At 36.1% G+C, this 274,609-nt stretch overlaps 2 protein-coding genes across 2 annotated transcripts; both read right to left on the reverse strand.

The window, feature by feature from the left end:
* Positions 1–2,728: 2,728 nt before the first annotated feature.
* LOC145667777 (uncharacterized) lies at positions 2,729–4,981 on the reverse strand. Its single transcript, XM_081735216.1, has one exon. It carries the CDS (start codon positions 4,979–4,981, stop codon positions 2,729–2,731), a length of 2,253 nt encoding a protein of 750 aa, XP_081591342.1.
* Positions 4,982–18,062: 13,081 nt separating this feature from the next.
* LOC145667778 (integrin beta-PS-like) lies at positions 18,063–221,723 on the reverse strand. Its single transcript, XM_081735217.1, has 15 exons — positions 221,562–221,723; positions 216,255–216,447; positions 213,197–213,425; positions 131,424–131,508; positions 115,813–115,980; positions 109,777–109,878; positions 105,036–105,200; positions 94,497–94,655; positions 91,801–91,929; positions 90,880–91,128; positions 52,927–53,214; positions 28,554–28,680; positions 26,570–26,716; positions 25,402–25,541; positions 18,063–20,805 (listed from the first exon to the last, which is right to left on the reverse strand). Exons 1-15 carry the CDS (start codon positions 221,721–221,723, stop codon positions 20,734–20,736), a joined length of 2,415 nt encoding a protein of 804 aa, XP_081591343.1. The 3' UTR covers positions 18,063–20,733.
* Positions 221,724–274,609: the final 52,886 nt, after the last annotated feature.

The following is a 274,609-nucleotide window of genomic DNA, read 5'->3' on the forward strand; positions in this document are numbered from 1 at the left end:
TTATTAAACGTTTGAGGAAGGGCGAAACTGCAACAAGTATCGCGCTGATTTATGGTGTTGGTAGAACGACCGTCAATGGCATAAAACGGGATGCCAAAAAGATTGAGCAGCATGTGTCAAAAATGCAGAGTACCGATGGAGATGTAAAAACTCGTAAAACTATGAAACCTGCTAGATATGAAGAACTCGACAATGCTGTATATCAGTGGTTTATTCAAGCTCGAAGTCAAGGAATCCCAATTTCAGGGCCAATTATAATGACAAAAGCAATCGAACTTAATAAAAAGTTAGATAGGGATTCTAACTTTAAAGCTAGCATGAGTTGGCTTGATAAATTTAAGTTTCGTCACGGCATTCGAAAACTGGACATAAGTGGCGAGAAACTTAGTTCAAACAGCGCAGTCATAGAAGACTTCAGAGAAGAGTTTCAGGCAAAAATTACTGCTCTTAAACTTGTGAGAGAACAAGTGTACCACTGCGACGAAACCGGGCTCAACTGGGAAGCTTTGCCGCAAAAGACACTGACATCACTTTCAAAAAAGACAGCACCAGGCTTTAAGGTCCAGAAAGATCGCATCACTGCAATGGTCTGTGCGAATGCAACTGGCAAGCATAGGTTACCCTTAGCAGTGATTGGTAAATCAAAAAAAAAAAAAAAACGCGCATTTAAAATCTTACATTTGAATGCTCTTTCTGTGAACTATTATTCACAAAAAAAACCGCTTGGATGGACCAAACCATTTTTTCAGAATGGTTTCACAAAGTGTTTGTACCGAAAGTTAGAGCTCATCTCGCCAAGTTGAAGTTGCCGCAGGAAGCACTTCTCATTATGGACAACGCTCCATCACATCCCTTTGATGAACTTAAAAGTGACGATGGTAAAATAACGTGTCTCTCCCTTCCAGCCAACACAACTCCCCTCATTCAACCTATGGACCAGGGGATCATTGAAAACATGAAACGTCGGTACAGAAGAAATTTCATTGAAAGTTTGCTGTCATCTGACGATGCAACGACAGTTAAGGAATTTTGGAAAACCTACAACATTAAAGATGCTATATTTAATCTTGCCAGTGCGTGGGCGGATCTTAAAGATTCAACTCTGAAAAATGGGTGGAATAAGCTTTGGCCTGAACCTGAACTTCCTACTGATGATACGGTTAGTGTTGAGGAAATTGTGCAACTTTGCAATAACGGATTGGACAGTGAAACTTTAACGACAGAAGAAATAACAACCTGGTTAGAATGCGATAAAATGGATGGAGGTTTTCAACTTTTGAGTGACAACGAAATTATACTGTATCTAATGTTCTGCAGGCCAATGACGAAGCTGACAACGGGGATGAAGAACCTGAAACTGAGCAACGACCAGCCACTAGCCACTCTGAAGCCGAAAAAATGTTAACCCAGTGCATCGACTGGTTTGAGAGACAAGAGGAAGCGAATGCCACGCAGATACTTCTTCTTAGGAGAATACGCAACATTGCCGCACAAAAAGCTCGGCGTTCGAAGAAGCAGAAGAAGATGACAGATTATTTTTAAATGTGTGGTTATTTCAGTACCAGTTCAGTGTTACTCTTGTATGTAAGTACAGTACAGTAATTTAAATACAGTATAAACATGTATTATTCACTTGTATAAGGATATTTATTTCTCCCAGAACCTTTTAAATCTACTTACTGTAGAGGTTTATAACGATATTTCTGTTATCCGTCTATTCGCTTAACCGTCATGGTCCCGGTCCCGAGGGTGACGGTTAATTGAGTTTCTACTGTATCTACTTTTTGTTGTTCATTTCACTGTATGTTTTTTAACTTGTCCGATGAACCATCCTCGTTTACTTCATTTACAGTTTTAACGTCTAAAATGTACAGCCTATTCTTGCTATCATTCCACTCCTCAATGTATTCTTTCCATCTTCCTTAAATTGTAATTCGCTCATTTAGGCTCAATTCCATCTGTAGTTTCTATATGCTCCCTTGCTCCCTTCTATTTAAATGAAATTTACCTTCATATACATTATTCAAATTTTTATATCCTTTTTAATTCCTCTTGTCACCTTAGCTTCTATCGTAAATTTTCCTGTCTTTGTATACATTTCCCTTATTAGTTAGCAGATCAACTTTCTATACATCCTTTCCTTCCCTAGTGTACAATATGAATGTATATATTTGTAACTTCACTCAAGTACAATGACAATGCTAAAAACAATGTTCATACTAGTGGACTGTAAGGCTTGATTCGTACACCACATGAATGCAACCCAATATAAATTCACTGTATTTAAGATTACAATTTCAGTTTGCACAGAAAAATAATACACGAGAATAAACATGTTCACAAGGTCTTTAGTTGTAAATGATTGTAATTCGATGGCTTACTGTTTGTGCTATATTGTATGATGTTCGACCATGATATATGGTCCACCAAAACTGTATGCTCTTGCTGCCACACTCACACACTCTTCACCAAACAATAGAAAAGCGTTAAGCAACTTGAACACTGTTGCCAGCTAAAGGCACACACACTGTTAAATACACAAATAATCCCAAACATACTCCCCCTGTTGGTCAGCTAAGGTCTGACCAAATAAAACAAAATGATACATATAAAAAACGAAACAAACAAAACTTGAAGCAATATTACAACTGTACTTATTTTTTTATTACTCAAATCTCAATTCTAATCCTTGTTATATGGTAATGCAACTAGTTTGTTGATGGAACGTTTATATGTTCCAGTTGTAGTACGAACCGTCACTACACGAACTAAGAAATCCTTTTTCAATGATGCCCAATTTCCACTGCAATGCAGGAACGTTGTCTTCAATCAGCAAAACTACATCTCCGACCTTGAGATTGTGTTGCGGTGAAGTTATCTTAAAGCGTTGTTGAAGACCATGTAAATAATCTCGGGACCATCTCTTCCAAATGTGTTGTTTTAGTTGTATCTTCTGCCAACGAGATAAGCGGTTGTGTGGTAGATCGGTGAGGTTAGGCTCTGCTAAACCTGTAAGTGCTTCTCCAATTAAAAAATGTCCAGGGGTGAGAACACTGATGTCGTTAGGCTCACTTGATAGCACTGTAAGTGGTCGAGAGTTGAGACAGGCCTCAATCTGTGTGAGTAATGTTGCAAACTCTTCATATGTTAACACTGCACCTTTTGTAATACGAAGTAGATGGTATTTCATTGATTTTATACCGGCTTCCCATAGTCCTCCAAAATGCGGCGAATTTGGTGGTATGAAGTGCCACTGAATTCCTTCGGTCGATGTAAAATCATGAACTTGAGAACTAAAAGGATCTGATGAAAACAGCTGATATAATTCTTTCAATTCGTTGTTGGCTCCAACGAAATTTGTGCCGTTGTCGCTGTATATATTGAGACATCTTCCTCGTCTGGCTATGAATCTGCGTAAAGCTGCTATGAATGACTGCGCACTAAGATCTGTTACCAATTCCAGATGTATTGCCTTGGTGGATAAACAAACAAATAACGCAACATATGCCTTACGTACAGATCTATTTCTAACTGCTCCTGATTTTATGTAAAACGCTCCAGCATAGTCCACGCCTACGTTTAGGAATGGTCTGGCTTGCTGCACACGAGCTGCTGGCAACTGTTCCATAAGTTGTTTTGAACCACTGGCCTTTAACTTGAAACACGTGAAGCAATGATGGATCACTTGTTTTACCACCTGTTTGCACCTGATGATCCAATATTTCTGGCGTAGTGATGATATTAATAATTGGGGTCCAGCATGAAGTAATCTTAAGTGTTCTGCTTCAACTATAAGTTTTGTTAAGTGTTGATTTGAAGGCAGAACTATTTGATGTTTGGCGTCAAACGGAAGTTGACTATTCTCCAATCTTCCTCCAACTCGGATCATGCCTTCACTATCTAAAAATGGATGTAAATTGTTCAATTTACTTCTTGACGGAACAATGTTTCCATTACGAAGATGCTGTAATTCGCTGTGAAACCCAATTTCTTGTGTCCATTTGATGCAAACATGGAGCGCTGTGTGGAGTTCTTGTACTGAAAGACCTTCTGTTAGTTTGTTTTGCTTGTGTCTGATGTTATGAACAAAACGTCTACAATATGCTATTGTCCTAACTAACCTTGACAATTTTGAGAATCTTGTTATGGTTCCGTTGCACAAATTGTCTAAAGTGACTGTCAATGTTATGGTTCCCTTACTCTCTGGAACTTGATCTGGTTGCAGTGAATCCTTACTTGTGACTGACCAATTAGATTCTAAACTAGAAAGCCATTGTGGACCGTGCCACCATAATGAATTGTCCTTTATGGAAACTGCATCTATTCCTCTTGAAATCAAATCTCCAGGGTTGTCTGAAGAAGTTACATGTTTCCAACAGCTAACGTCAGTTAAGTCTTGAATTTGAGCTACTCTGTTGGCCACGAAAGGTTTCCATTTGTTGCACGGAGAAGCTAGCCATGCCAACACGATTTGGGAGTCGGTCCATAAATGGACGCTACTTATGTTCAATTTTAAAATTGGTAAAATCTTGTGAACTAACTTTGCCAAAACAACTGCTGCGCATAACTCCAGACGTGGGAGAGTGATTTTCTTGACTGGGGCCACACGTGATTTAGCACATAATAACTTAACTGATGTTTCTCCTTGTTGATTGATCGATCGCATATAAATGCAAGCTCCATATGCTCTTTGAGAAGCATCTGAAAAACCATGGATCTGAATCTCCGCTATGTTTCCTTCAACGAGTACATATCTGTCGAATTTAATCTGATTGATTAATGGAAGCTGTTTGTATAATTGAGTCCATTTCTTTGCTAATTCCATTGGTATATTGTCGTTCCATTGAACCTTTTGCCGCCACAATTCTTGCAAAAATATTTTGTATGAAATGACAACTGGTGAAATTATTCCTAATGGATCGAATATAGAGGCAATGATTGAAGCAACCTGGCGTTTAGTAATGCACTCTTGAACCTTCATTGTTGACGTCTTGCTTTCAACGAGAAATATATCCTTGTCTGGATGTCATGATAATCCTAATGCCTTGACGCCTTGGCCCTCAAGGAACTGGATTGGACGCTGCACTTCTCGAAGCTCTGGGGAGATGGATTCCAATAACCTTGGATCATTCGAACACCATTTCCTAAGTATAAAACCTCCCTTTCCCAGTAACTCTATCAATTGCTTCTGGACCTCTAGAGCTTGCTGTATGTTGCTCATGCCACTACAAACATCGTCAATATAGAAATCTCGACGTAATATTTCTGCTGCTACAGGATAATTATGCTCTTCTTCGTCTGCTAATTGCTGTAGGCATCTTGTGGCCACAAATGAAGCACATACCGTACCATACGTTAGTGTTTTCAACTCAAAAACTTGAATCGCATCATTTCTAGATCTTCTCCACAATATACGTTGTAATGGCGTGTCTTCTGGATGAACATTTACCATGCGATACATCTTAGCGATATCTGCAGTGAATACCACCGAATGAGTTCTAAAGCGCAAAATGATAGAAAACAAATCTTGCTGTATTGTAGGACCAACTAAGAGAATGTCGTTGAGGCTTTTTTCGCTGTCAGATTTTGCTGAAGCATCAAACACTACACGGAGCTTTGTTGTAGAGCTTGTGGGCTTAAAAACTGCATGATGTGGCAAATAGTATGCAACGCTGACGTCCTCCTTTTTACTCTCATCTATCCTTACCATGTGAACAAGATCTTCATATTCTTGCATGAATTCTGTATATTTAGCTTCAAAGTTCGGGTGTTGATCGAATCTTCTCTCCAATTGCTTTAATCTAACCAATGCCTGCTGATAAGAATCGCCTAAAACTGTACGGTCTTCAAGCAAAGGCAATCGTACAGTGAAACGCCCTGTATGATCTCTTGTTGTGTTCTGAACGAAATGTCGCTCACATGCAAGCTCTTCGCTTGATCTAGGTGTAACAGTAATTTCTTCTAGTTCCCAGAATTTTTGAAGTTGTTGCTGTAGATCTATGTTTGTCTTCACAAAACATGTTCTTAATGGAATATGGGGTCACGTTCTTGAGGAATGCGTCCTGCCACGATCCATCCCAATTCTGTCTCCTGAAGCACTGGAAAATCACCTGGCCGCGTTTTGTGTCCTGACTTCATAATTATGTAGAATACTTCCGCACCTAAAAGAATATCTATGTCTCCAGGCGTATTAAAAGTGGGATCTGCTAGAACAATGTCCTTGGGAATGTTCCAATCGTCATAATTAATTCTTTCTTCCGGTAGTTTACTTGTAATGTGAGGGAGAACTGAACAACTTATATTCAATGAAAATGTGTTAACACATGAATGGACACAAATATCTACAGAGTACTTTGTATTAGATATTGATTGATTTATACCTTGAATTGGAGTATACTGTCTATACCGTTTGATGTTCAATTGTTGCACCAAATTCTCTGTTATGAAATTGGTCTGACTAGCACTGTCTAGAAGCGCGCGACAAGGAACCAAATTTCCCTTGTTATCCCTTACTTTTACTATTGCAGTAGATAACAACACTCTTGCGTTAGGCCTAGCCTTTAATGCACAATATGATACTTGCCCTAAATTTTCACTGGAATCTGAGTTGTTACTACGCTCTTGCCCCGCGGCATTGCTTACACTTGGAAACCGCACTGATTTGTCCTTTGTTACGTCTACATGCAATAATGTATTGTGCTTTTTGGAACACTTTTTACAACCTCTCGATTTACAATTCTTCAAAAAATGATTACTTTTCAAACAATTCATGCATAATTTATTTTTACGAATGCACTCTAACTTTTGGCTGTGTGCCGCATTCACAAAAGACGAACAAGAATATAAGGGATGCTGGCTATTACAAAATTCACATGCATTTGAAAATGTTGATAAATAAGTCTTTGATGACTGAATACTTTTTGTTTGCTTGTTTTGTATGCTACTACCCTGCTTCACACCATCAATACTAGTTCTCATGTTCTCAAGCACCTGACAACGTTTCTCGAGAAACGAAAAGAATTCTGATAAAGCAGGAAAATTAGAATTCGTATTTTGAAGCTCCCATGACTTTTTAGTAGTTGCGTCTAATTTTGATACAAAGTGTTGGGTCAAAATTACGTCTGTGAAGTTTACGTTTGGCTCAAGTGCTTGTAGCGCATTTATATTGCTAGTAGCTGTATTTATAAAGGCGCGAAGTTCACTTACATTTTCTTTATACACTGGCTTGATTTGTAGTATTTTGTGAATGTAAGAAGAAGCAATTAGCTTTTTATTTGAATACCTGTCAACGAGTAATTGCCATGCTACTGAATAATTTGTTTCGGTAATTGGTAAATTTTCAATTAGGTTTAACGCTTCGCCCTTAAGAGAAGTTCGGAGGTACTGAAACTTCTGTATTGTGGAAATGTCTTTATTCTCGTGAATAAGAGATATAAAAGTGTCCTTATATGATAACCAATGTTTACAGTTCCCGTCAAATGCAGGCAACTGTATGACCGGCAATTTAACTTGTGCGCTACTGCTAGTGCTATTATTAACAGCTGATTCTTTATTTCCATGTTTTAAAACAAGTGCTTGCATTTGAGCCTCTAAAGAAAAATACACATTTTCAATTTCTGCACGAGCGTTTACTGCTTCCGCTTCGGGTTCGATTTGATCAATTTCAATAGTATCTTGCACCTCCTGCAACTTTGACCAGATGTTATTTAGATGTTTTAAGTGTGCACGTATTTCTTCTATATTGCCTTCATTTGGATCAAAGGCCTGAACAAAAGTGTTTATTCTAGTTAACTGGCCTCTGTATGCAGATCTTTGCCTTAAAAGACGCTGGTGTGATTCACTCATGATTAAATGCTACGCAGAAATATGAAGAATAATAAATTACTGACCTGTTGATGATGCTTTTTCTTTTTTTTACCTATGAAATATACTCCAGAAGCCTGGTCCTGGTACAACAGCTGTCCGCCTACACAAAAAACGTGATTATTGTCCAACGTACGTGATAGCACCACATATAGGCCGACACAAACACATTTCTCTTCACAATAGCACAGAACAATTCTCAGAAATCTTCGCACTCATGTGGCCCGGATAGGACCAAATGTACAATATGAATGTATATATTTGTAACTTCACTCAAGTACAATGACAATGCTAAAAACAATGTTCATACTAGTGGACTGTAAGGCTTGATTCGTACACCACATGAATGCAACCCAATATAAATTCACTGTATTTAATGATTACAATTTCAGTTTGCACAGAAAAATAATACACGAGAATAAACATGTTCACAAGGTCTTTAGTTGTAAATGATTGTAATTCGATGGCTTACTGTTTGTGCTATATTGTATGATGTTCGACCATGATATATGGTCCACCAAAACTGTATGCTCTTGCTGCCACACTCACACACTCTTCACCAAACAATAGAAAAGCGTTAAGCAACTTGAACACTGTTGTCAGCTAAAGGCACACACACTGTTAAATACACAAATAATCCCAAACACCTAGTCTTTCTTCGTCATTGAATCCAATTGTTGCTGGTTAAGCAATAAAAGAAATGTGTACCTGCAGCCAAGACTACTTTGACTAACCAAGAAGCGTAAGTTACAAATTAAAGAAAAAACTTTGAAAATGGCACACGTCAGGTGGACATTTTAATCACATCAACCTAACGTTTACCAACAGACATAACTTTTATTTATTCTGCCTATGTTTTTACCTCTTCCATATAGGTCTAGAAAGATAACCAAGAAAGTTGTGTCCTTTTTTGTGGAGGTCTGTGTTCAATTGGCTCTCACACCGTGAGTTGAATGCGAATGGAGATAAGGCGAAGGTCAGTTGTTGGCGTGGGTATATCCAACATACTACCTGGTTATAGCAGTTCAGTTACACCGTGAGCTTGCGTAAGGACAGAGTGAACATGGGACTTTCACAGAGCGTCATAAGGGTGTGTATGCTGTACGAGTTCAAACTGGGGTCAAACGCCACTGCAGCAGGGCGAAAGATGTGCCAGGCCTTTGGTGAGAGTGTTGGGTCTACGCAGACAGTGCAGCGGTGGTTTAACAAGTTTAAGGACGGTGACGAAACATTCGAAGATGCATAAACACATGTACAAAATGAAATTCTTCAGGCAGCAATTAAGATGAACAGTGGTCAGACATGTGAGGAACTGGGACTAGAATTCAGTGTGAGTGGAGAAACCATTCGGCAACATCTCCCTCAACTTGGGAAGCATTACAAGTTGCATCGATGGGTTCCACATGATTTGTCTCTGGGCCAGAAGGTAACGTGAGCAGACACCTCTGTTTTCTTTTCTTTTTTCTGTCTCGTCTGAGGAAGGAGCCATTTCTGGACACAGTGTGGACATGTTGTGAGAAGTGGTCCTGTATGAAGCTTCATGGCTCCGTAATCATTAGTTAGCATCCCATGAGCCGGTTCCAAAACAGCCGAAACCATCACTGTACTAGAAGAAGGTTCTCCTGTATGTTTGGTGGACTGCTCGCGGCATCGTGCATCGGGAACTGCTACCAATTGGTTAGGGCATCAATGAAACTGTGTACTGTCAGCAGTTGAGCCGTGTTCAAGAAAAACTCAAGACTCTGGCGCCAGCACTCCTGAATCACAAAGGGTCCTCCTGTTACAGGACAACGCTAAACCCAACGTGGCTAGGGTGACCCGGGACACCATTCTACGTCTTGGATGGGAAACACTATTGCATCCGCCATACTCCCCGTACATTGCACAGTCTGATTATCACCTGCTCCATTCCTTGAACTATCACCTAGAGGACGCCAGCTCAAATCCCTAGTAGAGATGCAAAGTTCACTTAATACCTTCTTCGCGTCATGGCCCACCAAGTTCTACCGTGATGGAATCCTTGGTCTTCCAGAACGTTGACAGAAGGTCGTCGATGCTGATGGGCACTATTTTTGATATTAAAGATACGTTTTGGGTGACATAACAATGATCGAAGGTAGTGGGTAAAAAAAAAGACAGAACTTTCTTGGTTACCTTTATAAATACTTTCAGCATTGACCCATTTATCTCGTACTCAAATAATTTGGAGGGGACGCGTCCACCCTGTCACCTCGCCAGAGACTCCCGTGTATACAACTAACAAACCTGGTACCTTCTGTCTTTCCACGATACTTTCCAATTCCTACATACACGCTCTTCTTATCTGCTAGAGTCAACAGTACCTCATAGTATCAGAAATTGTGCCGCGTGTCTTTCCTTTTTCAAAACCAATCACCTTCGTTTTGCTCAATCATCAACGAAAACCAACACGTGTGGCATATTGGTTTGTGTGTAGTTTTTTGAATTTGGGTACCACTGCTTGTTAGACAATTTATGTTCTTCAATTGTGTTATTGTTATAATCTTAATACTACATTTGCGTTCGGTCTGTTACGCATTTCATGCATCATTTTCTAGAGCTGTGTCGAGATATCAATTACATATTTTGGCCATGGTCACCACGTGTATCTTCGAAAGCTTGCAGCACTTCACCGCCTTACTCTGCTATTTTGTTCTTTCATACAGGGAGCTTCAGGAATAAATCCGACAAACTTTGTATACGTATCAAAGGATATACTTTGCGTACGTGATTACAGAAATTGGCCGTTAATCTAATTACCATCAATTTGCCTTATCTCCATAATTAAGCGATTGCGACCTACATCACACACAAACATTTTTCCAGTATAGACGTCCTGAGCATGCATGCTAAGTTTGTCGGCGTATTCCCGGAACACCCTCTATAGTTCTATTTACAGCAAACTTATTGCTTTCCGTTGGTGACATTATTCATGGTCTTCGTTATGGAGGAATGTATTTGTCACGAAGATGAATATCTAAAGTTAAACTGCGATCCCACCGGTTGACAATGTTGTCAACCTATTTTAAAGTCCAAGCATTTCAAATGGCACTACTTCGGTTTATTGCATATTTCGTACCCTCTAGTAATACTGTACAACATACGTAAAGCACAAGCCACAGTGCTCCATGTCGAAAATATAAAGATTCAACCGGGACAATGTTGGTTCTCGCCATTCAGAATGATATGTGTCTATTGATTGCACCACTGCGCCACCAGATTTTGCTCTATTGTTCTTACTTGTACTTTTGAATTTTGTATAACTTAATATATCGTGCCATTTCAAGAAAATACATTTTATTGTATATAAGTTGGCAGCACTGTTTATGGACTTCGTTATTACTTTTTGTCATTTTTTGTTCCTAATGTTTCATTCCGATTGTTCTACCCACTTTCAAGATATTCAATTTCAAGTTGCATTCTGCCCATTACATGCTATTTTTGACTTTTCAAGTTCCAAGACCTCTAGTTCCTCTCCCTATCGTCCATAACACCTTAAACTTTGGTGGTCCTCTATTCTGATCATGCTCTCTCTGTCTTCAATGGATTTGCGCGACAATCGCCGTAACCCTTCCTTGTGAGTGTCATTGGCGTGGCTTGTGGTCGAAACTTCTGATTTTGGTAAGTTAAAATTGTTGGATTATAATACTGTAAACCTTTTTTTAACGATTGCAGAGATGAATGTAGAAGTTATGAAATTATTATTTTCATTTTAACCTACCGTTTTGTTATTCGATCAGGGCCCGGGCTCATGGTGATTGGGTAACAGTGAGATTACTCTAATGGCTATAATTAGAAGTTGATAGTAGTTGATACTGTTCCTGAGACTTTTAGCATTCGAAGTCGTGAAAGCTAGATCAATGTTCGATCATTGAATGTGTAACCCTGAATAGTCTTTTCCAGCTAAAGACGTAATTTTTATGGGTTAAAAGCTTCTCATTGACCTAGGAATGGTCTTTGTGTACTGTAGTAACGGAAATACCCTTGCCGTTACTTGAGCCTTTCCTATTCCCTATTGTTGTGGTAAATGCTCAATTCTTAGAGCTTGGTTTAAATTTTACTGGACTTTTAATTATTTTTCACAATATCGTGTCCAGAATTCTCACGTCAAATGACAAGTGTTTTTTTTTTTTCTAAATGAATGATTTTAAGTGTTACTAGCTCCATTAAGCGTTCCTCTTAAGATTAATTTAAGAGAAACAATGAAGGGTCTAAGTAAGAACGACAGAAAGATTTATACAATATAAAATAACAGAATTTGAAGGTGAGATTGCTCGCGCTGGTAAATCTGAATCGAAAATCAATGTGATTAAACAAAACTTAAGTAAGTTTTTCGATTACTTTCAAAACTGTAAAGAGTAAATATGAAAATAAACGTTAGAGAGACAAAGCCGGTGATAATTTGAATGAAGTGACCTGTAAATTTCCAATATACAGTGAAATAATTAGTAAAGATTGAAGCGTAAACGTAGAATTAAAGGAAGAATAAGAATAAGAATAAGCAGTGGCGTATTTACGATTTTGTTTCGGGAGGGGCTTTGCTAACTTTCGGGGGGGGCTTTGCCTGAAAATGTGAAAATTCTGCAAGATATTTCATATACTTTACTATAGTAAGTAAGATTTCGGGGGGGCTTAAGCCCGGAAGCCACCCCCCTAAATACGCCACTGAGAATAAGAATAAGAATAAGAATAAGAATAAGAATAAGAATAAGAATAAGAATAAGAATAAGAAAGAATAAGAATAAGAATGAATATTTATAAGGTCCCATCTACATTTCAATAGCTGTATGATGCTGTACCAAATATTACTACAAAATACGAATTTTAAAATAAATATGAATATTTGAGACCGGTGGCGTGAGGAGCTCAGCAAACTTGGGCACCCACTTGGAAATGTAATCTCTAAAATTTTAAGAACCCAAAATGAGAAAAAGTTTCTTAAAATTTAAAAGGAGAGTAATAATATTTAATTTGAGAAAAAAAATTGTTCTTTGTGTCCACCTATTCCGATGTCTATGCGTTCCCGTCTTTAATTTTTTTCCTCCACTTTTCTATCTTGGAATTCTTCTGTTTTCCTCCCATTTCCCTCAATTCATCGTCTCGTACTTGTCCTTACATTTCATCTTGAATCTTTCCCACTTCCTTCTACCTGTTACTTTCATCTCTCCAATTCTCTTTATCACATAGACATCCGTTCTTCGTTCTCCATGTCCAAGCAATTTCAGTCTCCATTCTTGACACATTTTGCTCAAGGTTTCTACCTTAGCAGCGCATCTTATATGATCGCTCCTTATTCGAACCATCCTTGTACTGCATACATCAAACCTGACATTCTCATCTCCGGGACTTCCACATTCTTTTCTTGGGCCTTTGTATTCGTCTAGATTTCACTACTGTTCAACATTACCGCTCTTATTACTTGGTTATACGAATATTTATAAGCACATTTGCTTAATAAAATGATTTTATTTCAGGAACATCAGAAGAAAGAGGCCTGATAGCTTCAAAAGACCAATTGAAACTTACGTTTCCGCTGAATAGAAAAATAATATTCAAAGTAGTGTATATGATTTTCCAATTTAGTCAGTTTTCTAATGGTCAATTTTCTCATCCCGTGTGCAATTTAAAGGCAGAGTATTGTAGATCGTATCATTTTGTTCCTTATAAGGTAGGGAATGAGAAAAGTGATTGTGGACATGTCAGACCCGGGATTGGGAGGCGGTGGGGAAGAATAATGACTCATTGCTCACTTAATTCCTTATAACTTCACTTCCTAATCATTCGATTTTAATTTTCTTCTTTAAAAAAGGAAGGTCTAAGTGCGTTCTACACATTAAGTTCTTAGCACCTTTTACGTAAATGTAGCCGTTTTAGTTAAAATTTCGAGAAAAAGGATATGTCCTAAGAAAAATATTTCATTTGACAAAATAATCATTTTTGTATTATTTATTTATGCCAAATAGTTAAATTTATAAAAGGAGTATGAAATACGGATAAATTTTTATTTTCAAAAATGTTGTTACATAAAACATAAGGAAAAGAACAGTATACAAAATCTAATATTTCACTCAAGAGAAGCAATTAATATTTTTAAATTATCATTACACCTATTCCTACAATTTATTATATTACATGATCCATATTGATATTAATTCTGTAGATGTTCATAGATATTTTAGAATTTTTTTTTTAAAGTATCATGGAATAAGTACTCCAATAATGTGTTTTCGTATTATATTCATTTACTGAAAAGTAAAGGATACTCTTCTTCTGGTGCGAACCGACACGTTAGTCATCGGGCACTTTTAGAATCCGAAGTTGTCCTTCTGACTTCAATCTTCATAACATTAATTCTTCTTAATATTTTAATATACACTACACTACACCATGACACCATATTCTGAACGCAAGAAAAAACCAGAAATAGTTAAATGGGGACAAAGAATACACACAAATACTTCCTGATTTTCGTTTCTTCACGTCATAAGAATTTTACGCCGCTGTTCAACCGATCGGCAGCAGGTCGAAAGACGAACAGACTGGTTCACGAAAGAATAAAATAGGAAGTCACATAACAAAGGTTTTTCCTTTATCGAGTTATGACAGTGCTCAGTTCCTTCTTACTTCACGTGAGTTTATTATCCTTTACATTATCTTAGTTACAGATTCCATATCTGCATAGTCCGCTTCGAGGTACCCATCTCATAACCATGATTCAAGTTCATAGCTGAGAGAAGCTCTCTTTAGGACCACAAGGAACATCACACATTATTAGCTCGTATTGCCCTTTCCCATTAACAGTCCAACCCCAGTCAGTCACTGTAAGTAGTTCAGGATTCGCAATATGTGCTTTACTCCATATTAGGGCTTGAAAGTGCTATTTTTATGGCCGAATTCAGAGTAGCTTGTGTTGGAGGCATGTTTCAACCATCGGCTTGCTTTTTAGTGAAAAACTACCATCACAGTTTTTTCAGGGATGTTATCTTCGGGATTCTTAAATATACAAAGCGTATTAATGCTTCCAGAACTCGGAACGTTTATTCATTAAAAGTATCTGTTCCCAGTGATGATAAAGGGTCAAGTATCGTCTCATCAGCGTCCATAAATGTATTAAAGAAACTTCTTTTCGTTTTACCATAAAATGATCCGGTGGTATCAGTCCCTGAGAGAGAATGCAATCCAATCAAAGCATCAGCTTGTGTGAGATCTAACGCTTGATATACCATACGAACGGAAATCTCACTTGTTTTAGCTCCTGAAACAACAAACCGGTATCCTATGAAAGTTGAGTGTAGATATTCGTCGCTGGCGCTCGGACATCAGTATCAGGAGAAAATATGTTTACAGTTTCTGCTCCATTTTAAACTTGCGAAGAGTGCATGTAATATGATTTCTGTATCAGTCTCTTCTTGAGTTGTTACTGGAGCAAGAGCCTGATTCCGATATTATACTATAATATTTTTCTCATTATCCAAGCTGGTTTTCACTAGTGGAATACTGAAAACCTCCGTTATTCTGTCCTTGTTTTTATCATGAGAAAGAAATTTTTCCAAAGGAATATTTTTGTGTATAGTTTGAATTCTATCTTGTACATTACAGGAACACTTACTTTCTGTCTTTGATCTCTTATTGTATAATTAAGAGAATTGTCTACGTATGTGCCAAATATAACATGAATCTCAGAAAACTCACCATATTCTGAAATAGATAATTTTGCATAACTGATTTGTCAAATCAGAAATTGTTCTCGTCTGCTTTTCTAGTTTCAGTTTGTGGACCTCTGGAATTCCATCAACAATTGCGACTGAATATATTTTTCCTTTATCTTGAGTTGAACTAGCCAGATTTATGTTAAAGCTCTACTAACAACTCAAGAAGAGGCTGATACAGAAATCATATTACATGCACTCTTCGCAAGTTTAAAATGGAGCAGAAACTGTAAACATATTTTCTCCTGATACTGATATCCGAGCGCCAGCGACGAATTTCTACACTCAACTTCCATAGGATACCTGGTTTGTTGTCTCAGAAGTTAAAACAGGTGAGATTTCCGTTCGTATGATATATCAAGCGTTAGATCGCACATAAGCTTATGCTTTGATTGGATTGCATTCTCTCTCAGGGACTGATACCACCGGTTCATTTTATGGTAAAACGAAAAGAAGTTTCTTTAATACGTTTATGGACGCTGATGAGACGATACTTGACCCTTTATCATCACTGGGAACAGATACTTTTAATGAAGAAACGTTCCGAGTTCTGGAAGCATTTATATGCTTTGTATATTTAAGAATCCCGAAGATAACATCCCTCAAAGAATTGTGATGGTAGTTTTTCACTAAAAAGCAAGCCGATGGATCAAACATGCCTCCAACACAAGCTACTCTGAATTCGGCCATAAAAATAGCACTTTCAAGCCCTAATATGGAGTAAAGCACATATTGCGAATCCTGAACTACTTACAGTGACTGACTGGGGTTGGACTGTTAATGGGAAAGGGCAATACGAGCTAATAATGTGTGATGTTCCTTGTGGTTCTAAAGAGAGCTTCTCTCAGCTATGAACTTGAATCATGGTTATGAGATGGGTACCTCGAAGCGGACTATGCAGATATGGAATCTGTAACTAAGATAATGTAAAGGATAATAAACTCTCGTGAAGTAAGAAGGAACTGAGCACTGTCATAACTCGATAAAGGGAAAACCTTTGTTATGTGACTTCCTATTTTATTCTTTCGTGAACCAGTCTGTTCGTCTTTCGACCTGCTGCCGACCGGTTGAACAGCGGCGTAAAATCCTTGTGACGTGAAGGAACGAAACTCAGGAAGTATTTGTGTATATTCTTTGTCCCCCTTTTAACTATTTTTTTTCTTGCGTTCTGAATATGGTGCCATGGTGTAGTGTAGTGTAGTGTATATCAAAATATTAAGAAGAATTAATGTTATAAAGATTGAAGTAAGAAGGACAACTTCGAATTCTGGAAGTGTCCCGACGACTAAAGTGTGGATTCACACCAGAAGAAGAGAATCCTTTACTTTTCAGTAAATGAATATAATACGAAAACACATTATTGGAGTACTTATTCCATGATAATTTTAAAAAAATCTAAAATACTTATGAACATCTACAGAATTAATATTAATATGGATCACATAATATAATAAATTGTAGAAATACGTGTAATGATAATTTAAAAAATATTAATTGCTTCTCTTGAGTGAAATAGTAGATTTTGTATACTGTTCTTTTCCTTATGTTTTATGTAACAACGATTTTGAAAATAAAAATTTATTCGTATTTCATGCTCCTTTTATAAATTTAACTATTTGGCATAAACAAATAATACAAAAATTATAGTTTTGTCAAATGAAATATTTTTTCTTAGGAAATATCCTTTTTTCGAAATTTTAACCAAAACGGCTACATTTACGTAAAAGGTGCTAAGAATTTAATGTGTAGAACGTCTTTAGACCTTCCTTTTTTAAAAAAGAAAATTAAAATCGAATGATTAGAAGCGAAGTTATAAGAAGTTAAGTGAGCGATGACTCATCATTCTCCCCTACCCCCTTCCAGTCGCGTTCTGACATGTCCATAATCACTTTTCTCATTCCCTACCTTATAAGGAACAAAATGATACCATCCAAAATACTCTACCATTAATTGCACACGGGCTACCAGTAGAAAACCCACTAATTGGTATGAATTTACTAAGAAGGTACATAATACTTCCTTATTTAAGAGAGTGTGTGGGGGGGTTCAGTTCGCAAGTTAGAGGTCTTGGAAAATTTTGTATCCTTTGACAGTCTAGATACAGAATTGTCCATTTGTTGCCAAATATTCATTGAAGTAATGACTTCTAGCAACGATCAGTGTATAAACTGTTAAAAGCACAACCAAATGAGACACAAAATGGAAAGTAATAAATCATTTCACGAAACACATAAAAAGCACTAAATAAAACGGAGTCTTTTGTTTGTTGGTAAACTCCTCGAAAAAACTCATATTCAAACGATGCATATAACAAAATCACTGGAGAAAACTGCATAGTAGTTCGCCGGAGAATTAAAAAAAATGTTGCAAGAAAATAAAAAAATGAATTGTAAATTGTGATAACATAAATTGAATTGATTACTTAAGCAGAACCAAAATACATTATCACTAATATGGAATTATAGTTCCTGATCATGTTCATTGGTTTATTGTGATTACTGTTGATTTGTTACACCTATGTGTACAGATGTTGATACATAGATCTTACATACTAATTTTTTTACAACACACAAAGTTCAGAATTATATACATAAAATTATTTAACGTTCATTAGAACCATATATTTAATCTTCTGTTCAATTTCCTAAAAGTAAAGGATATTTGGTTTATGGGTACAAAGAATAAATCTACTACTTTCCCAATACTAAAAAGACAGATCATTATGGTTTTAAATATTCTTTCCCATGCTTAACATAAATCCTTACACAGTGTCCGTTTATTATTTATTCTGATTGAATTTGGTGGATGACGTATTTCACGTTAGAGTAACAACTCAAGAAATTATTTTCTGGATAATGAAATGAATCTTAAAACAGAGGTAGTAATTGCCTTAAAGAAAAAGTAATCTTGAGATATTGGCCAATATGGTTTTGCTACAATAATATGAAATATTTCTTTAGTTAGATTTCAGTAATGTTTGTTTTTCTTTCCTTGGGTGGAACTGAACTACATACGTCCCATTTTCCCCAACATATCGACCAAGAAACATATTGATCTGTAAACAAAAGAAGAAGTGAAATATTACTGTTTTTCACATATTCTCCTATGTTAACGAACCTTTCTGCATTAGTAAATTGTTTGCAATTCTGCTTGAGTATTGTTTGCATCTTCTTTCACCTATCATATACGATACAAGAAACTGAGCTTCCAACTTTCTATACAAAACGTAAAAAAGACGAACTACGAAAATATATATTTGAAGAGCGTGAGTAGCAAGGGAATGATACTGTGTAATTGATATTCGGAAAGTTTTAGATTATTATTTGTCCATTACGTTGAAAAAAAATAACTACATTTTGTGTAGTCTTGTATACTTACTTATGTGATTAACAGACAGCAAGATAGATGTATTAGCAACAATTTAATATCAATATCAATACCTTTCAATATCTACATTTCAAAATCTTTTGTATGAAAAATATCTTCCAATCCGTCGTAACTTCATTCACGCTTAATGTTGGTAATACTACATATTTTTCCCATGTGCTTCATTTTATTTTGTTCAGTTGTAGCACTGATCAATCACAGTCAACTTAATTGTAATCAACACGAATATTTCGCGATTCCTGTATTTACCCCGTCATATACAATTAAGTTTTGTCATTGTATTTCTTCAATTCTCTATTAAATCTCTAACATACATTTTTGTTAGAGATTTTTAATACATCATGATTTTTAATACAGTTAATTATCCATTCACGACTAAGCCACCCGTAGCTACAACCGATTCTAAAAAAAAGTTAGATGATTATTATTATAAATTACCTAAAATAATAATAATAATAATAATAATAATAATAATAATAATAATAATAATAATGACAGATGTATATTACAAAATACTATTCTACTATAAGATTATAAAAATACAATATAAACTACTTTTTGTGAAAACAACATAATATGCTTATCTTGTGAATTTAGTTATAAACGTATTTGTGTTCCATTTTAAACAAATAACACACATCTAAATTGATCAAGATGATATTTATACTATACTGTATAGTATATTACCTATTGGCTGTACGATCAAATCGACTGATGACCAGGTAATCGTAACCAAAGTCTGTTATAAGTTGACACCTAACTGTATTTTACTTAAGATATAAGATTTAAAGAGGGAAAATATATTTAAATATACATATCAAAATACGTAATTTCGGAAGTTTCATGGTCTTAGCTATGAAAGAACAAACATTTTCTCTATCTGTAACAAACGTAAATTTACAATTCTATTTCGTGGAATTATTTTGCTTTGCTATATACATTTTTGTACAGCATTTTTACAATAAAAAAAACTATATTCATGCAATAAATCTGCAAATAATAACTTTGCCCTATATCATACAATATCAATAGATGTATAGTAACATCTGTATCTGAAATTCTAACACTTATCAAAATGTTTTGAAAACTGCATTTCAATCAAAAGATGGAGAATAATAGATTGAAAATAAAACTTTTTATTTATGAATGACTAACAGATTTCTTCCAGATGCTTAAGTTTATTTTAATACAAGTACTGTTTATTAATTGTAACATCGATCATATTTTAAGCAGATTTTTTTATCGTTTTGAATACTATACGAAGTTCATACTCATAAAAGTTGCATAATAGTTTTTAGGTTACAGAAAAAGAGCTAATTATTCTTACGTAGTAAAAATACATTAATTCGTAATTAATACGTCAACTAATGTAGTACTACAAAGAGATCAGTATTGTCCACGAACTTTACTATTATCTATTCATTTATTATCGTGTAAATGAGATAAGAATCTAACATACTGCGGAAGAAAAATGTTTTTCTAAATATATTTTGCGCTGTCATCGTCCCCATATTTTCCACTAATACTGTATTTACAATTTACATACACAGTTTTATTTTACACAATTTTGTACGAAACTTACTGTATTTCAATTACAATCTAAGTACTAACAGAAAAATAATTTAATGGCTTCAAATGTAACAAAATTTCATTATTTTCAACTTAATTTATGGAATCATATCACCCAGAAAGAGACTATTGTTATTTTGCAAACACTTAATTTACAGAATGATAAACTAAACCGAAGTTATGTCCTTTAAGATTTTTGTTCGGCGTACATGGGATTGCTGAATGTTGAAACTGAAGGTTTGTATATGGGATTACCAGCCTGAAAGAAAACAAAATATGCATAATGAAAGTATGCTAAAAATACGCGAACACACACACACACACACACACACACACACATATATATATATATATATATATATATATATATATATATATATATATATATATATATATATATATATATATTCCATTTCCCAAAAACTATAGGTAAAAGTTACCATTGTTCATCTCAATAACAAATTACTTAGATATGCTTTGTTTCCTCTTTTTTCTCTCTTTCTTTCTTTCTTTCTCATTCTCTTTAATTAATATACTTTTGTTATATGAATTCAGTATTATAATTATGAATATTCTTAAACAATTATCCTTTTTGTTGTATCAAAAGATCCAATATGATTCAATCAAAAATTTTCTTGTACGCCTTATATTTGGAGAACTATATATAGTGTAGTGAAGCCCAAACTATAACTTAACTTATTATGATATGCTTATTCTGCAGAAAATACGAAAATTCGATTTAGGGGCTGTTCAAGAATTTTGTGGCGCCTGATCCAAAAACTAATTATTGGCCAAGATCGCAATCTTTTGATGCATTTTATGGATTATTCCTGAAGTTCTTGGCCAAGATTGCAATCTTTTGATCCATTTTTATTATTCCTAAGATTCTTGTTATTTTGAACTAGATGCTTCTATTTCAAGTTCATTTTAAACTTTCTTGTGGCAAAAAAAAAAAAAAAAAAGTTTCAAAAGTTAAACATGTAGTAGTGTTCAAAATATTCAAAAAGAAAAAATGAAATATTTTGTTTTCAGAATACTTTTAAACTTTCTAAGAAATTAGGCTTATTGAATAGAATATTCTACCATGATTCCATACATATTCTGATAAAAGACCCACTTATAAAAGTTCAAGATTAATTCCTTTCTATTGTCATTATACTAAAGCTATTCTTTTACCTTAAAGCACTGTTGAAAAGTTCCATATCTCCATTTATAAACCTGCTTTAAAACCAAAATTTACATATCGAAAGCAGAAGATAATATGGCACTAGAAATGCAAAATATGACAATTCTAAATGGTAAGAAATTGCGTGCCAAAAATATGACTTGCTCTTTCTTTCTTCATGCAAACAATATGATCTACCAATGGACACTATTGGTAGATCATATGATAGATCTACCATGATCTACCATGCAGTTGAAAGTTACTTTCGAAAAGAAACATATTCAATTAAGTAGTGCTTCTCCTCAACTTTCATTCGTGTTGTTCTCTTCATGGTTACTTTTGGAGTACATTGTTCGTTCAAGGACATTTATCCAACATAATAGAACTTATTACATATTGAAAGGCATGCATCAATTTTGTATAATTATTTTTAAAACGTCAAAATAGTGTATAAAATAGAGTGTCACTATGCTATCTCTACAAAGTTTCCAAAGAAAGACTAAATTTTACTAGTGATGAGCAAATGCAAGACCACCATCCAGTCTTGGTCTTGGTCTTGCACTGGAACCCTTGGTCTTGGGCCTGGTCTTGCACACCTAGTCTTGATCTTGGTCTTGCTTGCAAGAGTCTTGCAAGTCTTGCTTTTCTTAAATCTTATGATTTGTATACGTAAATTTTACTCTGGATATAAGGGATAATAAATTCTACAATGCGCCAATAGTAACGAAAATACAATGTATGTTTCTAAATATAATACAGTAGGCCCCCTATATCTTCGTGTATGATGATAATGTACAACATACGCGATGACCCGTATTTATTTCCATGTGTACCCACGATTCACTACTTATAAGATAAACCACAACGTTTCATAATCTTTTTATATTTTTAACAGATTTAATACTCCATTGGTTTCCAAAATGGGGAGGCTACCCCTGAAACGCATGAAAGAAAATCAAGACGGCACAGATTGATGAGATTCCATGAATTGCAAAATTATTTTTACATTTTAAAGGCGTCAGATATTTTCTTTTCAACCACGATTAGCTGATCTTTGTATTGAACAAACTTCCAATTAAATATTGAGATTTTGTTTTACTGATTCCAATATGTACTCTATACGGCAGAAACATGCACATCACGCAAAAGCGATAAAAAATGGAAACTTTCGAAACGTAGCCATGGAGAAAAAAGGAGAGAATTAGCTGGATTGAACAGAAAACGAATGAGAAGGTGTTAGAAATAGTAGCAGTAAGGAAGAAAAGAAGAATTTTAGTTGTAATTAAAAGGAGGAAGAGGAACTGCTTGTTACATTGGTTGAGGAGGAATTGTATTATGAGGAACGTACTAGAGGGTATAGTGGAAGGAGAGAAGAGCGAATAAGACTATGTAGTTGAAGGAAGTATTGAAACAGAAAATTGCTACGTCAAGAAGGAGAGACTAGCTGATTACCATCGTACATCGAAGCTTCTCACTTGCAGCAAGTGACCTGCCAATAATAGCAGAATAGCTATGATGATGATGTTTTTAGCAATATTGGTTAAAAAAGAGAGAGAAAAATAAATTAATAATGATAGTAATCAAACAAACCTCTTAATATTTTAGAATGATTTGAGTGAAAACTGAAAACGACTCAACTGTCTATGTTTTTTTTTTTTTTTGTGTGTGTGTGTGTGTGTGTAAATTCAATTTATATAGCTAAATACTTTCTACTTATATTAGAAATACAAAATAACGGCATCAAAATCCAAATTATTTGACATAACTGTACAAAATCACTCTTACTTGTGAATATGAATTATTTATTGTTATATAATGTTATATCACTCAATCCTCGATGTGCCGTATCACTGAAAAAAAACGTAGGTTAGATGTGTAAATCCTATAGTTTTTGATACGTAGTTTCCGTACGAACGAAAGAACTGTATATAGGCTGTCAGGATCTCACATACGGATGAACGTATGTAACATATAGCTAACATATGCAACATACGTATATATATGGAATATACGGAAGATTGTTAGATGTCAGATATCCTGCAACGGCATGGTATAATATATAAGTGGGAAAGAGGGCAATATGTATGTAGCATACGGATAGCGTATGCTCTATAATGATTTCTAAAGTAAACATAAGGATTCCGTATATTTATACAATATACCGCTGTGCAGATAACGGATTTTTTTAGTGTACTTAAGGAGGCTAAAGGTTATATTGATAAACAATTATTCAACATATAAGTATCCGCCCATTAAATCAAACTTGTGGTCATATGCACTAAGTTTCTGTCAATGACATGAAAATGTTATTTCGATATTAATTTTATGAGCACACATTAAAAATTTCCAACGGATGCTTGAACCTCGGAGCCAAGGTCATACCCATATAGTAGGCAGCTATTGTGTACGGAATTACCGATGTTCAATACTACATTTCTCTTTAGTTTTGGAAGAAGAACACCACTAATTTGTTTTGAAATGAAATGAAATATCTAGTTTAACGTCCCACAATTATGCATCGAGGCTAAGAGAAACGGTGATGATGAGAAATAAATGAAATGGTGGAATGAAGAAAATAGGAGGAAACGGGGAAACCCCGAGAAAACCCACGCACACAATGTTTGTTCACTAAGAAAGCTCGCATGGCACAAGCTGGGATCGAACCAGGGACCCCATGTACGAGAAGTAAACGCTCTACCACTGAGCCGGTATTTGTACAAGACTCTTGCGCAAGAGTCTTGGTCTTGGTCTTGGTCTTGCAGGTATGGTCTTGGTCTTGGTCTTGCAGGTATGGTCTTGGTCTTGGTCTTGCATGCAAGACTCTTGCGCACATCACTAAATTTTACTCTTAAATACTACATTACAGTACAACCCCTCAAATCCGAACTAATTGGGGCTGCAGCCTGTTCGGATTTCGGGGGGTTCGGATTACCCGAGAAATAATATTACGTACCGTACTTATTTCGTCACTGAATTTCTAATCTTCGACAATTAAAGATAACTGACTTCAAGTGAAAAATCAGTGTTTGTTTAATCTTGTGTTGTAATTTTTCGTGTGAATCGTAATCCAGTTAACCTAAAATGATTTCATTGTTTGGGATTTTTTGAAATACGTAAGTAGACGTAAGCTATTGCCTATTTTATCTAAACTTAACTGTATTTTATAACGTTTTGAATAAGCATTAAGTCTGAACATGTTAAAACCTTAAAAAAACTAAATTTGTGTGATGAAATCTTTTTTTTTTTCATTTTCTAGCTGTAGTTAATTTTTTTCCCCTGAGAACGTGTTCGGATTTGCCGGGTTTTCGGATTTCCGGGGTTCGGATTTGAGGGGTTGTACTGTATTACGGACTCCGCCACCTTGTTGTCTTAAAAATGAAATATCTTTATTCAGTAGCGGCTTGTAAGAGCACTCACGTAGATAACAATTAGAATTTTACTGTTTACAAGAGTTACGGCATTAAGTGCTTCCTTCGTTTGTGGCGATAGATTTTGTAATGGGAACTTCCCTCATAAGCCGCCACTGATAGTTTCTTAAAAAGAAGAATATTTAAGGTACTAATATCAATAAATATCTTCTCATGCTTCATTTTTGTCTCTTGACTACCACCACTTGGTAAAAAAAATCTGCAATGCTTTGTTCCCCCCCCCCAATAAAAAATTTGTGAATAGTTAATAAGATTTACTTACCGCGTCCCATTTAGCCATTTTTCTTTCATTTTCAAATCTTGCATATTCCCTTCGATCGTGTATCGTTGTAATACATTTCCATATAAGTAATAGAATTATGCCGATCAACACAATAGCTCCTATTACTCCCAACACAAGTCCTGTGTGAGAAGGAATAAGATTTTTAAAAAATAGACCAAACCTTCAAGGCTATGTGATTTCACACTTATATTGGAGCCAATACGAATGTTTGTAATGAGTGAAGTTACAATTACTAAGTTCTAGTATATATGGCATTTTTAAACCTAACTTTCTGTAAATCCCTTTACTCCATCCTTCTAATTTTTAGTTTACTATACACCTTTCTGGCCACACCATCGCTATTTCATCAACTTAGTTGCTTCACTTAATTTTCCAATGAACCTATTTGCAGGTAGAATGAATAAAATAAAAAGTAGTAATTTCAACCATTAGAAATCTTGCATACCATTTAAGTATTATAAATTATCGTCCTTTGATCATCCTATCGTTTTATTCCTATTAACATTTTCTTTGCAAAAGAATTCCACTATTGTTTCAAATCGTTTTAATTTCTAGTAAATTCTAAGAAATATGTAAAACAGATAAAGAAAAGAAATTAACTGTGAGATAAATGCAGGACAATTCTGAGTATTTTGTTACAATTTCTCATCCAGGTAGTAAATCTCCAGGAAACAGATAATATTCAGGGCAATTAGTCTCTTAATTGCTATTTATATAAATGATATTAGAAAAAACATACGTATTGAATATATAAACAAATATATAATAACGCTCTGATAATTTAATTGACTGATATACATTTAAAATTATTACAAATATTTTAACAGCTAGCATTTAAATAACAAAACTGATTGAAAACTTTATTCAATTATTCTGAATTACAAACTACAATAAGAAGATATTTTAATTTGGTTTAGTTGTGTACGCTATCACCGTATAAAACGTTTCTTTAACTTTCATATTAAAATAATAATATACAAGTTATCGAGTATCAAAGCGCTTAACCAAGAAGGGCTCACTGGAATAGAAAATTGACTATACCAATTTAAAAAGATTCAATTTAAAAAGTTAAACTTAATTATAACTTACAAAATTTTGGAACTTGCATTTTATTCTCATTAAAATGTAAATGAATTCTTCAACTTACCAAGTACGTCAATTTCTGTACCACATTGTTTCTCTTTTAATGCCCACACTTTGGTTAGTCCTGATTCAAAATTTTTATAGCGAAATGTGTAGGTACATCCGAAATCATCAGGATAACTACAGATCTTCTCTTCAGAATCATTATCATCTGGGAACAAAAACAATACTTAACAGCACTGCCTACCAGCTTAAACAAAATGCATTTTAAACTAATTAGTACTATGACATTTTTTTAAAAAAAGAGTTGACAATAGATTTTGTTGTTATGGTTATTCATAATTTCAATTTCGTTCATATTATTATAAACAATCATGTAACTACAATCAATGTTGTTAACTTAGAATTCTAACAGTATTATTGAACTTGGTTTTTATGGGGGTATTGAATGGGTTTTTCATACTGGTAGCTTTGAAATTTAAGTTTAATAGAAGCATATTTTTAGAACGAATAGTATTAAAAACTCATGTTTTCAGTTTCTGCTAGCAATCAATTATATGAGACACGTTCATAATACTATAAAGAGTCTTGATACTGTTTACTTATGACATTATTACAAAATTAATTTATTATAAAGTATTAATCTTGATATGACGTTCAACAATCAACCTAAAGTGCCCATCTTAGAGCAATGGAAATCTATATTCCTAATCGAATCAACTTGCTCTGACATCTGAAAGGTATTAATTAGAGTTTAAACATATGAACAAAGCTCTCTCGTGGCTAAGCGGTTAGTGTACGCGCCTTCGGCGTGGATGACCCGAGTTCGATTCCCGGCGGAAGCTCATGTGGTTCGGATCCCCCGTTAAGCTGTGGGTTCACGTCTCATATAACCTGGCTCCTGACAGGAACATTAATCTTAAATCAAATCAAATTCTTCATATAAACAAATATCTATGAATTTCTCTGACTACCTGCAATATAAAAATTCTAGAAATCCCTGTGAGCATTACAACATCCTGCATATCTCTGCCACAAGAAACATTTACAAAGATCAAGGACGTCTATTGTTACACAGGTATACCAACAACATATCTTGATGATCGATGACTCCCTCTATGTAATCAACTATACCATCAACACATATCAGGACCTTGGAAGAGAAAGGGCGAATCCTGAAATCGGGTGTTGCGAAATCAAGCTGAAAGTTTTGCAAGTACATTAAGATAGCAAGGGCGAATCTTTATTTATCTTGAAACTGTGAAAGAACTCAGGATGAACCAGGGCAAAACGCGGTATTTATGTGTTGTCCAGAACTATTCGATGCGAGCAAAAAAAAAAAATTAAATCGATTTTTCGGGTTCGCCCTTTCCCTTCCAAGGTCCTGATATCTCCTTACCTATGACTCTCAATGCAATATTGAGATCCTACAACATCCTAAGATGTGTATGTCCTCCCATTGACCATCTTCTATCAATGTAAGTAAGACAAATTCTGAGATACAGTCCTCTTCATGGTATATACGTTTCATGATTCATACTTGGGCCTTTTTCCACGAACCAAGTTCCATTGTGAACTCGCCTTGAGTATCCCCAGAGCAGAAGTTAACCACCCTTTTCATAATCAATATATGTTTACGTCCTTGTAAGAAAGCACTTGAATATTATTGTTACTAATTAAGTGTCTCATATTCGATCTAAACAAAGCCCACCTAAGCATAAATCTATTACAGTTCTCAATCCATCTTTTGTTAGTCATATTGTGTTAGTCAACATAGAAAAATGATAACATTCAATAGTCCCTCCACCTCTGAGGGAAACAGAAGTACATTATTAACAAGTACTACATTAATACGATTATTATTATATGACACCAATCTGAATCGCGAAATGTTATCATTTTTATAGAAAACTTAATTTATTTATATCTCTAAAATAAAATAAAAATAGCACAAAAAACTTGCTAAAAGTCTTTTCCGCTCCTATTACTCTTTCCAAGTTTACTAAATATATACAAACTATATGATATAAATAGAGTCTGTAAAGTACCTTCAAACTTCTCTGTAACATTAACTTCTATATGTTGATTATCGCAATCGTACTTAGTTAGTTTACCCATCTTATAAGCAAGAGATTCAACACAATCCTTCAGTTCTCTACATTTTCCTGGACACGTCTAGAAAAGAAAAGAACATACATTTTACACAATGTGATAAGTTTCTAATACTATCCTATAAGTTGTTACAAAAAAAGTCCTAAGTGGTCAATTTTAGGTTCAACATTTACCTTCCGATACAAATTTTATAACATAAAGTTGATCTACTGTTTTCCGACCAGAAGAGTGAATTAATCTTTTCTAAGGAAACATTTATTTAAGTGATAGTTTGTAGGAACAAAGCAAACTGTTTTCATGAAATGGGGGTAAATTTACCTTCTGGTGTGAGAAAATAAACCAGCTAACTCTCAACTTTGGGGAAAACGCATAACGAACCAATACTGAAGTACTTAGCCTTCACATTACCAAGAAAGTTTGTTGTTTCATACATATTATCATAACTGCTTATTCTAAACATTTTAAAATCAATAATTGTCAGGTGTGGCTGCTACTTCAGGTTGCTCCATTATGCAACCGATTAACGTTATTATTTAGTGTTATACTTCTTAAAATGTTTTCTAAATATTAAAGTAACATTTGGGTAAATATAAAACTTTGCTCTTCAGCGCAAGATAAACCTGCACTTAGTGCACTTACAGGGATGTCAAGTCTGTAGCTCAAATAACTCTTAATAAAGGAACGTTTCAGGGATTCTGACTGACATTCCCTCCCTGCAATATTTAACCATATCTGGGATTTTGGACCTAGACTCCTTAAATGAAACCAAAGGCTTATAAAGTAACAGAAAAAGATACGTGATGGTAAGGGATTGAAAAGGGGAAAAATATGAAGGGATTAACGTAAGAATAAGCTATTCAAGCACAGAGCCTTTACTCGTTATGATATCTTTTCGATATTCACTCTGAAATTTCAACTAGTATACAGGTAATTGAATTTGGCTTTGCGTTTAGAATCATCGCTGGGGGGAATATTTCTCCGTTATTATGAAGTTCTATGGGTTTCTGTTCACACAATAACAATCTTATTCCCGCTTTGTAAATAAGCTAAAAAAAATATTTTAGAGCCATACTCATTCTTAAATTTCACAAAACGATCAGTCTTGATTGCTACAAATTCTCCCTTATTGTTGTCCCTGAAGATTGTATTCTTTAAGTTTTACTTGATCCTGCAAAACCAAAGATCATGTTTTGTACTTTCTAAATTTGACATAATGATTGGGAATGTTTCGTTCCTGTGTTTTGAAAGTTCTGTGCCTTTTGGATATGCCTTCCTTCTTAATTTCTAGTCTTGGTCGTTTCTCAAATGAGTGATTTTATTAACCAACAAAAAAGTTTTTTTTTTTTTTTTTTTAAGTTTGACCTGTATGTATGTACGGTATATTCACGATTGTATCGAGAATTGTTGATTATACTTTGATGTGCTTTTCACTAATCAAGTAAGTTTTTCGCAAAGAAGGTTCTTACACATGGGAGCCCGCAGATTTTTTTCCAAAGGGGGCAAGACACACACACACACACACACATCTATCTACACACCTCGGGTGTAAAAGGTGATAAACCACAAATCACGAAAATTTTAGTTCTAGGAATGAACAAGGCGACAAGCCTCTTCTCCGTCTGTTCAAGGTGAAACATTTTTGAATTTCATATATAGATGGTAGGAAAAGGCACGATGATATGCCACTCTTTCGAGGTTTACGCACGTACAGTGTTGCCAGGTCCCCAGCTCGTAAAGCCGCTACTGTACCGTCAAAATTCCGCCACGTTCCGCTACCCTTACTGAAATTCCGCTATTTTCCGCTACATTATAAAATTAAACTTAAATGATAAAGAAAGAACTCTGTTAACAAAACTGCAAAAAATTCACACATTAATAATAGGCCTAAATTCTAAATGGAAAGCTCTAATTTAGTGCGTCACTAAATTTTATGAACTAAAAAAAAAATAATTTCAGTTTTATTTGAATAAATCTCTCACAGCCAATACTTATCATTCTTTTATTATCATGTTCTTTATTAACATATTAACATTGTGTAACACAGGCTGGTAGTTAGCCCAAAACTGTAGGGGGGGCGGTAGAAGTTATAGGGGCCCGATCCAACCATATTATACTTTATCACTATATTATAGTCCATTTGCAAGCCTACCGTGAAAATTTTAGGGGGCAGCAAAAATTTAGTGGGACCGGCCCCCTGATTACGGGCCTGGTGTAACATCAGTTGTAAACATTTTTTCTTTTAAAATTAGAAAAAATGAAAGAAAAGGAATACACATGTTTCATTAGTTACTGCACAATAGTCAGGCCCGACCTTAGGTGGTGCGGGGCCCGATTGGGAACATTTTGCGAGGCCCCAGGTTTACAGCTAACTTGCACCAAAATCTGTAGAATCTATACACATATATATATTAGCCTGTGCCAGTGAAAGCGCAATATATATATAGATATATAGCTATATATCTTAAGCTTTCCCTGCTGGTCTAGTGGTTATACCCATTTCCAACGTTTTTCCATCTGCAAAATGCGCTCACCCTGTTCGTTGCTTGTAACGACTAATTTTTCAGAGATATAACTCTAATGGAAATGTAGACAATGAAATAATTTTAAAATATATATTTCACCCTTGTGCCTCGCAATTTTTCAAGAAGGTTCTGCGCCAGTATTTCATAGGTTTCTTCTCTTACAAGTAAACCTATCGATGGCGAAATCTACTTTCTTGACCAAACTTGGCAGAGAAGTGTGTAATTTCAAGAAAAGAGCGTAAGCAAATTTAAAATGCTTCCATCCATAAAGACGGCCGCAGTTGCCAACAACCTGATTGATCAGAATAAGTCATTTACAATTTGTTTCAAGTTTGAGAGTTTCATTTTATTTGTAAAACAGGTAAAGGGATGAGAAACACAAATACATCCACCGACACCGGGAGTAAGTAGACATCTATTTGAGGGTATGCTTATCATGGTCACAATCTTTAAGTCGGCCACCTTTTGTCTCGCATGATTTTTTTAAATAGGAAGGGGTCATGTAATATATCAAATTGGTCTAGAGTTTTACAAGAAATACAATGAAGTATGTATTTCAATAAATTTATATCTGTAAGACATAATGAAATGCACATTGATATGAATTCTTTGGTTCAAAGATTTCTTAATAGCTAGATCTTTTTTAAAAAGAATTCAAGTCAGTAAAACCTAATGTACGCTAGTGAGAACATCGTAGGTAGCTACTTATGAAAGGTATAATCAGCATGAAATCGTTATCGACTGCATACAAAATGAAATGGTGATGAATTGATCACAAACCTTAAGCAACTAATGGAAAATGGATGACATGTATTAAATTGGATTATTCGAGTTGGATTGGTATTCGAAGACTAACCTTCATAAGCAGCCACCTATTCAGTATCCACTAGTATACATTCGGTTTTCCTGACTTGATTAAAAAATCTACGGAATTTTTCGCAGGGGAGGGCAAATTTTCTCCTCTAGTTTTGTATTTCCAGTATAGCTATAGGAGGAATTACATGCAAAGAAGTCGCACTCGGTGATATCACATAGCATAATCAGTAAGAACGCCAAGAACTTTAATTACTGGGGGTGTTCAAAATAAAAGAGAGTGTGAACCCATAATAATGATATACATTTTTACACAAACTCAAAGAAAACAATACTTTTACTCCTAAGGTGTGTAAGGAAATTTGTGGGAGTGTTAGGGATGTTGGGGATGTGCAGAATACTTCCTGGACATAATATCAATTTTTACAATGAAGTTGTAAACGTAAAGTAATAATAATAATAATAATAATAATAATAATAATAATAATAATAATAATAATAAAGTAAATACTGCAGCATTAAATTCAGAATATATTTGCTTATGCCCGGAAACTTAATACTGACTATTCATTTACTTGCCAGGGAGAGGCCATACACTGGTGGAGTCCATGGATGTACCTGAATTGCAATATGTTGTTGTGTGTACTTGACAAACGAGAGTAGCAGAGCCATCTTAATGGTACTATAGCCACTTGACCGGGGCCCTCGCAAGCATTGGGGGTACCGCGAGCATAATGGCATGTATTAGGAGCAAAATTTAGTCATAGGACCACAACACTTTGTTTGTTCTGGGGTTTAATATGCTGTTGAAACGGCACTGGAGAGTAGATTAGACTGGAAAATAGAGTAGACGGTACTAGTGCGTGGCCCCCTTAGGCGCGGAGCCCGATTGGGAGCAATCAGTCCAATCGGCTTAAAGCCGACTCTAACCATAGTGTCACTTGACAACAAATTTAGCAAAGATTAGCGTGCAAATAATATTGATACATATGTCAAATATAAAATTTATAAAACGTTTCATTGCAATTACCTTCAAGAAAAAATATTTTTTTCACTTAGTGCTATTTTTTTTAAATTTCTCTCCCTATGAAACTACTATAAAATACTATTTAACTACATAAAAAATTCTATATTTTTGTCTCAACAGGACTTCTACTTTACAACAAGTGGACCCTCTCTCCCCAAAACCATACTCTGATTAAGCCTGGACAAGCATTAAATGCACAAGATAGATTTCACCTTATGCAGAATCGTTATGACGTATAATTTATGTTATTCTAAAGGCCTGACTACTGCAGGAAACATTTTACTCGAACTGTTTAGTATGTCACATGTCAGAACAACTAAGTCCCGAATTAATTAAATTTTGTCACATATTTTCTAACCTAACATAAATATTTTGTAATCTGATTTGTTCATATCTTTCAAGCTATGGGAGAAAATTGGAGGTTTTAAGATAGGTTTTCAAAAGTCGCTACATTTTCCGTATTTTTCGTCCGTCGCCGCTTTGTCGCCAGGGTAACGGAAAGTCGCTACGCGTAGCGGAATTCCGCTACGCTTGGCAACACTGCGCACGTATAAGGTGACAACATGTAGTGCAATATGGCGTTGTACTTTAGGCAGCACGCTGTTCTATCGGAAGAAATTGCCGATATGATTGATATTTTAAGCGATATTACCGGTGTCAGTGATCCAGACGATCCGGATTATGTTCCTGAGGTGAAAGCGGGATCATCAGCATCATCTCAAACGAATTCACTAAGTGTTATTGAAAAATCTTATACAATGTGGATCATCACATTATACATGCACGAACTCTGTTGGTTATCTCCTTGTACTACCATGAGCAAAATAAATGACGCGTCTCTTTATTTTGAAGTTTTTTGAAAATATCTCCGTTTTCTTTATATGTTCGAAATTTCGGAAGGTTTCCCCAGCAGGACAGGTTAATAACAAACCCGTTTTTAATATTTGTGTTAGATATTAGCTTAAAATAAAGAAATTAGAGGCAAAAAACATTAAATCGACAGAAATCTCGAGAATTACCAACTCTGCTAAAGTGGGAAATTTTCAAGAACACGAGGGAATTCTGCATTTCAACACGAAGCAGCGACATCTATGTCATTGAGAGAAATGTGGATTAAATCTACAAACTAAACTTTTAACGAATATTTCTAGTATGTCTTATTATATGCATTATCTGCAAACTCCAAATATATGAATATATGCTAAGTATTAACATAAAGATAGAGCAAATAGTGGAAATTATCTATGGTAAAGGACGAATTGATAGGACGATCGTAATGAAATATCGTCTTTACCGGAACAGGCTCAATTCACATAAAAAAACAAATAGCTCAGTTAGTTAAAGCAACGAGTCTGTGTGCTGAAGGTAGCGGGTTCGATCCCGTGGAAGTGCCGTTATCATTTTTATCACTACACTATGATTATTTTTTTATATTTTTTTATTTGGGAAAGAATCAAATTGTAACGTATGTGTAAAACTCATGACGATACCAAAAAAAGAAAAAAATGCTGTTGTCGCACTTGCATTAGCGTCCCTAATTTTGTTTGCAAACAGTTTCGTAATTATTTCCCCTGTGCTCACTGCTCACCATATGCTCGCTGGCGCATAACGATTGTTTCCCAGTAAATGTTAATTCTAATTTGGAGAATTTTATAAAGTTTCACAATATTTCTCACTAGATAGTTTTCTATCTACGTGTTTGGATATTTTGATAACAGATTTCCCTATTAAATGTTTAATTTTCCCTAGATGTTTAATTACGGAAAAGTTTTACAATGTATTTGTATTGAATTGAAATTGTTTTGAATTTACTACATAAGGTAAGTAGACCGAAGGAGGAGAACTCAAGTAATTGATATTCTACGTAAAAGCAACCTATTGTAGAATGATGATGCTTCTTACCTTCAGCACATAATCTTTACGTTAGAGAGTCAGACAGAGAAAAATCCTGGTTTTTCCTCCTCTATGACCACCCATCTTAAACCTCTACATATCATTGTTCGTCTCACAAAATTTCGGTGCTCCAAAAACATTCAAATAATAATAATAATAATAATAATAATAATAATAATAATAATAATAATAATAATAATAATAATAATAATAATAATAATAATAACAATAATAATAATAATAATAATAATAATCCTGAATATGCTATCCTTACATAATGTAGGATATCTTAGTTTCCTAGTTTAAATCTTAAATATCTTAGTTTAAAATGCTTTCTTTAGTACTTATTTGAGCAACCATGTAGGAGGGGGTACGACTTTTTATTTTGCCCCTCTCATTTCAGTAGCCTTCCAACAGAAAGTAATTTTTGATAAGCAGGACAGACAAAATGAATAAGAAATACATTTACAGCATCCTCTCCCCTTTCATGATTGGAATAATTAACTAACTAACTAACTCTATGGCCTATGGAACCCGGAGGTTCAGTGCCGCGTTCACAAAAGCTCTCCACTGACTTCTATCCTTAGCTAATTGGATCCAGTTTCTACTTTGTATTCCTATCTCTGCGAGATCCATCTTAATATTATCCTCCCATCTGCGCCTAGGTCTTCCTAATGGTCGTTTTCCTATGGGTCTACCAGTCAAGACTTTGAAAGCGTTTCTACTTTCTTCCATTCTAGCTACATGACCTGCCCACCTAAGCCTCCTAGACTTGACGACCCTAACAATGTTGGGTAAACCGTATAAACTATGTAGTTCCTCGTTATGAAGCTTCCGCCATTCCCCATTCTCGTTCCTCTTGGGTCCGAATATTCTTCTCAGGATCCTGTTCTCAAATACTTTCAGTCTATGTTCTTCCCTCAGAGTAAGCGACCATGTTTCGCAACCATACAGAACAACAGGCATGATTATCGTTTTATATATTTTAAGCTTCAAATTCCTCGACAGAATTCGCGACGACAAGAGATTTTGAACCGAATAGTAACACGAATTCCCTGCTTTTAGTCGACATTTAATTTCTTCGTGAATATGATTTTCGTCTGTTAATATTGATCCTAAATATTTGAAAGTATCCACTTTATCAAAAGTATTATTTAATATTTTAACGCCTCCACAATTTGCCGAATTACGGTCCCGGCGCACTTCCATGTATTTAGTTTTCTCTGCATTTACTTCTAAACCCATGTCCCTGCAAGCGTTTAATAATATCTCTGCATTTATTTCTACTGTTCTCCTATCATCCCCTATTAAATTTACATCATCAGCATATGCCATAACCTGGTGAATACCGTTCAACTCTAGGCCCTGGTTGCTATCTTTGATTTTCCTTATGGCGTATTCCAGCACAAAGTTAAATAATAATGGCGACAACGCATCTCCTTGTTTCAGGCCATTTTCGACGTGGAAGCTCGTGGACAAAAATTTTCCTACCCGGACTTTACTTTGGGATTCACTTAAACATATCTTAATTAATCTAATTAGCTTTCTCGGTATTCCAAGGTCTGTAAGAACGTTGTATAATGTTTCTCTCCTAACCGAGTCGTAAGCCTTTCTAAAATCAATAAATAGTTGATGTACCGGGGTATTGTATTCCCACTTCTTTTCGAGTATTTGGCGAATGGTAAATATTTGGTCGATAGTTGATCGATTTCGTCTAAATCCGCACTGATAATCTCCAATAATTTCATCTGCGTATGGGGTCAATCTTGCTAACAGAATATTTGAAAGGATTTTATAGGATGTTGACAGAAGAGAAATGCCTCGATAATTATTACAGTCAGTTTTGTCGCCTTTCTTGTGAATTGGAACAATGATTGACTCTTTCCACTCTTGTGGCAATTCTTCCTTGTTCCAGATAAGGAGAATGAGTTTGTGTATCTTGTTCCACAATTTTTCGCCTCCAGCTAAAATTAACTCAGCCGGAATTTCATCTACACCCGGAGATTTGTGTTTCTTTAATTTCTTTATAGCGGCTTCCACTTCTATTCGATTGGGTTCTGGAATATAGGGTTCTGCGGTGTGTATCTCCTTTTCTCCACGCACATTAGTTTTTGGCTGCGTGTTCAGCAAATCGTCAAAGAAATCTTTCCATCTATTTAAGAGGCTATCCGTATCAGTGAGAACTGTTCCGTCAGATTTCTTTAATATATAAGCACGAGGTTGATAGCCTTTCTTAAATTCGCTGATCCCCTTATACATGTCCCGAATATTTTTATTTTTACTATTATCTTCAAGTTCCTTAATTTTAGCTTTCAAAAAATCCCGTTTCTTTGTTCTAAAAGTTTTGGAAGTTTCCCGCCTGATATCTGCGAAATTTTGTGTAGTTATTTTATTCGGATTTTGTAGCCACCGTAATTTTGCCTGTTTTCTCTTCTCTACTAGTTTAATGCATTCTTGGTCGAACCATGGTTTGTTCCTACGTATTTCCGCGTGTCCCAGTTTTTCTATTGCTGAACTTTTAATGCTATCTCTAATTTAAATCCAAGTAGTCTCAACACTAGTGCACTCCGAGTCTTCTAAAACCGAGAATCTATTCGAAACTTCAATCTGGTATTCCTCTCTTACCTGGCTCTCTTCTAATTTCTTTAAATTAAATCTCTCCGTTTTCGGACATTGAGTATTACCTTTATTCAACGATAATCTCTCCCGTATTATCGCTGCTACCAGGTAGTGATCAGTGTCACAATCAGCCCCTCTAAAAGACCGGACGTCAATTATGCTAGATTGTCTTCTTCTATCTACTAAAACGTGATCTATTTGATTATGTGTTTTTCCGTCTGGTGATGTCCAAGTGTATTTATGAACGTCGCGATGTGGGAATTTTGTACTCTTCACGATTAGGTTTTTGGATGTTGCAAAGTTCACGAGTCTAACACCGTTGTCATTACTTTCCTTATGCAAACTTTCGTTCCCTATAATCGGTTTGAAAATATCCTCTCGTCCTACCTTCGCATTGAAATCCCCTAATAGAATCTTCATATGGTATCGCAGGAGTTGGTCAAATATCCGTTCCACTTCTTCGTAAAAACTATCTTTTATATCGTCACCCTTATCTTCAGTTGGAGCATGTACATTTAAAACAATTATATCACACCACCGTCCCTTAAGAGTAATAAAAGAAAGTCTGTCAGTAACAAATTCAACCCGTTTAATTGCTGGTAATATTCGTTTGTGAACGAAAAACCCTGTTCCTAACTGGTGATTTTTATTTCCTTCCCCGTAAAAGAACGTAAAATTTCCGGAATTCTCAGATCCATTTCCTTCCCACCTAACTTCCTGAACTCCTACTAAGTCCATCCTGTATTTCTCTAACTCACTCGTTACAGATTTTAACGCGCCTGACCTATAAAGACTTCTAATATTCCATGGTCCAAATCTCATGTCCATTTTCTTTTGCTGATGTTGTGCCAAGTTATCAGTCCTTGTCCGAGGCTTTTGTGAATGTTTCTGAACAAGTACCTTTTTTTACAGGATGAGGGTGTTAGCCTTACCCAAACCCCCAAGCTGGAGGACCACTCCTAGTCGTCTGTCCGCGACTGCTTATTCAGTATATTCGCAGCTAACCTCTATATCTAGAGGCCTTCTCCTCGATCCGCAACCTGAGGACGCGCCATGCCGTGGTGACAGGAACCCACGTTATATCCTTTAGCCTAAACTTCATGATTGGAATATCACGTAATATGTTTTATTCTACGAAAGATGGCCCTGTGCGGTTAGGGGTAGGTAACTAAAAAAATACCTAATATATAGCGCCCCTTGATTGTAATATTACCGCTTCTTTATTTGTACGAGGGAGCCCCTACACAATCAAGGGTGACAAAAAGAATAGGAAGAGTGTCTATTGATTCCAGTGGTGGATCCAGCACGAACTCCTGGGGGAGGGGAGGGGAAGTGAAACATTCTTTTGATGATGTGAAGCTGTCACAAATTACCACTTAACTAAACTAAACAATAGTGGGGGGAACCGGAACCCAGTCAGTTTAAATTGATGTAAAAGTTTAATTTTTGGATTCATATTAAAGTTTTGGTTTCAAATGAGAATTTCAGTCCAAGTGGTCAATGATCAAATCTCGTGGGGCTCTTCAGTGTAGGCTAATACGGCCCCCTTATGAGAAAAGGCAAAATTATTAACATGTTTATAACTTTCGAATTTTTCGTCTATTTTAGAGAAATATTTTGCTTCGTATTAAAGTGTTGGTTCCAAATGAGAAACTCAGTCCGAGTGGACAATGATCAAATCTCCGGGGGGGTCTTCAGTATAGGGGGCTACGGCTCCCTTATGGGAAAAGGCAAAAATATGAAAATGCTTATAACTTCCGAATTTTCCGTCTATTTTAAAGAAATTATTGGCTTCATATTAAAGTCTTGGCTTCAAATGACAATTTCAGTCCGTGTGGACAATGATCAAATCTCGGAGGGCTCTTCGGTGTAGGGGTTTCGGCTTCTTTATGGGACAAGATTCACGTAGTTGATATTGCAAAATTGTTTTGTATATATAATTGGAAACTTGCTCAATTTGGTTAATTTTACCTCTTATGTTTTGCAGATTCATATTCCAAGCAATAGTTACTTCGCAGAGCTAAAAGAAGGCACTTACTAGTTTCATTAAAATGAAATGTCTTTTATGAGAGAAGCAGACGAACGAACAGGCACCCAAACGTTGGTTGAGTCGTACGGTTGAAACTCGTTAAGCTCGCTTCAATTATTATTATTATTATTATTATTATTATTATTATTATTATTATTAATAATAATAATAATAATAATAATAATAATAATAATAATAATAATAATAATAATAATAAAGCATTGCAGGGACCTTTGGTGCAGGGGTCCGTGGCTCGATTCCACTTCGTGCCAAGTGAAATTTGAGGTGGACAAATACCGTGTGCATGGGTATGTGTTTTCTTGAGATTTTCCATTTTCCTTTCACTTTCTTCATTTCACCATTTCATTCATCATCATTCTCCCTTAGCGTAGGTGCATAATCGTCCAACGTTAAACTAGATATTGCAATTTCAATAATAATAATAATAAAAATTAATTCAACTGAAAGGACTGTAATTTATGTGGACAGCAATTATCATAAATATGCAACCATTATAAAAACAATGCTTTGAGTAGAAATATAATCCTTCCCAAGTGTTAACGAATGCGCACGAGATAAGACATGTCTCGAGAAAGAGACAAGACGCGCTTTGTGACATCCAAGATAATACGAGGCAAATGTTTTGAACACGAGATAGCTTGTAAAATGTCTCGTCTTGTCTGGAATGTCTCGAAAACAAAAGTCTAAGTTTTAAAATTATTTTTCTAGATCTATTCTCTCAGAAGTAGTTCTCTGCCTTAAAATTAATAACGACATTTGTGATTTAAAAAAGATAAACAATGCCTAAAGTTAATAGTTAACTTTCGGAAAGAAGCTTCATTAAGGGTGAACCTGAAAGATGTCCACAAACTTTGGGAGGTGATTCGTGACATCAAAAGGAGACAAATGGTCCTCTTGCAGTTTTTGAATTCAGCTTCGTTGTCGAGATACAGGGTTGCCAACTGGTCGTGTTTGAGAAACTCACTGGGAATACATTCAAGTCCAAGAAAAAACTACTACTCATATATTTTTCAGGTCAATTGACTTATACCATGTTGTAAGGTCAAATATTTATTTATGAAGTGTGTACAAAATTCGCCAGGGTCTTTTCTGAGAAAATCGTCGAGAAAAAGTCACCTCCAAGAATAAACTACCCCTCGTAAATTTTTCTAAGAGAAATATCTGATACTGCAATATAGGGTTGTTAATTAAATATTGATTAATGAAAAATAAACAAAATTGTTAAAACCATTTTTGAGAAAATAGCGTTTTTCGATTTTCGGCTGTTTGTAAACCACACTTATTTTAGGTGGTAGGAAAAAATGGAAAAGCTCCTGTAAGAATACTAAGTAAACCCTAAGTTTAAAATTTGGTGTAGATAAGTTGAACGGTATGGCCTCTAGGCGAGTGCATATAAAAGTGTGCCGAACGGACGGACCGGAAGGACGGGTGTCGAAAAGTCACATTTTCGGTATGCAGACGAAATGAAACATGTAAATCCGTTGAAATCTGAATTTGATATTATTTTCACAATCACTATATTTTCTTCTCTCTTTTGTCGCTCGAAAAAGAAAAGCCTGAGTTTACCACAAAAAGCTAGGGAGTTTCTCAAAAAATATTCAATTACAGGGCCACCTCACTAAACCTTTTCAATTCAATTTCTTAACTGTGTTAGGCCGCGGTTGTTACTGAAGTGTGTATTTGGATAATACGAATAAAATTATCGTATTATTCAAATACATCGAATGTCAGATTATCGAATAAAAAACTTCGATTGAAGAAAATCCATACTACAAAACTAACTCACACTTTGAGCACATTTTCATTAGACATATAATAGACCAATTAATGCAATCATTGTTTATGAAATATGAAAAAAATCAAATGAGTCACTTTGGGAAAGTCGTTCAAAAAGAACACGTCAGGAGTAACCTACCTCTTGTGAATTGTTTCGAACAATGAGTTAAGATATACTTTTGGTTATTAATGAAATATTTATTTGCGAAATTTGAACAAAATCGCCTGTCGTTCGAGAAAATTGTCGGGAAAAAAACCTTGACCCCAAAAATAAACTATCCGTTGTAATTGTTTTTCATAGAAATGACTTATACTAAAATATAGGGTTATTAATGAAATACTTATTTATGAATTATCAATAAAATTGTCCGAGTAATTTTTGAGAAAATCGTGAGGGAAAAATAACTCCCCGAATAAACTATCTCTTGAGGATTCTTTCAGGGTAAGCGAGTTATTCCATATTACTAGGTTTTTAATGAAATATTTATTTCTGAGTACGAACAAAATTGCTTGACTCATTTTTGAGAAAACCGTGGAGGAAAAACACCCCCAAGAGTAAACTACCCCTCGCATACTTTTTCAGGACAAACGAGTTTTGCCATATTGTTCGGTTATTAACGAAATATTTACTTTTGAAATATGAATAAACTCTTTTGAGTCGTTTTTGAGAAAATCGCCCAGACAACACTCCACCAAGAATAAACTACCCCTCGCATTTTTTTAGGACAAACGAGTTATGCCATATTGATAAGTTATTAATGAAATCTTTATTTATGAAATATGAACGAAAACATTTGAGTCCATTTTGAGAAAATCACTGAGAAAAAACTCACCCCCTTAGTGTAAACTACCCCTTGTAGATTTTTCTCAGATAAATGCCTTATACCACAAAATAGGGTTGCTAATTAAATATTGATTTATAAAAAAAGAAAGAAAACAAGATCGTTAGAGCCAGTTATGAGAAAATATCTTTTTTTATTTTCATCGTACAGGAAACTACCCGTTTTGGGAGTAGGAGGGAAATAAAAAAAACTATAGGAAATACTATGAAAATCTTAAACTAAAATTTGGTGCAGATAAGTTGAACATACCGTAAATTTTTCAACTAATTTACGGTATGTTCAAGTATGGCTTCTAGGCGAGGTATGGCTTCAGGTATGGCTTCTAGGCGAGTGCACAGAAAAGTGTAGCGAACGGACGGACGAACTGATGGACATGTATCGAAAAATAACTTTTTCGGTGTTAGGGGCTATAATACGTGTAAATTCGTTGAAATCTCAAATTTGATTTTTTTTTCGAACACCATACTTTCTTCTCTCATTTGTCACTTCAAAGTAAAAGGAACTCAGAACTACAGATAAAAGACACCTACTTTTACACATAGACATTTATTGATTTAAAACTGTTTTAGTTTGTGTCATTTCACTTCCAATTGAAAGGTTTTACAATGATTAACGGCATACCAATGACGAGACGGAAGTTTTCAGGAAGTAAATGCATTCAGAAGTCTAGACTGCATTACAGCTATCAGTCTGTTTTTATTTCTGCAATTGTTAACAGCTGTAATTTCGTCCAAACGCTACATGAAATAATTTTTGGTTGACGTCATTGTATTACTATTTTAGTATTGTTCTCTTCAGACTTGGTTGAAGTTTTGTCTTAACGGTTATACATTTTTTCTTTCTTATTTCATCGTTACACATAAGAACAAAATGTTATGGTGAGTGGATAAATTCGAACCTACGAACATTGAGTTTATATTCTTCCAACACTTTACCAATGGACCAAGCTTTGTCTTCACGTTAACGCCCGGTTACAGGGTTTACTACGATTTAAATAAAATGGCTGGCTGTTAGAATTCCCTGCTCACATATTTCGATAAATAATTTTCATTGCTTCGTAGATACGTAGAGCAATGTTTAGATACACATTTTAGGAGAGTGAATTTTGGTGTATATAATAATTTCATGCCAGGTAAAAGCTAGATAAGTTTTGATAAAATGTTTCATATGTAGTTCTCAATAATAAGCTTGCTGTTCGGAGTGAAGTTCCAAGGTTCAGCATTGCCTAGCAGTTTTTGCTATTAATATCCCTTCTAACAATATTGGCAGTAGACAAAAGTTAGCCCGTGTTGAAGCTTTTTGCTCCTAATTTAGTTATTTTACTTATTTAAGGAATATATTGAAAATTGTCAGCAGGCACGTATGCAGTAATTTATTTCGGGAGAAGTCCGACTTCAATATTAGGATAAATTATAATAAAATTTAAAAGATAATCCTTAAATTTAGGCTAAATTTACAGAGAAGTTGGGATTTCAGAGGGGAGTCCGGACCACCTGGACCCACCCCTAAATGCGTCCTTGTTTGTCAGTAACGTTTCCTCATTTTGAAACCCTCAAAAACTTCGGATATATAAAGGAAAACGAGTTATTTTCGATAAAATATCACTTCAGAAGACGCGACAGTTTTATTGCACATGGTGGTATCCCAAGTTCACAAGGGCAAGAATTCATTAATTTTGATTCTCTGTCATTGTGCTCTATCGAAAGGTTAGGTTTGTAACATATTACTCCTACGAACAAGCATGACTGGCAGATAGGAATACTGAACACAACTCCAGAGAAATGCATGCTAAACTTACGTTTATAGCTACGCTTTGGTGATTTGCCCTCAAGGTCAATCGAGTGGTAATTCAGTTCCGTCTCTGTTCTTAAGCCATGTTCGTATTACTTCGAACAGTTTTGATAATGAAAAGCATGCCTCTTAATATAACAGACTTCTTTCGCGTAAGAAATCGAAACACAGTTGGTCAGAGCAACTAGTCTGTAAGAATTAGGTTGTTAGTTAGTTAGGAGCCCAGTACGAGTAAGGGTTTTTATTACTATTGTTTTTATCTTTTTTATGTGAGGAAAAATCAAATTGTGACATCGCGATATCAAATGTATTTGATTAGGTAGCTTTGTCTTAGCTAAACTTTAAACATCAGTAACCGTCGAAATTATTTCACCAACTGATCACTTACTGAACATTTCAAACACGTCAAACCAGTGGCATAACATGAAGGTTAACCTCTCCTCCGCAGTCCTTAGTTATGCGTCCGTACTTTCAAGGGCGGACTAAGGGCCGGGCGACTGCCCGGGGTGCCAGAGAAAGAGGGGCACCAAAACGAGCCTCAAAAAGTAAATTTTACAATGTGCTTTCTACTGACGTTTTTGGTTTATATTCTTGTAAAGTAGTGGCAATTATATGATCTTTTTCCATTTCACTATGGAAGAAGAGAGTTTCATAGTACTAAGGGGGCTGTATCGAAAAATTGAGAGATGGCATGTAGAATAAAGAGTGCCGAGAATTAAGTATTGTTTGTTTGTTTGCTTGAGTTTAGCGTTCCACGGTTATGCCTTAATGGGCAAGGGAGATGTGGATACTAATTATAGTGGAATCCGAACCACTTTTATCGTTCAACAGTAATCCACCGGGAATTGGACCCGGTACCACAGAAGGCAGGCGTGCTAGCCACTAGACCAGGGGGGTGGAGTTGGTATTGTTTATAGCGGGCCATATTCTTTGTGAACTTTTCCTAGGTAATGGATTTCTTTTTGAAAATGGGTTTAAAACAGGGGCGTCATTTAGGGAGGGCAGGGAGGGGCATTTGCCCCCCGTGAGTTTGAGATGTATATAGATTTTATCATTAGAATAGTAGTAAATCAGTGAAAAACGCGAAATTTTACTTATATCAAGAGGTCTTGCCCCCCCCCCAAAAGCAAAATCTGAAATGACGCTCCTGGTTTAAACTATTAAAAACACTATGATAAAATGTAAAATATAGGCTACTACTAGGGGAAGGGCGCCAAAAAGTCACTTTGCCCGTGTGAAAATTTGGCCTGCTCCGCCCCTGCGTACTTTCTGTATATTTTTTGGCCTTGCAGCTTGTGCGGTCCCCACGCCACATTGTTGCGGGGGCGCTATTTACGCCTACCCTTCGAACGTAATTCAATAACTGTTTAAGAAATTCTACCATTAGCGTGAAAACGGGAATATATTTTTCTAATAGTCCCATAGAACTTTCACTCAGAATGCCAGATGCAATTTTTCAGAGTGGGCTCTGGCTAAGTAGAAGGAAGATCTGTTTCCTAAGTAAGTTCCTTTCAGAAAGTTTGCTATTTCTTTAACAGTGATGTAAATAAATATACTTATCGTTATTAGCTCGACACCAAACCATCCTGGACAAATCCCTCTAGAACAATGATCGGCAAAAGTTATTCTGCATAATTTTATAAGCGACTCAAGGGTGAAACACTTGTTAACGAAAGCAATGTTGTGTATATACTGCCTTGTTTCTGACAAAATATAAAGTCTTTTGTAATCTTTAGACACTTTTCCTATTCTTTTTGTCACCCTTGGTTGTGTAGGGAAGCCTCGAACAAATAAAGAAGAGGTAATATTACAGATAAGGGGCGCTATAAATATATTAGGTATTTCTTTTGTTACCTAACCATAACGGCCTAGGGTCGTCTTCAGTAGAATAAAAAATGCTACGTGATATTACATTCACGAAGGAGGAAAGGATGCTCTAAATATATTTCTTATTCATTTTGTCTGCCCTGCTTCTCAGAAATTATATATACCTTCTGTTGGAGGGTGCTGAAAAGAGAGGAGGGGAAATAAAACGTCGTGCCCCCTCATACATTTTAAATTTTGTGACGTGGTTGCTCAAATTATTACTAAAGAAAGCACTTTAAACTAAGATGTGTAAAGTTACAACATTATGTAAGGGTGGCATATTCATTAATAATAATAATAATAATAATAATAATAATAATAATAATAATAATAATAATAATAATAAATATGAATGTCTTTGGAGAGCCGAAATTATGTGAGACGAACAATGATATGTAGAGGTTTAAGATGGGTGGTCATAGAGGAGGAAAAACCAGGATTTTTCTCTCTCTGACTCTCTAACGTTAAGATTATGTGCTGAAGGTAAGAAGCATCATCATTCTACAATAGGTTGCTTTTACGTAGAATATCTATTACTTGAGCTCCCCTCCTTCGGGCAACTTTGCTTATGTAGTAAATTCAAACCAATTTCAATTTAAGACAAATATTTATAAAGAAAATTAAACATTTAATAGGGAAATCTGTTATCAAAATATCCAAACACGTAGATAGAAGACTATGTAGTGAGAAACATTGTGAAACTATAAAATTCTCCAAATTAGAATTAACATTTACTGGAAAACATTCGTTATGCATCAGTGAGCACAGGGGAAATAATTACGAATCTGTTTGCAAACAAAAATTAGAGACACTAATGCAAATGCGACGATATTTTCTTTTTTTTTTTTTTTTGGTATCGTCATGAGTTTTACACATATGTTACAATTTGATTCTTTCCCAAATAAAAAATAAATAAAATAACCTTAGTGATAAAAATGACAACAGTACTTCCACGGGATTCGAACCCGCTACCTTCGGTATACAAACTCGTTGCTTTACCTAACTGAGCTATTTGCTCTCTTGCGTAAGCTGAACCTGTTCTACAGTAAAGACGATTTTTCATTACGATTGGGCTAACAATTCGTCTTTTTCCATAGGTAATTTCCACTATTTGCACTATCTATACGTTAATACTTAGCATAGATTCATATATTTGGAGTTCGCTGATAATGCATATAATAAGACATACTAGAAATATTTCGTTAAAATTTTCGTTTGTAGATCTAATCCACGCTTCTCTCAATGACATAGATGTCGTTGCTTCGTGTTGAACTGCAGAATTCCCTCGCGTTCTTGAAAATTTCCCACTTTAGCAGAGTTGGTAATTCTCGAGATCTCTGTCGATTTAATGTTTTTTGCTTCTAATTTCTTTATTTTAAGCTAATATCTAACACAAATATTAAAAACGGGTTTGTTATTAATCTGTCCTGCTGGGGAAACCTTCCGAAATTTCGAACATATAAAGAAAACGGAGATATTTTCAAAAAACTTCAAAATAAAGAGACGCGTCATTTATTTTGCTCATGGTAGTACATGCAGAATATGTAGCTAGCTATGTCTCAGTTATTCACATATAAAAATATTAGATTTTTGTTATTCTGAATCGTATACAAACGTTAGCTATGAACATAGATGCGTACTGAAAATACACTATCACAAGTGCAAAATGTGTTTATAGTATTAATTTGAAGTGAAAACTTGTCAGATTTTGTATCTCAGGGTAGTATTATAATGGAGACTAGAATATGAAAAGTGTCTCTTTTCCATTAGTTCTAGATTAAGGATTGCTAACTAGTATCTAGTAAATCTAATTCTTAAGTCGGAAACTAAACCACTGCTTTGACATCAAACGTACAAAACAATGTAATCCGTACTATTCATAATACTATTTTTTCGTTGGTCACACCAAGTAAATGCTGGGATGGCCCTTCAAATAGATCAGGGCTGATTCCTTCCTCCTCTCTATCCCGGCCTGTACCACATGTGCTTATAGATGTTAAATAAAAATTCGAGTTGAAACGTCAACAACTATACATATCTTGTAGAAGCTGATATCTAACAATGCATATGCATGTAACTGGTGATAACCATCAATAGTTAGTAACAAACTATTTTAATTTGCCTTTTGTTTCATTTATAATTCAAATGCTAAATTGACAAAAAAAATAGAATAAGAACAAGAGATATACGTTCTTGATGAAACTGTAAACAGAGTACTTTCTGAAGCAGATTCAGTACATGCAGCGTACTTAAACATTCAACTTCGTTTTTCCAAAAATAAGGAAACTGTGGGTTATCGCCTTATACAGCCGAAGTCTAGACCACTCTCTCACACACAACCACCTTAAGAGGCGTGTGCACATAATCTTTCATGTCAAACCGATCAATTATTTAAGCACATAGTATAACTTCACGTCTGCAAAAGAAACAACAAAGAGCGAAATTATCTTTTCAAATCAACTGACGGATAGGGTCTACTATCATTCAAAATACTTTGCCATTGCATTAATCAGACTGAATATAATCATTACTTAAAAAATGTAGAACATCACACGGGAGAGGGGAGTAGGTTAAAATCTTGGGAATGAGCTCAACTAAATTTTGTTACTCCTAATCATTTATTTGAATGTTGATTTTAAAAGCAAACTTTTATCACCAGAAGAACCCATAAATGTTAACCTGTTTCGAAAATCCAGGAAGGGGCAATTGCCCCCTCTTGCCCCCTCTGCGGGCGCCCATGTTCTTACATATAAAATATTTGAAAATGTTAATAATTAATGTAATGTTAATTTAGTTCTTGTCCACGAGCTTTCACGTCGAGAATGGCCTGAAACAAAGAGATGCCTTATCGCCATTGCTATCCAATTTTGTCTTAGAATACGCCATAAGGAAAATCAAACGCCATAGCGTTAGTTAGTTAGTTTAATAGTTAACATAATAATTAATTAAAAACCTGGTGGGAAGAAACTTATCCTAAAATATAATGCAACTAGGTAAACAACAAAATTAACCGAAAACGTTAAGAACATCTCTTAGCCAGCTTTTTTCTTTTCCTTGTTTTCTTTTTTCTTTTTTCTTTTCTTTTTTTACAAATTGTTTAACATTGTTTGGTGATTGATGTTGTTATGGCTGCTTACATGTCGGACTTGTACAACTTTTCCCAGAATATCATTCACGTTATTTGGGATTGATAAGTAGAAAAATTAAAGACATCGGACATCGAAAGTGGAAAAATTAAAGAAACCTAACGGACTTCAAAAACGCACTAGAAAACAGAAAATAAAAACGTTTTCTAAGAAAAATAACACAATTCAAAAACATACTAACAGTAGAAAATAAAACCATTTTTAAAAAAACATTAACAATTTCCAGAAAAGGAATACAAAGTAGAAAATAATAATAATAATAATAATAATAATAATAATAATAATAATAATAATAATAATAATAATAATAATAATAAAGCTCTTAAAAAGCAGAAAATAACTTATTACTATTATATATTTAAACATATTAAGGCGTCATAAAATTCCATCGAAATAATTTTATATTAGAGATTCTTTGTCCGGCTTAGTACGACTTCAAATATTTTAGAAACAGTAGTCTAACATCAATAGAAAAAAAGCTTTTTCACCCAAAATTTTCACACATTCGCCAACGACGAACAAGTCGCTTACGTTACTTACGAGTCTGTCTTCTGTTCAGTTACGAATGATACGGTGTACATGTGCAACTTGTAGAGGGCCGAAGCCCGTCTACATCATCTGCATACCAAAATGCAGATGAGGGGCACATTTGCATATGTATATGTAAATATGATAATTTGTGATTTAATTATTTGCTTAATTTTAGCATATGCTGAGCATATTTATTTGATATTATTAGTAATGAAGTGTGAAACACCTAGCATAGTACGTAAATATTAATACAATATTGTAATATATTGTATGTATTTATTCCATTGTGTTTATTCCATTTATAGACCTTAGATAATGTATTAATGGGTTGCATATAATTACTTCATTGTTGCATAATGCATAACTAACAGGGGATGATGGAAGATAATGAATATAAAGCAGAGATGAAGAATTAATTAAAAGAGGAAATGAGCAGAATCTATAAGTTTCATACTTGATTTTCTGAACGCTTGGAAAAGAGCTAGAGCTGAAAAAAGTTTTTTTTTCTTTCCCGACTGACTGTCGCCTATTCTACAGGTTGGGAGGTCTATCTCAACTCAACACGGAAAGAAATACCCAGAATAGAAACTAAATAAGTATTGTATACCCAGGAAGTAGCCTAGAGACTTCCGTTGGTGAATTTACACTGGGTTTGATACAATGTGTTGAAACACGGAGTTCTTATTGTTTAAAATGTCATAAACTTTTTCACGTCTACATGTGAAAATATTGGTTTCTATACGTGTGACTTCCAATGCATCTAGCATCAGCGTCTCTTCCTCCCCCCCTGTTCACCAAAAACCAGTAACCTGGCTAGCGAGCCTCTTGCTAGGTTCCCAGTAGGCAACACCAATTTGAAAATGTATACTTTAATTTGACTCATTTTCTGTGTTTAATATTAATATTTACGTACTAAGCTATAATCGTTCTTGGAAAGACCGCATAAAATTCTGTTTATTTTTAAACAACGTGTTTCCCTTATCGAACAAGACACTTAGATCTTGTTTTGTGAAAATTAAATAATTATCAAAGATGTTTCCTTCAATCTCTCTCCAAGAAAGCATGGCTGCATTAGTAAGCAGACGGTTTGAACGACTACCACAGTAATTGGGTAGAATTCTGCTTCTGGGAGAGATGTCAGTTAATAAATTGTATCAATATGTAATCTTTGTATGTTTAACTTTATTTTTATGTGTAATATCATATGTTTCTGTATTTCATTCATATGTAACTAGCATAGGAAAACAAAAGTAGGCGGAAATCATCCATAGTTTCTGCTGTGAGCATTAAGCTTCCGTGTTGTCCGCTATCAGGGAGGGGCAGCACGTATCAGCCGAGAAAGGTAAAGTTGGCTACGGATGGTAGCTGGAAGAAGGGCATTGACACGGGAGACCACCCGCAATATTCGCCGCAAGGCATGAACCCTTTGTCAAAGGGTGGTGGAAGAAGCGAGTTTCTTCGTTTCCTGTGTTTTGCCCGAAACATATACTCGTTTTCCGTGGAGAACGAGGTAGTTGAAGCTAGACTCGTGAAGTAACAAGAGGTAGTTTTGCAGTGTTAAAGGGAGTCATCCGACTTCCAGTACAGAGTTCAAGACCCAGGACGCGGTGAGAACAATTTCGGTTCCCTGGGATTTGTCCTGTGAACTACAGTATCGCGAGTGAGTTGTACAAAATTACTCAAAAGCACATGAAATAGTACAGTGACAGACAGTGGATAACTTAACCTAATTTTTAGTTATACATCAGTGGTGCTATTCTCTTCAGTGATAATGAAAATTTAAATTCTAAATCATTCTTAACATTCATCTATCTCTGAGTGCTTAGGACTCTCAGTGGATATCATTTACTTTAAAATCTCTTCACAACCCCAGAGTTAATATGGGACAATTGCAGTTTCCCCAATATGGGAGAAATCTATATATCGTTACATATCTTAATTAGAGATATAACACCCAGGCCAGTAACGCTATTATACTAGGCCTGTCCTTGGACATTTTAGCACAAGGCTTACAAGTAACCATTTGCTTGTTTAAATTTGGAGCTACTGAACATTCCTTCATAGAATGCTTAACATTCGGTGTACCTTATCTTCTAGCAGAACATTTTCATGTGGTGGAATGAGTATCTTGGAGGACACTGTGTCATCGAATTGGAGCGTTGTGTACGTCAAGTAACATTTTGGAACAGTGCATCAGCATATAAAATCCTCTTTATTTTTATCTTCACTCTGTGGTTTAAGTAACAAATAATAGTGAAATATGTTGCTTCGACATTTTAATACATCTCTCCTCTAGAACTGTTAGAGACGAGAAACTAGATAAGTATGAGGAGATAAATAATTCTGTAAATATTTCTATATGTTTTTTTTTTTTTTTTTTAAAGGTCAGACAGACCTTTTCAAGTTATCAGTTTATTCTCATTCATTTTATTTTTTTTTAAGTGTGTTAAATATCAAATATATATCATTTACAAGTAAAGTGTTTATGTGATAGTGCACTAAAAAGGTGATAAGAAATAGTGTATAATGAGTGATATCATCTCATCTACCATGGTTGAGATGCCTGTTTTCTTCATGGAAAATAAATCTGTCAGCTCTTACCGGAACAACTGTGTATTCAATTGCTGTAGGGTGAGTACCTGCACTAATGTCAATTTTGTTTCAGGAGTGTGATTCAAGGAGACAGTTTCCCCTTGATTGTGTATGTTGACCATCTCTCTGCATGGGGCTCAGAGAGAGAATACTGCCCATAAGAACAACTAACAGCCATGAAATAGTGAGATCATTTACAGGCTGCTACCTGTAAATTTTAAATTACAACTTTTTTTTTTTTTTTTTTTTTTTTTACATAAATTGAAACTTATTACGGACTCACTATTTATAGCATCCTTGAGCATGGTTGTTATGCAGATGGCCCTGAGATCTGCTGTTTTCAGAAATAATTAATTTTTGCTCTACCGAATTCATAAGGGAGTGGCGGCCCTGACGGGAGAGAACCTGATCTCCAAGAGGGAATAAATAACTTCTCATAATATTTTTTTGGGTATTTGCATTTATGTAAATACGTCAGTTAAGTAAATATTCCCAGCCACTCACCTTCAACATTTTTTTATTTTATTGTGTTGGTGTCGTTAGGTATATAGTAGCTTCGGCTCTGTCCACCTAGCACCTCACAAACTGTTTCCATACGTACTGGAGCTAAACTCTCCGGGTTGAGTTTTTTCCACCTAGCCGGTTTGTTAAGATTTTCTCCTATGAACAGATCACATTTCCTCTTTCGAACTATATGTGTTTATTCAAATATGATTAGCCATTTTCAAGTTACATTTCTTTGACTTGGATGAAGACATTTAAAGATACCCTGTATATAGAACAACAAAATGAAAAAATGTTAAAATATTAAGTATTCATAAGATACAACAAAATTACTTACAGGGCAATCTTCGCAGTATTTCCCGGAATACTTAAATTGTTTCTGTTTATCCGTCGCACATTTGCAAGCACCACATTCACATACACCTCTGCCACTGCATATTCTATCGTCACCAGGCTTCTTACACAACTGGTAATTGGTTGGACATTCGCAAGTGTCACCACTCCAACCTCGTAAACAAATACACTTGCCACATCTGCATGTTCCGTGATCAGGACCTGAACAAAGTTCACCTTTATCCCTTAAGCATGAAAAATTATCGCATTCGCAATATTTTCCATATACAACCTGCGAAAGAAGAATTGTTAGTGTTAAGGTATGTATGAAACGTTATAAGAATATGACAACAGAATGTATTCGTAAAAGATTGGTGGAGTTGCATACATAAATAGAACAAGTGTTTATTACCCTACACAGGTACAACCTGTAAATAGACGGTATTCACAAAAAGAATGTGGAATTTTGTAGATAAACAAAACAGCTGTTTACTATTTTAAACAAAGTTATATTCTGTAAATGCAGATTACACAAAACAGAATTGTGAGATTTCGGAAGTGAACGCAATAGCTGTTTACTATCTTTAACAAAGTCATAACCTGTATATACGAAGTAAACAAAAAGAAATTAAACTCCTTTGTGTCATACGGTTAGCATACAAGCCTTTGTCACGGGAGAACCAGGTTCGATTCCCGATGGGAGCTCCTGTGGCTCGGATCCCATATTTAAACTCGGATCGGTCCACGTCTCACACAAGCTTGGTGCTGAATGGGATGCTAAAGTCCTAATCTAGGCCAGGCAACGAATGAAAAATAGGAGAAAAAAATCGTGTAGTTCTGAAATTTGGCACAATTATTGGGGGAAGTGTCTTAAACAACATACTAAAAGTCCCCGTGGGTGAGGGGTCGGCAACAGGGTGGGGGAGGGATTTAATCCTTTTAACGATGGGATTTTTCCAGGAGTTTCGAAAGTCTTTGTTAAGTAGCTACTGCGTCAGCACTACTCACCCTAATTGCATGATTAGTACGTCATTCTCTTCAAAACAAGGCAATCTGCTAAATGGAACCTTGTCCATCGCCCTATTACATACACAGAGAGGGAAATTTGTAAAAAAATCGGGAAAATTTCTTTAAAAATCCCTTTGTAGAAGTTTAGGGCCTTCTAGAGCGGCCCTTGGTAAGAACACGCGGCCTTAATGTACCCTGGAAAATACATTAGGGTATTGATGATAGTTTTGCATAATACCATTCCCATATATTTGATATTCACCTGGGAAAAATATTTCCCTATCCTATTTGATTATATACGAACAGGGGAAAAAATAGGGTCTAAACTTTCTGGACAAGGTACGTTTTATTCGAATTGTATGGTTAGTATGTCGTTCTCTTTAGAATAAAGAAAGCTTTCAAACGCAATATTGTCCATGCCCCTATGACTATGCTAAAAGGGAAATTTGGGGAAATTTGGAAAATTATCTGAAAGTGACTTTCTGGACACTTGGGGCCTCTTAGAGCACCCCAGGAGAAAGTACACGACACAAATGTACCATGAAAAATACTTTTGGGTATTTTTGTGATATAAAGTGACGTGGGAAAATATTTCCCCATCCTGTTTGAAAGTACAAAACACACAAATATATAGAAAATACATCAGTACACTTTAATAAATATATGAGTAGTGGGTTAGGTTAAAATGTCTTCAGCAACATACTATAGTTCTCGTGGAAGGAGCAGTCCAGGCAACAAAAAGACAGTTTATATAATACACAAAATATAGAATTGAACAATTACATTAGGTAACATGAACAGGCTCTCAGAATAAATGTTAATTTGTCCATTTAACATGTTATGTACATAAACCATTGTGACACCATATAATTAAAACTCAACTTCTTCTGAGACATGATCAAGTTCGAAATCCTCATCCCCTAAACGTACACCGTTAGTGCACGTACCGTGACGGATACCATAAACAGATGAGCATACCAGCTTTCCGGCACTTACATTTTTTACCACATACAGTTGTCGTATAGTAACAAAATATGGATTTTAGAATTTTGGTCTGGGGCTACCGGGTCGTTTGTTGTCACTGGGAATAGGGATCCATTCTCTCCACGGGCCCACCCCCACTGATCAGGAGGTAAGTTGTTACCAAGCCATTACTGTATCTGTAGGTACACTCTAAACGAATGTTGCTCCGCCGCGCCTCTAGTTGGAGGAAGTGAAGGGAGGTCAGTTTTGATTTTGGTTGATGATTTAAGGATTACTGACTGTCGGTGATGATTCAAATCATGTTTGTTAGCAGCGGCTTTGTATAGAGAGAGGAACATCTTCTCGCCGGCTTGTGATGCACCATCTAATGTCGATGAGGAGTTATAAAAGATGTCAGCAATGTCTTTTACCTGACTCGATTGATTTTTGAACAATGAAACAATTGTTGCTTTGCTTTTTTTGTAAATAACTGACGTGGTGTCGCATCCACTGAATGCGTGGAGGAGGAGGATACTTTGTGAAAAAGGAAGTTCTTGCAGTTTTTTCGTCGAAAATAATTTAGTTTCTACTTTTCCCCTCCCAGGCTTCATGAAGTAAATGTTGTTCTCTGGTGGTGTCAAAGCAACCAGTAGAACGATTAAGTCCACATCTTTCCCTATTATGGTAACAGTAGGATGAGAAGTTGCTTTCTCTAACCCATATCTCACAATTGTAGTATCAGCATCCGCTGTAGCGACTCTTGTTTGAACTCCTCTTGCAGCCATTGTTTGTGTAAGTAAGTAAATAAGTTTAGTCTTATTCTTTTCATTTGCAAGAAAATCCTTTTTAATCGTGACATTTACGTTCAGATCACAATTTACATCAACTGAAGTTTTTGTTGTGCCTCTTCGCTTCTGTTCTGCGCGCTTCGTACTGTTGACATCGCCGTAGCCATCAAAGATCACAGTGCAGTTTTCACCATGATGATTGACCAGATAGGCCATATACTGGTCACAAATGGACGAAAAACTGCTGCCAACATCCCATTTTACACGGTGGAGGAGGAAGCCACCGTCTACAACATTGGCACTCATTTTGATGTTTATAGTTGTATCACACTCTACATGAAGTACACTGTAAAGAGATGATTTCTTTGACTTCCTCATTCCACCTTCATTAAAGAGAGCTGGTGGGAATGGGGATAATTCATATTGTAAAAGATCCGCAACATCCTCATCAATCTTTTTGGCAATCATAGCTCTTTGGAAGATCATTAGAGGGTCAACGACCATTGTCTCATTGTTCAACTTGATCGCATTGTTCACAGAGGCCAGTGACATCACTACATTCTTTTTTGATTGTTTTATGATACCAAAGTTACTTCCAATAAAATTTTTCATGGTTTCCAACTTTTAGTGCTTGGTGACAATTTGTTTTGGAGTTTCCGATGATACCTGTCGACAGTGACATCAGCGAAGCCAATTTGGGAAAAGGGGGATGGCTACTGAACCACTCATAAACTTTTAGACAGTCCTGCTCATCTTTGTTTTGTCGTGATGCACGTAAATCAACATGCTGCTCTCCACTTGAAAAAATTGTTCCAGCAAATTCCTCCAATGAAAAACAGATGGCAGAAGCTGCAGGTGACCCACCAACCCACTTTGCTAACACAGAATCGCTAATTCCTCTTCCTCGTGTCAGTCCGCCAGAGTTTTTCATGGAGCACATGAGTGTCTGCTCAATAACCATGTCAGACCAAACTCCTGCCCATGGTGAACCACTTCTATTTATAATAAAATATCCCTTTTCTATATAAAGTCTTCTAACACATCTGGATGGTTAGTTGCCAATTCAAGCATATCTTGCACGTAAAGATGGGCGCATTTTGCATACTGAAAGTGGTCACTTGCATGGAGAACGGAATCATTTGCTGGACACAGGACAAATGGCTATTCCAGTCACCACAACGTTCCGCAACAATGAACTTCTTCATTAAGGAAACCATATGTACCCATACTGCACCCATAAAGCTGCAGTAGGTTCGTTTTTATTAACACGATCAAGCTCGTTTTTTAGTTTGTTTTTAAGTGAAGTCAGGTGAGCATTCTTGCTGAGTTCATCCAAGGTTAGTTGTTCTACAGTGCACAATGTGTTGATGATCATCTGCTCTTCTGATGAAATACTGGCACCATCCAGAATAATTCGAGCCAAAGCAGCCTGTACAAGTAAATGCTGGCTGGGTTCAAATATATTAGACGGAATGGGATTTAATATGTTCAAATCCTGAACAACAATTTTATGTAACGCGTTCTTTTTCACATTTTCAAATGTCAACAGTTTCACAAGACCTAGTTTTCCTACCTCGTCAGCAGAAGGAGATAGTTTCAGCCTTTTGATCTTGTTTGTAGGAGGAAGAGCCCAAGCTGGTGTGATACATTTGATACCTCCCATGCTGTGGAAAGTATTCAAACCATCAAGGGTGGCAACATTAAAATCTGCATTGTCAAAAATATACTGACAGAATGTTCCTGTAGGAATGGGTTGTGTAGAATTGTAGATGGTCGACAGTTCCAATTGCTGGACATCATGATATGATGCACAGAATCCCAAGCCTGCAAGCAGATTCACCAAGTTTCTCGATCCAAACTTTCTGTGAATGAACAGAGCGATGCTATGCAGGATTGGAGATGGAAACGATCGAGGTCTAATACTTGAGATGATGGCATGGGAGATGGCTGTTAACTTCTTCGTCACTTTCTCTTTATCCTTTCTTCTTCCTAAAAGAGAAGACAAGATTTGATTTGGCGGGTTGCAAAGAAGAGGAAACTTCTTGCTGATTGTGGAGTGCAAGAACATTACCAATACCTAATATAAACGTGATTTTCAGAAAACACTAGCACCACACATTCTCACTCAGGGTCACCCTACGGGGCTTCAAAATCCAAAAAGACTTTCATAAATATTCTCCATTTTTTAATTTTTTTTCCCTGTACGTCATAGAGGCAATAGTGTCGCCAGGTATTCTGCTTTAAGGGGGCTTGAACTATAACTCATTCCCTTATATTAATATAATAATAGTTGCTTTAACTTCTCAAAACAGTAAATAGACACGCTTGTTTTATAAAACACGACTTTTGCTCTTTATTTGGAAATAATACGCTCATTTTCAGAGTTTTTTGTAATTGTAATTTTAATCCGAGGGAAACTAAGAGTGTTCTTTTTTTCGTAAATGTCTTTGCTCAATATAACACGAAAAATTATTTAAGCGTTCTTTTGGGGGGCTTGAGATCTGATTTGAGGGGTTAGAACCTCACTAAAAAGGGCCTGGCGACGCCACTGCATAGGGGCATGGACAATATTGCATTTGAAAGCTTTCTTTATTCTAAAGAGAACGACATACTAACCATACAATTCGAATAAAAAGTACCTTGTCCAGAAAGTTTAGACCTTATTTTTTTCCCCTGTTCGTATATAATCAAATAGGATAGGGAAATATTTTTTCCCAGGTGAATATCAAATATATGGGAATGGTATTATGCAAAACTATCATCAATACCCTAATGTATTTTCCAGGGTACATTAAGGCCGCGTGCTCTTACCCAGGGCCGCTCTAGAAGGCCCTAAACATCTACAAAGGGGTTTTTAAAGAAAATTTTCCCGATTTTTTTTTACAAATTTACCTCTCCGTGTATGTCATAGGACCATGGACAAGGTTCCATTTAGCAGATTGCTTTGTTTTGAAGAGAAAGACGTACTAATCATGCAATTAGGGTAAGTAGTGCTGACGCAGTAGCTACTTAACATAGACTTTCGAAACTCCAGGAAAAATCCCATCGTTAAAAAGTTTAAATCCCTCCCCCACCCTGTTGCCGACCCCTAACCCACGGGGACTTTTAGTATGTTGTTTAAGACACTTCCCCCAACAATTGTGCCAAATTTCAGAACTACACGATTTTTTTTTTCTAATCAGGGTTTTTTGGCCTTCGTTGACTGGACTAATCAACTAACCAAAATAGAAATGTGAAGTTTCGAATAAATAAAATAGCTGCTCACTAACTTTTAAAAAGGTATAATCTGTCAACATAAACAAAAATAATTGTAGAAATTCGGAAGTTAACAAATTAAATGTTTACTACCTTTAAAATGTTGTAACATGAAAATATAAAATAAACAAAACAGAATTGTGGAGTCTAGGAAGTGGATAAAACAGCTTTTTACTACCTAATACTTGTAGACACAAGTAGTTGTTGGGGCTGTTTCTATCCAACGTGTGTGGTCGTAGAAACAAAGGAATGGAGAAGTAGTAGGGACCCCCGTATATTGCGTCGAGTCAGCAAAAATTTTTGTGACGTCATAGGTCAAAGGTCAATGACCTTGGCCCGGGGTCAATGACCTAGGGGTACCTAGGACCACCCCCTCTAAATTTTGGCAGGGGTACCATGGCCCACCCTCTAAATTTTGGCAGGGGTACATAGGACCACCCCCCTTAAATTTTGGAAATTGCCAAATCTAAAAATTTGATATGGTAGCCTAGGACCATAGTATGTACCTCTATCAGTATTGGGTGTCTATGTCGTTCCCTTTCATGGGTAAAAAATTGCCAAAAATTCAAATTTCGGGGGTTTTTGACCTAATTTATCCCCTTTGATGAGGTGTTATTACCCTATATGGTTATATGGGCGTATACAAGGATCCATTCCCTTTCATTAGACATGGGTACATTAATGCACCCCTTGAAAAATTTGGGAGGAATACCTTGGCCCACCCCTTAAATTTTAGAAATTGACCAATTTAAACATTTGGTATTATAGTACAGAACCCTAATATGTATTATAATAAATTTGGATGGTCCACCTCGTTCCCTTCTAGGGGTACCAAATTGCCAAAAAATATAAACGTAAGCAATACGTAGTACCACGTGTTTGGTTTTTGACCTAATTTATTCCCTTGGATGAGGTCCTATTACCTTATATGTTTATATGAGCGTATACAGGAGTCTATTACCTTTCATAAGACATGGGTATATTGGTGCATCCCTTTAAAAATTTGGGAGGGGTACCTTGGCCCACCCCTTAAATTTTAGAAATTGCCCAATTTAAACATTTGGTATAATAGTATAGAACCCTAGTATGTATCACGATAAATTTGGGTGGTCCACCTCGTTCCTTTTAGGGGTACAAAATTGTCAAATTTTAGTACAACCACGTGTTTGGTCTTTTGACCCAATTTATCGCCTTGGATGAGGTCCTATTACCTTATATGGTTATTTGGTTATGTATAGGGGTCTATTCCATATCATAAGACATAGGTACATTTGTACACCCCGGGAGGGGTACCTTGGCCCACCCCTTATATCTTGGAAATTGCCCAATTTAAACATTTGGTATTATAGTATAGGACCCTAATATATATATTACTATAACCTCGTTCCCTTTTAGGGGTACAAAATTGCCAAAAATATAAACGTAAGCAATACGTTGTACCACGTGTTTGGTTTTTGACCTAATTTATTCCATTGGATGAGGTCCTATTACCTTATATCGTTATATGGTCGTGTATAGGGGTCCATTACCTATCATAAGACATAGGTACATTTGTGCACTCCTTTAAATTTTTGGTAGGGGTACATTGGACCACTCCTTCAATTTTGGAAATTGCTCAATTTAAACATTTGGTATTATAGTATAGGACCCTAATATGTATTATGATAAATTTGGGTGGTCCACCTCGTTCCCTTTAAGGGGTACAAATTCGCCAAATTTTAGTACAACCACGTGGTTGGTTTTTTGGCACAATTTATCCCCTTGGATGAGGTCCTATTACCTTATATGGTTATATGGTCATGTATATTGGTCCATTCCCTATCATAAGACATGGGTATAATGATGCACCCCGGGAGGGGTACTTTGGCTCACCGCTTTAATTTTGGAAATTGCTCCTTTTACATGTTTGGTATTATAGTATAGAACCCTAATATATATTACTATAAATTTGGGTGGTTCACCACGTTTCCTTTGATGGGTACGAAATTGCCAAATTTTAGTACAACCACGTGTTTGGTTTTGGCTCAATTTATCCCCTTGGATGAGGTCCTATTACCTTATATGGTTATATGATCATGTATAGGGGTCCATTCCATATCCCCTTAAATTTTGGAAATTTTCCAATTTAAGCATTTGGTATCATAGTACATGACCTCAACATGTATCATGATAAATTTGGGTAAATCATTCATTGGGTAAATCATTATGATCACGTGATCAGTTATTGACCTATGATGGGATTAGGAGTCCAGGACATTGGTACATTAAAACTTTGTAGGATAATTTGAGAATGCGTCATTGGTTTTGATTATTCACGCCAAATATAAACGTAAGCAAGACGTTGTACCACGTGATTGTCCTTGATGAGGTAGTGTACAGGGATTCATTTCCTTTGTTGTGGTACTTCTTAAGTTTGAGTACACACACTTCTAGAAAACAGTTGGTTCTACTCAGGTAAACAATTGACGGACATTATTGACCTTATTGAACATATAATGATATGATTAACTCTAAGACTTAGGTATATCAAGAGAAGTATTCTTTAAATTTGGGAATGGTGATAAACAGAATTTTAACATAAGGCGCGAAATTTGAAACAATACATTGAACTTTAGTCACAGCTCATAGTCTAAGATCATTGGTGGTGATTGATTTGAAATCTGATAGCTAACCTTATTGAATCTTATGACTCATAGACGAAAGGCAATACATGCTACAACAGTTTGAAATTTAATCATAAGGTGATGTAATCTGACACTAGCAAAGTTATTGTTAATGCAATTTGATTGGATGATCACTATCTTTCGTGCAATCTGATTGGCTGATCACTATCTTTCGTGCAATCTGATTGGTTGCTGATTTTCAAATCTTTGCTGTATTCAGTTTTTAAGTTTTGTTTAACATTTAAAAATCTTGGTTTCGTTCAACATTTTGCACTCACTGATAAATATGATCAAAACCTTTTATTTGTTAATCGAATAGTTAAAAACCGGATAAAGTTTGACGGTTAACCGTGAAACGTAAAATTTTTTAGTTTGAAAACTCTTGTTTCAAATTTGTTTGAATTTTTTGTTTCAGAATTTTGTTGAAATTTATGTTTCAAAATTTTTTGTTTGAAAATTTTCGTTTGAAATTTTTGTTTGAAAATTTTTTGTTTAAAATTTTTTGTTCGAAATTTTTGTTTTAAAATTTTTCGTTTCCAAATTTTTTTGTTTAAATTTTTTTTGTTTCGATTTTTTTTCAAAATTTTTTGTTTGAAATTTTTTGTTTCAAAATTTTGTTTGAATTTTTTTTTCGTTTCCAAATTTTTTCGTTTCAAAATTTTGTTTCAAAATTTGGTTTGACATTTTAAAAGTTTGTGCACTCATTAGTAAAGAACCGGAACTGTTTAGAACTAAAACCTCTGGCAACATTGTGGTGCAATAGTACACGTCAGAACATGGGATGTACTTGAAATGAAAAAAAAAAACACAATTCATTGAAATGGATCATTTTATTACACTCCACATACATAAATACCAGATAGTGGTTCTGGATATTGTCGATACAATGTATTTTGAACTTCTTGCACTAGTTTGTCTTTAGCATATAATTTTAATTCCAATTGAAGTCTTTTAAGGTCTAATGCAATATCAATTGGTGGAAACTCAATGTCCATTTGATCACAAATAAACTGTTTATGAATACATGTATGCACCCACGAACGATGTTGACAACCATCACAATATCTAGATACATGTTGTACAATATGCATAACACATTTTTCAAAATAGTACTTTTTCAGGAATATACTAGTTTTGTTGCACACTTCCACTGCATGTTTCACACACTGGAATACGTTTATAAATTTGTTCCATTCTGTTTCCGTTAGATACACCATGTTGCGAGGGACATGGAATGTACTCTTCTTACGTAACAGCACCATCTTCTCTTCGAGGACTGTACGCAGCACCACTTCATGATTTGAGCCTAATGATTTGACTATGGTCACATTTAGCTCATCATGAAAATAATCGTTCATTTGGTCGATTCGTGAACATAATATTTGCCATTCTTCACAGGTCAGTTGTACACCAAATTGTTCTGCTTTGCCCAATCGAATCACTGGTTCAAATGTTCTAGCACTGATACCAATCATCACATGTTTTGTTTGAAATATATTTATTGGATAATAGCTTGCGAAGATGAACTCTTTATCGTTAGAAGTACACATCTTTCCTGCTGAAACGCACTTGCTCAAATGATTTCATGGGCTGACACTGTATTGGTTGATTTATAGTTATTGCTGACGTCATTGAAAAGGAATGTGATGTTTGAATTCATGATTTCATCACAATTGATGACGAATCTGGCTGTGTACTAAATTCAAATTGATGACTTCGACCCAAGAGTCTTTTATAACAAAGATACAGATCCAGTATTTAAGAAACGCAGCAGTTCTTCTTGTTTTGATGCTTCCATGGGTAAATATCTTGCTGGTAAAATTATATTCTTATCATTTTCAAGCTTCACTACGATTCTTAATCCAAACTTTGTAGGGATCATTTGGCTAGCTAAGATTCTATAAGGTACATTCTGTTGTAAATCAGTAATCTTGGTAAATGATTTCATCACATCACGTGTGTTTAGAAACTGCAGACAAGTAGCCATGATGATGTTATCATGAATACTAACTCGAACGATACTTATATATGATGCAAAACTGATGACGTTGCATTATCATGTTCTGACGTGTACTATTGCACCACAATGTTGCCAGAGGTTTTAGTTCTAAACAGTTCCGGTTCTTTACTAATGAGTGCACAAATTTTAAAAATGTCAAACCAAAATTTCAAACAAAAATCTTTGAAACAAAATTTTGAAACGAAAAAATTTGGAAACGAAAAAAAATTCAAACAAAATTTTGAAACAAAAAATTTCAAACAAAAAATTTTGAAAAAAATCGAAACAAAAAAATTTGGAAACGAAAAATTTTAAAACAAAAATTTCGAACAAAAAATTTTAAACAAAAAATTTTCAAACAAAAATTTCAAACGAAAATTTTCAAACAAAAAATTTTGAAACATAAATTTCAACAAAATTCTGAAACAAAAAATTCAAACAAATTTGAAACAAGAGTTTTCAAACTAAAAAATTTTACGTTTCACGGTTAACCGTCAAACTTTATCCGGTTTTTAACTATTCGATTAACAAATAAAAGGTTTTGATCATATTTATCAGTGAGTGCAAAATGTTGAACGAAACCAAGATTTTTAAATGTTAAACAAAACTTAAAAACTGAATACAGCAAAGATTTGAAAATCAGCAACCAATCAGATTGCACGAAAGATAGTGATCAGCCAATCAGATTGCACGAAAGATAGTGATCATCCAATCAAATTGCATTAACAATAACTTTGCTAGTGTCAGATTACATCACCTTATGATTAAATTTCAAACTGTTGTAGCATGTATTGCCTTTCGTCTATGAGTCATAAGATTCAATAAGGTTAGCTATCAGATTTCAAATCAATCACCACCAATGATCTTAGACTATGAGCTGTGACTAAAGTTCAATGTATTGTTTCAAATTTCGCGCCTTATGTTAAAATTCTGTTTATCACCATTCCCAAATTTAAAGAATACTTCTCTTGATATACCTAAGTCTTAGAGTTAATCATATCATTATATGTTCAATAAGGTCAATAATGTCCGTCAATTGTTTACCTGAGTAGAACCAACTGTTTTCTAGAAGTGTGTGTACTCAAACTTAAGAAGTACCACAACAAAGGAAATGAATCCCTGTACACTACCTCATCAAGGACAATCACGTGGTACAACGTCTTGCTTACGTTTATATTTGGCGTGAATAATCAAAACCAATGACGCATTCTCAAATTATCCTACAAAGTTTTAATGTACCAATGTCCTGGACTCCTAATCCCATCATAGGTCAATAACTGATCACGTGATCATAATGATTTACCCAATGAATGAGATACTATCCAATTACCAATTATTGATACGACAATAAGAACTGTACCCCCTCCCAAAATTTAAGATTGGTACACAAATACACCTGTGTCTTATGAAAAAAGTAATAAATCCTGTACTTATTCAATAATAAAGCCGGTCAATAACATTTAAATTTTTGAATATTTCGCCATAAGAGGAACACCAATGGGTCCTAGAAAACGTTTACCGAATTTTGTTATTTGATAATTCCCAAATTTAAAAGGGAACATAAACATATAAAGGTAATAAACCATATAACGTGCTAAATAGGGGTCAATAACCTCCGAAATTCGATTTTTGGTAGTTCTTTACCCATGAAAGGGAACGATGTGGACCATCCAAATTTATAGTGGTACATATTGAAGTCCTGTACTATGATACCAAATGCTTATATTAAACAATTTCTAAAACCGAGTGGATGAGCCAAGATACCCCCTCCCAAAATTTTAAAGGGTGCGTCAATGTACCCATGTCTTATGATAGGAAATGAACCCATATACATGACCATATAACCATATAAGGTAACAGAACCCCATCAAAGGGAAGAAATTGGGCCAAAAACCAAACGCATGGTACAACATATTGCTTATGTTTATATTTTAGTAATTTTTACCCATGAAAGGGAACAAGATGGACCACCCAAATTTATCATGATACATGTTGAGGTCATGTACTATGATACCAAATGCTTAAATTGGAAAATTTCCAAAATTTAAGGGGATATGGAATGGACCCCTATACATGATCATATAACCATATAAGGTAATAGGACCTCATCCAAGGGGATAAATTGAGCCAAAACCAAACACGTGGTTGTACTAAAATTTGGCAATTTCGTACCCATCAAAGGAAACGTAGTGAACCACCCAAATTTATAGTAATATATATTAGGGTTCTATACTATAATACCAAACATGTAAAAGGGGCAATTTCCAAAATTAAAGGGGTGAGCCAAAGTACCCCTCCCGGGGTGCATCATTATACCCATGTCTTATGATAGGGAATGGACCAATATACATGACCATATAACCATATAAGGTAATAGGACCTCATCCAAGGGGATAAATTGTGCCAAAAAACCAACCACGTGGTTGTACTAAAATTTGGCGAATTTGTACCCCTTAAAGGGAACGAGGTGGACCACCCAAATTTATCATAATACATATTAGGGTCCTATACTATAATACCAAATGTTTAAATTGAGCAATTTCCAAAATTGAAGGGGTGGTCCAATGTACCCCTACCAAAAATTTAAAGGAGTGCACAAATGTACCTATGTCTTATGATAGGTAATGGACCCCTATACACGACCATATAACGATATAAGGTAATAGGACCTCATCCAATGGAATAAATTAGGTCAAAAACCAAACACGTGGTACAACGTATTGCTTACGTTTATATTTTTGGCAATTTTGTACCCCTAAAAGGGAACGAGGTTATAGTAATATATATATTAGGGTCCTATACTATAATACCAAATGTTTAAATTGGGCAATTTCCAAGATATAAGGGGTGGGCCAAGGTACCCCTCCCGGGGTGTACAAATGTACCTATGTCTTATGATATGGTATAGACCCCTATACATAACCAAATAACCATATAAGGTAATAGGACCTCATCCAAGGCGATAAATTGGGTCAAAAGACCAAACACGTGGTTGTACTAAAATTTGACAATTTTGTACCCCTAAAAGGAACGAGGTGGACCACCCAAATTTATCGTGATATATACTAGGGTTCTATACTATTATACCAAATGTTTAAATTGGGCAATTTCTAAAATTTAAGGGGTGGGCCAAGGTACCCCTCCCAAATTTTTAAAGGGATGCACCAATATACCCATGTCTTATGAAAGGTAATAGACTCCTGTATACGCTCATATAAACATATAAGGTAATAGGACCTCATCCAAGGGAATAAATTAGGTCAAAAACCAAACACGTGGTACTACGTATTGCTTACGTTTATATTTTTTGGCAATTTGGTACCCCTAGAAGGGAACGAGGTGGACCATCCAAATTTATTATAATACATATTAGGGTTCTGTACTATAATACCAAATGTTTAAATTGGTCAATTTCTAAAATTTAAGGGGTGGGCCAAGGTACCCCTCCCAAATTTTTCAAGGGGTGCATTAATGTACCCATGTCTTATGAAAGGGAATGGACCCCTGTATACGCCCATATAACCATATAGGGTAATAACACCTCATCAAAGGGGATAAATTAGGTCAAAAACCCCCGAAATTTGAATTTTTGGCAATTTTTTACCCATGAAAGGGAACGACATAGACACCCAATACTGATAGAGGTACATACTATGGTCCTAGGCTACCATATCAAATTTTTAGATTTGGCAATTTCCAAAATTTAAGGGGGGTGGTCCTATGTACCCCTGCCAAAATTTAGGGGGTGGGCCATGGTACCCCTGCCAAAATTTAGAGGGGGTGGTCCTAGGTACCCCTAGGTCATTGACCCCGGGCCAAGGTCATTGACCTTTGACCTATGATGTCACAATAATTTTTGCTGACTCGACGCAATATACGGGGGTCCCTACTACTGGAGACAAATACCTTTGTATTCGAAATAAGAGACCATTATCTAACTGTCACATAATTTTCATCCTTGTGTCATTAATACAATACAAGATAATGACAGTTGAAACTGATAGATAGCTGTTGGACAATACTTTAACTGTTGAAAGTCAAAAAAGAGCATTTTGAACATGTCATATAACTTAGTTACATGTATTTAGAAACAGCGCAAATGTAGATAATATACTATTGTTTAAATGAGATATGATGACAGGTAATGGTCAGTGTATTATTGTATGTATAGGAGTTACACAAAAGAGAATAATAAAAGATGTCAAAGTTGTAAAGATAAATGATTTAAAAAAACATTGGAAACTTGTTGAACAATGGTAGATTGTTATAAAGAATAATAGAACTACATAATACATTAAATTTGTATGAAAAGAATAATAAAAGAAAAACCTTGCAGCTGTATGCTTTAAAGAATAATAATTTAGATGATGAACAATAGTGGATTGTTATAAAGAAAAAATAAAAGACTTTTAAGCCGGCGCCGGAAACGCGGACGCGGCGCGGGAATGCGCGGGGGCGCGAACGGAAAATACTTGCTTGCGCGGGCGCGAGCGCGTGACGTCATTTGAAATTTTTATTTAAATATTGGTTTTAAAAAATAGGCATGTATAGTTTTGTTAGCGATGGAGAACCGTCAGTTTGTAGAACACTGATGTGAAGCATAAGTTAGACGCTAAGAATGAATATCCAGATTCTCCGGATTCTACAATTAATGAAAATGAATTAGAAAAATATGAAAATGATAATATAAAAGTTTATACAAGTGATACTGAAGAGGGATTACATAATAAAGTGTTTGAATTTTCGGAGGATAACTTAGATTTTGAGGAGGAATCAAATGACGAAGTGGTATCAAATGTTGGTACGCCGCCATGTTCACCTGCTTTATCAGAATTAAGTTGGAACTTTGAATGTGGTGGTAATTATGTGGTTGTGAACTGTGTTAGAGAATGCATTGTGAAATGTAAGCCAAATGATTATTTGATATGTTATGCATGTTATTGGCATGATTCATGTGAATGGTCTCATGAATGTTTTTATTGTAATGAAGACGTTTAAGATATTCATGTTTGGTCTGTGTTGGTGAATCCGCGTGTACAGGAGGAACTGTTTGAGATTTATGCAGAAAAACATACAGTTATTATACCATTAACAAGAGATTATTTTAATATTACATTTGGTGAACTATCAGTGGATGTGAATATACGAAAAGAACTTTTAAGTATTTTTCTTGAAAAAGACAGATCGAACGAGTATAGTGAGGTGTGTTAAGAAAACGTACTGTACATAATGTATTGCAAAAATAATTTTTGTGTATCATGTAGTGAAGAACATATTAGTGAAGTTTCTGTTTTAAAAACTATAAGTGCATACTTATGCTTTAATAATATTTTTTGTGAACAATGTTTGCTGCATCTTGAACAACAATGCTTATTTCTTCACGATATTGGAACTTTTGCTGTAGAACATTTATCCAACGACATAACTCTTATTGATTTATTTGAAGTGTTTGAAGAACATCATAGTGAAATTTCAAGAATAAACTTTATACGCAAAGCGCGTGATTGTTCAAAGAACACTGAATTTGTTGGACAATTTATACCGTTTTTCTTAGAACGTAAACATAAAGTTTCACCATGTTGTAATGAATACATTATTGACATACAAGTTTTTAAGATTTCAAATCATGAATTTATTATACGTGAATTTTGTTTAACTGCGTGTGATGATGCAGTAAATTTGCATTGCTTAATAAAATCACCAGTAGAATACAATGTACTTCCGTTAGGTTGTCAAAAACAAATTGAATGGTTAACATTAAACTTACACGGTTTAACTTGGAATGATAAATGCGGTTATACTGTATCACACATACGTAACCTTATATATCAACTTTGTAAAAAAGATGCAACCTTTTATTGTAAAGGTGCAGAAAAAACACTTTGGATTAAAAATATTTTTGCACTAGCTAATGTTATTGATTTGGAAAGTAAACAGTGTCCACCATTAAACACATTGCATGCAAACGTATTTAATGATTATTGTGCTTTTAATGAACAAAATATTAAACTTGATAAAAAAAATCAGGATGTGCATTTCGTAATGCACAACAATTATGTTATTGGTGGAAGTTTCAACGTACTATAACATTAACTAATGCATTTGCAAAGTTGTAAAAAGGATATGATATGTTCTTGTAAATAAAAATACAAGATTTTAAATTGTAAATAAACAAATTTATTAAACTAAACTACTTGTTTTTCTTTTTCATTATATTGGTAACATGATTGAATACAATTTTATCATTTTGTTTAAGATTATTTTTTTGAATAAATTTAAACATACTTGAAAGCTTTTCTTTCGTACAATATGATGCAGAAAGTACAACACAAATTGTCCACACAAGATTGAATTATCATCTTAATATACGGAACTATTTGTAAAATATATTTTACAATTTTTATTTAAAAAAGTTTTTATTTCTTTTGGAAATGGTAAAGTTAAGCTATCGAAATAGTACCCTCTTCGATTTTCATCAATGAATACACACACCCAATATGTGCCACCTGAAGATGAATTGCTTAAATTTATAATAAGTCCAGCCGCTGGTTGCACAGTTTTTGGTATTCTATCAATAGGATAAATGCCATGCACATTTGCACCAGTAAGTTTATCACGAATAACACTTTTATTAAATCATCCGTGTACATAACTTTTGTTTTTTAAAATTCACATCACTTCACTTCACTTCACATCATTTTATACGTGTATATGTTGGAAGACCTAGTGGAGTATATGGAATATTCTCATAAAACGAAATAATATGTTTAAAATATTAATGACAGATTTTTTATAACTTTTCCAATAATGATGAATGGTGCTAACGCATAAAAATACTTTTGACAAACTTCATAGTGTGATACCTTGCAACTCTTTGAATAATCAAGCAAAAATATTACAATATACAATTTTTAACACACTTTGTACCAGTAGGGCACATGTAATTGATATGCATAGAAGTGAACAGTTATACTTCTTTTACTAAAATGATACTTTTAATAAGTATTATCAGTATATATATTTCTATCTTTATCAATTTGAATTATTAAAGAATCAAACTGGGCGTATACAATACATGTTATAGGTTTAGTTAAATTTTCAGAAAAGGAAACTTTAACATTTACAGGTGCATCACGCACAAGGTCCCACGTACAATCATCTAATGTTGCTGTAGGTGATAGAATAAATGCATAAAGAGTACAGCCGTGTGGATATTCTTCAGGAGTAACAGTATGTGCATCATCTTTATAATATACACCAGTACCGGAAAACAGAGAATGGTAACTTAGAAGGTACAAATTGTTTTTAAAATCGGGGGTGAGAGGACTGGGAGGAAAAGATTTTGATCCAATTTGTAGCTGCAGTTTGTTAACGTTAAAGTGTTGAAAATGAAATGGATTAAGTTTAGATTTTCCATTAAATGCCGAATTGGAAACAAATCCGATAACAACACCTTTAGGTACGTTACCCAGGAAAATATTATCAAGATTGTATGAATTAACGTTTGCAGGAATAGTATACGATCTTGTTTGTACTCTTGTAAGGGGATATTTTGTTGTTTCATGATTCATATTAGTATTGATTTCCATTGCTAAATGAGATGCAACATCAATGCGACGTATATGCAGAGTAACATCTTCAAGTTTTACTTTATAAGAAGTATTTGCAGGAGATAATAAACAAAAAGCATCTTTACTACGATGTAATTTTATACGAAGACCTACTTTATTTACAAGTGCTCTTGGTAATCCAGCAATATCTGTATACAGACGCCCATACATTTTAAACGATTTACTATTTTTAATATAATTAGCACGTTGTTGAAAACCTACATTAGCATTACCGATGGTATCAAATTGTTTAGCAGTATCTTTATATTATATACCTAATTTCAAATGTGTATCAGAAGCATCACGGGAATAATTTAATAATGTTTCAAGGTATGCACGATAAGGATAAAATCCTGATGAAGAAGTAATTAATTTATCATTTAATGAAATGTCAATGTGACTAAAAATGAATGTAGGAAATTATTTGTTGGTGCTACAACATCAGCTAAAGGTGTCAGCTAAAGGTGTGTCATCAGCTTTTGTAACTTTACAACGTACGTAAAGATATAGATATGCAGTATGAATAAATTCTCCTGTTTCATCGGGAATAAAAAGTTCAATAGGTCCATCAGAACTTAATGTTGAAATTGGACGGTATTCAGCATTAAAGCAAGATTCAATTGCAGTTTGTGTCATTGGAGTAATAAATAAATCGAAATCGTTGGTACAGCATTCCACACTGCTTGAACTAAGTAATGCCATTATGAAAATATATCTGTAACACGACTTATTTTTCTTTTTACTTTTCTTTTGCTTTTGCTTTTGTTTGTACGCTTACGTTTTGTTGGAGGTCCAAAACGAACAATTGTCGGAGCTTTACGCTTGCGTGGCCGTCTCTTACCACTTCCAGTTAATAACTGACTAACTTTGTTAACAGCTTTTGTCTTTAATGTTTCACCAGCTTCTTTTACACGTGCACGAACAGATTCTTTAAATGGTTTATCTTCTAATACATCACCCGCTACTTGTATTCCCGTTTGTAATGCTTGTCGACCTAAAGTTTTTGCACCCTGTTTAAAAAATGGTAATGCAAAACGAAATAATGCTTGGAAGAAACTACCTATACCATGTCCCCGTTGATATACAGGTCCTGAAAAGTATGGGATACCATGTCCGTAATGTCGTCTAAATTTCATTTTAAAATATAATTAAATGATTAATTTTTATTAGAAGAGCGCTTAAAATGAAGTGTAACACTTAGTGTCCCAGAACGAAATGGCAAATTTCGTCCTGCATGGTCTTTTAATACTATTTCAATACTGTTAAATGAAAACTTTGCAAGTGGAAGGTAATGAATATCTTGAAATGTTAATGTTTGCACTTTACCGTATTTTACATTTGATATTGTTGCAATACGTAATAAAGGTGCTTTTGTATCACCAAAAAACTGATATTGTATGATATCGGTATAAATAAAAATTTGATGTGGATATCCAATATCAACATATGGTTGTTTAAATCCGTGTTTATACAAAACAAGATCTTTATGTTGACGAAGTCCTAATTGCATTGCTAATGTTCGCGATAATGAGGCAGATTCAACACGATCACTACAATCTACTTGTACAATATTTGATACAGAAAATTTATGTCTTTTCATACTTTATTTAATTCATCAATGATATGATGTGCGGAGTGATAATATCCATTTACAATTTTACCTTTTTGTGCTTCTTCATTTTTTTATTTTATACCATATAACATTTTCTCCATCGTTAACATTATAACATGTTAAAGGAACATGTAATTCACTTAATCCTACATACCAATCGGTTTCTGATAATTGAATATTATTTTTAGTTGATTAACAAAATGTGTTGGACTATTTGTAGGATATACATCAGTACTTGCGTTTGATACAAGTGTAATGTAAAAACTATCATCAATACTTTCAGAAATCATTTTCGTTTAAAGTGAACTGTTAAGTTTGAAGTTCCAAATTCAAATGGCAATTTTAAACCGTGCTCATCTTTTAAGTTTTCTTCAATCGTGTTAAAATAAGATTTTACAACTTTAACATATTGTGGTGTGTGAAATACAAAACATTTTACATCTCCGTGCTCAATATTAAATGCACTAAGTTTACGAAGTAGTGGTTCAATATCTTCTTGTTGTTTTACAATATCAACACAAACATTAAAAACGTTTGGAATATTATATTCTAAATTGCATGGAAATTTTGCAAGTGTTACGGTTGGAACATCTTCATTAACTGGTTTTAGAAAAACAGCATCTGTAAACTCGGTTGTATTTTCATTTATAAATCCAAGTAAATGTTGTAAACCGCGTGTCATTGCAATAACACAAAAATCTTTCAATTTTAAAGAATGTTTAATTCCAACTTGATTTTTATTTTATAATATTTCAACATGCGCAATTCTTCAGGAATCATATCTAAAATGGATGGAATAGAAGTATAGTATTCTGGTGTAATATCAACATGTGTAATTTCAAGCTCATCATTAACGATGGTTTCAATTACAATTTTTTCATTTTTACGAACATTATAAAAACTAAAAGGAACATTAATTTGTGTTAAAGCAACATTCTCCTTCACTTAAATGAATAGGTTGTGCTAACTTTACTATAAATGAAGTTGTATTATTAGTAAAAATTCACTACTAGCATTTGAAGGAAGAGTCACATAGAAACCATGTTCTATCATTGAACTCATTTTGAAGACTAAACAGAATTTGTTTTAATCCATGAATTCATACTTGATGGATATGCCAACCACATTACATACATCATATCTTTCTTTCGTTTTAGAACTTTTTCAATTAAAAATGTTTTGTTAGAATTTATATTTACTTTTTATAATACTTCTGTGTAAAATATTCCTTTAATTTCTTCATCATTCCAATCTTTTAATTTATATGTAATAGGATTTGTCGGAATACATTTATCAACAATAAAAATTTCTTGTGAACATTTTGGTAAATATCCCTTTTCTAATTTATGTTTATATTTACTAACACGCACATAATCACCAGGATGAAATTTAAATGTTAATTTCTTTTTATTCATTTTACCACCGTACAATGTATTCCAAACTTGATCAACATTAGAATGATTTACATTTGCCGGTGCCATTTTAATACTACTATGATACGAATGATTATAATTTTTTACAAATTGATCTAACACATCTATATAACGATATGTATTTTTAGCAGTAAAATAACGATACAATTTTTCTTTTAATGTTCTTATAAACCGTTCAGCTAATGCACAATTAATTTCTGAATGTACACTATAATGATTAATTTCGTATTCTTTAAATAATCGTTTTACATGTTGATTATAAAATTCTGTACCTAAATCCGTTTGTACATTAAACACGGGTAGTTTAAATTTTTTAAAATTTTTTGATTGCTTTTGCCATTTCAGGGCCTGTTTTTGCTTTCAAGGGAACACAATACGCATACCGTGAAAAAATATATACTTATAATTTTTGTTATACTTGGCAATATTTTGCATATCTGCTAAATCCATTTGTAGTGTTTCATTTGGTGCACTAACATAATATTTTTTACGTTCAAACACTTTCCGTGCTGGTGCATGTAATGTATATGCATCTTGAGATGCTAACCAATTTTTAATTTTCTTTTTAGATAATTTTGTTTTTCCTTGTAATGTTTTAATACTTGATAAAGAACCAGGATTCGTATAATCATAATATAATTTTGACAATTTTACCATTTTTATTTACGTTTTATATTCTTTCCAATTTTTAAAAATATTTGTTACTAGTGTTGGACTTTGTGATTTTTTAACTTTGCTATGTGATTTCACTATAGGAGTAGAAATAAATTCACGTGGTACATTAAAATCATCCAATAAACTTTTAAATTCGTGAATGCCTATAGGATTTCTTGAATATTTTCGTGTACGAACAACATCATTTATTAAATCAATAATATTAGAAGCTGGTATTATTTTTCCTTGAATACGTACTGTTCCTGATTGATCCCAATGAATTTTATCAGAACTTGTTAATTGTTTTAATAATAGATCTGTTTTCCTTCGTTGTGTTTTTGGTACTGATTGTAAAATGTCCGATACAAAGGGTAAAATAGAATTATTTTTTCTTCTTGGGATGATGATGTTTCACGAACATCTTTTTCAATAATAGGTAATGTAATTGGATTTTGTGAAACTGATGAAGTATAATTTAAATATTGTTGTAATGCTTGCTGATATAATTTCCATTTTTCATCAATACTAATATTACGACGTTGTAAAATACTATTCATTTCTTCATCTAAACGCGATTGATGTGAATCTATTGATTTTATATTTGCATGCATTTGTTGCATTGCATTTTCAGGCACTAATATCATTTTACGAAATTCCGACATACTTATCTTCCAAACAAACTACTTACTACTGCACCAAGTAATGGTCCTAAGATTAATGGTAAATATGCCCCACCTTTCTGCAATAAAATTTTCCTTTTTTTATTAAGTGCTGTACGTTGTGCAGATAAAGCACGCAAGATCTTTTTATGTCTACGTAAACGTTGCTTCTGACAAGAATTCAACGGAATGTTTCCTTTTATTGTGTTTTAGCAACTTGTGAAATAGTACGTATTAAATCACCAGATGCATTTCGTATAATTTCTTTTCGCTTTGCGCTTTTGCATTTGCAGAAAGCACGGAGAGTATCAAAGTGTTGTTTCACCTTCAACATCTTGAACTAAACTAAACGTAAACGACTGAATTACTGTCTTACATTTGCATATACATGCAATGTTTCATTAGGAAAAATATTTGTACGTAATCGTAATGCATCATTTGTTTTTTAAGTCAAGTCAAATAACAAATAAGTGTGAGGTTCACGTGTTACATCTTCGAACACATTTACAACTTGTTTACTATATCGTGGCATAATTTGTCTTGCTAAATATTGTATTTGTAATTTATCACGAGGATTTTTAAATACTATAATATAATGTGCATTTAAACATATCACGAGCATGTTTTCCTTTTGGAAATAAATTTTGAAATTTAGAATAAATATTTCTGTTAATTTTTTATGATGTGCATATTTTGTAAATAAGTTTGCAACATCACCATTGGTTTCAGACATTAAGTCATCTAATATTAATAATAAATTTTCTCGTATTTCAAAATTATTCATATCTGGAATTCCTTCAATAAAGCGAAATTCTGAACTTGCATCTAAATTTGGTATGACTGCACCATAACACCAAACAATTTCATTAAATTTCATAGTAAATATTTGATCACATTCATTTAATAATCGATTTACAAAACATGATTTGCCTGCACGTGAAGGACCGGATATTAAAATGGTTGAAGGATGTTGAAACTTTGACATCTTGTGTTAAACTGAATGCATACAATAGATACTTTATATACAGTCATTCACACACTCACTCACACAATCAACAAAATAATGACACTAAGTGATCTTATAACTTTTCATAGAAAAGGAGAAAATAAAAATAAATTAAAAATAAATTAAGAATAAGTTAAAAAAATAAATATTAAAACTTGAAATGACTAGAATCACAGCATAGCTGTTGTTATGAGTATGCTTTGGTCTACAATTTATGAGTTTGCACAGCAAACGATAAAATAATTAAATAAAATAGTGATACTCTACTAATGTTCTGTTAAAAATAAATAAATAAATAAAACCAAGCCAAGCTAAAATTATTATTATTGTATGTATCCATGAGGTAAACTTTTTGTCTTTGGTACTGGTTCGTCACTTAGTATATCATCAATACATTTACGTTTTTTGTTTACCTCTTGGTGTGTTTTTGTCTCTTTACGTGAAAAGATAGTGAAGCCCTGTTTTCGCAAAATGCTATTTGGATTCTCTATAGTGGTACAATTAATATTTCCTGTCACTAATTCATAGAAACTCTCAAAGTTTATTCTTTGAGAGGTCCTATCATTTAGTGTAGTTCCCCGAATTTTGAAAATATGCCGAAATTCCCCCGCGGCATTTTTAGCCGCATACTATAATTTTTTGGCCCTAAGCCTATAAACGTTACAAACTCCCACCCTTGTTCAATTTCATCAGTGAGATCACCCAAATAGTTTCCAAGCTTCAACGGAGGTTCCCTATGTTTTTTACACGTAAACATAATACTGTCTGTGTCACAATAAATTACATCAGGTCCTACAGTCACAAGTAAGTCATATAATTGTAGCCTGGCCCATGAAGTAATAAAACAAGCAAGGACGACATTGGAAAATTGCAGAGGTACATTTTCAGTTTCCAAGTCTATATGTGAGAATAAGATGTTCCTCACCAACTGGAATAACACTATGAACCTCATACCTCGGTGTAGCAAGGTACCTATGGAACTCTGCCCCACTATCAATAATTACACACTGTCATATCTGTACGTTGACCCCATTTTCCGTATAAGGAATTGAGGTACAACTTCGCGCATTGTCTAAGTCCAGGGTTCGATCTAATATTATCTTTATTTAATTTTATGCCTTCGTGAGCATAGTAATCGTCAATACATTTATCTTTGTCTTCATAAGTTTTACACCAAGCAGGATAGCCTGAAGCTTCCTGCTTCATCTGAAGAAACGTATTCACATAGTCCCGGAATAAACTAGGTGAATTTTGATCTTCAGAACCCATGAGTTCAAATTCCCATATTTCATAAGTTTTGACGATTTTATATCCGTTTTCAAGAGCACGGTGAAGCTCTAATGTACAAAAAGTTCAAGTTAATGCACGTTCAGTATCACTATGTGTGCAATTATCAATAGTTTCTCCTTCCATACATAGCCTACAAAGTCCAAATATTAATCGACTTCGCGCTACATACGGCAAGATGGGAAAAAGAGTTGTTTAGGAGCCAATACAGTACATTCTACAATCCCACGAATTTTTCCCACATCTGAGAAAACCGGCCCTTATGCACCATAGGTGCCCCCACCGGAAGAGGTTTCCTTGTCATTACGTAGGGGTATAACGATGTAATATCATAATAAAAAAGGGATTCATCGTCCGCACAATTCACATATGAACGAAAAACCAATACGGCCTCCGTTGTAGCAACTCTTAGGAATAAGAAAGTCAGCAGTAGTATCGCAATGTTCTTTAAGGAACTTTTGCAAATCTACATCTGTGCGTAGTTTATTATCCCAAGAGCACTCCCATATTTCATACAAATTCATTTTTAGAATTTCTGTGAAATATTTTCGCAGGATTTCAGTATGTTCTTACCTTTTTTTTCAAATGTGTTGTACGGACCATGTGCATTATCTATTATGGCATTACGGTTACTTGGAAAACACGTTTTACATGCATGCCAGTAGTACCCCATAAATTCGAACACTGCATTAAGCTCTGCATTGTATTCGTCAACATTATACCTTCCAAAAGATTGTTCTCCGTTTCGTCCAGCATGCTAGGTTTCTATACCCAATTGGTGTTCCATATATTTTAGCCATTTCATTGCTTTTTCACTAGTTTTAATTTTATAATGGTACCCCAAAGGTGGTATAACGGAAATACTTTCTTCTGGAAGATATGATGTACGATATGTTTGCATGGCTAAACTTGCAATCGTAGACGAAATTAAAAAACATTGTAATCCACCCGTTTTATCTTCTATAATATTACTAAATTTAATAACAGCTTCTATGAGAATTCTCACATCATTTTCACAATACTCCAGCATTTCCTTTTTCAAATTAAATTGCTCTCCCAATTGCACCCGTTCTTGGTGCAATCCCTCCAACCGCTTTCTTTCTTCAGCAGATCGCGATTCAGGATCATACCCACCCAACACAAGTACATACTGATCATGTGTAAAGAATGTTCCTCGAGGTACATTGGAATGTACATGATAGGTACGTGAATAGAGCAATCATGTGAAATACACATGTAAGGAATAAGGTTACTTCCGCCCAAAAGTACGTGCATGACACATACCGAGGAATGTATCTATTATGTGTATATCACGTACCGTGTATGTACTTGACACATTTACTTGGCATTGGCATGTGCCAGGAATGTACTAGGCATGTCAGTAATGTTCCTTAGGGCAGTGCTATGCAACTGGGGGTGCGAGTACTTAAATACTAAAACCTTAACGCTTCATTTTTACGTTCGAATTTAGAAGCTTGTACTTTTAAAAAAAGCCAAGCAACTAACTCTGTAAATATATGCCCTCCTCCGGCATCTGTGTGGCAATTTAACTATCTATTAAAATACTACAGTAACATTTACGAGCGACCGAGCTCTAACCTATAATCTTAGCATTCAAACCTTTGATTTACGGTTATTTGTGATTTCACGTTTATAACAAAGACAAATATTTTTAAAAGAGTGTAGTTTAAATAAATTACTGAAATAAATATTTTTCACAAAGTTTATCCTTTTAAATTATTGTTCAAAGGCCTTTGCCTTTAGTAAGCCTTCTCCGAAATACATGCAAATGAATTGTGCTGCCATCTTTGGAGCTCTTTTAAAATACACATATATGTTTCTCGACAATGAGATCTCAGAAACTACAGGCTCTAGAAAGATGACGTTTTCACTGATCGATTGCAAATTTCATGTAGATTGTCCAGTTCTAATTGAATATTTAAAAAACATGGGCACTATTTCTTTAGTACATTTTTACGGGTACATTGGAAGTGTTGAACTTTCCAAAAAATAAAATAAAACATCACATCCTAATCATTACACATTCCAACACCACACTGTTGTATATAGCGGTTGTATGACACACACAATATATTACAAAGTGGCTAAACTCAGAAAGTGGCTATAGAAGTGAAAAGCATATGGCTAAAAAGCCACTATTGGCTCTTTGGAAATTATGTGACTAACGACGTTCTCAAAATGGCCAGATCTCGTCACAAAGTGGCTAAATTGGCAACCCTAGTCGCAATACGAAGCAACTTACGCACAACCATGCCATGGTACATGGGGTATGTGCGATTCACATTCCTCACATTCCAGTGAAGCATGTAAAAGTACCTTTCAAGTGTCAGAAATTCCTCGAAAGGCACGTACCTAGCGACACGTGCTATGCATATGAAATGTACATTTTTCAAGTACCAGGTACGTAAACGGTACATATGGAACTTAAATGGCACGTTCCTAGAATGTACCTGGTTGGGTGGGTAGTATTCTATTCCCGAATATGGTTCTACATAATTTTGGTTTTCTACTGTATTAAACAAGTATGGGAAATCTCCCTTCTTTAAATTTTCTGAAAGGCCTACCGTCTTAGGTAATTTTACACTAAGAAACAAATAACTATCTCTAAAAATAATTTTATTATGAATAGAAATACTAAAAATCTTTTGACCCTGAATTGTTTTTGGAATAATATGCTGGGACTCAATGAGAGATCTCAAACAGAAAATGTTATCAAATCGGCTACCATTGTGACTTATGACACATACTGTACTAAATTTGGGTCTATGTAATAAAATATGTGTAATAAATTCATCAATGGTTTTAAAAGAAAACGAGCGGTTACCGTTTTCATCACCACATGTACTGCAGGCTTCATCAATGCCTTTGTTCATACATTTATGGCATACATGTCTAACGCACACCAAGCAAACAACGTGTTCCCGCTCCCCACGCTCATTTTCCGGTTTGAGCATGGTTTTTACGTCATAGACAATATAAAGAAACCTCTTGATATGAGTAGGTTTTACTTTCTTCACATAACATGATTGACCTTCCTGTACATGTTCACGACACGTACTGCAAAAGTATTCACCACATGTATGATCGGACTTACGTGCTCTTAAATCATAGAGTGCATTACAGTTGATGCAAACTTTAACATATTCACACACATTCTTGCTAATTTTATTACCTTTTAAGTGATTGTCAAAACATTCACCCCTAGTAAAATATTTATTGCATGCATTGCATTTTATTTTATACATCGTAACATCTACTTTGTGTATATGTTTGCAAGATGAACACATTAACTCACACATCTGTAAACGATTGAGACCTTTAAAACCCTTTAAACAATGTAAACAATACTTTTTCTTTCTTAAAAATGATGTCATTTTTCGAATAGGACGGAAATGCCCAATACTTCCCCTTTGATCATAATAAATATAAATCGGTTATGCATCCTGCAACTCTGGTCTTTGTACTTCTGTTTCCGGGTAACGTACTCTAAATTCACGTTTGCTTTCGGGAACTTTTTCATAAATAATAATTTAGTAATTTGAACTTAAATGTTTCTGAAATAAATCCACATCATTAAAATCACAACCATCTTTTCCTTTAACGCTAACACCTGCATGAGTACAAAGCTTAATAGCTCTAGCTTTTAATGTAATTCTAGTTGAATCTGTTAAATGACTCAAATTTTGATGTATTTCGGTATGCTTTGTTATACCCCAAGCAATACTTCTAGGCAAACAATGTTTCTCATTATCCTTTCCCGGGAGCTCAACCAAATGTTGTACTAAAAATTCATTTAACGGTAAATATTCGTTTAGTTTGGAATTATTATCTCGTGTTCTTCCAGTACCAAACATTGAATTTACTATATGAAATCGAAAGAGGACGTGATTACCTAAAAGGAAGTCTTCATTACTATTTAACACTCTAGTAATGGAAGCTAAAACGGACTTAGAAGAAATATCTTTGCGGCGTCTCCATGGAACATACACTGCTTTCTTATCCTTACTATTAGAGGAATCAATGTACATTCCAACAAAATCATTAGGTTTCGCATTGTTAAGAACATTATCCAATGCGAAGTTCATTAGGTTTTCAATATAGGCCACAGGATTTTTATTTCTTCATTTCCCATTGGCCTTACCGCAATTTCATGTTTCACCAAGTTAAACTTAGTGAAACTTTTTCTGCTTTCATGTACTACTTCGAAATTACCTTCCCATGTATTTTGAACATCTGTATGTCCGCTACGTTCACTTGCAGGAACGTAACCGGATGTACTAGGTTGTGGAGACCCCATTCCGTAACCACGAGTATCCCGTGAACATTGTACACTTGATAGCTGTTGTTCATTATTTACAACATCCACAGGATTTTGTCCATTTTCTCATAACTCGTTTAATAAGGCCTCCACATAATCAGATGTTCCAAACTCATCGGGATTTACTAAAACTGCGGAATTTTGAATTGTTTGTGTACCATCTGCTGCTTCATTTTCAAGTTGTTCATTAATAATTTCATCAATTAAATTAAAATCTTCTTCTTGAAGTATGTTTTCCAAGGGTTGTCTTTCTTGGTGGACCGAGGTTACGGAATTTTAAACAGATGGCATCACATTATTATGAACCAAAATAAAACGCGATCCATAATTACAAAATTCGGCTACCTCTGCCGAATTTATCCTATCACCTTGGGCACAATTAAAATAATTAAAATGCACAAATTTGTCATGTGCCCACTGGTACATGACTTGTTCACGGAAAAATCCATGTGTGAACAAGTCAACAATGTCAGCACTAGACATCGTTTATTGCAATATAAGTGCTTGATTATCATAATAAAAATTAAAAAGAGCTGATAGCAAGCTATCATACCTTTCACTGCCACGAAATCCTTGCCTCTGCTTATCCATAATTCTCCACCAGGTCTCCAACACGCGTTCCTTCGTGTTCAGGCCGTCAATAATTGCACCCAAGTAAATTTCGTCGATTTCATTAAAATCTTGAACTATAAATGCACTAAGAAATTCCATCTGTAAATATAAAAAAACAAAAATTAGTATACATTATAATAAACACAACAATATATAAAAATACAGTGTTATGTAGTTAACAATATTATTTAGTTTGCATCTACGAAGCTCTACTTATTTTTCTGTTAACAGAGCATTCATAGAGTGTGATCATTTTAAAATTCTGCAAAAACTTCGTTTTTAAAATACAGTGTAATTGTATTTAAATTCTGCAACAACTTCATTGTTAAAATAAAGTGTAATTCTATTAAGAAACAAGTTTTGTGCATTGGTAAAACAAATTTTTGTTTGTTTTAAAATGGGATATTTCTGTAAATATTTATCAGTTTACAATTTAAAAATAATACTTTATATACGTATATTTCCTCAAACTATAAAAACATTATCATTCAAATATGTATAATATATAAATATACTTACGATGATCTTCTAAGTAAATCTGCTATGTATCCTAAACTTGGTTAAAATCAGGATTCCTTCCTTTCTTCTTTTGTTTTTCTTCTTATGTTTTTAATTTCAACAACTGTAACAATACAGTTAATATTAGTACTCTTCTCTAAATATAATATTTTAGTATTTCTTTTAATATATGTTTCTATAAATTTATTCACTAAGTAAATATCGTGTTGAAGGTATGGTTACCAACAATCATATGATAATATTTCCTCAGCAACGGGGGTATATATACACAATCCGTAACAAAAAACGATAAAACTAGTTTAAACCAGTTTAAACACCTGCAGCAAGGCAAACAAAAGAAATTCCTAACATTATTAAGAAAGAAATTTTTAAAAACCAATAACACAAGGGAAGAGCATGGCAAAAAACAAACAACAATAATTCTAATACACTTAGAAGTTTTCCATAACAAATGAGCCAATAAATAAAACGAGTTTGCACAGCAACCGAATCAATAAAAATTAATACAACAGTTACAAATTGTACGAGTAAATTACATCACATTATGTAATATTACTGTTACTAATTTAAAATATTTTCAAGCACCTGCGTACGAGAGTAAAAACTAACTGCATTTGGGTACGAGATTACATAACTAAATGCCTTTGGGTATGAGATTACAAAACTAAATGCATTTGGGTACGAGATTAAATTTCACACAGCAAACTGCCTCACATTCTATACAAGCAGTAGTGTTATACTTAGTGTTGTTACTATAATTAATTTCGTTATAAAATTACAATTATTGCAAAGTACACGTACACCTTTACCAATGTTTAAAGTTACATTTACCAAACGTGTACAGGAATTGTCAATAAACTCTTATGCTTATGTTTGGCAATGTTCGGAAAACTTCGGGAAAATATTCGTGTTAACTTCTTCAAATTTCCAATTATTAGTGTTCATAATAACATAATACAATATTTTAAAAACGTTTACTAGGTTAATTGTAAATATTTTAAAGTTATACATTCCAATTAATATTATATGTCATATACAAATATTATAAACATTATTACATATACTATATATCATTAATGCAAGGAAAACACATTAAAATCCAATATAGCGACCGCCATGTTTGTTTCTTTATACAACGTTATCTGTGCACACAACATTAACATTAGTATGTATAACATTGTGCGTGTGTGTGTGTACATGTACCAGTGTGTTACCAGCAAGTTACTGAGTGTGTTTGTTTTTATAACCGGCAATACCCCGCGCAGTTTCCGGTAATATTTTACGCGTCCTGCGTTCGCATAAACCTTTTTCCGGGCGCAAATACCACGCGGCGCGCACCGGTAGCCGTAAAAACGCGTGAAAATGGTGTTTATTTTAGTAATATCATTCATTTTACCTATTGATATAAAAATATATCCTTTAATAAGCATATTTTCAAAGTTTCAAAATAATCGATGCCATATTGTTTATGCAAATTAATTAAATTTTTATTTTAAAGTTACAATGTTCTAACCTGTATAGTAGTATTCCTTAGGTCCTAAACTTCAAGAAAATATCTTTCTTTACTTTCTACGATCATTAGTTTGCCTTAAAAAGCAAAAAATATATTGTGACCCACCCCAATATAAAAATTCTGGCGGCGCCCATGTTACCCCAGAAAAATTGTTTAAGTTTATCGTGTAAGGTGTCTTTCTATATAGTTTTTGAGCTGACAAATCGATTTTTGTAGTCCATTTTGTTTTACGATAAATAGTTTAGGAGTTATGATCATTATATTTTTATTTTCAAGTTACATTGTTCTAATTTGTATAGTGGTGTTCCTTAGGTCATAAGCTTCAAGAAAATGTCTTTCTTTTGTTTCTACGACCAACAGTTTACCGTAAAAAACCAAAAAATATAGTGCCACAAAACTTACTTTCCGATCCGTCCTTGTAACACTCCGAAAAAAATTGTTCAAGTTTGACATGTGAGGTGTCTTTCTATATAGTTTTTGACCTGATAAATCGATTTCTCTAGTCCATTTTGTCCTACGATAAATAGTTTAGGAGTTATGATCATTATATTTTTATTTTCAAGCTACATTGTTCTAACTTGTATAGTAGTGTTTCTTAGGTCCTAAGCTTCAAAAAATATATTTCTTTTGTTTCTACGAGCAATAGTTTGCCGTAAAAAAGCAAAAAATGTAGTGCCACAAATGTTATATTTCGACTCGCCCTTGTAACACTCCGAAAAAAATTCTTCAAGTTTGTCATGTGAGGTGTCTTTCTATATAGTTTTTGACCTAACAAATCGATTTCTGTAGTCCATTTTCTTCTACGATCAATACTTTAGGAGTTATAATCATTTAAAGTTATTATACGGAAAAATCTTACTCTTTTTGCTATTAGCGCCACCTATATAGCAACGAATGTCAGTACTATACAGGCTTTTCTGCGTTTAACTTCAAAAGTTACGAGCCTAGTGTTATTTTTAAAAACGGTAATGCCTCGTACGTTTACCGACAAAAATATTTTGTTGCTTCCCGTGTTGGCTAATTACGTGTTTTTTTCGCCATAGTTTATTTCTTTCTATACAGTTCCCGTACGTGCTTCAAACATGCAAGAGAACATTTTCTCTTAGGTAAGTAACAATATTTTTAAATTTGTATAATGTCCATGTGCTTTCCAATAGTAGCCATAACCATATAATGTAGCATTACATACACATATATTATACTCAAAACCTAATTTTTCCCCCTTTCAAATGGCAAAAATATCTTTAAAGTAACGCTAAATAGCTAAAAAATATTTACTCAAAACCATTTTCATATACTTCAATCTCAATTTACTCTTAATAAGCCGCGCACATAATCATTTTCTGCATACGCCACTGTTCTCAACAAACAAATTATTCCTTTTCGTTAATTCAACTCAATCATTTGCTTTTTGTTTTTTTTAAATATATATCTTAAACCCTTCTCTTAGTTTACAAAACTCGTGCAGATTTAGTCTCCAAAAACAAGTTTTCTTCACCCCTTATTCTTTTCTTCCTTCCTTTGGAATGTCATAAAGGCACCCATCTCCGCTTTCACCTACCATTAATGACCGCACCAAGCGTGGGTAGCAACCATCCTATTGACGCTAACTTTATCTTCTACCTCTCTCTCTCTCTCTCACACACACACACACACACCAACGCGTTTACGCATCCTTGTGGGCATTCTCACACACACCAATACATAAAATACATTCTCTCTCCCCGCCTCTCTGTCTCTCTTTCTTTCAAACTAGCAACACAAATTTGCCCCCCGCCCTTCTGTCTGCTCCTAGTGTAAGCTGCAGTCAAACCAAACTTTTTCTTTTTTCCTCTCTCTCGCTCGCGCTCTCTGTTCCCTTCCAAATTCCTTTGCAAAGCTTCGCAAGCTTGTTTCTTTGTTATTGCCTATTCGTTTCTCCACGTTTTAAATTGTAGCTAAACATCTTTGTCCCCCCTTACACCGTTTATGCAGTCATTTTAAACCATGTTTTCTGGGTTTATATATATATATATATATATATATATATATATATATATATTCTCTCGAGCGTTCTTTCTGTGTTAACTCACACACAAATAATAAAACCCATTTCCGCTTCCCGAATGTCATTTTTAAATTCTTCACAAAAAAAACTCAATGTCTTTTTCGCTCATAACAACGCTTATATCCTACAGTTGTCCAATAAATAAAAGCAAAAACAAGTCATTTTAATTCATGTAAATACATTTAAAATCGCAGTTCAATATTTTTTATCATATTTGTTTATATAAATGGTAAATTTTAACTCACCTTTACTTTCAGTAATTCCAAATTTATTCTCCAAACAACACACTCACACAAAAATACACAAGTCAAGTTTCCAGAACACCAAAAGCACACTATTTAATTTTATCTCATTTCAAACTCCCGTATATATAGCTTAAGCTCCGTGCTTTCATGCACACACAAACACATCTGTTTTTCGCCCTTCCGTTTTTCACAAAACAACTACAAAAGCTATTCTTTAAAGTTGACAAAAATCTTTTTCACAAAAAGGGTTTTTGTTTCTTTTTGCTAGTGCCAAGGTAGATGGCATGCTAAATGGCACATTTATCTGTCTAACAAGTCAAAAGATCTTTTTCCAACTATTTCAATTTTTTGTTTGTTTTCTAAAAAAGGGTCACAAATATAGGTGAACGAAACTAACATAATGTTGCCTCCACCGTCAACAATAAATGCCATATACGTTTTCTCATTGATTCTATATTTGTGTGGTCCATTGCTTTCCATTGCAATAACTTTCACAAACTCATCTGCATGCTAAATGTCACATTTATCTGTCTAACAAGTCAAAAGATCTTTTTTCAACTATTTCAATTCTTTTTTTTCTAAAAAGGGTCACAAATACAGGTGCTCGCAACTAACATAACTTTCTCTCCACCCCCTACCAATAAATGTCACATACATTTTCTCATTTTATTCTGTTCGGTATGTGGGTTTCGCTTTCCAATGCAATAATTTTCACAAAGTGACATCTAACATTTAAGCAGGTATTAGTCTAAAAATCTCTGTCCTTCACAATAATGAGTGTTATTTCTTTCTTAAACTTCACATCTTTTCATTCTCCATAAGGTACAAGTCCCAATCCCCTTAAAAAAGCGGTCCTTTACTCGAAAAAGGACATTACAGTTCGCCCTCCAATTTTATGGAACACCCACATAGAAACATCTGGCTGTCTTTCCTTTTCTTTACATGCCGTCAAAGAATTCTCTTACATTTTCTCAGCCTCCAACCACCCCTTAGCTATCATTCTCTGTCCTTTTAACAATTATTCTTTATCTACATTTGCGCTGTTTCTAAATACATGTAACTAAGTTATATGACATGTTCAAAATGCTCATTTTTGACTTCCAACAGTTAAAGTATTGTCCAACAGCTATCTATCAGTTTCAACTGTCAATATCTTGTATTGTATTAATGACACAAGGATGAAAATTATGTGACAGTTAGATAATGGTCTATTATTTCGAATACAAAGGTATTTGTCTCCATTCCTTTGTTTCTACGACCACACACGTCGGATAGAAACAGCCCCAACAACTACTGACACTCAGTAAAGAAAAAAGAATTGTGTTTTCAGAAGTAAATAAAAGGACTATTTTCTATTTTTAAAATGTGTAACATGTAACTATATTGTAAACAATAAATATGAACTTTTGTAAATGAATATGAAGGTGTTACCCGTAATTAAATTATGTTCACAAAATAATTGTAAAACAGTGATTAAATAAAACAACTATTTACAAGTTTTAACAAAAGTGGGTGATCTGTGAATACATAGTATTCACAAGAAAATTGTGCTTTATTGTAAGTAAATATAATAGTTATTTATTCCTTTAAATAAATTTACATACTATAAATACATAGCATTCGAAGAGAGTTGAGGAGTCTTTTAAGTGAATACACGGTCTGTGCAGTGAAAAAAGTGACCATGAGAAATGAAAGAAACGACGTTGTAGACTGGTAATCACAATACTGTTTCTCTAAATCACTATGTTTGTGACTCTAAATCTCCTATTTTTTGTAAGTCAATAACTCTTGAACTATCCGACCGATCTCAATCACATTTTCAAGGTACATAAGGTTCGGATCTGGAAACAGTTTTGTAATTTCACTTTAACGGTAGATCCTAGGAGAAGGGGAGGGGAAGGGGACGTATAAATGAAAACTAATAACGATCTAATTTACAACGTATATGACGGTCGGGTCTTGGATGTTTTTTATCGCTTCACTTTGATGAGCCAACCTAGGGGAGGGAAAGGGGGTGTATATGTAAAAAAAATTAAAATGACTGCCTTTGGTGACTTCATCACTCTTGAACCACCCTACTGATCTCAATCAAATTTTCAACATACATGAGTTTAGGGGAAGGGATTACTTTAGGCTATTCACTTTCACGAAGCAACGTGGGGGAGGGGGAGGGGGAGAGAAATTTAAAAATGATCAAAAACTACCGATATTACTGTTAAACCCATAGTGTTTTCGGGGTCGATAAGACGAACAGTGACACTTCTGATTCTGTTTCAATCCAAGTTCAACCCTGATAGTTCGGGATTGGGAGGGTACAATGGAGGGGAGGGAGATAAACATTTTAAAATTGTCGAAAATAACTAATATTAGTGTCGAATCAATAGTTTTAGGAGTAGCTGAGATTAACAGTGACAATTCTGATACCGCGTGCCGCAGCACGAAGGAGGAAGAGCTCTATATATAATAATAATCAAAAATGACGAATATTAGTGTCTAATGCATATTTTTCGGGATCATTCTGATGAACAGTAATATTTTCGATCCGGTTTACATGCAAAATCAGCTCCACCACTTGCGGGAAGGGGAGAAAGAGATATATAAAAATGATCGAAAATGGCCACTATCAGTGTCGAATCCATGGTTTTCGTGGTCGCCGAGATGATCACTGATCTTTTCGATGCTGTTTAAATCGATGCCATTAAAAACGAAAACAGCATATTTCACGGGTACTAAACACATGAAATACAACATATTGGGTACGCCATTTTGAATTTTACACTTTTGGTATCCGATTCATACGTAGCGACGTCGAATATCTCTATATACTTAATTTCAGATCCATAGCATGTTTCTTTGTAATTTGTGTTCGCTATGTTGGATGCGCCATTTTGATTTTTAAACATTTGATGTCAAATTCGTATTCAGCTACCTTTCAAATCTATATATAGCTACCACGTATCAAAACAATTACGTCATAGCTTCTTATTTTGTCCAAGTTTTCCGGTGTTTCGCAGCGTGCCTTATTCTGATCTTCAAATGGTCGCCACGCCCCCTACAGGCCCCATTCAAGCGAGATATTTCACATGTGAGGTACACTCGGTGTGATCTTTCCAACGATATATAACACATGCAATCCGCGTACCACTTCTAGTACTTCCCTAGTTAGTTTTCACTGCTTTCAAAAGAAAGCCAAAGGATTCTATTTTAACAAAGAAATGTCATTAAATTACCTCCCTAATCTTAGGAGATATTAGAATGGATCTTTTGAAAATTTAACAAATGAGCCAAAGTATACCCAGTTTACGGTACCCAAACAAACAGTGCGCCATTTAACTCCAGCTTGCACTTCTACACAGCACCGCCTCGAAACCACACCATTCTTCCTCGAAGACTATCTTCTAGATACCAGAAAGAGTTTTTTATGCATTTTGTAAAAGAACTGGTTAGGGTACCGCATATGCAAAATACCATTCAAAATTGTTATCATATTACGCTAGGTCGTAAAAATGAAATCGATATACAATGTTAACATTAAAATATAAACTTGACACACAATACAAATATGATAATTACTCATAGATTTCATCCGCTTTTAGAAGGAAGATTGCAGATATGTGGCATGATAGCACAAGCATTCCGTGTTTTTATCCTTAGAAGTTAAATGCTAAACCTACCGCTACAAAAATTATGAATACCACGTAGTTTATGTCTACAATTTGAAGATAAAGAGCATCATTTTACATACCTCCTTCGAATCATGCCTTTTTTCACAGTCACAGACGCCACACTTACATGTACCACGATTTGAGCACTCTTGGGTTATGTTTAGCTTAGGATTCATGCATGTTTCCACAGACTTTGCAGTAGTCTCGTTCGTTCCTTGTGATCGAGCGCACTCACATTGCTCACCAATATGAGTATCAATACATTCACAAATCCCACAAACAATATGTCCTGCATCGTTACAATCTTTACTCATTGCATTCTTTGACTTCTAAAAAACAGAGAGAAAAGAGCTGTATTTATTTATTTAAACTTTCATGAATATTGAACAAAATGCATTCAACAATTTTAATTCGTGTATACCTTAAAAGAATACATCTGATTCAGCATCTTAGTGGTATGTCATAAACTATTGATCTTGATGTAGTTAAATTATAACCCAGATTACTTATTTATTTACCAAGTTAATTCGAAGTATAAAAATACAGCTGCAGATCTTAGATCCATTTCAACTATGACACAATTGTAATAAATAATTAATATTTTTGACTAGAGTATGTATTTATTTATTAAAATTAAAATAAGTCGTAACAGTTTCAATACCGTAACGTTATCTTCTTCAGATAGGAGGGAATATACATATATGTTCATAATATTAAATTATTCTTGATATACAATTTTAATAGTTGAACAAAAGAAAACAACAATTAAAATTGTATATCAAGAATATTTATTTCATTGTAATTGGTAAACTAAGATAACGAATACCTCTCCTCACACTACTTGATAATTTACTGCAAATAGAAAGTTAAGATGTTGGTTAGCACTTAAAAGCTACGAGACCAAGTTACAATATGACTAATATAGTGAAAAAGAACGGTGAGGAGAGCCATTTTAATCTACCTATTCCAAAATAAACAACTGTAAATTAAATATTACTTACATCAAATTCTTGCTCGCATTCACATTCACACAACATTTCCACTTCAAATTCTACGCTCTCCATCAGACCCTGGGGCTTAATTTCAAACTTTTGCGTCCACTCTGAACGGTCGGCTGGGCATTCAAGGAGCTATATTGAATAATATCTTTAAATTCAGTGTACTAAATACAATTCAATATTCTATTATCTAGAATGACTTACTTAGCATCTTCTCGACCTCTTCTTAGAAAGCTAATATTCACAGTCAACATCAGAAAATTGACACTTTACAACATGGATGGTGTTTACGTAATGGAAATTACAGGATTCAGTAGGTTGAAGGGCCTATATGCCCAGAAAACTTTGAAACGAAGAACGAGGAATTTCAACTATTTGTTGAGCAAACTATTTGTTGAGCGAAACACTATATTTACATTAAAAAACAACATACGTGTGATAGTTTCGCCAACTAACACTTTAGCTTCATCGGAAACTGTCTGATACTAGATAGTGTCTGATGAAACCAAAGTGTTAGTTAGAGAAACTGTAATAAATATGTTGTTTTTTAATATAAATATAGTGTTTTGCTCAGCAAACAGTTTTTTTGTATGTTTAACTATATATAGAGGAATTTTAGTGATTATTTCAGTCTATTTCAATCGGAGAGGGGAAATTTCAAAGTAGTACTTGGAATATACTGGTAACCCTTATTGTGCACGATCGGTGATTTGCTCCGACGGAATACCGCAGTTTGGTGAAGGAAATTCCTCCGGGTCAGCCCTGAAATTATCACTGCAGAGAATGAAAAGGGTTAAGAAGAAGAAGATGATGACGATGCGTACAGTTACGATAGTAAATAAGAACAATGAATAAGATTAAGAAATGGTCGTATACATATTACCATTCAAAAAGTCATTTAAAAAGTCCTCATTAGCATTATAACCAATTAGGAAGTAAATAAATACCCCCTACACTAAAATTACTGAAAAACAGTTACAAATACTGTCATAATGTGTCTTCAAACAACCAATAAAAACAAATTCATTTTATTCTTTTACGCATCCATTTCAATTCTCGAATGATATGCACGGTAAAATACTCATTTCTGAGACCAACACAAAATAGCGGGAAAACTTTACATAATACTTATTACGTAAAAGGTTGACATAACAAAATATTTTCATCGTTTAATTATCTGTACTAGTAAAAAAAATAACTATCATTATCCTATGAAAGACTAAACGCAATCAAAGACCTCAACGAATAACTAATCCGGCGGCCAATTCGATGACATACGAGGTGTGGTTGGAAAGTTTTAAGACTGGACATGTAATTTTAAAATGGCAGTACTTACAGGCTATTACGATGGATCTCCTTCAAAGTAGTTGCCTACTGCATGAACTCACCGATTCAAACTGTGTTTGCACTTCTGGAATCATTCCTGAAAATTACCTTTCATAAGGGTGTGAAGAGGTCTCTCCGTACAAGGGCGCCCATGTTGTGGTTTCCAAGGGGGGGGCAAGTATAAGTGACATGTCAAATATAGTTTCGAATTTTGCTGTAACTATTCTAAAAATTCAATTGAGTTTTCAATATTCCGAAGTACAATTTCTTCAAGGGGGCAAGCGCCCCACCTTGCCCCCCTAATGGTTGCCCTTGTCTCCGTATTTGCCTTGATGTCTTTAATTGAGTCGAATCTCTTCTCTTTCAGCGACAATTGTAATTCAGGAAACAGGTATAAATCGGCTAACCTGTTATTACCCTATTTAATAATTCTGGATCCGCTTCGACCCGACTAAGCAGATCTTGAGACTTTTTTTTTTTTTTTTTTTTTAGTTTTTCATCCATTTTGTGCATTTAATAATCCACGACGACACACACACACACTCCCGCACTCAATAGGTTGGTACGCTATATTGAACAAAGATATCACAGTGATTCTTGCTGCATGTATCAATGTCACACCAAGTCATCGCTTCCACACTAACGGGCAATTATATCCATTCTGCTTGAGTAGCGGGGCCTCCTGTCTCAAAACTTTTCAATCACACCTTGTATTTTGAACCTCCACCACTGATATTTACTAAGACTGCGGTATTTTGAAAATATATGTGATAAGCCTTCGAAATATGTGATAAACTGATCGAAGTAGCTCAAGCGGTAGAGCGTTGGCTTCCATTCCTGAGATCGTGGGTTCGATTACCGCTGCCGACCATCCTGATTAGGGGTTTTCCTCAGTCCTACCAGGCAACTGCCGGTATCTACTGAACAGGCCCTCGCCGACACCTTCCCGAATCCCTTCCATTGTTATTGTTGTTGTTAGATATCCAGTATAAAGTGGCCTCTGAGCTGTATCTGGTGATTGTTAAATAAATAATCACTGTAGCGCTTTCGGCATTGAATAAATCTCTTCCAGCGCTTGGCCTAGTAAGATTACTATTAACTGTACCAACAAATCAGCATTATTACAATTGTTATTATTGCTAAGGAAGAATACTTCTTTTTGTACAAAACAAGAAAAGAAACAATAATTTGTTGCCGAAAGAACGTACATGTCCATTGTGAAGAAACATGGTGCATTCTTCCTGATGGAAAAAAAGAAAAAAAACTATATTGCGCCTCAAAAATCTAAAAAACTACAAAGGTCAATTAAGGTTTTCTAAAAAATGTAAAAAGTAATAACAGAACAATTAAATTTATTTATTTGTTTCACTCACCTTAATTTGCACATCGAAAGTGACATTGTGATCGACTCTTAGACCTTTGCATTCACGTGTTTTTTCCAGTCTACCATTTTCATCCAAACATTTCGAAAAATATGTCACTGATATTACATTACTGGCCGTATCAGTCAATCTAACAGATTCCACTAATTTCTGGCAAATTGAAAAAAAAAAGAAAGAAAGAAAGAATATGTATGAGTAAAGTGTACGAGACATTAGTATATGAGACCTTGTTCAGAAAAATCTGCACCAATAATAGACAATTATTTATGAGATCATTATTGAACCTTAATTTGCAAATAATAATAATATTATTAATTAACTTATTGAAGAGCATAGCCTGACGGTTTTACATTCTCTCTTCACAACTTGAGACCGAGGTTACTCAATTATAGAGCATCCATCTCTGTTATGTAAGGTTCTTGATTCCATCCCAGCTCGCGCCAAGTAGAGTTCGTGGTGGGAAAACACCGTGTATATAGGTTTTCTTGCAGTTTTCCCGTTTTGTCCCACTTTCTTCATTCCATCTTTCATTCATTCTTATCATCGTCGTCTCTTTTGACCTACATGACATAAGAGTTAGATGTAAAATCGAAAGATTTCGCCAATCATTCCGATTAAGGGTTTTCCGGAGTTTTTGCTCACATATACACTAAAAGAACACTGATATGTGTGCGGTATATCTATTAACTATGGCCAGCATGTAACATTGTCTTATCTTCATCTTAATATTCAGTTAGCAACATAAATATTTAACATAAGAAATAGAAATAAAGACAATTTAATATAAGAATTGAATAAAAAATTTTACATAACATTTGCTCACAATACATTGAATTAATTATCATAAAACGAAATCAAGCACAACAAATCGAAGATTATAATATATTATTGCATATTCGTAACATAGAATAATAGAGATTTATGTATCTAATACAGAAAATAAAATAAGAGCTGAGTAATACCGTACAAGTATAGAAAATACAATAACTGCAAGATTAAACCTGCGAAAATACAATCTATTACTGAAAAAATCATAACATAATGATATGATTATTTCTTGCAACTACTGGTCAAACAAGTGATAAAAATTAAATTTTAACTATTACAAGAATAAATAACATGTACACCCATGTCCAAAATGATTGTCGCATATCTATAACTGTCTTCTTGTAAGAATATAATTCGATAATGATTTTGCAGGGTACTTTTAATACTGATACTATGTGTATAATCGGGAAATGTATTTTTGTGGTAAATTTCATAGGAAAAGAATTATAAATACGAAAATTAGAATGAGTAAAACAAAATGTTGCTAAATGGACAAGAAAGTTTTATTTTCGTTTTATTGTTCTTATTTACTGCTCTTCTGACATGAAATTTGCCACATACATGTCTTTCCCGATAATATACACACTAACATTATAAGAAATACAGGGCGAATTCGTTATCAAATTATATTCCTAGTATGACATATTTATAGACATGCGACAATAATTTTGGACATGAGTGTACATAGACAGAACAATCCTAAAGCAAATCACATAGTAGAGATAACTTTATATACAAATCAATTTCTTCTTCTTCAAGCATAAGAAAATCAGATAACATAAAGAAAGGTGTTTTAAAGGAGAAAAATCTCCTCTAGCTCTTTACCTGGTGGTATGGTTCCTAATATAGAGGTTACATTACCTCTTTGTACTGCCATACTTATTCTCTGAATTAGGAAGGTGCTTGCTCTATCATCACCAGATAGAAATAAATATTAGATTATTGCCGTAAAAGGAAAAGTCCAAAGAAATTTTTTTTTAATATTAATCGACTTCAACAAAAGCTTTTTAGAAAGCAGACAATAATAATAAAGCGATTAAAAACAGAAAATAATTATTAGTATTTCCTACCAAATTTCAAGTCTGTGGCAACTATCAAATTAATGTCTCATAAAATTACTATCCAACTGATTTTATATTAGATATTAATTTCTTTCTTTTGGTATAAACTTCAAAATTTTTATTAGATTAATAGTAATGAATTATTTTCTGCTTTAAAATGCTTTATTACTATTATTTTCTATTGTTGGATATTGGGCGAAACCACTGAAGATAGTAAATGCATGATAAAGTCATTTTCTATTAGTCAAGAGCATGTTAACTATTTGCCAACGAGACGACAAATAAGGTTTTGTCGTTTCGTCTCGTAAATTTTGTAGTCTAGTCTCGTCTAGATTCTGAAAAGATCGCAGCTGCTCAGTGCTTATAAAAAATCGCCTCGTATTGTCTCGTTTTATATAAATAAGTTTCGAAAGTAGTCTTGGTAGAATTTTGCATTTAGTAATATGAAATTCAAATGCTAAATAGGGAAAACTGTTGAATAATTAGCGATAACTAAAAAAAAAAACATACAGGTATGTCACCCAGGTTCCTTGATCAATGTTCATACCCAAACCAACGAAAATTGTCACTGCACACCCGAAATACTAGTAACTGATTTCAACAAGGTAAATTATCGCAGTAAATATGAAATATAGAGATACTGACTGAACTTCTTATTTCTCTCAGTTAGAACCTACAGATATAATAGTATACAATTAATCGAACATTAGAACAACGTAGGTTATTATTATTATTATTATTATTATTATTATTATTATTATTATTATTATTATTATTATTATTATTATTATTATTATTATTATTATTAAGTATTCTGCCTCTCGGTACGTCCTGGGACTAATAAGGATTTTTTTCAGTTTTAGATTTAGGCCTGGAAATGTTTCTTCTACGTTTCTCGATCTTGAGCTTCCTTTTTTAACTTCCAATATTTTCTTCTGTTTTTCAAATCATATCATAGATCAGTTGTGTTCTTCCTATTCCTCGCTTTCTTTCCATCTTTCCTTCTATGGCGGTGTGAAGAAGAAGACAATTTCTTGGCAAGATGTGTCCAATCCAATTGGCCTTCCTACGAAGGATGTTGGATAGAAGTGTCCTCTTCTCTCCCATCCGTTTTAAAACAAACTAGGTTGCCGTACTTTTTAAACATGGAAATAGTTTCCTTAATGAAAGTAACTGAACACCCCATAAATAGTTTAAACAGTTTAATAGTATTGAGTTAAATTTTTATGTATGAACTATTAAATCATGTATTGACATATGACAAGAGTTAAATTTCATATATATCCATCATTTCTTATGTAATGTTGTATATTAACAAGAAGAAATTAAATATTCAGAATGTACTATGCATTTAAGACAGTGTTTAATTATATAGAAAAAAATAGAGTATGACATTGTAATATATTAAATTACAAGATCTACTGTATATTAAACCATATTCATAATTGGCGTGTATTGTGTAACGATTTTCTGTATCTTTAAGCGTTTATCATTTCTCTTTCGCTATGTTCGTACAACCTCTTTATCAATTTAGTTTTATACTATGAATCATGTAACGTCGAAACGCTGTTTGAAAGTTAAGAATTAGGTAAACTAGTGTTACTCACGAGATTCCTTGAAAGTTTTCGTCTTGTTTTCTAGACAAGAGTTGCCATGCTTCTCGTCTTTTCTCAAATTTTAAAACATTTCTTGTTCTCGTCTCCCGGGCAATATTAATCGCAAGAGCGAACGGATGATCAATTTTGAGAATCCATTCGTTAACCCGGTATCTCTAACATAAATGTTTGGTGTGTGTTAATACAATATGTCCTGTCCATTACTCCGCAATAAGGATGACATAACAAGGTCGTTTCCTGTGGACATCCTAAAACAGAACTGCCACTGATAGAAGAGTCGCAGCTACATTTAATTTTAAAACACGACGGGGCGCCACCTGACTGCTCTCATGATATTCGGAATATTCTGGATAGATATTTCCAGTAGTGCTATTCAGCCGGTTCGCACGATTCGCTAGAACTGGTTGTTAAAATATTTCCAGTTCACAGAACCCTTTTGTTATACCCAGACATAACAGTAAATTTTAGTTTAATAATCTTTGTTTTTAGAAATTCTTACAGCTAGAGGGTTAAACATATGATCTCTCAGAACAAGGTTATTTCTTAATCTCGAATGATTAGATATCAAGAATGAGAACTGGGATCATATGAATGTGGTGGTGAGAGTTATTTATATTTGAGACGAATATATATCATTATCAATAATTGTCGATCTTTTGCTGCATTAAAGTCTTTCCGATACTTTTTGACAACCATCTATCTTAGATAATTTGTTTCCAAGATTTTCACAGAGATACCTAATTTCATAACACCATCTTCCATTAGGATGCTGTGTAAATCTCTACTTGTCACTGGTGGTATCCAGTAAAAATTTGCTTTTGTCTGCCTTGTATAATTTGTTTCCTAAGATAATTGTATCTATCTACCTGTATATATATGTGCAGAACCGGTTGTTAAAAAAAAATAGAATAACACCACTGAATATTTTTGAGAAGTGGGTAGGTAATAGCATATCAATCTCTTGGTTTCCTAGCTCTGATGATGTCACTTCATATTTTTCTTTCTTTGGATTACATTCACTGAATCCTTGTTGAGGAATTTGTTACAATCAGTTAGTTGGCGGTACTCATTGTTGAAGCTGACATCGTGCAGCATACATGAAATATCTATCACCTTGGTACTCTGTGCTCGACTAATAGGCAGGAGCGGATTAAGGGTGGAACCGATGGAGCCTAGGCTCCAGGGTCCCCAGCCTCAGGGCCCCCCCCCCCAAAAAAAAATCCCTCTCCTTAATACTAAACTATAGTAATCAATTTATATTATAGGCTTCAGACCCAGTGTCTCATTTTGTGAGGGAGTGAGCTATTTTGGGCCTATATTACAAACCAAATTATTAGCCTGTGGTGACAATTCCTTTGAAATATCTCTGTCGTTTCAATGTTATTTAATGACATAATAGAATCCTCTGCAGGACAAAACTGTAGGAAGAAAACTTTTCTAACAATGTAGCCTTGTACAGCTTTACCTATGATTATTTTTCTTTTTACTCTATTAGTGTTTCTGCAGGTACTTCTGACCATGTGGCTTATATTTGGCATTTGTATGTTACACTGCAGTATATGAGCATGTAACTGTTAATAATGAACGTAATTAAACTAATTATTGTAAACTTGGAGCACATTAAAATATTACAGCATAGTTCTCGGTGTTTCGATAAGCCTATGAGGCTGTGGAAGACAGCAAAGAAAATGTATACGCCGGAATGATTCGTAACATAGGGCCCCCTAGAAATAGTCGGCTCCAGGGCCCCAAAAGCCTTAATCCGCCCCTGCTAATAGGGCACATTAGGTTTACCAATAAAAAAACTATAAGCTTGGTAAATTGTACTAGATTTTGCAACGGACCACGTTACCTTGTATCCAGTGGCGTGCCGTGACTTTTCTCACAGGGGACTAGGTTCGAAGAGAATGTGTGCTGTAGAGTGGAGGTCCTGAGTAGTATTGTTGACACCAAATAACACAATATATATGTTTCTGTAAACGCTTCTTCTACCAAGCCTCTTTCTTTTAAGAATGGATAATTTCAGTCACAGTTTTATTTGAAAAATCTAAGAGTCTGTAAACCTATATTAATTCACTCCGCAAATTGTTAAAATTAAAAAAAAACTCTCGTAAATTGATTTAAGGGTCAAAAACAAGCAATCAGGAAATCGAGATTTCAAGCACTGAAAATTCTTTAAATCTAACAGCTCAAGAAATTGTAACTCACTGAGATCTTGAAATCACAGTATCAATAATGTCATTGAAGAGATGCACGTATTTAATTTCTGAATCTGTTGAGTCATCTATTTTACGTCTTTTATTAGAAGGTTTCCGTTGTCATCCAATTCTACTTTTCTATAAGTCTTCAAAATCGTTCCTTGCATTTCTAAGTTGAGATACCATCTTTTGTACTTTTTGGATGCAATATTTCACATCCAAGGTTTTACTTTAAAGAATGTTGAATAGTATATCCGTGCGCGAAAAAAAAATGACTGAAAACTTTTAGTAGAAATGCAAAATCGAAATCCTTCAATGATAACTTACACATTTTTTTCTTTTTTTTTTTTTTTTTCTTTTTTGTAGTCATGAAAGCTTCGGTGTCGCTATTATCTCAATCTTCTACAATGTTCTCAGAACACCGTACGAGTTGTATTTGATTTTCATTTACTGCATTCACAATTCTGGAATTGTAATTCCATCTTATATTGGCAACCGTTGGAAATCGCTTAGTTACTTCTGATTCAGCAAGCGCGTTACTGCGTTTCGATGAATATGAAAAGAAATTTGGAATGCCACTTATTCTTAAATATATTTTACATTCCTTGATGTGATTAACAGACTGTGGAACAACGAGATTGAGTCTGTGAGCATAGCAGTGTATGGTGAGTGCACTCAAACACCATTTCACATAAGATTGCAAACCGTTCAAATGTCCAGAAAATGTGGCAGCTCCATCCATAGCCTAGTGCTACAAGCTTTTGCTTACAATTAAAGTGAGGGAGAACTTCGAAAGCATGCTCACTTCGAGCAGTCGCAGTGCAATCACTAGTAACATCTGTAAAACAAATACATTTTTCATCGATTAAATGTTGAGAGATCTTTGCAATGTTCGTAGTTTTGCCCAGCATTATTGCTGTAAGAAGTGTATTGTTTATTTCTGACTTAATTTTATCCAGAATTACTCACCAACACATTTAATAATATAATTCTGAATTATGTTTGATGTTCCTTTAAACACTTCCATGCTGTGAAGATGACAAGTCAACATGGGCGCCCGAACGAGAGGGCAGGGTGGGGCCCGGACCTTCCTCTGGCTCACGAAAATGTATACGTAATATAGCAAACCACGTACATTAAATACCAGAAATACCAGACGCAACATAGCAACCATGGAGATGGGCCCCTCCCTAGAAAATTTTCTTCAGGCGCCCCTGCAAGTCCATTTAGTGTCGTACTTAGAAAGTAACTGAATTACTTCAATATAATTTCCCTAATTGACAGAATCTTCCTGTTTGTTATGACTTCTAAATGATAGCTCTTGTTTAGCCATAAAACAAGAGGAATCAATCGGTTCATTAGTTCTCGGTTTGAATCAACTTCTGCATTGCTTGCTCAATTAAAAATCAATTCTGGTTTCCCGAAAGTTTTCAATTTAGTTATTGTGGACAGGTGTGAATAACATTTTTCTTGGCGCAACTTGGGTTTGTGAAAATTGTTCATGTCACAAAAGCCATCATTCTTCCACACGTCCTTTTCTATGTGGAACAAAATACAAGGCCAGGAATACAGTTTGTTTCTTGTCTTACATGCAGTTAACTATTTCGAAGAATCAAAATAATCCGTTTTGATATTATGTATGTAATCTTTCATTTTTGTCTGAATGGAAATGCTTGAAGTTGTGCTATAATACCACTGGTTATTATTTGTTGCTTTTCTTGAAAATTAAGGAATTCAAATGATACCATGAATAATTGGTCCAGAATACAACACTGAAACGGCCGATCCCCACCCCTACTGTCTCCTGTACCAATTGAAGTAATATCACTGCTTGCGCCATCGCTTTGCTGCAAGGGACTCGATTTCTCAGACGAGTCCCCTTCCATATTTTATTCTACGAGTCATTTGCAAAATATATTGATAATCTAAAAAGTTCACACTTCACTAGATTTCTTAAATTGTCAAGATTAATACTGTAAATTTAATAGCGTTAAAACTATTAACTGTAAAAAGCAAACGAGCATTAAATTCGCTTACAACAGAACGCCCGTGCTTAGAGCTTATGGGGCGTTTACACTTAGTCGATTTGCGTTCGATTCAGTTGAATTGACGTCACTTTCAACTTAATCGACCGTGTAAACGGGACTTCAATTTAATCGCTTGTTGATCGAAGGCGGCTAATCGACTGGCAACTGAATTGAAAGACGTTCTATTTTCTGTGTCGATTTTATTTTCTTCTGCTATAACACCGCAAATTGTACCAATTACTTTTTGCTTGGACATCTTTAAAATTGCCAGTTGATTTCGAATCGACCAGAGGAGAGCGAATCGACAAGCAGCATTCAATTTCGGTTGAAACAATTGAACACATCCATCGATCTCATTCGGTCTAGTTGCTTCGATTTAGTCTCAAATGCAGCGAGTCGATTTAGCCGTGCGACTAAATCGACCAATGGTAAACGCCCCATTAGACAACATAATATGAGGACTAGCTGGCTGGACCCTGTTCCCTTCCCCGAGAAAAGCCGATTAAAACCCGAGCGTTTCCGATCTCCACTTCGCTGTCGCACCCAGCACACGGGCGCTGACTATAGTTATGTCAGAACAAGTGAAATAGTGTTATTTTACGAAAATAGAGAAATACAAACAATGTTTTCGTTTTCTTTGGTATATATTTATCACAAAATACTTTAATTAAAATGCCAGGGGACTAGCCTATTCCCCTAGTCCCCTTGACGGCACGCCGCTGCTTGTATCACTTGGTTTGAGAGTTATTAGACAGGAATAGCTTTGAGGTTTGAGAGTTGTGATAGATTTTGCAGATAGAATAAGTGCAAACATAGAGTTGCGGACGAGATGGTTTTCTGTATTGAAGTTTGTAGAGATAAATGTGTATAGGGTTACAATTGAACACTAATGTGAGTCTAATGAGACCCCTGTAATGAGACGTGTAATTAGACTTGTGATTGTATTTGGATTGCGATTAAATCTTGATATTATAACGATACTTAGGTGCTATGACTGCCGTTATGAAAAGTTAATTATGCATCAGTGGGATGCCTGTCACGTAAATAAAAGATTAAAAGGTTGGTTTTTATATTTTATTATAAAACAGATGATGATGATGGTAAGATGGATGATAAAACTGAAAGATCCGGAGTTCTTTAAACAAAGGGGAAGAATTTAAATTTCTGATTACACCGGTCTACACATTGACCAGAAGGGTCTTGGTTCATGACCGGGTGTCTCGTTAGCTGAAGGCTAGATCGAGACGGGAAAGTTAAAACATGCCAATGCAATGCTATGCGTAGTCATAGAGTGATGACTTCCTTTTTCCTCAAATGAACCTCTTTGAAAAAACAATTCAAATATGGTTTTGTCTACTCACGTATATCACTGCCTGATGCTGTCCAAGGAACTGGCTACTGATTGCGAATCTGTTATTGCTTTTGGAACGTTTAAGCGACGCACTAACACTTGTCTTCGGTTGACGAGGTCCTTGGTTCAAACCCGCCGGGGAAATTGGATCCTCTTCTTCTTTCCTCAAGGCGTTGCCTTGCAGACTCGCTGATCTCGCTGCTCGGCTTGGGACCTTGTAGTCCTGGGTTCGAACTCGGCTGGCGGCTGTCCTTTTGCGTCTACCTTCAGCGGATCTGGACTGAAACCTTGGAGTCCTTCCTGTAGGTCGTCCTGGGTATAGACGGTTCTGGACACTCGGACTGGCCGGATCAGCTACCTGGACCTCTGATTCTTGAAGTTACATCCCTGAAGACTGGCGCCGGGTCCTATGGGTCCTCGCGCAGAGCGACGGCGTTGACACACTATTCACTCGTGTGAAATGGATAAGACTGGACGAGTAAACTTTCTAATTCTGGGCTTATATATGAATAAGCATCCTGGTTTACTCATATAGGTTTTTAATTTTAATCTGGGGAAAGTGTGTTACTGTGACATCTTCGTTTCTATTTCCAGAATAACAGTTTGTACTGAAATCGTACTTGATGTCTACAGCTTCACACAAGAAATGTGAATTTCTTGATACTCAAAGATGATTGTTAAAATAAACGTATAATTCACTCCATTTTATTCGCATGTTCGCTACATTCCTCCGACCAAGATATGATACGGGCGACATCGAAGTATCCGCTAAGGCTTGTATAATTCACTCCATTTTATTCGCATGTTCGCTACAATATATAATAAACAGTACAACTAAAATATTGTGCTTTTCCTTCGTCACTTCCCAGGGATAATAAATAGAGCCGGTACAAATCATACATAACGTAGTATTCAGCAAGTTGTTTAGGGTACGTAATAGCACAGAAATATTAGTATACCTCAACTATAAGTTGTACTATTAACTGGGCAAAAATATCACACACATATCCCAATAATTTAATATATAAGAAGAATTGTTAGATTAATCGCGTTTATTCTTACTAAGGCGATATTTTCACAATGGCCTTCTGCTGATAAGTTTATTTTCTGCTTTTCAAGACGCTATTTATGATATTTACTACTTTTAACCCTTTCGCTCCCAGAGGGACACTATGTTCCACACATTTCTGGAAGTATTTATTGTGACTTATTTTCAATTTTATTTTCTGATGTTCCAATTGTTACCTCATGTTCCTTGAATGCTTGATTCTTATATTTGCCGATAGGTAGCACTGCAATAGCTGTTTCTATTGTGTATGCAGGGCTCGTTCCACTCTCTTTTAGAATTTCAGAAGAAAATTTAGGAGTGAAAGGTTTATTATTATTTGTCCCTTATTATTGTTTGGCACATATATATTTAATATCTTACCAAAATAGGTTTCTACTTACGTCATACTGATCCGTCACGAGTTTAATCACATTTGAGGAGTCCGCACTCAGCTCTCCAACTGACGCACCACTAATTCTATTTGCGAGTAACTCATACGTTTTAATTTGATTTTTAGTGACGGCAAAGATTAAGTTAATGTTGTTTAAACTTGCTTGATGATCCAACTGTCCACGAAGATATGTAATAAATAAATAAAATTGCAAATTAATACTAGGAAAAGTAAAACGAAATATTTGGCAGGTCATTTATAAGAAGTGTTATAAAAGTTTGTTATCAAGTTTGTTCTTTTTAAAAATAAGCTGGAAACTCTATGTATAGAAAAATCAAAATAATCTTCATTTCTCATTATTGTCGAATACGTTTACAAAGTTTACAAAGCATTTACAAAGCTTTATGGTATCAGATTTGCTCACATAAATTTTGATGTTTGCTTTCATTCGAGTATGAAAGTTCATATATACACATGCATGAAATACATTTAAGACCACCAACTATATACATCATCCAATTGGAACAAAATCTGCACCACAGTATGTGTAATTAACAGGTAACACTTCCCAAGTGTAACACTCCGATTTTGATAAAATTTGACAGGTAAATACTACACATAAAATAAACGAAAACGTGTTTTCTTATTTTCCGCGGAAAGACGGTTTAAGGGGGTAAAAAAAAACACCAAAAATTTTCAAAGTTGACGCCCGAAAGGCAAGAAAAAGTGGACCGAAGTGAATGAAATTGCACACAAATATTGTAGAGGTAAGATGAGGGAATACGTGTTTCGTATTTTCCTGGGAAAAACGGTTACGTGGGGCACGGACCCCTCCAAACCTTTGATCATGAAATATCAAAAGTGCTAGTAACAGTATGTCAGATGTGTGTAAAGGACATGAAGAATTGCAACGAAACTTTGTGTATGAACAATACGAAAAAATAAACGAATACGGGTTTACGGTTTTTTTTCTGCGGAAAAACAGTTTTAGGGGGCAAAAGTCCTCACCCAGAATTTTGGAACTTGACGCCCGAATGGCAAGAAGAAATGGGCCGAAGTGAATGAAATTGTGCACAAATATTGTAAAGATAAGATGAGGGTATACGTGTTTTGTATTTTCCTGAAAAAAAAAACTGTTGAGCGGACCGAGGCGTTGAGTGGAGGAAGGAGTAGACCGAATCCAATGAAATTGTATGTAGATATTGGATATGTAAAACAAGGCCCTTCGTGTTACACAAATGTCACCATCCGATTTCTTATTTGGCAGATCAACAACAAGCACAAATAGTATAGCGTATTTTATAGTATTTCAGGAGGCACCTCTAACTCTTACAATATTTTTCCGCATAAACAAACTCACGTATCGATTAATTTCCTGTTTGCTATTGATGTGCCAAATTTGAAGCAAAACGGATAGGACCACTTGAAAAACACGAAAGTCCTTATTTTACATAGGGTCTCACACAAATTCATTTGCTTCGGCACACTCCTTCCTGCGCTATTACGATAATATTTACTTTTTTTCGGAGGGTTCCTAGACCCCAACATGTTTTTCCGCACAAATTAAAACACGTTTCATTTATTGTTTTGCAAATTGTCCCTATACGAAGTTTCGTTGCAATTCTCCATACTCTTTAGGAACTTCTGACGTATACTTATTTGCATTTTTGATATTTCGTAATCAATAGTTTAGAAGTTCCGTGCCCCACTCAACCGCTTTTTTTTTTTTCAGAAAATACGAAACCCAATTACCTTAATTTACGTCTACAATATCTGTGCACAATTTCATTCAATTCGGTGCACTTCTTGCCTTTTGGGTCTCAAATTTCAAAATTTTGGATGGGGGCTTTTGCCCCCTAAAACCGTTTTTCCGCAAAAAAATAAACCCGTATTCCTTTATTTTTTTGCGTATTGTCCCTACACAATGTGTCGTTCCAATTCTTCATGTCCTTTAAGCACTTCTGACATACTGTTATTAGCACTTTTAATATTTCACGATCAAAGTTTTCAAGGCGTCTGTGTCCCACCCATACGTTTTTTTCCAGGAAAATACGAAAGAAGTATTCCCTATTTTACGTCTGCAATCTGTGCAGAATTTCGTTCACTTCAGTCCGCTTGTTTTTGCCTTTCTGGCGTCAACTTTCAAAATTTTGGCTGGGATTTTTTGCCTCCTAAAACCGTTTTTCCGCACAAAGTAAAAAACACGTGTTCGTTTATTTTATGTGTAGTATCTACCTGTCAAATTTTATCAAAATCGGAGTGTTACACTTGGGAAGTGTTACTTATTAGTTTGAACTTCCCAACATACGCCATCATAAATGACATATTATTGTAATGTCACCAGAACGTATATTTCTAGTAGTGTGAAGGTCATCGGTGAACACGACGATATGAGTATGCCAATTCGTTGTGTGTGGATGACAGTTTATATCTGCAATATCCGGACGCCAGCAAATCACTTGTGTAATTATGTAACTTCGAGAGTACATTGTATAATAAGGCTGCGAAAGACCCTGTTGTCATTGCACAGAACTGCGAGTATCGTCAACACCATTTTAGCATATGTATTATAATTAATGCTCATGTTCGTGGCGCTGTCTTCATGGAGGTCCCTCCAATGATGTTGTGAGCTAGGCAAAAAGTCATAATGTCCAACTGACAGGACGACTAACTTTAGCAGTGACGGTTGCAGCGGGTAGACCGGGGAGGCATGGCCTACCCAAAATTTTGAAAAATATATAAACGCTAAACGATATAGTAAAGAGTAAATATATTTTCCACTATTTATATTAAATGGTAGATAATTATTTAATAAATAACATCAACCACTACTGTCAAAGTAATTTCCTACTGCCATTAATCAATCAAATGCGTATATGTATCCACAAGCGAGGGAGCGGGCGTATCCAAAATTAAAATCCTAAAGCTGCCCCGGATAGTGCAATCCAAAGTTCCGTGGCCGCCACGTAAGTGCTCGATTATTGAAAACAGATCTACATGCCCACATTCCTCTCGCTCAATTGAACCTGACACCCTTTTTATCACGAGAATCCATTTGGTAGCGTCAGGAGAGAAAGACTCTAGGAAGAGAATTGTTTCTGTCTCAAATATAAGGTGGTCGTGTGCGTGTTGGTAGACGTGGAACTGAGCGGGGAAGATACATTTTATGTTTACACCCACCATACAGGACTCAAATCTGGCAATCCGTCCATTCCGTTTGCCTCTAATATTCACGCAAGTGACCATGAGTAGTTAATGTATATTCGTGACGTCATGAATCATGTTTCTCCGATTTTATCTGAACGTATTATGGAATAACATCTTCCAGTAAAATAAAGCTTCAGAGAAATTCACTTAGCCTGATAGGTGTTCGGTCATGAGTCCGATGGCGCCGTAACCAAGACAAACTTTCAGCATTTGTATGACCCACTCTCTGTTCGAACAATTTCCATACAAGTTGTTTATCATAGCATCCGTTTAATATTCTAACATTACCTGACTGCTTATACGTACAACATAGCTTGAGTGTAGTTATTATTCTCACTGAAAGCGTTTTCAAATTAATAATTTCAATAATTGTTGGGAGATTGGCAAGATGTGTTAAGTGGGTTAGTATTGGCAATATGAAAACAGATTAAAAGAAGAAAGAATTGCATTCACTGTGCATGTTATGTTCGTTGACATGACTTTTGCAGGAGTATAATAAGTATTTGTTTGTATTACCTAAACTTTATGTACATGTTTATATCGCTGGCACTTTGAGTGAAAATACAAGTCCAGTGGTACATTTGATAATGATTTATTTGCAGAATTGATTTATAATTTATATAAGAGAATGTTTATATGTGGTTAGGCCTATTTAGTAAGGCTAACACTGTATGGAAAGTTGTCGTTCAAACATATATTACAGCATGCATAAGAAATTTTCTACATATAACAATAATACTCATGATTATCTTATAATTGCCATTTATGTTTAATATCTCTAAACATTTCTATAAAATATATACCGGTAATAATTATTTTGATAAAGTGGATACTTTAAAATATCTAGGATCAATATTAATAGACGAAAACCATATTCATGAAGAAATTAAATGTCGACTAAAAGCAAGGAATTCGTGTTATTTATTAAGTTCAAATGTTTCATGTTATATAAGTTTTTACTTGATAAAATAAGTTGGAAAATAGTCTTTTATATTTTTTATGACTAAAATTAAAAATTCATACCTACAGGAGTTAATAACTGAAATATAAACATCACATTGTAAATGTAAGATATTAATAATAAGTAGTACCTTTAATGCTATTTAAATCTGATTACTTTAATTAAGTTTACTAAACGCGATCATCTAAGTGTAAATGACCCTATATATAACTATGTACAGCCTTGTTTGAAAACAAGACTGTTTATTCGCTCAACCCTTTTTGAAATGCCCGGTACTCTTAACTGCAGTTGAAATTGAATCAAGTAAGCATGAACTATCTTCAGCCACTTGAGACCTTTTTTTTTTTTAAGTAAGGTGGGTGTTCAAATTTTTTTGTGAACAAGACTGTATGTTTCCTTTCTTGCCTTTGCTACTATCTAATATTCTGTTCCAAGTGCAATTCATGTATCATTTTAAGCAATAAATTGTAAATAATATGAATTTCATTTAAAACTCATCATATATTTTTGTGTGTTCCAGTCCTCTGCTTCCTGATGTTCTGAGATATAATCATATTGTAACGTAATCAGTGGCTTTTCTTACCTGAGCAATTGATGGATAGTCAGTCAGAAGTGAATGCGTGTATAAATATCCTTTTTCATCTAAGTGACAACGTTCATCGTTAGGTGTTATAATACCTGCTAGCTGAAAAAAATACATAATTTTAAAAATGCAATAACTGATTTGTTTATATGTAAAAAGATACATGATAAGTGAGTGTTAAAAATAATATTCTCTTAAAACAATGTTGCAAAGGAAATGCTTCGTAGAAGTAAGTTAACCGTTTCTTAAGTTTATTCCATCTAAATTAGTTAATATGCACACCGATTTATCAATAAGGAGTCAACCGTTTCTTTAGTTTATTCCATCTAAATTAGATAATATGCACACCAATTTATCAATAAAGAGTTAAGAAGCACCCCTAATATGAGAAGCAAGCAGTCCCCGTAACTTGCGACAGCAGAGCAGGTAACTGCCAGAAATAGTGACCAAAAAAATCATTTACAGAAATCATTTCGCTATCGGAGCACATACAGATTATGTGGTATGCAGTTACGAAAAAAAGAAGACTGAAGACTGTTTTCTATCACAAGACAAATTCGAAGTAGTCACCACCGGGGATAAAAGTGGATCTGAAAAGGTAGGGGGACGCTTGACATCATGGCGTTCCTCGTGCCTATCTTTATCCATTGTATTTTTTTCGAAAGGGGAGCGCCAAAGATATTATTTTGGAAATAGGGGAACGACATCCGCCCTCATTCCCCCTCACTTTTACCCCTGGTCACCACTATCTCTAGAAGAATGTTTTTATTGAACGTTGCTACAAGATTGACGAGTATCAAAATTCATAATTTTCTATTCTAAGTGTAAAATCTCATGTGATGTGATATACCACTTATGATACGATACTTAATGTTATCTACTACACGATGCAGTAGTAAAGTTCTCGGATTGATTTCACAATGTAAAATATTATCTGCAGAAAGATGATGACCTTCAGCTTTCTACGTAATTACGTTCTTTCTCGATCAATTTTGTTTGTTCGTACAGCAATTGAAAGTTAATGGAGAAATCATCTTGGATGTCCTTCAGTTTCCTCGTAACGACCATCATGGTGGGCTCCTTAAACATGTTGGTTTTGAGGAGAAGTTTTACACATTCAGAAACAGAAAGTAATAGCCTCAAGTCAAATCTGGCGAGTACGGTGGATAGCTGATGGCATTAACCAGTTTTGGACCAAAAATGGCTTGACAATACTAGAGTTGTGTGAAGTGGCATAGTCGTGGGGAAGAATCATATTGCCAGAGCTGATTAATTGTGGCCCGACACCGGTCATTTACTGAAGAAGCCATTTCATGATCCCTTAGACAGAAGCTGCCATTGGTGGTCTGATTTTTCCGAACAAATTCATGGTGAAAGAGTCCATTGACATCAACTAGGCAATCAACAAAGACTACTTGACTCCTGAATTCTGATTAGTCTTGGCATCCCTTGACTGACCAACTCCGACGATTGTTATGTGGCAATAGGATCATACTTTAAATATCATATTTCATCCTCGATGACAGTGGTTTTCAGGAAATTTGGCGAGGAATTTGTGGCATGGTTCAATTCTTTGCATGATACATTAACATTTGCTGACTCTTCTGTTGAACATTCAGAATGTGTGTGGTACAAAACAGGTACACTTCTTTCTCTTCTCTAAATCTTCATAGATAACGCATCCAATAGTCCCCTTTTTGATGCCGAAGCTACTTCTGCTTTACCCGAAGGCTCAAATGATTGTCTCTAGGAATAAGATTCCCCATGAAGTACATAGAAGTTTTGTCATTTCTTCGTGTTCTCCCATAGTCCTCCAAAGACTTCTTATCCTCATGAATGTGTTTGTGCCACTCAGATGTGCCTATTCTTAATATTGTTTCATGCTCGTAAGCAAGTCATGAGTTTCAGAGAATAATTTTCTCAATTTACGTAAAACTTGATTTAAAATCTATGCTGTATACTGACAACACGAACGAGTTTCTGCTCAGCATGTGATACTGCTAAACTCCACTCCTCGACTGATGGCCGGAACGTGCTGAAATTTGATCCAATCACTCAAAAGGCATGTGCGCTCGTGACGCTATTGTTGTTCATGTGATAGGTTGCTTCCTTTGATTGCAAAATATGCAATCTGGCAAATTTATTGTTATACTGTGTACTTAGTATTTATAATAAATGCAAATTTAGAGTTTTGCAAAATACTCTATTTATTATTAATACAAAATACAACATACTTGAAACGTAGACTTGCTTGATACGACAGTCCTAGTTGTCTACTAAAATTTTTTTTCTCCTTCAATATACATTGTAAAAAAATCTTCATTCCTTCTATTCAATTCCAAGACTGGTCACCAACATATATATCCAAAGCTCATATCTTAAATGAAATATACTCAGCAATTCCTCTTAAATCAATTTTTTATTCAAAATTAAGCACCTTTGCTAATATGGGATCAACTCTCGCAAATGTCATCTCGCACATCGAGAAGGGATTCACAATTAAATCTCTTAAATATTTACTTCCAAGTCCATAAAATAAACTTCTAAATAATTTATCTAATGATTTTATTCTAAATTCTATACTGATACACAAATCAAACCACTGTGAGAACCAACAAAGGCATTCTCTTACAAGTGTGGTGCAAACCTCCTAATCTCTGAAGGTGCCTATGCTCATCTGTGGGACACCTGATCTATTCCTACTCATGTGAAACCTGATCACGGAAAGCACACTAAACATGATTCTAGCAATTAAATTTACATATAGGATGAGACGAGACTAAAGTTAGGAAGGATTCCAAAATAGAGATCAAATGATCTCTAAAGATCAGATTTGAAAGGTAAACTTAAAGCAAAACTCCAGTCATCTTCATAAAAGCGGAACCTATTTAGATCAACTCTATCGACCAGGCCTTATATAAAGGTAACCAAGGAAGTTGTGTCGCTTTTCACTCACCACCTTCGAACATTGATATGTCACCTAAGACGTACCTGGAAGGTCAGAAACAGTCCCCATCGGCAGCGACGTTCCAACGTTTTTGGAAGGCCACGGATTCCATCGCGGTAGAACTTGCTGGGCCGTGAATGAAGGTATCAAGTGCATTTTACACTTCTACTAGGGATTTGAACTGGCGTCCTCTAAGATGATTGTCCAAGGAATGGAACAGGTGAAAATCGGACGAAGCAATGTCCGAGGAGTATGGCGGAGGCAATAATGTTTCACATCTAAGGCATAGAATGGTGTCCCGGGTCATCCTAGCTACGTGGGTTTAGTGTTGTCCTGTAACAGAAGAACCCCTTTGTGATTCAGAACTCCAGAGTTTAGAGTTTTTCTTGAACACGGCTCAACTGCTGACAGTTCATAGTTGTATTGATGTTCTGACCAGCCGGTAGCAGTTCCTGATGCACGATGCCACGAGCAGTCCTCCAAAACTTCTTCTGGTGCAGTGCTGGTTTCGGCTGTTTTGGAACCGGTTCATGGGATGTTAACCAATGATGACGGCGCCGTGGAGCTTCGTACAGGACCTACTCCTCATCACATGTCAATACCTCGTTCAGAAATGGCTCTTTCCTCAGACGAAACAGCAAGAAATCACAGGTGTCTGCTCGCGTTGCCTTGTGGTCCGGAGTCATAGCACGTGGGACTCCTCGACCGACTCATCAACAACTGATCTTCGCCTTATCTCCATCCGTATTCAACTAACGGTGTGATGGCCAATTGAACACAGACCTCCACAAAAAGCGACAGAACATTCTTGGTTATCATTATATAGCCTTGTAACCATATGGTTCGCTTATCGAATATTAATGAAGAAAATTTTAACTTTTTAAGTGAACCTCGTAAAAAAGCACTCTTAAGAATTTTTCTCTTAGCAAACAAATGAATTAACATATGTATGTGTGCGTCGCGTCTGCGACAGAAGTCTTGGTGAACCCTCTCGTCTCTCCAAATAAGGTGCTAAAATCCGACATAGAGAGCAAACTTCGTCTCCAAAAATTCCTGCCTATAGGTTGTCATAGTTCTTTTTAGCTCGGACATCAACAGTTTGCATCGCAAGCCTCTTTGTTGGGTAGAAACGCTGACAGGCGGGGAAAAATGATGAGTCAGTCTGACAATTGTTTCTGGTGCAATAACAGCTTATAACCTCTCAGTATGTAAAGAAATATGTGAATTTACAAAAGCACAATCAAAACAAAATAAAATGCTATTTACATACGCTTGCATGATTTAGTGTAACGTAAAATATCGTTAGTGCAACATATTATTCAAAATAACAGAAAATGTAAAGCAACGCAGTCCAAAGCCTTCGGACAACTCGCAAAAGTTAAATCCAAAGGAGTCAAAAAAGAAGATAAGATGGAAAGTAAGGGAATTAATTCCCCCAATCTTAAGGACATCCCCCTGGGACCACCAAAGATTATTTTTCCTCAGCATCAAAGTGAGTGAGAAGTGAAAGTGCAAAATAATAATAATAAAAAACGCACGATGTAGTGAAGTTCAACCGGTAACCCGTGTCTTCCGCGCTCAGAGTGAAGATATTTGGGCCAAGTGTTAAATTGCATTATCATATCCATTATGTAAATTAAAGTGCCAAACTGTAGTTTATCTTGTATTAGTGAAGTTTCAGTGTTATTGATTAAAATCAAGAAAATATAATTACACGTATCCTTACATCATAATTTATCAAAATTATCATTATGATTTAAATTCGTATGTTAGAGTTTAAGATAACCTAATTTATTTTTCTTTCCAGCATAAATAATTAATGCCCATGCAACGTAATAATGTTTACATTATTAAATTGTATTGCCATTAGAGATACAATTGGAATCAGTCTTTATGTCAATTTCCCAGATTGTTCTGACCCGAACTCTGAACCGTGTTGTCCAGTGGTTATATGGTCGGCTTTGGTAGAAAGTCCGAACTGCTATTGAACTCTAAAGGAGACTTCAGAAACATAAAGGATCGAATCCCGGACTGTTGTAAATGTCTAAGCCCTCCTAGGGAACTGTAGGACACGAACCACATACAGTTATAGCCTGACACCAAACGAACGTGAATCCAGAGACGTTAAATCAATATTCAAAGATCCAAGCAGTGGCCATAAACGAGACCAAAACCTCTACACAATATCCAAGATTGGAAGTTAAAAGTAACATCTTTTAAAAGTAATATAACAATAGTTTTCATTGGATATCCAAAAGCTTTCATCTATCCTGGTAAACTCTCCTGCAATTCTTTATTAAACTAAAACGGGCATAAACATTTCAAGAATACATTCAAGCATCTAACCCCTTGAACTCAGTCGTCCAATCCCTTCCATTATTCTATATCTTACTGGTTCTATTCCAAATTACAGTCATTTCTTTGACTAGTATCTAATACAAGGGTCTCCGATCCCTTAGCTGAACTAACAAGTAAAAGCCTGCTTGCTTCTCTCAAAGAAGTTTCAAAGTGGTTCCAAGAACAAATTTGCTTGTTCCTTTTATACAAAAATCCAAGATAGTTGTATGATCCGCCCTCTTTATAAAAGCACTTCTATTATATTCCATATGGAAACAAAAGAGGGAGATTTCTCAGCGTAACACGTGAATTTCCCTTCTCCCTTCTGCAGGAGTTCTCTGATCGATTGGTCCACAGCGTGACTAAACCGATGTTTCAAATTAGCTAAAGAAAGCGTTGAAAGAAAAGTATTTTAAAAAGTCGTGTAGAAAGATCTAGCTTTCTACATGACTAAACATACATAATATATATGAAAATGATTAAATAATATCAATTATTTATTCATATAAAATACTTGCATGTCAAGACAGTAAGTGCTAAAAGGACACTTGCACTCCTGGGTACCAGCGTTGGATTTCAGGTAGAAGAACCTAATTTGAATGCATTATAATGATTCGAATTATATTTTAAAATGTAAATTTACGTCTCATATAGCTTCGGTACTAGAAAGGAACTCTAAACTCCAATCATTTACTCAGTAATTAGAACCATAAAGTATTGTCTGAAAAACAGCAATCATTAACGTAACTTACTTTTCCATCTCCGGCTAAATGAAAGTCAGCATCTGTAGAAAAAACTAAAAGACGGCGTGCCTTCTCTCTCCAACCAATTTCTTTGCACACCATTGACTGCATAATAGCATCAAACCCGCCTTCAGGAGTATCCAAATTACCCGATATTGCAGCATTAGTAACCTCTACCTACAAATAGGATCAAATAAATATGTTAGAGACATGCTTAATATAACTAAATACAGCAAACATTAATTACAAAAATACGTCAAATTTAACGTATTACTTCTAAATGGCTTAATAGTGCATGGAATTAGTGACGGAAAGCAACAAAATATTTCACTTCCAGCTACCAGTTTGCAATTTTACATAGATCTTATATGTATACCAAAGGACAAGAATACGACAGTAGATACTTGATCTGACGTCCAGAACTCCTGAGGCGACGTCATCAAAATGGTGGAGAAGTCGATTTAAGAAATAAGCTCTATCTCCGTTACTTAAGGACCGATTTTCTTCAATATCAGCTTATTTTAAAGGATATTAAATTTGCAATCAAACTTGTAACCAAACCATTTCCTCTAAAATTAACCTTTCGGAGTTATTTAAGAATTTATTAAATTAATGAGAATTTATTTAAGAAAAATACAAAAATAACTTCGAAACCCTTAGTTTTAGACGAAACACTTAGGTAATGTGTCTAATTGTCAATTTAATTACCTTTAAAATGAGCTATTAACGTAGAAAATCGGTCCATAAATAACTGAGATGTAACATATAACGTGTTAATTACATTACTAAAATGGCTGTCACAAATTCTAAGAGTTCAAATACTACACTTCCATGTACCAGTCTCAAACTTTAGACAGTACTTATACATAATAAATAATAAAATAACTGGGAGACACTTGATTTAACACGCTGAACTCCAATGTTCAACAAAATGGTCGCCGGGACAAAAAGCATAGGTTTGCTTAAATACACCTATCTCCGTTACCGATCATTTGATTGAGTCTTTCCATTATTCCATTTGAGCTATTTGAAAGAGCATGAAATAAACTACAACAATTTATTCGATTTAGTATATAGTGTGGCAAAGCCTGTATTTTCAGATAGCAGAGCTCATAATTTAACGATTAATTTTATGTTTATTTGGAATATTGGATTTATTAAAGATTTTAAATTTTTATTTGGTGAAGGAAAAATAACGAATATAATTTATGTCAAGCTTACGATTCTTGATAATGCAAGTTTTATGAAATTTATACAATTCTTTTGTCAGCTAATAAAAACAAGTAAAAGCACATAATTAGTAGTCTGCGAATGCAGGAACTAAATTTAGAAAATGTGTTGGCAAGAACAATTTGTAAAATCCTTTGAGTTGCAATTGTATAACGTTTGTGAACACGAAACACATTCACGGGTATGTAGAAATTGTCTAGAATCATGAGATCAGAGCATTCCAAGTATTGAGTTGTTGTTCGCGAAACAAGGAAGCAACCTTGTTTTTCCAAAGAAAGGAGGACACACGTGCTTGACGTCAGTCGACACCATCGAATTCCGGAGGACGATTTTCAAACAAAACCAGAGGACAGGAGGTCTCTAGATGAGAGAGAGAAGTACCGAGTCGATAGAGTGAAAAAGTTCCAATACAACGGAGTCGTTCGTATGTGACTTGGAAGTACCGCTCCGATTACGAAGTTGAGACTGGAGTCTCAAAGCACTTATATTCAACGAACTAACTTTGGGAGTTAGTTACCTAGGACATTGGTCAGAGAAGCCGTTACCAATGTTAGCCGTGTCTTAATCAGAGAGACACCTATCCAGGACGATATCAACTTGGCGATATCGACACTCAGAGTCCAGCCCCAGGAGAGCACCACCAGCGACCATCGACGGAAGTCATCATTCAAGGTATGTGTGACCTCGAAATCAGTGATCAAATGCTCAATGCTTGGCATGCGTTGCTCTTCTGGCAAACTTTCTAGATATCCGTTTTAGAACACAACATTTACACAACAACACCTAGTAATCAGAAATATAACTGTCAATTATTCATGTAATCTCCGAGTTGTAATTTTATTATAAATAGAGTGTAATATAAGGGTTGTCATGGTAGGAGATGCTGGGTTTTTGATCTCAGTGCATAGAAAATATAAGTACCACCCGCCCGCCCTCGCTAGAAATGTTAAGTGGATTAGTAGCATGTCATGGTGGAGTATGCTTAGGGTTCGATTCCCGGCGAGACTAGGTCGTAATAAGGCCACTAATGCCATGATGGAGATGCTGTGAGGCTAATGCCTTTTTGTAACGATCCCAGTGCAATACAAAGGGTGTCATGGCGGAGATGTTCTGGGTCTTTCTCAGAAAAGCATGTTAAGATTAACTCTCGCAGAAGATTATTAACGTAGCTAAATTAATTCCCACCCTCGCTAATGTCATGGTTGGAGATTACTTGTTTGATTCTAGTTGCTACAAATATAAATAATTCCCACCCACCCACCCTTACTAATGATACGGGAAGTACAGTGGAAGTACAGTAGTTGCATAATTATTTTTAAGCCCTTGTTACCACTTAAGAATAACGTTTAAACTTCAGCGATGAATGAGTAAGAGTCACGAGTTTGATTCTTGGCTGAATAACATAAAATATAGTTATGGGTCGTAGTGATATTTTTCAATTTATTGTAACGGATAGCGTTCAAGGAACGAAGTAATTTTATTTTAGTGTGGTCGACAAAATTCAATTACTTTTACGACATATTTAGTGATAATATACTCCATTATTATTGTAAGTAATAACGTAGTAAAATATTTGTAAGAAATTTAATGAATGTGTAGAGCGAGAAAGCAGTGTAAATCTTCCACAGCGAAGTGGCTTGCGCGAGTAGTTACGAACGTTGCCGATCGGAGACGACGGTACACGAGCGCACAAAGCGAGAGAGTAGTTGATTCCATCCTTTGCGGCGACTCAAGGTCGAGCGAAGAGCAGCAAAATAATAATAAGATCTTATGATTTGTTTTACTATAAAGTAATAACAACTTAGAGTTATAGTTAAAATCAACCCATTCTTAAGTTAGTAGTTAATATTATTGTGAATAGCACTATTAAGTCAATAACGATGTTGTCTTTGAAGAACAACCATAGGGTGCATTATCCCGTACTAAAGGATAATGGAAAGACCGCTACGATGTTTAATAAGTCCAGATACTATTATCTAGACTTAGGAGTTCTCAAACATTTCGTAGAATATAATCCTACGTACAATGAGGATAAAGAACAGACGTTTAGGAATAATGTACTAGGGTTAAGGTATAAACATTATTACTTGATAGAGTTTTACGAGAAGAACTTCAGTATTGACGAATTAGTGGAATTAGGATTCAGACGGCATTTTATGTCCGTAATAACAGGAATTTCTGAAACTAATACTATAGTGCAAGTTCTATATTTTTTCCAATCAAAAATGAGCAATTGAGGTACAAGATATGTGCTTTGTTCAGTTCTGGAGCTAGCCAGGAGAAAGTTAACGAATGGCTACACCGCTTTAGAAATAAGTTCGAATATACACAGGCAGTGAAAAAGTTCCAAGTGAGTCGATAGAGTGAAAAAGTTCCAATACAACGGAGACGTTCGTATGTGACTTGGAAGTACCGCTCCAATTACAAAGTTGAGACTGGAGTCTCAAAGCACTTATATTCAACGAACTAACTTTGGGAGTTAGTTACCTAGGACATTGGTCAGAGAAGCCGTTACCAATGTTAGCCGTGTCTTAATCAGAGAGACACCTATCCAGGACGATATCAACTTGGCGATATCGACACTCAGAGTCCAGCCCCAGGAGAGCACCACCAGCGACCATCGACGGAAGTCATCATTCAAGGTATGTGTGACCTCGAAATCAGTGATCAAATGCTCAATGCTTGGCATGCGTTGCTCTTCTGGCAAACTTTCTAGATATCCGTTTTAGAACACAACATTTACACAGCAACACCTAGTAATCTTAAATATAACTGTCAATTATCCATTTAATCTCTGAGTTGTCATTTTAAGTTAATCCCCATAAGAAACATGCTTAAAGTGTTTACCTCTCGCATAGAAATCAGTAACGTACCCACTCATTCTAGATGGTGAGTGGAAGGACATCTTCTCAGTTCAAAGATTACATCCCCGTTTCAAAGGCACGAACTGAGAAGGTTGTCAATAGGTAAATGGTTTATGAACTATATGTGGCGATGACAACTTGGAAGTGGGTGAAACGAAGATCCGTGCAGTTTCTTCCGGTAGGTGGCAGAAATTTCTACTTGCAGAAAACGCAAAAAAAAAAGTTTCGTCTTTTGCAAGTGGGGACTTCTGTTACCGAATTATTAGAAAAGAAACAAACTAGATTCTATCCTGCAATGTTTGCAATGTGGAGCGTTTGCTTGGCTCACTACATTGTTTATTTATTGCAATTCGCGCATTCAGTTTGTTTTTAAGTTTCTATTAATTCAGGTTCAGATATAGCCTCTAATCGCTGAGGCATTATATTATATACCTTGGAACAACAATAAGTTTTAATAGTCAGATTTGTTTCACATATAAAACTACAGAAAATAATATGGGAGCAAGAGGCAAGTTGAAATTTTCGAGCAGTTTGTAAGACTAGAAAGATGAGTCTCAAACCCCTATATATTGATTGGAAACTGTTTTGTTTGCCAAAAACATTCAAAAGAACCCCTTATTCTACCAGTAGTTCAAGGATATACTTCGCTTGTAGAGAATCTGCAGAAATATGCTGAGTTTGAGTCTTTATCCCTTCACCTGACCACTGAAAACTTGCTTACCAAATTTATCGAAAATCAGGGAAATACCATAAAGTATGTCGAACAAGGTTCAACAGACAAAAAATTGACCGACTTTCTCGAAAGAAGAAACCAAGGTTGGATGATGAGTCTAGTTCAGACACATACTATGCTACAATGTTAGAGGATTCTCCCGTCAATGCCGGCTGTGCTACAGCCAGAATTACCAAATTCCATTTGTCCAAACCCGACTTCAAACTTATCTGTATTTTCTGCAAAACCAAAGAAAACGAATCTGAAACGTTTGTTTCAGCAGTCACTTTAAGTATAATCCCCAATATATACGAAAACGCTTTGCTGCTGGGAGATGAAAAAATGTTCACGAAATTAACTTGTAACAGCGATCTTGTAGCTTTAGAGGCGAAGTATCACAAACAGTGCAATGTCAAATTCCTGACGAAAGTACGAAGTGTGAACAAGGCTAAGAATCAAGATGCCAATGATATGTCTTCCAAAGTGGCCTACGGATCCTATTCAAGTGAGCTTGTAAGGTTTATGTAAGATTGTTACTTGTACAACCAAATAGCGCCAGTCTTTCGTACGGCAAACCTTGTGAATCTGGTTGAGAATCGATTACATGAGCTATGGTTTGGAAATGTAAATGTGAACAGGACGCGCTTGAAGGAGCAACTACTGACTTTTATTCCTGGTTTGAGAGAGGACAAGGTTGGTAGGAATATTGTACTTACGTTTGAAGGAGATGTCGATAACGCAATTCGGATAGCTTGTGAAAATAACTCTCTTAGTGATGGTATGTGTCTCGCCAGAGCAGCAAAAATTCTTCGCGATATGTTTCAAGACTGTTTCAAATTTAATGGATCATTCAGTGGAGAGTTTACTGCTGAAAATTGTCTCTCCAACGTTAATGATGTTTTTTTAGGATGTTTTTAGAGGATGCAACTACGGGTGAAGAGCTCGACGCTGGTGGAATGGACATGAAAGATCAGATCAAAGTGTCAAGTGCTATAGAATCTATTGCGCAACTAGTGCGATTCAATTGCATAAAAAGAACAATAAATGGATCCACAAAATCAATTCGTTTTTCCCTTGAACAGAAACACCTTTACCTCTCTATCTTGGCCTCATGCTTCATTCTAAAACTGTCAGCGGTGATGTCATTGATAAACTCTTTCGCTTGGATTTGAGTGTTTCATACAGCAGGGTAAAATCCGTTCTAAATGCTACGACCCACTCAGTGCGTGAGCATTTTGAAAAACATGGTTGTCCCCCAAGTGTTGCAAATAATGTCTTCACATGTGCAGCAATAGACAACGTTGATCATGACTCGTCGTCGAACTCATCTATCAGCGCTTTTCACGGCACTTCCATATCTTTAATTCAATATGTGCCCGAGGACATGGAACTTACGGAGTCTGTAAAATTTGACTTGAACTTCCAATCAAAACAGCAAGTCTGTCCGAACATTATACGACATTGCCGCCGAATCCAAAATTCAGAGCGAAGTTCCAATAAGTACGGTATATAACGATCTGCAAAATGTAGCAGCCGAAATCCAGCAGCAGCTACTCGAGTGGTTCAATGATAGAAGAAGCTTTGCAGGTTGTGAACGATTAATACCATTCGTTCCTTACTTCTCTAAGAAAGAGTTCAATTCTACGAGAAACAAATGTACGACAATCTTTCTTCCAATTATCAATGAAGACATCAATTCGCCATCAGTTATACGACACGCAACAAATATTGTACCTGCCATTGTTCGTAAGGTTAATCCAAACCAAACCCCGGTTATCACAACTGACCAATCTGTTGGTCATGTTAGGTGGTCTTCATATAGAAATGGCCCTAGTGTCTGCTATAGGTACATGGTTAGAAGGAAGTGGATGGACTGAAAACCTTGTTGAAGCTCGTGTCACAACATCGGGGAGAGCAGAAGCATTATAAAAAGCGTCGCACCTGAAGAGAACTCCGCGCGATGGCTGGAAGTGTTTCTATACAACTTGAAGCAACTGCCAGATATGCATCCAACGATGTTCCGTGAGTTCTAAAATGGAAATATATCTGGCTGCAAAACTAAAAGAAAATTTTCCAGGATGGCATATGACCAGTTACATGAGCAGAACAACAATTTTTTTTTCAATCAACCTATCCCGTCTAAGTAAAGGGGAGGGGCTATTGCAATGGATGATTGCTGGACCCGAAGTTGTCCACATGATTGCAGAGTTCGAAAAGGATCGGGACCTGAAATCTAACATCACTTCGAAGGAGTATCATGTAGATACTCCAAGTTTTCATAAGAAATTCGAAAACCATGTCTCTGCCTTTGTTAAAGTGTTTGAGTCACGCGGCAACCCATTTGAAGGTGAAAAGTTAACTACAGTCAACAGCAGTAGAATCAGTCTCCCAGAAGAAAATGCGATGAGCGTCATGTCGATGAATGCTACGGGGAAAAGCCAATTTGATACGTTTGTCGAAGATCGGTTGATCCTTAGAAAGGTTTCAATCCCTGAAGTCATCAAAAGAAACAACCTTCCCTTGATGAGTGCTAAGAAAGTTACAGTTAAGTCCAAAGACAAGCAGAAAATATTAGACCTGAGAAGAGACAGTACTCTTTTTGTCAAGTTGTACGTTGCTAGTCAATCAAGAGAAATTGACATCGAAAAGTTCTTTGCCCATGAAAATAGTTCATGTCCACCTTCCATACTCGACCGCTCAGAAAACCAATAAAAAGTCCGACGTAATGTTCTGTATTGTCGAGTCAAGTGGAATTCCGGTGACCACTGCTCATGAGCCCGACGTTTCTTCGCTCATTATCGCTCATGGGCCCAGAATAAATGTAAAATCTAATGTTGTCATCCCCAAATCTTTCAGTAAGTTACTTGCTCACAGTAGAAACAAAGTGGAACTCTTTGAATTTTTAGCTGAAAACCTGGTCAAAATGGATCTCCCCACCGGGAAACAAGTCATTTACACTTACAGAGGCATGGTAATTGGATCGCAAATGTAGGGCCTTTGGAGCTATCTCTTCCGAATTCCATGATGAAGCCAATGCCAGAGAATACATTTTCTACTACATGTATGGCATAACATGGAATACTCGGGTTGTTCTAAGGTCATGGTAAAAACTGTTGATAGTGACGTGGTAGTAATTGCTATGTATACCTTTTCTAGACTCAATACACTGGAAGAATTTTGGATGGAATACGGCAGTGGAAAGCACCTCCAATACCTTCGATACACGAGTTGCACAACAAAGTTCCACGAGGAGTTCCCTACCTTTAGCCTTTCTTCATGCACTTACAGGGTCTAATACTGTGTCAAGTTTTGCAAGTATTGGTAAAACCACTGCATGGCAAACGTGGATGACTTTCCGAGACGCAGACAAAGCTTTTTCGGCATATTCGCAAGTTCTGGACAACATCTCTGAAGATGACGATACGTTTTTACTCATTCAACGCTTTGTAGTCCTTATGAGCTATTCATCAAGTTCTGCAGAGACCGTCAATGAGGCCAGACGCAGCAGAACAGACCCATTGAAAATATTCCACCAACCTGCAACACTCTGTTGCAACATTTGAAGAGGGCCATCCTACAATGTTCTTTGTGAACAAACTGTCTTCAACGGAACAGTCAACGCCTGGATTCTTGTGAGTGTGGATGGAAAAACACCGCAGATGACTACCAGCTTATCTGGTCGACAAGCCCAAACTTCACCATGGAGAAGCTCAAGGAGTTGATAGCATGTAAGTGCAAACAGATGTGCACGCGTTGTCGATGCGTAAAAACACACAAACTTTTCACTTTACTTTGTAGTTGTGAGGGTCAATGCAGAAATTAAGTTTAATCTTACGAGTTTGTCACTTTGTTTGAAATTTACATTGTTTTCAACAGTTGCGCCTTCCGAGGTAATGATGAATATGGACTGTACATTTTTTCATTGTGAGAAACTGTTGCAATTATCTGTTACCCTCCCTAAAAAAAGTAAAGTAAATATTTTTTCATTTTTGCCAATCAGAAAAAAGAGGGCCTTGGATCCACTAAAAGATGTCAATAACTATTTTTATTTTCATGTTCACTCTCTAGTGGTATAATTTATAATTAAAGATGAATCACTCATAAAAAAGATTATGCAAGCATGCAGCATTGCAATGAATGTGTATTTACTTCAGCTAACTCCTCTTGTAATAACAGGAATGTCATAGCAAAATACATTACGCCAACAACAAACATTTCAACATCATTGCTTTTTCACCCCTTCCACGTTGTCATCGCCATAAAAAAAATTAAATCGAATAAAATTTTTGTAGCTTATTTCATGCTCTTTCAAATGTAATAATTGAAAGACTCAATAAAATGATCGGATTCGAGTCGAAACGCACTTTGTAAAATTCGAGACGAGTCGAACCTGCTCGTAAAAATCTAGACTCGACTCGAATGTCTCGCAAATCTTTCTATAATTTTTAATATTATTTTGAAAAGAGTATTCACTCAGAAACAGCCTTAAAACCAATTCCAGCATTTATTACTTTAGAAAGGTACAGAACGCATAAACTTAATAGTTAATCTTTCGAGATCAAGATGTAATTTTCTGCTCAATTTAGTTAATTAAAACTAATAATTAACTTCGTGATGTTTGATTGTACTTCAAATATAATAATACTAATGATATTTGATTATCAGGTTTGTATAAAACTATTATCCGTAGCTTATATCTAGTTTGTATACAACTATTGCGACAAAGTAAACTTCATAAATTCTCTGGATGAGATGGGGGGGGTGAAAATCCGTCGTGTTCCAAGTGAACAGCTTGTTGACACCTGTACTGCGGAACTGAGACAAGCTGGGGGCGGCTTAATTATGCTCTGGGGAGCATTCACGTGAGCATCCATGTGTCTAGTGGAGCTCGAGCAAGGCACAATTACGGGCGAAGAGTATCGCACACTGCTTGCAGACTACGTACACCCCTTCATGATGACTATGTTTCCCAACTGTAGTGGCATTTTTCGACAATATAATGCACCACGTCACAAGGCCAGGAGTGATGAAGTGATTCGAGGAGCACAGGAACGAGTTCCAAGTGATGTGCTGGCCCCCCAACTCGCCGGATTTAAACCTAATCGAACACATATGGGATGTGATTGAACGTGACATCAGAGCGCATCGCCCCCTTCCCCGGAATTTACGGGAATTAGGTGATCTGTGTGTGGACATGTGGTGTCAACTCTCTCCAGCGACATACCAAGAATCATTGCGTCCATGCCAAGACGCATCACCGTTGATATCCGTGCCAAAGTGGACATACTGACAATTAGGTAGGTAGTCATAATGTTCTGGCTGATATGTGCGTATACTTTAACTCGTATATTTTGTCTCGACTCGAATTTCGAGATGTCTCGAATTCGAGTCGAGTCGAGACAGAAACACATTTTCAAGTTGAGACAATATTTTCTCGAGACGAGTCGAGACAGGCTTAAATCTCGACTCAACTTGACTCGTGCTCATCTCTAGCCATTTTGATGAATTGATTAGCACATTATATATGATATCTCCATTATTTATGGACCAATTTTCATCGTATTTGTCTCATTTTAAAGAAAATTAAATTTGCAAGAAAATATGTTACCAAAGTGTTTCGTCTAAATCTAATGGTTTGCGATTTATTTTAGTTTTTTTAAAATAAAAATCTACTCATTAAATTAAGAAATTCTTTAATAACTCGGACACGGTGAGTTTCAGAGGAAGGACTTTGGTATCATGTTTTGTTGCAAATTACCTTTAAAATGAGCCAATTTTGAAGAAAATCGGTACTTAATTAACAGAGATACAGCTTGTTTCTTAAATCGACTTCTCCGCTATTTTGATGACGTCATGACATGAGTTCTGGACGTTGGATCGCGTGTGTCCCGGCGGTTTTCTGTTCTTTCGTATACATATAAGAACTGTGTAATATTCCAGACTGGTAGACGGAAGTGAAGTATTTTTACACTAACTGCACGCACCATAAGGGCATTGTCATAAAGGAGTTCGACGTAGTAATGGAACTACTTGGGTTCATTTCTGTGGCCTTGGGTTTCTAGTACGGATTCAATTGCCTAGTGGTACATAGGACCACCCAAGTGGCGTATTTAGGACGGCTTCCGGACTTAACCCCCCCCCCGAAATTTTATTATAGTAAATGAAATATCTTGCAGACTTTTTACATTTCCAGGAATAAGTTAGCAAAGACCCCCGAAAGAAAATCGTAAATACGCCACTTGACCACCCTCTATAAATTTTGTCTGGTATACATTGGCCCACCTCCTAAATCTTCCAAGGGTACATTGGACTATTCCCTTAAATTTTGGAAATTGCCAAAACTAAAAATTTGACATGTAGTGTAGGGAAGGTGTATTCACAGCTCTAAGTTTGGTTGGTTTTTCCCGTTGCCTTTTATGAATAAAAAGTTGCAAAAAAATCCATTTATTTCATGTGTTGAAGCTTTACCGTATTATATGGTTATATGTGCCAGTACAGTAATCTATTATCTTTCATAAAACGTGAATATATCGACGCATCCACCTTCGTGACTAAGAAGTTAGCGTACGCGCCTTCGGCGTGGGAGACCCGGGCTCAATTCCCGGAGGGAGCTCATATGGTTGGGATTCCACGTTAATCGGTAGGTCCCGTCTTATATAGCTTCGCTGCTGAAAGGGAAGTTACACTCCTAATCAATTCAACTCATTCACGCACCCTCTTAAATTTTGATTTGATTGAGTTGATTTTAACCTCCCTTTCAGCAGCGAGGCTATATGAGGCGGGACCTACTGATTAACGTGTAATCCGAACCATATGAGCTTCCACCGGGAATCGAACCCGGGTCTCCCACGGAAAGTCGCGTACGCTATCCGCATAGCCACAAAGGAGCTCTCTTAAATTTTGAAAGCGGTACATTGTCTTACCCCTTAAAGCCGGGTATAGTGAAAAGCAAAATTTTGTAATTGTTATGTAGGGCTTGAATATGTATATTTGTAAATTTGGTTGGTGCTGCTTGTTCTCTAAATTCTAATATTTAAAATTTGGATATTCTTGCCCTATATTATCCTCCTTGATGAGACTTCATTATATTATCTGCTTATATAGAAGTATATAGTCATATCTCTTTAATAGGGAATGGGTTCGTTGACATTTTCATTTAAAATTTGGGAATGGTACATTATGACACCTCTTAAATTTGGAAATTGCCGAAAAATATATAGTGGTAAACGTACTCTAAGACTTGAATATGTACACTCATGTCCAAAATTATTGTCGCATGTCTATAAGTATGTTGTCGCAATATATGTTAACGAATTCGCCCGGTATTTCTTATATTGTTTGTATGTATATAACGGCAAAGACACATATGTGGCAAATTTCATGTCAAAAGAGCAGTAAATAAGAACAATAAAACGAAAATAAAACTTTGTCCATTTAGCAACATTTTGTTTTTACTTATTCTAATTTTCGTACTTATAATTATATTCCTATGAAATTTACCACAACGATACATTTCCGATTACACACATAGTATCAGTATTAAAAGTACCCTGCAAAATCGTTATCAAATTATATTCTTACAAGAAGACAGTTATAGATATGCGACAATCATTTTGGACATGAGTGTATATCTGTAAATTTGGTTGGTTCTCTTTGCTCCTTCTATAAACACAAAAATGTCAAAAATATATTTAAAAGTAACACTTTATATTTGGCGGGAAAATTGAATTAGAATGAGGCGAGAACTTTTGGATGTTGTGCGTAATGTTCATTAAGTTGGCCCCCGTATTCATTGTAAATCATCATCTTCAGTGGACCTTGAGACACTCTTCTTAAATATCGGGAGGAGTACACTTGACCCACTGTTAAATCTTAGAATTTCAAATAATAAAAATTTGAAATTGTTCTGCACGACTAAGTTATATACTTTTGTACATTTGGATGGTTTAACTTGTTTTCGTTCATAGGTAAAAATTGTTAAAATTAAAATTAGATGATTTTAACAAATTTTATTATCTCAGGTATTCACTCTGAAACTTAAGTACAACTAATTGTTTAAGATCATTTATGCAATCTGATTGGTTGATCCTTACCTCTGATTCACAATGCTACACTTTGAACATTAAGGATTTTTAATGGAAATTTATCTTTGGGTACAATTTGATTAGTTGATTACTGTATTTGACTAACGTCAAATATTAGAGGTGAAATCGACATTTAAGGCATTAAATCTGATCAGCAATTGATAAAACCGGTTGATATACAATAACATTTTTTCACACTTTAAACCTTAGAGTTTGTAACCATGACTCATACATAGTTTAAGGCCATTGATGGAAAGTTAATTGAAATATTCTTTTTTCTTCTAGTCCTTAGAGAAATCTGATTAGTTGATCCTTGCCTCAAACCTCAAATTTCAGATTTAAAACATTTTAAGTATTTGTTGTAACTTACTGATGTACATCAACAATTTCGCACTTTGAACCTTAAGATTGGAGGTATAACTCACAGTCTAAGTACGTACATTGATGTGAAAATTTAGGACTTAAAAGTAGTTATTGAAACTGATTGATATTCAACAGCAACAATTTCACACTTTCAACTTTGGTTACATAGTCTAGGGTCATTAGTGCAATGTTGTTCTTGGTGCAATCCTGTTCGCTGATCACTTTCAATCTTCATTTTAAATTTTTTCAAAACTTTATGTCTTTTTTAAATTTTTAGTTTAAATATATTTTTGCAGTTTGCTTTTTCTCAAATGTTTACTTAGAACATTGGTTGAACTTCAAGATTATAGTCACAACTCATACTGTATGGTAATTGGTGGAAAAATTTAGGGCTTGAAACATGATAGGTAATTATTAAATGAAATAAAATGAAATCAAACCTTTAAGTTTTACATCCCATGATTATGTCGACTAGAATAAAGGAGACGATGATTATGAGAAATTAATGAAATGGTGAAATGAAGAAAGTGGGAGGAAACGGGAGAACCTCCAGAAAACTCGCGCACATGGTGTTCGTCCAACACAAAGCTCACTTGGCACGATCTGGGATTGAATTAAGGACCTCATGCACCAGAGATGAACATTCTACCACTGAGCTACAGCAGTCCCGGTAATTACTAACCCTCTTCATGGCAATGTGTCATTTGTGATACATTACGTCACAGCCTTTTCTAAATAAAACATGTAACTAAAATGTGCAATTACATCTTATTTTACAACTAATTGACACGGAAATCGCATCCAATTTTTTTTCTGAGGAACGCATATCTTCTTGCAAAAAAAAAAAAAGTTAAAATCGATTGACATGCGAAAACAATAATTTCACTTTGCATTTTGGTTACAACTCATAGTCTAAAGTTACTAGTAGAAAGTTATTTTTGGTGCAATCTGATTGACGGATCATTTCCAAATATTTTTTTTTCAAAATTTAAAAAAAGAAATCTGGTCATTGATGGAAAGTTATATTTGGTGTAATTATATTTGCTGATCACTTCCAAATCTTCATTTTATTTTTCTCGAAACTTTTGCTTAAAATTTTTGGACTACTGGTTTTTCTTAACCTTTAGTTTATTTTTTAAACCATTTTCTAATGAAATGAATGGAAAATTATCCTTGTTAAAATTTAATTGTCTTACCAGTTTTCAGACTCAATTTACAACTTTTATAAAACTTTTGTGTATAATTTATTGATTATTTTTTAAAATATTTTGAAGCTTATGACTTGAAATCTAATAATTAATTATTAAAATCGATTAACATGAAATAAGAGCAATTTGAAAGTTTTGAACAATAGGGACAAATCATAGTGTAAGTTATTTAGTGGAAAGTCATCCTTGATTGACTGATCGCTTTCATAAGTTTCTTATTGTAATTTTACACAAGTTGAAAGTTCATGAAGATTTTTTATTAAATTTTTAGTTTAAATTCAAGAGCTATTGAAAGTTTTTAACACTTTCCTTCAAATGTTAGTTGAAAATTTTGAAAAGTTTTTGAAAATTTTTAAAGATCATTTATTTAAAAAATTTGAGCACTTCAAGTTACTCATACTTCATTTGTGACCTAAGAGAACGACCGGATCCGCCATGGAGGAAGAATACTCAACTCTGATGCGTCGGGTCCCTGGTTCGATCCAGCCCATGGCAAATGAGCTTTATGGTGGACTAACACCGTGTGCGGAGGTCTTCTTGAGGTTCTTCCGTTTTCCCTGCCTTTAATATTCCATTATTGTCATCTATCTCGAAACACCGTCTCCTGAGCCTCGGTGCATAAACGTAGGACTTAAAAATTAAAAAAAAAATGGGGAACGATATCAACAATCCCATGAGACGTTCCAATGAATTTCTAAAAGAATTCTTAAATATGATACAGAGGGACCCAAGTGGTTTAGTGGTATAGCCCTCAACCCGTGGAGTACCTAGTTCGATCCCAGCTCCCGCCAAGTGATCTTTGTGGTGTACTGTGGATTTCTTCCCACTTTCTTCATTACACCGTTATTGTCCATCTCATATTCATTCCACATTTATAATCCATCTTCTTAGCCTCGGTGCATAATCGTGGGAGGTTAAACTTTTTAAAAAATATGCAACTTATAAAATTCATATTTGAATTAAATTTTGTGTTAACAATGGAAAGCTTCTTAAATTATACATTGAAGAATCATTCCTGTAGACAAGTCCATGCATAGATGAATATTGACAAAATCATTTTCTTATTTTACTATTCTACTCAAACTTGTAAAAATTAAATAAATAAGATTAAAGTCACTGATAAGAATAATGTTTTTTTTTAAGAGAGTTATGTACGTACCGAAAATTTTGTAGTATTTAAATCAAGTGGCATGTGGTTCTTGAAACCGTACGGTGGCGCACATTTAGAACAAGGTTCCTTTAATCTGTAAACCAAAAGTATAATTAATTCTACAAAGAAGAAACTACAACTATATCTAATATAAACAATAACCTATATTGCTTCTTTTTATTGGCAATTTCCCATGTTACAAATCACTTAGTTTAGCTATTAGGTGTAGAAGTATTTCATGTTAATAGTATTGTTAGGCTATATTTGAGATTAGAGTCGATTTACATTATCGAAGCTACACAGATTAACTTACAGTCGTTTAATCAATTTACATTTCCTACCACTAATGTGCTGAGAAGTTCGTGAAGGGAGAGAGCTCAAACTCCTAAATCCATATAATTTCAGGTGTCAGTATAAATATCTTAATATCGTAAACGTTTATTTTCACATAATGTCGTATTCAAGGAGGGGGTTAAAACCCTTAAATCTTCTGCATACGACACTGCTATACACAAATGATGAAAGCAATAAAAACATATAGTTTAATTTAATTTATTGACATATAACACAACAGGCACAGGCCTAATTAGTGTTGCATACTATATTCTTTATGCAGATTACATAGATTAATAGAACTATTGGTAATAATTACATTCGGCTTACAGAATTAATAGACTTCTTAAAACTATTTACGTCCACTGCCAGTACGTTAAGGTTGAAATTTTCTTTGACTAACTTATAGGTTGCACTAACTCTCCATGTAGATCTGCTTAAACGTTTGTTTTCGTTGTCGTACAAAAAAAATGTATTTTTCGCATCAGTGCGCAATTTAGTGGATGGTGCTTGGATATATATTTGTTCGTTAAGATCAAGACAGTCTATTTTGCCATGAAAGAGTTTGTGTAAAAATAATAAATCAATATTTCTTCTCCTGAGTTCTAAAGTTTCAAATTTAAAATTTTCAACAAGATTAATGTAGCTTTCAAATTTCGGGTAGAATTTTGTTTTCTTAAGTGTAAGAAGCTTTAAAAACTTATTTTGAGTACGCTCAATCAAAGATGAGTATTTCTGTAAATTAGAGTTCCATATCATCATCATAGGTATTCTGCCCTTACTAGCAGGTCACTTGCAGCTGCTGAGAAGCTTCTATGCTCCATGGACCTCCGCTGTCCTGTTCGTCTTCACGTATGATCTTCCAGTTTTTATATTATCCATTAATTGTAGTCTCCTTCGCCCCTTCCTCTTCTTCCCACCACCATACCCTCCAGGACGTCCCTCATGATACAATTTCTCCTTAGGCAATGTTCCAACCAATTTTTCTTCCTCTTCTCGATAATATCTAAAAGTGTTCTTTTCTCTTCCACCATTTCTAACACCCTCTCATTCGTTTTCCGCTCGACCCAACTAATTCTTTCCATTCTTCTCCACACCCACATTTCGAATGCTTCCAGTCGTTTTTCATCACTTTTACGTAATGTCCACGTTTCCGCCCCATACAGTACAACACTCCCACACGAAGCATTTTATGAGTCTTTTCTAAACTCTATTCCAGGTCCCACAAGGGTTCCATATAGTACTACAATATTCTAATTTCGAACTGACGTATGCATAGTACAGCACAATTAAAGCTTGGACATTTTGAAAATCTTCACTGACTCGATAAATATATCCAAGATTTTTGTAGGCTTCTTTGCAAATAGTTTCAATATGTTGAATGAAGGATAATTTTGAATCAAAAATAACTCTCAAATCCCTTATAAAATCAAGCTTTTTCAGTTTTTCCCCTAATACTGAATAATCCTATTGAATATATTTTTCTTTTCTAGTGAATGTTAAATAACTGTATTTATGAACATTTAACTTAAATTTATTGTTTTTACACCAAATTTCGAGATTTTCTAAGTCATTCTGAAGTTCTAAACAGTCCTGAATTGTTTTAATTCTGTTGAATATTTTAAGGTCATCAGCAAAAGTAGATTTCTGGAAAATTGAAAGCACTCAGGAAGATCATTTATCGCCAAAATGAAACGTAGAGGTCCCAGATTTGAGCCTTGAGGAACTCCAGATGTTGCGTGAAAGATTTGAGATTTGTGATTTCAATACAGTACGGTTTGTATATGATTTTGAAGGTAGGAAGCAAAGTATTGCAGAGTTGATTTCGAGAAGTTAAAGGATGTCACTTTGTTTAAGAGAATGTTGGTCAATGACGTGAAATGCTTTAGAAAAATCAGTATATATGACATCTACTTGTTCTTGCTTGTCCTGTTCCTTCGAAATGTAGTCTGTTATTAGTGCAAGATTTGATACAGTAGTTCTACCCTTCAGAAATCCATGTTGACTGACAGACAATACAGATTTAACATGGTCCATTATTCGGTCATGCAATATACAGGGTGCGTCAGAAAAATGTATACATACTTTGAACCGTCATAAAAACCGTATTTCCTGTGCTACAAGGTTGAATTTCTGGGAAAAAGTAATGTTATCTTTCTTCAATAAGTGGTAGCAGAATTGTCGCTCTAGTTACTCAACCAGGGATGCCACTTTTAGTGATTTCGTACTAGATTTAGTGATTTTATCATTGAACTAGTGATTTAGTACGTACTTCGCCTAAACATGCACAATCTAGTGATTTTTGGCGTTTCATTTCCCATGCAGATAAATGACAAGGAAATGATTTTGGAAACAACAAGGAAAAATGTGTTTCGGTTCAGAATCTTCTGTTCCACTCTCAGAACAACCCCTGCCGTGAAATGACCATGGGTAAACAGAGAGTATCTTTGACCCTCTGCCTCTTTATGTTCGCCGATATGAGATGAGATTGTGAGTTACTTATCGTGAGCAGATACGTAGATTTCTGCAGTAGAGAAATAATAATTCTCTGCTTCTACGCTTTGTCACGTACGGAGGCGCTGGCAGTATCATTCACTTTGCTTGTTTCCAATGATTTTAAAGGAGGAGGAAACCACACTAATATACGTATTAATAAAATGTACCAGCAAATAAGCGCAGTACCGATGAAAGTTCCATCTGTGACGCACTTGTTGAGCATAAATCTTTTGATATTGTCACGTACAAGCACTCTAAACATGTCCTATCTTTTCGTATTATCTGTACAATTTTTAACGTCACTACTTTCTCACGAGAAAATTTTTGGCACATGGGATTTGAAGTCTGGACACTTATACTTTCTTCTTGCGCTAATGAGTAAACTAATTTAGATTTCTAGGAAAGACATCAATAAATAGGAAGGTCAATATTGCTAACCGCCGCTGTTTGGTACATTTTCACAAAGTAAGATAAACAATACAATACGTACATTTTCAAAACAGTTCGTTGGAGTTTTATATTAGTTTAGTTAGCAGTTTCGTTCGTATCTTGTGGAGTGTGAATCCTTCATAGGCTGTTCTCGTTGTTCATAATATCCATAGTGATTCCCCAGAACTTTCAGTTTTTTTTTCTTTCATAAAAAAAAGATGGATATGTCTTCTGCAGGTAGGTGGGCTTTATATTCACTTGATAGACTTACGTATTCATTTTGTAATCAGTTCTTAATATTGAGAAGTTATTAAAAGTCACATTTGTGCTAATCGTTCAACGTATTCCAAATGATCTGCTTCTATGTAGTATATAATAACAGCATTTCTGTACTAAGAACTACAGATGTAAAGTTAACTCAAGTAATCCAGAAGCGGCTCTTGAGGGAGGTCACATGGTAAATGTTTAAATTTTATTGCTAAGCTAAGGGAAGAAATACATAATGTATTTATTCTTGCATACATTATAAGGAATTAGCGCATGGGATAAGTTTCATTTTCTTTGCTTGTAGCAATAAAATTATAATTGTTACCAGTGTGATTCCTCTCGATAGCCGACACTGAATTATTCGCTTTTCGAACCCCCCTTCATTGTCCTGTTCAGGATACGGGAAATTTTACGGGACACTAGGGAGTAGGAATAGTATCTAGCCGTTATAGTTTGACAAAGTTAATTCAAATTCTCTTCCTCTCCATATATATATATATATATATATATATATATATATAGTTAACATTTAGTGATTTTCCACTCTCTAATCTAGTACTAAATGTTAATTGTTCGTTGGCAACCCTGTACTCAACCCAGTTAGTGGCAAGGAAGCAACTGCAAGATGGCGGACGTACGTTTGAACTAAAGTTGCCACGAGACGAGACATTTATCGTGTCTCGTCTCGTCTCGTCTCATAAACGAGACGGGAAAGAACCCTTTTAGACGAGACACGAGACGAGACAGACTACTTGTCCCGTCTCGAAAACGAGACGAGACGGGACGTCTCCTGAAATGTCTCGTCTCGTCTCGTGTCTCGAAAATGAAAACGCTGGCGAGAATGGCCGAGATTGAATTTGCCAGTGGTCATATAGATTGCAAAAGGAAAATCCCCTTTGTGAGAAAACATGTTGAAAAGCCTTCGTAGGAAGGTGTCCTCTGTCTATTGAATGAAACAATCGTGATACATGAGCTTCCAGGAATATCATCCTTAATGTCTTGTCCCCAATTCCCCTTGCTGTAAACTGAGGAATTTTCAATTTTTTTTTTCATTTTTGGCTGGAATGATGACAAACGAAATCAAAGACAGGGAAGATTTTTACAAGGTCAAGAAACCGAACTACCACCACCATCTATTCAATTTGAGAACTGGGTAAGGTCTACACTCATTACAGGCTGTAGTTAAAAGTTCTGGCTGAGATGGCGGAAGAGAACAGAACAGACTATACTTGTCTTTATTCTCTGATGGCGGTATTCTTTTTGCTATATGAACCGAAAACGGCAATTGAAGTATGCCATCTTGCAACTAAAATTTTGTCTTCTCTCTCTCTCTCTCTCTCACACACACACACACACATACACATAAAAACACACTTTTACCATTTTACCAATCGCTCGCTTATTATACAGCAGTCATGTTGTAAAATTCACCTCTTCGTTTGGAATGCGAGTGAAGGACAAAAAAAGCAAAGATATTATCGACGAACCCTTCAAATTGTTTGCTTTCAGCAAATTTATGATACTAACAATAACACTTTAGGTGAAGAGGTTTTACAGGGGGACCTTTGTTTTGTTACGCGGAAATGTTTGATTTGACCAGAGTGTGAAATTGCCCTGGTGTTGAGAGAAGGGGAATACTTCCCTTTCCTAGTGAATAATATTTATTAGGACCTGAATTATCTTCAGAAATGGTTTCTTACAGAGTGTAAGGAACATTTGGTATAATATTCATGGAACTCCGTTGAAAGCAGAAAATATCATGAGAATGATCAAAATTCGAACATTGAAGAACATAATTAACAGAAAAGAAATAGGATACCCAAACCATATTTTTAAACCTGCAATAAAATGTATATCCTATATTTTTACTAATTCCTTACTCCCATGAAAGTATCCTGGGGTGGATATTCTCTCCAATTTTTTCAGACTGAAATCCTTTTATCCCGTAGGATTTCGCCCCCTGACACAATACGAAAAAACAAATGCTCTTAAAATCCATACACATGACCCTTCCGGGACTCAACCCGGGGCCTTCAAGCCGATGGTCTATCGCCGCAGACCGCTCGGCTTGGTATGAAGATGTACGTTGTATGACTGCGAATAGATCTCGACAATATAAGAAACTTTACTCCAAAATGGCCACCCAAAAATCAACTTTTTTTTTAGACCACTAGCTAATCTGGGTGTACTGTCATGAGTTTGTTACACAAACGGGGCAACCACCACATAGTAGCACACACATCTCGGTTATGGGAACAGATTTGAACCATGGAGGTGAAGACTGGCCCCAAGCATTCTTTCGTCCGATGTATCGTTCAGCTCCCATTACTATGGCACTTCAAGTAGAGTTTACTGTGCAGTAACATATAAAATTTCAATCAAATACTTTCCATTACTCAATAAAATTATTTAGTTCCGAGCTTTTTTTAAAAAAATAATTGCAACAAATCTAAACATGCTAAAATGAAAAGTAGTTTTTGGATTGGTATGGGTTAACACTGTGAAACCTAAAGGCTGGAATATATGAAATCAGAGTGTACATACATATCTGTCTCTCTATTTATCTATATATCTTTCCATCTCTCTCTCTCTCAATATATATATATACAGACACTATAAAGCAAGTGGGCTGATAGTATACGATAGCGTCGGGGATGGTGACAGCTTTACATCGAACTTTGCTTGTCGTGTAAACATTAATTGACATTAGTGTCTTCATTTTCGACGTACCTATGAGCAATTTACTGTATATTCGTGTATTGAAACTGGTGAAACAAATTTCAATGTTTCAGAATGAAAAAAAAGCCAGGGTCAAGAAACCTCAGACAACTAACAGCAGAGACATATCTTGTATCTTGTAAACTATTTGTCCTTGCCTTGTGAGCTTATTTGAATTTATTTTTAAGACCTTTAGGCAACTTTGGCCGAATGGATGATGATGGGAAAATTAATGGAATGAAGAAAGTGGTAGGATACTAGAAAACTTCGAGAAAACACACACATTCGAAAAATGAAATGAAATGAAATGAAATCTTTGAGTTTTACGTCCCACGGTTATGCCGGTTAGGCTAAAGGAGACAGTGATGATGAGTAATGAATGAAATGGTGGAATGAAGAAAGTGGGAGGAAACGGGAGAACCCCGAGAAAACTCACGCCCACTGTGTTTGCCCACCACAAAGTTCACTTGGCGGGGGCTGGGATCGAACCCGAGACCCCAAGCACCTGAGGTGAACGCTCTACCACTGAGCCACCGCGGTCCCCACACACATTTCATGTTTGTCCACCACAAAGCTCACATGGCTCTAACCGAGATCAAACCGACTACCACATACACCAGAGGTGAAGGCTTCACGGTGTAGCTACCGTGACATTCCTTGTCTTGTGTGTTCTGGGTAACACTTGTAACTTAGTTGTATCTTGATTAGCATGGTGCAGCCTGCTACATTTTACTTTCGTTCCCATGGTATGTTGCTATATTTTTTACGAGACAAGACGAGACAAAACGAGACAAACGAGACGAGACGAGACAGAACCTCTCGAGACGAGACACGAGACGGGATGAGTACATTTTTTCGAGACGAGACACGAGACGAGACATGCTTTGCACGAGAAGAGACGAGACAGCCTGAAGTCTCGTCTCGTGGCAACACTAGTTTGAACTTTAAAGCGCAGAAGCAGGTAATTAAGCGCACCCCCAGAATAAGACTGTCGTAACTCAAAATAGATTTTTAATTGTTATCAATTTTTAACGTGTAATAATTGCAATGTGTATGTAGTATGTATTTAACAAAGACTTTGTCTGCAATAATTATTACTATACATATTGAAATAACGTTACAATTTTCAAAAAGAGACGAGATAGTGAAGTTCCTTTAGATATAACAAATTTCTTTGGCTTACTTTTAAAATTGACATTTCAGAGTTACGACAGTTACTGGAAGTTTGAGAATGTTGCTGCGGTTCAAAGATGAGGTGCACAAACGTAAACCACGTAACTTAGACACACTTTGGAATGAGATTCAAGTGGTATGCTCAGAAATCCCACTGGACACGATGGTACGATGTACGGAATCAATGACGACTCGTACTCAGAAAGGTTTTGATGCTGAAGGCCGCCATTTTGAACAGTAATCACATTTGCGTGAGAAAGTGCATTGTGCTTCAAATTGGACTTTAAGCTTTCCATTCCTAGCAATTGATCCTTGTAGAACGGAACATAAATTTTCTATGACGGTTCATTTTTTGACGCACTCTGTAAATTCATACAACTTGACAAACGCAGATAAAATAGAAATTGGTCGGAACTGTTCAATGTTACTAGCTATGTTCGTATTGGGTATAGGACACACAACGAACTCCTTCCATTTTTCAGGAAAAGTACATGTTGTTATAGATAAATTAAATATAATATTCAGAGATTGTAAAAATATATGTGAACAGCCTTTCACAATGTACGTTGGGATCCTATCTGGGCCACTTGCTGTTTTCGATTTCAACTTCTTTATTGCTTCTTTTATTTCTTTTTCGGATGTGAGAGGCAGTGAAAATATATCGAGAAGAGGACTGCAACGATCATTTAGAGACATGCTTGATACGTCATAGTTCGCTTTTAAGGAGCCATAGACTGAACTAAAATGTTGCCCGAATGCTTTAGCTATGTCCCTATCATCAGTAAGGTCGTGACCATTGTATTGTACCTATGCGATTAGAAGACAAGTGACGTGATTTATTTTTAATGAAGGACCATAATACTTTCGGATCATTTTATAATTTATCCTCTGTGCGATTTTTTTTACATTGGTAACTGGATATACATCGGCGCTTGTTCAATGGCTCGGATTCTAAACATTCAATGATACTTGGAACAGATTCTTTCTCAGTTTGCGAGTGAATGGTTCTTCTGGCATTAGTTTTTCTTTCAGTAAGCATGACTGCTCGAAGTCGGACTCTTCAAAAATGTTTGGAACACGAGTGTTTTTTATTTGGCGCAAAAGTTTTCCTAGTAATTTTCTTGAGCCATAACTTATATCGATCTAATGATTTCTCACGACTTGGAAACGTAAAAAAAATACTTTATGTCCCTCAGTTTTAATCGCACGAGAATTACAACCGAAAACACAGCGCTTGTTAGGCATTTCTACCTCACTTTCACAGACAAACACACACTCTACTTCGCATAACACTAAGTAATTACTACTCTCTCTACCTATATTTGTTATACTAATGCTGAACGATAAACAACTAAGAAAAACGTTCCTCATTAATTCAACACAAAGCAAGAGTGCTAACGAACCCAAAACAATCTACAGTCTATTAAATCCACTCCACTATTAAGGTTTATCAGCTGCAAACAAGGAAGTGGTTGCTGACTCCGCTAGCCCACGGATGATGTCACCATTTGCGATTCATCAAAAACTACGTGTCTCTTAATTTTTTTACTCTTTCTATTGAACCAAACATGTTTTTCTAACTCGAATTGCTCCTTTAATGCTTTTGCACAGTCGTCTTTATGGTATCCGTAAATATAAAGACTTCTAACGTAATTCTGCGCCGAGGAATGCAAGTTCATACACCAGAAACTAATTGTCTAAGTACAAATAGAAGGTTTAGTGATGGAAAAAGAATATAAGCAAAAAAATTTATATTTGAATCCATATTCTTAATCTGCACCAATCAATGGGGTAAAGATCATACAGAACGCAGGTATTCACACAGTTAAGGTTCTTCGCTAATCTCGGCCATATCTTTTTTTAACTTTCTGAATATCTTAAACGATGACTTTTTAAAAATCAGAAAGTGAGTCAGATAGTACAGTGGAGTCCGGTAATCTGAACACGTTTAATCATAGCATCCGGTTAATCCGAACAAGTCCGAGAGGAAACTTTATTTATTTATTTGTGGCGAAAATACACAGTTTTGAGAAATTAGCAATTAAAAGGATGAAAATAGGTGCATGTTTTCGTAGAAAACAAAAGTAAACATTCGTTAAATACAGTGTTTTTCTTAAATGCCTGTATTTAGGCCTTAAGCCACATTACGACAATTACACAAAGTTTGAAATAGAATACAGCACGTACTGTTTAATATTGAAACTGACAGGTTTAATATGAGGGAAATATATAATATAGTAGAATAAATATTGTACTCTAACATAAAACTGAACGTACAATACTGGTAGTGTACAGTACTAGTATTACTTGTTACTTGTACAAGACATGAACTCAGTTATTGTCTTTTTTCGCAGTGAAGAGAAAGTATTGGACGACACGTACTTTTGCCATCGTCTCATAAACATTTCATTGGTAGGTGTTGCAGTAGCCTGTTGTTCTAGGTATAGTACGTATACTGCAGTCTGTTCTATATATACTGTTGTTCTAGATATGCTGTTCTCTACATGTACTGTTATTCTACTATGCTGTAATCAGAAAACGTGTTTTGAAATACTATACGCTATGTATTATAACACAATAGGCCCGTTCATCGCTTCAAACCACGATTTTACTGTTATTCCCGCTAATCCGACCAAGGTTTTATCCCAATTAGTTTGGATTAGCGGGACTCCACTGTATCTGCAAAACTCAATTACATGAACGAATAGATATTTTCAAGACCTTTCGTATTGGGTCATTTGTTCAAAGGTGGTACCCTTAAGGACTTTGTTCCTGAATAAAAAGAAAATAGAAATTTTGAGCAAAAAAGAATGTAATAATTAACACTATTGTTATTTAGGTTATCAGAAAATACAGGTTTTATCCACTAATCAGACATCCTGTCTGCACAAACATGTGTCAAAGTCGGCCTACCGATAAAATGTGAGTTGTGCAAAGATCGATCCCCTTAAATTATACTCTAATATATATATATATATACACTTAATGTATTAAACAAGTGAAAAATAAAACATCAGCATGTGTATTCCATATTCCATATACCCATTATAACCCCTCATTAATCACCACAAAGAGCACATATTTCAACCTGGACTCTATCTCGCCCAAAACAATCGTCATGAAACCAACCCTTGTCGTTACACGTTAACCAATCTTTCCCGTCAATTGCATTGTAATAATAACCGCCGCACTTATAACAATGGTTTGTACTACGTTTCCTTGAGATTCCTTTCTGTCGATTTTCACAACTTTTTGCTTCTGAGCACCTTCTTTTCTTGACTATTCATTTCAGCAACATACAAAACAGCAAAATACAGTTTCCACAATACAAAAGTACGACTTACACTAATTGGGACAATTTTGTTTCTGGTCGCCAGTGAATGCTGTCGACTAAACCATCTAATGACAGCTAATTATCTGCTTATTCTATGTGCATTCATGAAACTGGAACACAGAGGCGAGTCTTGTAACTGTTGTACAACATATCATTGCAAGATACATGTTTATTAATCTAAATGCGCGATATATTCAATTAGCATAACAATATTTGTGGGGGACCGTCTTACTCCACATGGTTTATGCACAGAAGGGGCCGCCTTACTCCAACGCCTATCATACAGGAAGACAACATAGGACACACTTGTACCTTGTTGTATGCAAACCAGGAAGCAGCGCTGCATGCTCACTAAATACTCCTATACATCTGACTTTTATATAACTACAGATTTGCTTCTTTATCTCGAGTTTTTCATTAAGCAAAGAGTTATATCAGCCTTTTAGATAGTGGTATTTTTATCACTTACCTTTGTATTTAGGAGTATGCAGTAGGATGCTTCTTTTTACCGACACGCCGCTTATATCACTCAATTTCAGAAAACTTCACTGCGTATTGGAATAGGAACCGTTAGCTCAAAATTTTGTCGCGCGCTGCGCTGCGAAACACAACGTTGCGGATTGGCCCTCTTTGAACAAATGATCCTAATGTAGAAATTTTCGTACCCAACAATTATGGTGACATAAATTTCCCACATAACTTTCAGATCTATAAGGAAATTGTTTGGAAACACTTATTAGTTAATTGGGTAACATTCATAAGTCTTAAACGGCATTAAGTCCTTCAAATATGGATACAAGTCCTAAAGTTTAAGTCTTCTGCAATTTAGGACTTGTGCCCAACCCACTCACTTGCTTTAAATTAATTCTGAAATTCACCACCATCACACAGAACTGCGACAGTGCGGAAGTTGCGACAATGTTGTTACGAACGTAGTTAATTCCAACGTTAATAGATTAACCTTTCTATGAGCGTCAGAGATTTGAACGAAATCATAGACTCTCTCGTTGGGAGTCCTGGTGACCCCCTAATTATCACAGAGTCGTGATTAATACATTGTTGGAAAATTTATAGAACACAGATTCCAATGAGATAATATTTGTGCAATTCTCGCCCAATTCGTAGAAGCAGAAGAAGAAGAAGAAGAAACAAAAATCCTAAAAATATATAAATAAAACAGAATTTGGGTGCCCTGGCAACCTTTTTAGTCACCATATGCTGACAAAATGATGCTAATGTGTTAGCAACACACTTGTGACAATAATACAAAAAACGGTAGCCACTGCTGCAATACAAAGTGAATTAAATTTCAGAACGAAATTCCTAAAAAGAACGCCCTGTATATCACTTTCAAAGGGCTGTTGCAGACTTTCGCGGTTGGTGGCTATGGTGTCCCTCCGTAATTATCACAGAGTAATGACTGATACATCGATTATGGTATACAGATTCCAACGAGGTAACATTTGTACAAGTCCTGCTCTATTTGTAGAAGAAACAAAAAGTCCTTTAAAAATATGAAAAAAAATACAATTTTTAGCTTAGCCTCTGGACAAGAATGTAGGGGTGAAAATGATGTTACTCTTTTCTTCCTACAAGAAATTATCGTGAGTGTATGTGTGTGTAAAAGAAAATAGATATTTGGGTTTTACTAAAAAAAAAAAAAAAAAAGCGTAATGAATTCGTTTTATGTAGGAAATATTCTCAAAAAATCTTATGCATAGATTTGATATTTACGTCAAAAAACTCAAATTGGAAAAAATTGGCCAAATTTTCCTCTTCCTCCTCCCCCAAGTACATATACATAGTATTACCCTGTAGCGAACTACTTCATTGCTTCATATACCAATTTTTATGAATGTAGGTCCCTCAAGAAACCTGATGCAAAAAGACAAAAAAAAAATCACGAACTTTACCCTCCCCCTTTGCCGTAGTACACATACTAAAACAGGAAAACAGGTGCAAAGCTTCACTCCTCAAGAACACACTGATATCAAAATTAGCTTCCCAGCTTCTTTAGAGGCTGAGCTATTGAGGCTTGATCCTTCACACAGCAGTTACGTCAATGGGTGTTTAAATGTTAATACTCGTTATAAATGAATTTTATAACTTACTTCATTGTAAGAATGCATTAATACTTATTTTATCTACATTAAGGTTATTTTAAAACACAAATTCACTCAATAGAAAGAAATGGATAAAATCAACCTCGTGTTGCAAGTTTACACATATACTTCATGTAATGATAAAACGATAATCCAATAAACCTATGTTTAAAAAAATATTCAAATGTGACATAATGAAGTAGACAGTTTTTCAAGCTTTGGTACATGTCGCACCCCCTCCTACATTTATCTTACATGTTCCCCCGAAACGGCAACTATTGCTGCTGGACAAGTGGCATGGTGCTATAACCCAATTCTCTTACAAGGTACATTTGCGAAGTGTCCCCTCGGGATTCGTGTAAATTGATTCAAATGCAAAGTTTTCGGCGGCTCAATATATATTGTACTAATTTTAGCGGCCCATACCGGTAATTAGTATATTTATGGGCCTTCATATATATCTGGAATTCAATCATACACTACTATAACGCTTGGACACAAAATGGCTTTTAGTTTCTTTAGAGGTAACTGGATATGAATATAAGTCTATGCAAAACAAATTGGATTAAGTACTGCTTCTCTGACACATCTTCCCACCCTGGCCGCCGTCTTGGATCCGCCATATTGGATTCAACTTTCGGTTTTTCAAATGGGAATAGGTGTAAGGTACATCAAATTCGTGTACAATTTTCTCGGAAATTCACTGGTGTTTGTACCGTTGGGAAGGTATTGCATGTTAAATCCCTCCAGGCACTACGCGAATAGACATTGCAGAGTAGCCCTAATATTAGTTACGCTTACGTTTTTGATGTTGACAAATCAATCAAATTTCTAACTGGAAAAATGCTGTAGGTATAAACAAACTCTTTACAATATTTGTGTCATGATCATACTACATTTCTGTGAGTGTTATTACTTCCATGTTATACTATAACAAGGAAGTGTTGTATTACGATCAAAATGCCTAATGTAAATCCAGATACGACCAGATTGGGGGGGAGACCTATCACTTCCGTATTGACGTCAGTGTATCTGTATCTATCTACGTTCAGAGAATATTTCGTCAACGATAAATCATGTAAAAGATTACAAATACAAAACGAGCCCCTACAACTTTCTATTTGGTTCAATATTCGTGAAGTGCCTGATATTTAACATGCAATATGCAAACATTATAAGCTACGGTAAAACTCATTACACCAATGAATTTCCGAGGGAATTGTACATGGATTTGATGTATCACTTGCACCTATTCCCATATGAAAAACCGAAAATTGAATACAATATGGTGGATCCAAGATGGCAACCGGGGTTGAGTAACATGTATCAAAGAAGCAATACTTATACCCACCCACATTCATGTCCAGTTACATCTAAAGAAACTAAAATAAATGTTGTGTCCGAGCGTTATAGTGGTGTATGATAGAATTCTTTATACATATATGAAGGCTTATAAAAATATGAAAATTACGAATATGGGCCGCTAAAATTAGTACAATACACATTGGGCCGTAGAGAACATTGCATTTGAATGAATTTTACACAAATCCTGAGGGAATACTTCACGAATTTACCTTGTTAGAAGAGAGATACTGTGGTGGGGAATTGCCTATACTGTCAGAGTTGATCTTGCAGATGGTCTTTACATCCCGAAATGTACTGGGTTCAAGTCCCGGTCGCAGTTCAGAGCATATGTTAATAGTAGGTTCCGTACTTTTGAACCACGGCGTTGCAAAACATAGAAAAAAACACTAAATTCAGCTATTGCTTCTAAACTGATTCATTCACTCATGCTTTTCCCTCCTCCAACCCTGGGTGTGGCCTTGATTAAATGTGTCGTGCTGGTATTCATTAAACTAAATGTAAATATAAGGTAGGTGCAGGTAAATACGACATGCTAAGGGTTTTGGATTTTTTATGCCTTAATTTTCATGAAACACAAAGAACAACGCATGTGCGTTACAGAGTAGCCTTTTCCGCGTTTAGAAAAATATGTGGCTATGATGCGACTCATTTCTATTTTCTACCCAAGTAAAAGAAAAAAGTGTTACATATTGGCGTATTTTCCAACACGTGCAGGTAATTACGCCAAATCTAGGATACTGCTAGAAATATGTACTAAATGTTACAACTGCTTACATTGTATGTATTATACGAACTCAAATATTACTACACAACATGACTGAAGCACAAAATAGAATAACCAAAATGCAACATGAAGATAAAATGTTAAAATGATAATCTCCAAAGTTGAAATGAAGTTCCAAACTGAGAAGTTTTAGTCCATAAGAAGATAAACAAACGCTGTCACTGTACAGTGACTTAAAAAACTATACCGATATTACATGGAAAATGTGGGACAAATGAAAACATCTTTGTCTTCTGCGGTCAGTCCTGCACAAGCCCTGGCGTATTTTGCTGCACCATACTTGGTATTGATTTAGTAGCCATGGAATCACAAATACTAAAATTACACTTACAAAGCGAAGTGTTCCTAGACGGACACAAAATAAGGCGTATATTGCTCTAAACAATCGGCAATGTTGTGACTTAGCACGGTACTAATAATATATTCTTACCTCTATTGAAATAATAACGTCCTTCCACGGAACCTTCCCGAAGCAAACAACACTGCACGGCGTTGTGGTCTCAGCGGTGTCTTCCGGATTATTAGCCAAATTGGACTTGTCCTAGCTGCACTAACGTATGTACCTGCAGTGCTGCAGTTACTTGATTTCTTAGTTTTCTCATAAATTTCAATTCCATTACTTTGGAAAGATCCTCTAAAATTTTAATGACGCAGGTTATAATCCATTCACCCTATAACAAACTACAAACTCAAATGTTCCATATAAACGTGGCGAGATCTGTTATCTATTAATATCGCTTTATTGCTTTTCCTGTGTTCTTGGCATTGACGCGATGTTAGCGCAACACGAGATTTTTAGGAAGTGTGTTGTTTAGAGCTTGTACCACTAGTTGATTTTTAGAATTACTTTCGTTTAGAAATGGTGCATATGAGGTTCAATTAAGGTTGTCATATTTCAAAAATGGAAATCCGGGACGCTACTAAATTACAAGAATCTTTGAAGTGCTTAAAATGAAAAGAAGTGTTATATACTAATTTACTTTCTTCCATTAGATAATCTTGTTCAAGTATTATGTAATCACATTTTTAGTCATTTTAGTTGACCTTGTCCTCCTTAATTAAACAAATTAAGCAGATGATTTACCCCTTTCCCTGGAAGCCCAATGAAACGAATGCTTCGCTGAATTCCAAAGTAGTTAAATCGTGAACTTAATTAAATCCATGTTTTATGCATTCAAGTTTTTTTTTTTTTTTTTTTTTTAACTTCTGAATTGCCATACTCAGAAATTGAAGAGAATAATTATACACCTAATCTTGTGGGGGGGAAAAAAACTATAATGTTCCCTTCTTTTGGTGTACATAGCAGTGAATTTTATTCATTTTTAAAAACGTGCATGTTATTTTTCTCTTTCTTTTTCGTGTGTGTTGTAATCAAGAAAGCCAACAATTCCCGATGGTTCCTCCCAAGAACTACGGTCCCCTTCACCTCCCATCCATTGAATTTCACCTTCATAGCAGGGATAGTGGACAAAGGAAGGGAAAAAGCAAGGGACATTTTCTTCTTTTTGGTTGGTTCTTTTTAAAATCTAACAGAAAAGAGGAGAACAGTGAACAGTTAGTAAGTGGAGTGGACATTAAAAACATAGGCTGTTAGCAAGCAGCCCAGCAGCGATCAAAACATTGCATTTTATTTCGCATTCATTAAAATCATATTCGTGGCGCAACAGCGCAATACATTGACGTGATTTACAAACATTAAGTGTTATTGAACTATGTCAAGCCATCACACATTCAACAACATTTGTGTAATATAAATAGTTAAATTGTAGATTTGCTTAGTGTTAACTATATGTTATATCAAACCGAACGTCGTGTATCTATGGATTGAGCTTGGCCCTATGAACATAGTCCATTACAAAATCAGGTCCTCCGATCACACAATGGTTATTTTGGTCCACACCGGGCCGAATATACGTTCTGGACTCGATATGTCGGTTCGTGTAGCAGTTCGCACGGCAATAACAGTGGCGAAAGAAACATAGTGTAGAACAGTTTGTATTTCATAAACAGTGGTGGTAGTGATATTATAATGATTTCCATAAAGAACATTTAAAAAATCAGCATGTCAAGTGGATCATCGAGGTAGCAGCATCTCAGCAGGCATGGCGTCTACATCCAGTAGCAGTAACAGGTCGGTAAGTAATTTCTGGCTTATCCTTTCCTTGTTGTTTTCCCTATTCAGTGTTTATTAAAGTGAGTGAGACACAACGTTTAGTGCGTCAGAGTGCAGCATACAAGGGACCAATCAGTCGTATGCAGGCATTTGTGAGTGCGTTCAATGAGAGTGAAACAAGTATTGAAGAAATTAAGACACGTCTCGAACACCTGAACTCAGTATGGTCTAAGTTGCAGGAAATACAAGATGCAATAGCTATCGCACAGGATGGTGAAGCATCAGATGAAACAAGAAGAGAAATTGAAAACCTGTATTTCTCTGTCAAGGCTAAGATGCAAGCACTTTTAAATTCGCAGAACAGAAGCAACAATCATCAGGAAACAAAAACGCGCCTAGTTCATCGCAGATTCATACATCTATTAAATTACCGACAATACAGCTGCCGACATTTGATGGCGATTACAAGCAGTGGCCCTCGTATGAAGACACATTCAAATCGCTTATACATAACAATCAGATGATTCCAACAATTCAGAAGCTGCAGTATTTGAGAACGTCTGTACAGGGAGAAGCGCTGCAATTAATTCGGAATCTTCCCATAACAGAAGCTAACTACTCGGTGGCCTCGCAGTTATTGCTGGAGAGGTATTCAAACAAGAAGCTTATCGCCGCGTCATGCGTTCAAGAGATCCTACACATTCAACATATTCAACGGGAAGGTGCAGAAGAACTTCGAGCCTTCGTCAACACAGCTTCAAGCAACTTGAACGCGCTGCAAGCTCTTGAAACGGACAGACAATTAGGAGATATAATTTTAGTGCAGCATTTTGTTTCTCGATTGGACAATAACTCCAGAAGGGCGTGGGAATTGGAAAAACACAGAATCAAGGTTTCTCACTCTTTCTGAGCTATTTTCATCTCTGGAGAAAATGTGTCAAGTTTCAGAAATTATCAAATCCAAGCACAGTGAAAGCAAACAAGCTAAAGTAACTCAAATTCAAATGTAGTCGAACAAGCCTAATTACATGAAAACGTCTGTGTCAACAGTGTCACATAAGTGTTATTTTTGTAAAAAAAAAAAAAAAAAAAAAAAAAAAAAAAAAAAAAAAAAAAAAAAAACTCATGCTTTATATTCATGTCCGTCGTTTATTCAAGCTAGTGAAAAACAGAAAGAAGAATGTGTTCGCAAAAACAAACTTTGTATACACTGTCTGCGAAAAACCATGTAACAGGTGAATGCAAAGCGAGCTCATGCAAGAAGTGCGGAAAGAGGCACAATACATTGTTACATTTTAACACAAGAATAGTCAGTTCGTCCCATCCATCAGAAGCGTGGCAGGGAGAGGAGAACACCGGCAATGAAGAATCATCGTCATCATCACAAGCATCATAATGCATGCTCAAAGGGTTGCATACCCCGCAAGTTCTTTTATCAACTGCAATGGTTAAGGTTCGAGACAGTGCAGGACAGTGGGTCACCTGCAAATGCCTCTTGGACAGTGTCTCACAGAGACATTTCGTATCAGATGTCTTGGTGCAGCGTCTCAGATTAAGAAAACAAAGATGTCACATCCTGATAGAAGGTGCAAACAGAGCAACATCAGAAGCATGATTCAGTGTGGATATTTCCTTTCGTTCTATGGTAACGTCGTTCGCAACCGATATCAGCTGTTCAGTGTTGCCATGTATCACCGACAACTTTCCATTGCATCCCGTTGACTGCAGAAACTGGAACATTCCTAAAAACATCGCATTGGCTGATCCTACCTTCAACGTACCTGGGAAGGTTGATCTGTTATTGGGTGGGGGATTATTCTTTCAAATTCTAAAACCAGGACAGAAGACGTGCCAAGGAGCACTTCCAGTGTTGCAGAATACGGAGTTCGGATGGTTAAATTCAGGGCAAATAGCAGGGCAAATTCCACAACAGCACCCCACACGTTCGCCAGTGACGTCATGTTTCACTAGGACAGAAGACGATCTTCACCATCAGCTTCGCCGCTTCTGGGAATTAGACGAGTTTGCTACGAAACCAAAGTCATCGGGGAAAGTAGCTTGCAAAAAGCATTTTAAAGAAAATGCTACACAGGATGAAACAGGCCAGTTCACCGTGCTCCTACCTCTTCATGAAAATCGGAAGGTGCTAGGAGATTCACTACAGCAAGCGACGACGAGATTCCATCAAGTAGAGCATAAGCTGCAACGTCAATCGGATTTACGTGAATCGTACGTAAGTTTCATGGAATACGAACAGTTTGGCCACATGAAGAAGATCAATGAACAACAACAAGAAGAGAGAGAAACAATGTACTATCTCCCTCATCATGCGGTGCTGAAGCCCACGAGTATCACAACAAAATTGCGCGTGGTTTTTGATGCTTCAGCCGAATGTAGCAGTGGGACATCATTAAATGACATTTTTATGATTGGTCCAACAATACAAGACGATCTGTTCTCCATTATATTGACGTTTCGAACACATCCAGTCGTTTTACAGCGAACATCGAGAAAATGTATAGCGCAATCAGAGTACACCCTGACGATACGCCACTGCAGCGTATTCTCTGACGAAAATCAAAGAATGAACCAATTAAGATTTATGAACTAAAGACCGTCACCTATGGCACAGTTTCAGTGTCATTTTCAACCACTAGATGTCTTCAGCAGTTGGTAGATGAAACCACATCGTTTTCCAAGGCCTCGGCAATATTACGTCAAGATTTTTTCATGGACGACTTGCAAGTGGGGCGAATTCAGTAGAAGAAGCATTAATTCGACAAAGAGAACTGATTGCATTACTGCAGAAAGGCAGTGGTGCCCACCCCCCCTTATGTCCATGACGCACCCCCTCCCAATTGTCTACCCGTAGGTTCTTCCATGAAAAAATTATTCTTTGAAAGAAAAAACTTCTGTCCGTTGCCATAGAAACCGCCGTTTCTAGGGCAACAGATCCTGTCACGGTTAGCCAAAATTGAAAGAAAACCGTTAAAAAAAATTTAACGAAGATAAATTAGCTAATGTAGAGTTGGAGAGGAGTCGCTAAAATTAATTTTCTTTAACGAGGACGATTACGAAAGATCACTTACTGATTGAAATCCAGATTATTTTCCAATAGAGTAACTTCCAATAAACCTTTTGTTATTGTTAATTATTCCATATCGGACTCCCGAAGAAAACTCATCGAAACAACTTATTGACCGTGCCAATAGCGACTACTCTCAATCATGACTCCGTTTTCTTTCATTTAGAAATAGGAAAGAAAGAGAAGAAAGTAGAAGGGTAAAAGAAGGAGGTAGGTAAAGAAGAAAGAAAAGAGATAGGGTATTTTAATGAGAAACAGATTACTGGATAATTCCGGAAATATAGTAAAAGGTCGGGAAAGTCGTTGAAAGATGAATCATTCTAAATGTTCTTAACAACTAATCAATTTTGGAATGCTTCGGAATAGACACATGTTCCCTCATACCACCCAGACCTAGCTCCAGGCACCACGATCATGGGGTTGCCCAGACCTAGACCTGGAAATGAGAAAAGTGAAATTTAATTCTTTGTAAAGTTATTCCGACCGGTGACTGATAACTATCCAGCATCTGAACTCTGTCCTCTAGGATCGACCACACATATGAATTAGCCAAGAGAAAAAAAAAAATCCAAACTTATCAACTCAATATAAATTTATGTGTCGTATCAATCGAAGTCTCAACTTCCTGGAAGAAAGATGTCGTATTTAGGCTTATCCTGCTAATTTTGCTTCACTCCTCGAGCCGATTTAAGCCGTTAGTGACGGTCCTTCATGACCTAGGTTATTTACCTTAACACATATATTAAAACATGACCACTGGCGGATCCAAGGGGGGGGCGAAGGGGGCGACCGCCCCCCCCAAAGGCCTGGATTTTACTTCCAGCATTTATCGTTGAAAAATACAAATATGGTCTTTTCCCGACCGATTCAATCTGTGTGACAAGCCTAGCAAATTCTAATCAAAATGTGTGGTACTTAGTACAATTTAATACAGACAAATTTGAAGTGTGAATACTTATGTCCCTAGTTCCTTGAGGCGGACACCATAAGCCCCAAAGGAGTGAGAATATGATTCATTCGTTGGACGAACAGCTGTAGGAAGGAGGGTAAGACTCCTCACTCTTTGAACTAAAAAGATATATTTTAAAATTGTGTCCTAGAAAAAGGATATGAAAATGGAATTCGTATCCCGAAACTTCAAATATCTGTACCTTGAATAAAGAGAAATATAGAATCTTACCTAAAAGCTGTCTGAATCTGAGACTTTTAGGTTGGTTGATTGATTGATATGTATTTACTTCGTTTGTCAAAAGCGATGCTTTACAGAACGAGAACTAGAGTTTAAAGTTGGATCTGAACCACTATAGTGCCTTCTATGCTCATTCACCGGGGATCAAATCACAGAACGTCATGTATCAAAGATCAAAGATACGTTCGCTAGCTACTAGATCAACGAAGAGAGCTGTGACTTTTGGGGTTCAAACACGGAAACATTAGGAAGGGACCAGGGATTTATTGTGACTTTTAATGGCATTTCATCTTTTCTTGGAAAATAACACAAGCTGTTATATAAAAGACGAAGTCTTGAATGAGTAACTGATCGCACAGGCCAAACCGCTCAAGCTAGAAACTTGGAATTCGGACTGTAGATAAGATTTCTGGCGTAGGGTATCACTAAGGAAGGATTTCTTGGAAATTCGAAGGGAAGGGGAGGCCATCTCTCCGAATCCCTTTAAGGATGAAGTCTTGAAATTTGGTATTTGGATTTCTCATTTTAAATAATTTGACACGCGTTTCAACAATTTTTGATACTTTAGTAAAATGTGGAAAAAGGAAGGGGAATTAAAGGGGGCGGGGTTTGCAATTATAAAAATAAGATATCAATATCTAAGAATCTTCGAAGGTTAGAAACATGAAATTTGGTGTATGGACTTCTCACTCAAAATAATTCAATATGTATTTCAGCGTTTTTGATATTTTACCTAGAAGGAAAGAAAAGGGACGATTATTATTATTATCATAAGATGCTCATAAATCGGGATCCTTTCGGTTAGACCCGGGTTCGATTCCCGGCGGGAGCTCATGTGGTTCGGATTCCAGGTTAATCAGTAGGTCCACGTCTCATATAGCCTCGCTGCTGAAAGGGACGCTAAACTAAAATCAACTCAACCCTTTACGGTTAGAGACATGAAAGTTGGTAGTTTTATTTTTCATTTAAAATAATTAAACATATTTGAGCGGTTTTTGCCACTTAACGTAGAAGAGAGGGAAAAGAGGTGGGGGTGGTTCACTAAAATGCCTTACGAGGTGTTTGAATTTCGTGACAGAGTTTTAACTCAATCCAATGCTATATGAAAGAGATACGTAGAAGGAAGAACGCGAAAATTGTGCCACGGTAAAACGTAGGAGCATTTGCTATACTGTGTGAGGCCGTATGCAGAGCAAATTGGGGTCTGGGGGCGAAGCCCTAAGGCGAAGGCTAGTATAATATAATTTTATTGGTGTAAGCATAGCCATAATTATATTATGTTTCTAACAACTACATTTAAGAAATTACCTAATAGAGCCAATTTCCAACCCCGTTTTCCTAGTCTGGTATAATGCTTGTATTTTCTTTACGTGCTCAATTATACCACTGCGAAAGAGGGAGTGTATTCGTACAAAATACCCTATACAAAGCATCAGCCGAAAGAACATTTTAACACTAAAGAGGTTGAAGACATGGCTACGGTCCTGTATGGGTGGAGATCGACTTAGCGACCTGGCACTACTATATACGCACCAAGACAAACGTAGATTACGCTCGTGTCATCGACAGATTTTCCAGGAACAAGATAGGGCGTAGATTTGAATTTGTGCTGTAACTTTCACAGAGATGGACTGCAAGGTGACTAAGGCTGTTGTTTGGTTTTCGCCCGTCGTGGTATTTGCTCGTAATTATTTTCAACTCGTGGGTACTCCACAAAAGTCATGAGCCTGAGTATAAGTTGAACTCCTTGGATGTATCTGAATCGCAAACAAAATCAAGAAAGATGAACGAAGTCGAAAAAGTTTCTGAAATTGCTTTTTAAAAGTATTTAACTGAAACAAAAGGGCACAACCACAATCGTAAAAGATGTGTACCGGTATATAGGCTATATTATATTTCTAATAAACAATTATATATTATACATATGATATTTGTTTTTTTAATGTCCCACGTGTGTGCCAGAATGGCTAAAGGAGACGTGGACCTACTGATTATAGCGGAATCCGAACCACTTTTTCGTTCAACTGTACCCCCACCGAGAATCGAATCCGGGATCACGCGCACAAAAGGCAAGCGTGTCAGCCATTAGACCAAACTGGGTCCCTATTATATCTGAGATGAAAGAAAAACAAGTGATACGTACTTTATTCTCTATTGGTAATTTCGTTTAAAGGTGATAATTTTTTTCAAAATTAAATTTTAATTTGCATTAAAAAATATGTGATATTGTCAAATAATATCGCCAGTCGGTATGTTTTAGGAAATATAGTTTGTGTGCTGTAATGAACGGAAACATCACTTTGGTTTTACATTTCTGATCTTCTTTCGTTCATTTTGTTGTATACTTTGCTAATCTTTCAGAGTTTTTTTTTTTACTAGTTATACATTATAATAGCTTATATTGTTATTTTATATAATTTTAATTCGTGTAAAATTTATACACATTTCGTGCTAAATCCGACAAAATTTGTGTTGAGTTTGTGTAAGAGAAAGTTTAATATTGATATGTTTGTTATTACATTATTTGCAGTATTTTACTGAATAAATTGTGCGTTTATCTTCGTAATGATTTATATTGTTAAGGAGTGCTGCAATAAATTATATTTATGTAAGATTTATCTCCACAATTCATTTCTTTGTATGTTAATGCTGTAGGTTAACTTCAAATCGTCGCTCTGGATTCCTGTTAATAGTACAGTACAATGCTTAAATGCAGCTATGATTAGTATTATGTATTAGAAAGTATATCCATTTCATTCTCCTGTACTTGATCTGTGCCCTTGAAAGCACAGGCCATAGTTCTTTTAAGGCAAAAACCAAAACATCCTTATTTCGGGGGGAAAGCCACGAAATTCAAGTTCGGGCAATCACTACCACGAAGAATAATCACGGAGCCACTAAACATCGATGGAGTTCAGTTTGAATATTATATTTCTTTCTTTTCAATTTTCGATTTGCTGAATTATATCTGATATAAACAGTAATGAAAGCAATATGTAAAGATTGCTCCCCTATATTTTGGCCTCTTTGAACACTGTGTGTCACATACTATTAAACATCACTTTATAATTAATGTACCGTATTTTTTAAGCTACCAAGAAACGTATACAGAAATATCATAATGTATTTTGTTATTTGTTGACATTTTGTATTATTCTTTATGCATGTATACATTTGATATTGATTTTTGCGTACACCGAATCTGTCGTTTTGTTTTTCAACTGCTGTTCCGCAATTGTTATTCAAAATATAAATGATTAGAGCAATTGTACACTTTTCCTCTAAAATGAATGCCATAGTCAATACAGTATTTTCTTTTGTTCAAGTACTGTGCAAGACAGCGCATCTGATATATTGCGGTGACTAGTAAATTATGACACCGCCATGTCTCCGAAATGAAAGTGCGCATTTAATTTAAATCTTCAGAATACTTTCATTAAAAAAAAATTACAAATTCGGGTATCAAAATGGAATCTGGGAATCAGATTTTGCTAAATCAGGTTTAGATGCCCCCCTCAAGTCCCGCATTCATATGCGTCCGATTTTTTCAAAGTAAAATTATGGTCACCTTGAGGCTACGCTCATCTTCCAGGAAGCGAACCGCCCCCCCCAAACGGTCCTTCTGGATCCGCTAGTGAACATGACACATATATTACAGATGTTAATATGACAAATGATATCACTAGAATTGCTTATATTAAATCTATCATGCATTCACTCGCTCACTCACTCAGGACAGTGTATATATGGTTAAAGGAAACCAACTAACTACAAGGGTACAAATAGTTTATTACATTCATAGTGAAAAAAACAAACATATAATTATGAAGAAAATATTAAAAGCACAAGTTCTTGGTTATATATTAATAGAGTACATAGTATTAAATTTTAGTAAATTTTTTATATATTCAATCATATTGACAAATGAAAAAGAAAGAAAGAAAAAAAAATAATTACACGTATCATATCTTAGGCATGCTAAAGCAAAATGATGATTTGCGACATACGCAAAAGAAAAAAACTTATTTCACTTAAAAAAAATTGGACAAAGAGGAAAGAAAAAAAAACTTTTTGGTGTATTAGAACTTATATGAGTCTCTACCTCACGTCGAGATATTAAAATATTAATAATTTCGAGCGTCCAAATCACAACTCACGCACTAGTCGTAGTGTCCAAAACGTTTCGCTCCATTTAACTTAGTTTGTGGTCATTTATATATATCTCTATATGTATATATATATATATATATATATATATTGGTTTACAAAACCATTCGTCGTCTATATTTGGTTTGTAACTGGTAACAGTTTATATCTGCAATCGCACACTGCTACGTCTATACCCATCTAGGGATTTCGAGAAAATAACTTTCACTAGAGGAAGTTTCTCCTCTTAGACGGTCTATTTCCAAATTTATTAATCGAATAATTTCAAGTTATTTATCCAACACTGGGACACTTCACGAGACCTTTCATTAGGATCACTTTCGTATATGTTTATACATGGTTCGGATTTAAAAAAAAATGATCTTCCACAGGTGTACGGAGTATGATGGTTCAAATTGAGGATAAAAAAAAAACTGGTCAAGTCACAGGATACATATGAAGGTGAGACGGATTCAAGGTACACTTTCCACAATGGTTTTAGGTTAATTGCTCAGGGATAATATTTGTTATGATGTGGGTTACGTTTAGACCTGCCGATATTTTTTCAATGCATGCCATTATATAATTACAGAGGTTATCACTTACATTGATTCAGAAGAAAAGGAAAATTACTTAAGTGCACGGCGGTATTCTTAACAAAATCTACGTTCTTAAATTCGTCGGAAGACTTCTGGTAAACTATAGCAACCAATACACGTCTAGGGGGACAGACACGAGCGCTCTTACATATATTCATAATACATTTACTATCATACTTTTACTTTAACATCATATTCACATACTAATTACACATACATTTCGAAGTATTTATTTCTCTCTATATATATATATATATTTATAATCAATGCGCACACATTTAAATTAATCATCCCCAACAATAAAATTTTACAAGGTTGCAACATTGTCCAAGAAAACAAATGACTTCCAACATTACATTTGGAAACAAATTAAATTTTATCTGATACCGCGCGTCTATAAATTTTTAACTTTTATATAATCAATTCGTGTTTAAATCATGAAGGAAAAAAAAACTTTGTGAGGCAGGCACGTAACACAGAGCATTTCTAGATATAACTAGGTAAATCAAAATACAATTTCTGGGCCCAGGTTAACTAAAAAGTAATTGAAAACCAAAACAGAAAGGAAAGTGACCAACGGATTAAAAAAAACTTAAGAGGAACGACGGTGAAAGAACGTAATCGAAGTGTCGTCAAATACTAAGTCTTTGTTCATTTCAGCGATAGGTCAAAATGTGACGGAGGACCCAATTATTATCTACTTTATCTATGAATCGTGTCTTGCAACGTCTCAGCTGGTAATTTCAGATCAGAGTTGTACGTTAAATAAATCGTAAGTAACAAGTTCAAAATCTCGGGGGGGGGGGAAGGTTGAAAAAAAAAATAAAAAAACTTGAAGAAATGAAGACAGAGAGAGAGATAGAGAAGAAGGAAGACTAAGAATAGGGGCGCCAAAGACTTAAGTGAGAAATAACTAACGCTACAAAGTTAGAAGTCGAATTTCGCTCTCAACAAAATCCATAGCCAAAATATTCTTAATATGCCAAAAAGGGTGGTCTACTCAAATACGTAGACTCAAGGGGCGCCCTGCTGCCAAGGATGCAAGTTCTGTGTCCATCAGATCCCAATCCCACAAGAGTTGGCTTGTAAGATTGAAATCCGATCCCCGTATCCGGCCCAGACCAGCAGGATAAAAGGAGAGGGGGAAAGGGACCAGGTAACTGCGTCCCCAATTTTGAAATCTCTAAGAAAAAAAAATATTCGACCCCTTAGAAAAACTAAGAAGGTCCGAGGACAGTAATGAAACTAGAATAGAAGTATTATCTAAGATATCCCTAACTAATGATTTGCCGAAATAAAAAAAAATTAAATAAACTGAATTTTGGATCGGTGATTTCTATTGCCAAACTTCACCGATAGCTACCCCGCGCAGACACGCCACGGTCTGGGATGTCGTTAATTTCCCTCGTCTAATTAAACTAAGAAAAGAAATGAAATACTTAAAGGGACTAGGGGTCGACATCCGGGTACGCGATAAATAAATTTCAATAACTAATTGTTTTGATTCTGTAACCCTATCAGAAATGTCACCTCCATGAACATTATAAGCTAGCCTGAGTAGGTAACGTGAAGAAAAAAAAATCTCACGGAGTGGTGCATTCTATTTTTAAAACCGACCAGAAGATATGATTCACTACAGCCCTGTTGTCTAACTACTATTGTCTTTTCATAATTTATTATTCAATATGTCTAGTCAGCGATTATATGATGCTACCTATTCTATCAGATGGTATTACTATGGTTGATTACTATTATGACACATAAAACTACAAAGTATTACCGTAGTCCGACTATATATCGCCCTCCGGTCCGCGTGATATTATGGTGCAGGGGTCAGAACTTGAGATGTTTGTAGCCACACATATCTATTCAATATCTATATATATCAACACACGGCGAAGTATTCACTGGGCTACTATATATTTAACTATATGGGTGTCCTATATTCTATATTCATTTACTACAATATTCATACACTTTATATTCATATTCACATTAATATTCATTTGCCACGACGCTATATTCTACAAACACCCTGTTTCCTCTATCTACGCCCAGCCTATTTACACATTTCATCATAATACTTTAAAATCTATAATCACTACAAACATTTCCCGCTCCGATCACCGCACGACAACCTCACTCGAACCCAAGACTCTTTCATCCCAAACACACAATACTATGTAATACTCGGTAGCTTTATTAAGAAGAAAGAAAAAAATCCTACGTATGTTCACTGAAAATAGAATTATCCGCGATAATATTTAATGTTTATAAAATTCTGCAGCAACAATTGACTTCTGCAGCCACGAAGAAAAATGAACATCTAATATAATTCCAAAGCGAAGAACTAGCATCATATCGCCCGACTTCTGTTAAAAATTTACGTATTGTTTATTTATTTAAATATCTCGATTTCTAGACTATGCAGAATGTTGAAACTTTCAGAATATATTAATTTTGGGTCACTTGACCTAACTGTACATTCATATGGGCTGTGAATTATACCTTCTAGGTTTTATTTCGAAAAGAAAGGTCAATTTCACGGAAACTAAATCACTAAGCACCTCGACAGAAGAATGGCGGTTAGTACTGACTTTTGACACTAGGGCTAGCGACGATATAATGAACCCTTGAACAACTGAATGTGACCTTGTACACGGAATTATTATACTATATTACGTTCACTTAATGACGGAGTAATAAAAATTTATCGCATAGTAAATACTACACTGTCCAACACACTCTTTCATCACTTAATTATCACTATCACTGATACTACATTACAAATATACACATACTACTCGAACTACAAGACACATCATGCCACATTCATACTACACACTACATTAATACATGTTATACTAATAAATATACACAGAAATCATTCAGATTTTACCATGTTAAATCGGCTCTATGAAAGGTAACGAAAGGAAAGAAATGAACAGGGCCAACTGGCTCTTATATTTACTAAATCATATTCTTGAAATCAACCTGTTTAATTAATGCCCTGAGGGGACATATCGGAGTATTAGCTAACAATAGGACCCCTGCCCTGAAGGGGCAGGAACCCGGAACAAACTACATGTTCAACTCATCCCGCTGGAAGCCGTACTCCCAATTTGGGAGTCAGATAGGAGCCCTTACTGAAATTTACACGTGCATTGTGATTACTGGACTGACTACCACAAAATTAAATACCGCCATGTTACTAATAAATAAATACAAAAAGAAATCACATCCACTACATACACGAACACAAACGGTAGTGAGGCAGGCCTTACGTAACTAGAAAAGGAATAATTTTAAGGATAAGAATATTTTAAGGGAGAAAACACCACTCCTCCGAAACTGTTTATAGATTCCTAAGAAACTCGCAAACTGATGCACTTTACAAAGCCTGTCCATAACTAACAATATCTGCACAACATGGCGTCATCTATTTTTTATTTCTTCAGTCCGGTTTTTACTATGAAAAACTAACAAATTATGGCTCCGTAGCTTCCTGCTTGGTAGTTATTCGACTATTATATTAGTTTTACCTTTTACTGCAGTTTTTCTAGCTCATTTTTATCTTTCTGAGCTGGAGATCCGAATCTGGCTGTTGTCAGTGAGATTTTCCGGCGTAGAATGGAATAATTGCGCCCTAATATCATAGCGTGGGTTTATCAGCCAATCAAAACTAAGCATTTTGGCGGTGGGGCTTTGAAACGAATAGAATTTGGTAAAATCTGGATTAAACTAGATTTTAGAAGGACCTAGGTATCTAAAAGAGAGGTGAAGGGTGGTCCTGAAAATTCTGTCGAATTTTAGATTGGTTATTTAATCTGGAAAGTTCCGTCCAATAGTGGATCTATATTTTCGGATAGCACTGACACCGTAAGAATTGTAATAATCCATTTACATATCCATATACAAAACTTATAACTAATTTAAAATATAAATAAAGGGATTGATTCCCAAAACTATAATTCCTAATGAATTTTTTACAGTTTTCCATGTTAATTTGAAATAGAGTAACAAATAAAATTACGAATTATATGAACAGCCAGAAATTTTTTGTTAAACATCAAGTACAGCCGGTGCAAAAAATTTCGGGCACCCTCCTATTAAAAACATAATTTCACTAGACTGTAATGGTATATTACAGTTCCCCGGCGTCGTTAAAAAAAATTTGTTTGAATAACAAAATTTTGTTGAATAGAGTTAACATGTATTAGTACTAATAAACTAACTACTCACTCATACTCTCATACACTCAAATGAGACAGTGTAACATTCACTTTGGGTATTGAGATAGAAGTTCCCGTTTTTTGTCCTCAGTACAGTTGAAAAGCTTAAGATTTTGGAAATTGTGAGTTCCGATACTTTCACCTTTTAGATTATGTAATACAGCGCAATTTTTCAATAATTTAACTGCCAAAAACGGGCCGGTATAGACTTTCATCCATTTTGCTGACTCATGCTTTATAAGTGAGGATAAGTTATGCAGTTTCAACATCACTAATTGCCCTTCTTGCAGATTTATAGCGTTTGACGACTGTTTAACATGACTTTTTAATTTTACCTCTACTTCAGCGTATCGGAAACGGTTATCTACGGAATCTAACTCTTTGGGCCATGGGAACACTTTCCTATAGCTATCAATGGCAGAATAACTAAGAAAGCGTTCCGCAGGCGTACAGCCAATACTGGAACAATATGAGTTATTTAGGAGATCCTGAATTTTGACTAGGTACTTGTGCCAAGTGGTTTGATCCTCATGACACCATAATCTAACTAACCTATTGAGTTCTTTATGGCTACGTTCCGTAACGCCGTTAGCCTGCGGGGAATAACTGGAAGTTTTCTTATGTTTAATTTTGTATTTGTTACAAAAGTCCTGCCATAACTTAGATTGGAACTGCGGTCCTTTATCGGATAAAAATTCCTGTGGGTAAGGCAATAGATGAAAGTATCGTCTCTCTAATACGGTGATTATTTCCTTAGTATGAGCCTTTTTCAGTGGGAGGAAGGTAACGAAACGAGAATAGATATCTGTTAGAGATAAAATATAATAATATCCCTGACTGGGTGGCAATTTTCCAATAAGATCCACCCCCAGAGTCTCATGGGGTACGGTGGCTTGAATATGATATTCCTGCTTAGCTATAGCACGGTTCGTAAACTTTGTTTCGGCACATTCTATGCAATTTCGTATGAAGTTTTTAATCGTGGTTTTTTGGTTCTTCCAATAAAATATAGCTCGACAAAAACGATAACACTTCTGAACTCCAAAGTGACCGGTAGAATGGACAACACTGATAATTTGGGGTATACAACTCTGCGGTATCACTAAGAGCCATTTCTGAATACGCAAAGGTTTAATATAAATTAACCCACAGTACATTGTTACTCTGTCCAGATTACGGTTGTTTTCATATTGCTTTAACAGGTTCTTACATAATTCATCTGTTATTTGATTTTCTCGAATAAAGTCTAGATTAATATCAGCATCTTGCGTTTTGGTTAAAAAATGAACATAATGTGTTTCGGGCTCAAGCAATACCTCAGGTGGGTATCTGCTGATTGTGTCGGCTACAAAATTTTCTCTGCCTGGGCAGTGTTGGAAAATTAAGTCGAATTTCTGCAGTTTCAATAGAATGCGGGTGGTTCGTGGCTCAAGGTTCTTTTGGGTGAATGCATGTGTGACTGCCGCGTTATCTGTATGGACATAAGTAGTACGACCCATGATATACTGCTCAAAATGTTCACAGAGGAACAGGACTGACAGGAGTTCCAGCTGAGATATTGAAAGAGACAACTCATAGGGTTTCACCCGTCGACTGGCATATCCAATGACGTTAGGATTATCTTTATCTGAAGGATATTGTGCAAGTAGGCCAGCCAAATTTTCCATGCACGCATCACTATGGATGTGAAAAGGCAAGGAGAAATCTGGCTGACTTAATGCAGGTGGATTACTAAGAAGAGTTCTCAGTTTATTGAAAGTTTCCAAGGCTTCGTTGTTCAGTACGAATTTCTGATCCTTTTTCAGAAGTTGATATAGATTGGCTGTGAGACCAGAGAAGTTTGGGATGAATTTTCGCCTCCATCCTATAAGCCCTAAAAACTTCTGTAATGCTTTCTTGGATTTCGGTACTGGAAAACAACGAATTGGCTCATTGAGTCGAGGGTCAACTCTTATTGTTCTGCCACTAATTATATGTCCTAAAAATTTGATTTCCCGTGCAAAGAACTTACATTTCTTGAAATTTAATGAAAAATTTGCTTGTTTAAAGATTTCGAAAGTTCTCTCTAAATGAGCCAAATGCTCTTCTTCAGTAGTTGATTTTACTAGTACATCGTCTAAGTACAAAATAACAAAAGAACGGGTCGAGTCATTAAAAAATGTTGTCATTACTGATTGAAATACGGCAGGACTACTTTTCAGCCCCTGTGGCAGAACAGTAAGGCAATATTGTCTTCCCTTGTACACAAAACTGGTGCATTTGTAAGAGTCTGGGTGTAAACTGATCCCATAATATGCACTTGACGCGTCAAACGACGAAAACCACATTGCCTGCGAAACACGGTGTAGTAACTCATTGATAGGTTCTACCTGCACCTGTGGAGATATAATTTTTGAATTGGTAGTCCTCAGATCTAAAACTGGACGTACACCGCCAGAGGCCTTCCGGACGACATGAATGGGATTTCGATATGGAGACATTTGTTCTATTGCTATTCCCAACCGTAACCATTTATTCAACTCTGCTTCAAACTCAGGTTGTATAGCCTGAGGAACGGAATAACATGGTCCAACAACTGGTTCTTCATCCTTCAACTGTATCTTATAGAGAGGCGCGTTAACGCGGCGTGGGTACTCAGAGAAAAGAGAACGGTACTTTATTAATAATTTCCGAAGACCTGATTTAATCGGTGATGGTAAGTCATCCCGAGTGGCAATATATGAATCAATCTCTTGTTCCGAGACATTGCCTTCGGTGCCCAGGAGTGGATCCAGCTGATCTCCCCTGTTAACCCCTCCCTTGTGGAGAGGTGTCACTGCACAGGCAGCTTGACAAGTTAAACTGGGGTCAAGCATGGGTTGATCCACCACCGGCCATCCTGATTCACCGATTGCAATCTCTTCCACTGGTAATTTTACTAGCATTATATTTGGTCGATCCGTGGGAACGACAACAGTGTTTCCTAAACTATCTTTCATTCTGATCTCTTTCTTTTCCCGGTCAATGATACAATGGAATTTATCTAGAAACGGACATCCCAGTATTAGGTCCGTTCGCAAATACTTTATAACGAAAATGGCTATTTCAAATATATGATTCTGTATATTTAGGTTGAAATTTTGAACGCCCTGAACCGAAAAACTCTCTTTTCCAGCGAAAGCGCCAAGTGTAAGGCCCGTGTATGGTCTCAATTTAGCGGATGGAAACCGTTGTTTTAATTTTTTCCACACCTCCCAGTCCATTAGGCAGAGCTCCGAGCCACTATCTATTGTAGCGACAAGTTCAACGCCGCCGATACTTCCTCGTAGGCTGGGAGAGGCAGAAAAATAGCGTTCTTCGCTTGAAGCAAAGGGTTCCTCATCTATAACAAATTTTATAATAAATTGTAACGAGTCCCGAAATGATAAATTTTGTGTCCACAAATTAGATTTACATTCATGGTCAGTCTGATTTTTCAGAATAATGGGGTATATTTTCCCGCAACTATCCTCCCCCATTTCACCAGGTAGTTGCGGAATTAGTTTGTCGATTTGACAGCGGTCTCGCGACTATCAATCCCTCGAGTGGCTAGAATTCCATTTCCGCCATTAGTTTGTATTTGCGAAGGGGCAGAATTCTGAGATCTGTTTGCACAGTTATTGTTAACATTACCGCCTTGACCATTACCGTTTTCTCTTCTCCGGTACGCCCCGTTAAAGTTCCTCCTATTATCGTCCCTATTCGGGTTCGATTCCCCCATTGTGCGAGTAGTAGTAATGGGGCGACTTGGTCTCACTTTGGACTTTGACCCCGACCTTTGTGACGTCATAGGTCAAAGGTCAATGACCTTGGCCCGGGGTCAATGACCTAGGGGTACCTAGGACCACCCCCTCTAAATTTTGGCAGGGGTACCTTGGCCCACCCCCTAAATTTTGGCAGGGGTACATAGGACCACCCCCCTTAAATTTTGGAAATTGCCAAATTTAAAAATTGGGTGTGGTAGCCTAGGACCATAGTATGTACCTCTATCAGTATTGGGTGTCTATGTCGTTCCCTTTTATGGGTAAAAAATTGCCAAAAATTTAAATTTCGGGGGTTTTTGACCTAATTTATCCCCTTGAATGAGGTATTATTACCCTATATAGTTATATGGGCGTATACAGGGGTCCATTACCTTTCATAAGACATGGGTATATTAATGCACCCCTTGAAAAATTTGGGAGGGGTACCTTGGCCCACCCCTTCAATTTTGGAAATTGCCCAATTTCAACATTGGGTATTATAGTATAGGACCCTAATATGTACTATGATAAATTTGGGTGGTCCACCTCATTCCCTTTTAGGGGTACATAGGACCACCCCCCTTAAATTTTGGAAATTGCCAAATCTAAAAATTTGGTGTGGTAGCCTAGGACCATAGTATGTACCTCTATCAGTATTGGGTGTCTATGTCGTTCCCTTTCATGGGTAAAAAATTGCCAAAAATTTAAATTTCGGGGTTTTTTGACCTAATTTATCCCCTTTGATGAGGTATTATTACCCTATATAGTTATATGGACGTATACAGGGTTGAAAGTTTTTGTTTGAAAACTCTTGTTTCAAATTTGTGTTTGAATTTTTTGTTTCAGAATTTTGTTTGAAATTTGTTTCAAAATTTTTTGTTTGAAAATTTTTTTGTTTGAAATTTTTTTGTTGCAAAATTTTGTTTGAAAATTTTTTGTTCGAAATTTTTTGTTTTGAAATTTTTCGTTTCCAAATTTTTTTTGTTTAAATTCTTTTTGTTTCGAAAGATTTGTTTGAATTTTTTTGTTTGAAACTTTGGTTTGACATTTTTAAAAGTTTGTGCACTCATTAGTAAAGAACCGGAACTGTTAGAACTAAAACCTCTGGCAACATTGTGGTGCAATAGTACACGTCAGAACATGGTGCAATAGTACACGTCAGAACATAATAATGCAACGTCATCAGTTTTGCATCATATATAAGTATCGTTCGAGTTAGTATTCATGATAACGTCATCATGGCTACTTGTCTGCAGTTTCTAAACACACGTGATGTGATGAAATCATTTACCAAGATTACTGATTTACAACAGAATGTACCTTATAGAATCTTAGCTAGCCAAATGATCCCTACAAAGTTTGGATTAAGAATCGTAGTGAAGCTTGAAAATGATAAGAATATAATTTTACCAGCAAGATATTTACCCATGGAACCATCAAAACAAGAAGAACTGCTGCGTTTCTTAAATACTGGATCTGTATCTTTATGTTACAAAGGATTCTTGGGTCGAAGTCATCAACTTGAATTTAGTACACAGCCAGATTCGTCAGCAAAATCATGAATTCAAACGTCAGCACATTTCTTTCCAATGACGTCAGCTGTAGTTGTATGAATGTGGTTGGTCGGCATGACGTCAGCAACTGTGATGAAATCATGAATTCAAACGTCAGCACATTCCTTACCAATGACGTCAGCAATAATTATAAACCAGCAAATACAGTGTCATCCCACGAAATCATTTGAGCAAGTGCTTTTCAGGAGGAAAGATGTGTACTTCTAACGATAAAGAGTTCATCTTCGCAAGCTATTATCCAATAAATATATTTCAAACAAAACATGTGATGATTGGTATCAGTGCTAGAACATTTGAACCTGTGATTCGATTGGGCAAAGCAGAACAATTTGGTGTACAACTGACCTGTGAAGAATGGCAAATATTATGTTCACGAATCGACCAAATGAACGATTATTTTCATGATGAGCTAAATGTGACCATAGTCAAATCATTAGGCTCAAATCATGAAGTGGTGCTGCGTACAGTCCTCGAAGAGAAGATGGTGCTGTTACGTAAAAAGAGTACATTCCATGTCCCTCGTAACATGGTGTATCTAACACAAACTGAATGGAACAAATTCATCAGCGTATTTAAGTGTGTTAAACATGCAGTGGAAGTGTGCAACAAAACTAGTATATTCCTGAAAAAGTACTATTTTGAAAAATGTGTTATGCATATTGTACAACATGTATCTAGATATTGTGATGGTTGTCAACATCGTTCGTGGGTGCATAACTGTATTGATAAACAGTTTATTTGTGATCAAATGGACATTGAGTTTCCACCAATTGATATTGCATTAGACCTTAAAAGACTTCAATTGGAATTAAAATTATATGCTAAAGACAAACTAGTGCAAGAAGTTCAAAATACATTGTATCGACAATATCCAGAACCACTATCTGGTATGGATGTATGTGGAGTGTAATAAAATGATCCATTTCAATGAATTGTGTTTTTCATTTCAAGTACAAACCCATATTCTGACGTGTACTATTGCACCACAATGTTGTCAAAGGTTTTTGTTCTAAACAGTTCCGGTTCTTTACTAATAGGTGCATAAACTTTGAAACAAAAATTTCAAACAAAAATCTTTGAAACAAAATTTTGAAACGAAAAAAAATTCAAACAAAAAATTTCAAACCAAAAAAAATTCAAACAAAATTTCGAAGCGAAAAAAATTTCAAACAAAATTTTGAAACAAAAAATTTCAAACAAAAAATTTGGAAACGAAAAATTTTAAACAAAAAATTTTAAACAAAATTTTCGAACAAAAATTTTCAAACAAAAAATTTCAAACGAAAAAATTTTCAAACAAAAAATTTCAAACGAAAAAATCTCAAACAAAATTTTGAAACAAAAAAATTTGGAAACGAAAAAATTTTCAAACAAAAAAATTTCAAGCAAAAAAAAATTCAAACTAAAAAAATTTTACGTTTCACGGTTAACCGTCAAACTTTATCCGGTTTTTAACTATTCGATTAACAAATAAACGGTTTTGATCATATTTATCAGTGAGTGCAAAATGTTGAACGAAACCAAGATTTTTAAATGTTAAACAAAACTTAAAACTGAATACAGCAAAGATTTGAAAATCATCAGCCAATCAGATTGCACGAAAGATAGTGATCAACCAATCAGATTGCAGGAAAGATAGTGATCAACCAATCAAATTGCATTAACAATAACTTTGCCAGTGTTGTAGCATGTATTGCCTTTCGTCTATGAGTCATAAGATTCAATAAGGATAGCTATGTATCCCTGTACACTACCTCATCAAGGTCAATCACGTGCTTACATCGTACATCGTATTGCTTACGTTTATATTTGGCGGGGAATAATCAATACCAATGACGCATTCTCAAATTATCCTACAAAGTTTAAATGTACCAATGTCCTAATCCCATCATAGGTCAATAACTGATCACGTGATCATACTCATATTTCACAATGATTTACCCAAAGAACAATTACCAATTATTGATATGACAATAAGAAATGTACCCCTCCCAAAATTTAAGATTGGTACACAAATACACCTGTGTCTTATGAAAAAGTAATAAATCCTGTACTTATTCAATAATAAAGCCGGTCAATAACCTTTAAATTTTGAATATTTGGCCATAAGAGGAATACCAATGGGTCCTAGAAAACGTTTACCGAATTTTGTTATTTGATAATTCCCAAATTTAAAAGAGAACATAAACATATAGAGGTAATAAACCATATAACGTATTAAATAGGGGTCAATAACATCCGAAATTTGATTTTTGGTAGTTCTTTACCCATGAAAGGGAACGATGTGGACCATCCAAATTTATAGTGGTACATATTGAAGACCTGTACGAAGATACCAAATGCTTATATTAATCAATTTCTAAAACTGAGTGGATGAGTCAAGATACCCCTCCCAAATTTTTTAAAAGGGTGCATCAATATACCCATGTCTTATAATAGGGAATGGACCAATATACATAACCATATAATCATATAAGGTAATAGGACCTCATCCAAGGGGTGAACCAAAATACCAAACACGTGGTTGTAGTAAAATTTGGCAATTTCGTACCCATGGAAGGGAACGAGGTGGACCACCCAAATTTATCATAATACATGTTAGGATCCAGTACTATAATACCAAATGTTTAAATTGGGCAATTTTCCAAAATAAAGAGGTGGGCCAAGGTACCCCTCCCAAATTTTTAAAGAGTGCATCAATATACCCATGTCTTATAATAGGGAATGGACCAATATACATAACCATATAATCATATAAGGTAATAGGACCTCATCCAAGAGGATAAATTGAACCAAAATACCAAACACGTGGTTGTAGTAAAATTTGGCATTTTTTTTTTTACTCATGAAAGGGAACAAGGTGAACTACCCAAATTTATCATAATGCATGTTAGGGTCCAGTACTATAATACCAAATATATAAAATGAGCAATTTCCAAAATTAAAGGGGTGGGCCAAAGTACCCCTCCCAAAAATTTAAAGAGTGCACAAATGTACCTATGTCTTATGATAGGTAATGGACCCCTATACATGACCATATAACCGTATAAGGTAATAGGACCTCATCCAAGAGGATAAATTGGGCCAAAAGACCAAACACGTGGTTGTACTAAAATTTGGAAATTTCGTACCCCTAAAAGGGAACGAGGTGAACCACTCAAATTTATCATAATAATACATGTTAGGGTCCAGTACTATAATACCAAATATATAAAATGAGCAATTTCCAAAATTTAAGGGGTGGGCCAAAGTACCCCTCCCAAATTTTTAAAGGAGTGCACAAATGTACCTATGTCTTATGATAGGAATAGACCCCTATACATAACCATATAACCATATAAGGTAATAGAACCTCATCCAAGAGGATAAATTGGGCCAAAAGACCAAACACGTGGTACAACGTATTGCTTACGTTTATATTTTGACAATTTTGTACCCCTAAAATGGAACGAGGTGGACCACCCAAATTTATCATAATACATGTTAAGGTCCGGTACTATAATACCAAATGTTTAAATTGGGCAATTTCCAAAATTTAAGGGGGTGGGCCAAAGTACCCCTCCCAAATTTTAAAGGAGTGTACAAATATACCGATATCTTATGAAAGGTAATGGACCCCTATACATGACCATATAACCATATAAGGTAATAAAATCTCATCAAAGGGGATAAAATCGACCAAAAATCAAACACGTGGTATAACGTATTGCTTACGTTTATATTTTGGCAATTTTGTGCCCCTGGAAGGAAACGAGGTGGACCGCCCAAATTTATCATGATACATATTAGGGTCCTGTACTATAATACCCAATGTTTAAGTTGGTCAATTTCCAAAATTTAAGGGGTGGGCCAAGGTACCCCTCCCAAATTTTTCAAGGGGTGCATTAATATACCCATATGTTATGAAAAGTAATGGACCCCTGTATACGTCCATATAACTATATAGGGTAATAATACCTCATCAAAGGGGATAAATTAGGTCAAAAAACCCCGAAATTTAAATTTTTGGCAATTTTTTACCCATGAAAGGGAACGACATAGACACCCAATACTGATAGAAGTACATACTATGGTCCTAGGCTATTACACCAAATTTTTAGATTTGGCAATTTCCAAAATTTAAGGGGGGTGGTCCTATGTACCCCTAAAAGGGAATGAGGTGGACCACCCAAATTTATCATAGTACATATTAGGGTCCTATACTATAATACCCAATGTTGAAATTGGGCAATTTCCAAAATTGAAGGGGTGGGCCAAGGTACCCCTCCCAAATTTTTCAAGGGGTGCATTAATATACCCATGTCTTATGAAAGGTAATAGACCCCTGTATACGCCCATATAACTATATAGGGTAATAATACCTCATTCAAGGGGATAAATTAGGTCAAAAACCCCCGAAATTTAAATTTTTGGCAATTTTTTACCCATAAAAGGGAACGACATAGACACCCAATACTGATAGAGGTACATACTATGGTCCTAGGCTACCACACCCAATTTTTAAATTTGGCAATTTCCAAAATTTAAGGGGGGTGGTCCTATGTACCCCTGCCAAAATTTAGGGGGTGGGCCCAGGTACCCCTGCCAAAATTTAGAGGGGGGCAACTGTGATGAAATCATGAATTCAAACGTCAGCACATTCCTTACCAATGACGTCAGCAATAATTATAAACCAGCAAATACAGTGTCATCCCACGAAATCATTTGAGCAAGTGCTTTTCAGGAGGAAAGATGTGTACTTCTAACGATAAAGAGTTCATCTTCGCAAGCTATTATCCAATAAATATATTTCAAACAAAACATGTGATGATTGGTATCAGTGCTAGAACATTTGAACCTGTGATTCGATTGGGCAAAGCAGAACAATTTGGTGTACAACTGACCTGTGAAGAATGGCAAATATTATGTTCACGAATCGACCAAATGAACGATTATTTTCATGATGAGCTAAATGTGACCATAGTCAAATCATTAGGCTCAAATCATGAAGTGGTGCTGCGTACAGTCCTCGAAGAGAAGATGGTGCTGTTACGTAAAAAGAGTACATTCCATGTCCCTCGTAACATGGTGTATCTAACACAAACTGAATGGAACAAATTCATCAGCGTATTTAAGTGTGTTAAACATGCAGTGGAAGTGTGCAACAAAACTAGTATATTCCTGAAAAAGTACTATTTTGAAAAATGTGTTATGCATATTGTACAACATGTATCTAGATATTGTGATGGTTGTCAACATCGTTCGTGGGTGCATACCTGTATTGATAAACAGTTTATTTGTGATCAAATGGACATTGAGTTTCCACCAATTGATATTGCATTAGACCTTAAAAGACTTCAATTGGAATTAAAATTATATGCTAAAGACAAACTAGTGCAAGAAGTTCAAAATACATTGTATCGACAATATCCAGAACCACTATCTGGTATGGATGTATGTGGAGTGTAATAAAATGATCCATTTCAATGAATTGTGTTGTTTTCATTTCAAGTACAACCCTATGTTCTGACGTGTACTATTGCACCACAATGTTGCCAGAGGTTTTTGTTCTAACAGTTCCGGTTCTTTACTAATGAGTGCACAAACTTAAAAATTTGGAAACGAAAAATTCAAACAAAAATTTTGAAAGCAAGAATTTTCAAACAAAATTTTGAAAAAAAAAATCGAAACAAAAAATTTGGAAACGAAAAATTTCAAAACAAAAATTTCGAACAAAAAATTTTAAACAAAAAATTTTCAAACAAAATTTTGCAACAAAAAATTTCAAACAAAAAAATTTTCAAACAAAAAATTTTGAAACAAATTTCAAACAAAATTCTGAAACAAAAAATTCAAACACAAATTTGAAACAAGAGTTTTCAAACAAAAACTTTCAAACAAAAAAATTTCAAACTAAAAAATTTTACGTTTCACGGTTAACCGTCAAACTTTATCCGGTTTCTAACTATTCGATTAACAAATAAACGGTTTTGATCATATTTATCAGTGAGTGCAAAATGTTGAACGAAACCAAGATTTTAAATGTTAAACAAAACTTAAAACTGAATGCAGCAAAGATTTGAAAATCAGCAACCAATCAGATTGCACAAAGATAGTGATCAGCCAATCAAATTGCATGAACAATAACTTTGCCAGTGTTGTAGCATATATTCCCTCAAGAGTATGAATCATAAGATTCAATAAGGTTAGCTATGTATCCCTGTACATTACCTCATCAAGGTCAATCACGTGGTACATCGTATTGCTTACGTTTATATTTGGCTGTAATAATCAATACCAATGACGCATTCTCAAATTATCCTACAAAGTTTCAATGTACCAATGTCCTGGACTCCTAATCCCATCATAGGTCAATAACTGATCACGTGATCACAATGATTTACCCAAAGAACAATTACCAATTATTGATATGACAATAAGAAATGTACCCCTCCCAAAATTTAAGATTGGTACACAAATATACCTGTGTCTTATGAAAAAGTAATAAATCCTGTACTTATTCAATAATAAAGCCGGTCAATAACCTTTAAATTTTGAATATTTGGCCATAAGAGGAATACCAATGGGTCCTAGAAAACGTTTACCGAATTTTGTTATTTGATAATTCCCAAATTTAAAAGAAAACATAAACATATAGAGGTAATAAACCATATAACGTATTAAATAGGGTCAATAACCTCCGAAAATTGATTTTTGGTAGTTCTTTACCCATGAAAGGGAACGATGTGGACCATCCAATTTTATAGTAGTACATATTGAAGACCTGTACGAAGATACCAAATGCTTATATTAAACGATTTCTAAAACTGAGTGGATGAGTCAAGATACCCCTCCCAAATTTTTTAAAGGGTGCATCAATGTACTCATGTCTTATGATAGGAAATGAACCTATATACATGACCATATAAACATATACGGTAATAAGACCGCATCAAACGGGATAAATTGGGCCAAAAACCAAACACGTGATACAACATATTGCTTATCTTTATATTTTGGCATTTTTTTTTTTACTCATGAAAGGGAACAAGGTGGACCACCCAAATTTATCATGATACATATTAAGGTCATGCACTATGATAGCGAATGCTTAAATTGAAAAATTTCCAAAATTTAAGGGATTGGCTGTGGTACCCATCCCGGGGTGCATCAATGTACCTATGTCTTATGATAGAAAATGGACCCCTATACAAGACCATATAATCATATTAGGTAATAGGACATCATCCAAGGGAATAAATTAGGTCAAAAACGAAACATGTGGTTGTACTAAAATTTCGCAATTTCGTACCCATGAAAGGGAACGAGATGGACCACCCAAATTTATAGTAATATATATTAGGGTCTTATACTATTATACCAAATGTTTAAATTGGGCAATTTCCAAAATAAAGAGGTGGGCCAAGGTACCCCTCCCAAAATTTTAAAGGGTGCATCAATATACCCATGTCTTATAATAGGGAATGGACCAATATACATAACCATATAATCATATAAGGTAATAGGACCTCATCCAAGGGAATAAATTAAACAAAAATACCAAACACGTGGTTGTAGTAAAATTTGGCAATTTCGTACCCCTAAAAGGGAACGAGGTGAACCACTCAAATTTATCATAATAATACATGTTAGGGTCCAGTACTATAATACCAAATATATAAAATGAGCAATTTCTAAAATTTAAGGGGTGGGCCAAAGTACCCCTCCCAAATTTTTAAAGGAGTGCACAAATGTACCTATGTCTTATGATAGGGAATATACCCCTATACATAACCATTTAACCATATAAGGTAATAGAACCTCATCCAAGAGGATAAATTGGACCAAAAGACCAAACACGTGGTACAACGTATTGCTTACGTTTATATTTTGACAATTTTGTACCCCTAAAAGGGAACGAGGTGGACCACCCAAAATTATCATAATACATGTTAGGGTCGGTACTATAATACCAAATGTTTAAATTGGGCAATTTCCAAAATTTAAGGGGTGGGCCAAAGTACCCCTCCCAAATTTTTAAAGGAGTGTACAAATATACCGATATCTTATGAAAGGTAATGGACCCCTATACATGACCATATAACCATATAAGGTAATAACATCTCATCAAAGGGGATAAAATCGACCAAAAATCAAACACGTGGTATAACGTATTGCTTACGTTTATATTTTGGCAATTTTGTACCCCTAGAAGGGAACGAGGTGGACCGCCCAAATTTATCATGATACATATTAGGGTCCTATACTATAATACCCAATGTTGAAATTGGACAATTTCCAAAATTTAAGGGGTGGGCCAAGGTACCCCTCCCAAATTTTTCAAGGGGTGCATTAATATACCAATGTCTTATGAAAGGTAATGGACCCCTGTATACGCCCATACAACCATATAGGGTAATAATACCTCATCCAAGGGGATAAATTAGGTCAAAAACCCCCGAAATTTGAATTTTTGGCAATTTTTTACCCATGAAAGGGAACGACATAGACACCCAATACTGATAGAGGTACATACTATGGTCCTAGGCTACCATACCAAATTTTTAGATTTGGCAATTTCCAAAATTTAAGGGGGTTGGTTCTATGTACCCCTGCCAAATTTAGGGGGTGGGCCAAGGTACCCCTGCCAAAATTTAGAGGGGGTGGTCCTAGGTACCCCTAGGTCATTGACCCCGGGCCAAGGTCATTGACCTTTGACCTATGACGTCACAAAGGTCGGGGTCAAAGTCCAAAGTGAGGCAAAGTAACGCCATTACTACTGTGCGGTCATAGGGGCGATAACCCCGGCGATTGTTAAACATCGGTCGGTTACGAAACAGACGTCGACCATTATATTGATTGCTTTCTGAGCCACTCCCACTCGGATAGCGAGATCCAGCTTGGGTGTAACTCAGAAAGTCCGTTTGGCAACTAGCCGTTGCCTTGCTTTTCACGGGTTTCACAACTTTGGCTTGTCGGGCGAAATACCTCTTTGGTGGGCCTCCAGTTTCTTTCCCACACAGGGCAGCTAGGCGTGACGTAACTTCTCGCACCGTTTGGCACAAGTGGGAAGCAATAGCCCGCGTCTCATCTGGTGGAAGAGCGTTCACTATTATGTCTACTAGTTCGGCTTGCGATGGATTCTCTGCAATCTGGTAGTACAGTTCTATGATCTTCCAAGCATAGTCCAGAAGGGACCCATACTTGGCTCGATCATATCTTAAAGATTGGAGGTTGCGTTTCTGAAGCCTCTCTATATGTTCATTGCAGTATTCTTCCTTGAAAAGGATCAGGAAATCGTCAAACGTATGGATTCTATATTTAATAGAAGCAAACCACGCGCCTGATGCTGCAATTAAAAGTTTTTCCACTATTTGTAAACGTTCTCTATCGGTCAGCCGATACATTTCTAAACACTGCTGCAATCTACGCAGAAAAACACGAGGCTGTCCATTGGTAATATTCCCGTCAAAAGTGGGAAAACGTTCGATGTCCCTCAGCGAAACCTTGGAACCCATACTAACATAAGCAGGGGAATAGTTACTGGGAATTAACATATTATCCTGCACAATCGGAGTCGTCACCGGATTTACCACCGACGACGTAGTAGCGGTGTTATAATTACCCATGTAATTAAAAGGGATTCTATTGGTCGTATTAAATATGTTGGGCTCCATTCCCGGACCAATCGCACCCGTGAACAACGACTCAGAATGGCACCCATCTCCTCTTCCCGGCAATACGCTATGTGATTGTATACCTCCATGTAAGGAGGGAGCACTCACGCTAGTGACCGTAGTCGTCACAACACTCGACTGATTCGGCACACTATTAGAATTGAACCACGACTTTGGTTCTGACCGATGCATGGGGTAGTGCGTCGCAATATCCCGTGCATCAACTGACGTTAAATTTTCTTTTCCTGCGCTACATGTAGTTGTTATCGCAGGTAATATTTCTGAGAAATCGCTACCGGGGAAAGGATAGGTTACCTCTGGTTTTCCGCAACTAGGTTTCGTTATTTCTCTTTGAATATTTACTATTTCGTTCTGAATTTTCGAAATTTTTTGGTCAGTCATTTCCAGTTTGGTTTCTAATGATAAATCTGACAAGGTTGACTTTAAACTATCAATTTCGGCCTGCTGTGTTTCTAATTTATTGTTAATCTTGTGCAATTTGGTATCTATTTGTTCGATTTCAGAATTTACATTATCTAATTTACCCTCAGTCTCCTGCTGAAATTGCTTTAGGGACTGTTGAGCCTCGCATCTGACCAAATCAATTTCAGTAGACGTTTGCTGCCTCAATGTGGTTATTGAGGAAGCAAAGTCCAAACATATGTTGTCGATTTTCTGGGTTAATACCTCGAATCGAGATTCGGTTTCTCGTTTCGAGGTGTCAAATTTTTCATTTATTTCACGTCTCATTTTCAGACTATTTTCATTTATTTCACGTCTCATCTCCAGGCTATTATTATCTATTTTTTCATCTATTTTTTGTAGCATTTGCTGCAATGAAAGGAGGAGAGCGTCATTATTAGATGACACAGTCTTCCTTTGCTTTTCTTTGGGTTTATCACCAATTGGATCCCCATCTCTTTCATCATCATCGAGGTCAGATATCTCCACTGGAGATATTTGGCCTCGGTTCTTCGGGGTACTAAACCCTCGCTCACCGTCTGAATCGGGATGTTCCTTTTCCTTTTCTGAGAATAAACTCATAGGTTCACGCGACTGGTGGAGCTTCCCTTCACATTCTTTACAATATTTAACTATTTCACCAGCCCGGACCTTTTCTGCATTTTCAGCAGTATCCTCTAAATTAATACAACTGAAATGGATCCATTTCAGTCCACATTCGTGACACCTCACTAGCCTACGAGAGACGCGAGCTCTTTTCTCACTACTTTCTAATGTACATTGTGTACATGAGACTTCCGCGTTCTCGTGTGATACGACTTCTCTATTGGTTGCCATAGCTTACACCCAAAAAGACACAATATAAACACATGCAATTATATACTTATCAACTAACAAGACTTATTATTCAGATACTATTCATAAATTAAGGGACTCCTATCTAATTCCCTCCTTGGGTCAACTTCCAGCATTTTCAAATTTTAGAATTTACTTTGACAAATTCCTTCATTTCCCCCTTTCTACAGAGAGAGACAAAGATAGCAGAATAGCCAATGACTATAATTATTTAATCTCACTGTGACTTTTTAATTATTCATCTTTGTGGCCAAATCAATATGTGCTCGATCCTAAACAGTGTTTAATAAATAATTTCAGATTCGTTACCAGGGAAAACAATTGTTTCCATGGTAACTGTCCGATGTCAACGGTCGCCAATATTGAAAGAAAAAACTTCTGTCCGTTGCCATAGAAACCGCCGTTTCTAGGGCAACAGATCCTGTCACGGTTAGCCAAAATTGAAAGAAAACCGTTAAAAAAAATTTAACGAAGATAAATTAGCTAATGTAGAGTTGGAGAGGAGTCGCTAAAATTAATTTTCTTTAACGAGGACGATTACGAAAGATCACTTACTGATTGAAATCCAGATTATTTTCCAATAGAGTAACTTCCAATAAACCTTTTGTTATTGTTAATTATTCCATATCGGACTCCCGAAGAAAACTCATCGAAACAACTTATTGACCGTGCCAATAGCGACTACTCTCAATCATGACTCCGTTTTCTTTCATTTAGAAATAGGAAAGAAAGAGAAGAAAGTAGAAGGGTAAAAGAAGGAGGTAGGTAAAGAAGAAAGAAAAGAGATAGGGTATTTTAATGAGAAACAGATTACTGGATAATTCCGGAAATATAGTAAAAGGTCGGGAAAGTCGTTGAAAGATGAATCATTCTAAATGTTCTTAACAACTAATCAATTTTGGAATGCTTCGGAATAGACACATGTTCCCTCATACCACCCAGACCTAGCTCCAGGCACCACGATCATGGGGTTGCCCAGACCTAGACCTGGAAATGAGAAAAGTGAAATTTAATTCTTTGTAAAGTTATTCCGACCGGTGACTGATAACTATCCAGCATCTGAACTCTGTCCTCTAGGATCGACCACACATATGAATTAGCCAAGAGAAAAAAAATCCAAACTTATCAACTCAATATAAATTTATGTGTCGTATCAATCGAAGTCTCAACTTCCTGGAAGAAAGATGTCGTATTTAGGCTTATCCTGCTAATTTTGCTTCACTCCTCGAGCCGATTTAAGCCGTTAGTGACGGTCCTTCATGACCTAGGTTATTTACCTTAACACATATATTAAAACATGACACATATATTACAGATGTTAATATGACAAATGATATCACTAGAATTGCTTATATTAAATCTATCATGCATTCACTCGCTCACTCACTCAGGACAGTGTATATATGGTTAAAGGAAACCAACTAACTACAAGGGTACAAATAGTTTATTACATTCATAGTGAAAAAAAACAAACATATAATTATGAAGAAAATATTAAAAGCACAAGTTCTTGGTTATATATTAATAGAGTACATAGTATTAAATTTTAGTAAATTTTTTATATATTCAATCATATTGACAAATGAAAAAGAAAGAAAGAAAAAAAAATAATTACACGTATCATATCTTAGGCATGCTAAAGCAAAATGATGATTTGCGACATACGCAAAAGAAAAAAACTTATTTCACTTAAAAAAAATTGGACAAAGAGGAAAGAAAAAAAAACTTTTTGGTGTATTAGAACTTATATGAGTCTCTACCTCACGTCGAGATATTAAAATATTAATAATTTCGAGCGTCCAAATCACAACTCACGCACTAGTCGTAGTGTCCAAAACGTTTCGCTCCATTTAACTTAGTTTGTGGTCATTTATATATATCTCTATATGTATATATATATATATATATATATCTATTGGTTTACAAAACCATTCGTCGTCTATATTTGGTTTGTAACTGGTAACAGTTTATATCTGCAATCGCACACTGCTACGTCTATACCCATCTAGGGATTTCGAGAAAATAACTTTCACTAGAGGAAGTTTCTCCTCTTAGACGGTCTATTTCCAAATTTATTAATCGAATAATTTCAAGTTATTTATCCAACACTGGGACACTTCACGAGACCTTTCATTAGGATCACTTTCGTATATGTTTATACATGGTTCGGATTTAAAAAAAATGATCTTCCACAGGTGTACGGAGTATGATGGTTCAAATTGAGGATAAAAAAAAAACTGGTCAAGTCACAGGATACATATGAAGGTGAGACGGATTCAAGGTACACTTTCCACAATGGTTTTAGGTTAATTGCTCAGGGATAATATTTGTTATGATGTGGGTTACGTTTAGACCTGCCGATATTTTTTCAATGCATGCCATTATATAATTACAGAGGTTATCACTTACATTGATTCAGAAGAAAAGGAAAATTACTTAAGTGCACGGCGGTATTCTTAACAAAATCTACGTTCTTAAATTCGTCGGAAGACTTCTGGTAAACTATAGCAACCAATACACGTCTAGGGGGACAGACACGAGCGCTCTTACATATATTCATAATACATTTACTATCATACTTTTACTTTAACATCATATTCACATACTAATTACACATACATTTCGAAGTATTTATTTCTCTCTATATATATATATATATTTATAATCAATGCGCACACATTTAAATTAATCATCCCCAACAATAAAATTTTACAAGGTTGCAACATTGTCCAAGAAAACAAATGACTTCCAACATTACATTTGGAAACAAATTAAATTTTATCTGATACCGCGCGTCTATAAATTTTTAACTTTTATATAATCAATTCGTGTTTAAATCATGAAGGAAAAAAAAAACTTTGTGAGGCAGGCACGTAACACAGAGCATTTCTAGATATAACTAGGTAAATCAAAATACAATTTCTGGGCCCAGGTTAACTAAAAAGTAATTGAAAACCAAAACAGAAAGGAAAGTGACCAACGGATTAAAAAAAACTTAAGAGGAACGACGGTGAAAGAACGTAATCGAAGTGTCGTCAAATACTAAGTCTTTGTTCATTTCAGCGATAGGTCAAAATGTGACGGAGGACCCAATTATTATCTACTTTATCTATGAATCGTGTCTTGCAACGTCTCAGCTGGTAATTTCAGATCAGAGTTGTACGTTAAATAAATCGTAAGTAACAAGTTCAAAATCTCGGGGGGGGGAAGGTTGAAAAAAAATTTAAAAAACTTGAAGAAATGAAGACAGAGAGAGAGATAGAGAAGAAGGAAGACTAAGAATAGGGGCGCCAAAGACTTAAGTGAGAAATAACTAACGCTACAAAGTTAGAAGTCGAATTTCGCTCTCAACAAAATCCATAGCCAAAATATTCTTAATATGCCAAAAAGGGTGGTCTACTCAAATACGTAGACTCAAGGGGCGCCCTGCTGCCAAGGGTGCAAGTTCTGTGTCCATCAGATCCCAATCCCACAAGAGTTGGCTTGTAAGATTGAAATCCGATCCCCGTATCCGGCCCAGACCAGCAGGATAAAAGGAGAGGGGGAAAGGGACCAGGTAACTGCGTCCCCAATTTTGAAATCTCTAAGAAAAAAAAAATATTCGACCCCTTAGAAAAACTAAGAAGGTTCGAGGACAGTAATGAAACTAGAATAGAAGTATTATCTAAGATATCCCTAACTAATGATTTGCCGAAATAAAAAAAAAATTAAATAAACTGAATTTTGGATCGGTGATTTCTATTGCCAAACTTCACCGATAGCTACCCCGCGCAGACACGCCACGGTCTGGGATGTCGTTAATTTCCCTCGTCTAATTAAACTAAGAAAAGAAATGAAATACTTAAAGGGACTAGGGGTCGACATCCGGGTACGCGATAAATAAATTTCAATAACTAATTGTTTTGATTCTGTAACCCTATCAGAAATGTCACCTCCATGAACATTATAAGCTAGCCTGAGTAGGTAACGTGAAGAAAAAAAAAATCTCACGGAGTGGTGCATTCTATTTTTAAAACCGACCAGAAGATATGATTCACTACAGCCCTGTTGTCTAACTACTATTGTCTTTTCATAATTTATTATTCAATATGTCTAGTCAGCGATTATATGATGCTACCTATTCTATCAGATGGTATTACTATGGTTGATTACTATTATGACACATAAAACTACAAAGTATTACCGTAGTCCGACTATATATCGCCCTCCGGTCCGTGTGATATTATGGTTGCAGGGGTCAGAACTTGAGATGTTTGTAGCCACACGTATCTATTCAATATCTATATATATCAACACACGGCGAAGTATTCACTGGGCTACTATATATTTAACTATATGGGTGTCCTATATTCTATATTCATTTACTACAATATTCATACACTTTATATTCATATTCACATTAATATTCATTTGCCACGACGCTATATTCTACAAACACCCTGTTTCCTCTATCTACGCCCAGCCTATTTACACATTTCATCATAATACTTTAAAATCTATAATCACTACAAACATTTCCCGCTCCGATCACCGCACGACAACCTCACTCGAACCCAAGACTCTTTCATCCCAAACACACAATACTATGTAATACTCGGTAGCTTTATTAAGAAGAAAGAAAAAAATCCTACGTATGTTCACTGAAAATAGAATTATCCGCGATAATATTTAATGTTTATAAAATTCTGCAGCAACAATTGACTTCTGCAGCCACGAAGAAAAATGAACATCTAATATAATTCCAAAGCGAAGAACTAGCATCATATCGCCCGACTTCTGTTAAAAATTTACGTATTGTTTATTTATTTAAATATCTCGATTTCTAGACTATGCAGAATGTTGAAACTTTCAGAATATATTAATTTTGGGTCACTTGACCTAACTGTACATTCATATGGGCTGTGAATTATACCTTCTAGGTTTTATTTCGAAAAGAAAGGTCAATTTCACGGAAACTAAATCACTAAGCACCTCGACAGAAGAATGGCGGTTAGTACTGACTTTTGACACTAGAGCTAGCGACGATATAATGAACCCTTGAACAACTGAATGTGACCTTGTACACGGAATTATTATACTATATTACGTTCACTTAATGACGGAGTAATAAAAATTTATCGCATAGTAAATACTACACTGTCCAACACACTCTTTCATCACTTAATTATCACTATCACTGATACTACATTACAAATATACACATACTACTCGAACTACAAGACACATCATGCCACATTCATACTACACACTACATTAATACATGTTATACTAATAAATATACACAGAAATCATTCAGATTTTACCATGTTAAATCGGCTCTATGAAAGGTAACGAAAGGAAAGAAATGAACAGGGCCAACTGGCTCTTATATTTACTAAATCATATTCTTGAAATCAACCTGTTTAATTAATGCCCTGAGGGGACATATCGGAGTATTAGCTAACAATAGGACCCCTGCCCTGAAGGGGCAGGAACCCGGAACAAACTACATGTTCAACTCATCCCGCTGGAAGCCGTACTCCCAATTTGGGAGTCAGATAGGAGCCCTTACTGAAATTTACACGTGCATTGTGATTACTGGACTGACTACCACAAAATTAAATACCGCCATGTTACTAATAAATAAATACAAAAAGAAATCACATCCACTACATACACGAACACAAACGGTAGTGAGGCAGGCCTTACGTAACTAGAAAAGGAATAATTTTAAGGATAAGAATATTTTAAGGGAGAAAACACCACTCCTCCGAAACTGTTTATAGATTCCTAAGAAACTCGCAAACTGATGCACTTTACAAAGCCTGTCCATAACTAACAATATCTGCACAACATGGCGTCATCTATTTTTTATTTCTTCAGTCCGGTTTTTACTATGAAAAACTAACAAATTATGGCTCCGTAGCTTCCTGCTTGGTAGTTATTCGACTATTATATTAGTTTTACCTTTTACTGCAGTTTTTCTAGCTCATTTTTATCTTTCTGAGCTGGAGATCCGAATCTGGCTGTTGTCAGTGAGATTTTCCGGCGTAGAATGGAATAATTGCGCCCTAATATCATAGCGTGGGTTTATCAGCCAATCAAAACTAAGCATTTTGGCGGTGGGGCTTTGAAACGAATAGAATTTGGTAAAATCTGGATTAAACTAGATTTTAGAAGGACCTAGGTATCTAAAAGAGAGGTGAAGGGTGGTCCTGAAAATTCTGTCGAATTTTAGATTGGTTATTTAATCTGGAAAGTTCCGTCCAATAGTGGATCTATATTTTCGGATAGCACTGACACCGTAAGAATTGTAATAATCCATTTACATATCCATATACAAAACTTATAACTAATTTAAAATATAAATAAAGGGATTGATTCCCAAAACTATAATTCCTAATGAATTTTTTACAGTTTTCCATGTTAATTTGAAATAGAGTAACAAATAAAATTACGAATTATATGAACAGCCAGAAATTTTTTGTTAAACATCAAGTACAGCCGGTGCAAAAAATTTCGGGCACCCTCCTATTAAAAACATAATTTCACTAGACTGTAATGGTATATTACAGTTCCCCGGCGTCGTTAAAAAAAATTTTGTTTGAATAACAAAATTTTGTTGAATAGAGTCAACATGTATTAGTACTAATAAACTAACTACTCACTCATACTCTCATACACTCAAATGAGACAGTGTAACATTCACTTTGAGTATTGAGATAGAAGTTCCCGTTTTTTGTCCTCAGTACAGTTGAAAAGCTTAAGATTTTGGAAATTGTGAGTTCCGATACTTTCACCTTTTAGATTATGTAATACAGCGCAATTTTTCAATAATTTAACTGCCAAAAACGGGCCGGTATAGACTTTCATCCATTTTGCTGACTCATGCTTTATAAGTGAGGATAAGTTATGCAGTTTCAACATCACTAATTGCCCTTCTTGCAGATTTATAGCGTTTGACGACTGTTTAACATGACTTTTTAATTTTACCTCTACTTCAGCGTATCGGAAACGGTTATCTACGGAATCTAACTCTTTGGGCCATGGGAACACTTTCCTATAGCTATCAATGGCAGAATAACTAAGAAAGCGTTCCGCAGGCGTACAGCCAATACTGGAACAATATGAGTTATTTAGGAGATCCTGAATTTTGACTAGGTACTTGTGCCAAGTGGTTTGATCCTCATGACACCATAATCTAACTAACCTATTGAGTTCTTTATGGCTACGTTCCGTAACGCCGTTAGCCTGCGGGGAATAACTGGAAGTTTTCTTATGTTTAATTTTGTATTTGTTACAAAAGTCCTGCCATAACTTAGATTGGAACTGCGGTCCTTTATCGGATAAAAATTCCTGTGGGTAAGGCAATAGATGAAAGTATCGTCTCTCTAATACGGTGATTATTTCCTTAGTATGAGCCTTTTTCAGTGGGAGGAAGGTAACGAAACGAGAATAGATATCTGTTAGAGATAAAATATAATAATATCCCTGACTGGGTGGCAATTTTCCAATAAGATCCACCCCCAGAGTCTCATGGGGTACGGTGGCTTGAATATGATATTCCTGCTTAGCTATAGCACGGTTCGTAAACTTTGTTTCGGCACATTCTATGCAATTTCGTATGAAGTTTTTAATCGTGGTTTTTGGTTCTTCCAATAAAATATAGCTCGACAAAAACGATAACACTTCTGAACTCCAAAGTGACCGGTAGAATGGACAACACTGATAATTTGGGGTATACAACTCTGCGGTATCACTAAGAGCCATTTCTGAATACGCAAAGGTTTAATATAAATTAACCCACAGTACATTGTTACTCTGTCCAGATTACGGTTGTTTTCATATTGCTTTAACAGGTTCTTACATAATTCATCTGTTATTTGATTTTCTCGAATAAAGTCTAGATTAATATCAGCATCTTGCGTTTTGGTTAAAAAATGAACATAATGTGTTTCGGGCTCAAGCAATACCTCAGGTGGGTATCTGCTGATTGTGTCGGCTACAAAATTTTCTCTGCCTGGGCAGTGTTGGAAAATTAAGTCGAATTTCTGCAGTTTCAATAGAATGCGGGTGGTTCGTGGCTCAAGGTTCTTTTGGGTGAATGCATGTGTGACTGCCGCGTTATCTGTATGGACATAAGTAGTACGACCCATGATATACTGCTCAAAATGTTCACAGAGGAACAGGACTGACAGGAGTTCCAGCTGAGATATTGAAAGAGACAACTCATAGGGTTTCACCCGTCGACTGGCATATCCAATGACGTTAGGATTATCTTTATCTGAAGGATATTGTGCAAGTAGGCCAGCCAAATTTTCCATGCACGCATCACTATGGATGTGAAAAGGCAAGGAGAAATCTGGCTGACTTAATGCAGGTGGATTACTAAGAAGAGTTCTCAGTTTATTGAAAGTTTCCAAGGCTTCGTTGTTCAGTACGAATTTCTGATCCTTTTTCAGAAGTTGATATAGATTGGCTGTGAGACCAGAGAAGTTTGGGATGAATTTTCGCCTCCATCCTATAAGCCCTAAAAACTTCTGTAATGCTTTCTTGGATTTCGGTACTGGAAAACAACGAATTGGCTCATTGAGTCGAGGGTCAACTCTTATTGTTCTGCCACTAATTATATGTCCTAAAAATTTGATTTCCCGTGCAAAGAACTTACATTTCTTGAAATTTAATGAAAAATTTGCTTGTTTAAAGATTTCGAAAGTTCTCTCTAAATGAGCCAAATGCTCTTCTTCAGTAGTTGATTTTACTAGTACATCGTCTAAGTACAAAATAACAAAAGAACGGGTCGAGTCATTAAAAAATGTTGTCATTACTGATTGAAATACGGCAGGACTACTTTTCAGCCCCTGTGGCAGAACAGTAAGGCAATATTGTCTTCCCTTGTACACAAAACTGGTGCATTTGTAAGAGTCTGGGTGTAAACTGATCCCATAATATGCACTTGACGCGTCAAACGACGAAAACCACATTGCCTGCGAAACACGGTGTAGTAACTCATTGATAGGTTCTACCTGCACCTGTGGAGATATAATTTTTGAATTGGTAGTCCTCAGATCTAAAACTGGACGTACACCGCCAGAGGCCTTCCGGACGACATGAATGGGATTTCGATATGGAGACATTTGTTCTATTGCTATTCCCAACCGTAACCATTTATTCAACTCTGCTTCAAACTCAGGTTGTATAGCCTGAGGAACGGAATAACATGGTCCAACAACTGGTTCTTCATCCTTCAACTGTATCTTATAGAGAGGCGCGTTAACGCGGCGTGGGTACTCAGAGAAAAGAGAACGGTACTTTATTAATAATTTCCGAAGACCTGATTTAATCGGTGATGGTAAGTCATCCCGAGTGGCAATATATGAATCAATCTCTTGTTCCGAGACATTGCCTTCGGTGCCCAGGAGTGGATCCAGCTGATCTCCCCTGTTAACCCCTCCCTTGTGGAGAGGTGTCACTGCACAGGCAGCTTGACAAGTTAAACTGGGGTCAAGCATGGGTTGATCCACCACCGGCCATCCTGATTCACCGATTGCAATCTCTTCCACTGGTAATTTCACTAGCATTATATTTGGTCGATCCGTGGGAACGACAACAGTGTTTCCTAAACTATCTTTCATTCTGATCTCTTTCTTTTCCCGGTCAATGATACAATGGAATTTATCTAGAAACGGACATCCCAGTATTAGGTCCGTTCGCAAATACTTTATAACGAAAATGGCTATTTCAAATATATGATTCTGTATATTTAAGTTGAAATTTTGAACGCCCTGAACCGAAAAACTCTCTTTTCCAGCGAAAGCGCCAAGTGTAAGGCCCGTGTATGGTCTCAATTTAGCGGATGGAAACCGTTGCTTTAATTTTTTCCACACCTCCCAGTCCATTAGGCAGAGCTCCGAGCCACTATCTATTGTAGCGACAAGTTCAACGCCGCCGATACTTCCTCGTAGGCTGGGAGAGGCAGAAAAATAGCGTTCTTCGCTTGAAGCAAAGGGTTCCTCATCTATAACAAATTTTATAATAAATTGTAACGAGTCCCGAAATGATAAATTTTGTGTCCACAAATTAGATTTACATTCATGGTCAGTCTGATTTTTCAGAATAATGGGGTATATTTTCCCGCAACTATCCTCCCCCATTTCACCAGGTAGTTGCGGAATTAGTTTGTCGATTTGACAGCGGTCTCGCGACTATCAATCCCTCGAGTGGCTAGAATTCCATTTCCGCCATTAGTTTGTATTTGCGAAGGGGCAGAATTCTGAGATCTGTTTGCACAGTTATTGTTAACATTACCGCCTTGACCATTACCGTTTTCTCTTCTCCGGTACGCCCCGTTAAAGTTCCTCCTATTATCGTCCCTATTCGGGTTCGATTCCCCCATTGTGCGGTCATAGGGGCGATAACCCCGGCGATTGTTAAACATCGGTCGGTTACGAAACAGACGTCGACCATTATATTGATTGCTTTCTGAGCCACTCCCACTCGGATAGCGAGATCCAGCTTGGGTGTAACTCAGAAAGTCCGTTTGGCAACTAGCCGTTGCCTTGCTTTTCACGGGTTTCACAACTTTGGCTTGTCGGGCGAAATACCTCTTTGGTGGGCCTCCAGTTTCTTTCCCACACAGGGCAGCTAGGCGTGACGTAACTTCTCGCACCGTTTGGCACAAGTGGGAAGCAATAGCCCGCGTCTCATCTGGTGGAAGAGCGTTCACTATTATGTCTACTAGTTCGGCTTGCGATGGATTCTCTGCAATCTGGTAGTACAGTTCTATGATCTTCCAAGCATAGTCCAGAAGGGACCCATACTTGGCTCGATCATATCTTAAAGATTGGAGGTTGCGTTTCTGAAGCCTCTCTATATGTTCATTGCAGTATTCTTCCTTGAAAAGGATCAGGAAATCGTCAAACGTATGGATTCTATATTTAATAGAAGCAAACCACGCGCCTGATGCTGCAATTAAAAGTTTTTCCACTATTTGTAAACGTTCTCTATCGGTCAGCCGATACATTTCTAAACACTGCTGCAATCTACGCAGAAAAACACGAGGCTGTCCATTGGTAATATTCCCGTCAAAAGTGGGAAAACGTTCGATGTCCCTCAGCGAAACCTTGGAACCCATACTAACATAAGCAGGGGAATAGTTACTGGGAATTAACATATTATCCTGCACAATCGGAGTCGTCACCGGATTTACCACCGACGACGTAGTAGCGGTGTTATAATTACCCATGTAATTAAAAGGGATTCTATTGGTCGTATTAAATATGTTGGGCTCCATTCCCGGACCAATCGCACCCGTGAACAACGACTCAGAATGGCACCCATCTCCTCTTCCCGGCAATACGCTATGTGATTGTATACCTCCATGTAAGGAGGGAGCACTCACGCTAGTGACCGTAGTCGTCACAACACTCGACTGATTCGGCACACTATTAGAATTGAACCACGACTTTGGTTCTGACCGATGCATGGGGTAGTGCGTCGCAATATCCCGTGCATCAACTGACGTTAAATTTTCTTTTCCTGCGCTACATGTAGTTGTTATCGCAGGTAATATTTCTGAGAAATCGCTACCGGGGAAAGGATAGGTTACCTCTGGTTTTCCGCAACTAGGTTTCGTTATTTCTCTTTGAATATTTACTATTTCGTTCTGAATTTTCGAAATTTTTTGGTCAGTCATTTCCAGTTTGGTTTCTAATGATAAATCTGACAAGGTTGGCTTTAAACTATCAATTTCGGCCTGCTGTGTTTCTAATTTATTGTTAATCTTGTGCAATTTGGTATCTATTTGTTCGATTTCAGAATTTACATTATCTAATTTACCCTCAGTCTCCTGCTGAAATTGCTTTAGGGACTGTTGAGCCTCGCATCTGACCAAATCAATTTCAGTAGACGTTTGCTGCCTCAATGTGGTTATTGAGGAAGCAAAGTCCAAACATATGTTGTCGATTTTCTGGGTTAATACCTCGAATCGAGATTCGGTTTCTCGTTTCGAGGTGTCAAATTTTTCATTTATTTCACGTCTCATTTTCAGACTATTTTCATTTATTTCACGTCTCATCTCCAGGCTATTATTATCTATTTTTTCATCTATTTTTTGTAGCATTTGCTGCAATGAAAGGAGGAGAGCGTCATTATTAGATGACACAGTCTTCCTTTGCTTTTCTTTGGGTTTATCACCAATTGGATCCCCATCTCTTTCATCATCATCGAGGTCAGATATCTCCACTGGAGATATTTGGCCTCGGTTCTTCGGGGTACTAAACCCTCGCTCACCGTCTGAATCGGGATGTTCCTTTTCCTTTTCTGAGAATAAACTCATAGGTTCACGCGACTGGTGGAGCTTCCCTTCACATTCTTTACAATATTTAACTATTTCACCAGCCCGGACCTTTTCTGCATTTTCAGCAGTATCCTCTAAATTAATACAACTGAAATGGATCCATTTCAGTCCACATTCGTGACACCTCACTAGCCTACGAGAGACGCGAGCTCTTTTCTCACTACTTTCTAATGTACATTGTGTACATGAGACTTCCGCGTTCTCGTGTGATACGACTTCTCTATTGGTTGCCATAGCTTACACCCAAAAAGACACAATATAAACACATGCAATTATATACTTATCAACTAACAAGACTTATTATTCAGATACTATTCATAAATTAAGGGACTCCTATCTAATTCCCTCCTTGGGTCAACTTCCAGCATTTTCAAATTTTAGAATTTACTTTGACAAATTCCTTCATTTCCCCCTTTCTACAGAGAGAGACAAAGATAGCAGAATAGCCAATGACTATAATTATTTAATCTCACTGTGACTTTTTAATTATTCATCTTTGTGGCCAAATCAATATGTGCTCGATCCTAAACAGTGTTTAATAAATAATTTCAGATTCGTTACCAGGGAAAACAATTGTTTCCATGGTAACTGTCCGATGTCAACGGTCGCCAATATTGAAAGAAAAAACTTCTGTCCGTTGCCATAGAAACCGCCGTTTCTAGGGCAACAGATCCTGTCACGGTTAGCCAAAATTGAAAGAAAACCGTTAAAAAAAATTTAACGAAGATAAATTAGCTAATGTAGAGTTGGAGAGGAGTCGCTAAAATTAATTTTCTTTAACGAGGACGATTACGAAAGATCACTTACTGATTGAAATCCAGATTATTTTCCAATAGAGTAACTTCCAATAAACCTTTTGTTATTGTTAATTATTCCATATCGGACTCCCGAAGAAAACTCATCGAAACAACTTATTGACCGTGCCAATAGCGACTACTCTCAATCATGACTCCGTTTTCTTTCATTTAGAAATAGGAAAGAAAGAGAAGAAAGTAGAAGGGTAAAAGAAGGAGGTAGGTAAAGAAGAAAGAAAAGAGATAGGGTATTTTAATGAGAAACAGATTACTGGATAATTCCGGAAATATAGTAAAAGGTCGGGAAAGTCGTTGAAAGATGAATCATTCTAAATGTTCTTAACAACTAATCAATTTTGGAATGCTTCGGAATAGACACATGTTCCCTCATACCACCCAGACCTAGCTCCAGGCACCACGATCATGGGGTTGCCCAGACCTAGACCTGGAAATGAGAAAAGTGAAATTTAATTCTTTGTAAAGTTATTCCGACCGGTGACTGATAACTATCCAGCATCTGAACTCTGTCCTCTAGGATCGACCACACATATGAATTAGCCAAGAGAAAAAAAATCCAAACTTATCAACTCAATATAAATTTATGTGTCGTATCAATCGAAGTCTCAACTTCCTGGAAGAAAGATGTCGTATTTAGGCTTATCCTGCTAATTTTGCTTCACTCCTCGAGCCGATTTAAGCCGTTAGTGACGTTCCTTCATGACCTAGGTTATTTACCTTAACACATATATTAAAACATGACACATATATTACAGATGTTAATATGACAAATGATATCACTAGAATTGCTTATATTAAATCTATCATGCATTCACTCGCTCACTCACTCAGGACAGTGTATATATGGTTAAAGGAAACCAACTAACTACAAGGGTACAAATAGTTTATTACATTCATAGTGAAAAAAAACAAACATATAATTATGAAGAAAATATTAAAAGCACAAGTTCTTGGTTATATATTAATAGAGTACATAGTATTAAATTTTAGTAAATTTTTTATATATTCAATCATATTGACAAATGAAAAAGAAAGAAAGAAAAAAAAATAATTACACGTATCATATCTTAGGCATGCTAAAGCAAAATGATGATTTGCGACATACGCAAAAGAAAAAAACTTATTTCACTTAAAAAAAATTGGACAAAGAGGAAAGAAAAAAAACTTTTTGGTGTATTAGAACTTATATGAGTCTCTACCTCACGTCGAGATATTAAAATATTAATAATTTCGAGCGTCCAAATCACAACTCACGCACTAGTCGTAGTGTCCAAAACGTTTCGCTCCATTTAACTTAGTTTGTGGTCATTTATATATATCTCTATATGTATATATATATATATATCTATTGGTTTACAAAACCATTCGTCGTCTATATTTGGTTTGTAACTGGTAACAGTTTATATCTGCAATCGCACACTGCTACGTCTATACCCATCTAGGGATTTCGAGAAAATAACTTTCACTAGAGGAAGTTTCTCCTCTTAGACGGTCTATTTCCAAATTTATTAATCGAATAATTTCAAGTTATTTATCCAACACTGGGACACTTCACGAGACCTTTCATTAGGATCACTTTCGTATATGTTTATACATGGTTCGGATTTAAAAAAAAATGATCTTCCACAGGTGTACGGAGTATGATGGTTCAAATTGAGGATAAAAAAAACTGGTCAAGTCACAGGATACATATGAAGGTGAGACGGATTCAAGGTACACTTTCCACAATGGTTTTAGGTTAATTGCTCAGGGATAATATTTGTTATGATGTGGGTTACGTTTAGACCTGCCGATATTTTTTCAATGCATGCCATTATATAATTACAGAGGTTATCACTTACATTGATTCAGAAGAAAAGGAAAATTACTTAAGTGCACGGCGGTATTCTTAACAAAATCTACGTTCTTAAATTCGTCGGAAGACTTCTGGTAAACTATAGCAACCAATACACGTCTAGGGGGACAGACACGAGCGCTCTTACATATATTCATAATACATTTACTATCATACTTTTACTTTAACATCATATTCACATACTAATTACACATACATTTCGAAGTATTTATTTCTCTATATATATATATATATATTTATAATCAATGCGCACACATTTAAATTAATCATCCCCAACAATAAAATTTTACAAGGTTGCAACATTGTCCAAGAAAACAAATGACTTCCAACATTACATTTGGAAACAAATTAAATTTTATCTGATACCGCGCGTCTATAAATTTTTAACTTTTATATAATCAATTCGTGTTTAAATCATGAAGGAAAAAAAAAAAACTTTGTGAGGCAGGCACGTAACACAGAGCATTTCTAGATATAACTAGGTAAATCAAAATACAATTTCTGGGCCCAGGTTAACTAAAAAGTAATTGAAAACCAAAACAGAAAGGAAAGTGACCAACGGATTAAAAAAAAACTTAAGAGGAACGACGGTGAAAGAACGTAATCGAAGTGTCGTCAAATACTAAGTCTTTGTTCATTTCAGCGATAGGTCAAAATGTGACGGAGGACCCAATTATTATCTACTTTATCTATGAATCGTGTCTTGCAACGTCTCAGCTGGTAATTTCAGATCAGAGTTGTACGTTAAATAAATCGTAAGTAACAAGTTCAAAATCTCGGGGGGGGGGAAGGTTGAAAAAAAAAATTAAAAAAACTTGAAGAAATGAAGACAGAGAGAGAGATAGAGAAGAAGGAAGACTAAGAATAGGGGCGCCAAAGACTTAAGTGAGAAATAACTAACGCTACAAAGTTAGAAGTCGAATTTCGCTCTCAACAAAATCCATAGCCAAAATATTCTTAATATGCCAAAAAGGGTGGTCTACTCAAATACGTAGACTCAAGGGGCGCCCTGCTGCCAAGGATGCAAGTTCTGTGTCCATCAGATCCCAATCCCACAAGAGTTGGCTTGTAAGATTGAAATCCGATCCCCGTATCCGGCCCAGACCAGCAGGATAAAAGGAGAGGGGGAAAGGGACCAGGTAACTGCGTCCCCAATTTTGAAATCTCTAAGAAAAAAAATATTCGACCCCTTAGAAAAACTAAGAAGGTTCGAGGACAGTAATGAAACTAGAATAGAAGTATTATCTAAGATATCCCTAACTAATGATTTGCCGAAATAAAAAAAAAATTAAATAAACTGAATTTTGGATCGGTGATTTCTATTGCCAAACTTCACCGATAGCTACCCCGCGCAGACACGCCACGGTCTGGGATGTCGTTAATTTCCCTCGTCTAATTAAACTAAGAAAAGAAATGAAATACTTAAAGGGACTAGGGGTCGACATCCGGGTACGCGATAAATAAATTTCAATAACTAATTGTTTTGATTCTGTAACCCTATCAGAAATGTCACCTCCATGAACATTATAAGCTAGCCTGAGTAGGTAACGTGAAGAAAAAAAAAATCTCACGGAGTGGTGCATTCTATTTTTAAAACCGACCAGAAGATATGATTCACTACAGCCCTGTTGTCTAACTACTATTGTCTTTTCATAATTTATTATTCAATGTGTCTAGTCAGCGATTATATGATGCTACCTATTCTATCAGATGGTATTACTATGGTTGATTACTATTATGACACATAAAACTACAAAGTATTACCGTAGTCCGACTATATATCGCCCTCCGGTCCGCGTGATATTATGGTGCAGGGGTCAGAACTTGAGATGTTTGTAGCCACACATATCTATTCAATATCTATATATATCAACACACGGCGAAGTATTCACTGGGCTACTATATATTTAACTATATGGGTGTCCTATATTCTATATTCATTTACTACAATATTCATACACTTTATATTCATATTCACATTAATATTCATTTGCCACGACGCTATCTTCTACAAACACCCTGTTTCCTCTATCTACGCCCAGCCTATTTACACATTTCATCATAATACTTTAAAATCTATAATCACTACAAACATTTCCCGCTCCGATCACCGCACGACAACCTCACTCGAACCCAAGACTCTTTCATCCCAAACACACAATACTATGTAATACTCGGTAGCTTTATTAAGAAGAAAGAAAAAAAAATCCTACGTATGTTCACTGAAAATAGAATTATCCGCGATAATATTTAATGTTTATAAAATTCTGCAGCAACAATTGACTTCTGCAGCCACGAAGGAAAATGAACATCTAATATAATTCCAAAGCGAAGAACTAGCATCATATCGCCCGACTTCTGTTAAAAATTTACGTATTGTTTATTTATTTAAATATCTCGATTTCTAGACTATGCAGAATGTTGAAACTTTCAGAATATATTAATTTTGGGTCACTTGACCTAACTGTACATTCATATGGGCTGTGAATTATACCTTCTAGGTTTTATTTCGAAAAGAAAGGTCAATTTCACGGAAACTAAATCACTAAGCACCTCGACAGAAGAATGGCGGTTAGTACTGACTTTTGACACTAGGGCTAGCGACGATATAATGAACCCTTGAACAACTGAATGTGACCTTGTACACGGAATTATTATACTATATTACGTTCACTTAATGACGGAGTAATAAAAATTTATCGCATAGTAAATACTACACTGTCCAACACACTCTTTCATCACTTAATTATCACTATCACTGATACTACATTACAAATATACACATACTACTCGAACTACAAGACACATCATGCCACATTCATACTACACACTACATTAATACATGTTATACTAATAAATATACACAGAAATCATTCAGATTTTACCATGTTAAATCGGCTCTATGAAAGGTAACGAAAGGAAAGAAATGAACAGGGCCAACTGGCTCTTATATTTACTAAATCATATTCTTGAAATCAACCTGTTTAATTAATGCCCTGAGGGGACATATCGGAGTATTAGCTAACAATAGGACCCCTGCCCTGAAGGGGCAGGAACCCGGAACAAACTACATGTTCAACTCATCCCGCTGGAAGCCGTACTCCCAATTTGGGAGTCAGATAGGAGCCCTTACTGAAATTTACACGTGCATTGTGATTACTGGACTGACTACCACAAAATTAAATACCGCCATGTTACTAATAAATAAATACAAAAAGAAATCACATCCACTACATACACGAACACAAACGGTAGTGAGGCAGGCCTTACGTAACTAGAAAAGGAATAATTTTAAGGATAAGAATATTTTAAGGGAGAAAACACCACTCCTCCGAAACTGTTTATAGATTCCTAAGAAACTCGCAAACTGATGCACTTTACAAAGCCTGTCCATAACTAACAATATCTGCACAACATGGCGTCATCTATTTTTTATTTCTTCAGTCCGGTTTTTACTATGAAAAACTAACAAATTATGGCTCCGTAGCTTCCTGCTTGGTAGTTATTCGACTATTATATTAGTTTTACCTTTTACTGCAGTTTTTCTAGCTCATTTTTATCTTTCTGAGCTGGAGATCCGAATCTGGCTGTTGTCAGTGAGATTTTCCGGCGTAGAATGGAATAATTGCGCCCTAATATCATAGCGTGGGTTTATCAGCCAATCAAAACTAAGCATTTTGGCGGTGGGGCTTTGAAACGAATAGAATTTGGTAAAATCTGGATTAAACTAGATTTTAGAAGGACCTAGGTATCTAAAAGAGAGGTGAAGGGTGGTCCTGAAAATTCTGTCGAATTTTAGATTGGTTATTTAATCTGGAAAGTTCCGTCCAATAGTGGATCTATATTTTCGGATAGCACTGACACCGTAAGAATTGTAATAATCCATTTACATATCCATATACAAAACTTATAACTAATTTAAAATATAAATAAAGGGATTGATTCCCAAAACTATAATTCCTAATGAATTTTTTACAGTTTTCCATGTTAATTTGAAATAGAGTAACAAATAAAATTACGAATTATATGAACAGCCAGAAATTTTTTGTTAAACATCAAGTACAGCCGGTGCAAAAAATTTCGGGCACCCTCCTATTAAAAACATAATTTCACTAGACTGTAATGGTATATTACATCTTTTCGATTAATTTTTACACTCCCTCAAACATATTTATACAGATTTTTACCCCCCCCCCCAAATATTTCAATGACGCACTTTGCGTCATAGCCCCCCCCCTTGTGGGCACCCCTGGCAGAAAGGGAACTTCAAATTACGCAAATGGTGTTCTAACAGCGCAGCGTTGCTGGAAGCAATTCCACCGACTTACAAAGAGATGAACTTCCCAGTTCAATTTCATGATGGCGAAGGAATAAACACCTTGGGATTATCTTGGGATCCCGAGAAGGACAAATTCTTTATTGGGAACAAAGTAGCTCCTCCCACGAATGTAACGAGAGTAAAAGTGACAAAACGACAAGTAGCATCTACAATAGCAACGATTTTCGATCCGCTTGGTTTGATAAGCCCAGTAGTTATCAAATATAAGTGTTTCTTACAGAAATTGTGGCAACAGCCAACACAATGGGACGACGAATTGTCTACAGAATTAACCGCAAGATGGCAGCAGCTGCATCATCTACTATCATCAATCAACGCAATACAAGTGACCGTTTCGTCTTGAATGAAGGCAGCGTTCGGCGAATTGGAATACACGGGGTTGCGGATGCAAGTGAAATCGCTTATGGAGCATGTGTATATGTTCGTTCAACCAGCCATAAGGGCGTGACAAACACTCAATTGTTGTGCTTCAAGTCACGAGTAGCGCCTCTCAAGAAGGTCACATTGGCCAGACTGGAAATGTGTATCGCATTAATGCTGGCTCAGTTAGTGCATAAGGTAGTACCTATATTGAATATCAAGGTAAACAACGTTTATTTATGGTCAGCCTCGCAAGTCGTGCTCGCTTGGCCACCATGGTCATCACAATCTAAGAGGTTGTGGGCACCATCAATCAAACCAACGTCGAAAGATGTACCAGAGGCCACAAAGATAGCACTCGTGAGTGTGATCACCCAAGAAAATCACACAAGCATAATAAACAAGTTCTCGAAGTTATCAAAATTAGTACGTGTAATGGCTTGTTGCCGAAGATTTATTCAAAATGTCAAGGGAGAAAGCAAAAAAAAACTACAGGCAATCTGACGTCACTTGAATTGAACGCAGCTTTACATACGTGCATCCGCATGACACAAGAAGAAGAGTACAAGCAGGAAATTAAAATGCTATGCAATGGAAGACAAGTTTCGATCAAGAGCCCCTTGAGAAATTTATGTCTGTTCTAGACGAATATCAACTTCGAGTAGGTGGCAGATTGAAACACATGAACCTTACATATAATGGCAAGCACCCTCTCATCCTACCACCGAAAGCTCATCTAACGAAGATTATTATTGAATCGGAGCACATCAAGCTTCTCCATGCCGGCCCACAGTTGTTAACGGCTTCGTCGAGACAACGATATTGGATGCAAAAAAAGCAGTTAAGAAATTTACACATCACTGCTTAACGTGCTTCCGTATGAAGGTCAAATCAGTCACGCAACAGATGGGACAATTGCCCGCACCCAGGGTACAACCAACAACACCCTTTTTGAAGTCAGCGGTGAATTACACATGGAATATTCTTATCAAATCTGGATCCGTTCGAAACAGATCCACTCGCAGTATTTGTTTGTCTTGCCACGAAAGCTATTCATCTGGAGTAAGTTAGCGACCTCACCTCTGAAGCTTTCATTACAGCATTAAGAAGGTTCATTGCAAGAAGGGCAAGCGCCAATATTTACAGCAACAATGCCACTAATTTTGTGGGAGAAAACAATACATTGAATGAGTTATACCGCATGTTCCACTCAAGTGCGTTTCAAACAAGCATCAATGAATATTCTACCTCTCAAGAGATAAGATGGTATTTTATTCCACCATAATCACCGCATTTTGGCGGCCTATGGGAGGCAGCAATGAAGTCCATGAAGTACCAACTAATAAGAACAATGAAGAACGCAGTTCTTACATTTGAAGAGCTGAACACTTTGCTAGCACAAACTGAAAGGTGTCTCAACTCACGCCCCATCACCCCTCTTTCCGACAATCCTAATGAAAGAGAAGTTCTTACTCCTGGTCATTTCCTCATAGGGAGACCCATTACCTCATTCCCTGATCCATACCTAACTCACCTAGCAGGAAATAGGCTTAGCCGCTGGCAGCGACTCCAGAAATTCCATCAACATATCTGGCAGCGCTGGTCCATGTAATAATTAAATGGACTCCAACAACGCAACAAGTGGTTCTTTCGAGAAGAAAACATTCGCTCAGGCACCTTGGTTTTATTGGAGGACAAAAGTCTTCCCCCACTCACATGGGCAATGGGTGTCATTGACTCAATACATCCCGAGAAGGACTCAGTTGTTAGGGTTGTTAGCGTAAGAACTGCTTCCAGGATTTTCAAGAGGGCTGTAAACAATATCATTCTCATACCTCAAGATTGTGCAAAGGTTGGTCAGAGTCTATCTGACCAAGAAGGGGTAGTATGTTGGTGTACATAGAAGGATTTTGTTCATTTTTAGAAACGTGCATGTTATTTTTCTCTTTCTTTTCGTGTGTGTTGTAATCAAGAAAGCCAACAGTTTCTGATGGCCCCTCCCAAGAACTACGGTCCCCTTCACCTCCCATCCATTGAATTTCACCTTCATAGCAGGGGTAGTGGGCAAACGAAGGGAACAAGCAAGGGACATTTTCTTCTTTTTGGTTGGTTCTTTTTAAAATCTAACAAACAGAGAAGATCAGTAAACAGTTAGCAAGTGGAGTAGACATTGAAAACATAGGATATGAGCAAGCAGCCCAGCCGCGATCAAACATTGCATTTTATTTCGCATTCATTAAAATCATATTCGTGGCGCAACAGCGCAATTCATTCACGTCATTTACAAACATTAAGTGTTATCGAACTATGTCAAGCCATCACACATTCAACAACATTTGTGTAATATAAACAGTTAACTTATAGATATGCTTAATGTTAATTATATGTTATATCAAACCGAACGTCCCGTCGTGTGTCTATGGAATGAGCTTAGCGCTATGAACATAGTCCATTACAAATTCAGGTCCTCCGATCACACAACACCTTCCTTTCTTCTTCGCTGAAATCCGGGACATTTAAGCGTCCCGAGAGATATTTTCGGGACTGTGGGACGCAGATCTCGATTCCGTGATGGTCTTGGATTTTCCGGGATGAATGGCAACCTTACGTTCAATACCGTTTAGAACTTATGTTGTTTAGGACTAGTGCCGCGTCTCCTGTTTATTCACTGTGCTAAGAGACAAAGTTTGCAGGTGGAGTTGCTAGTTGACTGTAAACGATATTAGCCAATGAGAGGACAGCAGTGTTGTCACGTCTTTCTATACATTCACGTCAGTTTATGCACGAAAAAAGCTATTTACCATTCATTCATGTCTGCTTACCCACGCCTCTTTACCATACGGCAACGTCGCCTTACAGTTTTTGTTTCATTCCCCTAGCTCATACGTCTTGATATTATCTACCAAACATTCTACACTTTTTAAATAATCCTCATTGTTTTTAAATTATTCACTATATATATCTTTAAAGTTAAGATATTCCTAACTTACCAGAAAACAGTTGAGTTGATTTTGAGTTTAACGTCCCTTCAGTAGTGAGGCTATATGAGACGTGGACCTACTGATTAACATGAAATCTGAACCACGTAAGCTCCCGCCCAGAATCGAATCCGGGTCTCCAGCGCCAAAGTTACGTACGCTAACCGCTTAGCCACGAAGGAGCTCTTACAAAAATACAGTATTAAGTTTTTGAAAACTGGAAGAGATGTTGATTTTACCGAGCCCTCGTATAGGTACACCACCGGAGAAGACGTCAGAAACACTGACACCAATCAAATTCAACGTATAAGTAAATTCAAACACCAAAGATAAGAAACAGTTTCAATTTACCATCAACTAAGATGGTCCTAATGCAATATTATTTTCTTCGACTCCTCTTAATTTTTAAAAATTTCCATGGGGAAACTATCCAACAACTTCACACGTAATTTGAAATTAAAGAAACAAATAGGGGTCTATATTAAATAGAATTTGACATTTTTATTTTTTACGTCCTTATGCAACACGAAGTTATGAAGGACGGAACCGGGACAGGAATCTATTGCAATTGGTTTGTGCATGCAAGATCAACCCCCTCAGTACAGTGTAAGTCTTCTCCTCTAGGGATGGCCACAAAGTTCCGGTTCCGGCGGAACCGGTTCCATAAGGAACCGGTTCTCGGAGATCCGGTTTTCAGAACCGGTTCTGGAACCGGTTCCGGACCTGGATCCGAAAACCTGGTTCCAGAACCGGATCTTAGGAACCGGTTCCAGATCTGGATCCGAAAACCCGGTTCCAGAACCGGATCTTAGGAACCGGTTCCAGATCTGGATCTGAAAACCCGGTTCCAGAACCGGATCTTAGGAACCGGTTCCAGGTCTGGATCTGAAAACCCGGTTCCAGAACCGGATCTTAGGAACCGGTTCCAGATCTGGATCTGAAAACCCGGTTCCAGAACCGGATCTTAGGAACCGGTTCCAGACCTGGATCTGAAAGCCCCCAAAGGCCCGTAAAGGAAGCACAAAGTTCACCTTCAAAAACAATGCAAAGAGGACCATGCACTTGTGCCTTCCCCGGCCAGACCCGCTTGTGCCCCCAGAAAAAAAAATTGGTCCACCAATGAGTGTTTAGCCAAATGAGTTTGCCAGTTTGCCTGTTTAGCCAATGAGTTTGCCAGTTACCCACTTTATTTAGCCAAATGAGACAAGCTGCCGCCGCCTGGGCGCCTGCCTGTCGCTTCCACCATTTCATCTAGCATACTGTTCACAGCTTGCGAGCAGCTCGCGTTTAGCGTAGGGATGGTAACAAAGTTTCGGTTCCAGCGGAACCGCTTCCGCGAGAAACCGGTTCTGTTTTCAGAACCGGTTCCAGACCTGGATCCGAAGAACCGGTTCCAGACCTGGATCCGAAGAACCGGTTCTAGATCTGGATCCGAAGAACTGGTTCCAGGCCTGGATCCGAAAAACCGGTTCCGGAACCGGATCTTCAAGAACCGGATCCGTTCAGACCCGAAAACCGGTTCCACTAGGAACCGGTTCTGGCCATCTCTATTCTCCACCACAACAAACTATCTCCCCTCTCTCTAACCCCATCAGGATGCCGCGGTCGGCAAGAGGGATTGCCGCCGTCGACGGTGGCAGGCCGCCGGTAGGCAGCCGGCACCCGTCCGCGGCGGCACGACGATCTACTTGTTCAAAATTGCCGACCTTTTGCCGAGGCGGCAAGCGGTCGAAAATCGTAAAAAATAATGCCCTTTGCCGACTCTTTGCCGACTGTTGCCGACCGCCAGAGTCGGCAAAACAGTCGGAAAGACCTCTTTCCGACCCTCTGCCGACTTCTTATGCCGGCCTCTTTTCGACGGCGGCGCCGGCGCATTTACTCCACCTTTTCGGCTGTTTGCCGACTGCTCGGCAAGGCAACTTTCCGACGGCGGCGCCGGCGCATTTAATGCTCATTTCCGGCTGTTTGCCGACTGCTCGGCAAGTCAACTTCTCGACGGCGGCGCCGGCGCATTTAATGCTAATTACCGGCTGTTTGCCGACTGCTCGGCAAGGCAACTGTTCGACGGCGGCGCCGGCGCATTTTATGCGCCTTTCCGGCTGTTTGCCGACTGCTGGAAAGGACCTCTTTTCGACGTCGGCTTCCCGATTCTCCACTGGCGGCATCCGACTTCTTGCCGCCGTCGAAAAGTGGCCCTTTGCCAACTGGAAATCAACGCTTCAGGAAGGCAAAATTTTCATCAGCTTTTACATTAGTCTTGCCTAAGTCTTCCTCCATGCTATGATTTCTCGACAAGGAGCACCCTTGGAAGTTCTTGAAGTATAAACTTGCATTTTTTTGTGTGTCCCAGTACAAAATTTGTTCTTTTGTCTTTTTTGCAGCACTTTCAGCCAAAAAACAAGAAATTGAATGGGATATGGAAGTATTATATACTTTCAGAACTAGCAATTGTGCCCTTCATGAGAAATCATAGCACGGAGGCAAACTTAGGCAAAGCTACTCTAAAAAGTGGTGAAAATTTTGCCTTCCTGAAGGGTTGATATCCAGTCGGCAAAGGGCTACTTTTCGACTGCGGCAAGAGGTCGAATGCCGCCTGTGGGAGAATTGAGAAGCTGACATCGAAAAGAGGTCCTTTCGAGCAGTCGGTAAACAATCGGAAAGGCGCATAAAATGCGCCAGCGCCGCCGGTGGAAAGTTGCCTTTCCGACCAGTCGACAGACAGCAGAAAAGATGCGTAGCACTGCAATGAAAATCATGGCGGATTCCCACCAGTAATAAAAATCAAATGAAATCTTTAATTTTACGTCCCACGGATATGCCGGTTAGGCTAAAGGAGACGGTGATGATGAATAATGAATGAAATGGTGGAATAAAGAAAGTGGGAGGAAACGGGAGAACCCCGAGAAAACCCACGCATACGGTGTTTGTCCACCACAAGGTTCACTTGGCGGGAGTAGGGTTTGAACCCGAGACCCCTAACACCAGAGGTGAACGCTCTACCACTGAGCCACCGCGCCCCCCCCACCAGTAATATTGCACTCGGTACATACGCAGTACATTTCTACAATTCTCAGTACGATTTAAGTGCTATATAGAGGAAAAGTATCTGGGAATGACTTACAAATGCTTAAAAGCGAACCAAAAATAACAACTGAGCAGCTAATAATGAACGTTAAGAATAATTCAATTAACATGTCTGTGCGCCTAATGTGAAAAACTTATAACAGTCAGTACATTTTCCTCCTGAAAGCACATCTTTCACTATCACGACCACTAGGAACAACACTGTTCTATGCAATCAAAATTTGCTAGTTGCAAACGCTTTCTTCGAAAAAAAAAAAAAAAAAGCCGCAGCAATCCGTCGGAAATACGGTCTTTTTAGGTTGTCGTTTTCCCATCAACTATTGGAAAAGGATTTTAAACGTCAATGATTTTCTAAATTTTTTTAAAGTACAGGGGTCACACTCCCAATGGAAAATGAGATTTAAATAAAAATTAATGAAGTAAAAATTATAAATAAAAATACTGTAATAAAAGGTATGTGGTGGCGGAGAGATTCAAACCGAGCCTACACGCAAAAAAAAAAAAAAAAAGGTTAAAGTAAACAAGAAAAAGGTGGAGAGTAACCATGTTAGTTTGTCAATATATGGAAAACAGAGACGTGTATCCAAGCAGCCAAGCCAAAATGTCTCTGCATTTGTTGTAACTTTGGTATATAAAAAAAAAAAAAAAAAAAAAAAAAAAAAAAAAAAAAAAAAAAGTGGCCGGAGCGATCACTTGTCTGCTTACACCCATGACTATATTCGTAGAAACCAAACACTGAAATGCACTAAATACAAGTTCTAACGACTAAGCTGTCAGTTCTAACTCTATGCCTTAAATATTTATTTAAATACACTTTAAAAGTGGAAATCATATTAAGATAAAATAACAATTAAGTAGGTAACTAATTGTTCATTTAATGCGTTCCTATATGATTTATACATTAATTGTATACAATGAAACAGAAAAATGTGAGAAAATAATTTATATCGTAAATGAAACAGCCACATGCACAGTATACTCATAGTGCATACCCATTATATAGAGAAAAAAGGTTAATGAAGTCATTTACATAAAAAATGAAGTGTTTTAACATAATACTTTGCAAAGATCCTTTGTTTTAAAGGAATTCTTTAAGAGAATAAATGAAGGGAAGATCACAATTTTTTCTGGTCTATATTAGCACTAAAAACACACCAAATTGTATTAACAAAATACAATGCACATCGTATTAACTTATATACATTAGCCTATGTAATGAACCTTATCATCATTTAGAAGTTATATGTAATATACCTTCGGATGTACTACTACTTTTTTTTTTTTTTTTTTTTAAACAGAAATTTGTAGCATTCCATAACATTGAGTTTTAACACGGATAGCCTTCATACAGTATGTAAAATCAGAAAAGCAAATATATATGAAGTGATTACAATGTTCAAAAAAGCACTATATTATTCTAAAGAATTCCTGCTATCCATATTTTGTCTTGAATAACTCAGCCATTTTTCTTTTTTAGCCCATTGATATATACGAGGAAATCTTCCTCTGTTTCTTTGAGATTTTAAGGGTTTTACTTTTTATTATTTTTCTTCAGGTCTATTTAAATGTCTCTTACTTTGTGGAAATAAAATTCTGTGTTGTATGTTTTTAATATTCATAAATGACATCTAATTTAAATAATAATATACTTATATATACTAAAAGATCATTTTGACAAAGCAAGGGACATTTAAATAGATATTCAGAAGAAATCAGTAAAATCAGAACATCAAAAATTTTATTCATTTCAAAGAAAAGGAAGAATACTTCCCCTACAAATCAATGGGATAGAAAAGAAAGGAGGCGATGGTACTGAACCTCACCGTTAAGGAGCTTGTACTCTGAGAAATATAATTACACTTTGTCTCTTAACTGATTCCACGCAAAAAAAAAAAAAAAAAAAAAAAAAAGTTAAGAACAATATCAAACAACAGTTGTCTTTATAATTGAAGAAAACTTCAAACCTATGAAATAGTAATGTAGAATTTAAATAGCTCAGAATCAGGATTGTGAGAATATAGAGAGATACAGAAAATTTTACAACACTGCATAGAAAAGATGAAGTAATAATAAGAAAAGAATTTAACGACAAAAACTGGGATAGGGAGACTAAGGTAATATTGGCAAAACAAAAATCAATTTCAAAGCCGTAATTCTCAATATTCGCTTCAAAGGTAAGTGATGACCATAATTCCCGTGTGATTTGAAATAAACCGCATTAAAATGGGAAATGTTTTACAAATGTTATGATTGAATGAAATTCACCCGTTCTAAAAGGAAAAAAAAAAAAAAAAACTGTAGTCCCACATATATCCTACCACTCTTCACAAATATCTTTAAGGATGTTAGTACATATGATGTCAATACTCTCCGTTAGTGGCGTAGGGAAGGGGGGCCCAGAGAGGCCGGGCCCCCAAAAAGGTCCGACAATGTAGTTTGATGTTTGTAATTTTTTAGATATTTTTGTGTTTATATATTTTTGTTTGGAATTGTTCCATATGTACCTATAACAGCACTTGCCCCACCAAACACACATCCTGGCTACGCTACTGCTCTCTGTGGGTCTTCTTCCATTGCAACACTTCTGTATTTCTTGAGCAACATTTCCCCTTGCTTCCAGAAATAAATGAACTATCTAAAATAGAACAAATATAATGCTTTGTAAAATATACTCTTCAATGTGTACGGCGTTGGCACATCACGTATATTTATTACAATCGAAAATATACTTCATCACACCAAAACCAAACCAAACTACACAGTGTAATAGACCTTGTTGCAATGAACCGGCTTCAACGCTATATGTTAGACGCTATATGTTACAAGAAAACCTGTAAGAGTAATGAAAACTGTAGTCACTGATGAAGAATTCAATTACGTCGAAACAGTTAACTTTTACTTAACCTTTTGTCACTCGCGCTGTTGGAAAAAAAGCAAACAGGTGAGTAAAAACTAATGATTTTTACGAATGGGGTCGCATTAGCGGAGTCACCCTCACTGCTATTCCTCAAGTGGCTCCTTCCCCTCTTTCACCCTAAAGCTCGCTGACGTGCTGCAATTGTAGTAGCTTCCAGTACAGGTTGAGGAAATAGTTTCGTCTGCGTTTGCTTTTTTCAAACGCGCGAGTAGTTCCGTGATAACACTAGCAAACATATATTTTTATGGAGTTTGAAATTTTCCAACGCGCGATCGTTAATGTGATAATTACTGTTTATGAGTGAAGTTTTGTTTTTCTAAGCAATGTCTCGCTTCTTGAATAGAAGTGAGATAGAGAAGTGGCTTGACAATATTAGTGATGAGTCTGATGTTAACTATCGAAAATTAGTGGCTGCTGAAAGTGATGCGAATTGAAGTAATGAAAAAGTGAATGAAGATGATATTGATCATGATAGTGAAGCAAATAAGAACAGTGTAGATGCAGATTCAGATGCAAACGATATGGATGTGAATTACAGTTACAGTGAAAATATTGTTTCATTGGGAAAGACAGGAAAACAAAATGTAAATAGTAACTGGCAGCATCAGCAAAGACAAAGTGTAAAAACATTGTGAAAAAGATGCTAGAACCGAAGTTTACTGCTAAGGGTATCACTGAGTAAACAGTTTTTTTTTTTTTTTTTCGAAATTTATCGATATAGCCGTGATTGATGAAATTGTAAAATGTACTAACAATTATTTGGATAAATTACGAACAAGTTTCGGCGAAGAACGCACTGCAACTGTACAGCAACTTCAAGGGCAAAATTAATGACTTTATTTCGACGTCTTTATTTGATTGCCAAAAGAAAGGAGCACGTGATGATGTACGATCACTGTGGACATGTGACGGAACAGGAATTCTAATCGTAAGAGCAGCAATGAGTTACACGAGCTTTTTACTGCTACTCAGGGCATTAGATTCGATGATTTCGAAAGCCGATCTCAGAGAAGAGATATTGACAAGCTATAGATAAAACACACTGACTTGACACCTAGTTTTCTGTTCCAAGCGTTGCTATCGGCTGAAGGAATTCACTCCCTTTCGCCAAGGCTCTCTCGTTTAGCAACAGCTGAACCCTTATTGGCTCAACGCGTGGATGTGTCGATGGTTTGAACTTTAGTTCGCATTTTTGCCACGGATCAAGACATTTTGACAGCACTATAGCAACAATTCCAAATATCCTAAGTATTTACTCAACAATTGCATGCATTACTTCAAATAAGTTTACTAAATATATTGTTTGTATCTCAAAATGTCAATGTTGGAAAAAAGCAAACGCGCGAGTAGTTATGTTACTAAATTTGGCGCGAGTGACAAAAGGTTAATCTTTATTACAACAGTACGGTCGCCACCCCAAACGAGAATCAGAAAAGAAAAGAAATCCTGCCGTATATCCAATGGTAGGAATTTGAGTTTCTTGAGAAATCTTTGAAACATTACCTTGAAGCTGCAAGTTAAACAATAAATCCCTAAGTCCCTCACCAGACAAAAAGATGTATTAAAATAGAATATTATATTTAGTGAAGATAGCATTATATTACTTTGAAATAGAACTTCGATACGCGTCAGGGTTTTGCGACACTATTGTATTGGCAATTGAGAATTTTGTATTCGGCTGAATACAAAATATTACATCTTAAAATAAAACCTTGTTAATGGAACAAATAAAATGCACATATACTTAAATAAACTACAGGTAAAATCGATCAGGTGGGCAAAAATGATAAAAGTTTCAAAACAAATACATTTTATGTTCTCCTAGGAGTCAATTTGAGTAACATATCTAAAACACAAACCATCTGTAATAAGAATTCAATCGAATGAACATAACTTTGAGAAACGCTATTAAAAAAAAAATCACAAAACTATAACTTTACATTTGTTCGTTTGTCTGCCGAGCTCCTTTATGGCTGAGCGGTTAGTGTACGCGTCTTAGGCGTGGGTGACCCGGGTTTGCTTCCCGGAGAGAGCTCACGTGGTTCGGATTCCACCTTAATCAGTAGGTCCCGTCTTATATAGCCTCGCTGCTGAAAGGGACGTTAAACACAAAATCAACTCAACTTTCGGCCTTTTAAGTTAAAATTTTCAGAGTACAAGCACAAGACACTCTAAATTCCCTGTTTAGATTTTGGCGGCATACCAACGTAATATATCAAAATGGCGGCCATTTTGTCAAATGAACGAGTATCTACGCTACGAAGCGCAATTTTCAGTCTTTTAAGTTGAAATTTTGACGGTAGAAGCACAAGATATGCTAAATTTGCTGTGTAGATTTTCTCGGCGGTCCAATGTAAAAAAAAAAAATAATCAAAATGGCGGCCATTTTTTCAAAACGGCAGTGAGTAGAAAATTGTTGCAAGTTGTGACAATGACAATATTGAAATATAAATCACATTTTAACACTTTTACCCCAAAGACATTGAAATATTTCGAAAAAAAAACGATTAAACCCGAAAAAAACCCAATTAAACTCGAAAAACAGCCGAAAAAATGGGCCCAGGTGGGTTTCGTTTTTTCAAAAAAGCCCGGGGTTTTTTCAAACCCTCGTTCATGATGAGCTTTTCTCCTCAAAAAAGTTTTAATAGTAGTCGCTAATGGTTTTCTACAGATGTTAATGTTAAATTATTAAATTTTTTCAAACTTCCGATGTCCAAGTTTTTGTACCTACACATCGTGAAACAGTGTCAGGAGAAAGGGTTAACACTCGGAAAATGAAAATGAAATATTTGAGTTTTACGTCCCACGATTATGCCGGTTAGGCTAAAGGAGACGGTGATGATGAGAGATGAATGAAAATGGTGGAATGAAGAAAGTGGGAGGAAACGGGAGAATCCCAAGAAAACCCACGCACACGGTGTTTGTCCACCACAAAGTTCACTTGACAGGAGCAGGGTTTGAACCAGGAATCCCATGCACCAGAGATGAACGCTCTACCACTGAGCCACCGCGGCCAGCAAAAAATCAAAATAAGACAGTCTGGTGCAGGTGTAGTTTTGGTGCACTACATTTTGGAAGATTTACAGGTAAAATTCAATACTTTCCATGAAAAGACATGTTTATAAGGAACGAATTTCTACAGGTAACTTAATTACATACAATGTAATACAACTGTATCTTACGTTTACTAATGTTAAACCATTACAAGTGCTTTACGACGAATAAAACAAATGAGTGCATATGAAAAATGGCTCTATTAGATGTTATTTTCCACGGGCGGCTTATTTCTGCACCGTGTACACCGGCATCATATTTCTGCACAGCGTGCAGAACCTGTATTTTGTTTGCAAGTGGAGAGTTACTAGTATGAAACAACAACAAGTGTTGTTGAAACTTGTATTATTCTCAAAACGCACTTCCTTCCACTACCCTCACTTCTCCGCATACACACTATCGCAGACGTGCCTGCTTCCTTCGGACGTATTCCCGCGCGGGCCCACCAGCTTCGCCCTATCTGACTCGGTTCGATAGCATTCGTGCTATTTAGTGGCCACCCAGCACAGATTGTTTTGTGCTTTTTTGTGCTGTTTTTATGCTAGACATCTGGAACCCTTATTTATACGCAAATCGTAAAGGTCCCCTTGAATTTTATTTATGCCAAGTAAAATATATTCCGCCCATTTGAAACCGACTAGGGGACAATAAAAAAGAAACTGGTGAAAGAATTATAATTTTTCTTTTTTTTTTTTTTTTTTTTTTAGTATTGCGCCACAAGTAAACCTGTACACAAGAGCGTTTAACCACTACCTCATTTCTCCTTTTTTTTTTTTTTTTTAATTGGAAGTTTTCGCTCACATGTGAAACAAGTCCTGCAGTAAATAATCTAGTGGATCTTATTAGGTTACTAAAGATACACTAAATACTAGAGAATACTAAAGGAACACAAACCTTGTCATGGCACAAACATTATGAGAAATTGTCCACGTTTCTCTAAGATAATTTAGCACCAGGTGCTAGTTGGCCACTAAAGAGCACGAATTCTATATAACTGAGTCAGAGCAGGGCAACGCTGATGGGCCCGCGCGGTAGCGCGGGGGTGTGTCCGAAGGGAACAAGTGCGTCAGCGACGGTGGGTATACGCGTAAGCGAGGGTAGTGAAAACATATGGGCTTTGGTAATCATACGTTTTTCAATATCACTTTTTATGGTTTCATACTAGTAACGCTTCAGTTGTAAACATAAAATACAGCTTTCGTACACTGTGCAGAAATACATTGGCGTTGAGTTAGAAGACACTTATCTTAAAAACTAAGACATGTAAACTTTTGCAATTTCAAGAAGAAAATAATGTACTACAGTTTCTTAACTGTCCCTCGTTTTGTAAATAAAAATTAAGTGAAACCTTTAAGTTTCTTGTCCAACGGTTATGCCGGTTAGGCTAAAGAAGACGGTGATGATGAGTAATGAATGAAATGGTGGAATGGAGAAAGTGTAAATAAACGGGAGAACCCCGAGGAAACCCACGCAGACAGTGTTTGTCCATCACAAAGTTCACATGGCGATGGCTGGGATCGAACCCGGGACCCCAAGTACCAGAGGTGAACGTTCTACCACTGAGCCAGCGCGGACCCTACAATTGTAAGCGAGTTCTTGATATACCGGTAACTCTTTACTTTGGGCAAGGCAATGATATCCTGTCAGTACATAGTATTGCCGAACGAGCGTAAGCGAGTGAAGGCGGGTTATAGCCCAGCAGGGCACTTTGTTTTCTGTCTTTCCTTCTTGGGAACTGTAATTATAATTGCGGGAACCAGTTCAGATGACTTGGTTATTGTCACTGCCTTGCCTAAAGTAATGACTTGCCGATATACCTTAGGGGGTTCGTGAAGGTAAGCAGCAAGGCAACAAATAGAATCGAAGTTAATACACAGGTTGGGCTAGGTAGTACCATTTAAATTACTTTCTTTGATACCTGCCCCCCAAAAAAATTATATGCCGGAGACGCCAGTGCGCGGGAACATACTATAACCGAATCTTTTTCATGCGCAGCAACAATTAACATATGTAACACAACATATAAAATTGATGACAATTTGAAATGTATATGCATAATATTAAATTAACTCACCCCATGTATATGCATAATAAGTGCAATAATATATGCAAATGTATATGAATAATATTAAATTAACTCACCACTCTCTCACTTCATGTTTTCGTGGTATTTGCTTAACCAGCAATTGCGTACAGTTCCAATGAATGAATATTTTTATGATAAACATTCTTTTCACTATTTGTAAACTTATCTCAACGAATTTTTTTAAAGGACTTTACCCACACTGCATCACAATGTGACAAATGAAGAACGCGAACCGAACATACAGGCAGCGCAACCAGACTACGATTTCTGCAATCAGGCTCTTCAGCGGCAAAGGCGGCTCGGCGCCTGTCCGAGCATCTTTTCAAGGTCGGTCCATCCGCTGTTTGCCGACATTCTTTCGGCTCCTTTACTTGTCGGCACGCCGCCAACGTTTCGGCGTCTTTCCGACAATATTTGCCGCGGTCGCCGTCCGCTGTTTGCCGTCTCCTTGCAAAATGTTTGTCAAGGATCCTCTCGTACTTGTAATTTATTTTAAGTATTTACTTCTCATATACCCTTTACGTGCAGTCCCTTTACTACATTTCTTTTCATGCATTTACCTTTTTCGTGGTCGGCACGCCGTCAACGTTTCGACGTCTTTACAACCATCCTTTGACGCTGTCGTTCCGTCCGCTGTATGCCGACTTTCTGCCGACTCCGTTTTCACAAGACATATTTTATGGAATTAGTGCCCACCCACAAGAAAAACCTTCGGACAGTTTCAATTTTTACTTCATCATTAAAGAAGATACAGGCTCTATTCATTTTCCAAAATTCGACTCTTTGCCGCTGGTACGCGTTATTGCAACTTTCGCCGACGTCGTGCCGACGTCGCTTTTCAAGAAATTGCCGGCAGTCTCTTTTTGCAGTCGTCGTCCGACTGTCTGCCGACTGTTTCGAGAAAGCTTTATACGAGGGAAATATAAGCCCTAATTCGTATTTTAAAGCAATAAATTACCTTCTAACTCTCTTTGTTTTCTATTGGTGAACGAATCTCTTTTTGCTCGTCGCGGTCGAAAATCGAGCGGAAAGACGCCGGTGTCCGGCGCCGGCAATCCGACCGCGGCATCTGGTCGGCATGCACAAATTGTCCGACTATAGGCGGCAGGATCCTGATGGGGAAGAAAGCTGTAGAACATTTCAAGATTACCCTACACATTATTGTTTTATTTTATATGCTGTTTCTATACTTAGTAAGCCACTTCGAAATATAAGGAAGAACGTACAGAATTCATCTAGGTAAATAACTACACTACGAGTTTATAATAATATTTGTGTTATACATACTTGGATTCAACTGTGCTTACGAAAGGTAGTTCCGTTTTGTCTACAAAGCTTCCAAATCCAAGACGAAAGTTGTGTGTCAACTTTTGCATTGCATCTGCCAGCTGATTTCCAAGCTCTGATAACTTATCTTTATCGTCTTTCATTGAGTGCGACAGATCCATCAGATAATAGAGGTCGACCGGGTAGTCTTCAGCTTGTGAGTAATGGACCTTCACTGTAGCTACCTCACCTGAAGTAGGATATGTACAACGGTACATTACTAAGTTGGCAATATTTTATATCGGATGTTGTAAAAATGACATCCACAGACTACAGAACACTATTCTATAAGTTAAAATAAAGCGATATATATAATAATAAAAAGCGATATATATATGTAGGTATATACAGGGTGCGGCACGTAAAACCGGCCCGTAAAGTGAACACATAAAATGAAATGTAATGTATTGAATATGACTACTCACCTTCACAGCAGGTGCTGAAAGTGTGCTCCGCCCACTTCAACACACATGTGAGCACGATTGAGGAGATTCATATATACCCTTATCAGTTCTTGTATTGTAATGATATTGGTGACATCCTGGATCCTGGTCTTGAGTTCTTCAATTGTGTGTGGATTTGTTTCGTATACTTTTCCCTTTAACAGTCCCCATAAGTAAAAGTCACACGTGTACAAGTCTGGTGACCGAGGAGGCCACAAGCCTTTGCTGATTGTTCTCTCTGGTGTAAACATCTCATGCACAAGGGACAATGATGCAGCTGATGTGTGGCATGTTGCACCGTCCTGCTGAAAGTAACATAACTGACGCTCCTCTTCGGTCAAGTGTGTATAAAACTCTTCCAGGATTCCCATATACACGTCACTGTTCACTGTCGTCTCAAAGAATATGGGCCCAATAACGCGTGTGGCGGAAATGGCACACCAAACACCAATCTTCTCATCATGCAAGGGTACCTGGTGGATTGCGTGTGGATTTTCTGTCGACCAATACCGGTTGTTTTGGGAATTTACGTACCCAGACAGGTGGAACCACGCCTCTTAACTCATGATGAGCATTAGTGGATCAAAGAAACCACTGGCAACATTGCTCAACAGCCATGAACAGAAATGCACCCTCTTCTGCAGGTCAGGCTCCTTCAGTTCTTGCACAACACTTATCCGGTACGGTTTTAACTTCAGTCCCCTTAAAACACGTCTGCAACTTCTCTCACTCGCATGAACCTGTTGACTCAATCTCCTGGTTGACTTTTGAGGACTTCTTGTCATTATCTCCTCCACCTGCATCTTTAATTCAGGTGTGCAGACAGATGGTCGTCTGTTCCTGGGAGCATTTTGAACCGATCCTGTACGCCGCCATTTTTCAATCAATTCCTGAATGGTGCTTTTTGCTGGCACAGAACGTCCTGGAAATTTCTCCCGAAACAAATTCTTTGTTTTCACAAAAGATCCAGTGAGAATGAACCCTTCAACAATGGCAACACGCTCAGGTATCGAATACGGCATTATCACACACTGACACTCACCCGGCTTAACACAACGAGGCCTTTTTCTCAACTGGTTTCGACAAGTTTCACTGGCTGCGGCTGCACGTGACTGCTGCAGGTCACGTAAGTCGACCCGACCTCGACACGCCATCTCTTGGTAGAAAGGTAGATTATTTAAGTGTTGCCAAAAACACAATATACCAGAATATTACGACGGGCCGGTTTCCCACGCTTTCGGCAGCTTATAACCTAACCTAAACGAAGTGATTTTCGCCCTATGTTTATTAGAGCTTTCTTGTTTGTTTTGCTGTCAGGAATCACCCCTCTGCTTTTGTACAACGAATTTAGCGCCATACTGTATATATATTTTCTTTTTTCCCTGCAATGAAGTGCATTTGTTAAATTTGTCATTCCCTGGAAAGATTCTCTTTGCAGTCGAATCAAAAATGATATTTGCTAAAAATTTATGAAGTGTATTTTAGAATTTAAGTCGACTTGAAAACTGGAACATGGATTTGAAAGGTCATAAGTTCACTCGTTTGTAGCACTTCCTACTTTCTTCCCTTACTTTGATTTTCATACTTGCCTTCGCAGCTGTTAAAATTTCGATTAAATGTAAAGCAAGCAACTCGTGGTTTGTGTGTATATACCTTCGGAAAAGTAAAGTCCCGGACATTTTAGTTCTCCTAAAGCATACTTTGACTACAGTTGCAACCAGGCTTTCTTCCAGGAAATGTGAGCACTGGAACACTAAAGAACATGCCATGCACAACAAGGAGATATAATCACAATTTAATTTATCTTAGCTCCGGGGATAAAGTTTGCTAACTTCTGAGGGGTGAATCCTCTTGGACGTATACCTGGAAGAACATTGGTTGCAATACCTACCATCAAATGTGAAACGGGTACTCTCAGACGAACTTTATAATAACTTATTTCATGTCATCCCTACTTGCACGGATAAATGGTGTACTGAATGGGAAGTAAGAGTTATACGAGTATTTTTGGGCTTTCGGTATTTATGGTCGTTTTAGTCCGTCATGCATTTCTTACACTACCTGAGGAAATGGGGAAGAAAAAGGAATTGGGAAGAAAGGAAGCCACCTGGTACCTTTTATCAGGATTTGTCTGATATGAATGAAGAAAATCCAGGAAAATTCTCATTCAGGACGACTGACCTGAAAACGCTTTTACACCTTTCAGACCGAGCGTCCCCACCGGGAATCGAAGTCGGGACCGTTGGCATCAAAGGCAAAAACATTAGCGATTACGCTGTGCAGGGCCACAAATTCTGTAGTGATATTCATCAAGATAGCATTATCGCCTTCACTCAGTTTAACCCTAGTGAATATGTAGACTCATATGACTGTTTCGATGTTGTCATTCTGTGCTTGATACCGGAAACATAAACCAACTTAGGAATGACAAGAGTATGTCGGACGACACACGAGAATCTTAAAAGTATTGTTGATGTTACTATAATAACTTTTTGATAAGTATTGGTACAATTTCTTCCAGAAGAAAAATAAACGCACAGCTACGTATTTCTATTTACTACACACTACGTACTTACCTACACGAAGTTTCATCTGCACTTTCTGTGGTCTGATTTGAACTGCGTCAATATTTAGTTTGTCGTTTCCTTTCCGAAACGATTCGTCTTTCGTCACCTTGAAGAATCCTTCTGGACTTTGCGTTTCATTGCACTCTGAATGATTCCGTTCTTCTATCGGAAAACATCGTATCTCGTATGCAAATGTTTCCCTCTTCATGTTTTGAAACGGAACAAAATATTTATTTTAAAAATTAAGAAAAAATTTCATAAATATACAGGATATCCGAGAAGTTCCCGAGATGTGAGTATCATAGGGACCAAAATATCAGTGAAATTTTCGTACATTCAATAAATAATTATTTGCATATACGAACTATATATCCAGTGGATTCGTTTGTGCTCCATCGTGCTGTACACACAGATGTATGCGTCTCCATATCTTCTTTGATGTGTTGCAGAACATGTGAGAAGTTATCGTTTGAAAGGTTCCTCCACATTTTTGCGGTATATTCAGTTCAGCTGCTCTTTTACGAAGCAATTTAGTTGGAGACATCGGAATTGACGGCAGAACAATTTTCCTCGCCCATTCTGTCTTTGACAAATCCTGAAGCAAGTGAACGTTTTTCCGAATCAAGTACAAACTTGGTATTTACAGAAACGATCTCTAAACACAGCCATTACCTGTGTCATTATTGCCCTGTCCCTGTGTATAGTCGTTCGTGAACCCACACATATGTCACTAACAGTTTCTTTAATGTGTAACTGCAAGCCACTGACATCAGCCATTCGTTCACAATTTAAATGATCCACATGACCTTCAACGAAGGAATAAAAGCAGTTTTTGAAAGCCGGAATACCAGACAGTGCTAGAAAGGAAGTATATCAGACAACTCTGTCTGTGATCATGAAAGCAGTGTTTTCAATACCATAACTAAAATTAAGATATTATTCTCTGTCATACACAAACCTACAGCTACGGAGACTTCTCGGACACCCTGCATACAGACCATAAAAAAAAGCCAACATTGGTTATTGAATGCAAGTAATTCAGTTCAAAAGTTGCATCATTTTGACTAACATATCTACTAGTTTTTTTTTTTTTTTTTTTTTTAACACAAAAATCGAGAAGGGAAGTTATGCAAGAATAACGCATTTCCTTCAATTTCTGAATATTTTCCAGTCCATGAAATGCTCTCAGTTTTAGATTTGCCTTCATCAAAGCCCCTTTTCTGCTCCTCCGTTTTCTAATTAAACTTTTCACTTATTTCATGTCGAACCGTCTACTTTCATGGGCTTGACACCGTAAATTTCGGCATATTATATAATATTTTAAATTATCGGTGTTGAGTCTCAATGCCTACGTAATCTTTATTTTGCAGCCCATTAATATATACCACGTGTACATAAATAACTATAGCAGTTTAACAAAAAAATAATTTTAGTTGTACGCATGCGCACAGATAGCTTTTCTCCGTTTCCGCTTGGCAGTGACAGTGACAGTTAAGATGTTAACTAGACGATAGTAAATCGTATGGTTAATGCAGCGTTTCCCAATCGGTATGCCGTGAATGGGCCGCTGGTGTGCCGCGAGGAAATCGAAACAAATTATTAATTCTATAGCAATGAAATTGCAAGACAAAGGAAAAATGTATATTTGTATTTCACATTACTATAAACCTCTACTATGAATCTACAACTTTAAGTTTCATACTGTGTCACTTTTCTGTACATTTTTAATGTTGAAAAAAAGTATTTGTTATCATTGTTATGACTATTATTGCTTCTTTACTGCTGCAGGCTATTTCGTAACTTGAAATTTTACAATATCATTCAATCCTTTCGACAAGCAAACATGCATACAAATTACCTACATTTATGTTTTAAAACTAAAAGAGATTTGTTTGTTCGTTCGTTATTTAGTGATCTTTCTTCTTAGTGAAATGTTGGATACATTTTTCGAAAAAGAAAGCTTAATTTTAAAAACCTGAGTCCAATTTTTCATTGCAATTGTTTTCTATTTTTAAATTAGAATGAAAAATAAGCATAATGATTTACTACGGGGAAAAACCAGTGATCGAGCTTTCTTCTCTGTGAGATCAGTAATCACAGAAAAAATAACTCGATATTTTATATTTACAAATACTGTAATAATATCTATGAGTGTGCCGCGAGAATTCAAGTTACACCCGTAGTGTGCCGCAAGTTGAAAAAGGTTGGGAAACGCTGGGTTAATGAGATACAGTACAAAATAATCATTAACTACTACATTTTAATTTCTGTTGAACTAGAATATTCTTTGAAGATGATATATTAAGTTGTCTAAAAACTATTCAAACTTTTGTGCACAAGATGGCGTTAGTGTCACAAATCTAAGGGTATATAAGTTGCAGTGCGCCAGACCTAACGACATTTGATAACTGACACTCGAATCTAATAGGTAAACAAAAAACTGTTGGAATTCTTATATTATAATCAGACTAAAGTATTGTGCCGCAAACTTCCCGCAAAACGGCGCTAAAGCGCAACTGCTCCGCAAGGCTGTCGTATGCTGTATATGAGGAAAATGTCACTAAAAGCAACAGTCGAAAGATGGTTCAGTCACTTTCGTTATGGAAATTTTGATGTCCAAGGTGAACTTCGCATTGGGGCGACCAATCACAGCAAAAGTAAATGATATTCTGACGAAATTCGAGCAAGACTGGCATGCAAGCAGTCATGAGATATGCAATGATCTAAACATCCATCACCAAGCAGTGTTAAACCATTTAGAAAAACTGGCCATAAAAAGAAACTTGACGTTTGGGTGCCACGTAATCTGGCTCAAAAACGTTTACTCGATCAAATTGCAATTCCAAAGAAACGGACAAAACTGGTCAACAGAAAGGGTGTGGTATCCACGCTGAGAATATAAGATCGCATACATTTTCAACGACCCGCCAGAAATTTAAAAAAGAAAAAAACTTGGCTGGGAGGTTTTAATTCGTCCACCGTATACCTCAGATATGGCACTGTCAGACTATCTTTCGTTTTGATCTGTGGAGAACTCTCTGAATGTGTTAAGACAGTTTCAAATTAGGCCTATGATAAAGTCGTGTCTTAATTTTTCGACCAGAAACCATAGAAATTCTGTAACGACGGTATGGTTTTGCCAGAAAAATGACAAAATAATGCATATATGATTTCATACAGTTAGCTTCAAATAACAATAAATGTATTCTCAACTATAACTTCTAAAGGCTCAATAACTTTTAGATAACCTGATGTGTATATCAGTCCAGGGGTAAAAGTGGATCTGAAAAGGTAGGGGGCGGATGACGTCTCGCCGTCTCTCGTGTCTATCTTTGCCCATTGTAATTTTTTTACGAAGTGGAGGGACACCATAAATATATTTTGGAAGTGGGGGAACGGCGTCTCCCAAAGTATCCCTTCACTTTTACCCCTGTATAAATCAATAGATCACATCGAGCTGAACAAAATGGCATCTTGTAGAATAAACTCTCATTTGTAGGTTTCAAGATAGTCAAGAAAGACTAACTTTTAAGGCGCCAAAAAGTGCATCGTTTCTTGCTAATGTGATGCAGTTGGAAGTACGGGAGCTGGGGGCATAATGGACACCTTAAGGTTGAAATTGAAATAGAAACGTTGCTAAGAATGAAAAATTGATGATTTTGCAGTACAACATTCTTTATTCTTTCTTTTGCATATGTAAAAAGGTGGAAGGCGTAAAAATTTTACCAAACAAGTTGTATATGCAAATAAATGGGCCTATTCTGAATGACTGTTTTACCCCAACCCTCTGGGTAAGATGACCCCATCCTTGGAACATATACATATTAACCAAAATTATGTTCTGTTTCGATAAGAAAATGCTAGTTTCCTTATTCATTTAAAATGTTAATGAATCAATTAGTTGTACAACTATAAAACAATGAGTGGAAAACTATAAAAACGAAAATAATACTAAAATAAAATTAAATGAAAAAGAAAATACGAAGTAAAATAGAGGGGCTGTCAAAAAAAATTTGAGACTAGGTCTCTAATATGCCAACAGATGACAAAACAAGGGCACACGCTCGGTCACAGGGAGCACTGACTTCATACTATTCACAGGGTAATATATTACCCTGCTCAATTCGACACGGGATATTTTGGTACCCTGTACAATTTTAAGGGGCTATTTTGCCTCCAATCTCGATATAATTTTCAAAAACTCTTTATCTGTTATCAACCATCTTCCACAAAGAAATCATGCATGATTCTTTGATGGTCAAACCTTTCTCACTATCTATGTGTGTGTCGTGTTTTGTTTAAGTAATTACTTTTTTCAGCAATAGGTAGAATATTCACTATATACCTTATATTGACGTACCAATAAAATTGTTTTTCCGTATATTTCACACTCTATTCAAGGTAGCGACGTCTCCCTTTCTAAACACTTGGTACCACACTAACTACGGCTTGTGCAGTAGTACCAATTCTCTGTCACTAGAGGAACACTGCTATATACCGGGGTGACCATCTTGCCCCGGGGAGTCATTATGCCTCCACTTGCCCTATTTATTTCGTTGTCATAGATTATTTACTTACTTATTACATGTATATGAAGAAACTTACATACCAGTACACTATTAACTAGCAACACAGTGTTACCAACTTCAAACTTAAATTTAGAAATGGTTATAACCAGTTGATATGGGTAGTTCAGAGCACAAGGAATTCAAGTCCAAACATCAAAGTTATGACAAAAAAAGATATACAAAGTTTATACGGTACGCTTAAATGCATGAAAAAAGTTAACACTGTTTTTTTTCACATTATAGGAGTTTACAATATCTGAACATAAATCTTTCAAACTGAAAGAGTTTCAGATAGAAGTCTTTAAAATGAAGTATGTCGAAAATGATCCAAAGTGGACTTGATTCCTTTTTTATACTGAACGTACCATATTAGTGTTTTTTTTTTCTTTCTTTTTAACGGAACATTAAATTGAAAGATTTTATTTAATGCTAAGAAATTGATTTTGTTAGGCAATAAATTGAGTGTTATCTGTTGATAGCACATACAACAGTGACCACCTTTCGTCATCATTATTTAAAAAAATACGTTATTCTATTTAAATAAATAACCAGGAACAAGCCCTTTACCTCGTACGGACAAAGCCTTGCTCCGAAGTTAACGACGACGCCTTCAGCGGTTTCCAGCTTGCTCACTGATGGGAAACGCTATGAACATGGATTTTATACAATTATTGGATACATTGTATAGACCAAATGCAAGCAAATATAGAAAATATTCTTTAAAAAAATGATTTTTATATATACTCACTGATTGTGAACACCAGAAACATCCTGGCGTTCTAATGCAATCTCTGCACGTTGCTTTAGATTTACAATCTTCGTCATTTGCTTCCTGAGACAATCCAAGATGTATTACTTCTATGCTGATACAGAGTAGTGGCAACAGGAACGATACTGATTTCATTTGCATTGCTAAATAAAGGAAATAAATGTTTTAAAATTTAAAAAAATAATTACGAATAAATCATGATTGACTTTTTGTGTTTTGCAACTTTTTTCAACACCAAGATTGTGAAGTCGGGATGGCCACAAAGTTCCGGTTCCGGCGGAACCGATTCTACGAGGAACCGGTTCTCGGAGACCCAGTTTTCAGAACTGGTTCCAGACCTGGGTCCGAAAACCCAGTTCCAGAACCGGATCTTAGGAACCGGTTCCAAATCTGGATCTGAAAACCCAGTTCCAGAACCGGATCTTAGGAACCGGTTCCAGACCTGGATTTGAAAGCCCCCAAAGACCCGTAAAGGAGGCACAAAGTTCACCTTCGAAACACTGCAAAAAGTACCATGCGCTTGTGCCCTCCCCGCCCAGACCCGCTTGTGCCCCCAGAAAAAAATGTTGGTCCACCAGTGGGTCTTTACCCAAATGAGTTTGCCAGTTTGCCTGTTTAGCCAATGAGTTTGACAGTTACCCAGTTTATTTAGCCAAATGAGACAAGCGGCCGCCGCCTGGGCGCCTGCCTGTCGCTTCCACCATTTCATCTAGCACACTGTTCACAGCCTGCCAGCAACTCGGGTTTAGCGTAGGGATGGTTACAAATTTTCGGTTTCAACGGAACCGGTTCTTGAAGATCTGGTTTCCAGAACCGGTTCCAGACCTGGTTCCGAAGAACCGGTTCCAGACCTGGATCCGAAAAACCGGTTCCAGACCTGGATCCGAAAAACCTGTTTCAGACCTCGATCCGAAAACCCGGTTCCGGAACCGGATCCGTTCAGACCCGAAAACCGGTTCCACCAGGAACCAGTTCTGGCCATCCTTATTGTGAAGACGGAAACAACTATTAACGTGGGATCCGAGCTCCAATCAGAAGTTTAATCTGATGGTTTCATGCCAAAGAGATCAATTGTAACCAGTCTTTCAGAACTCACACATTTTATAGCTAATCAAATTGATAAAAAAGAAAACAACAAGTAGATAATTATACAGATCTCTCCAAGACATTGGACGTAATTACCCATGACATACTTCTCAGCAAACATGTGATATTTATTTTTTCACAAAATCTTCAACAATTTGTAGCGACTTACCTTTACCAACGCAAATATCGCATTCGATACAAGAATATTCTAAGAAATATGTTGTAGACTCTGGTGTGCCTCAGAGATCGTGCTTATACCTCTACTATTTATAATATTTGTTAACGATTTACCACTCGTAATAACATTATCCCACGAACTATCGTTTGCTGACGATCTTATATATATATCGCAGTATGTCCACGAAATTAGACGCTATTTCTTTGCAAAGCGATATTAATGCTATTTTCCAATGGTGTGAATCAAACAAGTTACTGCTGAATATTAAAAAATCACTATCACATCAGGAAAATGCACTATGTACGCAATGTGTATACTATTAATTAAACACCAATTGAGAGAGTGGATTATGTAACTGATCTTGAAGTCACTCTGTAGTCAAACCTATCATTCGATATTCATGCCAACAGAGTAAGTGGTGAGGCTTTTAGGAACCTTGGTTTTGTGATGAGATTAGGAAGTAATTTTTCTTACAGTAATGTCCTCAAAACACTATGCACTGCCTATGTAATGTCTAAGGTGAAATATGCAGCGATAATATGGAGTTCTAGTACTAAGAAATATATAAACAAATTCGAAAACATTCAAAATAAATTTGTGCGCTTTTAGTAAAACATAGAGCAACGAGACCTCATAATGGCATATTCCATCTCTCAGCATAAAGGACTAATGAATTGGATGTATCGCCAGAAAATTGTGTTTATTGTATAATAAGATGTCACAAGGACACCCAGATTTGGACATTTTTAGTTATGAAGAAAATTGTGATTCTAAATAAAAGCTGTATATTGTGTTATGTGTATTTTAACGTACAAAACGTGTATTTCACTATCATATTATTACGTTATTATATGTGTAGTGTATTGCCATACAATGGTGGAAAACTGTAATTAGGTATTTGCCTGTTGTTTTTCCGAAATAAATAATAATACATCCTTGATAACATATACCTAGAAATGCTCTAAACATAGTTTTCTTATTAAGTAGTTTGGTTTACCAAACACTTCTTTATACGGTTACTCCGTCTTTCCGTGTGTTCGTTCGGAAGATACAAAAATCGCAAGAGGTACTTGACGGATCATCATTGATTTTAGCCAGCATGTTGAGAATAAAAAATTAGAAACAATTCTTTGATGGAGGTAGTCCACCCAGTTGTTCCCAATACATGAACAAACAAAAGTAAGCTCTCCATGTGTATCTATGGGAGTAATTATGGGTATCAATTCTTGCTTGATAGACTACAGGTGACGCTGTTGAAATTTGCGGTTTACTAATACACTCAGGAAGCAAAATACTAATCTGAACGTGGAATACAACGCTGAAATGAAACTACAGTAGATTGCTTTCTACTGGACAAACCTAAAGACTTAAATGTTTTCTATTTTCAAATATTCATCCATCTTACTAAATTTTTTGAGTGGAAAATGGGGAAAGAAGGAAAATGGAAAAATTCAAACTTCAATTTTCACGTTGTGTACACTGTAGTAAACCAAACTTCTGCTCGTGGTGTACACTTTGGGATTGTTACTTCTTACTAAGAATCAGTGTGTATATTATACTACTGAAATGTAGAAATATGTAATTCGTATAATACTAAGAAGCAATAATGCTTTGTCAGATTTACAATCAATTTTATTTTCTCAAAACTGGGAAAGAAAGGTTAAGTCGTTTAAACAAATTGCCGGAAGATGGGTCTCAACACAGCTGGAGGAAATTGATGAGTATCTACTTGAAATTGAATCACTCAAAGCTTTGGGGACTTTTCACTTCTCACTTGCTGAAAAAAAAAACAGAAGGAAAAAAAAAGAGTTCCGTTTCACAGTGTGAAACGACGGTAGACTTCCGAATTACGGTAGACTTTCAAATACGGTAGATTTCCAAATTATAAGAATCTAATACTTAAACTTGAAGTAGTACATCTATTACTACTGGTTGCAATAGATTAATAAGATCAAAGATAGAATCTGTTCCTCGGACGCTGAATCCATACCAAATTCTCATTACTCGCTCTGATTTATTATCATTGTTCTATGGCGATAAAGATTGAAACTGGAAATTCTTAATTTGAACCACTTTCGGATTGAATATATGGTTAAGAGAGGAAATAGAACATATTCTTGGGAAGCTGAATTCGATTACTAGAAACTGCATCTCGATATCTCTTACCGTTTCTGCTCTACGCAAATCAGTATTGGAACCGGAAATAGTAGTAAATTTAAACCACATCCGCTTTTGGTAGAGTGTTGTGGGTTGTGATTTTATGCTCTCTTGCGAGTCTTTATCGATTGTATAGAAAACCGTTTGTAGCTATCTATTACACTTTTCGTTCTATGGTGATGTGTTAAAACAGGAAATTGTTAATTTGAACCACTTTTGGTTTAAATAGAGTATTAATGGAGGATATTTAACCTATACTTGGGGCAATAAATAGATTGCAAAGAACTTCATCTCGATATTTCTTCCTGTTTTTTGGAAATCAGTACTGAAACCGGAAGTAAAAGTAAGTTTTGATTTTAGTAGAGAGTTGCAGATAGTCGAAATCTTTTGTTCAGATGCCGACTCCACAAAAAAAAAAAAAAAAGTTTCTCGCTATCTCTCACAAAAATAACATTAAAAGAAACTTCTAATTTAATATCCCACGGTTATGCTCCGAGGGTAAGGGAGACGATGATGATGATGATGAATGAAATGGTGTAATGCAGATAGTGGAGGCAAACAAGAGAAGCCACGCAAACGGCGTTCGTCCACGACGAAGTTCACTTGACAAGAGATTGCTTTTAAAAAAAATATATAATTGAAATTGGAGTTCTTAAGTTGATTGGTGAAAGTTTTGGGGTCCTTTATGTCCAAAATGAAACGTATTCTCCTCGTGCGAAGAACAGGCATTCCGCTAGTAGTACGTAAAAAAAAAAAAAAAATAGATTTCACATTTATTAACGTTCTTGCTCTGTAGGAGTCAATGTTGAAACTGGAAGCGGTAGTTTATTCCTGTCGTTTCCGATTAGAATAGAGGAATAAATTCGAAAATGGAATCTATCCGTATACAGCAGAATTCATAGCAAAAAAGTGTTTCTCACTATCTACTGTATTAGTTTTTTTTTTTCTACTATAGCAATCAATGTTGCAACAGGAAACCGTAGACTTGCACCACTTCCGTTTTGAACAGAAGGACAAAGCTTAAAGCGAAATCTATGCTTGGGACAATGAATCCATATAACACATATATTTCTCGTTCACTTACAGTTTTTGCTTTATGGTCAACATTGAATTCTGAAATGATAGTAATGAGATTTCTGAAATGATAGTAATGAGATAATCGAAATATCATTTTCGATTGTGATAGAGGAGTAAATTCGGAGATGGGAACTATCCATGCCGTACACTGAATCTATAGACAAGGACATCTTTTTGCAATCTATTTACAACTTTTCACGCTGGTCTAGTGGCTAGCGCGTAAAATCCTTGCTGCACAGGATCTCGAGTTCGATCCCCAATGAGAAAATATGAACGCATTACTAAGGTTCTACCTTAAACTGTAGTGTGACGTCTCATAAAGTGTTGGTGCTGAAATGGGGTGCTAAGCTGCAAATTAACAAACAAAAGCTAACTACATGCTACTTTTTTTCAACTATAGTGATTGGTGTTGAAACAGGAAGTCACTGCTTTTTACCAGTTCTGGTTTGAGTAAAAGGACAAAGGTCAATATGTAACTTATTCTCGAACGCTGAATCCATATATCTCTAACTCATAATGGGTTTTACAGTATGGAAATCAATACTGAAACCAGAAATGATAGTTCTATTACGTAAGGAAGGTACTGAGACAGAGATCAAAACAAACCAAGACCGAGACCGAGACTCACCATATCGAGACGAGACCAAGATCAAGACAGGCACTTGTAATGCAAGACGAGACCGAGACAACGTAAAGTTCAGTCTCGAAAGTATTAGTTTCATTTTAAATATTTTCAAAAAAAAGTACAGAATTTATTTTACTCAAAATTAATTGTGTTATTAAGTTATATGTAAGATAATGGAATGACTATCTTCTGATAACCCCAGTGAAAAGATCAAAGATAGAACCTGTTCCTCGGACGCTGAAACCATATCAAAAATTCAATACTCGCTACGCATTAGTATTTTTCTTCTATGGTGATAGACTAAAGATTGAAAATAGAAATCGTTAATTTGGACCACTTCCGGTTTGAATAGATAGTTAACGGAGGAGATAGAACCTACTCTTAGTAAACTGAATGGATTGCAAAAAACTGCACCGCAATATCTCTTACAGTTTTTGCTCTATAGTATCAGTAGTCCGGCGGTAGTAGTAAATTATAACCACTTCTGGTTTTGATCGAGTGTTGCCGCTTGTGATGGTATGTTCTCCTGAGACATTGAATCGATTGCAGAAAACTGTTTATCACTATCTATTACCATTTTTGTTCTATAGTGATAAGTGTTAAAACAGGAAATGGTTAATTTGAGCAAATTTCGGTTTGAATAGACGGTAAATGGAAAAGGCGTAACCAATTCTTGGGAAACTGAATTAACTGCGAAAAAACCGCATCTCGATATCTTTTACAGTTTTTTGCTCTATGGAAATCAATATTGAAATCGGAAGTAGTGATAAATTATAACCAATTCCAGTTTTGGTAGAGTGTTGTGGATTGTAAGGTAGGTTCTATTGACACCCTGAATCATTTGCAGAAAACAGCTTGTAGTTATTGAATACCATTTTGTTCTATGGTGATAAACGATGAACCCGGAAACTGTTTATTTTAATTACTTCCGGTTTGAATAGAGGGTTAATGGAATCTTTTTGAGACTCTGAATTAATTGTAAAGACAGCATCCCGATATCACTGACTATTTTTGCTCTATCAAAATCAATATTCAAACCGGAAGTAGTAGTAAATTTCAACGACTTCCGGTTCAGATAGAGTGTTTGGGATAATCATGGTACGTTGCCTTGAACACGCTAAATCGTTTGAAAAAAACACTTATCGATGTGTTTATGGTGATAAACGTTGAAACCGAAGGGGTCAATTTGAACCACTTTTGGTTTGAACAGAGGTTTAATGGAGAAGATGGAACCTATTCTTGAGACACAGAAACAATTGCGAAAAAAAATCTCGATATCACTTACCCGTTTTTGCTCTATAGAAAGATTATTGAAACCGTAAGAACTAGTAAATTACTACTTTCCGGTTTTAGTAGAAAGTTGCGAGTTGTAATGGTATGTTTTCTTGACATCCTAAATGGTTTGCAGAAAACCTCTTATCGCTATCTAATAGCATTTTGTTCTGTGGCGATAAACATTGAAACCGGAAATGGCTAATTTGAATCACTTTCGGTTTGAATAAAGAGTTAACGTAGATGAAACCTATTATTAGGACGCTAAATCGATTGCAAAAAAGTGCTCCCCACCTATATACTGTATCTGTACCGTTTTTGCTTTGATACCTTGGCCGACGGAGTAACGTAGTCGTTCTATATGACTTCCGATACTTACCCATAGCATACTTTGGAAGTTTCAAACTAGAAAGTTTAGTTTTCACCAGCGGGAGAACAGAAAACAGAAATTTGTTGAGAAACAAAAACTATAAAAGTAACCAAGAAAGTTCTGTCGCTTTTTGTGGAGGTCTGTGTTCAATTGGCTCTCACACCATGAGTTGAATGCGAATGGAGTCGTAAGGCGAAGGTCAGTTGTTGGTGTGGGTATTTGCAACACACTACCCGGTTGTAGCAGTTCAGTTACACCTTGAACTTGCGTAAGGACAGAGTGAACATGGGACCTCCACAGAGCGTCATAAGGCATGAAAGCTGTACGAGTTCAAATTGCGGTTAAACGCCTCTGCAGCGGGGCGGAAACTATTCCAGGCCTTTCGTGAGGATGTCGTGACTATGTGGACAGTGTAGTTATGATTTAACAAGTTTAAGGACTGTGACAAAACACTCGAAGACGCTCTAACGCGCCGGAAGACCAACACATGTACAAAATGAACATTTTCAGCCAGCAATTGAGGCGAACAGTGGCCAGACATATGAGAAACTGGGACTACAATTCAGCATGATTTGACTCCGGGCCAGAATGCAATGCAAGGAGACACCTTTGTTTCTTTGCTGTTTTGTCTGAGGAAGGAGCCATTTTTGGACAGGGTGTTGACATGTGATGAGAAATGGGTCCTTTAGGAAGCTCCACGGCGCCGTCATCATTGGCTAGCATTCCACGAACCGGTTCCAAAACAGCCGAAACCAGCACTGTATCAGAAGGAGGTCATGCTGTGTGTTTGGTGGACTGCTTACAGCAGGTGGTGTACAGGAACTGCTACCAGCTAGCCAGAGCATCAATGCAACTTTGTACTTCAGCAGTTGAGCCGGGTTCAAGAAAAACTCAAAACTCTGGAGCCAGCACTTCTGAATCGCAAAGGGATTCTCCTGTTATAGGACAACGCTAAGCCCCACATGGTTAGGATGACCCGGGACACCATTCTACGCCTTGGATGGGAACACTTTTGCATCCACCATACTTCCCGGCTATTGCACCGTCCAGTTATCAGCTGTTCCATTCCTTGGACAATCATCTTAGAGGACGCCAGTTCAAATCCCTAGTAGAGGTGCAAAGTGCACTTGATACCTTCTTCGCTTCACAGCCCACCAAGTTCTACCACGATGGAATCCATTGGCTTCCAGAACGTTGGCAGAAGATCGTCGATGTTGATGGGTACTATTTTTAATCTTCCAGGTACTTCTTAGGTGGCATATTGATGTTCGAAGGTGGTGAGTGAAAAAGGGATAGAACTTTCGTTGTTACCTTTATACTAGAATACAATATAGAAGAATACTATAATTCAAAATTTTAAATTGTGGACTATTGTTAGCATTTAACGAAGAAGAGCAACAAGAAGAAATCCAGATATAAAACACCAATCAATACATCTTATCAAGTTGAAAAAAAAATATGTGTGAACAGTGGCGTATTTAGGGGGGGGCTTCCGGGCTTAAGCCCCCCCCCCCCGAAATCTTACTTACTATAGTAAAGTATATGAAATATCTTGCTGAATTTTCACATTTTCAGGCAAAGCCCCCCGAAAGTTAGCAAAGCCCTCCCCGAAACAAAATCGTAAATACGCCACTGTGTGTGAACGTAAAAGTTCATATGTGGCTCCGAGAAAATTGTCGAAAACCAATTAATTTGTAAACATAAGAAAATGCTGTACGAGACCCTTGGCATTTATTGAGGTGAAACTGATTCTGATATATAGGCTCATAAAGTTTTTCATGACAACACCAGCAAGATTAAAGTAGATAATATGAAGCCCAAACTTACTATAAACTCCTAAATTTTAATTTCCATTTAATTAAAATGTTTTCCTAATGTACATCATACAGTGTATTAGTCGGTAGACCATGTCGAACTGAACAAAATGACATATTTCTGAGGGCATGGGCGTCCCCAGGCAAAGTAATATATATATATATATAGTCCTATTACTTTCGCTTTTTCTTTTTTTTAAGCAGATAACATTTGTGGTCTTTTCGCACGTCAGCCGCAATGAGATGTTAAAATAGGTCGACCAGGGCATGTTATCTTGGTATTCACCTTCATAGTTGACGAGCATAAAATGGCTTTGGCATAGATTGGACATGACTATGTTAGGAACTCGGTAAGTTCGAAGAAACTCTAATCAGACTTGGTGTACCATTTTTTTAAGAGTGATTTTCGCGATTTGGAAGATAGGTTGGAATTACGCGGAAAATATATAATGGTAGAAAAACTTATAGGAAAATGACCTCTGGGCAGGCCAAGAAGGAGATGGGTAATATAAAGCAATATCTGAAAAAGGTGAATCTCTCCTAACAATGTTTCCTGGATTTCATTAGCACACAACAGAATACAATATCTTTTATTTATTTATTATTATTATTTCAAGCTGCGAGTTTCAAAAATATATACATTTAATCAATAGTATTATAATAGCAAAAATGATAAGAAACGACTGGAAGCTTTCGAAATGTGGTTGTGAAGAAGAATGGAGCGCATTAGCTAGGTCTAGCGGAAAACGAATGAGACGGTGTTAGAAATGGTGGGGGAGAAAAGACCAGTTTTAGATAATTTAAAAGAGGAAGAGAAATTGTTGAAATATTGGCTAAGAACGAACTGATCATGAGGAGCGTGATATATGAGTATGGTTGCAGGAAAGAGAGGGAAGGGGGGCGATTGAATCTACAATTGGTGGACGATATCAAAACAGAGAAATCGTACGTGAGAACGAAGAGATTAGCTGAAGACCGTGAAGCATACAAGCTTCTCAGTTGCGGCAACTAACCTGCCAATAATGATGATGATGATAATGTATCATAATATGCAAATGAGGAACATGAAATTTATCTTATATAGGACAGTTGTATCCTAAGCAAAATCTAAATGATGCAGCTGCATCAACTTCTCAAACTATTAGCGAATGCAAACAAACGAGAATCAAATATTTCAATTCGTTGAAGCGAAATAATAGTAAATTAATTTCAGATAGGCTAAACTCTTTAAAGTAGCTATTAAAACTATCATTGCAATGGAACTATGTTTTGAAGACATATAACAGAAAACTCTCTTCATGAAGAGAGTGCTTCCATGATTTTTTAAAAAGAAGAAATGTTTTAATAACTTACCGTACCTCAGCAACTACAAAGACGAAAGCTTAATGTTGTGGTTTATAACTTGCAAAGAATAAGACTGGAACTTGAACTTCCTTTTATTCAACGGAATTTGTTTCCTTATGCAATAGCAGATTGATATCGGAAAGGAAGTTCTATATATATAATGACGAATATGTTTCCTTCTGTTTTACTCTTAAAGTTAACACTTGTACGTTGGTAAATTATGATTCCTGGCGTCGCGTCGCTAGAAATTTTCTAAGGGAGTTACATTAACGGGATGATCTACCTTTCCTCGGCACAAAAATTTTTATATTGGACCTTATGGGGAGAACATGGCTACCGAATTTCCTCAGTTTCTAAGGAACTAGGTATCTCTAATGGGAAATAAAAATTTTGCAGCATTCTACAGAAGTTTAATAACAAGTTGAAATACTTAAATTGTATATTTGTCTGCTAGTTTAGCAGAAATAAATTATTAAAAAATAAATAAATTAGTTTATTTTTATACAAATTATAATATGTCTAACTTTGGAACCAATTATGGTAGAAAGATCAACTTTTTTTTGTTTTATTCCTTGAGAAGAAACGACTCTAATAGTTTTAATCACAACCATATCTGATACGCCAATTAAAAAATAGTATTTTAATATAAGTATTAAAGTCCACCTGTCAAGAAGTTTGACGAGGGTAAGGCATCCGCGCCCACCCTTTTCTTCTGTTTTCGTCCCGAGAGATATGAAGGGACCGTTTTCACAGCAGGTGTCAATGCGAATGTAAACATCCTGTTCTCACGTTCGGGAACCGGTCAAAACCCCCACAGCCAAAACCCCCACACTCAAGAAATGTCAAAACGCCCACACAAACGGTCATAACCCCCACACAAATGGACAAATCTCCCAAACGCACGAACGGTCAAAACCCCCACAGCCAAAACCCCCACACTCAAGAAATGTCAAAACGCCCACACGATCGGTCATAACCCCCACACAAATGGACAAATCTCCCAAATACACGAACGGTCATAACCCCCACAGCCAAAACCCCCACACTGGTAGTCGGTCATAACCTCCAACGGTCATAACGCCCACGCAAATGGACAAAACAGCCACACATAGCAACGGTCACAATCCCCACATAAATGGACAAAACCCCCACACAAATGGACAAAACCCCCACATGCAGAAATAGTCACAACTAGTGATGGGATTTTTACCGGTAAATATTTTTTGGGTATATACCTTGGGTAAATACCCAGGTATTTACCCAAATTGGGTAAATATACGGGTATTTTTCATTTTCAATACTATATGTGGAACAGACGTTATTTCGCAGTACGTAAAAAAATGAAAATATACGAGTAGATCCAGAAGAAACTAAAACAAGTATTAAAAGGCAGTAAATTTATTATTTTGATTAATACAAATGATTTATGTTGTTGTTCCTGTTTTGATAATAGTAACATAAAACAAGTTTGTTTCTCCAGAAAGCAAATTTTAAAAACTGATGACTGAAAAAGACAGCATTTTTTTGTACAAATAAAGAAACTAAAATAATACATGGAACGTGGATAAGTACTTTTCTTTCAATTTACATTTTACAAATGACTATGGGGAACATGTTATTAATATTGACATGATTTGAAATATTTTTCTGTCACATCATGTATGTTTTATTAACTAAAAATGAAACGGTAGGAGTATATATGCGGGGACTTTCAAACTTAAACTACACTTGCTAGCTAAACATCAAAATGTAGTAAAAAATGAGCTGTCTGAAGCCAAATTGAAGTAACTGTATTTTCGTGTTTTGCGGGAAATTAGCATTCTTGGAAACAAGATAGATAAAGGGCCATTGGAAAATGGGCTTCAAATGACAGTTACGTCAGTTTCTTTAACTAGTTTCTGTTTCGGTGGCATTAGATTTGTACGCCTAATTGAAATGATTTTATGCTTTAATTCAAAATTCGGCAAAATGCAGTTAGTTCACTCTGATTTCAGACATCTCAATTGGCAGCATCATCCACGTCATTTCTATCATAAACCTAATAAAAGAACAAATGAACTACAGAACATTCAAGATTTAGCAGCATTTTCCAAATATTCTATACATATAACTGAAAAGTGTTATCTTGTTATGGGATAGCATTTCTACCAAGATTACTTATCAGATTCATCGGATACATAGAATGAATATATGGAATCATCGCTGCTAATGTCTTCATCTATCTCGCACACGGAAGAAATGTCACTGTCACTCTCTTCTTCAGAGGCTTTCCTTTTCCTTGGTACTATAGTGCATTTCAAATGCGATGAACTTGTATCTTGAGGTAACGTATTTTCTAAGCCTTTCTGCTGCTCTGACTCAACAATCTTCTCTGTCTCTGTACGGTGTGTTGATACTTTCTTCTTTTGTTCCGGTGAAGAAGTTTCCAGTTATAAGCTATATACGTAATTTTTCCGGCTCTAGAAGTAGTCAGTCTATTCCTTGACTTAGTGTGAATTTTTGAGAATGTACTAAAAGATCTTTCTGTGGCGGCTGATGATACCGGTGCTGTTAATATCCGCTGTGCAACTTCAGATAAGTGGGTACTTCCACACAAACCTTGCCACCAAACTACTGGGTTCATTTCCCCTGAACTTGTCCAAATGAACTTCTTGCCCCACAAACCTTCTTTTGCCTTGTAGTGTGCGAAATCCTTCATAACATTTACAAGATTTGCTTTCATGTTTTCTGCAACCTTGTGTATGAACTCCAATCCATCATGTTATTCTGGAGTCAAGTGAAACCCCTGTGATGATGGATCTAGCAATGCTGCGGCATAGTGAATCGGTTGGAGTGCTGTAACTTTTCTGCTTTTGAAATTATGAAGAATATTTGTTTCTTCTGCTTTGGACAATGGGAATTCAAGAACAGATTTTCTAAATTGCTCTTCGATTTCTTTGGCAGCCAGAAAAACTCGGTGTATGTTACATTCATCAGATTCTAATACATTTATCCAGGATACTATTGGTTTGAGAACGTGTATTAGCTTTTCAACTGTCACCCAGAAACCTTTATCGTCAAGTAACCTTGCTTTATGGTCTTTAATAAATACTGTATATCTTGCAGTGGTTTCGTGAACAGCTAAGTTCTGTAGGGTGACATTTGTAGCTTGCAAACTTTCAAGAGATTTTAAGTAGCTTCCCCAACGGGTTTTACATGGAAGAGTAAGAGAAGTGTGTATGTTTTTCTCATTGTTAATTGCATGAAAAAGTGCATTCAAGACCTGAGTATTTCTAACTGCTTTAATGATGTCTATAATACAGGGTGCGGCACGTAAAACCGGCCCGTAAAGTGATCACATAAAATGAAATGTAATGTATTGAATATGATTAACTACAACACATAAATGAAATGTAATGTATTGAATATGACTACTCACCTTCACAGCAGGTGCTGAAAGTGTCCTCCGCCCACTTCAACACACATGTGAGCACGATTGAGGAGATTCATATATACCCTTGTCAGTTCTTGTGTTGTAATGCTATTGGTGACATCCTGGATCCTGGTCTTGAGTTCTTCAATTGTGTGTGGATTTGTTTCGTATACTCTTCCCTTTAAAAGTCCCACGTGGACAAGTCTGGTGACCGAGGAGGCCACAAGCCTTTGCTGATTGTCCTCTCTGGTGTAAACATCTCATGTACAAGGGACAATGATGCAGCTGATGTGTGGCATGTTGCACCGTCCTGCTGAAAGTAACATAACTGACGCTCCTCTTCGGTCAAGTGTGTATAAAACTCCTCCAGGATTCCCATATACACGTCACTGTTCACTGTCGTCTCAAAGAATATGGGCCCAATAACGCGTGTGGCGGAAATGGCACACCAAACACCAATTTTCTCATCTTGCAAGGGTACCTGGTGGATTGCGTGTGGATTTTCTGTCGACCAATACCGGTTGTTTTGGGAATTTACGTATCCAGACAGGTGGAACCACGCCTCGTCACACATGATAGCATTAGTGGATCTAAGATACCACTGGCAACATTGCTCAACAGCCATGAACACCCTCTTCTGCAGGTCAGGCTCCTTCAGTTCTTGCACAACACTTATCCGGTACGGTTTTAACTTCAGTCCCCTTAAAACACATCTGCAACTTCTCTCACTCGCATGAACCTGTTGACTCAATCTCCCGGTTGACTTTCGAGGACTTCTTGTCATTATCTCCTCCACCTGCATCTTTAATTCAGGTGTGCAGACAGATGGTCGTCTGTTCCTGGGAGCATTTTGAACCGATCCTGTACGCCGCCATTTGCAATCAATTGCTGAATGGTGCTTTTTGATGGCACAGAACGTCCTGAAAATTTTTTCCCGAAACAAATTCTTTGTTTTCACAAAAGATCCAGTGAGAGTGAACCCTTCAACAATGACCACACTCTCGGGTATCGAATACGGCATTATCACACACTGACACTCACCCGGCTTAACACAACGAGGCCTTTTTCTCAACTGGTTTCGACAAGTTTCACTGGCTGCGGCTGTACGTGACTGCTGAAGGTCACGTAAGTCGACCCGACCTCGACACGCCATCTCTTGGTAGGAAGGTAGATTATTTAAGTGTTGCCAAAAACACAATATACCAGAATATTACGACGGGCCGGTTTTACGTGCCGCACCCTGTATTTGTCATAAATGATGAAATTGAAAAACATTTTAAGGTATCACTGCAGACAAGGTTCAATGTATGTGCTATACATGACAATGGTTGCAAATGGGGGTACTTTTCTTGGACAAGAGAAAAAGCCTTCTGCATATTTGCTGCATTATCGCCAATGAGAACAAAGAACTTACTGGGATCGTATTTTTCAATGACTTCAAATACTTGATCTCTAATGTACTCAGCAGTGTGACGGTTGTCTTTCGTGTTTATAAAGTGAACAAATATTGGACTAGGGTTGGTAATAATGAAATTGATTTCGAATCTTGTAGCTCTACACGCAGCTATGTTTGCATTTCATTAAACTGGGCATCAAGTTGCCAAGTTGACAACGACTTTCTATCTGGAAGTTTGAATGAAGGTCTTAGACGCTTGAAGAAATCTATCCAGAGAGGATGTTCCACCATGGACAATGGCGCTCCAGTTACGTAGGCAGCTTTCGCTAGCATTCTGTTTAACAATGCCTAGAAGATAAAATATAAAAATATGTTGTACAATAAACCATCATAGGTTGAACACGTATCTTAACCTATTCCACTAATAAATACATAAGATTATTTGCACCCAACCAGCATCCATTCAATTTTCACTGTAGGTACAAATTTATCACATGGAAAAAGTCAGCTACAGCTTATCTGTTACGTGTCTCCTTTATGGAAAGTTGTTAACCTAGAAATCTAGAAATGGAAACCAGTTTCTGATCTTAGCCAGTACAATTCAACCATTTGTGTGAAGATTGTGCGTTTGGTTGGAATTGGTTTTTAAAAGATAATATTAAAAACGAAATAATATTTGAAATTATGCCCTTGTGCTTAACAATTCTATATTTAATAGATTTTCTATAAGTGTTAGGAAATGACGTCACATTTGACAATTGTCGTTCACCCCCATGCAACCTACATTTTTTAAAAACGTACTAGCAGGAATGTGCACTTGTTTCTCTCAACAAGTCTCAAAGCTAATATCAGTAGTGAACTAAATTAGAAACGGGGAAGATTGAAACAGTGTTATCATATATAAATTGTTTCCAGTGTTGAAAGTTTGCATCTTTCTTTAACCACATTTGTGTCTGGAAGATTTTATACTGTTATTTTAGAATCCACTATGTCTTCTTATTATGTAATCTTGCAGTTTGTAATAAATACCCATTTTTTGGGTAGGTAAATAAAATTTCGGTATTTACCGGGTATTTACCCAATTTTTATTTACCTACCCAGTGGGTAAATACCCAAGTCCCATCCCTAGTCACAACTGTCACACAAATGGACAAAACCCCCACACAATCGGACAAATCTCCCACACTCTGAAATGATCCTGGTTGCATCTATTGCCCTTGTACTTTTTAATAACATTTTTTATTCCAATTAAACTGATGTTGCAACTATTCTTCTTGGGCGTCATAAAGAGCCGCAACAAAGACGTGGAATGACGATCATTTCAGAGTGTGGGGGATTTGTCCGATTTTGTGGGGGTTTTGTCCATTTGTGTGGCAGTTGTGACAATTTCTGCATGTGGGAGTTTTGACCATTTGTGTGGGAGTTTTGTCCATTTATGTGGGGATTATGACCGTTGCTATGTGTGGCTGTTTTGTCCATTTGTGTGGGGGTTATGACCGATTGTGTGGGCGTTTTGACATTTCTTGAGTGTGGGGGTTTTGGCTGTGGGGGTTTTGACCGTTCGTGCGTTTGGGAGATTTGTCCATTTGTGTGGGGGTTATGACCGTTTGTGTGGGTGTTTTGACATTTCTTGAGTGTGGGGGTTTTGGCTGTGGGGGTTTTGACCTAAACCCTCACGTTCAATAACCCAAGTTCGGCCACTTTATCTCTCTCTTTTTTCTCTCTCTCTTCCGAGGAGGTGTTTCTACCCTGTAAGAAAATTATAGATATGTAGAGAAAATGGTGATCAATTATTTCTGATAGCCAGATGATAGACAAGCATTCTAAAATGCCTTCGAATTCCAAAAATGTATCGACCATAACTTTACCATCTGGTTATTTTCAGGAGGCAAAAGTTATATTATTATTATTATTATTATTATTATTATTATTATTATTATTATTATTATTATTATTATTATTATTATTATTATTATTATTATTATTATTTGGAGTTAGAGTGCAAAGCCACGAAGATACAAATGGCTCCATTGGCTAAACATACACATAGCTGCCCCCATTCAGAACATCCCTTTGTGCGTTAGAAAACATGCTAAAACAATGCGCCCCTCGCAAAAATCTAATTCAACTCTTATTGACCTCAGTAGCGCTTACTAATAGTGTAAATGCTATAAATCAGGCATTTGCAAGTAGGAACAGGGATTGGCCGAATCACAGAAATCTTACTGTCGTCACGTGCTGTAAAAGGTAATATATGACATTTTCACAAGAAATAATTATCGGATAATTTAATAACGGACAATTTCGCGGGCTGTATAAAAACTCGGCGTGTCAGATCCGGCCGTGTAAGGACTATTATGAACGGAAGGTGGCAGTCAGTAGTGAAAGAATCAAGATAATTGAGGAACAAACACGTGATCAAAGCCTAACTGAGACTTGGTTTGAGGAAAGAAAAATCCGGATTACTGCATCAAATGCAAAAAGGATTCCTTGCAGAAAACAAAACACTAGTTGTGCAAAGATAGTGAAGGACCTGGTGTATCCTAAGGAATATAACACTGTTACGACAAATTGGGGGAAAGCGGGCTATAGCACGAAGGAAATATGAACAGGTTCTAGGAGCCTCTGTTATTCCTTGTGGTCTATTCATAGATAAACAAAACCCCTTCCTAGGGGCAAGTCCTGATGGTGTCGTTTATCCAGATGAAGGAGAACCATATCCCTTGGAAATAAAGTGCCCTTACAGTGCACGATTTTGCGAAAGTATCGCTGAAGCTTGCGAAAAAATAAAATCCTTCTGGCTACGCAAGAATGATTTTTTTTCTCCCAAAAAACAACACGTACTACTACCAAATTCAACAGCAAATGCTTTGTGCTGGAATGAAGAAGTGTGATCTTTTCGTGTTCATCCCTGTAGCAAGTGAGATACCTAGTAATCAGAATGAAAATTATGCCATTATAACAATAGAACGTAATGAAGACTTCCTCAATGACCTTGTGCCAAAACTGCGATGGTTTTACGTATATGAAATGTATACTACCAGAGCTCGCTGATTCTCGTGTGTTTCGTGAGCTTCCAATCAGGGAACCAAAGAGGATATTCACGAAGGCAGATGACAATCCACAAAAAAGGTACAAAGGAAGTAGTGATGTGGGATAGGTGCTGACTGCCACAGCCAATTATTGGTGCTGATTGCCACGACTGTCGCTGATTGCAAATATGAAGGTGCTGACTACCACGACGGCGTGCTGACTGCCACGAGCCTGGGAGAAACTGTATTTGGAAAGAGAGGAATTAATCCCTCATACTAAATTTATGATTATTAATTAATTTAGTAGAGAATAATTAGGGATTAATTTAGTAATCATCACAGCAAATCTATGTGGCATCCTATAAGTTACAAAGTTGCTCACTAAGCGGAACGACATACGCTTGGATGTTTATAAAGGGATTGTCTTTTCTGTTATATGTACAATTTGCACATTTCATTGTTTATATTAATTGTTTTATTGTATTATTTAATGGATATGAGGGTCTGAAGCCAGCTGACAAGGGAAGTTTGGGAGAAGCACTCGCCTGCAGAGAAATAAGCATGTCATTTGAATGACCAATTCATGCTGATTACAACAGGTAATAAAACTCCTGTACGTTGAGAACTGTTTGAGATATTCAGCTTAGAAGTTTATATGAGAAAATGAGTGATGATTGTTTCAGTTTGCGTTCTACAAGGCAGGTTACGAACAAATTATAGGCCTATAACTTTTGAATCACTTGTCGAATTTGCTTTTTGCTTTGGTTCTGCGAACTGTTCCCTTGACGGATGCAACGCAATTGCACATATAAAATGTTCATGGTGCAAGGGAGTCTTTTGCCTGCGTCATTTCTTCATAAAACAGAAGAACAACAGTGATCAATTTTCATCTCTAACCTATGATTATTGTAAACAATGCAATGACTAATTGTATCTAACAAACCCGTTAGTTATTGCGAAACACTTTTTTTCCCTGTTACTTCCAATAGCTTTCAATTCGTATGTCAATATTCGTTACTAATTATTAGAGACCGGATGTTAGGCAAAATGCCTATTCTTTTATATTAAAGATATGATCAAAAATAACGTTTTGAAGTTTATATAGATGGTTATAGTTTCGATTTAAGCCAATTTTATTTTGCCTATTTTGCCTATTTCGACCTGTCTCGCCAGTGTTGCCAGAGACCTCGCTCTGGAGTGGGCTGAAAAATAGTACCAAATTGAAACAAAAAGGGCTGAATTCATTATTTTAAGCCAGTGAAATACATCGCTTTATAACACGAAACTAAAAGAGGTAAAGTTCTAGACACACACACCCTCTTCCAAGAGTCCAAATCAAGAAAGTGCTCATTTTAAAAATTATTTTTTTAAAAACATCCAAATAGGACCCCGAACTTTCCGCACGTAGGAAGTATAACAGAGGCCGTAAATTCATAGGGAAAACAGTTATGATATTCGGTATGTATTGTAAGGAAACCAAATGCGCCTCTATTTCAAAGTGACCAAACAACCAAAACGGTATTATGGCCATATATGAAAAATATATGAAACAAGGAACAAATCAATCATCTCTGTGTGTAAACAGTTATGTTATAATAAAATATTAAAATATAAATTATTGCACCTTATTCTCGCGAATTTCACGACCGAAGGAGAACAATAGACACACGAAGTTTGTAGCGTTATGCGATGCAACGTCACACTATGATTGCTTAAAGCATTTTTAAGAGACCAAGACACAAGTAACGTGAAATGTATGAAAAGTTTTACTGACACTTTTGAAAATATGACAAATATTTGTTAAATAGTGCTTAATTAGGTAGAATTGTACCAACTTTTTCACAAAAGGGGCTGAAAATACCAGCGTGGTACCAACGGGCCGATGAATGACAAAAAGGGCTGAATTTGGTACAATTGTACCAAGTGTGGCAACAGTGGTATGTGCTTTCCCATACCTCCCTCGAAAGAGGAGAGACAAGTTGATGTAGCCGAGATCCTTCATTTGTTGGATGCGGACAGGATTGCTACATTTAATTATGTCACGGGCTTCGCTATGCACCGATTGGTTAACCATTCTAGGTAGTCTACGATCTTCACTCGCGAAGACCACACTACTGAATGACAAATTGGAGACAAAGTAGAAGAAATTCACTTCTTTCCCCAAACCAAAGGGAAGTTTTCCTCCATAAGAGGGATGGCGGGTGTGAGGTCAAAGTATGTTTTACAAAGTTTTCTCTCTGCAGCAAGTATCGTGTAGCTATAAGCGCATTTCTCTTCGCTCCATCTACATCCGCAGAGTACGAACCGCCTGACAGGTAGGACCAGTTGCCTCTAGAGAAATCGGTTTCTTAGGCGTGAGCGAAGAGTAAAGGAAAGTTATACGAGTAATGACAGCGCATTTTCGGGTCCCTGGAGCCTCGTTCCGTAATGGTTTGGGTCAACGCAACTCAAATTTTGTGTTTGACAGTATTTTGCAGGAATTGGCAGAGCTTTATAATTACTTGTTTCATTATTTGCGTTACGTTGCGAAGGCTCTTACAGACTGAGCCTTCTTCATTGGCTAATCGCCTCTTTCAACGTTCTTCATTGCTAGCACAACTCCCATTTACTCTGGTGAGTAGTGTTACAACTTATCCAAAGCATAGGTGTAACTGGAAGGAAACTAGGCTCCCTAGCAAGAACTCATTATTCCAAAGAGGAAGAGTTATTATTATTATTATTATTATTATTATTATTATTATTATTATTATTATTATTATTATTATTAATGTACAGGTGTTATGAAGGGTTAGTGGTACCTCAAGCCAGCAAACCAGGATATACGCCACTGATGATAGTGGAGCGTGAAACATTTACATATTAGTTCTCTCTCTCTCTCTCTATATATATATATATATATATATATATATATATATATATATATATATATATATATATATATATATATATATATATATATATATATATATATGGTCATATTTGTTCCATACCGTCACCTCATCTGATGTCACTTTAAGCACTGGGACTAGCTAAATGAAGAAATCAAATCAGTGTTTGAAGAACACTTAACACAACTTTATGTCCAATTCAAGAAGTACTTTCCAGAGGACTCACAGCACAACTGGATCGTGAATCCATTCAACGCAGAGAATCCACCAAATTTCAGCACCCGAGAAGAGGAATAGCTTATTGATCTTTCTTCAGACAGTATATTGAAGACCAAGTTTCTCTCTGCACCGTTGCCTGAATTTTGGAGCTTAGTGAAAAATGAGTATCTGCAATTAAGTAAGAAGGCCTTGCGAGTGCTCCTTTCTTTTGTAATTTCCTATCTCTGCGAAATCGGATTTTCATCCATATCTGTGATCAAATCCAAATATAGGTCAAAAATAAAACTCCAGAAAGAGATGTGTCTTGCCATTTCAAAGTATGTGCCGAGATTTAGTAAATTGGTGACCTAAAACAAGCTCATACATCCCATTGACTTTGCTCAACATTTAAATGTGCCGGTTTTTATCATTTGAATTTCCTCTCTGCTTGTAGTTTTCAATTTTAACATAAATATCTGACTTACCACAATTTATAATTATTAACACCGGCTAATAACATTAAAAGGTGTAGTCAGCGTGTACAATGTAGATCAGTTATGTTAATGAGATATTTCCATTAGTGATTAATAAATGAAATATAGTTTATCGTAGTAATAGTCTTCCTTTTAGTGACACATGTATTTATGCTTATGACATTTCATTTTTGACAGGGGAGGCGCGTTGAGATTTTGGTGGTTGAGGAGAGCCTCAGCTGCAAAAAAGTTTGAAAACCCCTGCTATAGAGTAAAAACACAGTAATCGACGATGGACCCGATGGTTTCGAACGTTATCTCGGTTATCACGGTTAGACGTTTTATTTTTCATATCTTCTCGCCCCGTACCGATGGGAACTTAATTTGAACTTTAACGGTATTTAGAGTGTGTTCACGTCAGCGACCTGAATACAACTATAAATTTGACACTAATATCTATCGTTTTCGATTATTATTGCATATCATCTTTTCGCACCCATAGGAGTGCTTATTGGGGACGAACATGAATTTGTATGGAACGGACGTGTTATTATTCATCTCAGAGACCCTAAAAACTAATGACTAAACATTAATACCGATCATTTCTTATTATTTTATACGTTTCCTTTTGTTTTACTCCCCAGGGGCGCTAGGGATATTTACTATACTGCGAGCTGAACTTGAACTTAAACGGAATCGGGACTACAATCAGTTAACATAACGATCAATTCGACACTAATACCAGTCTTTTTCTATTCTTTTGCATATCACCCTTCCCTTCCAGGCGTCCTGATGGAAGCTGAACTTGTATCTAAGTGTCATGGGAGTGTACCCCGAAAACTACCTACGCTACACTAATATCGGTCGTTTTTTATCATTTTATGTAGCCCGTATTCACTCCCCCTAGCAGTGCAAGGATTTCTACCCAGACTGGGAGCTGAATTTGGAATAAAAGAGCACCAGAACTGCTACAAATCAACTTAGGAACTCCAAAAACTATGAATTTGACACTAAAAACTTTTCTTCTATTATTTTTACGTGTCACCATTTCACCCCATTCCCCCTTCGCGCAGGTGCTAATGGAGGACAAAATTTGACTTAAACGGCACCGAGAATGTCACTATTTACGTAAGGGAATCCGAAAACTGTAGATTCGACACTAATGTCGTTCGTTTTCGATCGTTTTTATGTCTCCTCCTCCTACTCCCTCTTAGGTGTGCCCATGGAGTCTTACCCCCACTGTAGTGTTTTCCAGACTGTAAGTAATATGTGTATCAAGTTTGGTTAAAAGTGCTCCAGGTATTCCAGAGTTATACTGAACACATACATACACACATATATACTTTCTTTTTATATATAAATACAGTTAAGAGTGAGAGAGAGAGAGAGCGACCAAAGACTCACCACTTCCGTATTTATAACGATAAAACAGGATGTTGCGTATCCACCAATAGGAACTTCAACTAATTCCCGTGTTCACGCCATTATCAATTTTAGCGCCTCCGCATAGTGATATTCTTTAGTGCAATGTTAGATAGAAATAGAGCAAGTTTTGCTTTAGGACAGTTGTAACACACGTAAGCAACCCAAAAATTACCTACAACTTGGTATCGTACACATTCAAAATCCACTTCGATTAAATATTTGATGCAATACATGATGGCATGTTTGATTATGAATAACCTAGTTTATGTTTCATAGTTGTATTTTATTTGGATCAAAAGATTCAATATATTTCAGACAAAAATTTTCTTATAGGTCTTAAATGTAGCCAAACCAAAACTATCACTTAACTCAGTATGATGTGCTTATTCTGCAAAAAAAAAAAAAAAAAAAAAAAAAAAAAAAAAAAACTCAACTTAGGGGTCGTTTAAACATTTTGTAGTTCCTGATCCAAAAAATCCAATATATTGCATTCAATCAAAATTTTTCTTGTACGCCTTATATCTGGAGAACTACATATAGTGTAGCCAAACCAAAACTATCACTTAACTCAGTATGATGTGCTTATTCTGCAAAAAAAAAAAAAAAAAAAAAAAACGAAAACTCGATTTAGGACCGTTCAAAAATTCTGTTTCTCCTGATCCAAAAACTAAGTATTGGTCAAGATCGCAATCTTTTGATGCATTTTCTAGGACCATTCCTATAATTCATGCTCAAGATCGCAACTTTTGATCCTTTTTAGGTCATTCCTAAAACCTTTGTCTTCGGAAATTAATCTTTATATGTATAAAAATATATGTATGTATTTGTGTCTATGTGTTGTTTGTCGTGTGTGTGTTGCGTGTATTCGCGTATAGATACACATCTACCTAGGTATATCTACATCTCTCTCTCTCGCTATATATATATATATATATATATATATATATATATATATATATATATATATATATATATATATATATATATATACTTCGTACACATTTTACTCAAAATCTGGAAAGCAGTACTGTGGGAGGAACTGGAAGGGGGAAACATAAAAATGATCGAAAACGACCGTTATTAGTGTCTAATCCATAGTTCCTCGGGATCCATGAATTGACTGATGACAGTTCCAATGCCCTTAAGTCCAAATTCAGCACTTAGTGAGGGTTAGATCCCCTAGCATACCTAGGAGGAAGTAGGAAGGTGACATATAAAAATGATTAAAAACGGCCAATATTAGTTTCGAGTTCGTGGTTTTCGGGTTTGTTAAAATGAACAGTGACAACCCGATGCCGTTAATGTTCAATTTAAGTCCCCTTAGTAATCTTGAGGGAGAGAGAATGGTTACATATAAAAATATTTGAAAATTACATATATTAGTATCGAATCGGAGTCCCTAAGTTGACTAGTGACAGTTCCGATATCCTTTCCAAGCTCAATATCCAGTCGGTAAGACACCTTAGAATATATACGAGGAGGTGAAGGGGTAACAGGTAAGACTAATCCACAACAACCAAAATCAGTGTCGAATTCATAGTTTTCGGAGTCGCTGAGATGAATCATGACAACCCGTTTAAGTCCAATTTAAGTCCTCATTAGCACCCGGGAGATGAAATGGTGACATGCAAAAATGATCCAAAACGACCGATATTAGAGTCGAATCAATAGAAAAATCTACAATAGTGTCGAATCCGCAGTTTTTGGTGTCCTGAGTTGATTATTGACAGTTTCAGTGCTCTTTAAGACAAGTTCAGCTCCCAGTAGAAATAAGATCCCTTAGCATTCCTAGAGAGAAAGGGAAGGGTGAATTATAGTAATAATAAAAATGATCGATATGTATGTCGAATCCATATTTTTGGGGGTCGCTGAGGTAAATGGTGACATTTCAGTTCCCTTAAGTCCAAGTTCAGTCTCCATCAGCACGCTAGGTTCCGATCATAAATCTAGCGGGACAAAATTTAGAATAGCATCGCAGTGCAAGCTATTGTCAGAAAACATCATACATAAGCAATAACTAGCACTCCCGTGAGACATAAACTCGGATGTTGTCCATAAACGTGCTCTAGAGTGAACCAAAAATGCAAACCCTTTTATCTGCAAAATATATTGACAAATAATTGTACATCGACTACACAATTTGTGTAGTGGGTACTGATGTTGCCAGTATGTGAACAACAGGGAAGAACCACCTGATAATTGCATATAATGTTGAAATCTGTTACAAACAAGTGGAAGTCTGTGAACTGACTCTACGTCGAAAATAACACACACAAACAACCTGAAAACCATACGAAAGACACAAAGATACCAAATGGAAACAGACTATTTGTTCACTGTCCATTATCTTCATCAACAACAGTGTCAGCAGAAGTATTGGTGTCATCAATATCACATCCTGGATCTTGAAGTAATTGCAGTACCGCATGAGGTATACTGGTACGTCTCTTCACACGTTTCATTCGAAAATTGCTGCCAATCGGGTCCGAAGAAATCAAGAGTGTTTATCACATCCGTTAGAAAATTTACGCGTATGATGCTCCTTGAAATACTTATTGTCTTTTATTTCGGGGTTCTTGCGCTTCCTCCGACATCATTCCAATAGGAAGTACGGCTTCTGTTATCAACTCTACGCCATGAATAAGTATGTTATGCACGCTTTTTGGCATATAATACCATACTTCTGACATATAAGTCTGCTGTGTCGGAACAGTATTTTTCGAACGCAACAATATTGACGCTATACTCACAGGCGATTGCTGTGTCGGAACAGTATTTTTCAAACGCAATAATGTTAATGGTATACTCACAGGCAACTGCTTTCAGAATGGTTGCTAAGCGCCGAATCAGCTCTTTATCTACGCCAGTAAATAGCAGACACTAAAGCTGGATCCGCGAAGAACCTCCGCGCCTATTTCCATCATTGGTCGTACCAAACCCGGTTTTGGTACATCGACAAGAAGTCCCACTTCGTTGCGGTCGCCAACTTTCGATTTATTTCCTTCCGTATTTGCCACGATTGAATATCTAAGCGATATCCAATATGGAGGATGCACTGAAAACATTTAATCCACGCGTGAAGGCTGGATATGCCCAGAGTCAATGCTGTTGCATCTGGATGTTTTGTCCGAATAAGGGGCAGATTGTTCATCTAAAAAGGGGTTGCTCCACAGTGACAATTTTTGATTGCTTTATTGGAAAGCATGCTACAAGTCTTTCCGTTTATCATCGTGAGAACGAGTTTGTGACTCACAAAAATTGCACGCCCATCTACATGTACCACCGGGGAGAGAGGGCAGTGATTTGAGTTTTGATGTTGTCAATTTCTCTTATTATTAACTCCGGACTCTCCTTCTGCAGAGTCATCTTGATGGGCCGACAGAATTTTGTCGACGTAGGCAAAGGATTATGCCATAATGTTAGCTTCGTCTTACGAAGTGGAACTATTCCCAACAACAGAAGCTGTAGTCATCTGCAGTGGTACCAGGGAAACAACAAATACATTGGAGTCATCAATATCCTGATGCGTAGCCGCACTGAATTGGTTATACTGACTTTGCCTAGAAGCGCAATCAAAGCCCCATTTTACAACCAGAGTAACACTTGGAAGTGTAGCTAAACCTACGCGTACTTGCTGAAACACCTCCTGTTGCATTGACACTAAACAATGTACAGTATGATTAAGCAGCGACTGTAGGTGTACCTCTGCAGAGTAGTCAGTGATCGTAATGTTCTCCGGATATCAACGCTTTTTCGCCTCAAGAAGCACATGATAATTGGGGAAGATATCAGCATTACGAACGATACTTATTTGACGCATAGAGATGTACTAGTCTTTTGTAAATCTTTTATCCACATAAAATGCTAATGCGCTGTCACATGTCATTTTTGGTACTTTGTTTGTGGAGAGCAATACGCCTTTTTCATTTTTGTGGCTCTCTCTGGGGAACAACTTGATACTTGGTATACTATTTGTGTAGCATCACGCTTACCTGTTGACCGTAGACTTATTTCTGTGGCAAGAACAATCTCACCAACTATGTGTGCTTCCACCAAAGGTTTCACTTTTCGTTTTCTACATTTATCTGTACTCTCTTCGAACAATTTTCGTGGCCGACCTCGTATGTTTGTTGTCCTTCCGTACTTTCTGGTTCCACAACCGTCATTTGAACATTCAGCCACTTACTATTTTGTCGCAGAAATTCTTTCCGTACATAATGACACTTTACCCACTTTCCTTTCAGCTTCTTATAAAACTCAGCACTTTTCTTCTGCACTTGCACACGAATATGGTCCTCACACGTTTGCATACCACACTTAGTATATACTCACACACACAGGCTAATCTTTTTGATGGACCCTCTTCATTTTGCCACATATCGAACAACTCTCGTCTTGAAATTCCGTCCGCCATCACTAACTTATAATGTAAACCGAAGTTGGTTATAGTTGGTTACAAAACTCTTTTACTTTTGTACCCAAACGGCTTTTGCTTTTGCCGGTCTGCAACTTTACTGCGATCGTCATCAATTTGCACTTACGATCTCTCTTGTGATGAATGCACATTTACACCAAACAATCCAATGCACACGTTCACAAACGTCCACGGTACGACGACAATATCTACAGTTTCATTTGGCAAAAACCCAATTCGATTCGTGAGTATCTTACTTGTTCACGGTTCTTGTTTAGCGACCACCTGCTCAGCAATTATCTCGCGCTCCGGCTGACTGTGACAAACACATGATTTTTCAATACTCTCACGCGCACGTACGTGTTTATTTCAGGAAATGTATTGTGGATCGTAGCTACACAACTCTGTAGGATTATACCAAGTCAGTATTTGTGTGGTTTAGTTAATCATGTATTTTCACTTTTTGTCCCGCTAGATTTGTGATCGGAACCACTGTGCGCTGTGAGGGAAGGATGACATGTAAAAATAATCGAAAAAGACTTGTGTTCATGGGCGGAGTTATGGGGGGCATAGAGAGGCATTTCCCCCCACTTTTTGACAAGAGATAAAAATGCCACTTATAAGATGGTCACCTACTAAGACCGACCAAAAGGTCTGCCTCCCCAGCAGATAATTCCTAGCTTCGCCTATGCTTGTATTAGTGTCGAATCAATCGTATTTGACATCACTAAGTTAATTGGTAACAGTCCTGATGCTGTCTAAGATCAAGTTCAGCTTAAAGTACGGATAAGAACTCCTATCGCCCCTAAGGCTGTGAAAGGGGAACTGTAAAAATAATAGTAAAAATGCTTGATATCAGTGTTTAATTCTTAGTTTTCAGGATCTCTGAAATGAATAGTCATACTCCAGAGACCATTAAAGTCCAAATTCAGTCGTCAAAGGTATGGGACTGAGAAGGACTTGAAAATAAAACTTCTAAGATGACCGAGATTACTGTCGAATCCATCGTTGATTATTGTGTATTCAGGATCACTTAGTTGTTAGGTGCCAATCCCAAAAAAGCAACACTTAAGCCAAAGCTTAGGCAAGAATGGATACGTTAGCTGGCTCGAAAATCAACAAGGGCAACACCTCTTGTCGTTATTAATTCTACTTAACTTCTTATTTTGTGAGTGTATTTATTATTACACTCATTTCTTCATTTTCTGTATATACAACGATTTATGTATGACAGAGTATCAAAAAGTTCGTCCAATCACCTGAAACCTCTCGGAGATGCATTTTATAGTTACCTCCTTGTATGTTAACCATGTAAAGTCTGGACTCATTTGAATAAATCTTTATATATATATACAGCAAGTAAATCACTGAAGGTTTGATGATTGACAAACTTGAGGCACGTATTAAATTCTCCATCCTCAACAGAATTCAGCAAAGCACATCCACGAAGAGATTAAAGAAGTTTCTGGGGATGAAAGCACATCTTATGACATGGTGCACAAGTGGAAATGGAAATTCCAAACTGGACACATGACAAGCGGACGCTTCTAGATCTGGAAGACCATCTTTCACTAATGATGCCGTCTTGACGTAGAAAGTTGAGAAGATCAGAATGGAAGACAAGAAGATAACCAATCAAAGTGTTATTTGTCCAATAGGTATGAGTTTTGATATTGCCTGAAATATCATTCACAATCAGCTGCATCTTCAGAACGTGTCTGCACTGTGGGTGCCACGACTGCTCACATGTTTCCAGAAGAGAACTTGCGAGGACGCTGCAAGAGAAATGTTCCATCGCTGTGAGGTGGATGAAGAGTGTTTCAGCAGATTAATGACAATGGATAAAAGTTGAGTTTATATTTATGACCCAGAAACAAAGGAAATGAGCAAACAATGAAAACACCCCCTCCCCCAACCCTAAAAAAGCACAAGTGCAGAAGTCTGCCGTCAATGTGATGATTTCCATTTTCTGGGACTGTTAAAGAGCTATCATGACAGATTACCTAAAACAGGGCAAACTATTACTAGTACCTATTATTCCTATTTCCTGACTAAGTTATGAGAGGAACTGAAGCAGAAACGTCGTGAATTGGTCATAAAAAGAGTGTTGCTGTTGGCAGACAATACACTAGCTCACTCCGTCCATGCATCCGTGATGAGAACAGCGGAATTAGGATATGAAATATTGGCCAACTCCTAGCACCAAGTGACCTCTTTCTCTTCCTAGAAATAAAGCGTCCACTTAGAGTACGCCATTTTGACAGTAGAGACGACGTCATTTCTGGGGTTGAACCAGTGGCTTCTAATATTAGTGCTACAGCGTTGCGCAACGACCAAAGTATTTCAAGAAAAAAATATTATTAGCAGTAGTAGTAAAGAACAGGAAAAATACTCGCATATACTTTAAATAACTTTTTTTTTAATTCTATAACTGTAAAATCTATTAGTCTGTTTGAAAAAGTGAAAAAGTATATATAAGTACTCGCCACTGGCGAGCAGGCAGGCAAGTGGATTTTTCAAGTCCTGAACATACGCCTATTCACTCCGTGCGAAGAACGAGTATAAGGTATAAAGAAATAAATAAATTTCAAAATTCTTACTCAAATTCTAGTATTTTATTTAAGTTTATTTATCTCTGGCCAAACTTATTCCATTTTTATCATATTTAAACGTAATAATGAAACTTAATCTTCCTTTACGGTTTCGAGAAATACCACTTCCTCACACAATTTCCTAAAGTGACAGAAGTCTCAAGCAACTGTTCTCATATTATAACACCTACATGTAAGAATGTTAGGCTAGTTGTGAAAGCTAATTCTAAGAATTTTTTATTACTAATTGCACTTCCATTAAGCTGAGGAATCAAGAAAAATAACTTCGTTTTTTGTGCTGATATATCGCTAGTAATTGACACTATAAGCCTACAAAATAACTTCCACGCATGTACAATATAGCAAGGTGATCATATGAGATTATGAAATATTGGACTTTATGTTAATGGAATTTCACAACTGCTTGACTTGTTTGGACGTTACCTTATGTTAGTGACATGTATTAACACCAAAGAGACAAGTGATAATGCATGTAACACATTCATTACTGGAACAATACGATCACGAAATTAATTGACATTGGATATTACTATTACTCAGAATACAGGATATACCGGCAGCAGCGTAACAGTTAAATATTAGGATCGGGAAATTATTCCATACTGGATACAGCAACTACTGCCAATACAGGAGATAGGGACAGTTATCCACCAGCGCACGTAACAATACTTAAATATTGGGATCAAGAAAAATACTTGCTGCATGATAGTGCACAGAGTGACACTTTATTAGGGTAATCGGTAGGGAAAAGTTGTTACGCACTTAGCAGCAGCGCAGGAAGCTACTTCTAGACATTGATGGAAAACGAATATTATGAGGTATTGAAATATTACCTTAAGTATGAAATTAAGAAAAACAAATTAAATTATTTAGTTTATAATCTCATGGTTATCCTCATTAGACACGGTTGATTAACGAAATTGAATGAATGTGAGATTAATTTTTATGACTTCCCACCGGGACTCGAACATAGGACCACGTACACTAAAGGCAAGTACATTCATATGGCTATCGGGGGAAAGTTTCACTTATGTATACGTGAATGTTGTAGAAACACATTAAAAGTTGAATTTAGTGGACCAGTAGAATTGGAGATGCGAGGTGTATAGTGATGGGAGAGATAATAAGAAGCAATGTTAATATAGAATTTTATCGTCGTGAGAAAACTAAATATATTAACTACATAGTAGGTAAACACTGTAGTCGATCAGAAATACCGGATGTTTGGGAGATGAAGTATTGCCGACACAGAAATACTCAAAGAAACTATGGAAAACAGCGCTAGGTTTAGTCATAGGAATGATGGAAGACTAGTTAGGTTTGATCATGTCACGGATAGTGTCGTGGATTAAAAGGAGGGAACTATAAACTAGAAAGCCAACAATAATGGGGATTTAACAGACTCATAGAAAGTTATTTACAAGTAGAGATGCAAGGGCTCGGAAAAAAACCGGCTTTTTTGGAAAAAAACTCGGTTTTTTCTGCTTTGCTTTTTTGCTTGGGAAATTTTGGGCTTTTTTCAAAATTCTGCTTTAAATCGATAAAGCAGACTTTGTTTCGCTTCTCTATAACACAGAAAGTCATTTAATTAGTGGTTGATGCCGATAATAATATAAAACCTCGAAAGTAAACCATGAATTTCGAAAAGATATTTTAAACAATTTTACTTCAACATTTTTACATTATGAATTCCAAAGGATTAACCAATGTATATAATAAACACATTTTAACCTCCTATATACAAAAGTAAGCAGAGCTGGCAAGAACCATGGTTGTTTCTGAAAATGCCAAAAACCCGTTTTGGGGGGGCAGTTTAAACCAGGCTTTCTTGGGGTTTAAACCAGGTTTTTTGATTTAGATATTTTGCTTTATGTATTTATATTACATATTCACAGAAATAAGTTTGTTTCGCCTTGGTGTTATTATTCAACAACGGGGTTATGCTGGAAGAGGTCCCATAAGCTTAAAGAAGTCCGGTCAGTAAATTTCTTAAATTGAGAAACTCCCGCCCTAGCCATCGGGAAAATCCCGTCATTCTTTTAAATGTAAAAACAATAACGGGAAAATCCTGTAAAATTTAATTTGCATGTAAAATTTAAAGGTCAACGCATTATAATCAGTACGCTAAAACTGAGTGACACACAATCATAGTCAACGTCTTACGAATAAAATCAGAAAAATAAACACACTGCTGAACAAGACTGCACTTATTTAATATAAAAACACATAGTAGTATTGGCTGCACTTTGCCTAACTTTTTGGCCCCTGGGTCCCTGCCTCAGGACCCATGGTCCCTGGCCGGGGTCAATGACCTAGGGGTACCTAGGACCACCCCCTCTAAATTTTGGCAGGGGTACCTTGGCCCACCCCCTAAATTTTGGCAGGGGTACATAGGACCACCCCCCTTAAATTTTGGAAATTACCAAATCTAAAAATTTCGTATGGTAGCCAGGACCATAGTATGTACCTCTATCAGTATTGGGTGTCTATGTCGTTCCCTTTCATGGGTAAAAAATTGCCAAAAATTCAAATTTCGGGGGTTTTTGACCTAATTTATCCCCTTGGATGAGGTATTATTACCCTATATGGTTGTATGGGCGTATACAGGGGTCCATTACCTTTCATAAGACATGGGTATATTAATGCACCCCTTGAAAAATTTGGGAGGGGTACCTTGGCCCACCCCTTAAATTTTGGAAATTGCCAAATTTCAACATTGGGTATTATAGTACAGGACCCTAATATGTATTATGATAAATTTGGGTGGTCCACCTCATTCCCTTTTAGGGGTACATAGGACCACCCCCCCTTAAATTTTGGAAATTGCCAAATCTAAAAATTTGGTGTGGTAGCCTAGGACCATAGTATGTACCTCTATCAGTATTGGGTGTCTATGTCGTTCCCTTTCATGGATAAAAAATTGCCAAAAATATTTATTTCGGGGGTTTTTGACCTAATTTATCTCCTTGGATGAGGTATTATTACCTTATATGATTATATGGTCATGTATAGGGGTCCATTACCTATCATAAGACATAGGTACATTTGTGCACCCCTTTAAATTTTTGGGAGGGGTACCTTGGCCCACCCCTTAAATTTTGGAAATTGACCAATTTAAACATTGGGTATTATGGTACAGGACCCTAATATGTATCATGATAAATTTGGGTGGTCCACCTCGTTCCCTTCCAGGGGCACAAAATTGCCAAAATATAAACGTAAGCAATACGTTATACCACGTGTTTGGTTTTTGGTCGATTTTATCCCCTTTGATGAGATGTTATTACCTTATATGGTTATATGGTCATGTATAGGGGTCCATTACCTTTCATAAGATATCGGTATATTTGTACAATCCTTTAAAAATTTGGGAGGGGTACTTTGGCCCACCCCCTTAAATTTTGGAAATTGCCCAATTTAAACATTTGGTATTATAGTACCGGACCTTAACATGTATTATGATAAATTTGGGTGGTCCACCTCGTTCCATTTTAGGGGTACAAAATTGTCAAAAATATAAACGTAAGCAATACGTTGTACCACGTGTTTGGTCTTTTGGCCCAATTTATCCTCTTGGATGAGGTTCTATTACCTTATATGGTTATATGGTTATGTATAGGGGTCTATTCCCTATCATAAGACATAGGTACATTTGTGCACTCCTTTAAAAATTTGGGAGGGGTACTTTGGCCCACCCCTTAAATTTTGGAAATTGCTCATTTTATATATTTGGTATTATAGTACTGGACCCTAACATGTATTATTATGATAAATTTGAGTGGTTCACCTCGTTCCCTTTTAGGGGTACGAAATTGCCAAATTTTAGTACAACCACGTGTTTGGTCTTTTGGCCCAATTTATCCTCTTGGATGAGGTCCTATTACCTTATATGGTTATATGGTCATGTATAGGGGTCCATTACCTATCATAAGACATAGGTACATTTGTGCACTCTTTAAATTTTTGGGAGGGGTACTTTGGCCCACCCCTTTAATTTTGGAAATTGCTCATTTTATATATTTGGTATTATAGTACTGGACCCTAACATGTATTATGATAAATTTGGGTAGTTCACCTTGTTCCCTTTCATGAGTAAAAAAAAAAAATGCCAAATTTTACTACAACCACGTGTTTGGTATTTTGGTTCAATTTATCCTCTTGGATGAGGTCCTATTACCTTATATGATTATATGGTTATGTATATTGGTCCATTCCCTATTATAAGACATGGGTATATTGATGCACCCTTTAAAAAATTTGGGAGGGGTATCTTGACTCATCCACTCAGTTTTAGAAATTGATTAATATAAGCATTTGGTATCTTCGTACAGGTCTTCAATATGTACCACTATAAATTTGGATGGTCCACATCGTTCCCTTTCATGGGTAAAGAACTACCAAAAATCAAATTTCGGATGTTATTGACCCCTATTTAATACGTTATATGGTTTATTACCTCTATATGTTTATGTTCTCTTTTAAATTTGGGAATTATCAAATAACAAAATTCGGTAAACGTTTTCTAGGACCCATTGGTATTCCTCTTATGGCCAAATATTCAAAATTTAAAGGTTATTGACCGGCTTTATTATTGAATAAGTACAGGATTTATTACTTTTTCATAAGACACAGGTGTATTTGTGTACCAATCTTAAATTTTGGGAGGGGTACATTTCTTATTGTCATATCAATAATTGGTAATTGTTCTTTGGGTAAATCATTGTGAAATATGAGTATGATCACGTGATCAGTTATTGACCTATGATGGGATTAGGACATTGGTACATTTAAACTTTGTAGGATAATTTGAGAATGCGTCATTGGTATTGATTATTCCCCGCCAAATATAAACGTAAGCAATACGATGTGCCACGTGATTGACCTTGATGAGGTAGTGTACAGGGATACATAGCTATCCTTATTGAATCTTATGACTCATAGTCTTAAGGGAATACATGCTACAACACTGGCAAAGTTATTGTTAATGCAATTTCATTGGTTGATCACTATCTTTCGTGCAATCTGATTGGTTGATCACTATCTTTCGTGCAATCTGATTGGTTGCTGATTTTCAAATCTTTGCTGTATTCAGTTTTAAGTTTTGTTTAACATTTAAAAATCTTGGTTTCGTTCAACATTTTGCACTCACTGATAAATATGATCAAAACCGTTTATTTGTTAATCGAATAATTAAAAAACCGGATAAAGTTTGACGGTTAACCGTGAAACGTAAAATTTTTTAGTTTGATTTTTTTTTTTGTTTGAAAGTTTTTGTTTGAAAACTCTTGTTTCAAATTTGTGTTTGAATTTTTTGTTTCAGAATTTTGTTTGAAATTTGTTTCAAAATTTTTTGTTTGAAAATTTTTTTGTTTGAAATTTTTTTGTTGCAAAATTTTGTTTGAAAATTTTTTGTTCGAAATTTTTTGTTTTGAAATTTTTTGTTTCCAAATTTTTTTGTTTAAATTCTTTTTGTTTCGAAAGTTTTGTTTGAAATTTTTTGGTTGAAACTTTGGTTTGACATTTTTAAAAGTTTGTGCACTCATTAGTAAAGAACCGGAACTGTTAGAACTAAAACCTCTGGCAACATTGTGGTGCAATAGTACACGTCAGAACATGGTGCAATAGTACACGTCAGAACACGATAATGCAACGTCATCAGTTTTGCATCATATATAAGTATCGTTCGAGTTAGTATTCATGATAACGTCATCATGGCTACTTGTCTGCAGTTTCTAAACACACGTGATGTGATGAAATCATTTACCAAGATTACTGATTTACAACAGAATGTACCTCATAGAATCTTAGCTAGCCAAATGATACCTACAAAGTTTGGATTAAGAATCGTAGTGAAGCTTGAAAATGATAAGAATATAATTTTACCAGCAAGATATTTTCCCATGGAGGCATCAAAACAAGAAGAACTGCTGCGTTTCTTAAATACTGGATCTGTATCTTTATGTTACAAAGGATTCTTGGGTCGAAGTCATCAATTTGAATTTAGTACACAGCCGGATTCGTCAACAATTGTGATGAAATCATGAATTCAAACGTCAGCACATCAAACATAGTTGTATGAATTTGGTTGGTCAGCATGACGTCAGCAACTGTGATGAAACCATGAATTCAAACGTCAGCACATTCCTTACCAATGACGTCAGTAATAACTATAAATCAACCAATACACTGTCATCCCACGAAATCATTTGAGCAAGTGCTTTTCAGGAGGAAAGATGTGTACTTCTAACGATAAAGAGTTCATCTTCGCAAGCTATTATCCAATAAATATATTTCAAACAAAACATGTGATGATTGGTATCAGTGCTAGAACATTTGAACCAGTGATTCGATTGGGCAAAGCAGAACAATTTGGTGTACAACTGACCTGTGAAGAATGGCAAATATTATGTTCACGAATCGACCAAATGAACGATTATTTTCATGATGAGCTAAATGTGACCATAGTCAAATCATTAGGCTCAAATCATGAAGTGGTGATGCGTACAGTCCTCGAAGAGAAGATGGTGCTGTTACGTAAAAAGAGTACATTTCATGTCCCTCGCAACATGGTGTATCTAACGGAAACAGAATGGAACAAATTCATCAGCGTATTTCAGTGTGTGAAACATGCAGTGGAAGTGTGCAACAAAACCAGTATATTCCTGAAAAAGTACTATTTTGAAAAATGTGTTATGCATATTGTACAACATGTATCTAGATATTGTGATGGTTGTCAACATCGTTCGTGGGTGCATACCTGTATTGATAAACAGTTTATTTGTGATCAAATGGACATTGAGTTTCCACCAATTGATATTGCAATAGACCTTAAAAGACTTCAACTGGAATTAAAATTATATGCTAAAGACAAACTAGTGCAAGAAGTTCAAAATACATTGTATCGACAATATCCAGAACCACTATCTGGTATGGATGTATGTGGAGTGTAATAAAATGATCCATTTCAATGAATTGTGTTTTTTTCATTTCAAGTACAACCCTATGTTCTGACGTGTACTATTGCACCACAATGTTGCCAGAGGTTTTAGTTCTAACAGTTCCGGTTCTTTACTAATGAGTGCACAAACTTTTAAAAATGTCAAACCAAAGTTTCAAACAAAAAATTTCAAACAAAACTTTCGAAACAAAAAGAATTTAAACAAAAAAATTTGGAAACGAAAAATTTCAAAACAAAAAATTTCGAAAAAATTTTCAAACAAAATTTTGCAACAAAAAAAATTTCAAACAAAAAAATTTTCAAACAAAAAATTTTGAAACAAATTTCAAACAAAATTCTGAAACAAAAAATTCAAACACAAATTTGAAACAAGAGTTTTCAAACAAAAACTTTCAAACAAAAAAATTTCAAACTAAAAAATTTTACGTTTCACGGTTAACCGTCAAACTTTATCCGGTTTTTTAATTATTCGATTAACAAATAAACGGTTTTGATCATATTTATCAGTGAGTGCAAAATGTTGAACGAAACCAAGATTTTTAAATGTTAAACAAAACTTAAAACTGAATACAGCAAAGATTTGAAAATCAGCAACCAATCAGATTGCACGAAAGATAGTGATCAACCAATCAGATTGCACGAAAGATAGTGATCAACCAATGAAATTGCATTAACAATAACTTTGCCAGTGTTGTAGCATGTATTCCCTTAAGACTATGAGTCATAAGATTCAATAAGGATAGCTATGTATCCCTGTACACTACCTCATCAAGGTCAATCACGTGGTACCAATGTCCTAATCCCATCATAGGTCAATAACTGATCACGTGATCATACTCATATTTCACAATGATTTACCCAAAGAACAATTACCAATTATTGATATGACAATAAGAAATGTACCCCTCCCAAAATTTAAGATTGGTACACAAATACACCTGTGTCTTATGAAAAAGTAATAAATCCTGTACTTATTCAATAATAAAGCCGGTCAATAACCTTTAAATTTTGAATATTTGGCCATAAGAGGAATACCAATGGGTCCTAGAAAACGTTTACCGAATTTTGTTATTTGATAATTCCCAAATTTAAAAGAGAACATAAACATATAGAGGTAATAAACCATATAACGTATTAAATAGGGGTCAATAACATCCGAAATTTGATTTTTGGTAGTTCTTTACCCATGAAAGGGAACGATGTGGACCATCCAAATTTATAGTGGTACATATTGAAGACCTGTACGAAGATACCAAATGCTTATATTAATCAATTTCTAAAACTGAGTGGATGAGTCAAGATACCCCTCCCAAATTTTTTAAAGGGTGCATCAATATACCCATGTCTTATAATAGGGAATGGACCAATATACATAACCATATAATCATATAAGGTAATAGGACCTCATCCAAGAGGATAAATTGAACCAAAATACCAAACACGTGGTTGTAGTAAAATTTGGCATTTTTTTTTTACTCATGAAAGGGAACAAGGTGAACTACCCAAATTTATCATAATACATGTTAGGGTCCAGTACTATAATACCAAATATATAAAATGAGCAATTTCCAAAATTAAAGGGGTGGGCCAAAGTACCCCTCCCAAAAATTTAAAGAGTGCACAAATGTACCTATGTCTTATGATAGGTAATGGACCCCTATACATGACCATATAACCATATAAGGTAATAGGACCTCATCCAAGAGGATAAATTGGGCCAAAAGACCAAACACGTGGTTGTACTAAAATTTGGCAATTTCGTACCCCTAAAAGGGAACGAGGTGAACCACTCAAATTTATCATAATAATACATGTTAGGGTCCAGTACTATAATACCAAATATATAAAATGAGCAATTTCCAAAATTTAAGGGGTGGGCCAAAGTACCCCTCCCAAATTTTTAAAGGAGTGCACAAATGTACCTATGTCTTATGATAGGGAATAGACCCCTATACATAACCATATAACCATATAAGGTAATAGAACCTCATCCAAGAGGATAAATTGGGCCAAAAGACCAAACACGTGGTACAACGTATTGCTTACGTTTATATTTTTGACAATTTTGTACCCCTAAAATGGAACGAGGTGGACCACCCAAATTTATCATAATACATGTTAAGGTCCGGTACTATAATACCAAATGTTTAAATTGGGCAATTTCCAAAATTTAAGGGGGTGGGCCAAAGTACCCCTCCCAAATTTTTAAAGGATTGTACAAATATACCGATATCTTATGAAAGGTAATGGACCCCTATACATGACCATATAACCATATAAGGTAATAACATCTCATCAAAGGGGATAAAATCGACCAAAAACCAAACACGTGGTATAACGTATTGCTTACGTTTATATTTTGGCAATTTTGTGCCCCTGGAAGGGAACGAGGTGGACCACCCAAATTTATCATGATACATATTAGGGTCCTGTACCATAATACCCAATGTTTAAATTGGTCAATTTCCAAAATTTAAGGGGTGGGCCAAGGTACCCCTCCCAAAAATTTAAAGGGGTGCACAAATGTACCTATGTCTTATGATAGGTAATGGACCCCTATACATGACCATATAATCATATAAGGTAATAATACCTCATCCAAGGAGATAAATTAGGTCAAAAACCCCCGAAATAAATATTTTTGGCATTTTTTTATCCATGAAAGGGAACGACATAGACACCCAATACTGATAGAGGTACATACTATGGTCCTAGGCTACCACACCAAATTTTTAGATTTGGCAATTTCCAAAATTTAAGGGGGGGTGGTCCTATGTACCCCTAAAAGGGAATGAGGTGGACCACCCAAATTTATCATAATACATATTAGCGTCCTGTACTATAATACCCAATGTTGAAATTTGGCAATTTCCAAAATTTAAGGGGTGGGCCAAGGTACCCCTCCCAAATTTTTCAAGGGGTGCATTAATATACCCATGTCTTATGAAAGGTAATGGACCCCTGTATACGCCCATACAACCATATAGGGTAATAATACCTCATCCAAGGGGATAAATTAGGTCAAAAACCCCCGAAATTTGAATTTTTGGCAATTTTTTACCCATGAAAGGGAACGACATAGACACCCAATACTGATAGAGGTACATACTATGGTCCTAGGCTACCATACCAAATTTTTAGATTTGGCAATTTCCAAAATTTAAGGGGGGTGGTCCTATGTACCCCTGCCAAAATTTAGGGGGTGGGCCAAGGTACCCCTGCCAAAATTTAGAGGGGGTGGTCCTAGGTACCCCTAGGTCATTGACCCCGGCCAGGGACCATGGGTCCTGAGGCAGGGACCCAGTAGTTTGTCTTTAGCATATAATTTTAATTCCAATTGAAGTCTTTTAAGGTCTATTGCAATATCAATTGGTGGAAACTCAATGTCCATTTGATCACAAATAAACTGTTTATCAATACAGGTATGCACCCACGAACGATGTTGACAACCATCACAATATCTAGATACATGTTGTACAATATGCATAACACATTTTTCAAAATAGTACTTTTTCAGGAATATACTTGTTTTGTTACACACTTCCACTGCATGTTTCACACACTGAAATACGCTGATGAATTTGTTCCATTCTGTTTGCGTTAGATACACCATGTTGCGATGGACATGGAATGTACTCTTTTTACGTAACAGCACCATCTTCTCTTCGAGGACTGTACGCATCACCACTTCATGATTTGAGCCTAATGATTTGACTATGGTCACATTTAGCTCATCATGAAAATAATCTTTCATTTGGTCGATTCGTGAACATAATATTTGCCATTCTTCACAGGTCAGTTGTACACCAAATTGTTCTGCTTTGCCCAATCGAATCACAGGTTCAAATGTTCTAGCACTGATACCAATCATCACATGTTTTGTTTGAAATATATTTATTGGATAATAGCTTGCGAAGATGAACTCTTTATCGTTAGAAGTACACATCTTTCCTCCTGAAAAGCACTTGCTCAAATGATTTCGTGGGATGACAGTGTATTGGTTGATTTATAGTTATTACTGACGTCATTGGTAAGGAATGTGCTGACGTTTGAATTCATGGTTTCATCACAGTTGCTGACGTCATGCTGACCAACCAAATTCATACAACTATGTTTGATGTGCTGACGTTTGAATTCATGATTTCATCACAATTGCTGACGAATCCGGCTGTGTACTAAATTCAAATTGATGACCGACCCAAGAATCCTTTATAACATAAAGATACAGATCCAGTATTTAAGAAACGCAGCAGTTCTTCTTGTTTTGATGCTTCCATGGGTAAATATCTTGCTGGTAAAATTATATTCTTATCATTTTCAAGCTTCACTACGATTCTTAATCCAAACTTTGTAGGTATCATTTGGCTAGCTAAGATTCTATGAGGTACATTCTGTTGTAAATCAGTAATCTTGGTAAATGATTTCATCACATCACGTGTGTTTAGAAACTGCAGACAAGTAGCCATGATGACGTTATCATGAATACTAACTCGAACGATACTTATATATGATGCAAAACTGATGACGTTGCATTATCGTGTTCTGACGTGTACTATTGCACCATGTTCTGACGTGTACTATTGCACCACAATGTTGCCAGAGGTTTTAGTTCTAACAGTTCCGGTTCTTTACTAATGAGTGCACAAACTTTTAAAAATGTCAAACCAAAGTTTCAAACAAAAAATTTCAAACAAAACTTTCGAAACAAAAAGAATTTAAACAAAAAAATTTGGAAACGAAAATTTTCAAAACAAAAAATTTCGAACAAAAAATTTTCAAACAAAATTTTGCAACAAAAAAATTTCAAACAAAAAAATTTTCAAACAAAAAATTTTGAAACAAATTTCAAACAAAATTCTGAAACAAAAAATTCAAACACAAATTTGTAACAAGAGTTTTCAAACAAAAACTTTCAAACAAAAAATTTTCAAACTAAAAAATTTTACGTTTCACGGTTAACCGTCAAACTTTATCCGGTTTTTTAATTATTCGATTAACAAATAAACGGTTTTGATCATATTTATCAGTGAGTGCAAAATGTTGAACGAAACCAAGATTTTTAAATGTTAAACAAAACTTAAAACTGAATACAGCAAAGATTTGAAAATCAGCAACCAATCAGATTGCACGAAAGATAGTGATCAACCAATCAGATTGCACGAAAGATAGTGATCAACCAATGAAATTGCATTAACAATAACTTTGCCAGTGTTGTAGCATGTATTCCCTTAAGACTATGAGTCATAAGATTCAATAAGGATAGCTATGTATCCCTGTACACTACCTCATCAAGGTCAATCACGTGGTACATCGTATTGCTTACGTTTATATTTGGCGGGGAATAATCAATACCAATGACGCATTCTCAAATTATCCTACAAAGTTTAAATGTACCAATGTCCTAATCCCATCATAGGTCAATAACTGATCACGTGATCATACTCATATTTCACAATGATTTACCCAAAGAACAATTACCAATTATTGATATGACAATAAGAAATGTACCCCTCCCAAAATTTAAGATTGGTACACAAATACACCTGTGTCTTATGAAAAAGTAATAAATCCTGTACTTATTCAATAATAAAGCCGGTCAATAACCTTTAAATTTTGAATATTTGGCCATAAGAGGAATACCAATGGGTCCTAGAAAACGTTTACCGAATTTTGTTATTTGATAATTCCCAAATTTAAAAGAGAACATAAACATATAGAGGTAATAAACCATATAACGTATTAAATAGGGGTCAATAACATCCGAAATTTGATTTTTGGTAGTTCTTTACCCATGAAAAGGAACGATGTGGACCATCCAAATTTATAGTGGTACATATTGAAGACCTGTACGAAGATACCAAATGCTTATATTAATCAATTTCTAAAACTGAGTGGATGAGTCAAGATACCCCTCCCAAATTTTTTAAAGGGTGCATCAATATACCCATGTCTTATAATAGAGAATGGACCAATATACATAACCATATAATCATATAAGGTAATAGGACCTCATCCAAGGGGTGAACCAAAATACCAAACACGTGGTTGTAGTAAAATTTGGCAATTTCGTACCCATGGAAGGGAACGAGGTGGACCACCCAAATTTATCATAATACATGTTAGGATCCAGTACTATAATACCAAATGTTTAAATTGGGCAATTTTCCAAAATAAAGAGGTGGGCCAAGGTACCCCTCCCAAAAATTTAAAGAGTGCACAAATGTACCTATGTCTTATGATAGGTAATGGACCCCTATACATGACCATATAACCATATAAGGTAATAGGACCTCATCCAAGAGGATAAATTGGGCCAAAAGACCAAACACGTGGTTGTACTAAAATTTGGCAATTTCGTACCCCTAAAAGGGAACGAGGTGAACCACTCAAATTTATCATAATAATACATGTTAGGGTCCAGTACTATAATACCAAATATATAAAATGAGCAATTTCCAAAATTTAAGGGGTGGGCCAAAGTACCCCTCCCAAATTTTTAAAGGAGTGCACAAATGTACCTATGTCTTATGATAGGGAATAGACCCCTATACATAACCATATAACCATATAAGGTAATAGAACCTCATCCAAGAGGATAAATTGGGCCAAAAGACCAAACACGTGGTACAACGTATTGCTTACGTTTATATTTTTGACAATTTTGTACCCCTAAAATGGAACGAGGTGGACCACCCAAATTTATCATAATACATGTTAAGGTCCGGTACTATAATACCAAATGTTTAAATTGGGCAATTTCCAAAATTTAAGGGGGTGGGCCAAAGTACCCCTCCCAAATTTTTAAATGATTGTACAAATATACCGATATCTTATGAAAGGTAATGGACCCCTATACATGACCATATAACCATATAAGGTAATAACATCTCATCAAAGGGGATAAAATCGACCAAAAACCAAACACGTGGTATAACGTATTGCTTACGTTTATATTTTGGCAATTTTGTGCCCCTGGAAGGGAACGAGGTGGACCGCCCAAATTTATCATGATACATATTAGGGTCCTGTACCATAATACCCAATGTTTAAATTGGTCAATTTCCAAAATTTAAGGGGTGGGCCAAGGTACCCCTCCCAAAAATTTAAAGGGGTGCACAAATGTACCTATGTCTTATGATAGGTAATGGACCCTATACATGACCATATAATCATATAAGGTAATAATACCTCATCCAAGGAGATAAATTAGGTCAAAAACCCCCGAAATTTAAATTTTTGGCAATTTTTTATCCATGAAAGGGAACGACATAGACACCCAATACTGATAGAGGTACATACTATGGTCCTAGGCTACCACACCAAATTTTTAGATTTGGCAATTTCCAAAATTTAAGGGGGGGTGGTCCTATGTACCCCTAAAAGGGAATAAGGTGGACCACCCAAATTTATCATAATACATATTAGCGTCCTGTACTATAATACCCAATGTTGAAATTTGGCAATTTCCAAAATTTAAGGGGTGGGCCAAGGTACCCCTCCCAAATTTTTCAAGGGGTGCATTAATATACCCATGTCTTATGAAAGGTAATGGACCCCTGTATACGCCCATACAACCATATAGGGTAATAATACCTCATCCAAGGGGATAAATTAGGTCAAAAACCCCCGAAATTTGAATTTTTGGCAATTTTTTACCCATGAAAGGGAACGACATAGACACCCAATACTGATAGAGGTACATACTATGGTCCTAGGCTACCATACCAAATTTTTAGATTTGGCAATTTCCAAAATTTAAGGGGGGTGGTCCTATGTACCCCTGCCAAAATTTAGGGGGTGGGCCAAGGTACCCCTGCCAAAATTTAGAGGGGGTGGTCCTAGGTACCCCTAGGTCATTGACCCCGGCCAGGGACCATGGGTCCTGAGGCAGGGACCCAGGGGCCAAAAAGTTAGGCAAAGTGCAGCCAATACTACTCACATTTACACGTGACGTTTCGATCTTCTATCCAAGATCCTCATAGACGTACACTCACGTCTGATGAGGATCTTGGATAGAAGATCGAAACGTCACGTGTAAATGTGATTTTATATTAAATAAGTGCAGTCTTGTTCAGCAGTGTGTTTATTTTTCTAAAACTGAGGTATTAAATTACAAATTTAGTATGTAGGTATCATTGAAAGTCCAATCCAAGCTAATGTTGGAAGCTAAGTAGGCAATCGATAAATTTTACCAATTTTAATCAATATATTTAAGCAACCTTCGCTTCTTTATAAAACAACAGGCATGCAGAAATATATAATTTGGTTTCGTTTTGTATGTTTAGGCTTAACATCCTTACGTAATACCGAGGTTATCAAGGAGAAGACTTTCGCTTAAAGTGGCATCCAAAAGAGTACTTGGTTTACACATGAAAGAAGGGTTGTGGTTCGACCGAGAATTGAACATGGGACACCTTGATTAAAAGGTGAAAAGGAAATAAGACTAATGCAGATGGTTTGACATGTGAAACGTCACCATGAAGTTCACACGATTCGCATTTTTGTTCTTTTATTTTTTTTAGTTTAAACCAGTTATTTAAAAAAAAACAGCTGGTGTAAACGAGCCAACCCTAAGAGTAAAAACTTTTCAAAAAATACACAAATAACTAGCAAAATTGTATGAAGTATTTTTACTTCAAAATATTCCATACCCTCTTTTTGAAACAAAATAAAATTAAAATAAAACATAAGAGAAATACTTAGATTTGTATGATACAATTAAAGGCTGCACATGGTTCTGTATATTCTTGAAATTCTACAGTCAAGTTTTTTATAACCACCATCAAGGGCGCCCATCAGGGGGGTTAAGGGGGCGCTTGCCTCCCCTAGAGGAAAATGTACTTCAGAATATTGAAAATCCAATAGGATTTTTACATTAGTTACAGCAAAATTTGAAACTATTTTTGAAACGTCGCTTATACTTGCCCCTCCTTGGAAACCACAACATGGGCGCCCTTGACCACCATCACGGTTTACCCAGTCCTCAAGTCTCTGAATTTTTAACAAGAGGGATTCAACATATCATTACGGAACAAAAAGACTACGGAATATATTTAAGTTAAGCTAAATACAACTGCACAACAAACGTGACTGGGTGGTTGGCTTTTGCGCTTCTATCGGGAAGTCCGGGATTCAACCCAGCATTCGACCATTCTGACAAAGCCTTCCTTCATTCCATCTGAGAATGTAGAAATAGTGCGTGTACTGGCCGACTAGGAGTGTAGGAGTTGGCCGACTTCCTTTCTTATTGTTTTTAAATCGTTATTATTAATAATTACCAGCAGTGACGGTTTTGCGAAGGTTAGAGGATCGGTCTTTCGGACTGAAGCCTGTTCTCCAAAGTTGTGGAATGTCTAAAACGAACAAAATATCTATTAGTTATGCCTTTACTCATAAACTTTAAGCTCCCGTCAAATAAAAATTACGAATGTTTAGAAAAACTAAACATTAGTAGTAAGAAAACCCCTCCCAAAACACTTTTTTAAATTCGCCACTGATTCTCAGTATAAAATGATCTTCAAGGTTGTATCCGGAAGATTATTGCTAAACATATAAACGAAACGAAATATTAGTTATGCCTGTACTCATAAACTTCAAGCTGCTCCCAAATAAAATTAGGACTTTTTAGAAAACGAAACAATCAGAGAAACCCCTCCCAAAGTACTTTTTTAAATCCGCTATTGATTATTTGTATAAATTAGTATTCAAGGTTGTATCTGGAAAATTATTGCTAAATCATTGCACAACTACAGTATAACAGAAATGTGGAAATACGGTTTGACGGACATATTGAAAAACGTATGCTTTGACGGATATATAGAAAAACGTATGCTTTGACGGATATATAGAAAAACGTATGCTTTGACGGATATATAGAAAAACGTAAGTTTAACTTTCGTGCTAGAAGCTGGAGTACTAAGCTCTTAGAAATGAAACACGGATGACAAACTAAAATGATCTAGAGAAGGAAAAAAATGTCGATAACTCAAAAGTTAAAATAAAGTTAAATAACCTGTAAAATTGCCCTCAAATACTACATTCTTCATGTTAGCTTTAGTTCGTAAAATATGTGCTCCATCCATCTTGATGGTGAATTACAGAGCTAAATATGGCATTCAGGTCGTGGAAATCTTATCTAACTATAGAATATACTATAAGAAAGCTATTTGGATAGAAAAATCATGAAAATGAAAAAAGCCAAAATTTCCAAAATTCTCGGTTTTTTTCCAAAAAAGCCGGCTTTTTATGTGAAAAAAACTATCGATTCAAAAAAGCCGGCTTTTTTGCATCTCTATTTACAAGTGACAGAACGTGGTCGGCCTCCTAAGAACTTTTGGAGGTAAGAGTTTTATATAATGTAATTTGAATCATGAAAGTGAACAAAAACGTTGATGTATGATACATGATTCGCATAAGATTTTTCAACCACATATATGAAGGATCACAAGCTAAGGAAAAATATAGTTTTCGCAATAGCATGCATACTGTTTGTTGGCAGCTTATAAATGGTATTTTCCTTATTTCGATTACAGTAGTAATGTCTTACGTGAATGCCTTATTAGTTAGATTATTGAACGCATCCTGATTGGATTTTCATTTGCAATTTGAAAAACAAAAATCTCACTCGTATCCTGCAAAGATATGCATCCTCAACGTATGGAGAGCATTGCCGGTTATATAACATGGGAGGAGAAATGAAACTTACTATTTGCAATTGAAATATAAAAGATGTACACTCATGTCCAAAATTATTGTCGCATGTCTATAAATACACCTGTATGTTGGTGGAAAATTATAATTTGATAACGAATTCTCCCGGTATTTCTTATTATGTTAGTATGTGTATAATAGGCAAAGGCATGTTTGTGGCAAATTTCATGTCAAAAGAGCAGTAAATAGGAACCATAAAACGAAAATAAAACTTTCTTGACCATTTAGCAACATTTTGTTTTACTCACTCTAATTTTCGTATTTATAACTCTTTCCCTATGAAATTTACCACAAATATACATTTCCTGATTATACACACAATACCAGTATTAAAAGTACTCTGCAAAATCATCAAATTATATTCTTACAAGAAGACAGTTATAGATATGCGACAATCATTTTGGACGTGAGTGTACATTGTGTAGCTTTTCTTTATGATATTGAAATTCATAACACGTAAATAATACATAATCTAATTCGAGTTGCATACTAGCATTTTGCACAATTGGCGTGGGAGACCCGGGTTCGATTCCCGGCGGGAGCTCATGTGGTTCGGATTCCACGTTAATCAGTAGGTCCACGTCTCATATAGCCTCGCTGCTGAACGGGACGTTAAACCCAAAATCAACTCAACTCATTTTGCACAAACTTGTGTATGAACTAAGGAGGCACGGTGGCTCAGTGGTAAAGCGCTTACCTCTGGTGCGTAGGGTCTCTGGTCCAATCCCCGGCCAAGTAAAGTTGCGTTGGACATCATGTCCATGGAATTTCTCGGGGAACTCTCGTTTCTTCTTACATTATCATTCCACTAATTCTTCCATCATCATTCACTTGCTTTAATCACTTGTTAGCCTTAGCCTAAAAGGCATGGTTGTGGGACGTTAAACTCAAAAATTTCATTTCATTTTCATTTTTTTTGTATGAAGTACTTAATATTATATCTTTTGTTGTAAGGGAAAAATAATTACCTTTTTTTCTTCATATCCTATAGCACTTTGCAATTGAGATGTATAAAAAGCATGATCGGTTGCATTACATTTCGAGGGCGCTCAATGGGAAAATTCTGATACTAATAAATGATGTATATAACTCGGGAGTTCCTTCTTATAAGTGATTTGTTGAAAACTATTATATATGGAAACCATTATTTCTTTGTTATTTAGTCACATTTTTGTTAATCAGTCTGGTGCTATCGATTGAAATACAGATGATTACTTTTGATGCTTGTGAAGAGATAGTAATGATAACGTGAAATTTAAAAAAAAAAAAAAAAAAAAAAAATCAGAGAAACAATTCGGAGGAAGAAGAGTTTCTTTTGTAGGTCCTTGAATCGAATTGAAAAAGAATAATAAATTGCTCCGTGTGGATAGAAACAAGAACGTTAACCAAATGCAAGGAGAATCTAAAATAAATCATAGTAAAAAAAAAAAAAACGCCGTGACAAACATCTTGGCATTTGAAGGCGGCGTTCCAAGTTCCTTTTAAATGCTGCTAGCAAATGAGAGGCCAGCGGTATTGCCACGTTTATTTTGTACACATCCACGTCTATCCCTTGCCACCTGATCGCGCTGTAGTTTGTCTGCTTAGCCATAGCCACACCCCTTTACCACTTGGCAACGTCACGCCAGAGCTTGCGTTTTATTCGTTTAGCTGAAATGCCAAGATGTTTGTCACAGGCTTTAATACAATCAATTCAATTTTAAAAATATCAAATATCATTATATAATCTAGTGTTTTTCAAACTTTTTTTTCTGAAGTAGAGGTCACTTTTATTAGTCAATTGTATGGTCTACTTTGCTCCTGAAAAGCTAATAGAATGGTATTTATTTATTTGTGTACACATGAATTTATTTTAATTTATTTATTTATCTATTTTTATTATTTTTTCGAACCAATATTCAATAAAAGAGGACCACAAGAACAGATCTCGCGCACCATAGTTTGGGAAACGATGATATAAGCTATTTGCTATTTCTGTTCATCGAATGGAAACTTCTAGTTCCTTTTTCTGTGTTGGCTGAACTACTTGTTTTTCATCCATCAGCAAGTTATATCGGCTGAACTTCTACTATCTCTCACCTCTCTCGTTCCTTTCGACTAAATCATATCGTACTATTCTATCCCCACAAATGCATTCGTATTACTCATTACATATGCATCCTTTTTCCTTGTATCAATGATTTACCGCTATTTTCTGTTACGTTTATCTCACTACAATTATTACTTTCAATGGATAGGAGATGAAATATATCAAAGATTAAAATGCTTACATAAAATTAATGGAAATAGATACGAAGAGTTAGTTATATTTGTTGTTTAGTAGTAGTATATATTGTATTAATAGCCACAAGAGTTGTGAGATTAGGAACGCTGATACTATTTTATTTTTATTATTTTTAAAACATATGAACTTCCATACACCTACACAATGCAATATATACTATTATTTAACAACATATATAACATTTCTTTGTTATATTTTATGTAAGCATTTTCAGCTTGACCTATTTAAAATTTTCTACCTAAATATTGGGAGTACACGTTCCCCTTTTTCCTCCGCAAGAGACGCCAGTGGCTGTAGGAATAAAGCTAAGAAAGCCATATATAAGTACAGCTGGTAATAACTGGAAAGAAACCCACTACCAATAATATATATTACCTATTTAACGAGTCCGTGCATTTATTTTGTGGAGTCGCTGTTATTGTGTTTGTATGCTGCTATTGGTTGAAGAAGTTTTCAGAAAGAGAGGTATGAGTAGGGCTATAGTCGAGGGTACACGGCAGTACACTCCGTATACCCTCTGCTTAATCTTAGTCATTAGGGTATACCTTCTGCTTCAAAGCGTATAGTACTTTCTACGTTTATTTATTTATTTAATTGGGCCCTGAGTCCAATGATAACCCGGCGTCGGGATGTGGCATCCCCATCGCCCAGTTCGGAATGGAATTGAATGACCATGAGTCAGCCACTGGTCCTCTAGGTTGGGGATTGTGCCGGGCCGATCACCCGGCATTTAAAATATGTGTGCGAGCACAGTAGAAAGATAAGCCTTTGATGTGGACTGCTTTCTTTGGATGCCAACCTTGCCATAGAATGTTTGTGATAAATGGATTTGTGGTTTTAAGACCCAACGACCCGGAGCCATTAAATAGAGGAGTGAAGCGCATGCGCACCCAGCAGGAATGGATGGAATGGTGCTGTGAATAATTGGCGGGAGGTCTTGAGAAGTGGTGATTTAATTATTTTTAAAAAGTGTCAAGAAAATAGCATGAAATGCTTTTAGACTATAAAACAGTAAGGTATCCTTTATGTTTTAATGGAATTAATACATGTGTTTTACATTGTTCATTAAAAAATACCTTCTATATCTTTCATGATAGTCATAGATGATCACAAAATAGCGTATACCTTCTGAAAATTTTAGAACTACAGCACTTGGTATGAGCAGTTTCCTGTATGACTTTACAGAATGGCCAAAACATAAAGAGCACTACAAGTCAATACATAGCTCATTTTTTGCTTATGTTATAATATTGTTAAAGTGATTGTTGTGATTTGAAGTGGAAAATGGAAACGAAAAAAAAAAAATATATCGCAACACAAAGTAATGCACTGCAATATTAGGATTACATATAAAGTATAAAACTTGATAGAAAAGAAAGCTAAAAATGGACTAACATTGCATTTAACAAAACAGCAGAAAGACAGAAGTGTGCTTGTGTGGTGGACAGAACTGTGAGAACTGTTACTAAAATTGGTATACTTTATTTAACCATACTATTCCAAGTATATGCATAAATCCACACTGCAGACCAATGGCGTAGACAAAGAACTGACGCACTGAAGCCCGCCCCTTCTTAGTGTAATAATATCAAAAATTGATTCTTCTAACATGCAAAGGTTCACTTGTGATCCGTGATAAAATTATTTTTCTTATAATTTATCACAAGTATTTGGTCTAGGAATTAATTCGTGCGGTTGGTACGCACACATTGAAGCTGTAGTACAAACACAAAATACATAAATACCTTAAGAAAAATATTGTCCATCGCTAGCCACCACTTTCGCCCATCTGTCAGGCAATGTACGGATTCCGTGGCGAAAGAAGTCCTCATCCTTGGAAGCGATCCAGTCAGAGACCCATGTTTCGATATCTTCTGAAGAAGTAAACCGCTGTCCAATCAAATCGTTGTTCATGCAATCGAACAAGTAGTAGTCCGAAGGAGCAACGTCTGGTGAATACGGCGGGTGGGGTAAAACTTCCCATCCGACATTTTCTAAATAGGTTTTGACCGGTTTTGCGACATGTGGGCGAGCGTTATCATGTTGAACAATAAGTTTATCATGTCTGTTCTCCCATTCTGGTCGTGTTCTGGCCAGAGCTTGCTTCAAACGCATTAATTGTCGTCGATAACGTTCTCCATTCATAGTTTCACCCGGTTGCAGCAGCTCATAGTACACCACACCTTTCATATCCCACCATATGCACAGCATAACCTTTGCACAGTGAATATCTCGTTTTGGTTGTGATGGACCTGGTTCACCTGGTTTCACCCAGGCCTTTTTTCGTTTAGGGTTCTCGTAATGGATCCACTTCTCATCACCCGTAATAATTCGATGCAGAAACCCCTTTCTGCTCTGTCGTTGAAGCACCAATTCGCAAATGGTTTTTCGTCTTTCAACGTCTCTGTCTTTCAATTCATGTGGAACCCAATGTGACATCTTTTGAATCATTCCCATGGCTTTCAAGCGTTTGGAGACTGTTGTTTGATCAACGCCTAATGCTGCTACAAGTTGTTCCTGCGTTTGACACGAATCCTGCTCGAGCAATGCTGTCAATTCTTCGTCTTGAAATTTTTTTGGGCTGTCCAGCTCGCTCTTGGTCTGCCAAGCCGAAATCACCACTTCTAAACCGTGCAAACCACTTCTGACACGTTCGCTCAGCTAGAGCATGGTCACCATACACTTCCACCAAAATACGATGACTTTCAGTCGCACTTTTCTGCATGTTAAAGTAATGCAGCAGGACACCCCGCAAAAACACTTTATCAGGCACAAATTGCGCCATGTTCACTTAACTACAAACTGGTGTTGTGGACGCTTTAATCCACTGCCCTATACTACGAACAATACGCGATGACAGGGGTTTGCAACACATGTGTGGATACACGGAACTGTGGGACGCTCCGTTCGTTGCGCCATCTCTTGTCCACCCGCACGAATTAATTCCTAGACCAAATATTGTACATTCATGTTAAAAATCTTACTTCTGAGAAGCTCCCTTCAACCCTACATAAGATTTCAACAAATTGGTTATGTATTGTACTTATTATCTTTTGAGAGGAGAGAAGCTCTTTCTCTCTTTCTCGTCAGCGTTATGTATTAAAATTTACCGTTTGCGGGTAATAAATACAGAAGTTGAGTTGATTTTCAGTTTAACGTCCCGTTCAGCAGCGAGGATATATGAGACGTATACCTACTGATTAACATGGAATGCGAACCACATGAGCTTCCGCCGGGACACTCATAAATATAGAAGGTAATGCCGAACATTTTACCCGGTGACGCATGGACAGTGTATCGGT

Source organism: Thermobia domestica, chromosome 13 (genome assembly GCF_964235325.1).
Source record: "Thermobia domestica chromosome 13, izTheDome1.hap1.1, whole genome shotgun sequence".
Classification (NCBI taxonomy): domain Eukaryota; kingdom Metazoa; phylum Arthropoda; class Insecta; order Zygentoma; family Lepismatidae; genus Thermobia; species Thermobia domestica.

Coding starts and splice junctions, on each gene's coding strand:
- LOC145667777 (XM_081735216.1), bottom strand. CDS start 4,981: ATGAAGGTTCAAGAGTGCATTACTAAACGCCAGGTTGCTTCAATCATT.
- LOC145667778 (XM_081735217.1), bottom strand. CDS start 221,723: ATGCAAATGAAATCAGTATCGTTCCTGTTGCCACTACTCTGTATCAGC. Junction 213,426..216,254: donor GCAGATGAAACTTCGTGTAG/GTAAGTACGTAG, acceptor ATCCTACTTCAG/GTGAGGTAGCTACAGTGAAG. Junction 53,215..90,879: donor AAAGGCATGATTCGAAGGAG/GTATGTAAAATG, acceptor CTTCTTTCGCAG/GTTGTATATGGAAAATATTG.